Below are 288,358 nucleotides of genomic sequence, written 5' to 3'. Positions count from 1 at the left end.
TCACTCTGAACTATTTATACATTCACTCATTCAGTCTCATTCCCCAGGTATTTCTGAACATCTCTGAGGTATGGAGTTGGCTCTTTGGCTGATCTCAAGTGACCAAGATGTGGCCCATATTTGTGAACAGGTTTATTTTAGAGACAAACAGCTTTGACAATGTACTATGGCTATTTCATCATTATTTTATAAATGTGAGATAGAATTTCTTTCCCAATTCACAGGTCCTGCAATAGTAGGAAATTAGGAGAAGGGAGCAACTTTTCTGTTTCCATTGGAAATGGTCCTTATCACAAAGGCAAGAGACGTGCATAGTAATTACCTAGAGGGTAGACTATTCTTCAGGGTACACGTTTCCATGGAGCAAAGGGGCACGGTGGCTGGATGCCAAGGAGGGGGAAAGAATAAACGTTTGGAATTGTTTTGTTCATAAGACGCTGAGATATGATTGAGTATTTATGGAAATGTTTTTGGTATATGGGGCGTAAATAATTTTTCTGCTTTTCTTTTTCAAATATCTCCATCTATACACAAACACAAATCCACAAATGCCTTCAGAGGTACTACAGGTCCTATGGAATATGCTGCCTCTGAGATCCTTAGAACGGGGAGTGCTGAGTCAGGGAATATTAACAAGAGAACAGAAGGGATTACTTTCTAATGTTAAAAATAACAGCAACAGTGAAAGCAAGAACTGGCAGATATGGGGCACTTTCTATGTGCCAAGGACTGTGCTAATTACTTGATATGCATTATACCTTTTAGCTTTCAGAATGAACACGTGAGGAGCACTAAGATTATATGAAAATGGTTAAGAAATTTGCCTAAGATAAAGTAGTTAATGAAAACAAAGCCGAAATTCTAGGCTGTGTCTGCTGAATCCTAAAGCTCAAGTATTTAATCATGACATTATTTGATGACTCAACTCTACATCATGATAATGAAATACCTAACAGAAGTTACTTATACAGAAAAGGAGTTTCATTTAGCTCACAGTTTCGGTGGTTCAGGGGCATGGCCCTTGCATCCGCACAGTTCTATGGAGGTCCCATGGCACTTGGTAAGTATTAATGGCAGATACATTTGGGGGGCAGTCACCTCTGGAACCAGGAAGGAGAGAGAGCTGGGTGAGGTCAACCGCACTCCTCTACCAAACTTCTCTCAAGAACTCAAGGGGCCGCAAGAGACCTGCCTTCCAAGATTAGGTCCCCAGTGCCATAAGGACTGCCCACTAGTACCCACCTGTTAAAAAGTTCAGAGCATCTCCCAGTACCACTCTCCTGGGAACCAAGCTTCCAATCACATAAACCTTTGGGAGGTCAGGATTAAACCAAATCCAAACAATGGCACTTTACTACATTCAGTGACATCTTGGATATCCCAATTATTCCAAAAGGATAACATGTTACCCATTTATTTGTGAGATTTGATTTGGCTATTTGGTTTCATGTCCAAATATAGAATTCAAGTGTGTAATAAAGGGATATCCTCATAAAGGAATGTGTGAGGAAAAATACTGATCTTTTTAATTTCTTCCCTGAATCTTATTGCTGGCCATTACCAGGCCAGCATCTCACAAGAGGAAGTGCCATTCTGCTGAGGGAATAGAATTATCCTGGTCATATTATGTTTGCAGGCTACCAGAGAAAGTAGAAAATGTGTATGCTGGATATGAGTCCAGAACTCCATTCTTACCTGTTTAAGAAATATGCAATGAGAATCTCAGTGTACTGAAGATCTAGCAATGAAAAGTACAGTCTCCATCATGAAGGGAATTATAGAGAAAATTAGTGTCACACAGATCTAGGGTGGTGGAACAGAGGCATGCTCTGGGTGCTATTAGTATAGCAAAGAGGAAGGTGGAATTCAGCATAGGATCTTGGAGAAGGGAGGGACAAATATTGTGTGCTTCAGTGGAGCTTTAAGATACAAGCAGAGCCAGAAAGAGACATCCCTGTGGAAGTATCTAATCAAACGGGCAATAGGAATCAACCAGTTTCAAATACCTCTCAATCATTTGATGGTGCACCAAATTGAAATAGGGCCCCAGCAGAGATATACAACTTCAGTTCAAACAGATCCTTCAAAGGGTGAAGGTGAGACCCTCACATTCAGGTAAGATTTTACCACTTACAAACTGTTTATACACCATCTCTCACTCATTCTCCTCTGAGACAGACACTGTTATCCTCATTGTATAGAAGATGCTGTGTGATTTGCCCAGGTTCCAAAAGCTCTGATAAGTGGGGCTATGATATATACTTACATTCTCCACCCCAGGGCCCTGAGTCTCTACCACAAGGTAAGTTGTCCGGGTCATATCATCTGTGCACCTCTCCAACAGCCAGGTTGAATTATTTTCTTCTCTCAGTGAGCCTTTGCCCTAAATAGTCAGACTAGCTTTAATGGTGCCATGTTACTGGATATGAAGGCGGCATACGGTGCCACTAACGTAGCAGGTATCATAGAGTAGTATAATTGCCTGCTACTTGTCTCCACTCCCCACAGTCTCCAAATCCTGTAGCTGGCATGGCCTGGGAAGCAAATATTGAATACATTGCTTAGAGGAACACTGGCCATGGAGAATGTCACCCCTGATTAAGATCAGAACACAGAAGTCCAGCCTCATATATTGATTCTACTTAATTTTGTAAACAGATCAGAAATTCTAAATGCTGAAGACATCAAAGGAAAAGAAACATGAGCCCTGCCTTCACAGAGCATCCATTATGAATCCCGGATTAGATTGTCACTACCAGTGGATACGGTTTCCAAACAACTGCCCTTTGGATATCACAATTGTTCTTAAGTGATTGAAAAATCAGAAAATGTAGTCATTCATGGACATGAGACATATCAGGAGTAGATAGTCATCCTCTAGGTGCAGCCCCAAACAGAAGCAGTACTGCCAAGCTGGGCTCCAGCTAACCTCCAGGAAAGAGACTCACTGATAATCGAGGAATCCACTGGACTCCAGTCTGGTCCTTTTTAGAGATATATGTATTTTAAATGTTCCAAGAGATTTTTGTCAAAGTTTTTAGGAGCCAAAAATGAAGCGATGGTTCTGTAATTATATCACACATTTGGCCTTTTAGATGGGAAGCGCCCTCTGAAGTCATTCTGCCCAAGAGGGCTACCCAGCTAACAATTGATGGCATCAGAGGGCTTGGGTGATGAAAATAAAAGCTCATGTCTTTCTGGAGCCTCATGGGAACTGGGTTCTAGGAGAGGAAGGATTTCATGTCCTTGTTTGGAAGAAAACTCTCCAGGTATCATATATAGTCAAAGCAAGTCTTCAGAGGGATCTTGCTCTGCAGGGACAGGTTGGAGTCAGAGTCTTCCCACTCCACTGCTGGCTTGCTGATCCTGGGCCGGCAGTAAATCTCAGAACTGTTCATCTCCCTGCTTTGTGACAAGGTGTGTATTCCACCCCCTCTGCAGCTTCGGCATAGCCCTTTGCTCTGACAGTGCACCCTCTGCAGTGAAGTGGGGACAGCCCCCACCCTGAGCCCTCCCTGGAGGCTCCCTTGGCCTCCTTCCTCAAGGCAGGAGGTGGTACGGGAGACTCAGTGAGGTAGGGAGCAGCCTCCTGCCTCATGAGCTGCCTCCCCCTCACCGGGCTCCCAGGAGATGGTTTATGATGGTGATGTGAAGAGAACGCTTTACAAAATTCTCAGAGGTGCCAAGGAACTGAAGAAAGCTGGTAAGAGACTGAGGGGAGACTCTCGGGCTGCCTGTGGAGTTTGCAGGGCTGCTGGGTGGAAGGGCAGCAGGGCAGGAATTGAGGATTCCTTGATGGTTAGACAAGGAGAGAGCTCCAGGGTCCCCTAACCCTGCAGCCTCATCGGACCCTTGAAATTACTGAGGTGAGCTTGTTGGAAATTGGCTGGTACAAATTTTAAAATGTTAAAAATTCATTTTAATAATCTTTTAACTAGGTTGCTCTACTGCAATGCAATAGATTCCCTAGGGGATAAAGAACTCCCTCTCATTGTAAATATGTGAATAGGAACTAAATGTCATTCATAGAAGAGTCCATAGCACTGCTACCCAATAAAAATCCATGAGCTGTGTATATAATTTTCAAATTTCTAGAAATCATGTTAAAAATAAAAAGAAATAGATGAAGTTAGTTTTAATAATGCATTTTACTTAACAAAATGAGTCTAAAATATCATTTCAACATGCAATTAATATTCAATATAAAAAAATTAATGAAATATTTTATTTCCTGTGATCTTGAAATCCAATGTTTTTTATACTTAGGGCATGTCTCAATTCAGATGAGCCACATTTCACATGCTTAATATCCAAAGTCCTGTGCCAGACAAGATGTGGAATAGATGATTTTTAATGTCATTTTATTCCCTGTAAATGGACTTATCTCTACTTATTCAACAAATATTTATTAAGCATCTACTCTATTTTGGCACCACACTAAGCACTTCAATAACGATGGCTAAGCTGAGGTTTAAAAATGACTTCATGATTGGGAGGGCATCCTATTTTGCACACTTACCTTGCCTTATCTCATTTCTTTGTTATTGATGAGGAGAGAATAGTAAGAGGTGCTCAATTGGGCCAGGGCTGAACCACAGAGGCGCATACATCTTTGGAGAGAAATAACCTTCACCTGGATTCCACACACCACTATTTAATCCTCACCATGTGAAAGGTGCTGCATTCGATATGGTAATCGGGTATAAAAGACGGTCACAACCCCTGCTCTCGTGGAACTTACCGCTTAAACATTAATGTAAAGATTGGGACATCTCAGAGGTGGAAGAGAATCCAAAGGTCGCACATTTCTACCTTAGAATTACAGCCAATGGCAGCACAGCTCCAGGGTGACCTCTCCAGGGGAAGTGCTAACTCAGAAAGTTCCTTGACAGCTCTCGGATATGTGAGGACAGACCCGTACCATTCCTGTGTGCTACATCCACGCACAGCAGAATATGGATTTCCATGTCCTCACTACAGGCACCCCTCCTGGGAAGTCTCTTTGTCAATGTCTGTCATAACAACACTCCCCAGCTATGGCTCTGGTCTGTCTAGTCAGTAAAGAGAAGGAGACAATTGCCCGGCATGGAGTGTTCATGTGTGAGGCGTGTGCTCCACTAGATGCTTTATGGTCGCTAAATATGTATAATCAGGAAAATGAGAGATTATACTCTATGTATGATCATCAAAATGTATGAATGCATTCTACTGTCATGTACAACTAATTAGAGCAAATAAAATTTTTAAAAAATTTAAAAATCAGTTATCTCATTAGTCAAGGAGGAAAGTCAGACTCCCTTCTTCTATAACCCAGACTTACCTTAACATACCCCAACTTCACTGATAAATTTTCCTTTTTAAACTCCTAACCATCTTACATTGCTCTATTTGTTTTGTGTTATTTTATTTTATCCTGGTAATAACTCTTAATATGAGATCTACTCCCTTAACAAAATTCTGGCATGCTGTATGTCAGAGTTGAATATAGGTACAATGTTGGACATGGGATCTCTAGAGTTTATTCATCTCCTTGGACTGAAACTTCATGGCTGTTGATTTGTCACTTTGCATTTCCTCCTCCCCTTGGTTTTGGAAACTACCATTCCACTCTCTGATCCTATGCATTTGACTCTTCTTAGATACTTCAAATAAGTGGAGGTTTGTCTTAATGTCCTCAAGATTCATCCAGGCTATTTCATATTGCAGAATTTCCTTGCTTGTAAAGGCTGAATATTATTCCCTTATATATAGATACCACACTTTCTTCATTTATTCATCTGTTAACAAACATTTTATGTTGTTCTATATCTTGGCTATTGCAAAGAGTACTATAAAGAACACAGAAGAGCTAATATCTCTTCAAGATTCTCATTTTGATTCTTTTGGGCGATTACCCAAAAGTGGGACTGCTGCATCACACTAAGCTAGTTATATTTTTAGTTTTTTGAGGTCCTTCCATACTATTTCCTATATGCACTCACTATCAGGCATCCCAACAAGCAGCGTGAGGGGTTATAGTTTCTCTACATCCTTGCCGACATGTATCTTTTGTCTCTTTAATAAATGGTACTCAGAAAACTGCAAAAGAGTGAAACAACCCATATCTCACATCACACAAAAAATGAACGCAAAATGCATTAAAGACTTAGACATAACACATGCAATTGTAAAGTTCCTAGAAGAAACCTTAGGGGAGAAGTTTCATGACATTAGTCTCAGCCAGGATTTCATGGATAGGACACCAGAAGCATAGAGAGCAAAAATGTAAACAAGTGGGAACTACATCGAACTGACAAATCTTCTGCAGAGCAAAGAGCAGCAGCCTGAGGAGGCAGCCCGTGGGATGGGAGAAAATATTTGCAAACCCTGTATCTTATGAAGGACTAATCTGCAAAATAGATAAGGAACTCCTACAACTCAATAGGAAAAAATTAGCAACCTGATTTCAAATGGGCTAAGTACTTGAATAGGTGATCCTCCAAAGAAGATATGCAAATTGGCAACAGTTATATGAGAAAGAAATCACTAAGAAATGCAAATCAAAAGCATGAAACAACACCTTACCCCCATCAGGATAGGTGGCTAGTATTAAAAAAAAAAAAAAGCATCTTCCATTGCTTATAACTCACAACCCCACCCCACATCAGGATGTCGGTTTGGAGGTACCAAAGATGATGATTTTGCAACTGGTTCATCTTTCAGCCTGTTGATTTCTTATTGCCCTCATCGTGTGACCCATCACCTTAGGTAATGTTTGCAGCTTCACAGCATCCAAAAATGTAATATGCTGTTAAAGTCCTTATCTGAGACACAATTAAATTTTAATAGAACAGCATTCAAGTATACTCCAAAATAGAGCGTCGCAAAGACCAGGTACACAAACAAAGCTGTGCACATCCAGATACATCTTTAAAGAGGAACGAGGCGGTCGCGATGCCAAAGGAAATGAGGTCAAACCATGAGGTTTCTGGAAAGGCCCAAAGAGTCATTTCATCAGCATGGGTGGAACAGAGGCCAAACTGGGGGGCGTAATGGCAAGAACAGGCAGAGAAGAAGTAACGGTGACCTTAATGCACCAAAGACTTCCCTAAAAGGGAGCTCGCACCATTAACTCTGACTTCCCGCCATGAATGAGAATAGGCTTGAGAAAGAATCTAATACCTTAAGTGCTTCAAGTTCTTTGAAGGAATTTCCTCTAAATTCAAAGTGCTCCCAGGTAATAAAAACGGTGTTATTTTTCATCATCAATTTTATTCTTGTTAAAAGGAATCCATTCGAAAGAGAAATGAAAGAGACCAAGGGGGTGAGGTAAACTCAATTATCTTCATTCTGGGGAGGTGTTCTAGAAGGGGCTTGCTTTTTTTTTTTTTTTTTTGAATAGAAGAGCCAGCATTTTTCAGAATCTCATTTCTTATTTGCTGGCTTGCTACTATTCAGCTTACTCATGGTTTTTATCTACGGAGAGAAAAAAAGCAGCGAAACAAAGAACAGGAAATTTCACCACCTGCAGGAACTGTCGAAATGGTGGTTCTGGCAAGAAACTACGTATCCTCACTAACCACAATCCCAGTCTTGCATCTTCATTTCCTTTGTAGAATGATCGGCCAGAAAAGAAGTGGGTTTTAAATATCACCCCTTGCAGAAACAATGAAAGAAAGCAAGTGAGTTATTAAAATAACACGTTGGACTCTTTAGTTGAGAACTTGTGCATGTTGCAGTTCATTGAATTGTTATAACCCCATGAGCTTCACATGTTCATCATCCTTACTTTACAGATGAGAAAATGAGGGAAAGAGTGGGAAAGGGATAGAGCCCAACAGTGGACACCAGAGCCCCAGATCTTAACTAAATGCTACGTGGTCTTTACTGCACACATTGAACCATCTAAGTATGGAAAACACATCCTCCCTAAGTGTCTACTAATAAATGAAAAATAAATGAGGGAATGCAGGGATAGGGAAGCATTTGGAGAAGCAGAAGAAGGTTTAGAGATTCCATAAGCTCTATTAATCATACAAGGAAATTACACCTGTGAAATTATAGCTAAAAAAATTGGTTAAAAAAATCCCAGCAGTTATATTATTATTATTATTAATCCTTATAATAACAATACAAATTAAGCCTATCATGCAACCAGTAGTCCATTGCTATTAGACCAAATCCAAGTGTTTGGTAGGAGGATCACAAGGACAAGAAACAGTTTGTATTTCATAGTCAAGGTCATAAATGGGATAGTTAGATCCCATGCTGTCTAGCAGAACTTTCTGTGGAGATGGAAATGCTTTTGTCTGTTCCTCCAACATGGCAGCTGCCAGTCACGTGTGATCACTGAATCGTTGAAATGTGCTATGTAAAGCTAGTTGCTATTGTATTGGACAGTGCAGATGCTCCAATGCAGTGAGCTTTCTCAGAATTATGTTGTCAAAAAACAGCAGCAATAAGCAAAAACATGGTAAACTAATTTAGCATCAAATCTGAGCTTGACGCCCCAGGGTTTTCTTATTCTTTCTAAAGGGTAGATGGAGGGTTGTCTACACATGATACCCCACCTCACTATTAACAGAAATGGGGGAAGCAATGATTTCAGGCTACTTGAACATTATTTGAAATTTAAAAAAAGGAAATAAAATTGAGTTGGTTGGTTAGGAAGAGGTCCTGAAAGCCAAGGGCTATTGGCTACCCCCAAATCAGTGAGTAGTTGGTATTAATTCACTGAAAACAACCCACAGCTGAAAAGAAGTGAGCTTGCAAATTCGGATTCTCAGCCAACAGGTTGAACTGTGGAGAATAAAAGGAGCTGTCACTCCCACCTGCTTTGTGAAGAATCTCAGAAATGCAGCTTAGGAAAAAAAAAAAAAAAAAGCACCAGAGAGAAGGAGCTGGATTTGTGCTACCACATTTCCTCCTGAAGAGTTGAACCTGCAGCTGGAAGTGGTGGCACATGCCTGGAGTCCCAGAGACTCAGGAAGCTGAAGAAGAGGATGGCAAGTTCAAAGCTAACCTCAGCAATTCAGAGAGACCCTAAGCAACTTAGCTCAACCCTGGGCTGGGGATGTAGCTCAGTGTTTAAGTGCCCCTGGGTTCAATCCCCAGTACCCACCATCCCCGCAAAAAAGAGTTGTATCTGGGCAGCCCTGTGCATCTGAGCAGTACCTGTCATTTTCTTCTTGGAAGTGAATGTATGAATTCCAAGGAGGCTGTGTCTATGGGTGTCCATTTTCCATGACATTTGAGCATCTTGTTCAAGCCCTGTCCTTTCAGGATCCTTCACTCTCTTACCTCTCCATTTAAGGAATTAAAAGTATGTCCTTGGTTCAAACTCAGAAGTAGTTCTGACATAAGCATGACAGATCTCAAGCAAACCCATTTGTGGGGGCCACCCACAGGAGAACACAGGTGACCGACACACATGAGCATCCACAAAGACTGTCTCTTGGAAAGGTGTTAAGAATGAGAAAATGAGGAAGCTGAAAACCTGTCATTCCTGCTGGATTCCAGGGATTTGGACTATAGTAAACAAAGAAAGTTGAGGCCCAGCAGAGGCACCTGGGAAAGAGAATTGGTATTTGTGTGGGACTGTGTGCATTGCATCACACAGGTACGGGACTTGGCAGACTTAATGCAGAGGTATCCATTTCTTTGTGGAGGTTTTATGCAATCTACATTTGGCAGACTTTGGCCCCATCTAATTCTAATGAGAAAACTGTTCTAGAAAAGTCTTCAGGAGCAGAGAGATAATTCAGGCATTACAGAATGCTGGAGGCATGATTTTATGGAGATGCCTCCCCAGGGCAACGGCTGCTACTGCAGGAAAGTCAAGTTTGTACATACTCATTTCACATATGCACATATCCCTGGTACATCTTGATTTTCAAATACAGTGGTCCCTCCTTATCAGTAGTTTTGTTTTCCATGGTCTCAGTGAACTGTGGCCAACCATGTTCCAAGTACTACTGTGTGCAACGAGGGATTAAGATATTTGGAGACCACAGTCATAGAACATTTATTATAGTATATTTTTGGAATTGTTCTACTTTATTTTAGCTATGGTTGCTAATCTGTTACTGTACCTATATAACTTATAAATTATATACCTATATAAATTGTAAACCTATATAGCTTATAATTTATAACTTATAAATTAAACTTTACCATAGGCATGCATGTTCAGGAATAGACAGTCTATTTGTATATGCATATATGATACATATGGTTCAGTATTATCTGCAATTTCAGGCATCACCTGGGGGTATTGAAATGTGTTCCCCAAGAATAAAATTCTACAAACTTGAGGGCTCAAGGAATTTTGTCAGAAATAGTCAAAGCCAGGTGGTCAAAATGCAATTTGGGGATTCTGATGCTGTAGGGAAGGCTGAGGTACTACATGCTTTTAGGAGCACAAGGAAGAAGTCGTAAAACACTTCCCTGCCCCAACGCCGCCTGAACTATGGCCAACCATGAATTTCTTAGGGCTGATGAGCTTCCCTTTGTGACATTTGTGACATTATTGTTCTCTCTTCCCTCTCCATGACTCAGATCCCAACCAAGTGGAGGGGTGTCTGCATTTGCAGGCATGGAAGAGGGAATTTGAGAGTATGTGGACCCAGGACCCAAGAATTAGGGGAGAGAAGGTGTTAAGAAATGTAAAGACTTTGGTGATAAATTTCCCTACGTTTGCTCTAGGCCAGCATTGCTGTTAAATGGTGACTCATGGTGGTGCCCAAGCTCAGCACCTGTACTTCCAGGTGCTTTTGTGATTGTTCCATGCTGGTGTGATACATGCATCTCAAAATCACATCCCAGATGACCTTGACCTCCTCCACAGCACCCCAGCTCAGGGATGCCACTCCAGCACCTGGACTCCAGCACCTCAGCATTGCCTGTGATTCCTCCCTTATCCTAACCCCTACATAACTGAGTCACCAAGTCCTGGTTTTCTATAAACTCTATACTGTCTCTTGGATTTTCCTCCTACTCCGCTTGCTATTTGAACTTCCATAGCTACTGCTCTAATTCAGATCATCATTATCTCTTGCCTACACACAGGCAAGAGTCACCCTTGGGTTTCTGTACTGCTGGTTCATCCTACACAATGGCAACAGAGGGCTTGCCTGATGAAAAATAAGAGCTCTGATAGTGCTTTTATTCTGATTTAACATCCTTGCTGCCTCCTTCTTGCATATAGAATAAAACACACTCCCTCGCCTGGACTTTAAGATGCTTCCTGTCATGAGCTGAACCTGGTTCATGTGTCACCTGACCTCCAGATTCCTCTGTTGAAGGTCTGACCCCCAGTATTTCTGATTTGTGATTTAGAGATAGGATCTTTAGAGAGGTGCTTAAGTTAAAGCAAGGTCATTAGGGTGGGTCTTAATCCAGTCTGACTGGTGGTGTCCTTTTAAGAAGAGGAAATTTGAACACACAGAGACACTCTGGGGACATGTTGTGGGAAGATCAAGGGAGGTCACAGCCAGAGATGACCATGTGCCAGCAAAGGGGAGACCTCAGGAGAACCTAATCTGCTGATACTTTGACTGTGGGCTTCCAGCCTCCAGAACTGTGAGAAAATAAACCTGTTATTTAAGCCACCTAGTCTGCAGAATTTGTTACTGCAGCCTAGTAAGCAAAAAACTTGCCAATTAGTTCCCATCTGTGTATTCTAACTAATCTAGCACTTTTCCTCACTTGCCCATGAGCTCTTATATGATTTATGGTCTTTGCTTTCTGTGGTGATCATTCTACCTTGATTGCTCTCCCCCCAAGCCCACACATGGATCTAGCTCTTAGCCTTATCCTACTCCCTCTAAGAAGATAAAAAAAAAAAAAAAAAAAAAAAAAAAACTGGAAGAGTTTCCCAACGCCCATGCTGCTGGTATCTCTTTTGAGAACTTGGTAGATTTGTCTTACTGGCACTCTGAGTCAATCAAGACCTGGCTCAACCGCAAGCCTAATCTCCTGCAAACACAACTCCACTCAGGACTGTGGAACTGGCTGCAAATTTGGGACTTTATCAAGTGATATTAAAAACTCTTCTTAAAAGATATGCAAAAGCAGTTATAGTTTTTCAGGAACAAAGACAACCATAAAAGGGCAACAGCTCTGCAAATGGAGCTGTAGGTAAATGTAACAGATATAGATATAATGTAACAGATAAAGATAGAATGTAACAGAGCATAGGATGACCTTTTTTAAAATTGTTGCCTCAACACTTTACTAGCTTTAAAAAAAGAAGATTGAATACACGGTGAGAATGGATCTCTCTTTGCCCTCTACTCGTACTACCTACCCAAATTCATCTTCCTCTTTTCCTCTTCTTCTCAATGTTGTTGGAGGGTGAGCAGCAATTCTAAAACAAAACAAAACAAAACAACCAACAACAACGACAAAAACGCATTTCTCAGCTTCTCTCTAGGCTAGGGTCACTTAGTACATCTGGCCTATGTTAGTGGAGTTGCTGGGAAATAGAAGAATGTCCCCAATGTGAGCTGCAGATTCAGGTGGCATTTATTTACCTGCCTTTCAGTCTCTCTCTCTCTCCTTCCTTCTTCTTTATCCCTGGAATAGACACAGTGGCCAGAGCAGCCACCTTGAACCTCAAGGAACCATCGAGATTGTTGCAGATCTTAACTGTTCTCACCATTTAGAAGTGTGTGAAGTGATGATATGCCAATCTGATTGATTTAATCATTGCATGATGTAGGCAATTCGGTCCTACGTGACAACATTCTGGTCAATGAGCCACTGCATATATGACAGTGGTCCTGTAAGATTATAAGAAAGCTGAATGTTCCTATTGCCAGGTGGCATCATAACCATGGTGACGTCACAGAGCAATGCTTTAGTCATGTGTTTATGGTGATGCTGATGTCAACGAAACTTCTGCACTACCAGCTGTATAAAACCATAGTGCCCAGCATTATGTATAGTACATAATACTTGATAAATAACCATGTTTCTGGTTTATACATTTACTATGCTATATTTTTTGTCTATTACAATTTTTATCATAGTTTTAGAGCATGCTCCTTGAGTTTATAAAAAAAGTTTGGTGTCAAACAATACAGTGTGAGATTCCTGTAACAGCCACGTACATTCATATTTACCGTGTCTCTCGATCACATTAAGAGGTCACTTACTTATTCCTTCTAGGTTTGTGTAAGTGCACTCTATGAACTCTGCACAATGATGAAAATACCTAACAATGTGTTTCTCAGAACATGTCCCTACCATCAAGCAGCACATGACTGGCATATAACAAAACATCATGCCAGGCTCTATAAATCCATACAATTTTATTCACTGATTATTCCTTAATAAAGTTGGGGGAAATGGCTGTTGCAGAAACTTTGACCCTGACAACTTTAAAGCCCTGATGAACCACCAGCCGCCATGTACTTCGGGAATTATTGATGTATGAGATTTTTCGAGCTACTTTTTAACAGAATTCCCATTATTGTCAATGATATGTAATTCCTCATGGATGCATAGCCTTGTTTCCTGAGTGTGTCACCATCTGGCAACACTGGGGCTCCTTACATGTGTGCATCATCCTCCACTTGGATGTTCTCAGGGGGTGGAAGGTTCTGCCCTTATTTATTTGGAATCTCCTACCACTTCTAGCTTAGGGAAAGTACTCAGTAAATACTTGTGGAATTTTTTCAGTCTTTGTGATTCCATCTTAGCCATGTCTTCTCCAGCCTGTGGTTTGTCGACTGCAGATTTCAAGTTAAGAAAGCGAAGATATGCCAAGTGCTTGTGGTTAAAAGTTAGCCCTAGTCCACAGTTGCATCAATTACCCAGATTGAAGGTATTCTGCTTGGACTCTTTAGATCAAAGTCTGACTCTTCCAGACAAAACAAACCAACAACAACAACAACAAAAACCCCTCCAGTTCCTACTATATTGCTTACATAGTTGGGATGAGAGCATCCCTCTGGATCTTACTTGATATGGAAAAGATACTGTAACATAATTAGAGAAATACTCTTTGCCTTGGTTTTATTCTGCCAGGGCTGCCATAAGGAAATAGCACAGGCTGAGTATTTAAACCAAATAAATGTACTTCTCAGAGTTCTGGAGACGGAAGCCCAGGGTCCAGGTGTCAGCGGGGTGGTTCCTCCTGAGGCCTCTCTCCTCGCCTTGTGGACGGCCTGCCATTTTTGCTCCGTGCACAGACCCTGTGGTCTTTTCTCCTTGCATGTGCATCCCTGGTGTCTCTCTCTCTCTTCTTTTAAGGACACCAGTTATATTAAATTAGAGATCTATTCTAAAGGCCTCATTTTAAATTAGTCACTTCTTTAAAGGACAGATCTCCAAGTAAGACCACATTCCTAGGTATTGGGAGTTAGGACTTCAACATATGAGCTCTGTGGGGCCATAACTCAACCCATAACAATGTGACTTACATTGTGTGTGTGTGTGTGTGTGTGTGTGTGTGTGTGTGTGACAATCAATATAGAACATTATTAGAATTCAAGGGACATTGAAGAATTGCAAATTCCAAGCTCCCACTATGGAGGTGAAGAGATGTGATCCAGCAGTCCTAGTGGCCTGAAACCTGTGAACTTCCTCTGTACGGCATTTCATTAAGAAATAAAGATGGAGGGAAGGGTAAGGGGAGTTATTGGGGAATGAAATTGATCAACTACTGTCATATGCATGCACCAACTTACCACAAGGAAACCCACCCTGCACTATAGTTACTATGCAGCAATTAAAAGAAGAAAGATGAGGCCATGGGACATAGCTGGAGATAATTGCCTTGAAATGACAAGGACACAGTAATTTATGAATCTCCATCCAATGTCCAAAACAGCATTTTTTAAAGCTGTTTTCTAGAGGAACGTTAGAAAAATAAAGTCTTGGGGAGTGTTGACTGGAATTTTATGATATAAAGATTTTGGAGTCATATGAGTTTTGGAAATTGGAAAGGAGAAAGGAAAGAAGGAAGGAAGGGAGGAAGGAAGGAAATTAATCTCCATCCAATGTCCAAAACAGCATTTTTTAAAGCTGTTTTCTAGAGGAACGTTAGAAAAATAAAGTCTTGGGGAGTGTTGACTGGCATTTTATGATATAAAGATTTTGGAGTTGTATGAGTTTTGGAAATTGGAAAGGAGAAAGGAAAGAAGGAAGGAAGGGAGGAAGGAAGGAAGGAAGGAAGGAAGGAAGGAAGGAAAGAAGGAAGGAAGGGAGGGAAAGAGGGAAGGAGGGAGGGAGAGAGGAAGGAAGAGAGGGAGGAAGGAAGGAAGGAAAGAAGGAAAGAAAGGAGGGAAGGAGGGAAGGAGGGAAGGAGGGAGGGAGGGAGGGAGGGAGGGAGGAAAGTTACAGCTCATTCTTATTTAAACTTGGTTAAACCACAGACAGGTGTATCCTGTGGATCAGGTACTCTGTTTTTCAGGGGCGGCCCCTGCAGTGAAATAGCTGCATAGGTGGCATTTACACCTGTGATTCCTGTTTTATAAGGGAAATAAATTTGCCTGTTATGTGAGAAACAGTGGAAAATGAGCAGGTTTTACTGCATGCCAAGATCTCACCTTGAAGTCACCAAGGATAATGGCTAATAAAGCTTTGGAGTGGGAGAGGCTGAGCCAGGGCGCTGTTCTCCTGATGGGCTGGCTGGGAAGGAGCTGAGCAGGACGGCATGTCGCTGGAGCTGTGACACTTATAAACTTGAGGTGAGGAGGCAGGGGCTGCCTTCAGCTGTGGAGCACAGATGCACTTGTTTGGGTCCATCTGTCTGTGTGAAGGTGACAGAACATGGGTAATGTGGCTCTTGGTGGCCACGGAGAGAAGGGAAAGTGAGCCCAGCGACATTCATGCATGCCTTGTTACTTCTGCCTTGAAGAAAACCATAATCTTGGTTTTATGACTGCCCTGAAGCCATCTGATTTTTTTTTCAAAACATCAGATTTTCAAAACCCGTCTTCCAAAAATGTTTGCTCACCCCACCGACATTTGACTGAATGATCATCTCCGAGCATAACAAGAATAAATACTCTAAGAATCCTAAAATAAACATATTGAACACTGACTGAGTGTATATGTGACTTTTCAATATTTTAATATTCAAACTTAAAATATTTGATTTTTCATGATTAGAATTGGAAATAGCCTTATGTATGAAAGTCTTCTTTTTTGTTTCTACATGAAAAAAAATGTCTTAGAATTGCATTGAGGGAAACTTGGGTGGATCTTGCACGCTTTTTATGAGGTCATGTCTTCATTTATTCACACAGAAGATGTTCTTCAGAATCTTATGGCTACCACCGTGTTAGCGGAAGTGTGACCTCTAATAGTCAGCTCAGTCTCTCAGGAGACTGAGGAATGAGAGCGAAGATGAAGAAGTGTGGGTCACCCCATTAGAGCCAGGAGTCAACAATAAATAAAACAAGGTCGAATAGCAGCCTGTGAATGCTTTGGGAGAAGCATTCAGGAACTCCCTGTATACATGAAAGAATGGAAAAGAGGTTGCTCATTTGACAAACTCCAAGTTCTTTTGACTTCAGTCCAAAAGATCCTTGAGTTGTTTAGTTTTTAAAGTCATCTTCTAGAACTCTTCATTTGTGGGTGAATCCTGGAAGGATAATTTTTAGAACAGAACTAGTATAATGGTTTAAGTGTGATTGGAAAAATTAGAAAAAGAGAGAGAGAGAGAGAAAGAGAGAACACACTTTGATAGGCAGAGTTTATAGGACCCAGACGAGCTTTACTCCATACAACTCCTCTTGAGAAAACACCAGCATGAATAGACAATTCAGTGTTGCTGAACCCCAGGAACTTAGGTGTGACCAAAATCAAACTAACAGTAGGGTTTCCTCAACTTCAACCATTTAAGTCACCCAAAGGTCCAGGTCTCTTCTGTTTCGTTCAGCATCCAGATTAATTCCTGGCACATTCTAGGTGTTCAGTGAATGTGAGTTAAACAAATAAGTGAAAAAGAATGAATCCCATGGTTGTGTAATTGATGCCTATTTTATACTAAAAGCCACAAACCTAACTTCACAGAACTTACGACTTTTGAAATAGCTACTTTTTACTTGCCCGCAGTTAACAACATATTTGAATTTTTACGCATGTCACAAAGTTTTCTTTCTGTTGCACCTGATTTTCTCAGACTTATGCAGGTTTATTCCTTAATCTGAGTTTACCTGAAAGCAGATGCAGTCTTTGGAATAATAATGCTTAAGGTTTTAGTATGCCAAAGAGAAACAGCTCTGCCAAGGAGAAAGTTACTTTCCCAAACACACGAATCTATTGCAGGTGCCCTTATGCCCAGGGAGACCACAGCCATGCATATTACAGGTCAGAGCCTGCTGAAGGGGTGCAGTATGTAAAGGTGTCGTCATGTGCATGTTAGGGTTGGGAATTGAAAGGAGAAATTGCATTTGTGTAAGGGTGACAGTTGTAACATTGTGTTTAGTCCCCATTCTACCAACTCAATCTACTCCACTTTAACCTTCATCTCCACTTCTGGTTCCTTAGTGCTCCCGGGCATTCTTGTCATTTCCCTAAAGATAGTGTCTTCCAGATGGGTTTGGGGACTACTGCAAAAGAATTTCCTGATACTTTTTTTTTTTTTTTTGAATGCAGATTCCCAGAATCCCTGCCTCTAGAACAATCATGCTGGTTATTCTGTTTGCCCCTCCCCGTTCTACACTCTGGGACACTGGTCCTTGTTTACTGGATCCCTGACCCCTCTGCTCTCTGGCTTCTGTTGGTTTCAGTGAATGGGAGGCCCAGTGGGAGACCCTAGAACTGGAGGAGTTAGCGTATTTCTCCCAGCTCCGCCCCTGCAGCACGTTCCCACAGTAGCTCCAACCCTGCTCCTCCTGTTAGATGGCTCCTCCTCAGGGGTCAAGCCAGCCCTGGGCTGGGGTGACACAGTCTAACTCAGGAAAGTTACAGCAAGTTCCATGCTGTGAACTAGGGAAGAATAACACAGGACTAGTGAACGGGAAAAGGATGTTGGAATGCTTTCTCCTGCGTGTGCAGGGTACACTGGTAATGTGAATGATCATTTCCCAAGGGGTTTCATTTACAATGATGAAATAAACTGCAATCGAATGTCCACCTGGGAACACTGAACTGCGTGGAGAGAGGAGTGGGCTCTGTTCTCCTCACCCCCACTGGGTAAGTTTGAGTGTGAAGTGCCTGTTTACTTAGTGTTGATCATATTATGCATTTTGAAACATCTTTTTTAAAAAGGAGCTCATAGTGCTACATTTCACACCACAGCACCAATCCTGCATTTTAGTGGTATACAATGCATTTGAAGGAAAACAGATACACAAGTGATACTCTCAAGGCCGTATTTTAAGGACTGTAGTGTATCTGGGATCTTGACTTGGTTTTGCTAGATCTTGGCTCTTGGTTCCATCCATTAGCACACTGAACCCATTGCCAATGTTTCCACCATATGTACAAGTTCCGTGCAAGCTGTGCTTCTGCAAGAGAGGCTGCTAGAAATCCCACTTGTGAGGATTAAGCAAGATAATGTATAGAGAGTAGGTGCCCAGGAAATGTTTGTGTTCTTAGAAAGGGCTCAGCTAATGGGAACTGGCAGCCAGGGGGACATCTTGGGATTGAACTCCATGCTGTTCCCTTTCCTCAGCCCATTTCCTAATTTGGAGCAGGTGGTGATGGAAAGTTAAGGAGGTTTGTTCCATCCCAACCTGGATGTGTTCCACGTTTGGGTAATACTGGAGAATCATACAAGTGACACTAAAGCTGCTTGGTTTCAATGCTTCAGCAACCACGAGGACTAATTACTGTGCTAACAAAAACTAGAATGTGTTCAGAGTTGCCAGATCCATGGACACATTCAATTTTCTGCATGCACAGCTCCATTCTGTCCCTGACTGCATGTGCATTCCAAAGAGACTCTGATCTGGGGAAACCTCCAGATGGCTACAAATCCCCTTGCAGCTTGGGACACTCCTCTTGCAGGGGAGAGTCCCTCAGGCTGATGACGGCCACATGGCCCATGTCTATTCACCTCCCTAGCACCTCTCAAAGGACTTTCCACCTATAGAGGGTTGAATTTGTTTTATAATTCAAAATAGATATAGTATAAGTAGAATAAATCCTCTGAGACTATATAAAAATCCAGTTCTGTTCTTACTGGATGACTAAAGGAAATAAGATTATGAAAGGTGGCTAGAAAGTAATAGAAGAGAAAACAACCAGACCCCTTTCCTTTATGAAGATGGACCTCATTTTGGTTCGGGAGAAGTGGCCCAGTTGTCCAGTTCTTCTGCTGGTAGCACTTTTGGGGCAAGGACTTTGTTATTGGATTGATTTAAGGGAACTCCCTCTGTATTTAAGGGAAATCCCTCAGCTTCTTTAAAGCTAAGTAATATTCCATTGTGAATATATACCACATTTTCTTTATCCATTCGTCTGTTGAAGGGCACCTGTGTGTAAAGTGCAACTGTTTCTAAGGAAGATTGACTTACATGTGCATAAATACCAATACCTGGGTGTTAGCCAATTTTTCATCTCTGTTGCAAATACCTGAGAAAAACAACTTTTTAAAAAGTTTTTTATTTGTTCTTTTTAGATATACATAACAGTAGAGTGTATTTTGACATGTCATACACACATGGAGTATAATGGATTCTAATTAGGATACTATTCTTATAGTCGTACTGTGATGGGCTGACAGATCTGACTCCATGAGAATGTTACAGGCCAGACTCGAAGGGAAATGACTAAACAGACTCCATTTTGCTCTGAGACTCCATGTTATGTAGGAAATAAGCTTCTCCCATGGGAACACCCCGCTTCTGTGCCCATCATCAGTTACTTGGTGTGACATGTTTAACAATATACAATGGCAGCTCCTATGTAGTAAAGAATTACTCTCTTTTGATTCCTATTGCTCCTAAACAATGTACCATGTGAACAGTGATTGTGTGGATGTTAGTACCCACTCTTTAGTTTGTACCTAGGTAAGGGTCATTTTGACCCACTTTCCCCTCTGTTGATGATCTCATGATGTTAGTTTGTAATTTCGAATCATAGCAACAGACACTTATGATTAATGTGAATTTTGGTATAAGAACCCCTACAACCCTGTGGTCGGGGCTGTTCTCCCAATAGCCATTTTTGGGGGCATTGGGAGACAGTAAGCCAGTCAGCTTAATAAAGACTCTCAAATTTGGACTTCTCAGTGGTGATTGATCTGTTCTTAAGTTGTGCTCCATAACAGTACTTGATGTGGAGTTTCGCTAGTTGTGTATCCACATATGAACATAGGAAAGTTGTGTCTAATCATTCCACTGTCTTTCCCATACCCATTTCCCTACCCTTCCCTTCATTTCCCTTTGCCTAATCCAATAAACTTCTATTCTTTCCACCTACTCCCTTACTGTGTGTTAGCATCTGCATATCCCAGAGAACATTTGGCCTTTGGTTTTTGGCGATTGGCTTATTTCACTTAGCATGATAGTCTCCAGTTCCATCCGTTTATTGGCAAATGCCATAATTTCATTCTTTTTTTAAAGCTGAGTAATATTCCATTATGAATATATACCACATTTTCTTTTTCCATTCATCTGTTGAAGGGCACCTAGGTTGGTTCCACAGATTAGCTATTGTGAATTGAGTTGCTATAAACACTGATGTTGCTGCGTCACGTAGTATGCTGATTTAAGCCCTTTGGGTATATACCGAGGGGTAGGATAACTGGATCATATGGTGGTTCCATTCCAAGTTTTCTGAAGAATCTCCATACTGCTTTCCAGAGTGGTTGCACCAATTTGCAGTTCCAACAGCAATGTATGAGTGAACTGTTTTCCCCACATCCTTGTCAACATTATTGTTATTTGTGTTCTTGATTGCTGCCATTCTGAGTGAAGTGAGGTAGAATCTCAGTGAGGTTTAATTTACATTTCTGTAATTGCTAGAGATGTTGAACATTTTTAAATTTATTTGTTGACCATTTGTATTTCTTCATCTGTGAAGTGCAACCACTCTGGAAAGCAGTATAGAGATTCATCATAAAACTTGGAATGAACCCACCATTTGACCCCATTTTCCCACTCCTTGGTTTATATCCAAAGCACTTAAAAGCCACATCTGTGTTTAAAGCAGCTTTATTCTTCCATTCTTTAGACTCTCTCTTTACATTCTTGATTTTTTTTTTCTGTGAAGAAGCTATTTTGTTTGATACTGTCCTATTTATTGATTCTTCATTTTACTTCTTGTGCATTAGGAGTGTTGTTGAGGAAGCTGGTTCCTAAACTGACATGTGAAAGTTGGGTCTCCTTTTTCTTCTAGTAGGCTCAGGATCTCTGGTCTAATGCCTAGGTCCTTAAGACACTTCAAATTGAATTTTGTCCAGGGTGAGAGATAGGGGATTAAATTTCATTTTGCTACATGTGGATTTCCAGTTTTCCCAGCACCATTTGTGGAAGAGGCTATCTTTTCTTCACTGTATGTTTAGGGTGCCTTTGTCTAGTATGAGATAACTGTATTTATGTGGGTTTGTCTCTGTGTCTTCTATTCTGTTCCATTGGTCTTCACATCTGTTTTGGTGCCAATACCATGCTGTTTTTGTTACTAGAGCTCTGTAGTGTATTTTAAGGTCTGGTATTGTGATGTCTCCTGCTTCACTTTTAACAAAAACAATTTCAAGGAGGAAAGACTCATTTTGGTTTGCAGTTTCAGTCTATGGTCAAACTACTTCATGGATGTGGGCTTGAGTTGAGGTAGAACATTATGGTGGAAGGTCTTAGCAGAGGAAAGATACTCAGGTCATGTCAGTCAGAAAGCAGAGAGAGAGGGAGGAGGCTGAGCACAAGAAACACCTCCCAGGGCACATCCCCAGTGACCTAATGTCTCCAACCTTGTCCCACCTCCTACAGTTTCCATCAACTCCCAATAGTCCATTCAAATTGTTAATCCATCAAATGGATCAATCCACTGAAGAGGTTAGCACCCTCCTGATCCAAAGAGCATAAATGCATTGGGAACCAAGCCTTCAACTCATGATTCCTCAAAGGGAGATTCATACCCAATTTATAACAACCCTCTCACTAGCAATGTATATTCTTAAATAAAAATACCACCAGTTAAGATGCTAGTGCAAGTAACAGTTCTTAAAGGAGATGACCTAAACAACCTTCTTAGCATTGAGTTTAAACTATGCTCACCCTACATTCAGACACGCCGAGGTGCATAGTAGACAGTGTTTAACTAGGAACTACCTACACAAGGGAGACGTTAATCTGGATTCTCTTGTTTATAAATTTCAAAGGAAAAAATGTACTTCAAAAGCTGTTTAAAGGTTTCAGGGGAAGAATGTGATGTCAGTTTCCATTAATATGTGCCTTAGGTTTGACAGGATTCAAGGACTCAATGTTATTAGGAATTTCCATCTTGACTCTAAAATTCACTCTTGGTTTTATTCTTTGACCCCAAGTTCATGGTAAAATTAGTATCCGTTGTACTCTCCATTCTACCAACTTCAAGTCTAGTGAATAAAATGGGGATTTTTTTAATCCAATAATTAAGCAAAAGTTCTAGGCCTGAGTTTCATCAATGTGGTTTTCGTTTCTATCATTCCATTCCCCGGAAATTATTCCACCTCAGGTCACAAACGATAGGGTGACCATAATCATCGGAGTTTGCTTGGGAAGGTCCCAGTTGATATCTGCTGTTTGGCACGGATATTAATAACATCCTGTTGTGGCCAGCCTCAAGGATGGCCCCCAGTTGTCCTCACTTCTGATGGTTCACACTCTTCTCTGGTGTCCCCCTAGTCTAAGTAGGGCTGAGCCGTGTGACCACTTTGGACTTGGATCACCTGACTGGGGGAAGACACTTTCCCTGTTCTTAGGACAATCCAGAGGCCGTGTGGGGAGGCACTGAACCCTCTACCAACAATGAGCTCCCATTTGCCAGCCATGTGAGTGAGGCTCCTTGGAAGCAGGTCTTACAGCCCCAGTCAAGCCTGTAGATGACGGGAGTCCCCACCAATACCTGGGTGCCATCTCACCAGAGGTCCTGAGCCAGAACCACCCAGCAAAGCTTCTCAAATTCTAGACCCACCTAAACTGTGTGAGATAATAAATATGTGCAGTTGTGTTAGACCACTAAGTTTTGGGATAATTTGTATCACACTAATGGATTATTAGTACATAACTTTTTCACTCTTAAAAGTGTCCACAGTTAGGAAATAATTTAAATATTCACCTTATCAATGATCTTTGTGTTGACTCAGATCTTCAATTATCAGTCAGTCCTCAGACTTACTTGACTCAATACATCAACAGCACTGGGATGCCCTTGAGCATTCCTTTCCATGGATCCCTTTCTTTATCAGGCCTTTAGGATGCCACACTCATTGACTGCTTATATTCCTGTTTTTTTTCCCCCACATTCTAATCCTCTCGAGCTCTGGATGTTATAGGTCTCCTCAGAACAACTCCTCCAAACTTTATTTATTAGTGCTTAGTACCCAGTCCATTTCACTTGGTCCAACAATTGTACATGATGAGGATTCTCAAATTCGGATCCCTGTTCTAAATCTCTTTTTACACTCCTATCAAATATTCAGATGCCAAATCAAAATCTCCACTTAGTGCTTAATAGGCCTTTCACATCAATTTGTCCATAACCAAAATTTTGATCTTACTCCACAGCTTGCTTTAGACTTCTTCATCCCACTTAATGACAACTAGCTCTATTCACCCAGATACTCAGACTCAGAAAACCTAGAGTAAGCCTCAATTCCTTTCCCTTCCATTTCACAGCCAAGAGCAGCACATTCTGAGTGCAGCTATGTTCTCCAACCCCACTCCTACCACCCTGATCCAAGTCATCAGACTCTTTCACTGTCTGTTCACCATGACCCAGCAGGCTGATGACTCCAAAACCTGAGTCAGAGCACGTTACTTCTCTGTGTAACCCCTACAGAGACTTCTCACTTAGAAGAAATCCAAAGTCCTTCCCAAGGGCAACAAGACTTTACATGATCTCGGTTCTTTGCTACCTGACCTCATTCCCTCTGCTACTTGCTTCTTCAGGGTCACTTGAAGATCTCAGATGCCCCCCTATTTCCAGACCTTTGCATTTGTAGGTCCTTCAGCCTGAATGCTGTTCCCCAGATACCCCTAACCAGGTTTCTTCTCTTTATTCAATCTCAGCCAAAGGGCACCTTTTTAGAATTGTCCTTGCTAATTATTCTAGATAAAAGACTATCCCTACCATTACTTTCTGTCTGCTCACCCTCTTACCCCACTTTCTTTTTTCTTGACAATGGTAACCAGCAGCCGATGGTTGAATGACAGGTATGTGTATTTATGTGTATATGTGTCTACACGCAGTCTCCTCTCCCAACTTACTCCCTCTGGAATGTGAGACTCTTGAGAGAATTTTTCTTAACTGCACATGCTATTGTTAAAAATCTGCATACTGCCAGGGGTGGTGGTGTAGTCCCAGCAGCTCTGGAGGCTGAGACAGGAGGATCACAAGTTCAAAGCCAGCCTCAGCAACTTATTGAGGCCCTAAGCAACTAATTGAGATTCTGTCTCAAAATAAAAAAATATAAAGGGCTAGGGATGTGGCTCAGGGGTTGAGCAGCCCTGGGTTCAATCCCCAGTACTAAAAAAAAATTGCATGTTGGTAAAAATTTTGTGGACTGTCTAGAGGACACGTTGTCACTAACATGGTTGTTGGCAATTTCTGTCACAAGGAAAGTGTCAGCATGGTTTCCAGCATCCCCTGACAATGGTGGGTTGGGCATGGTCCTCCACATCCTGACCAGGTGCACTGCCAGTCTTGGAGCACTTGATGTACACCATCAGAGAAGCTGTGTGACTGTTGGGCACTGATTCAGTTCCATGTGGCCAATGGCAGAAGCGATCCAAGGAAAATGGGAGGGGAAAGAACAGTGGGTGTCTCTTGAAGCCAAAGGAACTTGCATTCAGAATATAAATGAGACAAGCTCTAGGGGAGCCCAGAATCTTTCCCCAAGTAGTAAGACCTTCAGAGTAGGATTCGTGACTATATCGCTCACAGCTATGACTCACATACATGAGTAGCTCAATAGATGCTTGTGGAATCTACATCTATATGGGAAGTTTGAGGATGACTAAAAGTTTGTCAAAGAAATAAAAGTGGAGACCCAGAAATATTGACTTAGGATTGTTTAAATCCTATTTTTATCCCCCAACAGATTTGGCTGGGGCATTGTCTTAATCCATTTTCTGTTGCTATAGCTGAATAGTTGAGACTGAGTAATTTATAAAGAAAAAAACATTTACCTTGGTTCACGGTGCTGGAGGCTGGGAAGTCCAATAGCATGAACTCAGCATCTATTCAACTTCTGGCAAGGGCCTTGTACTGCTTAATATCATGGCAGAAGTTGGAAGGATAGGTGCATGCATTCAGAAGAGGCAAAATAGGAGCTGTGGCCTTGCTTTATAAGAGCCTGTAATCATTACAACTAATCTAGTCCCATGAAAGTTAGAAGCCACTCACTATTGTGAGCATTAACCCATTTCTATAAGAAAGGCATTAATCCATTCATGATGACCCTGCCCCGTGACCCAAAGTCTTCCCAAGTCCCACCTCCCAACACTGCCTCACTAAGGAATTAAGGTTCCAACACAGAAACTATTGGGGAACACTCTCATACCAAAATGAACATACAGGTACACCAGGAACACACTTACATAACACCCTACTTAACATCTCTCCCCTTGTGAAAACTTGAACTGTGGGATTCCCAGTCTGATGCCACACTTTATGTATCTGCCTTCACGACTCAGATTCAGGGGTCCTAGCCCATTAAACCAGGTGTTCTTGAAATCATCTTTTTCTTCCTTTCTCTGCTGTTGCCTGAGTTTGGCTGGCAGCAAAGACGGGACTACCCAGCCCCCTTTCTTTAAACATAGACATATGCTGGTGTTCACTGGGTTAGTTGCTGACTCATACCACAGGAAATCTGGGAATTGAAGATAGGACAAGATGGTTAAGTCTCAACTCTCTCAAATTAACTCCTTCCCCCTCTCTATTGTTCCATCTTCTACTATTTATTGTCAACTCTGTGACAAATGCTACATGACATATTGGAACTAGAGTGATGGAAGATATGTAATTTGCTTTAAAAATTTCTTTGATAAGCAAAAACAAAAGACTGAACCACGATGCTTGGGGAAAAAAATAGTTGTTGTTTAGCTTAGACTGAAATTTTTCTCTTTTGTTAGCCTGTGTGCATCTACTACTGGATATTGGTACATGAGTAAGAGTTGGGAATTTCTAGGGAATAAGATCCTTCAAGAGGGTCCCTTCTAGAAGCTAGATCAAAGAGATTAGGATTCATTCAACAGAGGAGCTGGACTTTTGCAGAGCTGTGAAAATTTTGGTGCTATGAGGTTTGCCTACTACCATTCAAAACCTGGTATGTGTTATTCCATATAAATGTTATGCAATGATTTGAAAATGAATACCACATTGAAATATGTCATAACAGTGCCTTGTACCACTGTGCTGTACCTCTGTGAGTAGGAGTTACCAAAAAGACCACATTGCAAGGTTAAGAGCCCACAGACTAGACTGTACATATAACTGGGATGAGTTTTCCTGCTATTTGCAGAACTTGCTATTCAAAGCACTGTTTGTGTCTGATGGGGCTGCCATACTGTCATGATTTATTTGTCATGGTTGCTTCATGTTTTTGTTCTTTTACAGTTTATAGTATGCTGTTCTTTAAGATGGTATTTTTGTTCCAGGCGGTATTTCCATTGAGGTATTTGGAGGGCCCCATGTTTTTTTAACTCTAAGTTACAATAACCATAATGTTGATCCAGCAAGCTTTTGATAGTTTTCCAGAGCTATGGAATTTGAGCCAGTTTTTGCCATTTTGTCTTAGAAATGGCTGAAGTGGCCATTTTCCAAACCAAAATTAAGCTGAGCATTTGTAAGATATGAATGAAGTTAAGCCCTAGAGCAGAGGAGAAAATTCAGAGGGTGTCATTATTCTAGATTTAGTTCAAAAGATACCAGGCAATGGCACCTACATGCAGGCCTTGGAGATGTGGGGAGAATGAACTTCATGCCTACTATTTCAAGTTCCATATTCTGAGGGCTTTCAGAGCCTCCCTTGGGCCTGCCCTACACAAGACAGGTGACTTCCCACTTCTTGGTCAATGAATGCTTTTGTAGACATTGTGCTTACCTCGGGGTCCAGAGCTTCTGCATTCCACTTAATACCTTCATTAGTGTAACTCAGCTATTTCTAGAGGATTAGCTTATTGGAACACACTGCAAGTCTCCCATTATATTGACCCTGACTACTCAGGGACAAAGGCTTCAAAGACACTTGAGACTAATTTTTTTTCAAAGAGTTTAGAGTTGAAAAACAATTATTTAAAGTTAATGATATAGAAACATTTAGGTTTTACATCCTACAATATTCAGTATGCAATCAATGAATTATAGGAGAGTCTAACTTATTAGAAGACTCTCTGAAGGCTGTCTCTGTGTTTGCAGTATCATTTCCATATAACTTCCATGCTTTTGGTATTTTGAAATTTCCTGGAGCATGTTGGATGAGGTCATTGTGCATAGTTTCCTGAGTCCCACTTAATATTGTGCAATGACCTCAATCTAACATGTTCTCAATGAATTGCTGACCTTTCTGCTTATGATATCCTCAATCGGCTTATAAATACTCTCCTAAATGCTGGACTGATTTCAGATGCATGAACTGTGGAGTACAAAGAGTTGAGAGTATGCAGAATTTAGGATTCTTTCTATTGTAAAACCCTATTACTGCTACATTCAAAAGACAGATATATCAATGTGAAGGTAAAGCCATATCAGTTGGCGAACATTGGGTCAAAAATATGCACTCTTGAGCACCATGACTTTCTCACTCAAAATCATAATGTAGCTTTACTTTGGATCCTTTTAAATGATTAGCTTGCCATTATATGTATTCACCATACCACAATTATTTCAACAACTCCCATTAATTGACAATTGGGTTGTTTTCCATTTTTGTAATTTGTAAACAAGATATAATTAATACCCATGGAAATATATTCTTACTTGAACAAATAGTTCTATAGAATTAATTTCTAGAAGATGAACTTTTCTTTCTGAGAAATGTGCATTTAAGCTATGATAGGTATTGCTAAAAGTTGTTTGTTTCTATATTCTTGCCAACTCTAACAGAATTTTTAATATTTGCCCATTTGACGTGCCAAAAACCATATTGTTGTTTTAGTTTGTTTTTATTTGGTTTGTAAAAAGTTGAATATTTTTTATATGTTTACTAGTCATTTTTATTTCTTCATTCAAAAACTATTCATGAGTTTAGTTGATGATTCTATTGGATTGCGTTTTCTCATTGTTGTTCAAGTCCCTGATATAACATAGAAGAAAACCCTATCCACTGGAATAATTTTTATGCTGATCAAATATTGCTAACAATGAAGTATTTTTCAATTATACTCTATTATTAAAGTCATCTGTGTTGATCAGTGTTCTCCAGAGGATCAGAATCAATGAGACATCTATATATCTCTATTTATGTACTATAATTTCTTTCAACCAGTCCCATTAATTGGCATTTGGGGGGTTATTGGATTAATTCATAGGATCAGAAGCTACATGGTTTGGCGGTGGCTATCTCTACAGGCTGAATTGCTGGAGGAACCTGTAACTGCTCAGTCTAAGAAGCGGGAACCTCCCCAGGAGTGAGACCAATGATGCAGATCCACTCTGGGACTGAGGTCTGGAGACTCCATGGGGAACTGCTGGTTAGAGTTTGCTTAGGAAGAATGAAGGTGCTGGGGTCTAAGGTCCTCAGGAGATTGCTGCAGCAATCCAAGTACCTGCACGAGAACGACTGAGCTTGCATCTGCTGCAGCTTCCTCCTTCTTCATCTTTTCTAGGTCTATTGGACTATGCCACCCACAATCAGTCACATTCAGGGCACTCAGTTTACTGTTCCACATGCCAATCCTCTCTGGAGACACTCCAATGGCACACCCAGAGGTCTCTTAATCGTAGTATTTCTTCATCCAATCAAGTTGACCTTCTAGATTAACCATCACGAATCTACCCTTTATCGATCTGGTACCCAAACATATCTCTTTAAATCACACTTAATCTCCAAATAAACATTGGTCATACTTATATATAACATAATATAACTATCCTTTGTACAGCCAAAATCTTGCTAATTTCTTCCCTAGAATGGGAACCAGTTTTTTGAATGATGCTTGCTCTTCTGACCTCACACAACTTAAATATAGACACAACTTTAAGTACTAACTTTCAATCAATCATTGGGGTGGTGTGCACCGGGGATTGACCACCGAGTCACATCCCTAGCCCTATTTTGTATTTTATTTAGAGATGGGGTCTCACTGAGTTGCTTAGTACCTCACCATTTCTGAGGCTGGCTTCGAACTTGTGATCCTCCTGTCTCAGCCTCCTGAGCTGCTGGGATTACAGGCATGTGCTCCCACACCTGGCTTAAGTCAATATTGATTGCTTCATGATAAAGGAACAAGAGATAAAACAGGAGATAAAAGTAAGCAAACATATCTGCTTAATACATGTGCATATATGCACAAACATATTCTTAACAAAATAGGAAAGAAATTATCATGGCAATTAAAATCCCTGTTTCTGTAACTGGTCATGTGCCTATGGTCATTATTTATGACTACCTACTTGCATTACCCATTCTATATTCCCTCTACCTTCAGCAAGCCTCAGCAGGTCTTGGTTCTTTACTTGGGGGAGAGATCCACACCCTCATCCTAAAGGGTCTGAGACATTTGTCATCCTGCCTGGAAGGGGTTGTTGTATTTCCCATTGACCTTAATAACAGGACACGGTAATACCAAGAGATACCCTAAGGGATCTCCTGCACTCCAAGGGTAGCCTTCCTTACCTCCATTGTGGAGCAATAGTCCAATCTCCCCTTGGTAATCTGAACCAGTCACCCATGCCAACGCCATAACTCCCTTCTTAGCCTGTGCACTCAGAGGCATGAGGAGCCCAGTGTGGCATGGGGAAGTCTTAAATTCCAGTTCAACGGAATCACTGATGTACCTCCTGGTAGAGACATTCCCCACTCTGACTTCTAGTTTAGCAGAACATAAGGTAGCAGGGACAGGAAGCAAAAACTTACCAGAGGTAATGGTGAATGTTACCATTCCTATTTCCAACCCACCAATCCTAGCTGCAGCAGAAACGGTTCTATATAGTGGATGCCAATTCAGGTTCTTCTGGAGAACCATGTCCCAGATCTGCAAGGTATTGCCACCTCGTAAGTGGCATCTTCAAAGAGCCGTTCCACTGGCCTATCAATCCAGCTGCTAGAGGAAGGTGAGAAATGTGCTAAGACCGATGAGCGGCCCGAGTGTGAACCCACCACTGCACTTCTTTGGCTGTGAAGTGAGCTCCTTGCTCAGAAGCGATGCTCTGTGGAATACCACGATGGTGGATAAGGCTTTCTCTGAGTCCACTGAGGGTAGCGTAGGCAGAGGCATTACGTGCCGGCAAGGCAAATCCATACCCAGAACAGCTGTTTATTCCCGTGAGGACAGACTGGGATAACGGAAGTGGTCCAATATAGACAACCTGCCACCAGGAGCCGCTGGCTAATCCCCCTGGGGAATGAAGCCTTACACTGGCTCAGTGTCAATCTCTGCTGCCAGCAGACTGGGCACTCAGCAGTGGCTGTAGCCAGGCCAGCCTTGGTAAGTGGGAGTCCATGTTGCTGAGCCTGTGTGTACCCCACCCCTGCCACCATGGCCACTTTGTTCATGGGCTCATTGAGCAACAGCAGGGGTGACTGGGAAAAGAGAATGGCTGCTACCTACAGATCAGGCCATCCTGTCTCCCTGGTTATTAAAACCCTCCTCTGCTGAGGTCACCGTTTGTGAGCACTCACACGGGACACACATATCTTCAGTTCCTGTACCCATTCAGGGAAAAGGTGTATGAATAGCTCTCATCACCCTCACTTGAGTCTCAGGGCCATTTCTACAAATGTGAGGAGAAATTTTAATAAATACATTTATTTTAGCATCATTATCCAAAAGAAGCAAGAGCTATTGCCTAAATAAAGAATGATGAATGTAAAGAACGTTTTTATTAACATTTTTATTACGTGTGCAAGACTGTGCAAGTCTGTGGAAATGTCTATAAATATGAAACCTTTAATGTCTCCAGAAGTTTCTTTTTTATTTATTCTTTTTAGTTATACAAGACAGTAGAATCGATTTTGGCATAATTATGACGCATGGATATATCTTGTTCTAATTCAGTTCCCAGTATCTCCCCATCCCTTACCCTCCCCCACCCTGTGCTCCCTTCTCTCTTTCTGCTTTTTATCCACACTTATTTTTTAAATTATTTTTTGTGGATATACACAGTGGTGAGATTCACTGTGGTGTATTTATATATGTACATAGTAAAGTTATATCAGATTAATTCCACTGTCTTTCCTTTTTCCAACCCCCTCCCTTCCCTTCACTCTCCTTTGACTACTCCACTGAACTATTTTTTTTATCCACCCTCTTCCCATATTGTGGGTTTGCTTACACATATCAGAAAAAAAAATTAGATTTTTGGTTTTTGAGGATTGGCTTATTCCACTTACATGATAGTCTCCAGTTTCATTCATTTACCAACAAATGTCATAGTCATTATTCTTTATGGCTGAGTAATACTCCCTTGTGTATATACCACATTTTCTTTATCCATTCATCTGTTGAAGATTCTTGAAGACTGGATATTCTTGGAGACCAAAAAAGTCTTGTACCACTAAAGGAGACACTTCAGGCATCATAGAAAGACCTATTGGCTCAAAGCACAGCACTGTAAACCCAAGCAGGCATGTGTTGTAGACAGAACCTGGGTCCTTCAGACAATGTAGTTCATCATTCATCAGTCATGTGACCCAGTCTTTCAGAGCATCCACTTCCTCATCCCTAAAACTTACATAATTTTATCTGACCTCTGGCATTACTATGATTATTAAACAATGGATGATATGTAAAATGTCTATAAATACATAATAGATGCTCAGTAAATACTCCCATTCCCCACTCTACAAGTAATCTCATTAAAAAATCATGCCTAGACCTACTCAAGTATGAAATGAGCATTTGAAATGTAAAATCACCACGTCAAATGATATAAAGATTCAACTTTTTCTGAAACATTCAATGACTGAATTTTCTCACTTACAGGTGAATCTTGATTTTCTATAAGGAGGTTGAAACTATATTCTCTGCAAGATAGTTCACAACCTCTGTACCTTTTACATATTTAATGTTATTGTTGAAAATGATGTTTACCAGGGAAAGTGCATGCTGCATGACAAATATTAAGGTCCATAAACTATTCAAGCAAAATGAGAGATTGGCCACAGCCCAGGAAATGGATCAGGAAGCTTGTGGACATGACCAATTCCTTACAGGTCTACCTGCACAAAGAGGATCTCAAATGTTCGGGGACATGAATTTCTTAGGGGAAAAAGGCACTGTGATTAATCACGTTCATAGTTTGTACTCTTTGTACCATGTGATGCAAAAGGCATCTCTCCTCTGCCGTCTTTCTGCCCAACTCCTGTCCAATCAGGAGGAAAACATTAGACAAATCCCAATTGAGATATTCTTCACAGTAACTGAACAGTTTTTCTCAAAATCTGAGGATCATCTACACTAAGAAAAATCTAAGAAACTGTCACAGCCTACAGGAGCTCAGAAAGATACAATGGCGGGGCACAGCGGCGTGCACTTGAAATCCCAGCAGCTGGGGAGGCTGAGGCAGGAGGATCCAAGTTCAAAGACAACCTCAGTAACGTAGCAAGGCCCAAAAAAACTTAGTGAGACTCTGTTTCAAAATAAAAGATAAAAAGGACCAGGAATGTGACTCCGTGGTTAAGCACCTCTGGGTTCAATCCCTGGTACAAAAAAAAAAAAAAGAAAGAAAGAAAAAAAAATTTAAAAAAAATTTTTGAAGACAAAATGTGATATGGTATCCTATATGGGATCCAGGAGCAGAAACAAAGCAGTGGGTACAAACTAAGACTCTGAATAAGTATAGACTGTGGTTAATGTTCATGCACCACTATTAACTCGTTAATTGTAATAATGTCAAAGACCAACATATGGTGTTAAGAACCGGGAAACAGGAGTATGCGAACTCTTGGTAATGCTTTCACGGTTTTTCTTTAAACCTAAAACTATTCTACATTTTAAAGTCTTTTTTTAAAAATATAAACAAAAATGACTTCTTCATTCCTAGTCTGTTGTATTTCCAGTTCCTACCTCGAACAACAACAAAAAATTAAACTCCGTCATGCCCAGGAAAACAGCATGTTTTCAGGAAGGTGAAAATCCCAGTCTCACATGGCGACATTCAGTTTTCTCGGAATGTGTCCCAGATTCTGATCTCCTCTCCCCATCTGGGTTGTCCGCTGCTTTTAGGGCTGTTGTTGATGAAAGTCACTAGGAAATGCTCACAAAATAACTCACTGATTGGTAGAGCAATACGATAATTAGGTTTTTGCTAAGTGAATTCTCAATCCGGGCCCACCAGAGTCCTTGTCATGAGGTGACCTTATTCTACGAGCAGCCAGTCTGCAGACCTAGCAAGCAATGGGGACAATGCGAGGGGACAGCCTGCCCCTGCCCACACAGCCAGCCTGTGTCAACAGTGGCAGGGCAAGTCCCGCTCTGCCGGCCCACAAACTTTGGTTGGGTCTTATATGGTCTTAAGCAGAACCAATGCAAGCACAAACCACAGATTCATCTTTTAAAACAAACAAACAAAATCTCTCCGCCAGATAGCATGCTGGGAGCCTGCTGCATTTTATTTAAATTAATGAACCAAAGCATTTATCTGACTGAGTAATTGGCTAATGTAAATTTCATATGTAAACGAATGCATATTCCAAGCCAATTTGGCATGCTCTCCATTTAAATACCCCAGAGTACTGCATTATTTGTAGACTGTGAAATAGAGATATATCATGTTCATATGAGTGTGTGTGTGTATGTGTAAGAGAGAGAGAGAGAGAGCACACGCTGTAGCATGTGTACACGTGTGTACTTGTGCTGGTATGATGTTGGTTTCTAATAAGGTTGAGCCAGAGGAAGAAAAAGGTGAAGTTAGCTTATATTTAGTGTTTTTTTTTTTTTTTTTTTCCAAATCCATTTTAAATGAAATTGTTGCTTAAGGTTTTCTTTTATGTTGATAATGAAAAATGGTGGGGGTGACGAATGAGTCCTGACTCTTCAGGTCCTGAGGATGGTAACAGAAGGAACCCAGCAGGTCTGCCCACTCTTGTTGTTAATTAAAGTATTTTCACGTCCTCCGGGGTGTAAGGCGCTCCGGGCGCTGAGCCCCAGAGAAACTCGTGCAGTCTAATGATCACACATTTAAATAAACTCAGTTGGGGTCCCCTGGGGAAAAGAACAGATCCCTTCCCCACCTCATTAGGGCTGCAATGCTCTGCAAATGTCTACAATGCTCTGCTGCCATTTGTTATGAATAAAGAACACTTGTCAAGCTTCCAGTTCCTGGGTGACTCCAGGTAAGGCTACAGCTACTCACCTGACTGAGACCTGCTTGGGGCAAGGAGTGCCGTCTGCAGTTCAGAGTTTGCTTTATTGCATTCACCAAGTAGTTCATGCAAAGCAGATTTCCTAGGATTAGTTCCGCCCCTTTGTCTGGACCACACTGTATTTCTCATTTGTCAGCACTGTTAACAAATTTGTCTGGGTATGAAAGGTGGAGGAATTTTCAGAGCTGAATTTGAGATGGCAGAGGTTGAATCTGCATGCACACAAATCAGCTTGAGGATGAAACACGGGATATATTTTCAATAGTCAACGTCCTTCCAAACTTGTGAAACTGAATTATGTAATCTCTTGAATACTTGGAATTTCACTTGAGAGAAAGTAGAGGCAATTTTACCACAGAAGTACATAGTTAAAGAAAAATCAGGATAGGAATTAAGAGGACATGAATACAATTGATGCCAGGATTTTGACATTTGGGGATATTAGTAGATTTGGAATCCTATTTCAGTTATGAGAACACAATGCAATATAGATTAGCAAGACTTAACAACTTACATTTTATTGTATATTGTATTTCATAAAGTGCTATGATGTACACCAACGGTCTACATAAAAGACAAAGTCACTAGTTTTGCTGGTTCTGTGACTTGGAGCATGTTACTTAGCCTGTCTGGGCTTCAATTTCCCCATTGGCAAAATTGGGGTAAGACAGGTAACTGCAGTGTTGGGGTTTTTTGGAAGATTCAATGAGTTTAAGAAGGGCTTAGAACAGTGCATTCAGGAACAGGTGTACGTGTATCTCTAAATTGAGTCAAAGATGTCCAGAGACATGAATATACGCATTATATATATGCTGTATATGCTAAATATAAATAGACATTATACATGGAGTAGTCTCTCCTGTTACACTGGGTCATGGGTTTCAATTATCTATATACCCACACATGAAATATGTAGTATGACATAATACAAGATGCAATAGGTAGTATATATACTTAATGTATATCTTTTACATATAAATACATTAAACAAAGGAAATAAATTGAAATGTATTTTACGTACTACCTGATCTGTTTTATGTTGTGTTATACTATATGCTACATTTAGACGCATAAACATAAGGATGTGTTTTTAAGTGAAATCTGGAAATCAGGTAACGAGGGGGAGGCCGGCATCCCTAAGGCCTTGGGGCTCAGAACTGCTCCTGCCAAGAAGCACTTCTCGGCCCCGGGAGGCAGGGCAGAGAGGAGGAGAGCACGCTGCAGAGCCAGCGCCCTTTCCGGCCGCACCATGGCAAGGCACTGTCGCCTCCTTCGCAGGCTGGCGGGCCCTGGGGACTCAGGATGCCTGCTCCAGGTGGCGGCAGGCTGCGTGCCAGCCACGTCCTCCTCTCCAGGTACGGGAGCGGGTTCCACAGCCCCGACAAGGGCGCTGCTTCCAGCCAGGTGCAGGGACCCCTTCAGCGCTGAGAAGCCCTGGTCCACCCTGCAGGCCCGGGAGTCCTTCCGTCTCTCAGAGGCAGAAGCTCCACCCACTACCCCAACATCTTGCCAGAAATGAAGCCACACTGCAGTTCATGTGTGAGAAAGAAGTATCCATGAACTCTCGCTGCTGCCAGGGGTTACTGTCCCTGGCAGGTGTGTGTGTGTGTGTGTGTGTGTGTGTGTGTGTGTGTTTGTGTGTGTGCGTGTGTCTTCATGTGTGGTGGAGGGATGTGTGTGCTCTGCATGGTGTGGGGTGTATAGTTGCATGTAGTGTGTGGTGCATGTGTGGTACATAGCATAGTGTGTGTGCATGGTGTGTACAGTGTACATGTGCACGTGTGTGGTGCATGTGTGGTACGTGAGCGTGGTGTGTGTTCATGGCGTGTATAGTGCAAATGTGCACGTGTGTGGTGTATGTGGTAAGTGATCCTAGTGTGTGTGCATGGTGTGTACAGTGTAAATGTGCACGTGTGTGGTGCATGTGTATTTCCTTTGTAGGAATTTCTGTGCTTTTCTTATTTGCCTGCATTTGGCCTTGCCTGACTGAGGTTTTAGTTTTTAAAGGCATCTCCCACATTGCTCTTAAACACCTGGAGGAATCAGGGGGCCGTTGCGGCATCTCCCCCAGTTTGGGGAGCCCCCCGCCTGGATAGCAGGCTTTGGAGCATTCATCAGTAAGTGTGCATGTGTCCTAATATTGGCTCTGTCCAGAAGCACAGGGATGGGTTAAAAAGCAGTCAGGATTCTCCCAAAGCAGACAAGACCCAGGGCCTCAGTTGCTGGGCGATACCAGATCAGTTGCAATGCTCTGAGTATCCCGCACATAAAACCCAACCCCTGTCTCCCCACAGAAGGCCTCAGCAGCCGGGGGTTGTCCTAAGCGGAAGGAAATGAGTTCCTCTGCCACCTGGAGGAAATCGCCTCCTATCAATCAATGACGGCAGAAGCAAGCTGAACCAGTTCCTTCTTAAAGACTAGGAAAGCTTGCCCAAGGAGAGTTTCAAGGACAGTTTTGAGTCTGTCAGTTAACAGAGGCTGAGCATTTACAGATTTAAATTTAAAGACTACCTGAGGTTAGCACTGGGCTCTCAGCTGTAGCCCAACGCTGCAGACAATGCCAACTCGTGGGCCCATCCACACAGATGTGGCCGATTCTCAGATGGGCAACCCTCCGCCCTCTCTGCACATCCCCTCCGCTCCCTTCCTCTTACTCTCCCTGGCAGTTGAAGGAGAACCATTCCTCTTTCACAAGTGGGTGGCATGGCCCCAATCTGACGTGGGGATCTTGCACCCCTTCCTCTCGTGAGTACAACCTCAGGGATTCTCTTTGTCGGGCGTTCACTTCTTGTCAGGGACTTGATCAGGTTGAAAATACACGCCGACAGCATTTGGGAAAATCCCCTGGGCTACAGCCACCTTTGTACCCGTTTTCTTAGGACAGATGGTATTTTGTGACAGCTGCCAGATTTGCCAAGACCTTCTGAGTCTTGGGAAAGCTTCAAGTAAAAGCAGAAAGCTCACCAGGAAGATGGGCAATGTCACAAGTTTCGGTTCTCTTTCCATTTAACTGCAGATCCTTTGGTTTGCTGCTGTACGCCCCTCCTGTGCCCTGTTTCTATCCACAAGCTCTTAGAGGAAGGGTTTTGAAAAATTCCAAAATGTTTTTTTACTGGGAGTCATTTCCCTGGTCATGTTTACTGTATATTTCCACTTTGGCCACTTGATATGCTGTTCTCCAAATGCATGCTGGTAGTTTTATTTCTGGCATGAATGGGCCTCTTTTTCTCCATTTTTTTTCCCCAAATGAAAAATTATTCCAAAGTGTCCCCCAGCTTGCCTCTTGCCTGTGTCACATACTAGATTAGAGATCACAGTCACTTCTCACTCCGACCATTGATTCTTCCTGGTCAGTATCCATTCAGAACTTTTCTGTAGAGTTTGGTAGACCGTGTGTCCGTTGGTTGGTATGGTGTTGCTATAACAAAATACACAAAAGCTGGGAACTTTATGAAGATAAGGTGATTGTTGAGCTCACAGTTCTGGAAGATGGCAGCACCCGCTTCTGGTAAAGACCTCATAGTGGAGATCCTGTAGGAGAGGGAAGTCATGCTGGAGAGGAAGCGTAAGACTAGGGAGGGGGCAGGCTCAGTACTTTGTAAGAACCCGCCCTTGTGGGAACTAGGCTATCCTGCAAGAAGTACTTTGATGCCTTGTGAGTTTGGCGCCCCATGACCTGAATATCTCCCTGAAAGGCTCCAATACATCAATAGGGGGAACTGAGTTTCCCACATGTGAACTTTGCTGGATAAACAATTTCCAAATCATAGCACCCTGTGACATTGCCTATTTCCCCTTAAACTACATATGATAAGGTCAGGGGTGGACAACTGTTCTCAGGCTCTGCTATGCATGCCATGGACAACTGGAGTCCTTTAAAAAATGTGTGAGTGGGACCAATCCCTTGTGAACTGAGATCTAACAAACACTGGCAGTTGGCAGTAAAAACTGCACCTACCATGTCATTTAGACTTGACAATTGGGAAGCCATTTGGAATCACATATGAGGCTAGGAGGAAGAGGAAACCATTGAGAGTGAGATAAATGAAGGTAGAGGTGAAGGAGGTTGTGTGGCTCCTGAGAGTAAGAAGAGGGGCTCAGTCCCAGATGTTTCCAATCTAGTCCAAGTGAGTCCAGGGCTCAGTTCTGTTCTCATTCATGGGATTACCCACATAGTCTTAAAATTGGATTTCCCCTTATGCAATTTTTAAGGTTTTACAACAAGGTTTTCTAGAACTTGTACTTTATGACGTGCCATAATTGTATTCTAGCATCTACTCTTTCCCTGATTTTTAACCAGCCCACTATACTTGGCTTACAGACTGAATGCAGCATTTTTTCCTTGTAGCTGATAGTGGACAGCTGACAGTACTAGTTTAACAAAGCCGTTCTTTTATATAACCACATTACAAATATCAAAATCAGGAAATTAACACTGAGACCATTTGAATCTGCAGAACTTATTCCTGTTTTGTCAATGGTCCCGGTAAAGTGCTTTATAATGAAAGCTGCAGATGATGCATTATTGAATTCAGTTATCTTCCCTTTTAGTCTCTTCTGAGGGTTAGAATGATTGTTCATTCATTTTTGCTTGATTCTTATGAGCTTGACGTTTTCGAAGGACAAGCTGGATATTTTGTAGAACGTCCTTCCCTTCGGATTTGTTTGATGTTTCCCCACAATAAGAATTGGGCTGTGCATTTGGGGCAGCGATGTGAAGCAATGCTATATTCTGTGCCGTGCCACATGGGCAAGCTTACGGTGGGTTTGCCCCATAACTGACTTAGTCCGAGCACTTGGTTAAGGAGGTATCTGCCAGTTTTTTTCCACTGCATTGCTACATTTTTTCCAGGTTAATCTTTTAGGACTATTGTTTTCGGGGTTTCTCTGGGCAGTTGTTCCTTACTGATGACTGACAGATAATAAAAAAGCATAGTGCAGAGGTCACTGGCTCTCTGAGGTCCTCCTAGCTCCTCTTGATAAGCTGCTGAGCCATTTAAAGACCTTGACCACTTAAATAGTCCCTTTCCATGTTGTGGTGGCAGTTATAAAACAGGCAAGGAGCAAACAGACCCTTGCTGAACAGTTCCTTATTGTTACAAAAACCACTCTGAACTGTGTACTAGGTTAAAGCAACATAGAAATAGAAGAGGATACTTCCATCACCCAGATGATCAAAATTATGAATATAGACTGTATTCACGTCTTTAGCTTACAGTGTCTTTAACTATCAAGGAGACTCTTGATGGAAGTTTAACTGGAGAACAGGTGGTGTAGAAAAAGCTGAGGGTTAATACTAGACCAGTAACAAAGTAGGGTTTTTCAAACTCTGGTTCAGCTCTCTTGAGGCTTTGGGCCTTTTAAAACCTAAATCCCTTGAAGGTGAAATAATCTTATTAATCTCACCCTCTACTCCTAAAAAAAAAAAAAAAAAATGGATAATTCTTGTGATTAGAATGAACAAAAGTTATTTTTGCTTTGAAAGTTGTCATTTAAGTTCAAATGGAGAAAGAAGCAAATGTATGACTCCATTTCTAATCCATCAAGTCTGACACCTATAGTTAGGCCTGGGCTGAAATGATGAAATGCATATAGCAGGCCAGCTCGGCAGACCTGTTCCAGCCCCTCACTGTGTGAGCCTTTTGTAGCTTTCAGCATTTTCAGCCTGTCCAATTGTTGGAAGATGATGAGAGGTTAGAAGTTCAGTAAACACGCCAATTCAGGCAATTTCATAAGTTTAACTGAGGCCAGTGCAAAGAATTCATTGTCAGAAACAATAGGGTGTTGTAATCCATGTGGAGCAATAACCACACAAGAACAGTGATTATTGAGCTACGACTGTGTTACAATGGGATGAATTTTGAGTCATTTTGAACATGCATCTACTCACCACAGTCAAAATTTATTTCCCTGAAATGATCTTGCAAAATTTATATAGACTCTTGATCAGTATCTTTCATATAGTTTAAGTTGCCCAACATATAAATCATCTGTTTACAGTCTTTTCAACATCAAAGTCATTTTTTAAAAAATTATCAGATTCATTTCTTAGGATTAATTACTAAATGCAAAATGTGTTGGAAAGAAGACTAATTAGACAGACACTCTCATACACTGTTAAAATCAAAGTAAGATTTGCTGCAATATTTTTGGAGAAAGATTTGGTAGTATGAACCAACATTCTTTAAATTATGAATGATGACATACAACTATGTCTTGAACTCTATTGTTATAAAAGAGGATTTTCACTGTTCTTATTACTCAGCATTGTTCTGGAGGTTCTAGACAAAGCAATAAAACAAGAAAAAATATGAGTTTTAAATACTGGGAAAAAAGAGATGAACATCTTCTTCTGGATAAGCTAGTATATTTTGAAATCTAGAGATATAAGAAAATAAATAAGTAAATAAAAGACACAAGAAAAAATGAACTGAAAAATTATTTGAACAAATGAAAGAACTTAGAGTTATCACTTATAAAAAGTGTCCAGAAATCAGCCCACATTATATAACTAAAAACCAATTGAGCATGTAAAGAGAAATAAAAATTTATGACAAGAATATATGCTATGAAATCCTCATAAATAAACATAATAAGAAATCCTTGTCAAAAAGTATCAAACGAGTCAGGCCTAGTGGTGTATATGCCTCAGATGCCATCTACAAAGGAGGCTGAGGCAGGAGGATTGCAAGTTTGAGGCCAGCTTTGGTAACTTAGCTAGACCTTATATCAAAAAAAAAATTAAAAGGGGCAGTAGGTAGGGGTTGCAGGTGGAGCTCAGTGAGAAATAAGTGTCTTCTCTGTACTTTTGGTATCTATCCCAGGGGGGGAAATTGCCTTCTGAGGCTATTTTAAACATGGAGTGGAGCATCCAGCCCATAATGGACAGTTAACAAGTTCTGATTATGTAATGGTACTAATTTCACTTTTAGAAACATGTGTACCCAAAAATAAAAAATCTTTTTCTCTATTACTGAGCTCCTGAGCCCCAGTATTTATGGATGGGAGGGGGAAAAACCCAAACAATTCAAATTGAGCTGGAGAGTACTAAATTAAATTCAATCTACTTGGGGTGAATTTACAGTGAATTTGGTTTCACCCTCTCCCTTCATCTTCCTCTGTCCCCATGGATGAGGCTTATTCATCACCTGGGCTTCAGAGTATACCTGCTCTGTGATCATGGGCACATAGCTCAGGCCTCCCTGACATGCAAAATCCCTGAGTGTCTCTGGCACCATCTCTCAGCTGCATCCTGTAGGCCACTATTTCTGACTTACCTCTACATTGCTCTTTTCTTCTCTTCTTTCTGTTCTGTTCTGTTGTCTTCTCAACTTTTCCCCATGTGGTTGATGTGATACCATCATGCTGAGTAAGTCTTTATTTTGACGGGGGTCCAGGAAAAGAGAAAGAGCAAGAGAGACAGCATCTGACCTCTTGTCTTGGAAGGAAGGGCTTGGTCTTGTCATTTCTGCACACTTCTTTCTCCTGTAGAAGTGACACACTTTGAAGGACAATCCCAAGGTGTGGTCCTAGGGGACAAGCAATAGGTTGCTCACTCTGCTTCCAAAGTAGGCCTTAGGATAATGAAGTAAAAGTTGTTTTTGAGGTTGATCTATTATCCAGCTTGGTTCTCTAGCATAGAAAATCCAACCTAAGCTTTAGCTATGCAGATGTATGTATTCATAGATTGTTCTTGGTTTGATGAATGACAAAAGGCTCTGGAAATTTCTGTCCTATTTCTGCACTGGCATATGAAAGACAACAAGCCAACAGGCTCCAGGCTGTGATAGAGGACTCCTTGTTTAGAGACTGTAGCAAATCTCTGCTTTGAACTTTAGTTTCTAGGTGCAGAAATCACATGGTCTTCCTTATGTGATGTGTAAAATTTTCTTTCGTTCTAAATACTACAATCCAATTTTCACATGAAATAGAGTAATGACTGGATGAGAACATTTTAGATAATCTTCTACCAACTATCAAGTTCAGCAGTTTTAATTTTACCAGTTTCTAGAGTAGTGATTCCTAGAGGTGTAAATTCCTCTCCCTGGGGATTCTGCATTCTTCCTCAAACTGATGAATAGAAACTCCTCCAGAAAGAAGCAAAACTACTAAATTCCCAGCAAAATTGAGTGCAGGTTAATTAGAATTCTTGAAGATTGTTTGCCAGCCAAAAAAGTTTCGATACAGCAACTTATGATTTGTGAGCAGGATTTGTCCAAAGTGGCATTCTTACTTGTTGTAACCAGAAACTGAAGACTGGTCATGACTTCTATTTGTGGTCATCTGTTTTGAGAACAGTGAAATACTGATCTATCTAGAGTCATGCTTGACATCTTTATAATAAGTTACTCCAAACTTTTAGATACTAAAAACTTCAGAATCTTATTTCCAAATTGCCCTTTCTCTTGTAAAATTACTTCATCCCAAAATCTCCAAGCAGGGTACTAGTGGAAACGTGAAGAACTAGCAAGAGTTGGTCATATCTATGCTGATGGGACACCAGCCCAGATCATGTATTTCATTTTTCTAAAAATTCCTGCTGGATCTCCTCCTCATGGTCCTCTACTCTGTGTTATAAAGAAAAATTTGATTGAAAGTTGTGTGTTTTCTGTGATATATGAAGTAATAAATAATGTAGTTTCAGTAGTTCGAGATTTTTCTTGAAGGTCCAGTGTGGTTTGGCTGAGAAGTATAAGTTATCTAAGTCGTTTGACATCTAAAATCCAGCAAGTGATGATCTTGTTTATGGAGTTTAAGTATCTACCCAATAATGGATAAAGTTGTGACAGTTATCCGTTTTTCATTATCTAACAAATTTATCAATTGTTTTTTGGAAAAAGGAAGCTCTATCAGAGACTATTATCGATGGTGTGGTTTGGATATGAAGTGTCCCCCCAAATCGCCTGTGTTGAATTAGTCAGAGGTGAAATGATTAGATTATGGGATCTGTCTACCCTACTTTGAATGGACTAACTGAGTGGTAATTGTAGCAGGTTGGACATGGTTGAAGGAGGTGAGTCATTGGAGGTATGCCCGGGAAGGGTGCCTCTCCCGCAGGCCCTCCCCTGGTCCCTCTTTGCTTCCTGGTACCATGGGCAGAGCAACTTCCCTTCACCATGTCCCTGGGCCATAATGCTGCTCCTCACCTCAGGCCCAGAGCAATGGAATCAGCTAACCATGGGCTGAAACTCTGAACCCCAAATAAACCTTTTTTCCTCTAATTTGTTCTCGTAGGATATTTTGTTCACAGAAAAAGAAAAAAAAAAGTAGACTCACAATTATGATGGTGATCGTCATCATCATTATTTGAGGAAGGAATCTCAGTGAACCAAAGATCCTTGTAAACTTATATTCAAGCCCCTCTAATTAGTTTCCTATCAGATGGAATATATTCATTCAGCTTTCTAATTCAGAAAAAGTGACTGACTAATATCAGGTTCTTCACCTGCTTCAAAGAAGCCACTTAAAAGAGAATTTAGGAATTTCACCCTTGTAATAGAGAAGCTCCTGTAAGACTATGCTTTCTCGAACAACTATACCAAATTATAAAATAACAGTGATCTGATCTCCTTGGAGAACAGCTTAAAGCAGCAACTGGAGGGGAGTCCATCCTTGGAAGAAGGAAACGGCAAGAGGCAAACTTGCTGACTTTGGCAGCTTCTCACCCAAGGGTTGGTCCCAGTCAATGACCTCCAGGGCTTTAGCAATCAGATAGGAACAAACTGTGCTGTAACTGAAGAATCAGAAGACAGAGTTTAGCACCACCACAGTCACTGGGAAGTAAGGGGGAAATCCTGCACAGAAGAAAGTCTAAAATTCTGCAAATAAAATCTGCCCAAAATTTTGACTGACCTTTAAAGCATGTAAGTAAACTGCAAAACTCCGAAGAGTTATACAAAGGTAAGATAACTAAACAAAAATTCTAACTACTGCTTCGTTGTAGTCTCTGGTCTGCAGAGAAGACTAAATTGGGACTTTGAGGGTAGTCAGGTGAACTGCCTGTTAAACAAATCAACATATTTGAAGGAGTATAACAGCATTCATGGTCTCTACAAAAGAACGTCCATAATATCCAATAAATAATGTAGTATTACTCTACATATAAAGAAACAGGCACACATGACCCATAATCAAGAGAAAACACATTAATGGAGAACAGCTTTGAGATGACATGATTATTAAAATTACCAGTCAAGTATTTAAAAGCATCTAGTGTAGACATGCTCAAAAACATAAAACCGTCATCCCGAATAAACTTATAGAAACTCTCACTTGGGAACACATAGGAAATCACAAGTGGGAAAAGAAAGTATAAAAAGGAAATTTATGGAAATTCTACAACAAGATATAAATAAATATTAAAACAAATAAAAAATAAATCAAAGGAAAACCTAAAAAATAAAAATAAATAAGTAAATAAATAGAATCTCTGAAATAATAAATTCACTGATGAGCTTAGCAGTCAACTGGAGAAGATGTAAAAAAGAGATGAACAGAAACAGGTCAACAGAAGTTATTCAGTCTTAAGAACAGAGAAAAAAAAACGTGTCTGGGTAATAGTTAAGTATGCCTTGCTGGAAAAATAGCTGCAATCTTAGCCTGAAAGGAAAGAGAGGGTGGGGCAGAGAAAATATTTGAAGAAATAAATAGAGGCTACAAATGTCCCAATTTGGTGAAAACCATTAAGTGTGTAACTATGTTCCAAACTGGACCATATTTAGTCCCTCCCTATGAAAACTAAAATCTGAATTGGAACTCCCATTTGTCAAGCTAGGTTTCTTTGGAAAAAGAAAATGATGTTATTTTGATTGCCAGATGTTTTTTTCATTTGGGTAACCAGGCAAAATATCAGGAATTCTTCAAAATGTAATATATTAAATCCAAAACAGATGTTAGTAAACAATTAGCAAAATCTAAAACTTGGAAAAAGAACAGCAAAAGAAACAAAAGCAGTTAACAATGACTAGGAGAAATTGTGTTATCGAACCACGATGGTTTGTAGGATATGTCACAAAATAGTGGCTTACCTTTCAAATCATTTCTCAAAGAACCACATTGTAGCAAAATGAAGTCAACTGGGGCGGTTGGTTTGCTAGTGAACTTCCCTAGTATCTAAAGTAGATTCAGAATTTGAGAGATGGAAAGGACTTTTAGAGGTCAGTGACATTGGTAAAGACATTCATCCTGATGAAAGTTTCCTCATTGTATTAGACCATTTTTCATTACTATAATGAAATATCTAAGGCAGGGTTACTTTATAAAGAGAAGATTTATTGAGTATTTGTTGCACAGATATTAGAATATCTCTATTTCTTTAAATTTTTCCTAATAAAGCATCACAATCAAATTAGAATCAAAAAAAAAAAAAAAAAAAGAGAAGATTTATTGTGGTTCATGATTTGAGAGGTACTACGGCAAAGAGCCACATCTGGTGATGGCCTTGCTGGGAGAGTCCCAAGATGATTCAGGACATCACATGGCAAGAGAGAGGGTGTGCACGTGGGTGTGTGGGGAGGTGTGTTCTGTTCTTTGTCCCTCTTTTTATAAAGCCATCAGGATTCAATCATCGGGATCCACCCTGATGACCTCATCCAATCCTAATCAGCTCCCAAGGGCACCATCTCTTAAAACCATCAGATTAAGTTTCCACCCTCTTAATCTTACAACGGAGATTAAATTTCAACACCGGAAACCTTGGAAGACATGCTCAAGCCTCATCCAAACCACATCAGAAGCCAGACATACAAACTCTGTTTCCTCTCTATGTGGCTTCAGGAATAGCAATTAATCTCATCTTTCCTCACCTGGGAAATAGTTTTTTTGGTTTGTTTGTTTTCTGGTACCAGGGATTGAACACAGGGGCACTTAACCACTGAGCCACCTCCCCAGCCCTTTTTAGTTTTTATTTTGAGACAGGCGCTCACTAAGTTGCTTAGGGCCTCTCTAAATTGCTGAGGCTTACAATCCTCCTACCTCAGCCTCCAGAGCTGCTGGGATCACAGACATGCGTCACTGTGCCTAATTCAGGCAATAATTTTGAAAGAGAACTAAATGTGGAATTTGGGACCTACTCCAGTATTTCACCCACTGCACACGTTTGTGCCCATCCCTAGTGATCTGCTCAAGGCCACAGTGCTGGGCATGCTTTCTGTTATTTAGTGTTTTTCTCAATATTCCCCAGTCTCCGGAGCTTCCGGCCTTACTTTGTTCCCAGGGAATTCAAACTGGGCACACTGCTTCTTCTTTGGAACCCTGAAGCAAATCCCTGAAGAAACTGCCAAATCCAACCTGAGGCTACATTTTAATTACAACATTGATCTAATTATGATATCCGTCCCCTTATCTCCCCTAATTATCTGAAAAGGAGGTTGTGAGCACATCAGAGCGTTCAGTGGGCATTATATCAAGGAATGATGAAGAAGTACTGGAACTTCTACATTCACTCTTACCAGCCACGTGACCTTGTCAGAAGCCTTCATCTGGTTGAGCCTAGATTTTCTGACTTAAAAAGATGGTTAGGACACCCTGCCCTAAGTCTCTCACAAAAAATTTTTTTGGCAAATGAAATCATACATGCAAAGGGAGTCTGCAGATGATGAAAGGGAATGTTAATGTGATAGATTCTCTCTCTCTCTCTCTCTCTATCTATCTATCTCTATCTCTATCTCTATCTCTATCTCTATCTCTATCTCTATCTCATCTCTATCTCCCTGGATAGAACCAGGGCCTCACACATGCCAGGCAAGTGCTCTACCACTGAGCTTCATCCCCAGTCCTCATCTCTTTTATTTTTGAAAGTTCTTTGAAGAGTTAACAGCACAAAGCAAATAGTGATTCCTCTTAAAACTGAATTTGTTTGCAGTGTGCCTCTGTAATGTGGGCAATCTCAGCATTTTCGGTTCATCTAGTGATAGATCATAAGTGTGATGCCAGGTGTTCCTTTGTCCCCACATCCTTGGATGCATGTTGAAAAGTGTCAGAGGTGACCACTGGATGGCATTCAGGCTGACCTAAGAAAGCTCCTGGTAGCTAAGACTTAGGGCCAAGAAAGCAAATGGTTTTAACTATTTCATTGTTCATTTATAAGGTGATTGATATTTAACCCAATGTGTTCATTTGCAAAAGTCTGTATTAATACACAATACTTTCTAAATTAATATTTATAAATCCTTAATAACAATCTAATGCATATCTATAAAAATAAAGTGATATTTAATTCAATTAAGATTTGCTATGTGATGTCCTCCTCTCTTAAGATGTGTGCTTGAGCGAGCTAATTTCCTTATTTGTTTGCAAAGTACTGATAAGGGTCCATCTTACTATATCTTTTATAAGTGATTTAATTCTCAAGGAAAAAACAAAATGAAGATTGAAGTTAAAGACAGATATATGACATTGCATCCATCCAAATTGATATTCATTCTCTCTCTGGCTTAATTTTGTTTGAAGTTACATGTCCTCTTCATTTAGGCATCTCCAGGTGAAATTCAAATCTGTCACCTTCCTTTTCAAAACCCACATAAAATAAGACATATTTACTCTTTCCACCTATTAGGGGTGAAAGGTTTGCTGTAAGTTCCCATGTCTGGTCTCAGCTCCCCTTGTTTTTATAAGAAGACCAGAAACGACGTGGGCATCTCCTGTACCCATGGCATAGAATCTTGCCGTGATGATCAAGCAGTTTATTAACTTGGTGTATTTTGATGAAATGTGAGTAGATAGAACATGCTTTCATATGCTATAAGTGGAAGCACAAGAGTATGCTAACACTCGGCAACTGTGCTTCTGCTTTGGGCAAGTACATCAGGCTTGGGTCTTATCCTCTTTGGAGTTAGATTCTCTCTGTGTCTCCAGAAAAATGCACAAATATACAAGATTTTTCATTCTGCTCATGGATCCACCCGATAGCAATTGACATCGGAGTAAGAAACCCTGAAGAGTAAGGAAGTCAATATCTTCTCCTAAATTTTTTAAAAGGTCCTTTCTGTTCTTCTCTTAACCCACACATGCAGTGAATGACAGAGGGATGTTACATCCACAGCAGACAGGTGGGTGCTTGTCCAAGACCAGTGGGTCCCCAGTGGGTTCAGGGAAGTTATGTCACCATTATTCTGTAGCATGCTGAGGACAGAAGCACGGCCAAGGCTGTGTGTGTAGGGTAGCCTCTGTAATCACGCTCATCTTTTTCTTTCCTTCTTTTTCCTAGGAAAGACAGAGTTTTATGAACAAAATGATTCCTGAAGCATTTCCATAAGAAGTGGCTGATACAAAGAGGGGTGACATGGTTTGGTTTGTCTGTCTCACGGATGCTCTACTCTGAGGAATCTGAAAGACCTGAGACCTCCTCCTTCTACGCAGGTTGAGAACCTGCCTGGCTAGTCTTGGAGGGAGCCCTGGAGAGAGCCTGGAGCATCTCACAGGACCTGCTGGTGCTCACCTGGGATGGAGCTGGGCTTGTGGACAGAGGACAGGAAAGACTGAGGGGTGTGTGGGGAAACAGGCAATGATGTGAATAGGAAAACCAAAGTGGCTTCTTCCTGGGTTAAGTAGTAAAGTGAAAGGAATAGCAAGAAAAATAATTTTTGCAGCATGAACTTTGTATATAGGTGATATTCTTTATAGTAAAAAGTTTTCTTTCAGATAGTGAACTGAATTAGCACACTCTTCCAACACTGTGATTCTTGGGCAAAGCTTGGCCACTCTTGTTTCTTTCATCTCCTATTCCTTCCTATTTCTTGAGGTAAGCTGGCCTTTCTTGGGATGAACGTGTGCTTTCTCCAAGGGGAAGATCTACCTGGGAAAAGAAGGTTAGTTGAACCCCTTTGCAGACCCATAACTGGTCTGTGGATCACATTTTTAGTAGCGCTGGACTAGAAGACACTAAAGTAGTTGCAACTAAACACTGAGAATTTGGGTTGTGCAAAAGTCCCATCAGACCAGTGTGGATGGGAATTCATAATCGGACACTTTGCGGTGGAGTGCTCCTTGGGAATGGCTTCATTCTTCACTTTATCTGATCAGTGGAGATGATCATGGTGGTATTTCATCAAGTGGAGAAGATTTAAAAGAAATAATTCCCATAGTGTGTTTTAGCAAGTAGCAAGCACTCAATAAATGTTAATTGACAATGTTCCTTCTTATTTATTTACTGCACATTATTGGGTGTCTACTTTTTTTCTCTTGGGTGACTACTTTTTACTGAGCCCTGTGATAACTGTTGGAGATACAAAGACGAGTGAAATGCATTTCCTGTACATAATGACCTCTTAGCTGAGACTCTTTGCACTTTAGAGATTCTAGATGAAGTGGACACATTGAGGTCAGTCGCTCTTATGAATTCCTCCTCAGGATGCAGAGTGAGTGCAGAGAGAAAATGAACATGCGTGAATACCTCAAGTACAATAAAATGGAAATTTAAATGTCTTTCACTGGAGCAAACAGAAAACAACAAATCCAACTGCCTGCAACCATGGGAAATGCATCGGTTCATGAAACTGGAAGTCCAGAGCAGGGTGGGCCTCCTCACTGAGGGATCCATTGTCCCTGACAGTCCTTTGATGCTGTCTTTCTCAGAACATTGGCTTCACCTGCAGAAGGCTGGGGAGATCATGATAACATTTCCAATTTCATATTTTATACATAACCAGGCCCAGAGAAATAAAGCAGAGTTGCTTCCAGAAGTTTTCCTACAAAAACAAGAATGAACCTTCCCAGATTCCTTGACTTCAGGGCCCCTAATATTTAATTATTTATTTATTTATTTATTTTTGGTACGTGGTTTGAACCCAGGGGCGTTTAACCACTGAGCTACATCTTTGGCCCTTTGTTATATTTTATTTAGAAACAAGGTCTCACCAAGTCGCTTAGGGCCTCACTAAGTTGCTGAGGCCGACTTGGAACATGGGATCCTCCTGCCTCAGCCTCCTGAGTCACTGGGATTACAGGGGTGAGCCACCACACCTGGCTCCGTGTCCCTATCTTAAGTCAAATGCTCACTTCAGAACCAATCACCAGCAAAGGAAACCAATGACTCTCCCTGCTTTCTGGGATTCTCAGGGGAAGGATACTGAATGAGAAAATGATAAAGTTCCCAACAGATGTTATGGGAAACAGAAAACAAAACCCTTCAGGAATTCCTAGAGGAAAGAATCACCATGCTAAACGTCAGACTTGGCAGAACTCTTTAGAGATGGCCCATTCCAATGGCTTAGTTTATAGAAAAGAAATTTAAGGCCAAAAATAGAGTTTCCCCAGGTTGCACAGATAAATGTGGCATGGTTGTAACCCTGACTTAGATATCAGTATTTCAAATCTATTGTGCTTTCAACACCAGTCTGTTATGTGTTTCATCCTACCTAATAAAAGCAAAAACAAAGCACATAATTCTGATAGTTTTTCCACCATTTGGGGACTCCAGCAGCTGGTGGGTACCAAACTCTCACCGAGGAGAAAGGTAAGTGCAGTTTATTTGCTATAACTTGTTTACAATACCCTTCAGGTGCTTTTGAGGGTATAGATTGCATTTCAGCATTCTGCTCTTGTGTAGTCATTGCAGTTGTTCTGTCCTTTATCAATAAAATTTTAAAAGGGCATCCAATGGTTGGAAAAAGAACTCTATCACTTGGGAACAAAACTGCATCAATGTGCAACGACTATTGTTTTGTATCACAATGTTATTGAACGAGATTTATCACAGATGGATTCTTTGGATTTCATGGTTTATTTACAGAATATAATTATTAGGATGAAGTTTCTTTTGGGAAGTTTTTGCTTAATGTGGGATTTCATGTTTGGAATGGAACCCAGGATAACTAATTTTTTTTTTTTTTTTTTTTGGTACCAGGAATTGAACCTAGGGCTGCTTAACCACTGGGCCACATTCCCAACCCTTTTTATTTTTTATTTCGAGACAGGGTCTCACTAAGTTGCTTAGGGACTTGTTAAGTTACTGAGACTGTCTCTCCACATGCTTAGATTGCAGGCGTGAACCACCATTCTCAAAGGATAACTCTTGTCCTAGTGATTAATGTTGAAGTCCTTATGCTTAATTATTCTAAAAATAGTGAGTACCAGAAAGAAAGAAAAAAAAGAAAAAGCAGCCATATATGTTTAGTGAACCTTTTTTTTTTTTTTTTTTTTGGTTCATATGCCTGAAACATTTTCTGGAATGACAAGATCCATACGGGAAGCCTCAGTGATATTGTGTCGCAGACCAGCAAGTTAATCTTTAATGTCAAATCTCTAATGTTACAAGGTCAGTCACTGGGTCAGTAAGCCAAGCATTTTCAGTTGGCCTATGACCACTGGGTCCCTTTCATTCTGTAACACGTTTAAATGGGATTTTAGTGTTTCCTAAGAAGACATAGTAAAACCCATAAAACCTTTTGGATACACAATTTCCTTCACCCTGTTTCTCAAGTTCCCACTCAGAGACTTCAGTTGCAGTTGAAAAATGATCTGATAATGATAATGCGTTCAGCTGGTGCTTATTTATGCCACAGCACCTAAACTTCCCTTCATATCCACCTAGTCTTTTCCAATGGGTGTCGTACCATTTCTAAATATTTGATGAAAGCACGTAAGTGGATTATCCTCTACACTCCTGTGGCTTGTGGACTGACTCCCAGTTGGAGGTACTTCTGTCCTAAGAATATCAAAACGGGTGACCTTTGGGATGTCAATTTGTTTCTCCATCTGTCCCCAACATCGATGTGAGGAGTTGGGCTGATGCTAGCCAGCTGTGCCTTCCCTCCTTCTGAGGGTTGGTAAGTTGAGTCTCGAGTCTTGTATATTGAGCTTCTTTGGCAATTTTTCATACATATCCCTCTCTGAAGCTAGCTCAGAATTTAGGTTTTCATTACACAATTGAAGCTCTGAACTTTGTTCTCAGTTCCTCTGTTTAGCATATGGCTTCTCTTAGTCTCTTCTAATATTCCAATCCTTTCACTCCTGTCCGAAATTAAATGATCTACATTTTTCCAGCTAAGAATTAGTAATTTGCGTACAGTACTGCACAATGGAAAAAAGAAGAACATTAAGGAAAATGTGTTTTAATTTGCTGAAATTTTTTCAATTTTGTCAATTGGAAAATTGGATCGATGTGACCTGTTTTAACAATAATCTATGAAATAATGTCACCTACTTGTCCCTGGGGAAGCCAGCAATTGAAGGGAATGTATGTACTTTCCAGGATCATGTCACCTGTTTAAATTAAAAGGGATTTGAACCAAGTCATGAACCCTGATTTACATGTTATTTTTGAGTCTTTCATTATTGCATAGGTAGATGGGAAGCTTATCACGATGTAGTCCCATAGTCTCCATATTACTCTTCTTTAACATAACCCTGGTTTTGGTACACAACACCCACAACAGTTTTTGTTTGTTTGTTTGTTTGTTTCATTAAAATTCTTCTTTTTCAGGTTACCTCTTATCATATGTACAAAGATGGATGCTCACAGTTTGGATTTGAAACCCCAGTGTTCTTGGTGCCAAACACGGCTGTACAAGTACTTCTTTGTGTGAATCCTGCCTGGATTTTGGTTTCTGATCTGAGTCATTCCCTTAGCCTCTGTGCCTAATACCAAGCTTGAAAGTAACCACCCAGATTAGAAATTATATTGACTCATCTTGCCTTCCTCTTAATCATCAACTACTTGAAGTCTGAGATGGTGTTTTGTCCTGAGAACCGAATCTGCTATAACCTAATATAAATGTTGATCAAAATTTACCAGCAACATAAACTGGTGGCCCAGGTAAAAGAACCACTCACAGATGTGTTTTATTTGACCAGGAGTGTGTTCTAGAAAAATCTGAGTGTGTTCGGACAGGGCACAGGCATGCACACTCTCGGTGTGAATTCTTGCCACACCAATTGCATTAAATCACACTGCATGAACATTACCTGTCGGGCTTACACGTATTTCAGATTGAGATTCTGAAACCTGTTTTTGGCCATCCACCATCCAGTTATTTTAGATTTACCCTATTCCAACTTTATCTTTCTCAGAAAAGTTATCTTTCCATTGTCTTTCTTTCCCTGTGTGTGCATGTGTGTGTGTGTGTGTGTGTGTGTGTGTGTGTGTGTGCATATGCACGTATTTCTATACAAGTCATTCAGCACCTTGTGCATGGAAGCACTCACTCTACTACTTTCTCCATCCCTCCTAACCTCAAGTGTTTTTGGTGCTATGACATCATTCCTTCTTACATTACTTGACATCATTTTATTCTTGGCAACAACACAAAGGCAAACACCAGTGAGCAGATACAATAACCTCTGTATTGTCCTGCATCATGAGCAGTTCTAACGCCCTGAAGATTGCAAACATGACGAGTTTAAGACACCAACATACAATGATTCCAGGTGGATTTAGAGTGACAAACTGCAGTTCTATGTAGCATATATGTGTGCTTCCCGGGCTTTTAAAGAACAATGAAAATTTTATTTCTTGTGCTTTAATTGTTTTGTGTTTTAATATAGAAGTAAGTTTGGTTACAGATTATTAAAAAGACAAAATGCTTTAAATTGAACACTTAAAAGGCTGAGATGGTCCAGAGCTGTAATGGGAGCTCCAACTCATTCTGATTTGCTTCTTCATTCACTGCCCATAAGATTTTCCTCTTGTGATCCACATGGCTGCTTTAGCTCCAATCATCACATTCACATTCCAACCAACAGGAAGGAAAATAGGGCAAGAAAAAGCACATACATAGCCTTTAAGGACTCACACCAGAAATTTCACAAATGCACATCTCCTTGTATACCCTTTCTCCGCATTTCAGACAGCCGGCCCTAAGTAGCTACCAGAGAATGTAGGAAATAGGATTCTCCTTGCAGAAAAGTGCTCAGCTAGAAACTGGAAGTTAAATTGTAGAAAAAATGGATTTGAGGAAAAACCAACAATCTCTAATTTCAATATATAACAGAAGAATTATTTCAACAACTTAATTTTTTTATCTTTCATGCTACAAATATAAATGCATATGCCCAAACTCACCCAACACATTTGAAACCAAAGGTGAAAAAGTTCTAGTTGTGTTATTTACATTAATAATATTTATTGTAAATAATAAATATTTGCTATAGACTTTTAATGCTAAAATATGTTCCATTGAGTGCTTATGGTCATTTTCATTTAGTGAATTAAACTATGCATGATGGATTTACTTGTTGAATTTTTCCATGAGAAATGAATACATATATAGTGAATAAGTAATTCTGAAAAAAATTGAGAAAGGAGGTCCCAGCCTGTGAGCTTCACTTAAAGATTTAATGAGATGCTGACGGCTCACAAGGCAGAGTGGGAGCCACACCAAGAAGATTTTGGAGAGTGAGAGAAACTGGGATGAAGGTACAGCACTGAAAGATTATATGCCACCAAGAGCTTGTCAGGAAACCTGAAGGAAGGACATCGCTGATGCAGATGCGAGCTGGCAGCCCAAATCCATGACCGAAGCAGCTGTGGACAGATGGTGAGAAGAGGGGGCAGCGCTGCAGAGCCTCGGTGTGCTGCCTGGGGTGTGCTTCTGCGGAGCTTCCTCAGCACTTGCCAGGATAGAGGTGACCTCTCCGTGGTTTGGGAGCTGGGACCTGCAGCGTGTAAGTTTGGCAGCAGAACTTCACTTTCTCTGCTCCAGCAGATGAATGGGTGCCTGCCACTGCACCTACCCAAGACCTAGGGTCTTGGAAGCCTTGGCAGAGAGTACCCAATTGTCCTTCCATAGGAGCTCAAAGGAAGGCCAGTGTCCCTCCATCCTTGATGCCTCCCAAGGAGACCTAGTGTCTCCATACAAGCCATAACTTTCACCCTTCAAGCAGCAACACAGTTCCAAGAGTGGACTTCACTCAGGGACAAATCGACCAACATCTTGTCCAAAAGAAATTTATTCATCATTGATTTGAGAGTGACAGAATAAAAGGAAAAAATGTAGATGGATTCCTGAGAACACACACAAAAAAGGATAGGTACACGCAAACATCAACTCAGTGAACTGAGGCTAGAAACCCACATATACAGAAAACAAAACAACCAAACAAAAACTAAAAGAAGGGAGGATGACATTGAGACAAACTCCAAAAAGCCAGAAGTGAGAGAGTGAATAGTGTAGTTCTTGCCCCTTATTCTCACTTCTGCTTTCTACACTTTCAGTTGTGAAGGGTCAACCATAACCCAAAACACTAAGTGGAAAATTCTACAAATAAACAATCCATAAGTCTTAAATGAGTGTTCTTCTGAGTAGCATGCTGAGATCTCCCATTGTTCTGCTCCATCATGCCTGGGACAGGAATCATCCTTCTGTCCAGTGTTTCCATGCTGTATATGCTACCTTCTCATTAGTCTCTTAGTATCCCTCATAGTTCAAGTCATCTTAATAATGACCCCACAATGTAATGCTGTAATTTTATTAGAGTATGTAGTTATGATTATACTATTTTATTACTAATTATTGTTGTTAATCTGTTACTGTGCCTAAGTGATAAATTAAACATTATCGTAAGTATGTATGTAAGGGAAAAACATAGTATATAAGATTCAGTATTATTCTTAATTTCAGGCATCCATGGGAAGCTTTGGAGCATATTTCCCTCCTATAAGGTTGGACTACTATGTACAAATGGACAATAGCTAGACCATATATAAAAACAGAACTCTGGCCCATGATCAGCAACAACCTGCCCAAAAACTCAACCCCATTACCCACGCAGTCAGTCAGGAAGCCAGCATGCAATCTTTTGATCAAACTTGGGAGAAGTCAGATTGTTATGGGTCTTAACAAACATGAATTAAAAAAAAAAAAAAAACTTCCATAGTAATTAATCCAAAATGGTTAGGCTTAATTAATACCTAACAACTTCCTCAATTTGTGTCTCTACTTCAATTTAGGACCAACCAGAGAAAACTGTTTATGCACCCCTCACCAATCCCAGAGGATGCCCTGCTCCTAATTAGCTGCCTCTATCTTGCTGGTGGCAACAGTCTCCAATCCCAGCATACCTGCAACCAGCCAGCCCTTTTATCCACTCTAAAGTTTTCCCCTCTGCCTGCCTTTGAGTCTCTGCCAAAATGCTAGCAACAGTGGCGGACTCCCTTACCATAGTAAGCTCTGAATAAATAGACTGCTTGTTCTCGTTTGATTGGTCTTCATTTATTCCGCAGAAACAATGTTCCTGGTAAAAGTAATCCCATCAGCTCTCAGTGCAAACTCTCCATTATTTATCACCTTTATTCTCTTTTTCCAGAAAGCCTCTTCCCTTTCCCCATCTACATCATGTTGTTTCTCCCAAATCCTGCCACTTCCAAAGCCCTACACCAGACAGGAGCAACTAATCTGGTATGTTCAGTTCACTGTGTCCCCATTATCTGCTGAACACTGTTGGCACTTGGGGATTTGAAATATTTGGTCTTCTAATACTGGTTGTCTTGTTCTCTAATTTGAATCTGTTTCAATATCTTCCCACAAAACCCTGGAAATTTTTTAGCAGCATCTCACAGCATTGCTACTCAAAATGGGTTCACGGATCCAGCATCAGTATCCCCTTGAGAATTTTTAGAAATGCAAATTAATTGGGTCCTGGCTCAGACCTCTCTGATCAGAGAGTCTCCAGTGATCACCATGCATACTGCAGTTTGGGAGGGACGGCCTCTAGCCTCTGGCACTACTCTTAGGTCCTAGGAAGTGTTCAATGAGTATTTGCAGACAAGAATTGATTGCTTCCCTTTGAATGAACCAAAGCTTCAAATAGGAGTACTGCCTTTCGTCTTCAAGGACTGAACAAACACAACTGAACGAATATTTCTCTGGCCCGAGAATACAGAGTGAGAAACACATTGAAAAGTAGCTCCTCCCTACATATTCAATCTTCACACACTTAAGAGACTTCGAGGAACAGAGATTTTTATGGTCTGTGAAGAGTGAGTTAAATACTAGCAAGTTCACAGACTTTAACGATAGTGTAGAAGCTGCCTACTAGATGAAAAGTCTTACAAAATAAAAGAAGCCAATACCATGCAAGGGGCTGGTTCTCAGCCAGGAGCTGCATCAAAAGCCAGGCACTTGGGACTGGGGTTGTGACTCATGGTAGAGCGCTCACCTAGCACATGTGAGGCACTGGGTTTGATGCTCAGCACCACCTAAAAATAAATAAATAAATAGATAAATAAATAAATAAATAAATAAATAAATAAAATATTATGTCCAAATAATATTGCCTGGTTGGCATAATATTAAAAAAAAAAGAAGCCAGGCACTCAAGTGACTGAAGAAGTCCCTAGTATCTTAGGGAATATCTCCAACACAAATACAAGGTATCGTATGATTCCCATGAGAACCAGTCAGAAAACCAGAATATTGCCTGAACCAAAGTCTTTTCCTTTCTCCCCAAACATAGCTACACAGCAAAATGTGGACTCTGTTATCTGTTGGGACCAATTGGAGAAGTCAAGAATATACAATTGTATTTTGGGGTAATCTTGCATATGGTCTGTGCAGAGTATGTAGTTGCAAATCCTACTGAAGGAAAATCAGCAGCACTATGCAGATTGTATGTGCCACGGTGAACTTCACTTAAGGAAGTAAGGCCAGATGACTGAATTTTTTTCTTCTTCTTATTTTTCTGAAAACACATGAAGTTGGCAAGAAAAATGACATCTGAAATTGGTAAAAAGAGATGGCAGCCCTGGCCTTCCACAAATGGAAAATCCCAGGAACCAGCCAATCTGCAAGCCACATCAGTTTATATCACAGTATTTTTTGAATAGTCCATGGGGCCCATCAGTAGTAGAGGCTGTAAAGAGGGTTCTGGAACAGAGAGTGAGAGGCACTCACTGGATTTACTGAAGTATCCAGAGCCACTCTGAATTCAAATCCAGACTGCAACTGCTGAGTAAGTGGGAGAACACTCCTTTGGCCAACAGGTCTCATTTCATACACGACCTTTACAAAAGCACATTTCATACAAAGAGCAGGCTTCATTTCCAACAGGCCTTACTTACTTCTGCTGCAAAGATTTCAACTCTTCTTAAGAATCAAATTAAAATTAGAAAACAGAGCCTAATATTTCTTATTGGCAGTGCTCTGGATACAATGCCACTGATGTCAAATACTGATCATAAAACATAAAGAAAAGCAAATATATTTAATCCAATAATACCTCCATCTCCCTTCTAAAGGAAAAACATGATTAAAATTCTGTGCCAAGATGTGAGCCTGCCTGCAGACGGGAAGGCTGGTAAATATACTAACGCCACCTTAAGATATGAGTCTTATCATGGAACCATCTCAGCAATTAGACACGACAGTGCAGAATAAAGAACTAAAAGCCAATTATGGGTCCCCTGGGCCCTAGAGAAATTTCATAAAAAATTAATGCTGAGTGAAATAGAAACCATCTGAACCACAGCTGGCAGACACGTGGGATGCACTTTGATCGCCAAGGCCCAGCAACAAAAAGCATTTTCCGTTATCATCTGTTGGGCTGAAAAGTTCTTCTGTCATTTCCTGCTTGTGCTGAAAGGCATTTTTAGTATTAAAGAAGAAGTGGTGGGAGGCGAGGGCTGGAATGAAGAGGATAGTTAGCTGTCGTATATAGAATGAATGAGTGGTTCTAATGTGCTCTGGGGGACTAAGGTGGTCCAGAGGACATGAGCCAATTTCCATAAGGCCAAGCCTTCCAAAAGCACGCTGGAGCTGGAAGTATCAAGGATGGGAAGTCCAGGGTGTATGATAAATATTGCTCTTCTCCTTCACCGCTAGGCTTAGGAGCTGACCAGAAAGCATAACTCTCTCTTGCTCCCCACTGGGTACCCCAAGGCATATAACGGAGTTCCTGACTCCTCCAAAGGTCCAACAGCTATTATTATATCAATGGATGAGAGTGTCAACTGCAGGTTTGGCCTCAACCAGGTCCAGGTTAGCCACTCACTTCATTTCTCCCACTTATTACATTTAAGAACTGGGCCAATGTCACAGCTGAGAAGATGTGTATAAATCCAGTACTTTAGGAGTAACATGAGGCCAAGTCCAGAGATAACTACAAAAGTGTAGATTTGAAGGGCAATTTATATAGAAACTGGGATGGTGTCTTGGTGAAGGTATGTTTTAGCAGAAACACTGAATTTGATTTGATTTAAGAAACTTTAATTTCAGTCTCATATCTGCTATCTACCAGCCCTATGACTATGAGTAAGTTCTTTTACTTCACTAGGCCTCATGCCTTAGTCAGCTTTCCATTACAGTGACAAAATACCTGAGATAAACAACTTAAAAGGTGGAAAGATTTACTTTGGTTTATAGCTTCAGAAGTTTCAGTACATGGTCAATTGGTCCCATTGCTTTGGAGCTGAGATAAGGCAGCACATCAAGGCAGGAAGCTCATGGTGGAGCTAAGTTATTCACTTTGTGGCAGTCAGAAAACAGAGAGAGGAGGAGCTGGGTCCCAATATCTCCTTGAAGGGCACACCCCCAATGACCTAACTGCCTCCCACTAGGCCCCACCTCCTAAGGGTTCCACCAGCTCCCTATAGCACCACAGACTAGAGACCAGGCCTTTACCATATAAACCTTTGGGAGATACTTAAGACACAAACCATAATACTACAGTTTCCTCATTTGTGTAATAGAGGTATTATAGAGGGTTGTGGGGATTAAATAGCAGTCATAAAAGTACTTTGTAGGGTAAAGCTACTGCACAATAAAAATGAATTAATATTGTACAATAGATCACAACTATGTTTTTGGAAACAATTCCAATTTGATTTACAGTAACTTTTATAAGTAAAAATACTAGTAAAACAAAGGCTAAAAGTCAAACTGAACTACTTCAGATTTCTGTACCTTTCTCTAGACTATTAAGTTCTATGATACCCATTGTACATACAGGTAGCCCTCCGTATCTATGGGTTTCACTTCTGCCAATTTAACCAAATATTTTAACCAATTATTTTCAGTATTTGGAAAAACGTTGTGTCTATACTGAAAATAGTCTTTATTTTTTCTTTTTGTTATTCCCCAAACAATACAGAGTAACAGTTATTCACATAGCATTTGCATGGTATTAGGATTACAAGTAATCTAGGGTTAAAGGATACATGTAAATAAATACTACACAATTTTACACAAGAGATTTGAATTTCCATTGATTTGGTATGGAGGACACTAGAACTAATCCTCCACTGATATCAACATCTCTCTCTTTCCCTCTCTCTCTCTCTATATATATGTATATATATGTGTGTGTATATATATATATATTTATCTATATAAACCTATACACATATACACATGCTGTATTTATTTATAAACATATGCAACATATATACTTGATATGTATATAAATATACATATATATCTTACAGAGTTTGTGATAAAAGGATTGTTTTCTAAGTGAAAATTAAAACATATGCTCTAATACTGAAAATAGATGAATATAGATTTTTAAAATTTACTACTCTGTAAAGTTATATAAACTAGTACTGAATGGGCTCTGAAAGAAATCATTCCAAGTTGACTCTCAAGTTGATTTAATTTCCTTGATGTGGTTACCATCACATATTTATTTTTCTTTCTCTGCTGGGCTTTCTCTCTTTCCAGTTGAGACCTTGCCTCAAAATTCCAAGTTTGTGAAGTTGAAAACAATGCAAGTGGGGAGAGGAGAGGTTGGTGAAAACCACTCCGGGTACTGAGTGGACTCACCGCCATTCATGGTTACCGGTTCTGCACCAGTTCTGCACCAGTGTCTCAGAGCTCAAGCTTTGAAAGACATTTTAGCAGAGATGACTCCATAACTGTCCCCAAATCAGGGAGGACTTTGGTGAGCAAGAGATGTACAATGGGTTCCTAGGTCTGGTTGTGCCTGACTTCTACCCACTCCAGGCTTAAAACATGGTTGAGCTGATGGACATAAAATCCATGATATAAGCAGCCCAAAGATGTATGGAGAAGAGAAACAGGAGAATCGGGACTGAAAGGGGCAAATGGTCAGTATGGGGGCAGGTGGGTGGGATGGGGCACACCTCACTTAACTAAGGATTACTGTGTATTCAGAAATCATTTTTCGGAGAATTAAATCATTATTTAATGCTTGTAATAATGTGGTGCTCCTTTTATGTGACTTTCATCCTGGGAAACCCAAGTTTAAAGTGAGTGAATGACTTTGTGAGGCAAAGATAAAATAAAAACCCAGCACTCCATACCTAGTTCCTGTTTTTGGAGTCAGCAACTCATTTTACTTTCACTGATATGAGACATTGCCCTGGCTTTAATTTATTTATTAAACAAAGTGTCCTTCTGCACATTATATGCCAGATGATGTTGGTATAAAAGATATTTGTCATGAGAGCAAAAAAATAAATAAAACATTTTGAAATGTATGACATCATAGAAGCAAACTTGTTGATTAAATTCTAAGATATTAGCTGTTAATATAGTTTCCCCTTCTGGACTGTAGGCTTTAAGGATAAATAACATTTCTTATTCATCACACCATCTACCAATAGTAGCTATTAGATAAATATTTATTGAATTGTCATGTCTCAGTTATCTATTGCTGTGTAACAAAAGACCTCAAAGTTTAGTGGATTAAGATAACAGACACTTGATTCCATTGCTCACAATTTTATGATTTGGTATGGCTCAGTCAGGCAGTTTGCCTCTGCTCCATGTATCATCAGTTGTAGACCCTTGCCTGGGGTCAGAATGTCCAAGATGGAGTGACTCTGTGACTCACCCACCCTGCAAGTCAGCAGGAATGGCTGACACTGACTCAGGATAGTGAGCCTGGGATAGTGAGGTTTCTCTACTCCATGTAGTATCAAAGCCTCTACCTCTCCATACACTCAATACACAGTCCCTCCACATGTTGCTGGCTCCACAATTGCAGATAGACTTCTTCATGTTGACTTAAATGCACAAAATAGAAACTGATAAGACCTCATGCAACTTCCAGTGAGACCTGGCATAAAGTCATTTCCATCACACTCCATCAACCAAAGCACAGACTCACTGCCAGAGAGGAGCACAAAAGGGTGAGAACAGGAGGTCAGCAAGGATAATTGAATAATCTTTAGAAACTAGCTAACATATAGAGTGAAGCATGAACATAATCATTGAAGAATCCCTTAGATTCAAAGGAGAATGTTTCAAGACGAGTGAAAGAAATTACTGCATAAAATATGCATTTGTATATACAGAGAGAATGCATGACCCTGGAGTTTTCATACATGGTGAAAATAGAGTCATACCTGGGCTCAGATCAAGTTCAGTTCCATAAAGCCAGATGCCACATAACTAAGCTTCTAAAACATTATTAGTTCAGGTCCCAAAACAAGATGTTTAATGGGTTTTATGATCAAAAAGGAATTTGAATAATCAAGGACAATGGATTATAATACACCATGGTTGGTAGAGGATTTCTTTTTGTAATCACCATCACTCATAGGATATAGGAGAAGGATGTACCACATAACATAATAGCTTATATTCTTGCACATCTGTGCTGTTTTTTATTTTTAATATTCATAGTAGACTCTTCCAAGTAAGTCACAAAATCTGAACTTACTAATATATGTATAGCAACTATTTTATATGAGTTAAAAATGTATTGTGGGAAAACATTTCAGTGGATCATGATATATATCCATACTCTTATAATTCAGATTAGGTGTCCCCCAAAAGTTTATCAATGAGACAATGCAAGAAAGTTTAGAGGGGAAGTGATTGGGTTAGGAGAGTCTTAACCTAATCAGTGCAGTAACTCTTTGATAGGATCAATTGGGTGGAACCTGTAGGCAGGTTGGTGTGGCTGGAGGAGGTGGGTCACTGTGGATGTGCCTTCGGGGTTTATATTTTGTCCTTGTTGAGTAGAAATCTCTCTCTGCTTCCTGGGTGCCAAGCTCCCAGCTGCTTTCTTCCGCCATGATGTTCTGCCTCACCTTGAGCCCTGAGGAATAGGGTCGGCCATCTACAGACTGGGAGCACTAAATGGTTCTCCTCTAATTGTTCTGTCAGGTCTTTTGATCTCAGCAGTGACAGGCTGACTGAAACATAAAGGAAGGTCAAATGTGAGGGCAAGCTGCACTAATAAGAGCCATATTCACAGGGCAGCTCTGGCACACGTATCCGAAACTCCACTGCAGAACTTGCCGACTGAGCATCGAAGAATGGAGAACTTGCCTCATTCTTTGGCTGTGCCTTAGTGCCCACATGTGATTAGGCAATCGCCTTTGGCATGCTTTGAAATTCATAGATCACTATCCAGAAGTTCAGCTGTCAGGAAGACCCTGAAGAACATTCAGTCCCTTTAATTTCCGGCCCAGCCTTACGACAAGCTCCTCTTCCGGTTTCTAAGTTTCCTTGTTTGTCTCTGCTCTTGCTGCCTTGAGATCTGTGCAGCCCCACAGACCTGGTGCTGGTGCTTCTCCTCCACAGCAAGAGGGTGGCAGTTGTGTGGCCACAGCACAGATCCACAGGGCCTTTGGGGAAGGGACTGCCATAAACTGGGGTACCCTCCACCAGTTTCCATAGGTCCCATATACAGAGTTTGGTGAGATGCCCAGGCAAGTATGCCCAGGAAGCCTACCTGGATGTGGGCTTCCAGAGAGAACTGCAGCCATGCAAACACTGCTTCATTCACTTGGCAGACTTATCCAAAATCTTTCTTGGGCCTGCTCCTCTGACAGCTTCCTTATGAAGCTTCAAAATGGAAGGTTTTTCATTTGTCTCAGTTAGATGCATCCTCACATACACAACTGAAACCAGCCGATTATAAATCTAACCCCCACAGACAAGCCTGAATTGCAGATGAAATTCCCAAAGGACTCTGGACTGAAAAGTACTATGATCGGTGATGATTATGACATAATAACCTCCCCCAAATATTCTCTGAAATTCTTAGTAAGTTAAATAGCCACTTCTTTAATAATGAGAAAATATAGATGATAATAATTATTAGAAGTGATAATATTTGTCATGCAAAAAGTGAAGTTGTTCGGTGCACAGCCACTACCACTGATGATGGTTAGTCAGAGTTAGCTTCATGCCGGGGGGTCACAGGTGTCATTAGCTACTCTCTTCTTTGATCTTCATAACTCTGTGCACTAGATACTTCTGTGACCATCATTTCACAGGTGAGGTTAGGTAATGTGCTCCAGGTCATACGGGTAGTAGGTGAGGAAGCCTGGTTTCTACCTCCACCTGTCATATATCCTTGGGGACACTGCAAAACTTCTACTGCACATGTGCACACACATGCATGCACACACAATCTGTTAGCACGCTGATCATTAGAGTGAGGCAAACACTGTTTTATAGCAGCCCCTTTATCTGCTATCAGTTGTTTTTCAATTGCACTACTTTTTTTTTTTCATTGTTTGATACGTGGGATTGAACCCAGGGGCTCTTAACCACTGAGTTATATCCTCACATCCTGAGCCCTTTTTATTTAACTTTGAGACAGGGTCTCACTAAGTTGCTAAGGACTTGCTAAGTTGCTGGCTGACCTTGAACTTGCAATCCTCCTGCCTCACCCTCTGGGATTATACCACATCCGAGCTCAATGGCATTGCTCTTAATTAATACATTTGTAATAAATTGGTGGAATTGCTGTTTGGTCTTGCTTTTATTGATCATTTTGTTCACACCTGTTGCTGTGTTACCCTTTTAATTGCTATTTTTTTTGGTGATGTTTGGTTACCACAGAACACTTTTTCCCCTGTGAAGTGAGAACCTGTTGCTTCACTTCAGTGGTCAGTCTGGGCATTGCCATCAGAAGGAATGGAACTGAAGAAAATCCATCAGCCTACACCATGAGACTGCCATATGCTGATGAGGCTGGTTGTGACTTCCTAAGGCTGTCTTCAACGTTTTACCTAGAGATCACTTCCTTTCAACCTTGAAAGGTCTTTATCTGTAAAAGGTCCAGTTCTAGTTGACCTTTGTCTTTTCAGGCTTAAGAATCTCTTGGCTGGGCTGGGGTTGTGGTTCAGCGGTAGAATGCTCACCTAGCATGGGTGAGGTACTGGCTCAGCACCACCTATAAATAAATACATGAATAAAATAAAGGTTTGTGTCCATCTACAACTAAAAATATTAAAACAATAAAAGAATGTCGTGGAGTCTCTTTAAAGTTCCACCAGGACTCTGCAGGAACTAGGAACCAACAGAGAAGGTCTTCTGGAGCTGAGCCTTCCTGGAAGAGGACTACCATGGCTGAGACATCACCCTGGTGCTCTTCAGTCCTCCCCTGTCCCCGCACCCTCCTTACACGCATCACACACTCACACATAGGTGAACACGTACTCACAGACACATGCAGATAACACATGGAAGCAGACACACAAAGACCTTACACGCAAACCCTTAGCCACATACACAGTCACTCATGCAGATGTGCACATCTCACACACAGACTTGCACACCCTCAGTCTCACACACTCTCATGCAGTTGTTCGATGGGTCCAGTTTCATTTTTGTGAGATGAGAACATTATGGAGATAACTGCACCATAATGTGAATGTCTCTCATACTACTGAATTAGACGCTTCTAAAAACAGCTAAGATGATAGATGCTTGTGTATTTTACCACAATTAAAAATAATTTGTAAAAACAAAGAGATATTCACCATAAGTGTATGAGTGCATTAGCTAAATCTTTCATCCCTAAGGAGAGGACAGCTTTTCTGCCTCTGTCCTTCTGGATGGCCCTGCCGTGGGACAGGCAGCCCAGCAGCCTCTGTTCTGAGGAAAGGTAGGTTAAGGATGAATTTCAATCACAGGCACAAAAGGGACGTGCCCAGGGTAACTGAAGCAACGAGAAAACATCCGCCATCTGGAGCTGTTGCTAATGTGGATTTACATCTGTCCTAAAACAAGAAGAAGGAAAAGGTAATGGGAGGAGCAGAAAATATTAGAGGAGTTAAACTCTTTTGGACCCCAAGCCCTCATGGTGGCAGGTACAATGGCACTTTATAAATTTCTTCCTGGGGTTTTAAATGTCATTATCAGCCTTTGTCCAAACTCCCCAGCGGCTTCTACAGAGAAGTGAGAGGACACAGGGCCACTACCTGTACCCACAGCTCACTGCTACGCTATGGCTGGGACAGGGTGATAAACTCTTCAACCTCCCTCCTGGCTTCTCCCCATGACACCTCCTTCTGGAGTGGAAAGTTTCCCTCCAACTCCTCCATCGTCAAGGGCAGTGGGGGAGAAAGGCCCTCCCCAGAGGTGGATTTGGTCATTCATTTTGGAGTGTTGGGCCTCTTTATACAAGCCAGTTATTATTTATATCCACTCACCTCCCTCTGGAACTACATCTATAACCAACAGAGTCCTATTCACAGGGAAAAAAAAAAAAAACAGTAGCATCCAGACATGACTGGGTACTTTGTTTGTTTGTTTGAGATGTGAAATTTTGCATGTAAATCAAATAGAGTTTGCTGGAACATTCATGGCCTGAGCCAATACAGTCTGCGTCCTGGGTATTGCCAAGAAGGAGAAAGAAGGTGGTTTATCCAGACAGAAGTGTGTCAATACCATGGAAATGAAGACTTGGAATTAAAGGGTGGAGATAAGGGAGCCTGGCATTGCTCTTCCCATGCATCTTCTGTTAGTCGACGATTCCCAGAGCTTGCTAGCTGCCTCTGTTGGGAGCCAGGATCCCTTGGTGATGAGTTTGGGCCTTCTCGCACTGCCCCGGGGCGGGCGATGAGGTAGAAATTGCTGCTGTCTTCAAGTTTCAGCCTACTTGACCCTGAGACTGTGAACCCTTCTATTGCAGAGGAATGAGGAGGTGTGACAGGACTGGAGCTGGCTGAAGGATGCAAACGGCCTCAGAAGTCCCATCCTTAAGGACATCTGGCAATGACCTTAAGGGATGGTGAGGGGCTGGCCCTATCGGGATGAAAGCCCGCTGTTCTTTGTGCAGCCCTGAACCTGTTTACCTGAGAGGCTGCCCCCCTCAACTTCTCCCTGCTCCACTCAGTAATGGGGAAGGTGTGCAGAAGAGTTGCCATGGCGAACCAGAAGTGGATCCTGGAGGGGACTGCTTGCAAGGTGGATTGGTCTTTGTCTGGCATCTAGAACTTGGATTTCAGGAATCTTCCTACCACTCCCTAATTGACACGTGTGGCCCACTGCACAAAATCGAAAAGGCAAACAAATGAAAATCAGTATTGTCATTTTACTGAATACCTGCTTCACGTTGGGGAGTCTGGAATTTGGATATGAGCTAGGTGGATGGTACCCATGTGAAGAGCAACCAAGAAAACCCTGGGCCTGGAGTCTCTTTTGAGCTCCCTGGGTAGAGAGCATTACACATGCGTGGTCACATGTCAGTAATGGGGAGTGAAGTGCATCCCATGGGGCTTATCTGGAGAACACCCTTGTTAGCTTCTGTTTCCCCTGGACCTTGCCCTTTGCTGGGTTGATGTGCATTTCATAGCCACGAAGATGACTGAGGCTGGTGTGTCCTGACAGCAAATCATAGGGTCATCTTGGGGACTCCCAACAGGGGAGGGTGGTGCTACCTTTGCAAACTGGTTCCCAGAGCCTGTCAACTGATTTTAGCTGAGTTCAGCAAGTGGGAGCCCACAGAGGGACAGTGGACTGACAGGGAAGAGAAGGAACGCATTAAGACAGAGCTTCCCTCCCTCCTGACCTTAGGCTGTGATTCTGGTAATAACTGAATCTCAGGCTCCCACCAGACAGGTCCACAGGGGTCCAGCTCCAGCCACATAACCTCAGTCCCTGCCCCAAGGTGCCAATTCCTCCCTGCCATTGCTACCTTCTGAGTTGGCTCACCTTCCTCTGTTTGGCTTCTGGTCTCTTCTATCACCTCTGTAACCAATTCTATTTTTAAATAGAAAATGTTTGATGAAGGATTGGATTTGAGGGTTTGAGAGACTATTAAATTCTCTCTTTTAAAAAATACCTAACGTGGTGTTTGTTTCCCTGACCTGACCACACCCGCTGAATTTCTTAAATACCTTCACTATGCCACCTCCATGCCAAGCAAGGGACATTCAGAGATGGAAAACATTGTTCCATACTTGGGGACCTCAGAGTTGTACACCCAGACTGCTTCTGAAAAAGTCACATTATCTCGCACACTTCATGGTTCATCAGAAACCTTTGTTCTGACTTCTGAGCCATGGGACCCTGAGACAATGCTCTGTAAGATGGATAGGTTTCAACCATGTGCTGGGGTTTGGTGCCTCTGACACTCTTTTATTAAGTCTGTCTATCAAGCCTAAGGAAGTTCATTGCATTTATAACACTACTGGCTTGGTGGCTTGAGGGGTGTTCGAAAGCTAACCAACGTGTGTGAACATGTTCAGATAATCATTGTTGAGTCTCAGGTCAAAATGACATGGCGGTGCAGGCTGAGGGTGACAAGCCTGCCCTGAATGCACAGTTCCACCAGGGGTTGACATCAGTATGACCACCTGAAAGGTACGAGCATGGCTATTCTCCCCCAGCTCCACCTGCTGAGGGTGTCAAGAAATTCTGAACAACGAGGTTTAATGTTTGGCAAGAGAACTATCAGAATATGATGACAAGGGTCTTTCTAAAAATACAGAAAGGATGGGCGTGCGGTACTTAGGTGTTCAGCAGCCTCTCTCTGGAAACTCTGGTTGGAGTCCTACCCTCTTATCATCTAGTGGGGGTACATTCAAGGAAAGAGAAAATGACCATGAGCATGAGGAGAACTGTAACGAGACAAACTCCTTACAAGACGACTGAGGGTGAATGAGAAATGATCTTGCAGCAGGAGGAGGAGAGGTAAGAGGAGTGTGTTTCTGGCAGGATGCACAGAATAAGAAGCTCATTGTGGCTGGAGCAGGGTACAGGTGGGGCTGGGGAGTGTTAGTCAACTTTTCATCACAGTGAACAAATTACCTGCCACAACAACTTAGAGGAAGAGAAGTTTATTTTGGGATTGTGCTCTCAGAAGTCTCAGTCCAGGGTCAGGAACTCCCTGTTCTGGGCCCAAGGTGGGGCCAAACAACATGGTGGAAGGGCATGGCAGACAAGCACTGCTCTGCTTATGGCAGCCAGGAAGCAGAAAGAAAGACACAGTATAAACCTCAAAGGCCACACCCCCAGGGACCTACTGCCTCCAGCTACACTCCACCTGCCTGTAGTTACCAACCAATTAGTCCATCAAACTACTAACCCATCAAATGGACTAATCCACTGATTAGGTTACAGCTCTCATGATCTAATCATTTCACCTCTGCATTAACAGGAACTTTTGAGGAACAGGCATGTCCAAACCATAACAGAGAGTGGGGTAGAATAGCAAGACAGTGTGAAAAAGACAGAGCTGGAGAGTAAAGCAGGGTCCAGCTTGTACACAGCCTTGTCAGTTGAGGTTTGGAATTTATCCCAAAAGCAAAGTTAAAGAGCCACAGAGGGACTTAAGGCAAAGAACTTGATTTCAGATTTGAATCCTGCAGAGCTCATTCTGATTGCTTTCTGACTGCACTGTGGAGCATGGATTAGAAAGGAGTAAATGGATAGATTCAAGAGCTATTTAAGAGGTAGAATAGAACATATTTGATAAAGGATTGGATGTAAGAATTGAGGAAAAGAAAGAAGGGTCTAGAATGATACCACATGTTTGACTTGGCAACTGTATGCAACGTGAGGGCATTCATTGAAGTAGGGAGCTCCTGAGATGGGCCAGGTCTTTAGGGAAGACTATCCACCTCATTTTAGAGGTGACGTGTGTGACTGTCACTGGGATATGCCAAGTGAAGGTGGTCAGAAGGCAGTCAGGCAGAGGATTCTGCAGCTCTGGCTAGAGATCTGGATTTGGAAGGTGTCCTGAGATGGGTGGAAATTGAAGACCATCATTTAGGGAGATGAGCAAAGGATATGGATTATACTGGAAGAAAGAGAAGGGTGCAATATTCCAGAAGCCAAGGGAGAAATACTTCGAGGAGAGAATGGATGATGAAGTTCAGTGCCTCCAGAAGGTTAAGTGAATAGGAACCAAATCCTGTTCTTTGGTTTGAGAATAGACCGTTGGAGACTGCTGTGGTTGGAATGTGGTTTGATCCCTTCAAAACCTGTGTTGACATTTGGTCCTCCATGTAAAGGTGTTCACAGGTGGTGGGATCTATAAGAAGTGATTGGATCATTAAGAGGAATTTATGCAGTTTTAGGGGAATGATCAGTTAGTATGAGGGCAGTTTGTTTTATAGTGAGGACACTCCTCATATTTTCTCTTTTTCTGACCATGTCAGTGTTTCCTTCTGCTTTTCAGCCACATCAAGACAAAGCACAAGGTACTCACCAGAAGATGAGAAGATGCAAGTGTCATGTTCCTGGACTTTTAGAACATAAGCAGAATGAACCTCTTTTCTTTACAAATTATCCCATCTCTGGTATTTTGTTATAGTGACAAACTAGACTAAAGCTGTTTCAGATAGAAGCCAGATGGAAGAAGCTTAGTGATAGAGAGGAGAAAAGAAAATGATTAATAAATAGTTAGGGGATCATGGGTTGAGCAAAGACTTTTAAAAAATATTGAAGAGACTTGAATTAAAATCATGTCAATGCTGATGGGAAGCAGCTGTGAGAGAGCAGAAGCTTGAAGATAGAGGAGGAAGAATGCATAAGAAGCACAGTCACGTCCCTGAGAAGAAGGTGAAGTGGAACAAAGAGAAGGGGACACACAGCACTTACTTTGGACAAACAAGGGTTGAGGAGGGACCTTTCCCAGTTTAGCAACAGGAAGAAAGAAAAAAGGAGGAAACATTAGATAACTGTTCAAGTAAGTTCATAGATTTGGTAGCAAAACAGAGGAGCATTTCTAACCAAAGACATCTATATTTTCTTTTCCTATGACAGGTTCAGATATTTGAGGAGAGCAAAGAAGACAGAACTAGCCACAACTGAAATCTCTGAAACAAACACATCAAAATTTTAGGGGGCAAATTTTCCTTTCTTTCTAATTTTTTAAGATATATCAATATGGTTTTCAGAGAGAAAACAAAGTGTCATTTTCTAATTTGTGTGGCACTCAAGGTATTTACTCATCTTTCCCCGGGCTGGGCAGTGCTGTCCTGCAGGAAGTCTTGTGGTTAGGCGGTGGCTGCGGCTCCCTGGATGATTCAAGAATGCAGTTTTATTTGTACAAGAGGGACACATTGCTCTTGCTTTATGCATGGTGACAGTTGCCTGTGTGACCCGCCTGTGAGAGGGCAGACCCTCCCTCCTGCCAGGCCACAGCAGCCACCCTGGCACTGCAAAAGCATTCCTTTGTGAAAGACCCTTCCAGCCCTTCTGACCAAAGAGGAGGGGAGGGGACTGCCTGTCCCTCTGGCAGCCAAGGGAGGAGGGGGGAGGCAGAACCGGGGATGGGGATGGGAGGAGATGCAAGAAAGGGAAACCTGGAGCAAGAGGGGTGCGTGGGGCCAGGTATCTGCGAGAAGGGGCGCACGCCTGATGAACCCCGCAGGATCACAGAAGTAAATGGAAAGTCCTCGAAACTCCTTTGCTAGCTCCAGCTGTCAAGAAGGGGGAGGAGAAAACCCCGTGGGACGGGGGAGGAGGGTGGGAGCTGTTAGGAAGTTATTTAAGAGCCAACTTTCTGGTCCCTTTCCTCCGTCCTTTTGAGGAAGTCTCAAAGAGGCACAGAGCGAGCCGACGCCAGGGCGCTTCCCTGGGGAGCGAGCGCACGCAGGTAAGCTGCAGCCCTGAGCCCGGACCCTGCCGCCGCGGCGACCACCCCCTGCGCCTGGGTCTCCCGCGCGCTCCTGGGGCGGCTGCTCCTGCTCCAGAGAGGACAGAGGCAGCCCGACTCGTCCAATCCCAGCTCTTCGCCCCTCGCTTCGCAAGACTCAGCTCTAGAGAGCAGGACATCTCTTAGGTACTCCACGAAGCTCCCTTGCCAAGGCCCACCAATGGGAGTGGGGAGTTGGGTGTTCCCCCAAAGGACAGGCACCTTTCCTCAGGGAAACCAAGTATGGAGAGGGAACACAAAAAGCCAGGGCCAGGTAGGAAAGTCTACTTGACTGCAGAGGAGCAGGTTCTTCCCACCCCAACTCCTGCACATCACCTTCCCCGCCTCTATGCAGGGGTTGAACTTGAACCACATGGTTTCCCCAGACCCACCCAGAATGACCTTGGGGTACCTCAGTTCTCTGCTTATTTATTTATTTAGAACCATGGATTGAACACAGGGGTACTTAGCCTCTGAGTCACATTCCCCGCCCATTTTATTTTATTTTATTTTATTTTATTTTATTGAGACAGGCTCTCACTAAGTTGCTTAGGGCCTCACTAAGTTGCCAAGACTGTCTTGGAACTTGCAATCCTTCTGCCTCAGCCTCCCCAGCTGCTGGTATTAGAGGCCTGTGCCACTGCGCCTGACAAGTTCTCTGCTTTAACTGCTCTCTCTCCTGACAGTCCGCTGCACTGCTGCACACTGTTGTCCCCCAAAGGTGCCCCCAGAGCGGTCCTGCCCTTGCCTTTGCTGTTCTTCACAGGGGACTGCTTTTTCCTGCACTCTCTCCATCATCAAACCTGTTTCCCTCTCCCCACTCCTTCCCTCCCCCCAGCCCAGCAGACTGTGTGTCAGTCTGTTTATAGACATTTATGGATACCTATTTGGACCTCATCCTTCCAAGCACTCCTGTCTTCTTCCAAGACCAAATACCGTGGCAATGGTTCTGGGGTCCTCAGCCTCCTGACTGTATTGCTCCACGGTTCCCAAACTGTCTAATCTAATTGACTCTACCATGGCAACTCCTCATCTCTTGAGGGTGTGCCTGGTTTTTGAAAACAGCCAAGTTGCCAGGTGTTATGACTGGGTGATCCAGGTGATCCAGGTTCAGAAACAAAGTCCCCTTCATTTGGTCAGTTGGTCAACAAGTGCTTATTGGTCACTGAGCTAAGGTGTGTGGTGTTTAGGCTGGCTGTTGGCCCACAGACTCCAAGGGAAGGGGAAGCAGGCCTGGAGCAAGGTCGATGTTAGCGCCACTGACCAAGCCTCAGAGAACAGGCTATCTATAGCTCTACTCCCCATTACGGTGGGCCTCCCTCTAACCTCCCATCTCCTCGTCCACCCACATGTGGTCTTGTTTCCAAAGCACTTCCACCTACCCTCACACCCAGCTTATTTAGGACTCCTGTCCAGCTCCTCCCTAACCCCACCATACTGCAAGCTCCCAGGGCAGAAATTCTGGTCTTCTCTCTGACATGTCTATCCCAAGTACCTAGGACACAGCCTGGCTCACAGTAGGCTCTCAATCAATATTGATTGAATTAAACTGCAAGTGGGAATGCTTTGGAGGAAAACACTTACCTGGAAACAGTTGTATGAATTTATTCTTATAAATATACATAAGGTGGGCATAGGTACATGTTTTTTACAAAGGTGTCGGCTTCTGGGTTCCTGGGGAAAGGAAAACCCTTCTTTCTAAAATGTTTAAAATGTTTCACATCCTCCAATCAACCCCGTTTCTCCTGCTTTCCATATGTTTTGACAAACATGAAATCTCCCCCGAGATCCTTGGGGACTATGCTCCATCATTAGGCTAATCCTTGCTGCCACTTCTGAGTTTTTATTTATGCGAAACTCAAAATGTGTTGCTCAAGTGCTATCACACACAGACACGTCTGTTTCTCTATTTTGGAATCCTTGTGTCAAATGGAACTCATTTCACATTCCTCTTTCTGTGGTCTCCCCCTCTTCTCCCAAGGACCTTGCAAAGCTGAGAATGTCAGACACTTCCAGAACCACCTTTGGGGGCAGGAGAGCAATCCCACCCAACAACTCCAATGCAGCAGAAGATGACCTCCCCACAGAGGAGCTGCGGGGCCTGGTGCCCCGGGGCGTCAACCTACAAGGTAGGAACAAGCCATTGCACCCAGCAGAGCTGAGACTGGCCCCACTCCCCTGTGGGTGCTAGGTGAGCATCCTCTGTCTCAGCTGAGCTCCACCAAAGGAGCCTCCCTGCGGGTATCTGCAAGAAGGGACTCCGGAATCCTCTTCTGAGTGGGAAAAGCACCAGAGACCCAGCTCCTCTGCCCAGTTTGCCACTTAATGACCTTGTAACCTCAGGGAAGTCTCTTTGTCTTTCTACTTTCCAACTATTTCCTCTGCAAAACAAAAGTGCTGAATTCATGGCGGTCCCTTCCAGTCACACTGTTCTATGCTTTTGAGAATACTCACTGGAAGATTCCACTTCCAAAATATTGTCTCTGTGTTTGATCGTCTGGCTTGTGCCTCCTTCTATCTCCCTCCTCCCTTCCCCATCTATTGCTGTGAATTTCAGAGCTGGCGAGAGGTGCCAGAGTCTGACAGTAATAGAGATGGAAGCCCTCTATTTGTCTCTAGAGCAGGCAAGGCAAACTGTTTCCCCTGCCTCTTGCCTCCTCCTAATCCCATGGGACCTGCTCTGGGTATAGCAGCCACCGGCTGACCTCCTCTCAGCCCTGTCAGCTGTGACGGGCCCAGGTTCCAATGCTTGCTGGGCGATGCAGGCGCCATTCCCTGGGGCCACTGCAGGGACGTTCAGACTCATGTCCCTGAATGGCATCTAGCTGGAGGCACTTTTTGCAGTAGCATTTATGCACCCAAATCCAATTTTTCTCTTTAGGGCTCTCTGTGCTGCATCTCATTGGTGGATAAACACCCTCTTGCTGGGGTCGGTGAGCACAGTCACTCTGTGGCTGTATGTGTGAAAATCCAGGTGGCTGCAGAGCTTCTGGTAGCAGAGAAAAAGGATAGTGTTGGTCACTTACAAATCTAGCAAGTGAGCAAACTGTTCAGACCTTGCAGACAAGTTGGATTCTGGCACTGTCATGTTTAGACACTTTGCTATCCAACTGTGTAAACAGGAAGGTATTCAGCAGGTACCCTCCAAGTTTGGGTCAGGGACACACAAAGTACAAGGACATCTTCAAATGAACACAAAAGACAGTTGGTGGGATGGGGCAAGATAAATTCATTTGGAACTAACTCTCCCAGTTAGGGCCACACTCTAAATCCTCACCATTAGAGCCACAGAACCAAGGTGGAAAAGGACATGTTAATCAATTTATCTCAACTCCCGTGACGTAGGTTGTTTGGAAGCAGATCCAAAGCAAGCAGTGAACATCAGTTCGCTCCTTCACTGCCCAGAGCAGAAGTCTTTTTTCTTTTTAAGAACTGAAATAAAATTGGAAAGCAGACATCGAACTATCAAGGAGGTCACCTTGGAGTATTCAGTTTTCTAGCAAAACGGGGTCCCCAGCACTAGAAGAAGTGGCAGTAGGAACAGAAAGAGCAAGGGGTGCCACCATCCTTACCAAGATTGGTGAAGAGAAATGTGATCCTTCCATAGATAGTGCAGGGGAGCAAAGATCCCAGTGGTGCAGGAGGCACAGAACCCAGATTCCAGCTCCAGAACCCAGGGCAAGTCTTCTTGTGCCATGGTCTCAGTTTACCCATCAGCAAAATGGAAGCAATACCCACTTTACAGGTTGTCCTGAGGATCAGACAGATAGTGCCTGTAGTTGGTCCAACCTACAGCACATAACCAATACATGTTTATTGATTTGGAACATGGAAATGATCATACCCCTACAAGATCAGAAGATCACAGATCAAGTATGCAGTGAATACTTGATCCTACAGGGAATATACAAAACTTTGTAAATATGAAATCTGAACAAAATGTTGCCAATAAGGCACCAAAACTGTCTGATAACCTGGTTCAGGTTATCAATTTTTTAAAAACCTGGCATAATTGTCTTTGTTTGTTTGTGTTGGGAGGTAGGGGTTGCAGATAGCTTGACACATTATTTTGAAACAAAAATATTTACTTGGCAATATTTACTTGGCAGTTGTGTGTCCACAACCCAGGCGACACCCTGGGAGAGTCATAGAGATCTTGACAGAAGGACATGAGAGTCAGTGACTGTAAATGATCTGAGTGGATGAACACAGTCACTTGCATATCGAATGACCCATCATCCTTAGCATCATTGTCATCTTATTTTTAATGACAGGTTCTAGACTTCAAAAACAGGCATTCATTTAATATTTTTTCACACAGGTAAACTAAGCACTGCATGCTATTAAGAACTTGCAGCTGATTCCTCTGAGCGTAGGAATCATGGCTTCCGAGTCCCAAATGAGTAGTACAAGGAGGTGCTTTATCACATATAATATATATTATATTTCTGTAAAGCCTTCCTGTTCTCAGAGTTTAATGCTAGGAAGGCAAAATCAACCATTTGTTGTTTTGTTTGATGCCACCTTACTGCAGTTCACTCGGTGGCCACTAGTGGCCTCCAAGAGCACTGTTCACTCCCAAGTTGTCTGGCTCTAGAACACAAAAGTCCTGAGCCAAACACTGCTATTATTACATCCTTCTCCTTCTTACCCTTCCCCTTCCCCTTATTTCCTTCCTCTTCCTTCCCCCTTCTCCTCCTTCTTCCTCTTCTTCTTCTTCCTCTCCTTCCTCTTCCTCTTCCCTCCTCCTCCTCTTCCTCCCCCTCTTCCTCCTCCTCCTCCTCCTTCTTTTACTGATGGCTCTTCCCTTTTGCAAGCTGCTCTTGAGGAATTGATCAAGAAGTTCAGAGAGGCAAAAAGAGGAAAATGTCAACTTTTTCCTTTTGTTGAATCCTGTAGCGATATATCCCTATCATTGCTGCATATGGTGTATGTAATATACATGGATGTGTACAATACCGTTCAGTCATGGCTGTGAATATTTGGTTAGAAATTATTTTAGTAGAGTGGCAGCAACAATACTGAGGCAAGAGGATCACTTGATACCAGGAGTTCAAGGTTGACCTGGGCAATGTAGCACTCTCCTACCTCTAAACAAGGGGGAGTATTTTAGTAAAGTAAAATCTATATCAAAATATTTGAACTCACAAAAGCTTCCTCCAACACACATCATAATATCTAAGAAAAACTGAAATATTTGAAGTGAAGATGGGATGTCAGAGGTAGGACTAGCCAGTCAGTGGTAGTGTCTGACATGACGTCCTCAAATGGTATCAGGGATCGTTTTTCTTGTTGTTGTTTGGTGCTGGGGATTGAACCTCAGGGTGCTTTATCACATAATATATATTATATTTCTGTAAAACCTTCCTGTTCTCAAAGTTTGTGTGGCTGGAAATGTTATGTTCCAGGACACCTTATATTCTTGGGCTGGTTTGACTCTGTGCCATTAGCAATAGGTGATGACTTGCAGCAGGAATTAGAATATTTATTTGGTAAGTCTAATGCATTGAAATCAAATTTGAAAGCCAAAGTGGTTCTGTGAAAAATGTAAGTAGGTCTGGTAATTTCCAGTTCAATGGACTTTTGGCTTCTCTGAGAATCTTCTCCTTCCCATCACTCGGTCAGAACCAAATCAACCAACTACCCAGCTAACAGTCAGTCTCTGTGGGGTGGGAGTAAACTCTCTGGATTCAAGGTTATTGAAGGAATAAGAGAAGCATTTAATGTGCGATTTAGAAAAGAGTACCAGGTCAGCCTTTCACTCAGTACTGGTTGCCACATATGTGTCAGGAGCAGTTCCAGCCTCCCTCCAGGGACACAAAGTGACTAAGTCAGTTGCTAACCTCCAGCAGCTCTCAGTCTCACAAATGAAATACACAAGAAAAGAGCATCGCCTTTCAGGGTAATAACTAGTATAAGTGAGATTTATGAAAATTGCTGTGAAATAATCAAAAGGGGTGTGGTGTGTGTGTGTGTGTGTGTGTGTGTGTGTGTGTGTGTGAAAGAGTGGTAAGGAAGGCTTCCTGATGACAGGATACTGAACGTGGACTTAGAAGACGAATTGGAATGTTCCAGACAAGTGCATGGAAGGGCATCTTCAGCCGAGGGAACAGCATATGCCAAGAAGTGAGGGGTGATTGGAGGAGAATAGAGAAGAGCCATAGAAGAGGTGGCAAGGATCACACTAAAATAGGTGTTGAAGACCTTGCCTTTCATCATGCAGATAATGGGACCCTTGCAAAAGTTTCCAAATAGCAGAATTACATTTTATAAAAATAATTGTAGTGGTTAGGACAAAATAGATAGAGATACTCCAGACTACAGGAGAGGGATTCTATCCCCCAGAGAATGTGTGAGTCCCATTTCTCCTGGTCTATCTCCTTCTAGGAAGTTGAGCATGTCTTCAACATTTTAGGATACAGGGCATCTTAATATCAACTATTTTAAATATTAGTTGCTGAAGAAAATGTCTGAAGTCAATCTAAATAGGATAGTTTAAAATTTCACATATCCCAAAGAAATGCAAGAGGCCTTTTTCCTATTGTTCTCTTCACCACAAAGAGACCTACTTCTTCATGAATAGCATTTATGCCTATAGGTTAGTAACAACATTACCAAAGATTGCATAGAGAATTCAGTTCACCAGGGAATTCCTAGAATATGAACCTAAACATTTTACTTATTTCAAGATTCCATCTGTGACAGGTACAATCATTCTCAGAAGAATATTTTTACAACCTAGGGAGAATATAATCCATTTTTTTCATTTTAGAGAAAGAGTAGGAGGACAGAGAGGCAACTAGTTCCTGAGGAGAGATTTTTTTTTTTTCCTTCAACAGTCCGTTTTCTGATGTGTTTGGAATTAGGCTAAATTGTGTTAGGTAGACTTTTTTGAAAGCTGTCACTTGGAGAGAGCAAGCTGCCAAGTTTCCAGCAGTAATATCTTTTGGACTTAGCAATGAGCTGCTCTATTTTGTCAGGAACTGGGCTTGGACAGGGAGATGCAAAATCATTTCCTGTTTGTGGGGAATGGAGCCTGAAGGACAAGAAGGCTCTTTCCATCTAAGTAACATCTAGTTAAGACAAAAAACACAGCAAAAATCAATATGCCCTTAACAAATGTTTGCTGAATACCCACGACCCGGGAAGGGGCACTCGTTGACAAAACAGACCATTGAATGCACTGTGATATTTTTATATCTATGTTCGTGTTTTATGACACCCATCTGCAGAGTTCTTGTTATTATTGGAATATGAAAAGAACCAAATGCTGTTCTTGTCTTGATCGATGGGTGGCTATTCATGAGCAATGAAAGAGATGTTCTCTAATCAGTGATATTGGGGTCCTCACCTCTTTCTTTTGGTGGGACCTTTAAAAAGTGGGGCCTAGTAGGAGATCTTTAGGTCATTGGGAGCACCACCCTCAGAAGCCATTAAGGTAGTTCTTGTGGGGCCCCTGAGTCAGTTCTCAGGGAAGGCGGTTGTTGTAAAAGCTTGAGCCTGACCTCTGAATCACTCTCTGGCTTCCTTTCCTGTCTGGTGCTGTGATCTCTCCCTCTTCCACTCACTCCTGCCATTTTGAAGCCATGTGCCATGAGGCGATGCAGCCACGGGGCCCTCACCGCTACCAGCACCATGGTTTGGACTTTTAGCCTCCCAAACTGTACACTTCATATTCTGTTTATTTGTTTATAAACACTTCTTTTGTTTGTAAGCACACTGCTTTAAGTATTTATAGTAATGAAAAACTAACACAACTAATAGATCCATTGACCTACTAGTACATTCCATTGAAGTGAGGATTAGTCAGCCATTTCATCACTGTAACTAAAAGACCTAACCAGCACAATTGTAAAGGAGGAAAGGTTTATTTAGGGGCTCACAGTTTTAGAGGTCTTAGTCCATAGAAGGCTACCTCCATTCTTTGGAGTCAAGATGAGGCTGAACATCATGGTGACAGAGTGTAGTGAAGGGAAGCAACTTACATGGTGATCAGGAAGCAGAGAAAGACTCCACTCTCCAGTGAAAGGAGGGAAGGGGTACAGGAGTAGGAAGGATAGTAGAATGAATCGGACATTATGACCTTATATACATATATGATTACATGACCAGTGTGATTCCGTAACATGCACAACCAGAAGAATGAGAAGTTATATTCCATTTATGTATGATGTGTCAAAATGCATTCCACTGTCATGTATAACTAATTAAAAAATATATATATATATCCCATAGCCACATCCTCCAATGAACCACTTCCTCCAGCCACACCCGCTCCGGTTACCATTCAGTTAACCCTATCTGGGGGGATTAATTCACTAATTAAGTTAAGGTTATACCCCAATCACTTCTCCTGCAGACCTTCGTGCTTTGTCTCACATGTGAGCTTTTGGAAGCCACCATATCTAAACCATAATACCTCTCTACAGTATACACCATGCTGTGACCCTTCTGTATATCCTATACATTTGACCGCAGATTAGAACATGATTTCTTTAAACCTTGACCTCTCAGTGTAGCTTTTAGTCTTCCATATCTGAGTCAAATATTTAAAAAAAATTTTTTTTTTTCGTACTGAGGATTGAACTCAGGGACATTCAACTACTGAGCCATATCCCCAGCCCTATCTTTTGTATTTTATTTAGAGGAAGGTCTCAGCGAGTTGCTTAGTTGCTTAGTGCTTCGCCTTTGCTGAGGCTAGCTTTGAACTTGTTTGCGATCCTCCTGTCTCAGCCTCCCAGCAGCTGGCATTATAGGCCTGCGGTGCCACGGTGCCCGGCCAAGTTTATTTTTAAGTCTTTTTTTTCAAGTTTCAATTTTTAAATGCCTTGTTGGAATTGTAGTGCAATAGAAAATGAAAAGATCACTTAGAAAATAAATTTTGGAAAACTCCATTCCTAGGCAAGAACATAACAATACAGACTATATTATTTTTTAAACAAATTCTAAATGTTTTCCCTATGAAAAACACTGGAACCACATAGATTTTCTTTCAGCTTAGGCTTTCTGTACTCAGATGAATTCATCACCATTCTGTTTTGCTTACCCTTTGTCATAAGCAGTTTGAAGACTGCTTATTCCAATGTGTTACAAAACTTCTCATCTTGGAGGCCTGAGTTACAAAGTCTCCCATCACTATCTCCAACCATATACGTGGGTAGCCCTGAATCTTGGAAATTTTGAGGATGAAATTGTCTGATAAATGAAATGTGATGGATACACCTATGGTAAGTGGAAAAATCCATTTTAAAGTAAACAATCTGTTCTAAGCTCCAAATTTTCAGGTTCAATATAGGCTTTCGTGAAAAGGGGCATATTTGTTGTGGACTTTTTGCACATTGCCCCAGGCATGCTGACTATTAGACTGAGACATGGTCCAGTCTTCAATGAGTTTACAGCCCCATGGTGACGCCATTTTTATAAAGGCCATACACAGTTGTTAATGGTAATCTGTGCATTTTTTGAAAATTCCAGAGGAATGTATTCTAAGAATGGAAAGGAGAAAAGGCTTTTATCCACCAGCAGAAATTCAGGAAAGGAAAACAAGCAAGTGTGTCTGCTCAGAAGACAGGGAATGAAAAAGGTCATGTGTTCAGGAAGGCTGAAAGGAAGGTTCTAGAAAGCTTCCCAGTGTGCATTCTTTACTGGAGTGACTTTCCTTGCTCAGATTCCAGCCTTTCACCACTCCTCTGAGATACCTGCCTTCTTAACTCATTGACTCTGAGAATCAGCCCAAAAGCCCAGGGCTATTATTATTATTTATTGTTATCAGTTGTTGAGCATTTGCTAAACTCAGAGATTAATCCCCATACCAACTCTATTTTGCTGATGAGGAAACTGAGACCCAGCAAGTTTATATGACTTGTCTGAAGTCATAAAGATAGTAAGTGTCAGAGCTAGAATTTGAGCCCAGACATTCTGACTTCAAATCACAGGTTCCTATCCACTGTTGCTATTCTAACTCTCATAATAATAACCATAATAATAACAGCTATGACAGTAATATGAAGCATTTATTGAGAATTTACTAAGTAGCATTCACTCCAGGAGGTAGGTTCTTCACTCTTATATTAAAGTAAGAAAATAGTAGCTGAGAGAGAGTAAGTAACTTCCCTGAGGTTGTATAGTTGGTAAGTAGCAAAGCATCTCCCAAAGCATATTCTGCACAGGACTCATCTTCAAACAAGATTGTCCCTGGTCATTTGAGTGTGGAAACCACTGCACCTGCAGAGCTCTGCAGTGCATGTCAGCATATTAAAGTCTCCCATCACTGCTGTAGTAGAGTCCTGATTAACTTTGGTTAGGCCAGCATTTTCCAAATCAGTGTAAGCAGGGAAACTTAGCCTTCCAATACCAGCCCATATCCCACAGAACTAGCACATCACTATACAAGAATAGATTGACTTTAACTAGACTCACCAGCCATGAACCATGTTCACTAGCCTGGGGAATAAAACCGAAAAGCCAGGTTTTCTTTTGCAATGAGAACTAGGCTGATGAGCACTAGATACTAAAGAAATAATTGAATCTTCCTCTTCAACTTTATTTTTTCCTATTGGCAGAGCTGCTTGGGAAGTCAAGGCATAACGGTAATATGCTCATTTTCAGGGACATGTTGTGATGCGGGGAGGGGAGGAACCAAGGAGGCAAATCCCTGTTGTGCTCCAGGGCCAGTGCATTCATGGCCTGCAGGCAGACTGAACTGCCCACCCCGCTAGCTGGCCTTCCAGCCTCCAGCACTGACACCATCTAAACCCTTTTCCACTGTCACCAGAAGCAATTTAAATTTATATTTGTAAATATAATCATGTTTGCAAAGTCCAAACCGCTTGACATGGTCTACAAGCCTTGCGGGGCAGGGAGGTCCTGTGTGCTGTTCCACGTGGCTCCACCCACTACACCCCACCAACCAATCATCTCTCAGGTTCTTGAGTAGCCATGCCTCCAGCTTCAAACATCCTCTTTTCTCTGCTTGAAGTGTTGTTTTCCGTCTTCCTTTCCATGTGGATTGTCTACTCCTCTTTTGGCCTCTGTTTCCATCTTATTTCCTCCAGAAAAGTTCCTTAAATCCCCTAGTCTGGTTAGGGCCTCCTACCAAATAACCCCACCCACTACCTTATCCATCCTTTAAAGGCATACTTATCCCACCGCATCATAATCATTGGCTCACTTTTTAGTATCTACCGCTGGGTGTTCTTAGCTTGTAGTTATTAAGCAGTTGGCTTGTCAATATTCATATCCATGACTTGGATGACATCGTAAAATAGCACATTACAGAAATCCTGGAGTGCAGAAAGATAGAATATTAAATGTATTGAATGCACAGTTAGGGTCTAAAATCACTTTAAGATCGTAGAGCAATGAACCAATTCAAGAAAAAGGGATTTACTATGAACATACATAAGCTTAAACTGAGCTTAAAAGAAGAAAACAATTGCATAAACAAATATGGCCCAAAGCAGCATGAATTAGTGATTTGTAGGGATCTGTATTGACATTTAACTCACTATTCAGGGAAATGACATTAGAAAGTATTGTTAAGGGTCTTGCTTCACCAGATCCTTAATATAGACCTACAGTAAGGTAAGGGTGATCAAGACGCTAATGATATGTTGAGCTGAATTAATATAAATACACTTTCTATTTGATACTGAGGATTGAACCCAGGGGCACTTAACTACTGAATCATATCCCCAACCATTTTTATTTTTTATTTTGAGTCAGGGTCTTCCTAAGTTGCTTAGAATCTCACTAGGTTGCTGAGGCTGGCCTTGAACTTTCAATCCTCCTTCCTCAGGCTCCAAAGTTGCTGGAATTATAGGCATGCACCACCACACCCAGTGAAATACACTATTTATTTGAAAAGATGTAATGATCTTATTGTAGTTTATTGAGAAAACCACAGCCAGAGTAATGTGCTCAGTTCTAGGGAAAACACCTCCAGAGAGAAATTGACAAAGTGAAGTATATTCCACAATAGAGTGATAGGTACAAGTTCTGAAAATAATTTCTTAAAAAACAGCTGAAGAAACAGAGACTCAGAGGAAGCCTAAGAGCAATCTCTAAATACCTAAAGAGTGCCAGATGAAATGAATTGGGGACTTCCTCTCTATTTAACCCAAAGTCAGAACCAGGATCAACAATTAGAAAAATTACAGGGAAACAGATGTCCATTTATCTTAAAAGAATTTTTCAAATAATCACATTTGTTTAAAAATGAACTGTTCAGCCTGTGAGAGAGTTTACTATTCACTCAGAGACTGGGAGTTAAGTTCTAGGACTTCATGGAGATGGTTCATGCAGTACATAGTAGGTTGACCAGATGGCCCAGAAAGTGCCTCTGCAAGGCTGTGATATTCATAGACTTCTTCCATGGGTAATGATGAGTGAAGAATTGATTAAATCTATTTCTGAGGACTTATATTTTAAGGTATTAAAAAAGTATTAAAAAGCACTGTGCTAAAAAAAGAAGACTAGAGGAGTTGATTACTGAATTCATTTTCACCTGGGACATGGATATTTCTCCAGCTCCTTCTTTGACTGGTTTAACACCAGGACTGTGACCTTAATAAAGTCAGAAAACTTAGGAGAAAGGCAGCTTGGAAAAGAAAGGTCTAGAAAATTAAACATAACAGAAAGAAAGTGCCCTTTAGGGGACCATATACTGCAACAGGGTTCTGAGATGAGGCAAAAATAAAACTGCATTCTGCATTTTCCGTTTACTGTAATGCTGTAGTAAAGAGTAACCCGTGGAGCACCAGGCCATCTGAAGTGGCTCTGCCAGAGCTCATGTTCCACAAGCAACAGTTCACCTGTGAGCCCACCATGAGCCAGGCACAGTGCCAGACCCACTGTAGCCTATAGCACTGCGTCTTCATAGAAGTTCTCAGCTTTAATATCCTAATTTTAAAAATTACCTAAGTAATTTTGAGACTAGAGATGAAAATCCAGGTTTGGTTGATCTTTGAATTTATCAAAGGACTCCTCATCTTTAGAACGAGAGAGGATCTTGAAGAGTCTGCATTATCTTGGCTCATGGTTTCAGAGGTAACAGTCCATGGTGGGCCAATTCCTTCACCCTGGTACTAAAGTGAGGTAGAACATCATGGCAGAAGGGCATGACCAAGGAAAGGTGTTCAGTTTATGGCAGCCAGGAAGGAGAGAGAGAGGGGAGAGAGGAAGAGAGAGTGAGAGAGTTTGAGAAGCCACGGACATGCTATAGTCCTTACAACATGCCATGCTCCACCTACCTGTAGTTACCACCCATTAGTTCTTTCAGCTATCAGTGAATTAATTCATCAGATGGATTAATCCACTCATGATGTCAGAACCCTAATCATTTCCTATAAGCCCACCTCTGTACCTTGCTGCATTGGGGATCATGCTTTCAATACATGAGCTTTTCAGGGGACATTCCAAATTCAACCTCTAACAAACAGAGCCCAATTTCTTAGTTTTGCCTAAAAGAATGGGACCCAAGGGGACCAGAAATCCTGCACAACATTCCTAGACTTCTGTATAAAAGTAGTCTTTGGGTTACTACAGGGAGATGCCTTAGCATGTGTATAAGCTCAGAAACAGTGCTCTCAGAGAATAGCATGTTTACAGTCACAAGGGCAAATTGTGTAGCAGACAGGGTCAGGGAGAGAGAGGGAGGGCAGAAAGCCAGGGCAGCCCACCCAACCTTCTCTTCCTAGTGACCCCATGGAATGTCAAATGCACGTATGGAAGTCAGCCTCCAGAGTCAATCTTTTAAACTACAGTGTAAACAGGTAGTTAGCATTGCTTTCCCATTGAGTGATCCTTTGCAGAAGAGAATGGGAAAAGGGCAAGGGGGAAGCTGACCTCTATTCATGACTACAATGGGTCAGACTCTGCTAACTCCTTTCATGCATGTCATTTCATGTCATCTCATGTCACTTTCATAGATGTCAGCTCCTGTTTCCTATTGAAGCATAACATGTGTCTGAAATAAATATTGATGTCCTCATTTTATGATGAAGAAATGAGGTTAAGTAATGCATACAAAATTAGATGACTAGTAAGCATGTAACTGACATGTATACTAGTGATTTCAAAAGAGAGGAAAAACCTGGAAATTCTGACACCAAACAGACCAGGGTTTGACCTCCAGATGGGTCAGAAGGAAATGAGAGGCTGCTTTCTGCTGTAAATGGAAGCTATCATATTTAACATACAAGTGTTATTTTCCTTTCTCCAGACCTGTTCCCTCTCTTCCCTGCCTTTGAGGGACCAGGTCTACTTTTAGAATTACAGAAGGATGGGGCATTTGACCTTTCCTGTGGAAAGAGGAGAATTTTGGATTAATGGCCAACTTTGTCCTTAGAACGTCCCTTTGAGGCTTTGTCAGATTCAATTCCTCCCTTTTGAAAGATAGGAAAATTGAAGTGGCTGTGTCACATAGTGAGGCATAGTCATGATGGGAAGAGACTAACATAACACAAATCAGCATGAGACTGAGAATCTGAAGACTTGAACTCTGGCCCTCGCTTCTCTGTGTCTAGATCTATTAGCTAAGCATCTGTCTCTCCTGAAGTGAGTGTCCTGTGATCTGAAATGAGACCACGGATAGAAAAAGCTTTAACAAACCCTCTTCCAAAGCAAGACTGTCACAAGAGGCTGACTCTCAGATGGGCTCCACGCCCCTCCCGGGGCAGAGTTTCATTCAAAGGAACTGCTTTCCTTCTTGGGGAAAAATGTTGGTTTTTGAGATTGAATCGAAACCAAAGTGACTTAATGGTTTTCTGCTTGTAGATTACCTGAATGTCATGGACGTTCACCTGTTCAAGGAGAGATGGGACACCAACAAGATCGATCACCACACTGACAAGTATGACAACAACAAGTTGATTGTCCGCAGGGGTCAGCCTTTCTATGTCCAGATCGACTTCAATCGTCCCTACGACCCCAGGAGGGATTTATTCAGGGTGGAATATGTCATTGGTGAGTACCATGTGCAAGACCTAGTCATGAGAACGTGACTGAATTGCAGAGAGAGGTGGACACAGAGACAATTGCATGATTTCTTAGCATCGTATTTAACAATGGTTGATACTGAGATCACATCTAGCCCCTGGATCTCCCTCAGTTCTAAGACAGGTCCACATTATGCCAAACATCAACAATTTGGGCCTACACTAGTAGAAAACTAGCATAAATAAAAGTAGATTCAATTGGCATAAAATGTTAATTAGCAAAACTATTTTTCTCCAAACAAATGGGTTTTGACATCGGATAGTCATGATGTTTTATTTATTGCCATGTTGGGTCTCGCGTGCTAAAAATATTTGACCATCTTAACACATGTTGCCCACATATGCATTTCCCAAGGTGTGTTCCGAGCTCATCTAGTCTCATGGGATGGTCCGTGAAAACTGGATTGTCCAATAAAGTTCATGAAAACACTCTGGGCTCCAATCTCCTCTTGAAGATTGACAGTGCTCATTAGCATCAAAGGTTCTGGGAAGTAACGTTTAACTTTGTTTGGTCCAGTGACTTTCAAATTAATTTGATCATGGCGTCCTTTTATTAAGTTATACCTATTAACATTTAACAGATTTTGGTAAACATTTCTCTAGGAATTTGCAAAACAGGGAAACGTGCACAGAAAAGTAAGGGTGGTTTAACAGAAGGAAATCTGTCCCAATAATCCTATACACGAATTAAAGAACAAAATTTGGCAATCAATAGTGCTTGAAAGACACATGGTAAAATTCAGCAGGCATTTTTACAAAGAGCTTAAGAAAAGCAAAAGTAGAAGGAAGTTCTTCAATTAAAATGAAGATTATTTACCCCAAACAAAACTTAAGTGGAAAAAAGTCAACAATTTAATTAATTTGACAAATTAGAAAAGCCTCTCAGTATCCTTTTTGTCTTATTGTTTTAAAGAATCTAGAAAATGAAAAATACAGAAGTATCTGTTATAAACACTGAAAAATAAGAGAAAAAAACTGCATATTTCGCTAATATTATGATTGTGTATGTGGAAAACCCAAAAAAAAATCGAAGGGAAAAAGCACAGTATTTATAGGACTTGCTAAGTGACTAGTCAGAGGATAAATGCATAAAAATCATCAGCTTATGTCTTTGTAGGTACTAAGCACTTAGAAATAAAAATAAGAAAATGTATTTCATGCATAATAGTGACCAAAACTTTGAAAAATCAACTAAATTTTATAAAGCAAGACTCAAAACATATATATAGCACCTGTTAAATTTTAATGAAAGACATAAGAAATCAATGAAAAGGCAAACATGCTCTTGGATAGGAAGTTTCTGTATATATTTTTAAAACTCCCCGAAGATATCAGCCAAAGGGTATAACATTTCAGTTAGACAGGAGAACAAGTTTCATGATCTGTTGCACAGAATGGTGGACTAGTTAATAATAATGTATTTTATATTTCAAAACTGCTAAAAGAGTAGACTTTAAATGCTCACACCCTAAATGATAAGTATGGAAGGTGATGGATATGTTGAATAACTTCATTTAGTAATTGAAAGATGTATACAGGCATTGTAATATCACATTGTACTTCATATATATAATTATTATTATTTATCAATATGTAAAAGTCTTTCAGTTAGAATCCCAAAGGAGTTTTAAGGGCTTTCTGTTTTTTAATTTCTTTTGGACTTCAACAAGACAGTCTTAAAGTTTATTTGAAAGAAATATTACCTAACAAAACCCAACAAACTACCCAAAGAAATAATAAGCAATCGAGTATCTTCTATCAGGAGCAGCTATTAGGACATACTATAAAAATATTTGGAGGTGAACACTAGAGAATCCACAATTGTATTTCAGTGTTTAAGAGAAGTTACGGTGGTTAGAAATTTCATGGAGTAAGAAGTATATGTGAAGGGTTTATTTGTTTTCTGGTTTTTTTGTTTGTTTGTTTTTAATAAAAGAAACCAGAACAACAGGTTCTCCAACTGGAAGAAATGAAAAAATGATTCTCATACCATACGCAGTAATAAATTTCAGATGGCATAAATATAAGCGTAAAACAAAAAACCTTACAAGAAAATTTGTGAGAAAGTTGAGCAAATTAAACTAAGCTGAAAGAAGTTTAGAAAACAAAAATTGCAAAAATACATCAAAATATCACAAATGGCCATATAAATGACAAATATAAATTTATGACCAAAAATATTCCAAATGAAGTAAATAGAGGATAGACTTGAAAAATCATTCAAAGCACAGATCACAGATAAAGGGTTAACTTAAGACAGTAAACAAAGCAAGCTCTTACAAATTGACAATGTGAAGATAAGCAACAGAGAAATATACAAAGAATGTGAATAAGCAATAAATGAAAGAGGAAACCCAAGTAGCCTATAATCATGGGAAAACACACTCAAATTTCTCTGGTAGACTGGAGAAGCAAATATCTCTCAGACTGGCAAGAATTTGGGAAAATGTTAATATCTTTTGCTGATATGCATGCAGAGAAAAACATGCATTGCTGACACAAGTGTGCAATTTCATAGTATTTTCATAAAGCAATTAAGCAATGTCTCCTAATAGTAAAAATACATATGACCTTTGACCTAGCAATTCCAATCTTAAGCATCAATACCTAAGGTACTTAAAATTTAGCTTATAAAGGTAGGTATTACCAACTATAGCATTGTTTATAGTGACAAAATTTAGCATTTCAATAGTGGAGTGGTTGAATATATTGGGATAAGTTCACATAATGGATAGCTATTTTTAAAAAGAACAATTAAACTGATGCTAGTGACTTCAAGAAAGGTAATGAGTTAGAAAAACGTATAGAGGAGTCTGCAAATTATTTTCTATGATTTTAACTGTGCAAGAGTCACCCATAATATGTGCAGGATACATTCCAAGGGTCTCAGTGGACACCTGAAACCACAGAGAGAACTGAAACCTATAGGTATTGTGATTTTTTGCTACACATATACTAATAATAAAGTCTTATTTATAAATTATGCACAATAAGAGATAACATAATTATAATGCAGCAATAATTATAGAAGAGTATAATAATAAAGGTTACACGAATATGGTCTTTCTCTCCCACCCTCTCAAAATGTCTCACTCTGCTGTGTTCACCTCCTGTGATGATGTGAGATGATACAAAGTCCCCGCGATGAGAGGGTTTGAGGTGAATGATGGTGTAGGCCTTGTTTCCTGGCATTAGGCCACTGCAGTAGGTTTGCTGGAACCGGATCACCATGACACCGTGACAGGCATGTGATCACTGAGATGACTACTAGTGACCAAGGGCCAGGTAATGTGGCCCTTGGGTTTTTGCTGGACAAAGAGATGATTCCCTTCCTGGGTGGGAAGGAGAAGAAAGACATGGGATTCATCCCACTATGCAGAATGGTACATGATTATGAATTACTTATGACATTTATAAATTGTTTATTTCTAAAATTTTTTATTTAAACTGAGGTTGACTACAGGTGGTTCAAACTGTATCAAATGAAACTGCAGATGAGGGGGGACGACTGTATTGAGCATAGATCTATCTGTCCACTGTTGTGAGTATAAAAGAGAACCAGAGAGACCCACTCAGGTGCTGACTGGGCTTCTTGTGGGAGTGCATCCAAAATAAGGGGAAAAGAAGCAAAGAGGCATAGGAACTAAGCAAGAAAAAGAGGAAAGACGCAAACGTGAGATTACATGCGTGAAAATTATTGATGTATATGAGAATATATATGAATACAAGTGGTATATATATGTATATATATATGTATGTATATATATATGTAGAAATTAAACTAAAAAAACACTTCCTTAGGAAAAATAATCTGACCTCCAACTACTTGAGAAACACAGTTTGTGCTTTCTTGCATTTACAAGTGCAAATTGGTGTATAAATATGGGAAACACAGTTGGCTGAAAACAGAAGAGAATTGGAAAGGAGAGAAAGTTCACAGATTAAACAACATCCATGTGGTGATTGGGGTCCTGCATAGAATTGTCTGTCGTGCTAATTGTGGGGCCAGAGGAGGGAGAGCTACATTATGATTCCTGAATGTTAAGTGAACTACAATAATCACAAATTCAATAGTATTTTGGGAGTAGACTATTATTGTTAATATGCATTTTAAATATTTTTACCATGGGTAGTTCCTGTGAGGAAAGAATCCACAGCTAATATTAACAGTATTTTAAAATCTGATGAAAATTTCTTTTTACTGCTCCCGCAGTTCATTACCCATCTCTTTTCTGTATACACATGGCCTACATGTGTCCTTATTTGAGCACAAGGACTAGACTTCATTAAAATGCCCTTGTCATGTTTATAATAGAATGGCCACTCTTGTATTCTATGTGTGTCAGTTGACACCCATTTGAAACTCTGCATGGTTTTGTCCTAACTCTAAGGGAATTTTTATCTCCGCCTTGATAGCCAAGCATTTAGGGCAGTAAGAAGGAGATAGGGATGTTTTGGCTTTGAGTTGGGCTTGTCTGAGGTCCGAGACCCTCTCCTGAAGACCATTCAGAAAATAATCCTAGAAGTGGAAATCTTAGGAAGACCATTGAGACCATCTTAGGTCGAGTTGCTAGGAAAGGAAGGATATTTGTGTGCAGAAAATTGCCTGGAGCAGCTCTCAGAATCCACATCTGTGAGGTGGGGGATCAGTGCTGGGCTAGGGAGGAGCTGAAGAAGAACAGGGCCACTTGGGCCTCATGGATGGATCAAGGTGAGCTTTGGAGCAGACTGGAGCTTCAGAGTTGATCCGCTTCAAGGCAGAAGCATGGGCCCTTTTGACCACAGCATGGAGGGGTGTCAAGAAGGGAGGCATTGTGACCTTAGCACAAGTGGCTCCCTGTGACTGAGGGAAGACCTCCAAGAGTACCTCTGTGAATGGGAGCCCTCCGCCAGCCAAGGGAGGAACAGGGAGAGGTCTGAGATGCTACCCAGCATCTCTACAGTGTGCATTTGAAGTCCCTGAAAAGACAAGTCATGATACAACTTTAATTACTTCAGCAAAAAGGGAGAAAAAACATGGCTAATCTTACTTCTAAGATGAAAACTTACATACTTTTTAAAAATTTTAAATTAGTTTTAATTCGTTATAGATGGCAGTAGAATGCACTATGATACATCATGCAAAAATGGAGTATCATTTCTCATTTTTCTGGTCTACGTGCTGTAGGACCCCACCGGTCGAGTATGGGCACACAGGGTGATGAGTCCGACTCATTCCGCGCCCTGCCTACCCCCACGCCCCCTCCCTCTCTTCCCTCCTCTCATACTTTTTTAAACCGACTTACATTTGAAACCCTTCTCAGAGCCTTTAACGCCTGCCTTCAGCGTTAATCTGTACTCCAGGACACATGGCCATCAAAGGCACTATTACATTAAAGGATTTTCTACTTCCAACATTATTGTAGACACAAGAGAAAGAAAAAGCAAAATTCCACATCGTGCTATTTGATGTATGAGAAACCAGGCACACTTTTAGAAGGCAGTTAAAGGACCAGAGGTGGAGGTCTGTCGTGACGCGTGTCCTTGCTGCGCAGGAAGTTACAGAACAGCCTCAGCTTCCCACCGTGATTAGACTGGGGGACAGGGCATTCTTGGGCACTCACCGGGGCTCAGAAGCCATTCTCCTAAAACGCCGCGCTTGTTTAAATGGGACTGAATAAAGCTCTGGAAATCGGATTTTTAAGTGTAATGCTGTACTGAGAACAGACAAGTATTGAATGTGAATTGGAAATTAAATTAAATGCAGAAGTTTGTATATCCGGATGGACCTCAGTGCTGGGAAATCCAGAACATGAAAAGACTACTTTAAAAAACAGAAAAGACATTACTTTTACTTTGTTTAAAAAAGAAATAATAAATAAATATATATATATTCATCATATATATACTTATATATAAATAAACGTGTTTTCATATATATATTCTTATATATAATGAATAGGCAATCTCTTCAACTATTTATTCTAGAGCGTTAAAAACAATTAGATATTTTCAATAAATATCACGGAAGCACTTTTAAAGAATGTAACTATTGCTCAAAGCTATTATATAAAACTACACTTAATTGCTAAATACTTGCACTTAATTGCTTCCACTTTGCATTGCTAATGTTTCATTGTTTCCCTGTGACTTCATATAAGGTCAGCCGGGATATGGTGTCTCCTTGTTGCTATCCTCAGAACCTAGGCCATGGGATTTATTCATAAGTGACTCCGCCTTCTAAGTTCCTTCCTTTCATCCTTCCTACTCTTCTTCCTTCCTTCCTTCTTTCCTTCCTTCCTTCCTTCCTTCCTTCCTTAATATTTAAGTAAATAAAATTTTAATATACAAGTATTTTTTGTGGTACCAGGAATTGATCCCAAGTAATTATTTTGTGTTAAGCAAGATGGCCCCAGATTTCTCCAGGACTGCTGGGTTCTCCAAGGAGAGACAGTGAGCAGGAGAGTTAGGGCATTCCCTCCACTAGGGCTTCATGAGTTCATTATTCATTAACTGCTGGCAGAGCACAGCTATCTCTGAGAGTTAGGTGGGAAGTGTTAATGAATTCGAGGAGGTGGGTGTGGCTGAAATATGTGCTTATAGCCTTTTCTCTCTTTCCCCCTCTGAGCCTGCAGCCCTGACAAATCATGAAAGGCTTGGAAAGAGTGTTAATTATAGGTTTGCTAACCTGTAGTTGGAGCTGTGAAAGCTTAGGAACAGCTTGTGGTGTTAATTTGCTGTTACTTTAACATGGACCCCCTACTTCTTTAATACCCAATTGTGGAAGAAAGCAGGAAAGAATTCTTTGCTGTTTCCTTACCAGCTTTCCCAAGGCCAGAGAGGTTGCTTGACCTAGTCAACCCTCCCAGGTAACCACAGGATCTGTGAGCACGCTTCTTTCTTCCTGGTGTCAATCACAGAGGCTGGAAGCTGTCAAAGTCAGGACTTCGGAGGTTCTCTTGACCTTTTCCTCAGTCCCCAGAGCTCCATGGTTCATATTTCTGGTTACAGCAGAAAGAAAAGGGGAAGGATGGCAACAGCAAGACCTGCCCCTCTTATCAGGAAAACAATAACCTTTCCAGAAGTTTCCAGGAAACCACACAAGGTTAATGTGCTACACTTATCTGTAAGGGAAGCTGTGAAAGTATTTCTTTTCCCCAGTCTCTTCCGAGGAGAGGGTCCAGGAAGAACGGATGATGGAAGGCCAGCAAGGCGTGCTGGAGATCCCATCCAGATTTGCCATTCTGTGGTACCAGTTGCAGCCTTCCTGAGCTAGGCGGCTCACAGTCCAGGCCTCACGTGCCCAAGCACTTCCAGGGCCAGGTCAACTGCACATACCCTGCATCGTTAACCCCATGGACCATCCAAATATGACCACCAATGCTTTGTTAATTTTACTTCATTCAATTCTTGAGCAGCATTTATCAAAAACAACAGCAGAGACAGACTTGAGTATTTTAAGGATGGGGAGGACATAAAGGATTCTCATTCAAGATAGCTTGTTCCTGTCCACTTTATGGACTGGGAATAAAACTTGAAAGAGAGATGCTCAGAGAAGGGAGGAGAACCAGGGCTGTGGTTGCAGGAATGGAGAACAGTGATGGGATTCGAGAAATAGTTAAGAGGCAAAAATCCATGGGACTTACAATTGTGTGAGAGGTGAGAGGGAAGAAAGCATCATGGTCAACTCCCAGGTGGGTGGCTTATTGGGGCTCTGATGACAGATGCTGGGACTTCCAAATGAGATAAAGAATGCAGGATATTTGGGAGAAAAAAGGTGAGTGTGGGAGGTGATAATGGTGATAGCGTCTCCCATTGATAATGTACAAAGGTGCCTCCCAGGCAAGGGTCTTTCTGGGTATTTGGGTGATGGTTATCATTTTTCAGATGAGATTAAAGTTGGAATGAATAAGTAACTTGCTCCAGGTCCTAACCTGCAAAGTTCTGGGACTGCTATTCAAACTCACCTTTGGGTAGGAGCCTCTCCGAAGCGCAATGCAGATGTTCTCCAAAGGAGCACTAGAGATTCTCGGAATGTGAGTCAACAGATGGGATTCTCTGAACCTGGTGCATTTGAGGCACTGAGGTTATTCCAGGTCAACATGTCCCATAGACATTATGAGGCTGAAGCGAAGGGAAGAAGTTTGTGTTGGGTAGATGGAAATTTAGAATGTATATATAGATGGACAAGCTCACTTGGAAATTAAGAAGGAAGTGAATTAAGACTCAAATTCTGGAGAAAAACCAACTTTTAAGGAGTTAATCCAGGAACTGGAATCCCTGAAGGGGACAAAGACTGTTATGGTTTGGAATCCCTGAAGGGGACAAAGACTGTTATGGTTTGGATATGAGGTGTCCCCCAAAAGCTCACATGGGAGACAATGCAGGAAGGTTCAGAGGAGAAATGATTGGGATGTAAAAGACTGAACCCAATCAGTGAATTAATCCCTGATGGGATTAATTGAAGTGACAGAGTGTGACTGGAGGAGGTGGGAATTGGGGCGTGGCTATGGGGTACAAATTTTATATGTGGAGAGTGGAGACTCTCTCTCTCCTCTTGATGATGTGAGAGGCTTCCTTCTGCCACACTCTTCCATGATGTTCAGCTCACCTCGAGTCCTGAGGAATGGAGCTGGCCTTCCATGGACAAAGACCTCTGAAACCGTGAGCCCTCAAATAAACCTGTCCTCATTGTGCTGGTCAGACCCTTTTCATCACAGCAGTGAAAAAACTGACAAAAACAAAGACCAAGCGATTAGATAAGCAGAAGGAAAACAGGGGAGTTCAGTGGCACTAAATCTAAATGAGTTGGGTAATTTAAAGAGGAAAGAGTGACCAGGTTTATCAAATATAACAAGATGCTGTGAGATAAGGACCTTCCATAGACCTCAGCAGTCGGGGGACTTGGGTTACTTGTAAGATGCTAAATTTTAATGGTCTGAAAGTAAATGAGATGTGGAGAAGTAGGTGTAGCAGATGTGGACTGATCTTTAAGGAAATTCGGAGGAAAAGAAAATACTTGGATGGTAGGTAGAGAATAATGCAGGTTAGAAGAGGGATATTCTGATTCTGGCAATTGTTTTAGGATTGCAAGGACTTGAATATATATGTAGGGATCCAGTCAAAAAAGAACCACGGAGAATCAGGAGAAACATTGGATAATTGAAGCAGAGTCCTGGAGGAGGTAGATGCATAAAGTGCTATGGCATGAGTGAGGGACACACCAGAAAAAAGAATCCCTTCCCTCCCAGGGTGTTGACAAGGGATGAGAATGTGAATGTTAGGTACAGAGATACAAAACAGCTTCATGCCTGTTGACCTCAAGTTATTTAAAGTTATAAGAGGTGAGCTGTTATTTCAGGAGCCAAGAGGGAGCAAAAAACCATTCTTAAATCTGTGCGTTAGTCTGTTTTCTGTTGCTATAACAAAGTACCTGAGGCTTGGCAATTTATGAAGAAAATAAGTTTCTTTAGCTCACTGTTGTAGGCTGTAAAAGTCCAAGATCAGTTAGTCCCATTGGTTCAGACTCCCAGTATGGAACTCATTGGCTACCTCACAACATGGCAGATGGCATCACAGTGGGAGCATATACAAGAGAGAGCTCACATGGAGATACAGAAAGCCAGAGATATCCAAGCATCCAGCTTCTTCTTTTGGTAAACACTCTTTCTCACAGGAACTAACATTAATCCTAGTGAGGGAGACGCCCCTAATGACCTACGGACCTCTCAATGGGCCCCAGCTCCTATTGGTTCTGCCACTTCCCAATACTGCTATGCTGGGGACCAAGCACTCAAATCACAGCAGCCTGAAAGCCAAATCTTTTAAGATGATGTCTCTCTGTGGATTTTTGTTTCACAAAGTCCAGATAAAATTATCATACTGATGTGTGATTTTCACATACATAACACAGTTTCTCTGTTGAGAAATTTCTTGCCCAAAATCACACAGCTGGCATCATGGAGAGAAATATGTCTTAAACTGCTCTCTCTACCATTTTATGCTGTCTTTTGCTGAAAGAACAACACGTTGCTGTTCATCATTTTGAAGGAATACTTCTGTAGGTTATCATTCCAAATTTTTGCTCCTGTGGGTTTCTGCATTGACAGTCCTGTTCATTTTTAAGCATCACTGTGAAGTTGCTAATAATGGCATCTAAGAAACTGGGACAGTGTTTCCCAGAGTGTTTTCCTTGTGAACACCTGCCATGGGAGATGCTCCTTGGGAAAAGAAAGACTTTCATGGTCAAAGACATTTGGTTCACGCTGTGTTTTGTGTCTCTCCTGGGTCCCAACATGTGCACGAGAGGCTCTGGGCAGGTACCAAGCCAAAACCGGATCTTGTGTAGCCCAGCATTTCCCAAAATGGTTGTAATACAAACAGTCCCTTACCACATCTTTATTTACACAACACCCCTTAATTAAATGCAGAACTCACCCTAGGAAATGCTCAAGTACCTATTACCTTTCTATTATAAATACCAAGGAGGTGAATGGTGATCTTTGAGTGGATTTGTACTCTGTTATGGTAACTTCATATAATGCCCATGGTTATGTTTTCTTTTCAACAATTTAGATTTCATGCCAACATTAAAATAACTCTACCAATTTGGCATTTATATTCAGTTACTTTTCAATTTGATTTTTAAAATTTGTTCTAATTAGTTATACATGACAGTAGAATACATTTTGATACATCATACATAAATGGAGTATAACTTCTCATTCTTCTGATTGTATATGATGTGGAATTACACCAGTTGTGTAATCATATATGCACATAGGGTAATAATGTCTGATTCATTCTACTGTCCTTCCTGCCCCATACCCCCTCCCTTCCCTTCACTCCCCTCTGCCTAATCCAAAGTACCTCTATTCTTCCCTAGCCTATCCCCCTTCTTGTGAATTAGCATCTGCATATCAGAGAAAACATTCGGCCTTTGGTTCTTTGGGATTGGCTTATTTCGCTTAGCATGATGTTCAGTTCTATCCATTTACCGGCAAACTTGATATTTTAAGTATCCCTTTTTATACTTGAATATTTATTTTCCATATTTTCATTTGACTGTTTTTTTTTTTTTTTTAAACCATAAAATCCTTTGCCTTTCCTATTGAATGGGCTTATCTGCAAAACCCCAGACTGGGATTAGAGTGGAAAGATGCATCCATGCCCTGCTTCAGAGGGGTCACATTTGGAGGGGATGGTGAGTTCCTTGCCAGCTTCTTGGGCAACATGCCTGGATGGCACATCGGAGAAAGTGGCGGACTGAGGACAGCTGGAGGAACTCCCCAGGAAGTGCTCTGTGACCTGGGTTTCAAAGGACGAGTAGGAGCTGACCCAGTAGGGTGGGAAACATCTATACTCTATGGGAAAAAGTAGGAGAAAGAAAAGTTCAGGGGAGTATGAACTTGGGAACATATTGATGCTTTGACTTGATTGGAAGCTTAGATGTTATTCTATAAATAGCCTCTATAGAAGAGTTCTAAGTAGAGTGTAAAGAACATTTGATTTTCCCCCTTTTGGATCACTGTGGTAAAAGCACTGAAGATAAATTGGAAGACCAAGGTTGTTGTCAAGGACATTAGTAAGAGACTTGGGAAAAATCCCCCTAATAAATGATAGGATAAACATAGGCTATATAATTTTTCTTCTCCTCCCCCCCAAAGGAATCTTTATTTATTCTATAAGAAGAAGAAGTAGTAAAATAGGTGTTTTTTTCCCCTTTGCATAATACAGCAAGATTCACCTGAGGTCAGGTAATTCACTGTGTTTGGAGGAATAAGAGTGGGCTCCAGGCTTGGCCCTCTTCCATTTGAGGTCCTTTCAGGGACAACTCTTCATTGGATGGACAGGCTGAAAGTAGCACAGCAGCAGAGAAAGATTTAGACTCAGGCGGATCCTAGTCAGAATCCAGGTTCCATATTTGAGAGTAACAATAGAATTCCTCAACTTTCTACACCACTGTTTCCTTATCTAAAATTAGAATTATAAAACTTCCTTTAGACAGCCATGCTGTGATTCAGATGAGTATCTCCCAGATCCATGTGTTAAAGGCACAATGGCGGAGATGGTGCTACTGAGAGGTGGGGGCATTTGAGGCCTAGTGGAAGGTCTTTAGGTCTTTGGTGGTGTGCCCTCAAAGGAGGTTATGGAATCCCATTCTCTTCCTCTTTTTCTCTTTTTGCCTCCTGTCTAATGAGGTGAGCAGATTTTGTTCTGTTGTGTACTCTTGCCAAAGACACATGGCATGGACTGGAACTTCAAAACTGTGAACCAAAATAAATATTTTCTCTTTATAAGTTAATTATCTCAGGTATTTCATTATAGTAATGTGACACTAATTTAAGCCATTTATAGATTCAACGGTATAATGTATATGAAAGTACTTTTTCTTTCTCACAACAAAACTGGGAAGCAGAAGGGTAAGAATAAAGCTCATTAAAAATCTGGAAACCAAAGTTCAAAGGGATTAAGAGACTGATCCAGGGCTGCAGACATAGGATCTAAACAGACATTTGTCAACTGAAGAGACACAAATGACCAACATGTACAGGTAAAGCTACTCAATGTCACTCATCACCCAGGAAGTGCAGATTAAAACCACTGTCACTTCATACCAGTTAGAATGTCTGTTATCAAAAAGATGAGTGATCGAAATATTGGTGAGGATGGTGAGAAAAGGGAAAACTATGCTCTGTGCTAGGAATGTAAATTAGCCATGAGGGAGAACAATAGGAACGTGCCTCAAGAAAAAAATAAAATTACCTTATTACCCAAAGGAATAAAAATAGGTATGTTAAAGAAACATCTGCACTTCCCTGTTCACTCTGGCATTATCCATAATAACAAAGATATGGAATCAACCCAAGTATCCATCAGTGGATGGATGGATGAAGGAAAAATGGCATATATACCCAATGGAACACTATACAGTCTTTAAAAAGAAAGAAATGCTATCACTTGCTACAACATGGATGGAACTGGAGATTATTCTCAGTAAAATAAGCCAGCCACAGAAAAACAAATAGGGTATGATCTCACTTACTTATAGACTCTCAGAGAGTCAACCTTATAGAAATGGAGAGTAGAAAGGTAGTTACCAGAGGCTAGGAGTAGATAAGAAAAGGAAAGATATTGATCAAAGGGTAGAAATTTTCAGTTATGCCAGACAAATTTTAGAGATTACACTGTTTAGTGACCATAGTGATTACTAATGTACACTTCAAAATTGCTAAAACAATAGCTTTTTGATGTTTTCACCACAGAAATATGGTAATTTGGTGAAGTAATGGATGTGAATTAGCTTGCCTGAATCTTTCTACAAAGATTACACAGACCACATGTTTGTGACCTCCAAACATATTATTTATCAATTAAAAAGAAATTCACATACACACAAAAGAAAATACTTTGAAAAGGCAAACAGGAGACTGCTGGCCTCTCTTCGCTCCTATTTGCAAAGAAAGAACCACTGAGCCTCCAAACAAAAATACCCAGTGTCCTTGCAACCTTCATGCTGAAAACTTAATTATTCAAAGTAGGAACGCTGACAACCCAGCAGCCAAGTTTTGCCTGGAATTATCTGCGCAGAGTTCCAGCTGAAGGGACAGAGATCATTTCATCTCAAAGTTGGAGGGCTGGCCATCTTTGGTCTAGTGAGGGAGACCTGGCTGTAACCCTCCCCCTCCCCCGTCCCCGTCCTTCTCCACTCCCCCCTCCCCTTCCCTTCCCCCTTCTCCTCTCCTCCTCCCCTTCTCCCCTCCCTCCTCCCCCTCCCTCTTGTCTCCCCCATTGCCCACTTCCCCCTCCCCATCACCTCTCCTTCCCCCTCTCCCTTCCCTGTCCCCCTTCCCCTTCCCTGCTCCCTCCTCCCCCTCCCCCTTCCCTCCTCCTCCTCCCCCTCCCCGCACCCTTAGGTCTCCCTGACTTGCCTTCCACCCTTGTTCCTCCTCTCTCTGTCTCTGTCACCATGCATATGTCTTTTGATGACCTCTCTGGTTTGTGAGGTTTCATAAGCCTGGCTCATTAGCGTCCGCGTAACTGAAACGAACCTACCAGAAAGGTGCGCGCTGAATTCAGGCTTGGCGCGGGGCGGGCCCTCCCAGGATGCTCCACAGAAACTCTGAGAAATCCTGTGCATGTGAAAGGTCGGGGAGACACTTAGTGAAAACTGATGCGCAGCCCTTCTCCCTGGCATCTAAGTCTCGGATTTGAAAGGAGACCCCACATCAGTGGCCTTAGACTCCCCTGGAGTAAGGAGGCCATGGGCTCATGGCTCAGCTCCGGTGCCCTCTCCTTCCTCCTTGAGCGCCCTGTAAGGATTGAGGAGGGAACAACTGGAAGCTCTTTGAACAACTTAGTGATAGTTGCTTCCTAATAAGATGACCCAATTATCAGCCTTATTTTAAATAGTGCAACTGTATAGGAGAGCTAAATCTTTAAGGTATTCCTTAAGGAAGTGTAACCTACAAAAAGTGCTGCTACAGCAGCAGCCAGACAGGCAGGAGATGACCACAGGTGAGCTATAAAGAGGGGAACTTCTTTTGCTATCCTCTTCACCCTCCCCTTCGCAGGATCTCAGCCCCTTTTTAAATCTTGTCTCCTCTCAGAATTTTCTTTAGTCTCTGTCTCTGTTTCTCTCTCTCTCAGGCCTCACTCTTACTTTCATGCAAATGTCCAAACTGCCTTGCGCCTGTCCAGTTAGAGGAATAAAGTGTCACCCAAGGGAGGTGGGCAACAGTTTTTGGTCAAGTGCTTCCTTAACCCCCTGGAAGTTGGGGTGGGATGCTCTTGATGTTGCCCATCTCCGAATGAAACCTGGATTGGACGTTTGGACGCTCCTTTGCTGCATGGTGGGAAGTCTGGCTGCCCTTTCTTCAGTTTCTCTATTACCTTCCCATGTTTAGGGACCTTTATAGCATCTCACCTGGTTCAACGAATTCCTGATGCAGAAACCTCTGCTGTGCCCAGCACTTTGGGATACCCACAGGGAACTTCGAATTATGTACATCCACAAGACATTAATTTAAAAAAGTAATTCAGAAAGATCAATAGAGTAGAAGGAAGGGAACAGGGGGAGGGAGGAGGGGAGGGAAATGGGAAGTGCTGAGAATGATAGCAGATTATGTTCTATGCTTTTATGTCAAAATGAATCCTCAGGTTATGTATAACTAAAAGAACCAGTAAATAAATCATGTGAGATATTATTCTTCTTCTGCTCAATAGAAGGAAAAAAAAAAAAAAAAGAGGAATTTAAGACTCCATCCCTGTCCTTACTTTGATTCAAATTTATTTATTTATTTATTTTTGATTGACAGGCTCTAATTACTCATGTTCTGGGGGTACAGCGATAGTTTGATGCATGTGTGCCTTGTGCAATCATCAACTCAGGATCTTGAGTTTATCTAACACCGCAAACATTTATCCCTTCTTTGTGATGAGAACATTCAGAGTCCTCTCTTCTGTTTTGAAGAGACTGTGAACAACACAGTTCAGTGTTGTGAACTATAAGCCTTCTGTGTGATGGTACACCAGAATTTGTTCCTTCTATCCAGCTGCATCTTTGTACCTACTAACCAATCTCCCTATCCCTTCCTCCATCCTCCTGAACCTCTGGTAACCCGTTTTTAACTTCTGTGAGCTTAGCTTTCTTAGATTCCACATCTAAGTGAAATCACACAGTTTGTCTCTCTGAACCTTACTTATTTCACCTAAATTGATGATCCTCCAAGTTCACCATGTTTCTACAAATGACAGGATGTCATTTTTATAGCAAAGAGTGAATAGTATTCTGTTACGTCCGTGTACCATTTTCTTTCTCCATTCATCTGCTCTCTTGGTTACTGTGAACAGTGGTGAAATGAACAGGGAAGTACTATTGACTTTTTGGCATACTTATTTCACATCCTTTGAGTAAAAAGTCAGTAGTCCACCCCTGTTTTTAAAAGAGTTTACCATCATTGATATAAATAAGAGGAATTCTATAAACAATTAATGAATGCAATCATATATTACATAATCAAGTGCTACGCTGATTAAATTCTCTACCAGAAATGTATGCCTGCAGGCAGGCAGGAATCAGGAAGGAGGGAAAGGACAGGTTAGAATTGAAGGGCAGAGTCTCAGCACAAGACAGGTAGGTGCCTAAAATGAAAATTGAGAAATTGGGAGTTTTCCAAGAGGAATAGGAAATGCATACCCTCCTGGCTGGGAGGAAGGTGTTCTTGGAAGTCCAAAGAGCTTATCATTTTGCTACAGCACACGGGCTTCTAATGAAAAAGAAATCCTTCATTGAATTAAGTTTCGTGGCTGTACTGGGGACTCTGGCAGCACTCACTCTCGAGGTAATAAGAATCGTGAAGATTTTGTGGTGATAGGGAAGGCCTGTTTGGGCAAGTTCATGATGAATGTGCTCCCTTATGGAATCAGTCTGCAATTGTTGCTTGGTCAGTGAATCTTCCCACCATGGTGGGAATTCAGAGCTTGCATTTCCTGATAGAGATGAGCTGTGATATCTGCATTCTTCTTAAGCAGATGGTTATCCTTCCAAACAGTCCATTCCATCATGTAGGATTCAAAGACAAGCTCTGGAAATCTATCTTTTATCAATGATCAGAATCTCATTAACATAATCAAATGCAATTAAGTTGCCACTGGTTTCCAAGAACAGTTTGAAAGCAGCTGAAATCATTACATAGGCCTCTGCATGCATGGGAGCCCGAGAGAGACTTGAATGATATCCACTCCCCTGGATTTGTTCACTAAATACACCAGTAGGGGAGGATCTAGAAGAACAGATTAATAATCCATACCCTCCTGCTAATTTAGAGGTGACCAGAGTCTCACACTTTGAACTGTGAAACCAAATATACTTTTAAAAATAAAGAATTCTGGGGATGAATGTGTAGGGTGATAATATGATGAATTTCAATAAAAATAAATTCATTAATTTTGAACATTATGTTCACCAACCATAGGTTGAGCACCTGTGACCACTTGCTTAATCTATAGTCAGAGAGGCAGCTCTCTGTACCATGACACGTGACAGATAGCTGTGGAAGAGCATGTTAAGTTCCCCCATTGTCATTGTACCTTTGAATGGAGGCAAAACATTGGAAGTTTCCTAATAAAATGAAAATGCTCCATGCAGATAGGTAATATTTTCCGACCAGTCTGTGCTCATAAATTTGCACAAGATGGCATTACAGAATGCCTAGCTGACACTCTGCAGAGTGTCACACTTTGATGACACAGTGAGTGTCACACTTTGAGAGCAGTGTCCTATGGAAACACAAACACTCCAAGAGTAAGGTTTGGAGCATGGATGGAAAGCACCAGAGCCAGGCATGGAGAGAGAAGAGAGAGTTGGGTACCTGTGAGTCAATGGTAGGTGAAATGCAGATGCTGGGCATTAAGTTGTAATCAAGGCAAAAAGGAGAAGCTGAAGGAGGAGGAGAAGTGCATGGGAGTAACTGCCATCAGGACTGGTGGCTCCAACAAGCACACATTTTAAATGCTTTTCTATATGTGTCTGCTCATTGGTTATCAAAGCTTGGTACATTTCATAAAATCACATAATCATAAATCTTAGTACTGAGAGGAAAATAGCTATCACTTTGCTATTTACTCACTTACAAGTCTGGAATCTATCTACACCCAGTAAGGGGTTTGATACATTCTTGCACAAGTTCAACCCAGGGCCTGATGGAGTTCAGTGGATCCCAAGTAGGGTGATCTTGTAAGTTATCCTCCAAACCAAGACACTTTTGCAAGTGAAAAGGAGCTAACTGGAAGGACTGCTAGGAAAACAGGCATAAGGTGGAACTACCCGTAGTAAACCATGGATATATGGTTGTCAGATCGAAGCTGAGGCAAGAAAAAGTTACTAAGAAGCTATAGGATTATAGGAGGGGAGGGAGAAATCTCATGGTGTTAAATAGTTGGGATATATGTCCAAAAGATGGCTTCGAAAGTTGGTGAGGGAAGATATCAGGAGCCAAGAGCATGATTGTTTGTGGTGAGGCATTGATAAGGTTTTGGAAGGACAGTTGGAATGGTGAGTCATTAAACACAGGTCCACTCTAGCAGAGGTGACCATTCAAGTTGAGCCAAGGCCAAGGGAAGAAGACCCAGCTGCAGGAAATGGACTGAATAGGCCCAGAGCTGGAAGCTAGCTTCAGCCAGCTATCTGGGGCAGAGTGGGGTTCCTTTTTACTCTTCACTGCAGGGGCCAGGGGGCCTGAGCTTCTTTGGAACTAAGCAGGAGGTGGCTCTCTCTGCCCTCCAACAGTGAAGAGCTGAGTCTCTGTTTTGATCCATACAGGATTTTCACTACAGTACATTATATCCACTCAGGGTTCTGGGTGGAAGGCACAGGCTTGAACTAGCTGGATGCTCACTCAGTCAGATCACCTGGGGGAAAACCAGGACTCACCACTGTGGGCACTAGCAGAACTAAGAGCAATGAGGGAATCCATGGGCCAGACACGACTGTGGCTCAACCCGTGAGAAAACCCAGGTCCTCAGCACTCTCTTCTATTCCAGGAAGTGCTTATAACTTCACTTGAGTAACAGGAAACAAAGACACTCATCTTCCAAGTATACCACGAATCTTTTGCTGCCCACTAAGTGGCTCATAAGCCACTTCACCTGGACCAGCCTTCCCTAGCAGCAGCTGTCACTACACGTCTCCACGCTTCAATCCATAAATAGTCCTTCGACAACTCGTTCCAAGAGAACTGGTCTCAACTAACAGCTAATGACATAAGTCTAATTCATTCTTGCTAGAAATTGTTTTAATATCCAAGAAGACTAATTGTACTAGCTTTTACTTCCATGTTTTCACTTGGTAGGAAATAATGCCTTAACATCCTAATGGAATGAACTGCCATGATAGAATCCTGTTCACTGCATAGAATTTGGAGAAAGCCCTGGGGTCCTGTCCTTCACTTCACATTCTGTGGACCCTGCCTTCTTCTGAGACCTTTCCAGATCCCAGGTCTCGTATCTAGCCAGGAATACTAGGACCAAGCAGTAATCAGAATCCAGATCCCTCTGATTCCTTCTCGAGGGAAGAGATAAGATTTGAGAAATTCAGTTGAAGTATAGTCCAGGCAGAGGGATCTGAACCTTTCATCTCATTCCTTAAAGAGAAGAGAAATGAGACATTGTTATGGACGAAATGTTTGTACCCCCTTTAAACTCCTCTGTCCACACTCTATACCCCACTGTGATGGTATTTGGAGGTGCTGTCTCTGGGATGTAATTAGGTCATAAATGAGATTAGTGCACTTCTAGGAGGAGGAAGAGACCAGAGCTCTATGGATCTCTCCCTGCCCTGTGAGGACAGAAAGAGAAGCCTCCATCTATAAAGGCAGGTAGCAGATCCTTACCAGGAACCAAATCTTGCAGCATCTTGATCTTGGACATCCCAACTTCCAAAACTGTGAGAAATGAACATCTGTAGTTTAAGCCACTCCGTCCATGGTGTTTTGTTATAGCAGCCCAGGCTGACTAAGACAGGAATCAAGGAATGAAAATCTTTGGAGCATGATAAATAGGAGATAATAAGGGAGATAAATAAAGCCAGAGTAACACTACACATGTGGGTCTGGGGAGAAACATGTGGGCTGGATTTCTGGGGTTGGGGGACATTCATCTTCACGATGCTATCAACTCTTCCAAAAAAGGAATTGCACTTTCTGTTTGGACTTACTTTCAAGTCCTGCTTCCTTGTCTGGGAAAAATTACCAAGTCAAAACATCTTTCTCTCTCAACTTCATAACTTAATTTTGAGATATTCCACATCTCAAAATTAAATTGGCAGGTACCTATAGGTTCAGAAAATTGGACCTAGGGTAGACAAGAGCTTTTAGTAATCTGAAGCAATTAATTTCACAGAAAGAGACAAAAGAATGTTTCTAAGACTAAAGCAACAGAAGTAAAGGAGTAGAGACAGCTAGGGTGGCATTTTCCATCAAAAAACTTTTTTATTTGTGCAACATATTTCTAAGTGATAGGAAATGACATATTGGTTCCATTATTTCATTTCCATCATTTCAATCTTTTCTAACTTTCATATTTGTGAAACAAATTGCTTTAAACATGTCAAAGACACTTGAGTGGAGTGTTAGCCAAATTTTAAAAATAAAGATGATTCATAAAGACAGCACTTGTGTTTATAGCCATCAAGATAAAATTTCGGGTAGAAAAAAAAGTCTCAGTCCTGATTATTTAGGGCATGAGTAGAAGGTAATCATCTCCGGAAGTTAGAAAGAAATATCTTTTTTTGCTCTCAGCCTCATTTCCCCTAGATTTATTGAGGATCCTGGCCTTGGGGAAACTCATTCTTCCCCGTTTGAATGATTTACTAAGTAACCAACCACTTGAGTATTGATTTCCTCATCCTCTGGGCTGTTCGCATTACCATGCAACAGGTTGGGCACCTCAGCACATTCTGATCCTCACCAGGTAGTCTAGAGTCTCTTCAAGTCGCTGCTGCTGATATTTGGGGTTGGGGGGATTGGGGATTGAACCCAGGGGTGCTGGATCACAGACCCACACCCCCAGCTCTCTTTTTCTATTTTTATTTAGAGACAGGAATTCACTGAGTTGCTGAAGTTCTCACTAAGTTGCTGAGGCTGGCAAGTTGATGCTTCTTGAAGGAAAGACCACCTCATGCCCCTGTTTAGAGCCTCATGTTGCCTAGCGGAGGGCGGCTAGGTGGGCATCCCTTCAATGTACTCTTCTGAAGAGTTGAGATCGAGGCTCCAAATAAAGTTTGAAAACTCTTAATCATCTTTTGTTATTAGTGCATTTTAATTATGCAGAATAATTAGTTCCATTGTGGCATATTTACACTCATCTTAGGAAAATTAAAGACCTATATCACTGATGATTGAAAAAATGCAGGAAATGGATATACAGGATAATTGTACAAATAGTAGAGGATATATATATATATATGTACATATATATATATATATGTATATGCTTAATATATTTGCTTAAATTTTGTTTCTAACTTTGAAACAAACTTTCCCTTAAGTAAACTTACAAGAACAATACAAAGAACTTCTACTTTCATTCCAGAACCATTAGAGTTTTCAACCTTGCGTCAACTTTGCGTCGTATCATTCCTAAATACTTCAGTGTGCATTTCCTATAAGCAAAGACATTCTCCTTTATAGCTATGAAAATTAGGTCATTAACATTGATACTTTATGACCGTGCCATCTTCAGAACCCATTCAAGTTTCACCAATTGTTTCAATAATGTCTTTTATAGCAAGAGATTCTAGTCCAGGATCTCATATTACATTTAGTTGTCGCATCTGGTGTCTCATCTCTTCAGTTTTCTTCAGTTCAGAGCAGTTTTATTGTCTTTCTTTGACTTTCATAATTTGACTCCTCTGAAGATGTGAAGGAGTGATTTTGTCGACTGCCCCTCCATTTGGGCTTTGCCCTCATGATTCTCATTTCCTCATGATTAAAATCAGATCACATCTTTCACAGGAATATCACAGAGGTGATCACAGGGTGTCTGTCTTAGTCCGTTTTCTGTTGCTGTAAACAAATACCTGAGATTGGGTAATTTATGAGTAAAGAAGGTATATTTGGCTCACAGTTCTGGAGGCTGGGAAGCTTAACATCAGGCAGCTGCATCTGGGCAGACCCTTTCTGCTGGGGAAATCTCTGCAGAGTCCTGAGGCAGTGCAGGGTGTCACTCGCAAGAAGGAATGCATAGAAGACACAGAGCCAAACTGACTTTTATAACGGACCCTTTCCTGAGATAATCCATTAGACCATTAATTCCTGGCTGGATCAATTTATTCATGAGGGCAGAACCCCTCACATCATCTAATCACTGCTGAAAGGTCTCACTTTGCCCCACCTCTTAACACCTCACAGTGAGGGTTAAATTTCAATATGGGTTTTGTTAAGGGTCATTCAAACCATAGCAGCCTCCAGTATGGTTGTACATAATTTGGGGTGGGGGGTTCCATTATTGATGTTGTAAACTTTGATCACTGGATTCGTGTGACACCACAGGTTGGGCACCTCAGGAAGGAGGTTTTGAAATTAGCATGCAAGATGTTAACTAGGGGCATCAACTCCAGTGGCAAGAAGCAGTACTGGGTGAGAGAGAAGTCACATCATAATGCAATCACAAGGGAAGCCTGAGCTGACCCCATGTGGACCTGTGGACCTGGGCGGCTCTTTATAGATCTCCTGAGATGGGGGGCAGGGGACTGGGCTTTGTATTCCAATATGGGTCAGGTATTCTGGAGGACCTGATCTAGAATGAGCTGTGACCCTGGATGAAGTGATTTTCTTCAGCTAAGGACCCTTTTCTGTAATCACTCCTGACAACTGAGGATAAGTCTCTGACATTCCTGAAGCAGAGTCTGGGAGTCACATCACAGATTATTCTGTTAGCATCATTCACTGCTAAATCTGTTAGGATTATTCACTGCTCAGTCACTCTTTATTCTCTTTGTAGCTTATGAATACTTTATAGGAAAATACCTTGAGACTATGAGACATTTCCATTCATCATTGGGGTTTTTATTGATAGAATATTTGATTGATTGGTATCAGGATGAACTCCTGATTTTCTCTTTTTACTTAAAAAGGACTATTTAAATCCGTTATTATCATTAAGCTGATGTGCAAACAGTCCTAGATTCTGCCAGTTAGAAATTCTTCCAACTGGCTTTGATTTCCGTACTTCCTTATTTTCTGGCACATGAAGAGATTTCAGGCTCATTTTGTATTTTCCCTGCTACAGTCCTGGAAACAACCATTTCTCCAAGGAGCTCTGCTTCCTTTCAATGGAAAGTGAGATTTAGAAACCAACATGTGGGTCCCAGGTGGACTCATGGCCATTTTTGTAGTACTTCCCGACTAAACTAGGCTACCATTTTATTTTTGCCCCATCTCATACCTATGAAACCCCTGACCTCTGACCCCCCGACCTCCATAATGGTTTCAGTCCTTGAGGTTTCTCTTAACGGACACCTGAGAAGACTTAAGTGAACATAGGTATAGGGACAATAATAGCAGAAAACACTTCCTGAGTTTTCACAAGTTTTCCCCAGTGTGCTTCTGTGTTTGTGTTAGTTTTTCTATTGCTGCTGTAACAAATTACTACAATCTTAGGATTAAAGGAGCAAAATTTATCATTTTGATATAAGGTGGAATGATACATAAAGGCACAAGGAAACTTCAACTGAGATCCTCACATCTAGTCTCTTCCCTTGTGGAAGGATCAGTGAATCACATGCTGATTCTTGGGTAGTCCTGGTATTCCTGACCTGACACTGAATCTGGGATCTGGAAGAGTCTTTAAAGGAGTCAGGGTCCACAGAATGTGAAGTGAAGGGCAGGGACAAAGTGCCTTCTCCACATTTTAGGCGATGAATAGAATTCTAGTACAGCAGTTCATTATTCTATGGCACTAAGGCATTATTTCTTACGAAGTATAAATATGGAGGTGATAGTACATACAACTTGTCTTCTCAGATATTAACATTTTAGCAAGAACGAATGTATTAGACTCTTGCCACTAGCTGTTAACTTAGCATTAATAGGTTGCCAAATGACTGATTTATGGGGTGAAATGTGGAGATGTCTGTGATCAGGAACTGCCAGGGAGGGTTGGCCCAGATGAGTCCCAAAGGCAAGATTCTTCAGGCAGTCAGAGGACAGTGTGAAACTCTAGTACGCATTCAAAGTGCTTTGGCGTTTAAGAGTAGTGTCAATCAAAAATAAAAATAAAGCAAGAAACAAAAAGGATTCATTGAAGAATGTTCACTAGAGCATCGTTTATAAATGTGAAAAGCTGGAATTGATCTCACTCTGTCACAATAGGGTTTTAGAGAAATTTCCCTCACTGCACCCTGTACCAAAGGAGTGGACTTGAGTGTCATTCATGGAAGGACAAATTGTTCCCTTCTACCTACATACAAAGAGGTACTCAGCAGTGACCTTTGTTAAAGGAGACCTTGGGCAAATCAGTAGGGAACAAGTGGCCAGAGGAGATGAGGGGGGTTGGAGAAAAACCATGGCTTTGGGAGACAATGAGGTGGACGGTGGTCTCCCCCAGGGCACCCTTAGGTGAGGCTCCACTGGTCCAGCACCTTGAGATGCTGTCCCTTTACATCCTGGTGTTTCAACTGCATTCATCATCTATGATTTATGACACTTGCAAAGACCAGTGTCTTTGCAATTTAGTAATGCTTTTAAATGTAAGCAATGATCAACTTATAAAGTAATAATGAACATCCACAGTAAGCAAATAAACACCCCCTATAAACACACACAAATACAGTGCAGCTGTGTGTGCCTTTCTGCCTGTCCTTCAAGTTCCGTATTTATTACAATATCATCAGTGTAGTTGCACAAGTCTCCCAAAAATCTGTGCTCTTATCCTGTTCTTATGATGTGGCCTTAGCATTCTGTCTCAAACTAAAGCCTAAACTTAGGTATTAGATTTTAAACTCATTGAGGACAGGAAATATATCCTGTTTATCACAGCACACCCACCACCCTGGATCCTCCAGATTAAGTGGTATGTGCTTTGCTCAGAGTAAGCACTGGTACCCATCTGTTTAAGTAGACATTTATGGAGCACATATTGTGAATATCCCGTTGTAGATCCCTGTCTGATGGACTGCATCTTACTCCTTAGAATGTCTCCATGTTGGTTTTTGCTCCACACGTAGTTGGCCAAGTCTCCAGCAATGCAAACACACTTGCTGTTATATTTTGCATTCATGCATTGCATTCCAAAGATCAACAAACATTTTGTCAGAATTACTAGTGATTCGTTTACATTCCCATAATTTTTGCCATTAAATTATTAACAACAATTGACTGCTTCAGCTAAAATATCACCAGTTGAACTATTTTCCTTGGAAGAGTGTATTGGCTAAACTTTTTATATTACCTTTATGGCTAATGACCCTGTGTTTGTTTGTTTTTTTTTTAACTCAGTTACTATGGTTTTAATTAATCTTTCTCATAAGACCTAGAACCCTGGTCCTGCTCTCATGATGGATGGAACACATCCACATCTGGACAAACATCTGAAGCATTGGTTCCACAGAGTTGTCCTTTGCTGGGGAATCTCAGCTCCTATAAGAATTCCTGATGGCATACTTCTTGAGCTGACTAGGCATGAGAAATGTGGACCTCAACGCTGCTAACTGCCATGCCTCTGGCAAGGATCCTCATCTCCAATCTGAAGTGGGTGTGCCCGCAAGTCCCTCTCCAGCCCTTGGGCTTCCAGAACCCAGTGTAAGGGAGACAGAAAGCCAAGAAGTATGGAAGCATGCTTTTGTCAGCTGCCTAACAGTTGGAGTGAGATGGAACAAAAAGCTGGATTTGCAGTTTGGTTTATAATCATGAAATCCAGCAAACTAGAATAAATCAGACCTTATGACAGCAAAATCCTACTGCTCTCCCTGCGTCTCTACAACCTACAAGAACTAAACCTCCCTGGATTGACAGAAGGGTAGAGCCTTGTTTAAACTCATGCCAGGGATGGGCTGGAGATCCCCAGAAGCAATGATGATGTAGTTGAACCTTAGCCTTCTGGTGTCCACATTTTTAATACTATCTCCTCTGACCAAGTTTTTTCTATTTTCTATTTTTCTATTTCTAACATCCAGTTCCCTCACAGCTGTGAAAACCAGCTTTTAGGAAAGTTTCAGTAATCAGATTTCATACAACAGTGTGGCGAATTTAAGCAAACATATTGCCTTTCCCCGGAATATAAACATTTTGGCATTATCTCTAATTTCTCTCTTGACAGGATTTTCATTACCAACATGCAAGGTGGGAATATTATGGGAGGTCAAGTGATGTCCTTAGCAGTCCTGATTGCTCTCCTGCAGTCTTCATGTGACAATCAAAATGATCATTTTTAAAAAATTGTGATTCATTGTATACAAATGGAGTATAACTATCCTTCCTCTGGTTGTACAGGAAGTAGAGTCATTCCCTTTGTGTAATCATACATGTACAAAGGGTAATGATGTTTGTCTCATTCTATCATCTTCCCTTCCCCTGCCCCCTCCCCACCCCTCATGTCCTTCTACACAATTCAACCTCCTTCCATTCTTCCCTTACCTCCTCACCCCTGTTATGTATCATCAATCACTTATCTGAGAAATCATTCAGCCTTTGGTTTTTGGGGATTGTCTTACTTCAATTAGCATGATATTCTCTAATTTCATCCATTTGCCTGCAAATGCCATAATTTTATTCTTCTTTATGGCTGAATAATATTCCATTGTGTATATACACCACAGTTTCTTTATCCATTCATCAATTGAAAGGCATCTAGGTTGGCTCCACAATCTGGCTATTGTGAATTGGGCAGGTATGAACATTGATGTGGCTGTATCTCTGTAATATGCTGATTTTAAGTCCTTTGGGTATAAACTGAGGAGTGGGATAGCTGGCTCAAATGGTGGTTCCATTCCAGGTTTTCTAAGGAATCCTCATACTGCTTTCCAGAGTGGCTGCACTAATTTGCAGCCCCACCAGCAATGTATGAGTGTTCCTTTTTCACCACATCCTCACCAACACCTATTGTTGCTTGTATTCTTGATAATTGCCATTCTAATTGGATGAGATGAAATCTTAGGGTAGTTTTGATTTGCATTTCTCTTATTACTAGGGATGTTGAACATTTTTTCATGTATCTGTTGATTGCTTGTACATCTTCTGTGAAGTGTCTGCTCATTTCCTTAGCCCATTTATTGATTGGGTTATTTGTATCCTTGGTGTAAAGTTTTTTGAGTTCTTTATAAATTCTGGAGATTAGTGCTCTATCTGAAGTGTGTGTGGCAAAGATTTTCTCCCACTCTGTAGGCTCTCTCTTCACATTGTTGATTGTTTTCTTTGCTGAGAAAAGGCTTTTCAGTTCGAATCTACCCAATTATTGATTCCTGCTTCTATTTCTTGTGCTTTGGGAGTCATGTGAAGGAAGTCTGGTCCTAAGCTGACATGATGAAGATTTGGACCTACTTTCTCTTCTGTTTGGTGCAGTGTCTCTAGTCTAATTCCTAGGTCCTTGATCCATTGTGAGTTGAGTTTTGTGCAGGGTGAGAGATAGGGGTTTAGTTTCATTTTGCTGCATATGGATTTCCTGTTTTCCAGCACCATTTGTTGAAGAGGCTCTTTTCTCCATTGTATGTTTTTGGCACCTTTGTCTAATATGGTGGGTTCAAAGTTGTCATTTTAAAGAATTTAAGAGAGGCCATGTTTCTTATAGTGCCTTTTTTTCTCAATCAGAGGAAAGTCCAAAGTCCAGACAATGGCCTCCAAGGTGGTGCTGGATCTCCTCGCTCTCTCTGACTTCATCTCCCAGAGTTCCTTCTGCTCCAGGGTCATTAAGTGTTCCAAGCTCCACCATCCTCAAGCCTTTGCACTTATGATGCTATTTTCCCCAGCGTTTGCCGGGCTCAGTTTTTCACTTTTCTCACATCTCTGCTCAAATGCTCTGTGTTCTGGTCCACTTAGCACGGCCACACCCATGCTGCTTTGTCCTAGTAAGTCTCTCTTACTAGGTGCTTATCTCCTTTCGACATAGCGCACCTTTATTTCTGTATTGTCTCTTCACACCAACTAAACTGCACACTCCATGAACTTTACCTGCGTCGATTTATTTACTAGTGCCTAGAACAGTGGCTGGCATTGACATGCTACCCAATAAATAAACTGTTGACCAAATAAATCCCTGAATCATAGAAATCAACAGCCGCCTTCTTTACTACTCACATGCTAATGCTCAGAAATAGTTTTAAAAACAAAAAGGACTTGGTGAGTTTTCTGTGCTGATATGACCACTAGATGCTATGTAATAATGAGAGTCATAATACCTGGTGTGCTTGATGAAATGACCTTCCCATACATTATATCAATTGTCACCTTTTATAATGGCCCTTTGATAGTTGGAAAATAGACTGAGAGATGCATTCGCTTCCCCAAATCACAGCTCTGGTTCAAACAGACCTGGGTTCAAATTCTTGTCCTAAAATCTGGTAGTCTAGAGCTGGCTATTGAAGTTCTTGGAACCTCAGTTTCCCTGTATATAAAATGGACATGACTACTGAGAGCCAGCATACAGCTTAATCCAATGCCTCACACATGGCAAGGGGGACCCCGAGTAGGAAACAGAGAATGTTCCAGATTTTATAGGCAACGAAAGTTTCATCAAGGGAACACGGGTCAGAGGTCACAAACAGGTGACACTTTGAGGCAGTCCAGGAATTAGTGGCAGGAGGAATCTGCCACCATGCCTAGACTTAGAGGCGCATGGAAGAGGTCTTGTCAGAACCCAGAAGCCAGCAGCAGGAGCGGGCACCTTACGGCAGGGCCAGCTGGTGGTGAGCCCTGGGAGGCATGGAGGAGACTCAGCCTCTCACTTAACGATCAGAGGGAGACAGGCCCTGCTGCACCCCTTCCCCGGATTCCAGAGCCTCCCATTGGCCAAACCTGCCTGGATCCAGAGAGGAAAGGAGCCTGAGAACATGGCTTCCTGTGGAACTGAGCAGAGGATTCTGGGAGTGCAGGCAACCCATCTGGAGCCGTCAGCCAGCAGACAGGCACAGATCCTGAGCACCAGTGGCAATTGCTATCCCCACGTGAGCAACGGGGAACTCACATTCAAGTCCTGTGACTCTTGTCCTTCCCATTCCTTAAGAACCGGGCCAGGCTACAGCAGTGTTACGTTCTGCAACCAACTTTAAATTGTAGAACTTCTCTACTGATTATTTTTTCTTAAAGACTAAAAATATTCCATTTACTCTCAAATGAGGCTGCATGTGTGTGCTTGAGGGAGTTTCCAGGAAAACTAGCTTTCCATGGGGGTCAGTCTGCTTTGCCCCAATTTTTGGAGTGGCCTCCTTACAACATGGCAGATTCATTGAGACTTGCAGCTCAGTGACAATTTTTAGAATTAGGGTGATGACTGTTTTGTTTGTGGCTGTAAAGCCAACATCTGCAGGAGTGCTCAGCACGCTGAGGCGGTGACCTGGGGTGACCTGGCTCTGTCCGCTGACTCAGTACCAACATCTCATACTGATGAAGCTCCTGCTGCTTCTACTTCTTGCTTCTGTGCTGCTTGCCTTCACCTCACCTTTCCTCCAGAGCTGGTTGGGATTACTCTAAAATCACCTTTGCACCTCGACTGTGCATTCAGCAGCTCCCTGACTTGGCCCCCTGGTCCCCTCTCAGCCCATCCATTTCCATCGAGCGGACAGTGGTCTTCCTGAAATGCAATCTCCTTGGGCCTTTGAAGGCTTCTCAGTGCTTTGCAGGCTCTCTCAGGACACAGCCCAAACCCTCTGCACAGGGCCAAGGTCCCTGTGGCTCTTACCTGCCCCAGTCAGCTGCTTCTGCCACAGATATCCTGAGTTGCTCGCTCTGCATCGCCTTTATGACCACACTGTCACCTTGTCCTCTGCTGGGAAGACTCATTCCCACCTTGTCCTCCTCTAGGATTATATCCCCCAACTATTTTCTCTGATAAGGTTTCTCAGTCTTCCAGAGACACCAGTAGCCACTTCCTCTTCTGGGCCTCCATGGTGTTCCTTGTGACTGGCAGTCCCAGCAAAAGCCCGGCACAGTGTGAGCACATGGTAAATGTGTGCACGTTTTGAAGGAGCGCTATGGTCTTACTTCACAGGAATAAGAAGTTCTGAAGAGGAAATTCTCCTTCGAATTTCATCTCATGTTCTTTCCTTTGTCTTCTGGGCCAGGGTTTTCCCATATCCAGATCATGGCCTTGGTCCACTGTCTGGATTGTGTACTGTTTAAAGCTGGGAATCATATGATCCGCATCAGGCAGAAGCTTTATCAGTTTTTCTGAATCACTCAAAAAGCTTAGCACGGTGCTGGTTCCATGCACGTTGTGAAACATTACACCTTACTTTAAAAAAGGTTTTGACTAACTTAGGAAATATTAAACTAGGCAAGGCACTTTAAACAGCACTTGGCTTCTAAGATATGGAATCAGTGTAGGTGCCCATCAACCAATGAATGGACACAACATATAGAACATGTAAGCAATGGAGTATTAGTCAGCCATAAAAAAGAATAAAATCCTGTCATTTGCAGCAAAATGGATGGACCTGTGAAGTTAAGCAAAACACGCCAGACACACACACAAAAAAACAAGTACCATATGTTCTCTTTCATATGTGAAATTAAAAACAAAAAATTAGACTGAAATTAGATCCGTGATTACTAGGGAGTGGGAAGGGTCCGAGGGGAAGCTGGAGGGGGCACAGCAAGACTGGAAGAAGGGTGGATGATCATGATCCACACGTGCTGTCTGCAGGTATGGAAATATCACGGGAACTCCCCTTTCATATACATAATACAGGTTAATTAAATAGGAATACTTAGCTACCATTTACCAAACATTTATGGAGCACCTACTATGTTCCAAGCATCATTCAAGCCACTGGGTATACAAAGTTAAACAAAACTCAATCCCTCTCCTCAAGACTCTTCCCCACCTTCCCTAGTTTTCTGGAGTCAAAATAAACATAGCCAAGAAGCTTTCTTTCTTTAGGAAACATCAAGAAATATATACATAATGTCCCAATAGGACAGTGTGAAATGGGAGGGGCAGGTTCCTGAGCCTTCATGAGATGACTTGTTTTGAACATTTGTGTTTCTCTTAGTTGTCATCTTCAATGACTTCTGGGCATTTCTGGTAGCTTCTTTTCTAGGGCTGTTGTTTTGTTTTTATAGTTGGTAACCTGGTGTTTCTAAAATCTACCAGAGACATAACCAGTCCTGGTGCCCGCACACCCCCATCCCACACTGAGAATGTCTGTTGCAACGCAATCCGTGTCCCTTTACAAGGCTACTGTGTTCTGCTTCCAGCTCTGTGGCATGCATCATGCTGTCACCGTGGTACTTGAAGGGCCCATTTGGAAATAGATTGATTATTTTCAACATGCGAGGTGCGTCTTGGGAAAAACAAACGAATCAAGCGGAAAAATGAATTAACATCATGAAATTTACCTTTCCAGCTGGAGACGACGTGATGTATCTCTGTGTTCCTTGGAAACAATGCACTTACGAGGATGCTCTATTAAAGGGCGTCTGCCATTAGGATCAGAGCTCAGCACGGAACACATTTAGGTCTGAATGAAAACCAAGTCCTAGAGGAAAAAGTTGAGAGGGAGAAATTTTTGTTTCTGGTGAAGAGAGTTTGGAATGGACCATCCGCTTGCTGTGCAGGCATCTCAATCCAGAGCTGCGAAGGTCTCCGATGTTCTTAGTGGGGCTTGACATTCGCAGAGCTCAGTTCAGTCCCCTTGACATTTACTGGGCATCTACTCAATACTAAGAATCATGACATTCCATGAGACCTGTACAGATATAGAAGAATAGGTATTGAGATCAAATTAATAGGAAAAATATTTAAGGAGTAACGAAGGAGCAAAGATTTTGCTTGGCCTTTTCTGTTGATTAATTGAAGCTCACATGGCCAAAATTTTACTATTACCAAGTATAACATATCAAAACAGAATTACAGATGGCATGCCCAAGAGATGAGGCAAATGTGTGTGTCTTGAGGTACCAACTTCTTCCTTCAGGAATCAGCGATTGACAGGTGAGTCTTCCGTCACTGGTACCCACCCCCCTTGAGGCTGAGTAGAACATCCTTGATGTTCTTCCAAGTTCCAGTAACAAGCAAGCTGGCATTGGAGCCGTACTATTACCAACAATATTCAACCATACTGACCACACTCTATGATAATCAATGACCTTCCCAAGATGGCCTGGGTCCTAATCACCACCTAGGATATGATATTTTTAATGTCAATTAGTCCAAAGTGACAAAATAATTCATTTTTAAAAAGATAATAAATCCCTCCATTGGGTAGTACCTTTGCAGAGTTTTACAGGCAATGGGTTCTCCAGACTGTGAAATAAATGATTGAAAGCAAATTCTTCCCAAGGTTACATAGGACTGACCACATCAGGCCCGCAGATTGATTTTTCTTGTCTACTATCCCATGAATGACACAAATATGAAGAAGCCACCACAAAGCTCAAGATCAGTTAGCCACCGTTAGAAAAGAACAACATCTTAAAAATTTTAAATATTCTCATCCCCTTCTTCCAGTCCCACACTGGTGGTGGGGGCAGTGCTGACATTAAGGTGGATGACCTCTGTATTCTCAGATTTAAGTGTCAGTAGAGTGAGTCCCTCACTAAAAGGACAAAGAGGCATCTGAATATAGGTGTGTGGTTCAAGCAAAATTTGCCTTCAAAAAGTAGTTTTCTGGCCTTAAAAATAGTGAACAAATTAAAACCAGCATTTGCACTAAGAGCGTATGTTAATTTCTAGATCACTTGAGGATATGGTAGCAATTGTAAGTGTGAAAGAATGCAGTCAGTAATTATCATCTCTTTTCATGTTTAGTAGTCCAGTTGCAAAGACTACATTGCTAGAAACAAAACGAGAATCCTTTCTGAGACATTACATTTTCTGCTTTTCTTTTTTCTTGCTCTAATTGTTCTTCAATAGCAAAGTTGCACAATTTGGGGGAAAAAAAGGTCTTTCCAGGCATTATTTACTTTTAACAAACACACACACAGTGGTTGCCTATGTAGGGCCGTGCTCCACATTCAGATTGGGCTTGGATTAGCTGATGGGCAGCCATGGATGTTGACGAATGAGAGTTGCAAGTGCGGTCTGATCGTGATCTCTAAAACACGCTAGCTCCTGGGGGTAAGAAGGGCTATTTAGCAAAATGAAATACTACTCTGTCACAACTTCCTCACTCACAATTCAATCATGGAAAATTCTTCCCCAGTGCTTGACAGCCCTGAAATCATTACACTCAGAATTAAACATGGTGTAACGGATCCACCAACAAGACCCCGAGGTGCTATTGACATGTCGGATCTCACATTAATAATCAGCTTTTCCAAACAGTGAATATGAAAAGGTCTGCAAATAGGGGTTCCTTTTTCTCCCTTTGGGATTCATGGAGATGTTCTTGATTTGCTTCCCTATTCTGATTGTGTCCACATGGTCTCACCATATTGACAGCGTTGTTCAATCTTCTCCTTCTGTCCTTCAGTGACTGATAATACTTTAGAAATCTTCCAGTTCGCCTCTACCTTAGCCTGGAGACCTGTACACAAGTTGCTATCTGCAGGTCTGTTCTCATTGCCCATTCACTTACCACTTCCATACTTCTGACCTGGACATCCATTTGCTCACGGAGAATCTTCTCACTGTCCTTTGTCTCATATTTCTTCAGATTTCCAACTTTTATCTTCTGGTGGCTTCCTGCATTTTCTCTATTTCCTTCCAGTATCCACCGCCTGACCCCATGAAGGCAGACTGTGGTCCAATCCCTGTCTCTAGCTCTGCTCAGTTATGTGACATCATGCATGTGACACCCTCACTGAGCCTCAGTTTCCCGTCTAAAATTTCTCACTGAGTTTGCATTAGGACCCCAAGAGGCAACCCTTCATTCTTGTCAATCTTGGCACTAACAAGAATTTTTAGGGTCTCAAGTTTGAGCATTTCAACTGTGAATAGTAAAAATCTATAAGGATTCCTCCTCAAGAGTCTCTGAGATTGTGAGGAATTTAACTGTAAGAAAACGAAATGTTGTCTTAATAATGATGCAGGTGTTTGTTGTTAGTTTAGTAATATATTTCTCTTTAGAAAGAAAAACTAAGTTTTGGTATTTTGTTGTTAGACCCAAGTTTTACACAGTAGGTATCTATAATAAATCATCCTTTAAATAAATAAAATAGAATATCCTCTAAGGCAGAGGTAGAAAAACTTACACTGTAAGGTTCAGATAGTAAATATTTTAGGCCATGCAGACCATATGTCCTCCGTCACAATTACTCGAATCTGCTATTATAGCACAGTACTACACAAACAAATGAATGTAACTGCGTTCCAATAAAACTTTACTTATACAACAGTCTAGCAAGCTACAACTGGTCTCTGGGTCGTAGTTTGCTGAGCTCTCCTCTAAGGAATGATTGATGATTAAGGTGATCATGGATGACTCAAAAAATTGAAATTACAATTGGATGACAGGTTCCAGGTGACTCTTCCATGGTGATTCTGGAATAACTTAGGCTTTTTAAGATAATATTGAATGACATTATCTTATTCTCTTCTCTTTCTTTCTTTGTTCTTTTTTCTTATTCCTCTCTCTCTCTCTCTCTTTCTTTCTTTCCTATACAACTTTCTTACCTAACAGAGAAATCAGTCAACCCAAGATTTTATTTATTTATTCATTCATTTATTTATTGGGGAAGGGTATTGGGGCTTTAACCCAGGGGCACTTTTTCACTGAGTCACATGCCTAGTCCTTTTTATTTTGAGACGGGGTTTAAGTTGCTTAGGGCCTCACTAAGTTGCTGAGGCTGACTTAGCCTCCCTCCTCAGCCTCCCGAGTTGCTGGGATTAAGGCATGCATCACCAGCTCAAGATTTTTGAATCTGAGATAAACTGGTCTTTGAAAGTAGATTTAGTTTCCACAGTCTGTTGGCAGTCAATGCACCCACCCTGGCTTCCCACAGCTGGTGCAGAGAAAAGATGAGTGAGAGGAATCAGAAAGCCTAAGAGAAATGGGGAAGGAATAATCATGTCCCTTTACTAGGTGCTCCCATCAAATATCACCACTTTCATCTCCATTTGACAGAGTGGATGGAGTTTTAGTTGACAGAAGAAGAATGCTTTGCCCAATGTCACCTCTAAGTGCTAGAAGGTTGAATTGCTTTCCCACTGCTCAGAATACTTCTCTCAACAAGAGTAGCCAGTTTTCCCTGAGACACACATTTCTTCAGTTTCAGAACCAGAGGGGGAAATGTTATTCTTCCTCCTGCCTTTACTTTCCAGTAACTGCTAAGTTTAAAACACAAACAACAGATGCCCCTAGTTAGCACTTGCTATAGACCAGGCATAAAGCTTTCATTATGAAATTTATTTTCTTTCCCTTTCTGGAAGTAAACTGCAAAGAGTTAAGGAAGTAGAAGTTCAGACAATTAAGTGATTTGCCCCAAGCTGCACCAAGAGTTAACTGTGGTGGTGGTAGAAGGTTGACATGGTTCTCACCAACTCCAAAACATTTTCAACACAAATGACAGTCTTAGAGCTTAGTAGTTAAACTTCCAGACCCTCAAGTCAGACAGTCTGCGTTCCAATGTTCCACTCCATACCAATTGCACCATCTGCAACAAATTTTTAAATGATTCCTTGTCTTAGTTTCTTGTTTTTTTCCCTGTGGACTGTAAGCCGTCATGGACATGTTGGTCTGTTTTGCTCCTGTTGTATCCTTAGAACTTAGAATAATATCTAGCAGATAATAGAAAATATCACTGCATAAATTAAAAATGTTCAAACCAGTCTTTCAGTTGCATTATAACTGGATTCAATGACAGTATGTGTTTTGTTTCACTATTTTGGTGTAACATGAATTTCACAGGTAAAATTTAGTGTGAGTCTTTGAAGTCATGATTCGACAGGTTGAGCATCTTTTTATATTCTTTACTTATTCTTACTAGTTATCCATGATAGTAGAATTTTTTTTGACATATTATACATATGTGGAGTACAACTTTAATGTAAAAATCCAAAATGCTCCCAGATCCAAAATTCTCCAAATGCCAAATCTATTTAAGAACTGATATGAGACCACAGGTAGAAAATTTTATACCATGAAACTTTGTTGCATGCAAAAATATATTAAAAATATTGCATAGAATTACCTTTAGTCTGTGTGTTTACAGTAGGTAGGTAGGAAACGTAAATGAGTTTTGTGCTAGACTTGGGTTCCATCTCTAATCTATCTTTGTGTATATGCAAAATTAAGCAACAATAACAACAACAAACAAAACCTGATTGGAAGCATTTCAGATAAGGTATAATCAAACTGTACAGAAAACCAGTAATTGTGTCTGTTCTTTCAATATTCTCAAATAAAGTGAATGTGAGGACAGAGATGAAGCTCAGGTTGAGCACATCTCAAGTACAAAGAGTATTTTCAGGTACAGTCTCCTAGTTCTTTGCTATGCTTAAACTTCCTTTCATTTTGTATTTTTTAAGAAAATCGAAGTGTGTCATTATTAGATTTCATATTTTAAAGTTGATTTTCACTAAACTTGTGTCATTTTTTTTTTAATATCGTACACTCCAAATCCAAATCGGTGTGTAGAGGCATCAGCTGCTGGGAGCACCACAGTAATTGAATTATGGGTCCCATTGATCTGACAAGATTGCTGTAATGTTTACACTTCAACAGTGAGGGGGGCTCCAGGGAGCAACAGGGCCTCTGGGGAAAAGATCAACCACGTGCCTGCGTCTGAGCATACACAAAGAGGAGGATAAACTGGAAAAGGGTGGAAAGAGTTGCCTTTGGAATAAACATGTTCTGGTAGGTGGGTTTATGTAGGGACTTCTTGGAGGCTGAGCCCCATCTATCCCCAAGAGCACTTCTTGGATCCTGTGGTACCATGGCAAAAATCATCAGATTTATGATGGGTATCTGTGAAATTCATTCTAAGTGGTGAATAACTGCTACCCCTAACACATAGCAAAGCACTGGGGTTATAATCTTTCTCCCTGGTTTGTACTGTATAAATCATTGTTTTCATTAAAATTAATCATCCTTACAGAATTGCACCATAGTAACTTATATGACTACCTCCTAAGAATTCGCTTCCTGTGACAATATGCCTACCGAAGAATCCCTTAAAGACCTCAATAATGAGTACTAAAATGAAGTATTATTTATTTGTGGAGTGCTATGTAGGTGTTATGTAAAACAATTGAAAGCAAGTAAGTTTGCTCTTGAAGTTTCTGCTTACAACCAAAATAATTTGCAGACTTGTCTGATTTGTATCTTTTTCCAAGGGGATTTAATCTATTACATTTTGAAAAAGTTTGCTAATGAAAGATTTGCTCCATTTTAAAATAGCAATGGATTTGACCATTCCTGCAAATGAGGCTGCAAATGAAACTATAAGCTAATGAGTCAAAAAGTGCTGTGAGGTTGACTTTCTATACACAGTTCAGAAAAACCATTGATAAAATTGAATTTTAAGATTAAGACAATGAGGGCTGGGGTTGTAGAGTGCTTGCCCAGCAGGTGTGAGGAACTGGGTTCAGTTCTCACATATAAATAAATAAAATAAAGGTCCATTGACAACTTAAAAAAAAATTAAAAAATAAACCCTTTCTTTAAAAAAAAGATTAAAACCATGAACTAAGAATTCCAAAATGGCGGCAAAGATTGACTTTGAGATAGCTTATATGTAAAATAGGATGATCCTGGAAGTATGATGAAATGACCTGATGTTTAATCTTTTATTGAAATAACAGCTAAAAATTTATATTATGTTATGTTTGTGAAATTACATGCAAAGCATTTGCATTGTTATTTTACTTTGCCTTTCTGTGAGGTGGGTAGTGTTATTGTCCTTATTTACTGAAGAACATAAAGAGAAGAAAATGGGGATTTGTAATGGTCAATTAATTTTCCAGAAGTTGCAAGGGTAAGAAGTAGTCAAGCTAAGACTGAAACCCAGAAGTCTGCATTTATCAGAAGTCTGAAATCTTAACCTTTGCCCATGACATAAACCTAAGTCATTAATGCGATTGGAAACCAATATATAAAAATAAGTATAAAAATGGTTACATATGGACAAACTACCAGCATATTCCTATTATAGGCAATATCATAACAAATAAGGAAATTATACTCAGAATGAACAAAAGCTTTATGGGCCCTAAAATACTGTTGTGTCTTAACAGTATTTCTACTAAATAGACAATTGAAACTTTTTAGAGGATAGAATTTCAGGGAATTGATAATCCCAAGGTCCCCTATAACCTTTGGGTTTGCATCCAAATTATTTTTTCTACAACTAGTATGAATCCACTCTCTGACCACTGCGATAGTTTGAGTAAAGCTCATGTCGTGTGTCTCACCACGTGATGCTCTGACCCATCTCAGGTCTCTGACAGTAAGAAGGCCTTGACCTTAGACCAGAACGGTGGGCCACACTAACCTCTTTTCTTTGTAAATCAGCGAGTCCGTGGTATTGTATTATTAAGCAACAGAAAATTGACTAAGACACCAAAAAAGTCTCAAGTCTCTTTGTCCTTTTCTAAATAGATATAATAAATCTGAGATTCAAAGAAATTAAGAAAACTAGCTACTATTGTTAGGGAACAGATGGATGAGGACCATGGGGACATGGGGTTAAAAGAATAATTCTGTAAAATGGGCTCATTGTACTGACCCCCACATGCTTTCTTTTATAAGAAGCAATTTAGCTGCAGCCCTGCCTCAGTGGACAGGAAATGTCACATTCCTTGGCAAACAACCTGTTAAGTGCAGGAGAGATGCAGGTCCAAGACAATGGGCATGGGAGGAACCCAGGGGACTTTTGTGACCAGATCCTGAAACTCTGGGAGATGAGGATAGCTCCTCCTAACCATAAAATCTGTAAGAACGTGTGGTTAAGAACTCAATGAGAACCGGTCAGCATGACTAGAGTTGTCATGTGAGTGGGGACTTGAAAGTCTGTTTCATCTTGTTGTCAGTCAAGAGAGGGGAACCTGGGCAGGACTCTCTGGAAACTTCTCTGGGATCCCCAATAAAACTGAAGCGCAGGCGAGGCACACTGTCCCTCTCCTCTCTGAGAGGACCCAGGCTCTCCCTTGAGAGTGTCCCTTTCAATTTTCCTATCTCTTCAATAAACTCACTCCTGTCACTCTGAGCGCCTTGTCTGCAATCTTCCTGACTTGGTCGCAGAATCAGGGTTTGAAGGGAGTCTTCTTGCTGCCTCAGTTTCTCGGAAGGCCCCAGCCCTGTGACACCATCATGCTTGTTGGTAGCAGAAATGAAATTCAAACCTAAGCTTCACCATTTCAAGCCCTAATGGAGCGTTTCCCTCCTTGAGCCCCGAAGTGAGAACATGGTTTGTGAACTCGGCTCCACACTCCTTCTTGTCTTCTCGCAGGTCGTTACCCTCAGGAGAACAAGGGGACCTACATCCCAGTGCCTGTCGTGTCAGAGCTGCAGAAAGGAAAGTGGGGAGCCAAGGTCATCATGAACGAGGACAGGTCTGTCCGGCTGTCCATCCAGTCCTCCCCCGAGTGCATTGTGGGTAAATTCCGCATGTACGTGGCTATCTGGACCCCCTATGGCATACTGCGAACCCGCAGAAACCCGGAGACCGACACGTACATGCTTTTCAATCCTTGGTGCGAAGGTAAGAAGCAAATGTTTCTTTTTCTTATTAAAAAAAAAAAAAAAAAAAAAAAAGTCACATATTTCCAATGGATCTTCTTTGGGGAGGTTGCAGAATTATTCTAGAGGACATGTCCCTTTCCTACATACACTGTTGTTCATGTTTAAAAGAGAAAGACTAAACTTGTTCTCCGTATTCGTGAGAATGGAAACTGTATTAAAGGTATTGCTGCTGACACATTTATTCTAAGAATTAATTGAAAACTGCTTAACGTTGCAGAGTTCATTGTGGAGCGATATGTCAATGATACAACGTACAGTTAGTTGTACTTGACCTCTGGATACTATTTCTGTAAATGAAATGGCTTATTAAACTTGACTTTCAAAACTAGTAGAATCCATGACTTTGTCTTCAAAACGTAGAATGAAAGTCAACCATGTCCATAGTGGAACTAACTTCTTCATCTCCCGAATTCAACAACAGAAAGTCTAGGGGATCCCACAAACTCATTCATATGCACAGTGGGTACACATTTTGCAAATCATAACCCTGTAGGTACAAACATGTAGCTGTATTTTAATATACTTCTATTCAATCTCTAATGCTATTTTGATTCTTCCTTACTGTCTGCTGCAGAAGCTTAAACTAGTTACATTCAAATAAACTCCATCAAATTCAACAGTTTCTCTAACAATTCAATTTAAAGCCCAAGTCACACACAGGATGCTCTCCCCTGCCCCATCTCTGCCCTCCCATGCCTCCCTGCTGCTCCCACACCTGGTGTGGGGCTGACAGAGCAGATGTGACATCGATGGGGAAGGTCTACTTTTAAATCTTCAGCAATAAGGAAATGAAACAAATCTTAGAGCAGGAGACTTTTTATAACATCCTACCTTATATGCATTGGGCTCCAATATTTTCCAAAAAGGAGTAATATTATTGCTGATTTGGGGTTTTAATTTTTTTTTTTTAATTTTTATTTGTTCTTTTCAGATATACAGGACAGTAGAATGTATTTTGGCCATTATACATACATGGAGTATGACTTATTCTAATTAGGATCCTATTCTTATGGTTGTACATGATACAGAGTAACCCTGGTCATGTATTCAAATACAAGGCTAGGAAGTTATGTCTCATTAATTCTACTGTCTTACCTATACCCCTCTTTCTCTTCAGTCCCTTTGTCTAATCCAATGGACTTCTGTTCTTCCCCTCCCCACCCTTCCTTGTTGTGGATTGGTATTCACATGTTAGAGAGAACATTCAGCCTTTGGCTTTGGGGGGCTGGCTTATTTCATTTAGCATGATATTCTCCTTGTTTGAGAAAGTTTCATTTGGATCAAGATTGATCTGAATTAGGTATAGATTAGCGGGCAATGTTTTCTACTGATGTAGAACATAAACCCAATCCTACTGCCCTATGAATGAGCTATTCTGATAGTGTTGCAAGATGGCATTGAGCTAACCCTATACCCCGACTCATCCACCCTCACCATCTTCTACGCAGAACTCCAGTCTGTGTATAAGACTGATACTCAAAACTGATGCTAGCTGGATATATTATCTGGGCCATGTAATGTTCAAAGGTGAACTCCTATTTTTATTAATGGTATCAACCAGGTACAAGGCATTTTGCAGATGATTGGTACTATTTACACAGAAGGGGAGTAGATTTGTGTGAATCTGAAGAGGAGAACCAGACAGTGTATTTGGGAGTTATCTGCATCTAGTAAGAAAACATAGATAAAGGAAGAAAAGAGAGATAATATCAAGCCCTCAGGAACACCAGCATTCAGGAGTCCAGGACAGGAATTGGCAATGATGAGAAAGACAACTTATTCCAAGAAAATTGTATTTTAAGAATCCATACTTATGAAATAAATAACTTAGGAGTTTTTATTGACTTGGTTTGCATCACAAAAAAGTAAGTCACTGCCTTCATGTCCAACACTCGAGGGTATTTAAGGAAAGATGTGATTTATCACAAACTTTAGTTTTTTTACAGCTTTTCTGGAATACATCATTTATGTAAAGTGGGATTTGAGTCTATATGCTTTTCAACTTATGTGGCCACTCCTCTTGAGATGAAAGCCTTAGTCATGTTGCTTGATATATTAATTTTACAGGAAGACCATTCAGGAGTGATATAGTTTAATATTCTTCAATTATCTAATAACTGCTTTGGGTCAGGTGCACTGGCACACACCTGTAATCCCAGAGGCTCAGGAGGCTGAGGCAGGAGGATTGCAGGTTCAAAGCCAGCCTCAGCAACTTAGCAAGACTCTAAGCAACTTAGTGAGACCCTATCTCAAAATAAAATATAACAGAAGTTCTGGGGATTTGGCTCAGGTTCAGTGGCAACCCTATCTTCAATCCCTGATACAAAAACAAAAACAAAAACAAAAAAAAAAGTAATGGTTTGACCTTGACCTTCAGTCATATCCATGGTAGGCAGCTTCCAGAAACTTTCTATTCAGAAAGTTGCATTGACCCAGAGGTAATTTGGTCCCTGCCCTAGAGGTTGTATTACAGTAGAGGGACCTCCCTTGGTATTTCTGTGCAGAGAAAGGATTGGAGGAAGGTGAGACTTATACCAAAGAGAACAATTTGGAAGCTGTGGTTCAAGACCAAGACTATGATAAGACTGGGCTATGGTGGTGGCAGTGAAGATGGGAAGGGGATGAACTGGACTTGGAACAGAAATTACAGAGGAATTAAAGATGAAAGGTAAAGAGAGATGAGTTGATAATAACTTCAGATGTCTGGTTTGGCCAACTGATTTGACAGTAGAGCCATTTTCAGAGCTAGGAAGACTCAGGGGGAATTGAGAGAATCATCTAGGCATGAAACTAAAATTGGAAAATGTTAACTTCAGTGGTATTAATGGGACATACAAGTGAAGATGCCAAATAGGGTTGAATAAGTGAATGTAGAAGTCCAAGGAGATCGCTGAGCTAGTCATGCAAATATGGGCACCATCATGATCAAGAATAACCAAAAATGGACTCAGTATCACGGGCTATGAGAGCCAAGACAGAGGAGAAGTCAGCAAAGGAAGTTGAGAAGGAAGAGTCAGTGAGGTACAAGGAAATCAAAAGACCGCAGAGCAGATTTATCAACTGATTGAAGCAGATAGCGATTACCTGTCAAATGCCGCTGTTTGGTTGAATAGAATAAGAAAAGAAAGTGGACATATTTTGTGGAAATATGGGTGTCACTGGCAATCTTGAAAGGAACGTTCCTCTGACTCAGTGAGACAGAGCTGGGCATGGACCGCAGCATAAATGGGAGTGAGAAGGTGTGATGGAGGTATCACCACCTCCTTCATGAAGACCTTCTGCACAGCCTCAGTGTTGAGGTGAAGGTCAAAGAAGAATGTTTTAAAGACAGGAGAGAGTTAAATGTGATTTTATGATGATGGAAGGAAAGAGTTTACTGGTCAGAGAGATGCAGTGGTTCGCAGCCTTGGCTGCACATCAGGATCACCTGGGGAACTTTAAGACCTACTTCTGCCTCAGTCCTCCTGCCACATGCTGACGTAGTGACATACTTGGTCTGAAGCACAGCCTGGGCTTCTGGGATTTTCAAAAACTCTTCAGGTGATGGTTGAGGTCAAGACTGAAAAACACTGCTTTCAGAAGTGAGTTCCTGGAGCAGACGGCATTCGGGAACAGGTGAAGAGGTGGTCCCTCCACCCTTCCTTAAGGAAGGGGCACAGTAGGAGAGGGCGAAGATTTCCTAAGTTCAGTGGAGGAAGCCTGAGGTGGCTGCCCTTTTGTGATTCTCTTTCTCTCAGTGAAGGGTAAAGCCAAGTCATTTCTTGAGAAGAAGCAGCAGAGAGGGAATGCAGGAGACTTGATGGAGAAGAGAGTGGAAGCTGAGCTTATTACAGAAGCACAACCCGTGGGCCTCCCTGCTCCCCAGAACACGGGGAAAATGAACATAATTCCTTGACCTGTGGCAGTCTAAACACTTCTGCAAATTCCTGGGTTATATCTGTCCCTGGGGCTGACCCTGCCTCTAGGAATTCTTTCCCCTCGCTGCTGGAAAAAGCCAGAAAGTCCCCAGTAAGATACTCTATTCTTCTTCACTATCAATGTCATAGGCAACAACCAAACTGTTCCACAAAATACCCAGGAATGGCCAGACCTTAATTGCAATTGGACATGAAGGTAAGAGGTGGGAAGATTTTCTCAGTGGTTCTCAAAGCTGGAGGACACCAGAATCACCTGTAGGATTTGCTAAGACAGATTTCCATGCAGCACCCTTAGATTGAATAGATCTGGACTCAGGCCTGAGAATTTGCATTTCCATCCAGTTCCCTGATGTTACTGGAGCCCCACTTAGAGAATTGCTGGTTACATAATAATCACAAAATAATAATGACAAAACACAGGAGGGTACAATTTACTCCTCTTAAAATTCAATACCTCTTCTTCAAGTTAATCCTGGTCTCTCTCAACCTTACCACTTCTCTCTCTCCATACTGATGTTCCTTATTCTCCAAACTTCACCCTAATTCTCTCCCAGAAGCAATGCAAAAGGGTTCATTGAGCTTCTTTTTTATTATTATTTTTGTTGTTTGGACTCCTTCAGTAATCATGCTTTTGGGGACTACACTTGTTTTAGACAATTCCCTCCAGAAAATGTCTGGTGCCCAGATTTTAAGAAAGAAGTTTTTAATCTCCTTATCTTAATGTATGCTGATATCTCTCAAGGAATATTTATGAAAAGAGAGAAAGAATTCATCTTATTTTACTCCTTGTGTGAATTTCCAGCCTAGCACCCAAAGCATAACCCCAAAGAGAAGGTCTGAGTGATGATCCCCACAAACACAGCCAAACACACCGCTGCCCAGGAATCACCACTATTTTCTGCTTATGCATAACAAGGGACCCATTGAGTAACCGGAAAGTGGTTTGAAGAGGCAGTGGGACCATTGCCCAGGTGGAAAATGTAAAGAAAAGGGAAACAGTTCTCAAAAGTCGTCAACAGAGAGTCAGGAGGAGCAAGATGCTATCAAGGTCCAAGTGGTAGCAGGCACGGGGTTGAAAGTTACGCCAGCACATACGGCACTTACAGATAAAGAATGTTCAGCTCATTCCTGGGGGCCCTTCAGCCTGCTTTGCATTCATAGGCAGTTTATCCTCCTTAATCACTAAATCATTAATGGAGATCAATAGCAATACCACCCTGGTGAGGACAGAGTGGATGCAGGGAGAATTATTGCTTAGTCTTTAAGTTAATAGTGCTCACCAGGCTTCGGGTGCATTCTATGAGGGGACCCTTCTCCAGGGTGTTGGGGACAGAACTGTTCCCACAACGGCAGCAGGAGTGAGTGAGGCGTTTATTGTGAATTCCTCTTGTTCTTCGGACCACCTGGGAGCTCTGAATGTATTTTGTCATTTAAATGTCAAGTGTTTCCATTTGATCGTCTGGAATTACTTCTAGGTAGTGGGTTCTGAAGGATGTAGATTTCTGTTGACTTTGCCTAGCACTCTAGGGGAGACCAGTTATGTTTGAGTGGGTATCAGTTATCTTTATGGGTCTCCCCACCATCTACCTCGTTCAACTTTTTATCCCTAGTATCTAGCACAGTCCCTGGTACATGCTAGATGTTCAATAAATGTTTGCTGCATCAATTCAGTAGCTCTGAGTTCATACTTTCCAAGTTCACCCTACCCTATCCTTCACACTTAAGTGGTAAATCTCAGACCTTACATCTTGAAAAACGTCAAAAACATACAGTGTGTTTGGTGATGTGTTTGTAGATTTCTCAGTTAGCATCTCACATCAAGTTAGGATTTAGTATTTCTAACTTGTTTATTCAGCATAATTTTTTGCATTTTATTTTAAAGAAAGAAATCAATTTTGTTCAGTGTGAAGAAATAAATAAGTTTTCAATATCTTAAATGTTTCTAATAGAGAGTTGAGAAATATGACCAGCTTGCATTTTCTTATTAAATTCATCCTTAGGTTGTTTGATTTGTAATTATATATGGTCTTTTAGACTTTTCAATACAGCATAATTTCCCAGGACTTGTATTCTCAGAGGAAGAATGACCTCTCTTGGAGGCCCTTGAGACCAGGCCAGCAATCATACCCTTACACTGGGGTCCCTCATCCATCAATCCACATATCGATGTGTATCTCCCCCACGACCCTGACAGCACAATTATCCATGCAAAGCACAACAGTATTCCTTATTCATTCACAACTATTAAGAGTCAGTGCTTAATATAGCACCAGGGATATGGCAGGGAGAAAGACAGGCACAATTTTATCCTGATAGAGCTGCTAACAAGGATTTTACAAGTGAGCTACATAAAAATCTAATTACAATTGTAAAAGGTACTAAAATAAATCAGGACACAACAAGAACATAAACCAGAGGCCTCTGACCTAGTTGGGAGCAGGGAAAGAACAGTCAGTAGTTCATCTTTGTACCCTCCCCAGCCTCTAGAAAAGAGCATGTGATCAATAATAATCAAATAGTTAACTGAATTTTATAGCTTATGTAAAAATTTAATCCTTTATTTATTCAAGACTTCTGTTTAATTAAATGATTTAAACAGTAGTCTCTCCTTATCCATAGTTTTGAATGCTGAGGTTTGTTTCCCAAGGTCAACTGAGGTCCAAAAATATTAAATGAAATAATCCAGAAATAAACAATTCTGTAAGTTTTAAGTTGCATGCCATTATGAGCAGCCTGATGAAATTTCACACCAAACAGTTCCATGCTGCCCTGAGCATGAATCCTTACTTTGTCCAGAGTATCCACACTGTATATGCTACCTACATTTGGTTACTTAGTAGTACCTCAGTTATCAATTGACTGTCATTGTATTGCAGTAGTTTGGTTACAGTAACCCTTATTTTATTTAATAATGGTCCCAAAATACCAGAGTAGTGATGCAAAGGAGGTGCTAGGGCATGAAATATGGAAAGACAGGTTAACCCTGGTACTATGTAGTAATGCTGCAGGGCACACAGGAAGAAAATATGGTGCTATCCAAGGTTTAGGCATCCACTGTGGGCCTTGTCCCCCATGGAAAAGAGAGGGATACTGAATCACTTAGAGTCTCATTCATCCTTTTTCTACCAAGTAAGTATCATCCAGTGTGGCACTGCAATCTAAAGGAACCCTAGAAAGCTCACAGTAAATGTTTTTTTCAGACCCAGGATCCAGGTACAAAGCTATTAATAAGATGTTTCTGGAAGGAGTGGGATCAGAAGGGTCTAATGCAGAATCACACTCATCTACTAATTTGTGTGACTTACCATTCTATGTAGAAGTTTTCATACTCTTTGAAGTATGCTCATAGCTTATCCTCTAGCTTGTGTGTTTTGGAAAACATAGCCCTTATCTCATTCAGCCTTGTACAGTGCCTAGCATGGAGTTAGTGCTTGATGAATGTTTGCTGAACTGGACTGATAACCACCAAGAGGCCAGGAATGTATTAGTAAGCTCATATTTCAAGAAAGAAAACAGGCTCAGTGAGGTCACATCAACTTTTCAAGGTCATACAGAAAAGTAGGAAACAAATTGGTACATAAACTTGGGTATCCTGACTCCATCAGAGCAAGCTCTTTTATTCTTAAAACAAAAGTCATTGGTATCTGGCCTCGTGTAGCAAAAGAAATAAGAAATGTATGGCTAGCTGAGCAACTTCTATGGTGATCTATCCACATTGGAAAGTCCTGCCCTCAAAAATAAATAACTAAATAAAAACAAATGAAGACCAGGTTGATAGCTATAAGATCAAACAAAAATTTTCTCTGAAAAAAAAAGAGAAGAAATTAAAGCATGCCAGCCAGGGCACAGGTCCCTTAGAGAATATGTGCTAAGTAAAGAAGTTCTGACATTTTCTTTGTAGAATTGCTTCATGAATAATAGTCTGTCTTCTGAAGATATCTAAACTAAAAAGTCCTTAACCAGCAAAACCAGCAAATTAGCACACCTCGAATAAACTTCTCGGTCTATGTGAACGCTATCATGTCACGTAACGTGCCTGCAAGTCATGCACAGGCTCTGAGCTGTTGGGGAACCGCTTGCCTGTGACTCTTGGACTCATCACATTCTGGAACTAACAGGAACAAAGGCAAGTCCTCTGGAGTGACTGTATCACCATGCCAGGAAGGCAGTGGCTTTGGAACCTTCCAGAACAAAAAGCACACTCTGGAAATGACATTCCTTAATAGGCTCCGGTGTTTCACAACCCTCACAGACAGGAAGTTTTCCCTGATATGCCTACAGCACTCACAGTCTGCTGGAAGTTGCCACCCCTTCTGATTTACGTGGAGGTGGAAAAATCCATCATGATGACACCAAGCTGCAGTTGCATTTGCTCTGCAGGTGAGACCACTCCCTCCAGGAGGGGGTCCAGGCTCCTGACACAGGTCCTCCCTCTTTCCTTGGTGATCCCTGGCTTTTACACAGAGGGGAGGCAAGTGATGCCCAACGCCCTTGCCCTTCTCTAGAAGATGCCACAGTTTGCCTTCGAAGAGGCCGAACCATTAACCAAATGCTGATGTGAGCGGTTCGTCTCTCAGAAATGCACCCCCACGTTGGCCTTCCTGGCACCACAGTTTGATCCCAGAGCTCTTGCTTGCCAGGTATGAGTCTAATGATGTCAGAAACAGGACTTGCTTTAACTTTCAAAGAGCATGTAAATAGCAAAAGGAATTTCTCAGCTCATGCCGTGATGAACGGCCCCCCTTCTCCCAAAGAGGCCCTACAGACACTAAAATCAATAGGCTCGGCATTCATCTTTACGTGTTTGTTATAAATTCTTATTTCTCTAGGTGGGGAAGCCACTGGTAATTTCCAAGGGTGCCCGAAATCAGCCTTATAAGTGAGTCCTAAAATTTTGCAGCCCACAATTTTCTCTTTTTTAACTACCTCACTATTCCCACCAGAGGAACAGTAAAATAAATGAGATCATCATTCTTTACTACTTGCCTCGTGCAAATTGTTAGTCACCCTGGAAAGGGGGTTATTTACCAGGCACTTTGAAGGTCTGCTCTGGTGGAAGTGCTGTTCTGGGGAAGTGGATGGAGACATTGTGTCACCTTCGATGGGGCCCTGTGTAATCTGTTTTCCTCTTGAATTTTATTATAGTGATGGTTGTTTGCCAAATGTTACTTAGAAACCAAAATTCGTCATAGTCCACAGTGATACCACTCCCTTAATCCAAAATTCTCCTCCTGGTCCTCAAGTATTTGAGAAGTAAAGTTCCCAGACTCCCCACACTTGCACACAAGCAAACATACAACACACACACACACACACACAAACACACACACCTACCATGAATAGACCACATTGCTGGGCTTCTAGAACATTGAGTTATTTGTTAGTTTTCCTATTCATTTTACTGAGTGGGAAACCAGTTGTCCTTGGAACTGGCAAAACCCCACTACCTAATCTGAAACCAACCCAGAATTTTAAAACAAACAAAAACAATACCAAAACACCAATAGCAAAAAATCTCCAGAGGCAAATGATTACGTTTTCCTATTTTTATTAGCCTTTCAAACACAGGGAATTTTTTTTTTGGAGTTTCCATAGTGATATAAATTTTTTTTTTTTTACTTTGCTCTGGACAACTATATTTTAAAGTGACAGATCTGAATAAAACCAGGGGAAAGAAAGCACTTTTTTCCACCTTCAATCTTATTTTAAAATCATACATAAATTTAAAATTAAAATTGAGGCTTCCCATTTGGCTTCCTTGCCTCGTTGAGGATTCATGATCATGCCTGCCGGTGTGAGCTAAGATTTAATTCAGCTGCTAGAGGAAAAAGGGTGGCTGAGCATGGAGTCACACTACTCCTTCCTATTCGAACTTTTCAGATTTATGACTTCCCATCAATAATAACCCAAAACCCAAAGGTAAATCCTTCATTTTCTTGGACTTCTCTCTCAGTCTCTAAGCACCTGGCGTCCTCGCCATCTCTCATTCTTGTATCAAGCATTTACTGACTTCCTTCCGTGTAGCCGGTGTGTTGCTACCTCTGTGGTGGGTGCAGGGGATGTGGTGACCTGGTTGGTTCCATGGCCTGAATGAGGGGCAATCCATCAAATTCTGGCTTCACCTCTCACTAGCAGTGTGGCCTTGAGAAAGTCTCTTGACTTGTCTCTGCCTCAGGTCCCTTAGCTATAAAATGGGGACAAAGTAATGGTTTTCTCATAGGAACTTTATAAGCTTTAGTGAAGTAATTTATTTTTATATAACATGTCAGAATTTCTGGTACATGGTAAAGATGAACCACAAGCTTGTTTGATAAATAATGATGAAACAACCATCTCCATGCCATGGGATGAGTGTTACCCCAACATCCTTAGGGAGCTAAGGAACAAGGTTTAATTTGGTCTGTAGTGAGGAAGGTCCAGGAAGACTTAATGAAGGAGGAAAAGTTACATTGATACCATGATGTGTCATAAGCACATTCGTAAAGAAAGAGCAGAGTCCTAGAAGATTTAAAGAAAAATGAATCCATAAAAGTTGGACTTGTTAACATCTTATTAAAAGATTGTCCATTTGTTTACAATAAAAATGAATTTTAAAAAAAGATTGCTTCACTTAAATGCAAATGCATTTCTAAAATAACTTTTTCTAATGATGAAAGTCTTATAAAAAGTAATTAGAAACAATGAAAGCATAAGAAGAACTCAGAGGCACCCACTGTTTTAGTCAGCTTTCCATTACTCTAAAAACCACACCTGAGATCATCACTTTAAAAGGAAGAAAGGTTTATTTGGATCAGTTTCAGAGATTTTAGTCCATGGTCACTGGGCCCTGTTGCTTTGGACCTGTGGTGGCACAGTACATCACGGTGGGAGCCATGGCAGAGAAAACTGTTCACCTCACGGTGACCAGGAAGCAAAGAAGGAGACAGGAAGGGGCTGGGGACCCAATGTCCCTAATACCCCTATGACCTAACTTCCTTCCACTAGGCCCCACCTCTTAAAGGTTCCACCCCTCCCAATAGCAGCACCATGTGGGGGACCAACTCTTAAACACATTGGCCTTTGGGGGACATGTAAAATTCCAAGTATAGCACTGACTGTGAAAATTTTGGTGTATTTCCATCTATTTAGTGTATTCTTGAATCATTTTCATTTTAAATTGACAATTATTTAAATACAGTGTCCTTGTCAAATACATACACATGTAGAAATATATATGATAAAAAGTTAAATTTCCACTTTTACCAACCTTCCAATCCTAGAGAATTCCAAGGCAAAACCAACTTTGTACACATGTTCCAGATACTTTGCTGTGATGTCACATATTAGTGCTCATATATACACCTGAAGTATTTGGATTTTTTAACTGCAAATGAGATTTGGTTATACATGTTGCTCTGTGATTTCTCATACAATACGTCTTAGAACATTTTCTTTATTAATACATACATATTCTTTTGAAATGACTGCTTGGGATGGTTGTATCATAATTAATTTAGCATTTTATTGAAAACTATTTAGGTTTATAATGATTTAGACTTTATTTACAACGTTTTATTTACAGTCGTTTTCACCATAGCATACCACGCTCCATTGAATATTACAGGCATTTCATACAAATGTGCTTCTGTAAAGTAGATACTTAGAAATACCAGTGCTTGGTCAAAGGGAATTCACATTTTAAATTTGCATAGATACTACCAAATTGCCCTTTAAAAAGTCTTTACTACTTCATAATATGGTCACAATATATAAAGTATTTCTTCACACTCTCATTGGTATTAGGTGTTAACATTTGTTTTGATATTTGCCAACAGGGTGAGAAATCATAGTTATTTCATAGCTATTTTAGTTTGTAGATCTGTCATTATTAGCGAAGTGAACATCTTTTCATGTATTTATTGAGGTTGTGTTTCTGTACCTTTTCTTATCTGGGACATGCTAGGTGAGTTGAAATTGGCAGGAAAAGACACACATGCAGGTCTTAATTCTATCAGTAAATTTCCTGTGTGATGGGAGAAAGAGATCTTAATGAAATTTCTCACATGGAGAGCCAGTGGCCAAAACCACATTCTGATCAGATATATCATTACATGTTGGTTTTAAATGCATCTTTATCATATAGTAATATCTAATGCTCATCTAGCTCCATTTATGCATTTGTATATTGCTGTGGCATGCCAATATCAGTTTTAATTATAGCTTCATTTCAGTTAGCCATTGTCATAGTACTCCTCAATTTGAAAAAAGAAACAGAAATCAGTGATGAGCATTTATTCTTGGGACCTGGAGTTGAGCTAATCTGGACAGCCTGGCTGTCAATTCTGCTTCATTCAAATGGGAGACTCTACCTCTCTCCGCATACCTACAGAGATGCCCAATCCTTGGACCAATGGGCCTTTTAAGATATGTTTTTCTTATGGTGATAGCAGAATTGTAAAAATGCATGCTCTGCTATGAAAGCACATGCAATCCCTTGCATTTGTTACTTCTACTAATGCCACATTAGCCAAAGTAAGCCCAAAACAAGAGGGAAAAGTCCAGAGAAGAACTGCTAATTACATGACAAAGCCCATAGACATAGAAATGCATAAATCAGGGCCCAAAGTCCAATTTACCATTAGTCAAGTCCCCAGATTTCCTTCACTGTTAGCATTTTACTTTTTAAATATTTTTCACATTGTTTTCTTTCAGATAAACTTTTGAATCAAAATGCAGAATTTTAAAAACCAAAGTGGCATTTGGGTTGGGTTTTCATTGACCATGTAGACTAATCTGGGTAGAATATGTATATTTGTTATACTGAATCTTCACCCAATTAGAAATATTTTGGATGTTTTCATTTACTCAAATTATGCCCTTTGGCAAAATTTATTTTTATTACAAAAATTTCCAAACAAATCTAAAAGTAGAAAAATAGTACAATGAATACTCATTTATTTATCTCCCAGAGTCAGCAATTGTCAGGATTTTGCCTGGTTTGCTCTATCTATCCTTTTCCCCTTAACTTTGCCTTCGAGCAAATCCTAGGCCTCTTGTTATTTTGCCCCTACATATTTTATCATGCCATCTTTTTGAAAAATATACATTTATGTGTATGTATGTACTGTATATATGTTTGTGTATATATGCATGAATATTATATGTGTGTATATATTATACATGTACATACATTTATGATATGTATGTACACACATAAACACACTGTCATGCGTACACAATGACATTTTGGTCAAGATGAATCATATATGCAATGGTGGTCACACAAGATTGAATGGTCTAGTGACATCTTGCTTATCTTAGTTTGTGTAAATACACTTTATGATGCTTGTACATAATGAAATTGGTTAATGATGCATCTCTTAGAATGTATCCCCTACATTAAGTGATGCACCATTGTATAATTATTATAGCCAATAAAATCAACAAGCATTCTTCAGTATTATTTAATGACCAGTTCTTAATCAAATCTCTCCCATGTGTAATGAATAACTTTTTACAGTTTCTCAGTTCAAATCAAGGTCTATAGATTAAACCTGGTTGGTATGTCATTTAAATCCTTTACTCTAGAGCAGTCCTCTTCATCTGCCTACCACCCTCCCACACCCTGCCACACAGACCATGAACTTGTTGCTGAAACCGGGTCGTTTCTTATACACAACTTCCCATATTCTGAATTTTACTGATTCTGTCTCCTGGCATAATGAAATATGTCTCTCTAACCCCTGTGATATTTTCAGCTAAGCAGTTAGATCTAGAGACCAGAGCAGATTCAGCATCAAATATTTGGGAGGTGGGGAGAGCAAAATTTCTTCATAAGTGACACCAAGGGTACTTACCTAATCAGGGGACATTTCCTGACCCAGTCCAGATTTATCAGTAGGATCACGTTTTATTAGTCTCATTTGACCATTGTGAAGTTCTCTTTTTAACTAATGATTTCAGTCTAGGCCTGTTATTTTATTAGAAATTGTAAAATGGTGATATTCTAACTACCGTTCCTTCTGCAAATTTATTAGCATCAATTCCTTTGTCACCTTGAGGTAAAATTCATGTGCCCTTTCAGATTTTTGGCTTTCTAATTAACGAGTTGGTTCCTAGTGTTCTAGAAAGGTGACCAATGCATTTTTTAAATGATTATGAGTTTAAAAATAGTGAAATGCTTAACATGCTCTAATCCTTTGCAGTGACTATTTTTTGGATATGTGAATTTTTCCATCCTTTGTAAGAGAAAGCTTCTTTTAAGTTGGATTCTGATCTCTTTTTCATGACCCTAGAATCACTTCCTGGTCTTATGTCTGGGGAGTCTTGTACATTTCCTGACCCAGTCCCATAATCCTATGGTGAGTGATTCTCTTGAGGAGCCCAGGTACCTTTGAGTTGAGAGATGTCCTCCAAAGGCCCCTGGCACTGTGGCACTGTTGGGAGGCAGTGGGACCTTTAGGAGGTAGGGCGGTGGGGCATGCCCTTGAAAGGGATATTGGGTCCTAGCCCTTTCCTGCCTTTCTTTTTGTTTCCTGTCTGCCATTGGTGAGCAGCTGCTTCTACCACATGCCCTCACCATGGTGTACCGTGCTGCCACAGAGCCCAAAACAAAGGAGCCAGCCGACCATGGACTGGAACCTCCAGCACTAGGACCCCAAATAAACCTTTCCTCCTTATGAGTTATCATCTCAGTTAATCTATCAAATTAACAGAGAGCTGACTAGCACAGAGACCATAAACCAGGCACCAGGGTACTATTGCTACATCAGTTTTATATTTTTAAAATTTTTATATTTTTAAAACATCAGTTTTAATATTTTGGGATCCAGCACTAGGACCCCAAATAAACCTTTCCTCCTTATGAGTTATCATCTCAGTTATTCTGTCAAATTAGCAGAGAGCTGACTATCAGAGACCATAAACCAGGCACCAGGGTACTATTGCTACATCGGTTTTATATTTTTAAAATTTTTATTGGTGGGCAGAACTGGAAATTGAGATTTATTGTGTGTGAGACAAACTTTTTTAAAAACCACTTTACTGAGGCAAGATTGACCTACAAATAGCTGTTTAGACGTAACGTAGGCGACGTGTTGAGTTTGGAGCTAAGTGTGCAGCCATGAAACACTTGTCGCAATCTACGCTATGAACATATGTATCACCTCTTGCGCTCTCTTTATTATTCTTTATGATAAGAGCTTTTTTGAGTGTGCTAAGATCTCTCTTAGCAAATTTTTAAGTCAAGAAATTAGAATTTTTAAAGAGAAGTTAGATTAAAATAGTTCTTTACTGATACTTTCAATTTCCTTTAAAATACAATGTTTAAAGCCTTTAAGATTTATGCTTTTTCTCTGAAGTTTTGACATTTAAACCATTTGCACCTAAGTGTATTTTGTTTTTTCCATTTACTATATTTGGTAAGTCTTTCTTCAACTCTGGGAATTTTATTTCTCTTATGGTTTTGACAATTTTCTTCCTTTTATTTTTGTGTGGTCTCCTACAATAAAAGGTTTTTTAGGCAGATATTGGGCTTTCTGTAACTCTTCCTTGCCTTTTCTCATATTTTTTCTATCTTTGCACTTTTTTGTCCCCCAAATTTCTTGAATCTTCTAGAGATGCTGATGATATCCTCTCTTGCCTCCCCCAACATTATGAATTTTGTGTATGTATTTTTCAGTCATTACAAGTGATCTACAGTAGTTTTGGAGGTAAAGTATTTTTTATTCTGACCAAACAATCTTTAGGGGCTTTTCTTTTTATTTTCTCTCTCTCTCTCTTTTTTTTTTTTTTACATAATTGAACATACTTCATATATGATTTTTGTTTGACATTTAATTTCCTCTTTGCTACATACGCAGCTTGAAGCATTATTTAAAGTTCTTCCAAAGTGTGTTTTAATGGTTATATGGTTATTCCATTGTGTGGAAAAATTTGCAGGCTTCTCAGATTTTTCCCCCATTATCTTCACTTTAAGTAATACTTTGGCAAACAAACTCTCTCAATATATATTTGATGCATCTCTGACTTTCCATTGCATCAACATATTGATACTCTAAACCAAAGACTATGGTATTTTCAAGACTAATGATGCAATTTCTGAGTTGCTTTTCAAAATATTGTGGCAATTACGATACTGACAGCAGATTGGCAATTCAACATACTTTATCTGGTATCGAGTATTATTAGTTTAAATCCTGTCATCTTTACCTACATATATTTATACATATTATAAAAAATGTATACCTATAGGTAAAGTAGGCATTTTATTATTTCATTAGTCTGCAGTTCTTGTGTTTGTACTTAGTTAAACTTTTTTGTATGTTTATTTCCCATTCACATTTCCTCTTCTGTGAATGGGCTTTCCTTTATATACATTTATTTATACCATTTATGATTATCTTATCAATTTAGAAAATTGATAAGGAAAATTTCTAGTAACATGTCCTAGTATTGCAAATTGTTCACTATTTTGTGATTTTCTTTACATTTTATTTAAACTGAAATTCAAAAGTTTTACATTTACATTAAATAAAATGCATTGATCATTTCATCTGTGATTTTTTTCTATTACATTTGTTTGGGTAAAAATTTCTCATCCAGAGGGTCAAATATTCACCTTTATTCTATTTCAGGTTTCCCATGCTTTCACTTTTTGAGTTCAGATTTTAAATTAATTAATTTTTTTAATGTACATAAAACATACTGCTCCCTAAGAGCCAATATTCCCAACCGAATTTAATGAACACTGAACACTCTAACCATTCTCTTTGATATTTCCTTTATTACATATTAATGTTACAGAAAGATATGTGTATATAGTCATATCTATTTTGGGGCTATTTATTTGAATCTATTTATTCATTTGTATGAATTTTCAAAGTACAGTAGCTGCATAGTACACCCTGACACAGGACAAGCACTTGAACATCTCATATTAAAGGGAAACATAACATCATCCCTCAAAACCATTTCAAAATGGCACTTCCAGACCTCACAGGACCTAAGAGGGGATTCAGGCTCCATCTGGCTAACATGATTATTTTGCAATAGTCACAACAGTTAAGCTACTACAACAAAAGAATTAAAATACAAAGAATACACACGTTGCCTTTCATTCTCTGGATGTTCGATTCCATCCAGTAGCTACTTGCATGTGAAAGTTCAATGCCCTTCACATATATTCTCACACTATTTTCTTTTAAAAATAAGAGTGTTCTTTCATGCATGTACTTAGAAATATTGACCTCAGACTCTGTACATCAGTAGTCACTTCTTTTTGTGTGTCTGTGACTAGTCCTACTTGAAAATGAAGCTGTAGTTTCAGGCTGGGGTCCTCAGCCTCGGCAGAGATTGCCATTAATGGTATTCTGCCTCTGGATGGTAGCCAGGCCAGCCGTTTCCAGGCATCCTAGTTCACACTTGAGAGGACTGAGCAGAGGATGGGACCCACTTGTTATGTAACTCTGGAATCTTCTGGAATGATAAAACAACTTTGGGAGGAATGAATTATGATACACACAAAAACATGGTTGAATCTCAAAGTAATGGGAAAAAGTGGAAAAAAAAAGAGTCCATACTGTGTGATTCTATTTATATAAAATTCTAGATAGTTTGCAGTGACAGAAATGTGATTAATGATTCCCTAGTGTTGGGATGAGGGAGGATGAGGTGGGGAGAGAAAGAGGCAAGAGGAAACTTTTGGGGTGATGGATGTGTTTATTAACTTGATTGTGAAATTTTATGCCTTAATCGTGGGCAATTTATTAGACATTGAAATTTACAGTTATCTCTGGGTATCTGTAGGAGATTGGTTCTAGGCACCCTCCCCAGGATAAGAAAATCCATGAATACACAAGTTCTTTATATTAAATGGTGTAGTATTTGCATATAACCTAAGCACACCCTTCAGTATAATTTAAATCATCTGTAGATTACTCATAATGCCTCATACAAAATAAATGCTATGTAAATAGTTGTTGTTGATATCATTTAAGGAATCATAACCAAAAAAAAAAAGGGGGTCTATGCATGTTCAGTACAGACACATTTTTTTCCCAAATATTTTCAATCCATGATTGGTTGAATCTGCAGATTCAGAACCCAAGAGTATGAAGGTTTCACTCGATGTGGGGTGTGTGTGTGTGTGTGTGTGTGTGTGTGTGTGTGTGTTTGCAAGAAACCAGGAAAAGGCAGGCAAGAGACAGAGAACAGGAAGAAGAAGTTAGAAGAAGGTGCCAGAGTCCAGACAAGACCAAGGAAATACCCAAGGATATGGTGTCAGCCTCAGTACAGTTCAGAACGGGAGTCGAAGCTGGTTGGACTGAGCAGAGCTTCTCCGACCTCACTGGGCACAAGATGCTGGGGAGCTTGTTCACATGCAGATTCTGCCTCAGTGGGGCTGTGAGGGGCCTGAGATTCTGCATTTCTCACAAGCTGTTTTTCCACTATTCCTTGAACCTTGGGTACTGTTTTCAATTTGGCTGCATTGAGAGTTAAAAAACAAAACAAAGTCCTCATGCCTTGATCTCACCTTAGTCCCAGACATTCCGATCTATTTAATCTAGAGTTCAGTCTAGGGAAACAAGAATATTTAAATCTCCCCAGCGGTTCCAATGTGCAGCCCAGGGTGTGAACCACTACTGTACAGTACTGTAGGGAGAGAGAGAGAGAGAGAGAGAGAGAGAGAGAGAGAGAGAGAGAGAGAGAGAGAGAAAAAATATATATATATAAAATCAGCAAATCAGGAGGACAGAACCCCAAAAAGGTAATAGAGATAGCAGATGAACTAAGTCAGATCAGTACAATAAATCACTCCTCCAGTCACAGCCAAGTTGACTCTTTCCAAATATGCAGATGTACCTGAGTGTGATTTATACCTGCACAGTCATACCTTTGTTAAAGATGCTTTACTATATGCACACCAGGCCTGGGAATAAGTACCAGAGTAACCACTAAGTAGGTCGGTGGGGAAAGAGGTCTTTCGGTGACGGCAGCCACCTGGAAGAAAAGACCATGCCATGAACGAAGCTGACCAGGGAGAGACTAATTGGGCACACACACCTACCAACACATCCATGAGGATTTTTCATGAAAAGGAGATCACTCATGGCCTCCCTCCTCCTCCAACCTGATGGACCACAAACCAGGCATGACAAACGATGCTGCTGTCTTTGGATGTGTCCCCGATTTGTTTTAAAAAAAAAATCTCCTTTCATTCAACTAGTTTTCTATCAGTGCTAATAGGTTGGAAATTATTTTCTGATCTGCCTTACGGATTTGCATCTGCATCATAGAATTCTGATTCTGAAACTACTGATGCACCAGAATCCTAAAATGTTTAATGAGACATGTCAGTTTAATTGTGCTGCTTGGAACTTACTGAGAGAGGAGTTTGTCAGCATTTTGCTGACAAATGTCATCATCTACAGACTGATCTTTGCTGCTGATTATTTCCACTATGGCTAAAAACATTGGGAAATGAGATGTGCTTAGTGAAACAATAGGCATTTTTTTTTTTCATTTAGTAGATTAAATTGCAGTTTAGGAACAAAATAAACTTGCAAGTATTTGAAAGCAGTCTGATTTAGTAATGGTCGTTGTGTTCAATTTCTGATGCAGAGGATGCTGTGTATCTGGACAATGAGAAAGAAAGAGAAGAGTATGTCCTGAATGACATCGGGGTCATTTTTTATGGAGAATTCAATGACATCAAGAGTAGAAGCTGGAGCTATGGTCAGGTGAGCCACTTAAAATTTGTCATTGTCAAGGACATTTTTAGTTAATTTTTTTGTCACATATATTACTGCAGGGTGCCATATATCGATATTAGACAGGAACAATTTCCTGCTTTTCAGGATCTAAGACTCCAAGACAGAAGGCATAGGAGTAGAGACTTATAAAGACAACTGCATAATTTATCAGCTGAAACCACATATCTTCCTCTTATGACAAATGTTACAGAGATCAGAGATTCTGTGGATGACATAGCCTCCTATTGAGAAATGCTTTGGCATCTTAGTACAGTGAAATCTCATTAAGTCAACCTGGAATGAATTGAAAACCTCCTTTTCTTATAAAGGAAGGTGTTTTGATAACAATGCAAAGAACACTACAACGTGTGTGTCCGACTCAAAAACACAACTTAAAAAAATATTAGCCTAAGATACCTCTAATTAGAAAAGAGTGTTAGCATTTTATCAAGGGAGGGCCCTCTGGATTTTCACATAGACAGATTTTATCAGCTGCAACCTCAAGTTACTGCCTAGATATAAAATAGTAACTGATATTTCTTTAAGATATTCAATAATTCAAACTTTCAATTTGGTGTCTTTAATAATGGTGCAGATGAATAATATTTTGCCATATTTCCATACATGAATGCATGGCCTATGATTCAAAATGATTTCTCGTTAGCACTATGAGAGCAGGTGAATGTATCATTTCTCAGGGCTGAGATGACTGGAATTGTGCATTATTTTTCTGAGTATCTAGAAAAATGTGGAATCTCAGAGATTCCACAGAACCTGATTGCAACAGGTCACATGATACTTTCACGACTCCCGATGCTTTGTTTTGACTTCCACATGGGATCTGCATTTCTCGTTCACCCTTAGTCTCAGGCTGACCATTGGTACCCTTGTCATGAACTCTTATCCCCACCAGCCAGCTTTGTGACCATCTTCGCCCTAACTCATGAGAATGCCATACCTAGTGTTCAGACTTGCCCATCTGTATTTCTGATATCCTGCCAAGCTATGATCTATGTTTTCTTGTCATGTTTTTAGATTCTTTCCTGGCTCCCCAGTTAAAAGCCCTCTCCTCCCTTAGAGACATGGACCTTTGACTACTGTCTGTTGTCTAGTACCCTTGTCTTGGGTCCCCATTTCCTAGCCTTTAAGTAATGTCTTAGTCTGTTTTCTGTTGCTATAACAGAATACCTGAGGCGGAGACCTTTATAAAGGAAATGGGTCTATTTAACTCATGATTTGGGAAACTGAGAGTCACAGATCAGTAAATCCCATCTGTTCAGCCTCTGGCAGGGCTTCTTTAGCTGCATCACAACATGATGGAGAAACAAAAAGAACTAGCCATGTGCAGAAGGGCCCAAGCACATGGGGTGGGTTTGCTTTATGACCTGCTCTCACAAGAACTAACTCACTGTGAGACCAGCATTAATCCTTTCTGAGGATGGTGCCCATGATATAATTACCTTACAGTAGACCCCACCTCTTAAAAGTCCCACCACCTCAACTCCACATTTCCAGCACATGAAATCTTGGGGGACACACCTAAATCCTATTCAAACCTAGCAGGTGTGACTTTATTTATGGCCCCAACCTGACTCTCTACAGATAGCTAATAGGGGAAAAGGTCATCAAGATAGGTAGCAAGGAAAATTAGGAGGGTATCCTAGGCATAGCCAGGGTATACTCCTGACCAGCATGCCTTTAGGTGGGCACACTTGATCTCAGGCCCTATATCTACCATCATTCAAAGAGGTCATTAGTTTGAGTCCTTTGACCAAAATAATAAGCCACACCAGTTACTTGCAGTGATTCAGGGAATAATGAACTCCATGACTATTTCCTTAACTCCACAGCTGCTAACACATTCACAAACACAGCTGAGATATGTTGCTTCATGAGAGGCAGAATAGTGAGCTTTATGATTATTTATTTATCTGAAAAACTGGTGGAAATACAGATTACTGCACCCATTGCATCAGTTTGGGGTACACCCAGAGTTGATATTCTAACCAGATTTAGTAAAGAATGACTTGCTATTTAGCAGAAAGATGGTAGTCTCTGTCACAAGTACTCAGGTAGACAACATACAAGGTTCCTGTATTTAAAGCAGTCTCTTACCTAAGTGCCATGTAGTGTAGGCAGAAACTCCCTGTCTGTCCATCTTACTAATATTTGGCCTTTATTCTTCTCAAAGACAATGCAGGTGTTCCCTATGGCCAGAATTCCTCCTAAGGAAGTTGAATTGGCTACTAAGCTCTGCCCACAATAATGCAACCTACCTGCTCTAAGCCTTTTACACTCTCTTAGGCCCTAAGATCTGCCCTTTCTCCAAAGAGGGATACCTTAGAGGACTCTTGCTATGTACAACCTCCTCCTGTTTTGGGTATAAGCTAAGCGGGCCTGAAGTTGCTTTCTGTGACACATTTCAGAGCCATTTATTTTCAAGACACACAAGAACTTGTGTTACTTTCAAGGTTGTAATATTTTACAGTGACTTTGTCAATCACGCATTCCTTCACCTGCAGTTCATATATTGGATAGATCTTTTAAACAATCCTGTACAATTTTTCAAAGAATTTCCAGGCAGTTCATGATCCTTGGATACATCTGCTCTCTAGTACTTCTTTTGTATTTCTGGCTTCCTTTTACGTTCCTCTACACATCACTGAAATTTTTTTTTATAAAGGACATCTTTCTTCCATTTTAGCAGTTCATACTATACATTCTGGGAGATCACTATGTAGGAAATACACTTTTTTAAGCACTAAGTTGTGATTTCATTTTACTTTTCTTTTTATGTAGACACTATCTTTTGTTTGTTTGTTTTGTACCAGAGTTTGAACACAGGGGTGCTTAACCACTGAGTCACATTCCTAGCCATTTTTATTTTTTATTTTTGAAACAGGTCTTGCAAGTTACTTAGAGCCTCACTCCATTACTGAGGCTGACATTGAACTTGCAATCCTCCTACCTCAGCCTCCTGAGTCTCCAGGATGCAAATACCATCTTGTTTTCAGAGTGGTTATTAAGTAGTTTCTCATTTTTTTCCCCAAAATAGTTTGAAGATGGCATCCTTGATGCTTGCTTATATGTGATGGACAAAGCACAAATGGACCTTTCTGGTAGAGGGAATCCCATCAAAGTCAGCCGGGTTGGATCTGCGATGGTAAGCAAAAGTTACTGAGGGCTGAAAACTATTACATGCACCATTTGCCTCAGTATAGATGTCAGTTCATTAAGAGCTATTGAAATAGTGATTACAGTTAATAAACTTTTATTTGTAACACTCTAACTTATGATGCCCTGCATAGCTCTTGAATTCTCTGAGCTTGTCATGTGCAGTAAAATAAAATTTTTATCTCAATAGTATATGTTTCTTTGGCTTCAGACAAATGTGATGAATATCGTACTATTGAGCAATTATCCTTAAGAACCTCTTGCCTAGCAACTAAGAACTGACCATGACAAAAAATGTCAATGACTAATCAAATGATCAATCAATCAAATATCAAGGAGCATAAAAATGTACAAGATTTTCTCCATATTTACAATGGTGTTAAGAGTAAGCAATAAATAGCTCTATAGAATGCTAGCCTCTGTTGCTATAATATCTCATCATAGAGCATATTGCTTATGAAGTGGGTATTGATTCTACCCAGTCATCTTGTAAGGTAAGTACGATGGGTATTTACCCAAGCCATTTTAAGTATGATCAGTGTTACCCCTGCCATTTTATGAGTAAGGAAACAGTGATGACCGTTTGTTAACCACGAAGCTTCCACTAGAATCCAGGTTTGCTAACTCCAGATCTAGATGGGTTCTACATTTCATGCTGCTCTTTGTAGGAGATCCTGAGATGTCTTTGAGAACACAGAGATCCCGGGGTGGGATGGCTAAGGAGCATAAAGAACACCCATGAGTGGGAAGCCTGGGTTCAGGAGTAAAAGTGGAGTAAGTGGGACCCTGGGTATTCATATACCCAGCATACAGTCAGCTCTTGGCAGAAAACACATGTATCACATTTGGTTCAGGAGCAGAATACTCCTGAAAAAAATGTTAAAGCAGTCTGTATCTCATACAGAGACTGAGAATTTGTTTTAAGTCCTTACATTAGCAATGTTCTTAAGTTTTCTAAAATATTCTCCTTGGAAGAATTTATCTTCGAGTTTAGTTTAAATATTCTTTTGACTTGAACAAAATCAATATTGCCGACATACAGATATTAGTCAGAGGATGATATGGCATGTGATTTCAGGTGGTGGTTTTTATGTTTTCATAACTAAGTTGTTTGTAAATTTAAGACATACTAGGGTTTAACAAGTGAAGATAGAAACTAACATCTAAAAGCAGTTTTAGGGTGAGGGTACAACTCAGTGTTAGAGTGTGTGCTTTAACATGCATGAGGCCCTGAGTTCAGTCCCCAGCACCAAAATAAATAAACAGGCAGCTTTGTTGGCTGTTGTTAGTTATACTACATATTGAAAAGAAAATGAGTTCTAAAGACTGGAAATCTTGTTGTAACAACCATGTATAGCAATATATATTAGACCTGTGGTTGATAACTTATTTCCTACTTTGAAAATTTGTTTCATTTTTTTCTTTCTTAGAAGTTACCACAACAAGTTTACACTGAGAAGGGAAGCAAGAACTAGGAGTTATTAAATCTAAATTAATTCCTTCCTAAACATTCTATAATGGCATGGCCCTCATCCTAAGCTTACTCACACATTGGGTGTATTTCTACAAATCCAGAAATCTCTGCAACACAAGTCAATGCAGGAGGGAAGTAGAAAGGGAACATCTAACCTACTGCTGTCTACAGGGGCCTCTGGTCAAGCCGAAATTCTTAGGTATCAAATTAAGCCTGCAATGCTAGAGCAAATTGCTTTCAAATTTTATTAATTACAAACAGCCTCTGAAATTCTAATTTGGAAAATGCATATCCCAAGTACAAGGTTTGGCATTGGAGAGAATTTCTTTGGGTGCTGGTTTGGCTTTGGTTTGGTTTGGCTTTTGGAAGGGGAGACCTATGTGTGTTAAGGGGTAGTGCATCTCTAGTTCCGCCTGACCAATTTTAAGCAGCATCTCTAGGTCCACATCACTATTCACACACAGAGAAATTGTAATGGTTTACAGAACTCTTTCACATCTTTTATCGCCTTCAATCCTTGGAACAGCTCTGAGACTTTCCAAAATCTATTCAGTTATGATGATTTTTAAAACTAAAATATTGAACCTCCAAAAATCAATGGGAAGAAAAACAAAATATCAACTGTTTTTTGATCCTGCAGGCACTTGGTTTCCTGTTTACAGATCCTTGAAATTCAAAATTTTTGAAATGAAATTTGAAGTTTCTGGAAATCATGAAATTTCTGAGTGCATTAAAAAAAGAACTTGGGGAGTGGGGATACCCTTTAAATGTCTCGACTAAAGATTTGCCATAAGATATGAAAAGATGTATTTAGCGAACCCGGCAAGAAGCTGAAGTTGGAGTCCGACAGGGATCCAGATTCAGATTCACAGGAGGGCAGACCTCTGTGCACTCGCTCTCCAGGAGTGAGGCCCAGGCTTCAGAAGGAACAGAGATCGATGCACAAGTTTTTTCTTTTTTCTTTTCTTTTTTTTTTTTTTTTTTTCCTGAGTCCCTCTCACATGCCTTTCAACCTGTCACGGAGACTGGAATTCCTCTCACAGAAACACCAACACTCAGGAAGAGCTGCATGTGACCCACAAGGCCTCCCGAAGGTGGGACCCAGTACTTCAGTGCATGCCAATATGAGGACAATGGCAGGCAGACTTTCCTAAGAGCAGCCATTGCCAGGAAGGAATGGGACAAGTAGCCCTACCCTGGCTGGGTGTCTGAAGAAAGTGGAGCTGAGGAGGGGCAAGGAGCACGTGACTGGGGACAAACTGACGCTCAGACAAAATGAGCCTAGGACAAATTGACTTACCATAGTCATGGCCGAGTCTGGCGCTGAAGGTTGACAAGAAGTTTGCAGGAAACACACAGTGTGAGATGCTAGAAAAGATAATGACTCAAATTGTGCAGACTTTCTAATGACAATCATATGAACTGGGACTTTAAGTGCACAATCCCCAGATAAAATCCTTTATGGTCCAGTACAGATGACCTTGAATGATTGTTGTGGGGGTTTGCCACATGCGTTGTAGGATGTTTAGCAGCATCCTTGGCTTCTACTCAGATGCCAGTAGCTCCTTCCCCCATGCATACCAGTTGTGACACCCCAAAATGTCTTTGGGTATTGTAAAGTGTTCCCTGGGAATAAAGGTCACTCCTGGTGAGAACCACAGCATTAAACCCCTCTTTGTCTCAGTTTTCCTGGCTGTGGAAAAGAAAGAACATTTTCTTCTGACCTGCATAGAGTATTGGTCTCAATTCTGCTGGTTTTATTCTGCTGAGGAAGAAAAAGTGGAGACAGCATTACATGGGAAGGACCTAGGCCCACGTCAGGAGGTGGACCTTGGACCTTGGATCTCTTCCCGCTACTGACATACTGTGTGAGCAAGAGCAAGTAACTCAACTGCAGGGCTTATTTCTTCTCTACAATCACACTTGTCTGTGGACTCCAATCACATTTGTGATTTCCATTGGCAGCAAGAATTTTGTTTCAATTCTTCAAAACAAAGCTGTCCTTTCTTCCATTTTTTTCCCTTCAAAAGTTAGCACCTCTCATTTTGGGTTGCTGTTACTTGGTTTTAAATAAAAGTAGGAAAAGTTAAGGATAAGCTGGGCAACCTTGGGCTATTGGACTTTCCCAACAGAAAGAAAATCCAAGAAATCCTGTAATCCCATTGTCTGGGAATTGGACCTGAGATTTTTATAGCCTCACATAAGCTAATAATTTAGCCTTTTCTAAATGTGGATTGGTGCATTTTTACAAATGCTATACTACAGATTTATTTAAGCAAGAAAAGAGAAAAAAGAGAGAAAATTATAAAAAAGAAACTTGCCCAAAATTGTACTTCTTCTCTTAAATTGCATTCCTTGATTGCTGTTTCCTTTCTACCTCATTTCTAATGTGACAGTCTCCACCAAGAAAATTGCCAGGAAATGTGCCAGGAAAAGTCAAGAAGGATGCTTGTGCCATCTGAAAATTTATTTCACTCATGTGTCATTAGTAAAGCATTCCATTGTCCCCCCTAAATTGTCATGAAGCAACCAAATGTGGATTCTGAGCTCCCAGTCAGATTATCAAAAGGGTTGTGCCTTGACAGGTGACAAGCACAGCCTGGTCCTGGGGAGAGGGATGGCAGTGACAATAGCCTGTCATTACTGCTGGTGGTTTCCTGACTATGCCTGCTTCTGCCCCAGTGACTGATTGGATTTGGCAGGAACTAGAGGCAAGAGTACTTCCTCCAGAGAGATGCAGCTGCTGCTGCTGCAGTGGTCTCCACTACTGCAGAGATCTGCTTGCTTAGTCACTGTGAACCCTCGAGCAACTCGCCTTCATGCAAACTCGTTCCTGTGGGGCAAGACTTTATCAATAGAAAATCTGTATTGAACTAGCACACAAGGTCTGGAGGACTCTCCAGGGGACTTTTTGATGAAGAAGGAGAGGTCCTTGGAAGTGATGTCATTCGCTCAAGGTTACACAACGAAAAATGGCTAGGCTGGAACTAGACATCGCCCTTGCTCTCAGACCATATTGCTTTAGAGAACTATGACCAGCACATTATTACCAATAACACACTCACTATATCAATTAGAGCAGCTGTCTCTTAGAAAAGAAAAAGTCCCCAAGCAATTGAGCTCAGAATAGTTAGATGAATTTCAATAAAGGGGAATAAATGAGGAAAGGTATAAATCAGAAGATTTCAGATAGAAGAAGGCACTGGGTTCCTATGAAAGAGGACCCCAAAGGATTAGGTACCCAATGTGGTATGATGGTGGTAGTGGTGGTGATGGTGGTGGTGGTGATGTTGATTATGGTCATGCTGGTAGTGGTGGTGATGATAGTGATGGTGGTGATGGTGGTGGTGGTGGTGGTGGTGGTGGTGGTGATGTTGATTATGGTCATGCTGGTAGTGGTGGTGATGATAGTGATGGTGGTGGTGGTGGTGGTGGTGGTGGTGGTGGTGATGTTGATTATGGTCATGCTGGTAGTGGTGGTGATGGTGGGTGGTGGTGGTGGTGATGGTGGGTGGTGGTAGCAGTAAGGTGATTGAACTGATGGTGGTGATGGAGGTGGTGGTGGTGGTGGTGGTGGTGGTGGTGGTGATATTGATTGTGGTCATGCTGGTAGTGGTGGTGATGATAGTGATGGTTGGAAAACACTCCCTATTCAGTCATTTATCCAACAAGTATGTACTGAGCCTCAGCACTACCAATCTGGGCACTAGAGTATAATCGTGAATGAAACATGTTTCTACCTCTACAGAGCTACTGTTTAACAGAAAAGACAAACTAGTAAATAGAAAACTTCAACATGGTATAGCAAATTCTCTTGTGGAATTCAACATAAGATTGTTTAAGAAAGCAAATCTCTCAAATTTAGCTCAGAGCTTCCCCAGGACTAAACACTGGCCTAATGAGTGTTGAGATATTAGATCGAAAGATAGAGGAATGGCTGACAAGGGCCAGTAGCAATAATAAACCACACTATTATTAAGAGCAGCCCTTTTTCCATGGTGGAAATGATATCCAAATTTTCAGTTACTAAAGCACCAGAGGAAAACTTAGTAAGGGGAGACAGCGATTTACTCTCTTGGGGCTTGTTTGTTTTGCAATTCAGAAAACACAAGGTTGCCACAACAGGTTTGTCCCATGGGGTCCCAACACACACAGTTGCTTGATTCCATGGAACTCTATTTTGATTCAATTATAGTAATAAAAAAGCTAATGTTAATGGGGAAAATTGGAAGGTGGTAGGGAAGAAAAATGTCAATATAATTGCATATTTTAAAATTCCAGAGCTTTATGCTGTTGCCAGCCCAGATTTCCAGTTTCCCTTGAGGTGTACACATTTATTTTTAACCCTAGTCTTTTGCTAATATTGAACCATTATGCCGTCATTAATCCCCATTAATACCTTGTTCTGACTGTGCCTTTTGGGAATTAACTCAAGATTGAACTTTTTTTAACCAATCGATGTTCTGTGTACTCTTTAGTGTTATTAAAAAAACTTGAACTCCAGCTAGTAAATCAAACTGACCACCACTGGAGGTAGGTCCTGGGTACTTCTAGAGCCCAGCTCAAGATGAATGGCTGTACCCCTTTGAGACAGAACCGGTTTCATGGCTTCTGATCCTCAAGCACCTGTGATCCCATAAATAAACTGAAAATACAGCTATTTTCCCTTTGTCCATCTTTTCTGCCTTTTTCCTTGTCCCAGTACTGAGGAAGGTTTTTTTTTTTCTTTCCATGCATGAAAAAGACAGTCATGCCCACAATGCTTTGAGTTGTTGCCAAGCAACTCCACAGGGGATTTACTACAAAACCATGTTTTGAGAATTTTTCCTCTAGTTGTTTACTTGCCCATCTTGAATGGAAAGCTTAACATTAAGCAGACTTCTTCATGCGACAAACCTTCATTTAAAATATCCAGATTACATTTAAAAATTTGCTTGAGTTAGAAATTCCACACCCTGAGTCATTCCAAATGAACTTCTAAGTCAGAAATAAATACATAAACTACTCACTGATCATACAATTCGTCCCAGTATAGTTCCTTAACAGTTGTAATTTTAAAAAAATTTTTTAATGTATGAAGTAATATCTAACTTCTCCTTTGGTTTGCAAGGCAGCCAAATCCCCCTTTCTTGGAATGAACTATCAAAGATATCTGAGGCCAGGTGGATAGTGGCCAAAGTCTCCACCTTGTCACCTCTAAGGAGTTTCTTCATATTTCACTGAACGAATTTTATGTTTTGAAAAAAGCATGATTATGTAATAGTCATTTGTTTTCCCATTTCATTCTCGTGTCTGATTTTTAGACTTGCCAATCAGAATCTCCAGTGGTAACGGTGGTGGTAATTATCAGTACCACCCCATCAGTGCAACCACACTGATGTAAGTCAGGGCCACCTCTGGGAGAGTAAGGATACAACCTCTGCTTGCTGTTTTGTAAGTGCTGATGGACCACCAGCTTACTAACTTGCTGAGTTCTGGAGATTACAATTCCCAGGATGATGACCATTGTTAGATGGAGGTTCCTTGATAGAGTTCAGGGCCCTGTCCAGAGTTTCTGTGTGTCCAGACCTATCAACTTTTACTTGAAGTTGTTTTTGTCTGTCTCCATGATTCATGCCTGGGTGTCAGGAGAGACATTCCTCAGTTTGGTCTGGTAGAAAGAAGAGAGGCCTTTGATGCTCTGTGTGACCTTTCTCATGGTGACAAAACTCACTTCGTAGGAGCTTCCGTGTGGGCTACCTTTGGAGAATCTACTGATTTGTAGGAATGTTATGGGAGTCCAATATAGAAAAGTTCTAAATTACCACTTCTGAAATGATTTTTCAAACCCTAACCTAGAGATGAGGTATTTTTAAGAATGAAAGGTATTTCTGCAATTCCTAAATGACCATGGAAATCCAATGATGAAGGGAGTTCAGGATAACTTCTGTGCATTTTTTTTTTTTTTTTGGTACTGATCATTGAACCCATAGGTGCTTCACCACAAAGCTGCATTCCCAGCCCTTTTCAATTTTTTATTTTGAGACAGGGTCTTACTAAGTTACTCAGGGCCTCACTAAATTGCTGATGCTGGTCTCAAAATTGTGATCCTCCTGTCTCAGTCTCCTGAGTGTTATGGATTACACCCATCTAATACATGTCTAACAAAACATGATACCATAAGGTCACCTTGTTTACCAGGGATTTTCATTTCCATTTGTTGAAGATATTCAACAATTGACAACTCCATTGGAAGTCAATGGAGAAGTAGAATTTGCGTAACAGAAATTATCTTTGCAGACACTGTTGAAAAATCACGCCCATTCTATAAATAACCACTTTGCAGATAAAGAGACTGAGGTATCAGGAAGTTGAGTAATTTTATCTAAGGCCACAAATGGCACTGAGATCTTATTGCCTGATCCCACTATTCTACACGCGATGTTATATTTCCTATAAATTCGTCCTATTCCTGTCCTCTCTCCATATCACATGAGTTCCTTGGGTACAAATATAATGCCTTCTGCATCCTCTGTCTGATTCAATCATTCTCCTTCAGGTGGGGAGAAATGAGGGACAGTGACTTGTTTAGACCTCATTTTTTTTCCTCTCTGGTAAAAGCCAGAAATGTAATGAAGTTTCCATTTGTGGGCAAACAGCTTGGTTTCTCAATTATTAAGGTTACATTTCTTATGCCCGTTCTTCCCATATTTTTGGAGAAAAACAGACATTTATTACAAGCCATCTCTCGAATGTGATAATCATAGTCAATCTAAATGTCTGCTTTCCCCGAATTGCTTCCTGGAATGAGGTTTCCATGCAGCATCTATTTTGTAATCACACAGGCTATTTCTGAAACACGGGGGTGCTTGCTTTCCAGCACTCCCTCCAAGCTGTGCAGCTGGAGCTTCTTGGTCTCCTGGGATAACCGTCCCCAGGATAGATGGATAGACGGCAGGAAAGCCAGAGAGGCCCTGCAGGACACGCCCTTCTTGCACTTGGGGCTTTTCTTGTCCTCTTTTCTTCTCTCTCCTACCTTCACATCCTCTTCCCTTGCTCCATATTTTCCCCTCTGCCTTCCTTCCACACCTTCCATTATGACATCACCAGAAACCTGTTCTGGACTAACCAGTCTCACACCGCGTGGTAAGGCAATAAAGAAAGAAGACAGGGCTTGGAGAGCTTGTCAACTCTCCGCACCTCTCCTGGCCCACTGTTGGCTATTTCTGTCATGATTGTCAATTAGCAAAGTGTACTGTGGCCAAAGGAGAATTCTCAGTTGCTGAGAGAGACACAACTGAATCCTTTCTTGTTGCAGTCATTTTCATGAGAAATGAATGATTCATGGACACATACCAAAGGATAATTATTAAGAGTCATCATAGGTATTCACAATATAGATTAGGGTTAGTTCATGTTGTTTTTTTTTTAAATTAAAGTTTAATTTACATGTACTAAAAAGCATGGATGCCAAATGCACAATTCAATGGGTTTGGATGGGAAGAATCAGCACCCCAATCAAAATATAAACATTTCCATCTGTTCAGAAATTTCCCTTGTGCTCCTTCTAGTCGATTCGCATCCCCACAGACAACCGCTGTTCTGATTTCTTGCAATAGATTTGTCTATTCTTGAACCTCATATAAATCGATTCATACAATATGTATGGGGCTGGTCTTTGTACTTAATCCATTGTTGCACATTTCTTTAATTTTATCCTATTACAGACAGTATTTTATTGTATCATGTATCACAATCCATCTCTCCACTCACCTATTGATGGACATTTGAGATATTTCCACCTTGGAGCAGTTACAAATAAAGCTACTCTCAACATTGCTGGACCGATCTTTTTGTGTACATGTTTTCATATGCCTGGAGTTCATAGCTGATGATGGTGTGTCTAGATCACAGGACATGTGCATGTTTCATTTTATAAGGATCTGGCAGTGTTCCAAAATGGTTTCATCATTTGACATTCCTGCCAGCAAGGTATGAGAGTCCCATGGCTTCATCTGTTCTTGGTGTTTTCAGATTTTTAAATTTTAACCAATCCAGTGGGCACATAATGGTATCCAGCTATTATTTCGATTTTCTTTACTCTGATGAGTAGTGACATGAGTGGCATGCAGCACTTTTCATACATTTATTGGCCATGTGTGTATCTTTTTTCTGGCGTGGCATCTTTTCAAGTCTCTGTCCACGTTCTTATTGGATTGCTTGTATTTTTACTATTGAGTTGTAGTTGCTCTATGTATATTTTGAATACATGTCCTTTGTCAAATAGATTTAGAGGCTACTTCTCCCCAGAGTATGGCTTGCAGGTACGTTTTCTAAACGGCATATTTTAAGAATAAGTTTTAAAATTTTATGAAGTCAATTTTTAAATGGGCTTTTAAGTTGTTTTATGTTTGTTTGTGCTGAGGATCAAACTCAGGACCTTGTGTGGTCAGGTGTTGTACCCCTGAGGTACACACCCTGCCTTAAACTGCTTTTGAAAAATAGTTCAAAAACATTAGAACATGTTATTTTCACAGGTCCTGTGTTTTCTTTTCAGAGCTTTCTGATTGAGCTTTTACATTTGGGTCTATGATCCATCTTGAGTTCTATTTCTGTGTGGTATGAGGTAGGGATTCAAGGTTTATTTTTTTCCCACTTCATCTATTTATTCTGGCACCATTGTTGGAAAGACTGTTGGAAAAGCTTTCATTTGTTGGAAAACAATTTTATTTGCTACACTGAATTGCTTTGGTGACTTTGTTGAAAACTGAATAACAAATATAAGTGTAGCTCTGTTTCCGGACTCTCTTTTGTTCCTTTGGTTATTTGTCCATTCTTATACCAATTCAACACAGTATATCGATTACTGTGTTGCTCTGGTAAATCTCCAAATCAGGTAGCTTTCCAACTTTGTTCTTTTTCAATATTGCTTTGCTTATTCTAGATTCTTTTCACTCCTATATAAATTTTTAAAGCTTGCCAATTTCAACACATCTGTTGGCATTCTAGCTAACCTACAGACTTGATCTCATAAAGAAATATTAAAAGATGTCCTCTACCCATCCTCCAGTGATATCACATTTCTTCATTCAGCAGAACGTATTGAGTGTAATCACTGGGAATACAAAGTCAAAATAGCCTGGGGACTTCCTTCACTGTCCTTTCAGGAATATACCATCTGGTAATGGGAACAAAGACAACCAAACCAAAGACACAATACAATATGACAAACAAGATAGTACCAAGTAAGCAAAGCACACTGTTTTCGTCAGCTTTTTCATCACTGTGATCAAAAAACCCGATAGGAACAACATAGAGGAGGAAAAGTTTATTTTGACTCATACTTTCAGAGGTTCAGTCCACACTTGACTGACTCCATAACTCTGATCCCCAAGGTGAGGTAGAACATCATGGCAGAAGAAAGCAGCTCAGAACCTGGCAAGAAGGAAGCAGAGAGCTCCACCCACCAGGGACAAATTATAAACCCCAAAACCCCCCAGTGACCTACTTCCTCCAGCCACACCCTAATTGCTTACAGTAACCACCAGCTAATCCATATCAGTGGATTAACCCACTGATTAGGATTAGGTCACACCTCTCATGATTGGATCATTTCACCTCTGAAAATCCTTACATTGCCTCCCACGTGTGCTTTTGGGGAACAGCTCATATAACCATAACAAGTGGCATGTGAGTACAGAGTCAGGACATCAAAAGAAAGATAGAACTTTCAAGAGGGAAACCAGCTGAGTTTTAAACAATCAATAGGCATTGACCAGGAGAAAAAGGGGTCTAGGGTAGAAGGGCATCCATTCAGGACAGAGGATGACATTTCCAATAATACCCAGACGGAGAACAGCTTGCTGAGCCCACCACTATGAAAAGTGAAGGAGCCAGTGGACGGCTTTCTTTTTCTTGGGATCAAGCGTGTGACCCTGTCTATTGTAAGTGTCATGAAAACCCTGAAAGGATCAAGGTTGAGGAGCCAGGCAAGGGAGAAAATAGAATTCCTGCCTCCGTATTTCTTTCCTCTTATGTGCATTTGCTGGGATGCCTGTCCACGGAGTTACCTGATAGAGTGACTCATCTGCAGCTGTCTCCCCTCCTTTCTCTACTACATAACGTGGTCAGTAGCAGAGCAGCACAAGAAAGGGACATCTACATCCCAAGACTAATGGGTTTTCAAATTTTATTTTCTAAAATCGTTTTCTAAAATATCAGTTGAATCCAAGTGTGCAAAAAAGAAAAGTTAGAGCACTGTTCTGGTAGCAAGGTGGTGGCTATAGCTGTCCCACCAACACTCAGTCCTCTCCTGCTTCACCCTCCAATATAGTGACCACTGAGGTTCATTATGAAACCCCAGAGTGTCATGGAGCACAATCGAACATCCCCTATCCCACTTCCACCTGTGATGAAGATTGATCCCCACCAGACTGTAGCAGGGGACTTGTGGTTCACAAAACTCTGGAAGGATTTTTACAAGAAATAATTCTCATTTCCAAATTTAAGTACATGCTTTAGATGCTAATGCCTGCTACCCAAAATTTATATCCAATAGTCTGAGATACTATTACAGACAAGATTAGGCATAAAATTGTTTTCTTGTAGAGTCAGAGAAATCCTAGCCTTTATGAGAATATTACTTTTAGCACTAAAATTTAATGAGATATAATAGGTTTATAACAGAGAAAAGTCATTTCATCATAGTCATGTAAATTTGCACACAAATGAAGAAAAATACTTTTACATATTTAAAAATAAGCAGAAAACAAATTTTAGTTATACAAAATATAAATGTCTGTGCTACAGGATATAAGGTAAATAAGAAATGTCACTGTTTTAAAAATTTGTATCAAGTTAAATATCCTTAAACCCCCATGACCAAAATTGGAGAGAAGCACACTGTGGGTCATGCTTTAGGATTCTTCCTGTCCTTTGGATTTTACTGAAACCCATGACTTATTCTTACTGTAGGGTGGAGGTCTACCCCAGCAGGACTACAGAACCAGATCCCACAGTCAGGACAGCCATTCTGCTGGCGGTTCTGCACCCTCGGAACCAAGTGTGACCAGTCCTCCTACTTCCACCCCATTCATAGAGGGCCTTCTACCCACAAGGCATTGTGTTTCTACATTTCCTGTATTTCCCCAGTGCCTGATGACCCACCTCCTCCAAGACTGCACCTCCCCTTTTAGCCCTCGGGCCATTGCTTCTGCCTTTCCCGGTACTTGAGCAAACCCAATTTCATCACTGCCACTAGGCCTTAGCCTGGACGTCAAAGCAACAGCCCTCAGCACTGGGCACTTTCTCTGAAACAGAAAGGGTATTTTGGAACTGGCTTATTTCACTTTGCATGATGTTCTCCAGTTCCATCTATTTACCCGCAAATGTCATAGTTTGATTCTTTTTCTTTTGTGGCATACTAAAACTCCCTTGTGTGTTATGTACTACATTTTTGTTATCTAGATGGACGCCTGGGCTGGTTCCATAACTTGGCTGTTGTGAATTGCCCTGTTACAAACATTGGAATGCACATACCACTCTGGTGTACTGATTTCAGTTCTTTGGATAAATACCAAGGTATTTATGGGTCATATGGTGGTTCCCTTCTTAGTCTTTTGAGGAATCTCCAGACTGCTTTTGAATGGGGTTGTACTAATTTGCAGTTTTACCAACAATGTGAGTGTACATTTTTCCCCACGTCCTTGCCAGCATATGTTGTTATTTGTCTTCTTGATGATTTCCATTGACTGGAGTAAGAGAAAATCTCAGTGTAGTTTCAATTTGTATTTCCCTAATTGCCAGGGATGTTGAATATTTTGTCATCTATTTGTTGACCATTTGTATTTTTTAAAATTTTTAAAAATTTATTTATTTTGATTCATTGTACACAAACAGGGTACAATTTTTGTTTCTCTGGTTGTACATGAAATAGAGTCACACAATTTGTGTAATCATACATGTACATAGGGTAATGATGTTTGTCTCATACTGTTATTTTTTCCTTTCCCCCCACCCCTCCCCAACCCTCCTTTTCCTGTACACAATCCATCCTTCCTCCACTCTTGCCTCCCTCCCACTCCCCGTTGTGTATCATCATTCACTTACCACAGAGATCATTCAGCCTTTGGTTTTTGGGGATTGGCTTATCTTACTTAGCATGATATTCTCCAACTGCATCCATTTACCTGCAAATGCCATAATTTTATTCTTTTTTATGGCTGAATAATATTCCATTGTGTATATCTACCACAGTTTCTTTATCCATTCATCTATTGAAGGGCATCTAGGTTGGCTCCACAATCTAGCTATTGTGCATTGAGCATCTATAAACATTGATGTAACTGCATCACTGTCGTATGCTAATTTTAAGTCCTTTGGATATAGACCAAGGAGTGAGCTAGCTGGGTCAAATGGTGGTTCCATTCTAAGTTTTGTAAGGAATCTCCACACTGCTTTCCAGCATGGCTGCACCAACTTGCAACCCCACCAACAATGTATGAGTGTACCTTTTCCCCCACATCCTCACCAACACCTATTGTTGCTTGTATTCTTGATAATTGCCTTTCTAATTGGGGTGAGATGAAATCTTAGGGTAGTTTTGATTTGCATTTCTCTTATTACTAAAGATGTTGAACATTTTTTCATATATCTGTTGATTGCTTGTAGGTCTTCTTCTGTGAAGTGTCTGCTCATTTCCTTAACCCATTTATTGATTGCGTTATTAGAATTCTTGGTGTTGATTTGGTTATTTGGTGTTTTTTTTTTTTTTTTTTGGTGTGTATATTAAGTTTTTTGAGTTCTTCATATATTCTGGATATTAATGCCTGGTCAGAAGAGTAGCTGGCAAATATTTCTCTCCCATTCTGTAGGCTCTGTTCATGCTCTTGTTTCCTTTGCTGTACAGCTTTTTAGTTTGATGCCATCCTACTTATTGATCCATGGTTTTATTTTTGAGTTTTAAAGTTCTTGGTAAGGAAGTCAGTGCCTATGCCAATATACTGAAATGTTGACCCTATATTTTCTTTCCCCAGCAGTTTCAAAGTTTCTGTTCTCTTTCCCAGGTCTTTGATCCACTATGAGTTCATTTTTGTACAAGTTAATAGGTAGGGATCCAGTTCCATTCTTCTACATTTGGATATCCAGTATTCCCAAAACCTTTGTTAAAAAAAGTTTCTTTTTTCTTTTTTCCAATGTATGAATGATCCTTTTTTTTAAAAAAATCCAATAAACTAACCAACAAACAAAACTTCTCTCTAAAAAGAATTCAGGCAATCCATAAAAATGTAAAGATTAAGCTTTAAAATCTTTCCTGTAATTTCCTTCTCTATTCAGGTTTTATAGTACACCTTGTGTATAAATGCCACACTTTCTTTATCCATTCATCCATCAATGGACTTTTAAGTTTCTTTCACATCTTGCCTGTTGTGACTTATACTGCAGTGAACATGGATGCAGATATATCTTTAGCAAACTTATTTCAATTCCTTTGGATAGATACTCAGAAATAAAGAGATACATCCTATGATAATTATATTTGAAATTTTTTGAGGAAACTCCATACCATTTTCCAAAATGGCTGTACTAATTTATACTCCCACCAAAAGTGTACAAGCGTTCTCTTTTGTCTATATCTTTACCAAAACATTTTGTTCACCTTTTAGATTGCAGTCATTCTAACAGGTGTAAGATTACATCTTATTGTGTTTTTAATGTGCATTGTCCTGTGAATAGAGATATTGAGTATTGTTTTGTATATCTGTTTGTTATGGTTTGGATGTGAGGTGTCCCCCAAAAGCTCACTTGTGAGAAGATGCAAGAAGATTCAGAGAAAAAAATGATTGGGGTTTTGAGAGTCTTAACCCAATCAGTGAATGCATTCCCTAATAGGGATTAACTGAGTGGTAACTGGAGGCAGCTGGGGTGTGGCTGGAGGAAGTGGTTCATTGGGGGCGTGGTATGGGATATATATTCTGTATCTGAAGAGTGGAGACCTCTCTCTCTGCTTCCTGGTCATCACATGAGCTGCTTCCCTCTGCCACACTCTTCCGTCACAATGATCAGCCTCACCCAGCGCACGGGGGAATGGAGCTGGCTGTCTATGAACTGGGTCCTCTGAGACCGTGAGCCTTCAAATAAACTTTTCCTCCTTTAAATTGGTCTCATCGGATCTTTTAGTCACAGCAGTGAAAAAGGTGACTAAAACACTATTGGTCATTCTTCTTTTGAGAACTGTCTGATCAGATCATTGCCCATTTATTAATCGGGTTATTTGTTTTCTATGTATAGAATTCCTTATATATTTTGGATATTAGTTCCCTTTCAGATGTATGATTTGCAAATTTTTGCTCAGTGCATTGGTTGTCTCTTTACTCTGTTGATTGGTTCCTTTGAGGTGCAGAAGCTTTTTAGGTTAAAATATTCATTTGTCAATTTTTGCTCTTGTTGCCTGAGTTTTGGGGGGGTCCTATCCAAGAAATCATTGCCCAAGCAAATGTTGTGAAGCTTTCTCCTTATGTTTTCTTCTCCTGGTAGTTTTACCCTTTTAGGTGTTATGTTTAAATCTTTTATTCATTTTGAGTTGATTTTTATATATTGTATCACATAAGGAGGATATCCGATAAACTAACCAACAAACAAAACTTCACTCTAAAAAGAATTCAGGCGATCCATAAAAATGGATTTTTCAAGCCAGACACGGAAAGGCAAATACTGTATGATCTTACTTATACATGGAATCTAGTAAAGTCAATCTTATAGAAACAAAGTAGAAAGAAAAGATGGTAACAAAAGACCACAGTTATTGGTCACCAAGTATGGTGTATTTAAAAATTACTAACTGAATACATTTTTAACATTCTCACCACAAAAGAAATGATCAGTTGGTGAGGTGATGGACATATTAATGAGTTTGATGGAGTCTTTTTCATACACTGATCAACACTTCCTATAGTACTTCATTAATATATGTAATTATTATTTGTCAGCTAAAAATAAATGAAAAATTCCTCAAAAGAATCACCCCAAATTTTATCAGCAAGAAGTAACCATTATTAATATTTTATTGCATCATACAACTAAATATATAGATATTTAAATAGATAAATTTAGCTTTTAAATCATACAGAAGTATAAAAGCTTAGAGTCCCAAGTGTTTCCACATCCTTCCCAGTACTTGATATGATCAGTTTTTTTTTTTTATTTTAGACTTTCTAATTATCGTGCATTATTGTTGCTGTGGGAGTTTAATTTGCATTTTTCTAATGACTCATGGTGTAGAAAATCTTTTGTTATATATTTAATTGTCATCAAAGTATCTTCTTTAATGTAAATATCTATTCAAATATGTTACTTATGTTTTAAAATTGGGTTTGCTTTCTTATTATTGAGTTTTAAAGATTCTGGACAATGACCTTTATCAGAGCTATGATTTATAAATATTTTTCTTCCATTCTTGCCTTATCTTTTCACTCTCTTCAAGGTGCCTTCTGAAGAGCAAATATTTTCTTCCAGTACCTTGAATCCAGGGGCACTTAACCACTGAGCTACATCCCCAATCCTTTTAATGTTTTTTTATTTTGACAAAGGATCATGCTAAATTGCCTAGGGCCTTGCCAAATTGCTCAAGTTGATTTTGAACTTGTGATCCTCCTACCTTAGCTTCCCAAGCTGCTGAGATTATAGGTGGACACCACCATGCCAAACCAAAGATCAAATATTCAAATATTCTTGTTTTTGATGAAGTCTAACGTACGTGTTTTGTTTATAGATCTTTTCTTTTAACTGCTATATCTAAGAAATCTTTGCACATACCCCAGGACACATACATTTTTTCTTGATTTCTTCTAGAAACTTTATAGTTTTAGTTATATATTTAGGTATATGATCTATTTTTGAGTTCACTTTTATATTTGGTAAAAGGTATGAATCAAAATTCATTTTTTTCATGTGAATATCCAATTGCTCCAGTTCCTTTTGTTGAAAATAGTATCCTTCGTCTATGAAACTCTTTGCAACTTTGTCAAAAATTAGTAGACTATACTTGTGTGGATTTATTTCTGGGTTCTCTATTGTGTTCCATTGATCTCCTTGTTTTTATTTATGCCAAATGGTGTCAAGATAATTAATTTTAAAGTATTGCATTTAATTGTATTCCAATTCTATTTAACTTTATTAAATTTTACTTTAATAGAAGGAAAAAACTGAGTTGCAACAAAAGAAATTGTTAACCTTCAAATAAACATTTCTTTGCTACAGAAGACATCATTTCCCAACAGATCCTTCTAAAGTTATTTACAAATTAAGAAAACCATTAAAAGAATAGAGTAATTATGTATTTGAAAATTACATTTTAATTTTAGATGGCGCAAATTAACTGTGAGCGACCAACGCATTAAAACATTAGCATTTTAATTCTTCTCCTCTTTCCTCCCTTGTGTTTAATTTTTCTTGTGATTATTGTTTTTACATTATCAGGAATTCAAATTCATTCTGTAACTATAATTGCCAAAGATGCTTAACTTACATGGATTTTTCTCACCCTCAAGTCTTCCGCCACAGCGTCTCTATTCCTGGGCTCTTTGTTTAATTCAGTCCTTAATTGTCTCAATATTGCATTTCAAGTACTTTATCTTCCCCACGATCCTGTGTGTTTGAGAATGTGTGCTGGTCATCTTCACCCAGGCACAATATCAGAGCTGTGCATGGTGTTCTTGGGTCAACCGTTCTTAGGACGATGAAAGTATTAACTAGCAGTATTTTGTCACTGGATGGTACTGCGGAGTCGTCTGCCCATAGGCTAATTCCCTCACATGTTGCTCATTTCCACTTTTGTCTAGATAACTGAATTATTTTTTTGTCCTAAAGTTCAAATTGATTAAAATTTCTAGGCAGTGAGCAAAAATTACTATGGATCACAATATTGCTCATCAATGTATATATTTCAATTAAGTAAAATGCTCTCCTATTATGGATGCACCTTCTGTTTCATTTGCTGAGTTGTCTTTTTTAAGAGCACAAATCCTTATGTCTCATCATCTTTGTCTTTAATAACTATTAGCTCCTCTCCAAATAACTTCATCTGCTTGTCTTTTTCATTAGAATTTTCTCTGATTATCTCAAACTTGTCTTCTCTGTCATTCGTTTTATTTTTAGCAGTGTGTTTTCTGTTTCTTATAGTTAACGACTTATTATTCTCCATCAAATGATATGATTTGGCCCTCAATTTGTTTCCTTAGGGCTGTGACCTCCTAAGAGATTGTGAGAAAATTCCTTGTGTTTCTTTCTTTCTTTCTTTCTTTTTTTTTTTTTTTTTTTTTTTTTTTTTTTTTTTTTTTTTTTTTTTTTTTGAGACAGGGTCTTGCTAAGTTGCTTAGGTCCTCGCTAAATTGATGAGGCTGGCCTTGAACTTGTAATCCTCCTACCTCAGCCTCTGGAGTGGCTGGGATGACAGGCATGTGCCACACCACACCCAGCTTCTTTATGTTTCTTAATTCTTTCCCTTTGTGTATGGTTTTTTTTTTTTCATTCTCTCTGTCTCTCCTCTCTTTTCTCCTTCCCTCCTTACTGTATCTTTTCCTTCGGTTCATGTTCTTGTTGGTGTAACTCTTCTCCAGGGTCCTAGTTGCTCTGATAGATGAAATCTTGACTCTTTTCAACCTCAGGTGGTGTGATTTCTCCTCTGCACTGCAGTTCCAGGCCTGTGTGCTACATTCTCCCTACTCTTTAGCACCAACCAAGAGACTGGAGAGATAAAGGAAGATCAATGGAGGGGAGGGCCATCTTCCTTAGAATTCTGGGGCTCTGCTCCTTCTTCCAAGATTCTGTTAAACACCTCACTGCAGAACCTACGCTCCTCAATGGAAATGTAACCATTCCCAGCGGGAGTTCTCCTGGCTTCTTATCATTTCTCCATTGTAACCCCAGAACTTCCACCTCTTCTGAGGTGCGGACCCTTTTCCTCCTGTTTCTCAACAAGCATTGTTTCCACTATTCTGATTGGATAAGAAAATGATCTGCATTTTAATTTTTTTTTATTTATTTTTATTATAAACAAATGGGATACACGTTGTTTCTGTTTGTACATGGAGTAACAGCACACCATTTGCGTAATCATACATTTACATAGGGTAATGATGTTTGATTCATTCTGTTATTTTTCCTTCCCCCCCACCGCTCCCACCCCTCCCAACCCTCTTTTCCCTCTATACAGTCCCTCCTTCCTCCATTCTTGCCCCCCTCTCACCCGCCATTATGTGTCATCATCTGCTGATCAGTGAGATCATTCGTCTTTTGGATTTTTGAGATTGGCTTAGCTCACTTAGCATGATATTCTCCAATTTCATCCATTTGCCTGCAAATGCCATAATTTTATTATTCTTTATAGCTGAGTAATATTCCATTATATATATATACCACAGTTTCTTTATCCATTCATCAGTTGAAGGACATCTAGGTTGGTTCCACAGTGTGGCTATTGTGAATTGAGCAGCTATGAACATTGATGTGGCTGTATCTCTGTAGTATGCTGATTTTAAGTCCTTTGGGTATAAACTGAGGAGTGGGATAGCTGGCTCAAATGGTGAGTCCAATCCAAGTTTTCTAAGGAATCTTGCACACTGCTTTCCAGAGTGACTGCACTAATTTGCAGCCCCACCAGCAATGTATGAGTGTACCTTTTTCCCCACATCCTCTCCAACACCTATTGTTGCTTGTATTCTTGATAATCGCCGTTCTAATTGGGGTGAGATGGAATCTTAGTGTAGTTTTGATTTGCATTTCTCTTATTACTAAAGACGGTGAACATTTTTTCATATGTTTGCTAATTGCTTGTAGATCTTCTTCTGTGAAGTGTCTGTTCATATCCTTAGCCCATTTGTTGATTGGGTTATTTGTATGATCTGCATTTTTAATTCAGCTTGTTTCTTTCCAGATTTTGAAAGATAAATGTTAAGTCTCAATATTTTCTTGACTGGACTGGGGCTGTAGCTTAATGGTAGAGCACTTGCCTAGCATGTGTGAGGCACTGGGTTCGATCCTCAGCACCACATCAAAATAAATAAAATATTTTTAAAAAGATTCTGTTGACTCACCAGTAAGGAATTGATGGGTCTGAGCACTGCTGCCTGTCTGCTTCACTCCAAAATTCTTATTTTCTCTTGGCACCAGGTTTTGAAGTTGATTGCATTATGCTTGTTATGCCTTTGATGTTGCTGGTAGTAATTCAGTGGTAGTAGGGGGCTGTTTTTTCAAATTTCCAATTCTGTAGGCATTACGGGAAGGCAATGTAGTGCATCCTTAATGAAACTGAATAATGCTTCTTGCCAACAGACCTCGGCTCACATGGTCTGCTTGACCATTGATGACCCAAAACCAAGCCATTTCATTCTGCTACTGGTCAAAGGCTGAGTTGACAATACAGTGTCATAACAGCCAACTGTGACATATCCTTGAAGGACCAGCATGCCCTGGAAGTGTCCCTCACATACATCCTGTTTGGGGAGAGAGAGATTACTTTAACCCTTTCCATCTGTCACTAAAGACTTATCTCATTCAGTATGTAAGCTCCTTAGAAATCAATGTCCTAATTAGAAAACAGTAGCTAATCTGGCCAACTGCTAATAAATGAAAGTTGTGATTTGTCTACCAACAGGGGAAAGAACTCAGCATTAACAATTAAAATATCTATAGAGAGGAAATCATTTTTTTCTTACTCTTCCCCTTAGCTATCAAGTTCAGCCTTGTGCTATAAATAGCTCTTATAATTTATGACTATCTATTTGAAAATCAGTCATCAGAATAACAGTTTAGGAACTTTTACCTCTGGGATTCATAGATCCTATTCTGTTTCTCAGTGGTAAGAGGATGGTAATGTGAGCTCAAAGCCGAATCTACCTGCCTACAAAGACCAAACCACATCATAATCTACCTTGGGCTTCACAGTAATATATACAGTTTTTTTTTTTTTCATAATTGGTTCATCTGCAAGAAGAATTACTGATCATGAATAGAGACAGAATGGGGAGCAAAACCCTACTGAACCTCAGTCATTTCATGGATTTATAGGCTAACGTCAAAGTTCACATCAAAGGCATGAGTTTAGAATTAGCTGAACAAGGTCTTTCAGAAACCACCAAAGAATATTTTTTCCACATTGAATACATTAACTGAGTAGTTACTAAAACATTTCTTCACCCAACTGACCCCTGACCTGTCTGAACAGAGGAGAAAATAGTATGTTTAAATCAAATGGAATAGAAATTTTCTAGATAGTACTCTGCAAAAGGACCCTCCTTGGGAAAAGTCACTTGGTGACAGATTAAATCTCACATTTAAGTGGAGGGTGCGTCCTTCACAGTAGAAGATACTTGCACATTTAAGTGTTTTCTGTTAGTGTTTTCTATTCCATCCGATGTTACTTACTTACAAGATACCTATACAGAGGTCCCTCAACCTGCCATATTGTTTTAGAACTCCAAGAATTATTTGAACTCTGTCCTCTGTATGGATGGCCTTTTCTAATCAGCTCACGTATCATCTCCTCTACTAAACCCCAACATCATCACTCTCCAAACCAACTGATTACTCCCTCTTTGGGTTCTACTCTACCTGTATGCTTTTTCTGTCTAAATACCAATAATCTTTAGTTTTTAGGAGACGGGTACTGGAGGTTGAACTCAGGGACACTTGACTACTGAGTCACATCCTCGGCCCTATTTTGTATTTTATTTACAGGCAGGGTCTCACCAAATTTCTTAGCACCTTTATTTGCTGAGGATGGCTTTTGAACTTGCAATCCTCATGTGTCAGTCTCCCGAGCCACTGGGATTACAGGCTTGTGCCACTGCACCCAGCAGTAATCTTTACTTTCATTTGATTGATTGCTTGTTCATCTCTCCCCAGGGACCTGGTCTTATTATTTTCAGTGTACAATGCCTATATGCTTGTTGAATATATAAGTGATTATTGAACTACTATGAAGCACTGACTCTTTGCTAATACTTGTTGGAATTCAGAAAGACATAGATTGTATCGCTGTTCTCCATGAACTCAGGAGCGGAGCCAGTGAGAAAGACAGACTCCTCTACCACTAGATGCAGTAAGTCAAGGAGAGAGGTCTGAGGAGGTGCTAAGGCTGCACTGTTAGTTGGTGAGGCAGCAAACACATAAAAACTCACCATATTGCAATATCTCATAAATGATTTTCATAACCCAAATGCATAAGATGCAAATCATATTTCACATTGTTTGCTGGAATCTTTTCAGCATAATCCAGACCTATGCTTCTCAAACTGATGTGCATATAAACCACCAGTGAATCCTGTTCAAATGCAGATTCTTGTTCAGTAGGTTTGTTCAGGGAGATTCTACATTTCTACTGAGCTCCCAGGGAATGTCAAAACTGCTGGTCCCCAGACCACACCTTGAGTAGCCAGGCTTTAAACATTGTCATGTCAATTATAAAAACTGTTGAAGTGGCACCCATTTTTAGAAAAACTCCCACTGCTCCACCTAGATTCGTCTTACTATAATTAAATGTGACGAAAGTCACATCAAAAGAGGTAGATTCCACAGAGCACAGAAATACTGGCAGGTTGCCTCACGACTTACTTCTGGGCTTTCTTTAGTTTTATGGTCTAAACACCAAAGGTCTTTGCTCATGCACTTGAGGTCTGCTGTTACTAGATGATTATAGTCTGAACGTGTAACAAAATTTTCTGCAATATTCAATTTTGCTATGCTCCACATCAGTCTCCTCCATATCAAAAACATAACATCCCAGAAATTCCTTTTAACAAAACGATAAAACTTAAATCACTTTAAATAATCATAAGGAAAATATTTCTTTAATAAATAAAAAAAAAAATCTCTGTAAGTCCCCCATGGGAATCTATTTTCTTATTAAACCACCATGGTTTTTGTGATGACATCTGGTAACTTTCAGTTCTTTACTCTGCCACTCATCAAACGTCAAAGCCCATTCATCAGTTCTGAGTTCTTCTTCCACCAACACAATATCCTCGTGACTGTTTTTCTTTTCAGCTCTTCCTCTGGTCATCCTCCAGTGCTGTTCTAGCACAGACCAAGTTCCCTGTGTATAACTTCTCCTAATCATAGATAAGAAACTCTTCCTCTCTGTCCTTCAGCCTCACTCTACTATGAAAACATGCTGTGTATGAGAGAGTCTTGGTTATTTGGTCTCCTTTTGCACATTTAGTTTTTAAACCATTTTCTCTGGCCACATAATGGTGAATTAAACAGAACTGTTTCCATCATGCAGGACATACAGAAGGCACTGGAAGCCTTAGATTGCCCAGTGCCGTAGTGCAGAGTGGACTCATTGGAATGACCTTTCTTTTTTTTTTTTTTTAATCTCTCATGGCCTCATTTAGATTAATGCCAAAGATGATGAAGGTGTCCTTGTTGGATCATGGGACAATATCTATGCCTATGGCGTGCCCCCATCGGCCTGGACAGGAAGTGTGGACATTCTGTTGGAATACAAGAGCTCCGAGAATCCAGTCCGGTATGGCCAGTGCTGGGTTTTTGCTGGTGTTTTTAATACGTGTAAGTATCCAACTGAGTAAAATTTTTTAATGTAAAGGAAATTTTACTTGAAGACATTTTATCTATAATCTGGCAAAGGGACTTAGCAGCCCCTGTTGGCTCTATAGAATTTATGGGTGAGTATTCTGGGATGTAGTCAATGCATAATTAAATTGTACTGGGCTAAATATGCTCATAGCTCTCTGACTGCAGAATCTTTGTGGAAAGAATGATGCACTGTATCCTGCCTAATCAATCATTCAATACCCAAAGCCATGAAGGGTCACAGGGGCCAAATAAGGCTGTAAAATAGGAGCCATTTTCCTCCCAGAAAGCATATCTTTAAAAGGTTAAAAATTTTTTTAAATACTAAAATAATAATGATACATATATGCATATATTATTTATTTGTTATTGAAAAGTTGTGTAAATATGTTTATTTGCTTGCTAGTATATCATTGCGAAGTTTTGTAAGTATATCCACTTAATTTTAATCCCGGATATGACAAGAATTGTGGCAGGTGGTCTCATCGCCATCTTTACACGTGAGTCTCAATGCCCCTGAGCAATTACATATCAGAAAGTAATGAACAATCTTTACCTCCCTGGTTGCCTCTCCAGTGTTTAATCCACCCAACATCCAATCTATAGAGCAAAATAGATGGGAACAGAATTATTCTCTTTAGCCTTGTGCATCATTTTTCAATATGGCATTTGCCTCCCTTGGCCGAGAAAATGTTACAGTTAATTCAGTGAATATTTTAAAAAATACATTAATTTCAGTATGTTTTCATCACTGGTAATGATTTTCGTTCACATGCCATTGCTACAGCCTTGGAGAAACATTATGCTCAAGTCGGAATGTCCTTCCTGCCTGCTCATTAATAAAGAATGTTTTACCTCGTTTTCATTTTTTAAATCAAAAAAAATAAAATAAAATAAAAGAGAGGCTGAAGGCTGGGGCAAGGTCATTTTTTAAAATGATTGTGAAAATCCACCTCTTTTGGTTCAAAGTTGTGACAGTGTGGTACTTAATCAATGATCTAAGAAACTGGAAGTTTTGTTTTGCTTGTTTTGTTTTCTTATGGCATGAACTGAATAAAAATATTTTCTTAATTTTCTTAACCTTTTGATGATAGCCAAGGGCTAAAGGAATATGTATTTCTTGGGAGCAGTAATAGCCAAAAGTATCAATCTCTTAGAAGTGCTGGTCTTTCAAGTTCTAATTAGAAACTTGAACTTCGTGGTGGTCTAAAGGTTGAAGGAAGTCTCCCTCTCTTAAAACTTGTAGGCCAAGATGATGAGAAGCTGTCCAACACAGCCATTCCTGTGAAATGATTCTTGGAAAAAAAAAGGACCCAAGTCCTCCCCATGCCTGCCATTACTGTACTAGTTCAATTTGGGGGGCTTAGAAACTGATAGAATAGTAAGCATCTCCTCACCCATTCATGCTTGCTGTGTAAAAGGGCTGTCACATCTGTGCAGGAAACAGGTCTCAGTGACATTTGAACAAAATGCAGAAACACACTGTATAGAAGCCATAGTAAGAGTGAACCCAAAGAGGGAAATTGCAGGGAAGGGGAGCAGACTCTCTGGAACAAGTCTCATCCTGTGGTAATATGAATTAGTGATCAGCAACTCACATTAGAATCCACCAGAAATAGAATGAGAGGACCCATCATTTCATTGATGAGAACTTGGGTACATAAGGGCTGCCAATCAACAGAGGCAGATGGCAGTCAGAAGCCAGGGATGACTGCCGTTGATGTTATTTGGCATGTTAAGATTTAGGCTTTCAAGGAAAGGGACACTTGCGTCTCCACCAGACTCCGGTTTGGATTCCCAAGGTTGTTCTATTGAAGGAGGTGCATAGCCTTTGTGTAAAAATTCTAAACTATTCTGAAGGAGGAAAAAAAAAAAAAAGATAAGCCAAGTCATTAATCTTAAAATTGTCAGCTGAATTATTTTCAATGAGTCCTGATGTCTAGCGTCCTGGGAGCCAGGGAGGGCATTTGGATTAAGTTTAATCGATAGGTACATATGGCAAGAGATGCATCCAGGCAATTTATTATCTAACAATTAAAATGAATCTGTAGTGTCACCCTGCAATGAGTGTCACTGGTGCAGACTCCAGCCAGAAAGAGCAAACCCCACTGAGGACCTGCTCTGTAAATTCCCAACTTCCTATTGGTTGTTGTTGTTGTTTTTTTCATTATTGTTTTATTTTCAGAAACATGGTCCCATTAACTAAAGTAAACTAATATTTGATGACCCTATGATTAGAAACTAAACTATTAGAACCCTGTTATTGGGATTGCATTCTGATAGACTTCATTTAAAACCAGCCGAAATTCTAAAGGATCACATCGCAAGATGTCTCTCTCTGACCCTCAGGAGGTTGGACACATCACCTTTCTTCAGTATGAAACATTTGGGAACATGTCCAAAGATTTTTTTTTATGTTGGTAAAGAAAAAAGTCTCCTATGAAGAGAGATTTTTTAATTATGCATTCTTTCTTTCAAATTTGTTTATTTGTTCTAATACGTGACAGTAGAATGCATTTATACTTTCTGATAAATCATACATGAATGAAGTAAAATTTCTCATTTCTGATTGTACATATTGCAGGATCACATCAGTCATGCAGTCATCTTGTACATGAGATACCGATGTCTGTTTCACTTTACTATGCATTCTCTAAGTGTTGGCGGTGTGTCTTCTTGTCTCATAGTTTTGCGGTGCCTTGGAATTCCAGCAAGAGTCGTTACCAACTATTTCTCAGCCCATGATAATGACGCCAATTTGCAAATGGACATCTTCCTGGAAGAAGATGGGAGCGTGAGTTCCAAACTCACCAAGGATTCTGTGTGGTGAGTTTGATTTACAAGGACCCTGGCCAATATCAGATTAGAGTAACATGACACTTACCACAAGACAGACTCTGTCTAATGTTTCTTTCTCTTCTATTTTAAGAATCATTCAATACCATAGGCAGAAATGTCTGATTGTCAAATATTTTTTTAGCTAATAAATTAGAAAAGTTACCAAACAAGCAGTTTGGGTACCTTGCAATAAAAAATGAATCATGCATTATGGACAGCACCCACCTAAAAAGGCCACAGCTTTAGCTGCTAAGTGCGCCCGAGCTGATTCCTCTCCACCTTAGATCATTAATACAGTGGATGATGGTGGGGGTTTGGAGCACAGCATTCTCTTCTGTAGTGCCCTATGAGTAATATAGCAGACATTTACTAAGCTCTTACTGTATACCAGTGTCTGTGTATGCATGACATTGTTGTTGTTGTTTTTAGATGAACGTGACAATAGAGTATATTTTGACATATTGTACATATGTGGAATATAACTTATTCTAATTAGGATTCCATTCTGTGGTTGTAGGTGGGTGTTGTTAATATCCTTATTTATAAATGAGGAAACTGAGGCTCAGAGAGATTGCTCAAGGTCACACATCAGGAAAACCAGGAATAAATTCCAAGTGCCTCTGACCTTTAACCACAACCTATTTTTTACCTCTGCAAGTAGAGTCCTTCTTTGAATATAAAGATGGGGTTCATCTTGACTGTATTCTCACTTTTCACCAAGAGACAGAAATGGGGGCAAAGCTAAAATTGTTTCCAAATACCAACCCCATGGTCCCTCCACTGCCCTGAGCGGCTGCCTCACCAGCTGGTTCTCCCATCAGAAAAGCAAAATTCCAAAGAAATTTCATTTTTCCTTGGGACCCCCTTCAGTACACTTGAAGGAGAGGTAAATCCTAGGAGTCCAAATTGCCAGGATATTTAGGAACATCTCTGGCAGGAAATTGAGATGTAACTTCAGCAGTTGCCAGGCATTGAGCTAGGTGGAATTTCCAAGCCAAAAATGTGTCTCTTGCAGTTGTTCTTTATAAGTAATAAAGTTAAAACACTGTCAGTTGTAAAAAGCATCCAAATGGGGACGGCAGGAAGTTATAAGCTCATTTTAAGAGAAATTAAAAGTTAGAAGCGGCTGCACTCCCCCGTGTTGCAGGAATGGATCGCAGTTTCAGGAGCTGTATTAACTCGCCAGCATGACCCGTAAATGCTCATTTGAGAATGTTGAAAGAAGGAAATCGCTGAACGAGTAGCAAAGGCGCTACTAGGAATAAAAAAATAGCACAGTTCATTTGAAGGGAATGAGCTGAGCCATGGTAAGCCGGAGAGCCCAGGCGAGACAAAGGCCCACCTCTGTAAATGGAAAAACAAATTAAAGAACCACTGAAGCCCCTGGAATTACGGTACAGCAGCCCTGGGTGTATACGGAGCGACAAAAACGGACCAAAATAGCTGCTCCCAAAGCCCACTGTGACCGTTGGAAATGGCAAAATGAGAATTATGGGGCATTCTCTGTTCTGTATCTCTGCCTTACACACACACACACACACACACACACACACACACACACACACACTGCCTTTGTAGCAACTGCACTTCCAAGCTATTTCTCTCTGCTCCTTGATCCAAACACCTCCATTATAAGTCCCCAGGGGGTCCCCCACCAAATAATCCAGCTTGCCCCTGAACAGAACAGAAACCAAATTGAAAAGCAGAGAGATCTTGTTCTTAGTAACCCTCTTACGTTTTCAACTCTCTGCTCCAAATTCTTTTCCTGTCCCTTGATCCTGCAGTGCCATCCTCAAATATCCCAGCCCCTTGGGTCTGCTTCCTGGCCTGAGACCCTGGTTCATCCTCTGCTGCCAACACTGGGTTCCTCTTCCCCACCCCGCCTGCTTGGCTCATAGTGGGGTTTTGCCCAGCGGTGACTGAGAGTCACACTGGCAATGGTTTATGCTAAACCAGCCCAGGACACACCCATACACCACGCACAGGGATTCGAGGGCTCAGTCAACAGCCTGGCTCTGCCACTGACCAGCTGTGTGACCTTGAGAAAAAAACAACCTCTCTGTCCCTTTCCTCCTCTAAAGTGGAGATGAGAAAATTCCCTATGTCACGCAGCACAGAACGAGTATAACAGGTGCCTAATGAATGTTAGCTGTTATGACTGCCTTCGTTATTAGTGGCACAGCTGGAAGGCAATATGCTGCCATCACCCAAGTACCTTGTAGTCAAAAAAAAAGAGGGGTGGCCCAATGTCCTGAAATGACTGCTATTTCTGTCGCTTTGGGGTAGTTTTTACAAAGGAGCAGAGCCAGGCACTGGTAGTGCATGCCTGTAATCCCAGCAGTTTGGGAGGCTGAGGCAGGAGGATCATGAGTTCCAAGTCAGCCTCAGTAATTTAGTGAGGCCCTAAGCAACTTAGCAAGACCCTGTCTCTAAATAAAATATAAAAAGGGGTTGGGAATGTTGCTCAGTGGTTAAGCACCCCTTAGTTCAAACCCTGGTTCCAGAAACAACAAAACCCAGAAATGCATAACTTCCCATTGCAAACACTGGTGCATGTTTGAAACTATAAGCATTCCAGGAAGCCAAGAGTAGGGCAAGGACTCCCCTTGATCAAGGAGGCTGGTAGAGGCTCTCCCTGGACACATTGATCAGTTCATGGTCATCACAGTAACAACCCCAGGTCAAGCTCTGGGTTCAACCATTACCTGCTGTGTGGCTTAGAGAAAATGATTTCACCTCTCTGACCTTCAATTCCCTTGTCAGTAGAATGAGGGTAGTATTCGCAGTCACTGATTCCTACTGGGGTGGCTATAACAATTTTTTGAGGTTATCCAGATGAAATATGTGAAATGTTCGAAAATCCAAAACTTTTTGATTACCATGAGTGGAAAATTCCACACTTGACTTTATGAAGGGGTCACAGTGCAAAGGACAGGTGCACTGAAAATGTGGCATAAAATCACCTTCACATCATATGTCCAAGAGGCACATGAAACGTAAATCAATTCAGCCCCAAGATATCTCATCGTGTGTCTCAAACATTCCGGAAGCTGCTAAGATCCCGAAGCACTCCTGGTCCCAGCGTTTCCGAGACAGTATACTCCACTCGTGCCGGTCATAGTGGTCGATGAGTGTCAGCTGCCGGAGAGAAGCAGGGGCTTCCGGAGCCACAGGGCTGGCAAGCAAGAGAGGAGGCACAGCTTTGGGGCCAGCGTCTGGGCGGAGGTGACTTGCTGGGCATCAGCTGACCACCTGGAGATCAGCGTCCTGTAGGCTGGCGACATGCAGCCCAGTGAATTTCCCAGCAAGGGTCAAGGAGCTGTTGGCCTCACTCAAGGTTCCTGGACTAACCTCCCTCAACAGACTCCAATCAGGCAACACCCCAGCCTCTCTTCTCCCCACCCCTAGTTGTGCATGGCGCCTGCTCTCGGTGGCTGCCCCTCTCCTCTCTGCGTAGAGGAAACCGTGGGAATATCTCTCTGATCCTCTCCCTCTGCCCCCGCCCCACTCCATGAGCTCTTCCACAGTTGGGCCCCACCATGGACCGCAGTTGTGATGAGTTAATTTGTCCAGTTAGGTCTCAGAGACCCAGGTCATCCTCTTCCCAGAACTCAGCCAAGTCGGCGTGCCAAATACAGAAATAAGCCAGCAGGGACGTTCAGAGAGAGAGAGAGGGTGGGCGGGGGGAGCAAGCTCAGGAATGCAGGAATGGAGAGGGTGTGTTATCTCACTATACTCCAAAGTCAAGTGACCAAGTTTGGACTCCATCCCTTGTTGGAACTCTTGTCTTGTGATCTCAGACTGTAGAGGACAGACAGTTTATTGTCCTACTTCCTGGTTTTCCACCTTTGGTCCCTACATGGTGGGTACGCCCTCATCCCACAGGGGCTACAATTGTGCAGGGTGGAGATTCTGTCAGTGCCAATAGAGGGACCCTCCTGGGGGCTTCTGAGCAGTTCAGGGCAGGCTGGCAGCTGAAGAACCTTGGAAGGGCACAACTGGGCAGCATAATTGAACCCCAGGGTGGCCAATGAATTTTCAAGTGGGTGAACACAAGGTAACATATCCCGGAAGGAGCCATTTAAGCTGCCTGTCCCCAGCGCGCTGATGGGTTCTGAATTATGCGTAACCCCTGGGGAGGCATCTGTGAATCACTGTGGACAGTCTAATGAAGACGCTTGCCTAATGCTTTGCTGCAGTCCAAACAGTGAACGGGAACAAGGGCTCACTGAGGGGAGTCAGGGCTCATGCAGATTGGCAGGGGGACAGAGACAGGGTCTCCTCACCTTGGAAAGTCAGCTCATCCTATGAAGGTCACAGTGGAAACGGAAAGAGTTCTAAAAGACAGAGATGGTGGCATTTATTAGGGTCATGGAAGGTGTTTCAGTGCAAGGCTGTGTTCCTTCTCAGCAAGAGCATTGCCCTGTGGCCTTTGGCTGAGGTGAGTGTAGCCCGATTTGACGATTCGGGATGGAAAATTGTGCCCTCCTCTGGGCTTCTCCCCACAGAATGCAGCCCTCATCAGGGAAGCAGTATCTGAGCTATCTCAGGTGGGTTTGTTTTGCCAGCTTGTAAGAGTGCACAGGGCATAGAGCACGTCCTGAATAAATGGTATTGGTGGGGAATTTCCGTAATGCCCACTAAACTGAATAAATATCATTTCATCATCCAACAAACCCTGATTGGGCATTACTCATCCAAGCACCAGATGCAAAGAATTCAGAGAGAAATTAATCAGGGTCATTGCCCTGAAGAAGCTCCATCCAGGGTTTGTGGGGAGACAATCACATATAGGACATTCTATTAAAAATATAAGGAGGGACCTGGGGATATAGCTCAGTTGGTAGGGTGCTTGCCTCACATGCACAGGCCTTGGGTTCGATCCCCAGCACCACAAGAAAATACATACATAAGTAGGGTTATGTGTGAACTGGAAATCAGGGAGACCCAGGAAAGGATTTCTACCCTAGGCCTGGGGAAACGAGGCTGCCTCATGGGAAAAGGACATGGCGTCAAAGCCATTTCCCCTCTGCTGTCTTCTGGCTGTGCTTTTCAAAGACAGAAAGCAAGTGCCCTCAGCCCACAGATGAAACCCAGGGTGTATCAGTAAAAGTTCAAGGGTGAAACGAAACAGCCAAACATCAATCTGCTCAAGGACCCGGCAGGCAGGAACCAGATTTCATCCAGAGTGGGCCGTGGTTGGTGAGTGCTAAAATCTCCCTCCATGATCCAGCCTTTGCAGCTTCTTCTCGAATCACAGCAAGAAGCCGCTGCTCTTTACTTTGCCTGGAGAGGCAAATGCCCAGGCTGCACTCCCAGGAGGAGCAGATGGAGTTATAATTCTCGGGGGCTGGGGAGGGGTGGCTGCTCTCCAAACAGCACCAGCTCCCCTCTTTCCACCCTCTGGGCACTGCCCCAACCCAGGTTCTTGCCTCCTTAAAGCAAACCCAGCCCTCACTCTCTTAGAGGGTCCAACGATTGGCAGACTTCCAGAGTCCCTCTTGGACCAACAGCTTCCCTTCCCTCTGACCCTGTGGCTCCCACCTGTCCAGATTGGAAGCCCTCCCTCACATGTCCCTTTCATCCCGCTCACGTCAGCAGAGGACAGTGGGGCTCCAGTGCGGAACAGTCCACTTGTGGGTTTCAACCTTACGATGTGTGAAAGTCCTATGCGTTCATTAGAACCCACCCTTCAAATTTTGAATCCAGATCTTTTCCAGGGCTAGCGACACATGGTCTGATCCTCACTAGTGATGGTGGCCAATAGCAGTGAGTCACAGCTCCCCATCAGCCCTGGGACACAGAGGAACCCACCAACATTCTGTAGTGTGCCATGTAACTAGGTCAGTAAGCTCAGTAAGTTAGGTGGACGCAATGGATTTTCCACTTGGAATATTTTCAGCTCTCAATGGGTTTATCCAGACCTAACCCCATTGTAAGTTCAGGAGCATCTGGTGGTCCTCCCAGGAAAATAGAATTCCACATGAGGTGGGTGGAAGCAGCTCTGTCCATGCAGAGGGACGTAGAGAACAGAAGCTGAGCACACAGGTGAACCCAAGGCCCACCAGCTGACCCGTCTGCTTCATAAAGTCAAGCTGAACATTTGGCAGATGGCAAGAACAGTCCAGTTTGGAGGGGTTACACATCTTTTGTTGTATTAAAAATCATTGCAAACAGCAGGCTGTGGTGGAGCACACCCATAACCCCAGTGACTCGGGAGGCTGAGGCAGGAGGATTGCAAGTTTGAAGCCAGCCTCAGCAACTCACCACGGCCCTAAAGCAACTTGGTGAGACACTGTCTCAAAATAAATATACAAAGGGCTGGGCATGTGGCTCAGTGGTTAAGCACCACTGGATTCAATCCTAGTAACCTCCCACCCCCAAAAAAATTATTGCAAAATCTGCGAGTGTTTAAAGAAGTGTCTTTATTTCCTGCATTGTAGGTCTGGTTAAAGTGTCCTTTTGATTTAATTTTTTAAATAATCATAAAATAGCTAATTTGTATTTATCACTTTCAGCTCAAAATGGCAACAATCTAAGAATTAGTCAAGTGTTCCAAGTAGAAATGAATCAAAAGTTTTATTTTGTTTTTCTTCAGGCCATTGTAACAAAACTCTTTTAATTTTTCTTTCTTCTCTCTCTCTCCATTTTTTAAGGCAGCACCTAATTAGCTTGGTGCCCTTGGGCTAGTTGCTCAACTTCTCTGAGCCATAATTTTCTCATATACAAATTTCAGAGTTAGTCTTAATAAGCTATAGGGTCCTTCTCAGCTCCCCCCAAGAATTTTTTTAAATGAATTGCACTGTCCTTCCAGCCAGACCTTTCTTCCAGTTTCTGCCACTTGCTTTGAATGAGAACCAGCATGCTCATCGGCAGGTGACCAGCCTGTGATCTGCTCACTTACCTATAGGTGCTGCTTTGTAGGTTGACTTCACATCAGTTCTCCTGGAAGAAAAGAAACAAGAATTAAAGGCCACACAGTAGATTTCTATGATTTGTTGACTAGCCCCAGTGCATCTGGTTCAAAATAAGGAATCAAAATGTCCTTCAATAATTTTTGAAAAGTGTACAGCTATGTTTGTTTTGTTTTTAATTCAAATGTGAAAACCTGGACTGCAATGGTATTAATTTTAAGCAAAGCTCTTTCAAAGCAAATTGCAGGGAAGAAATTAACCAGCGTTCACACCTGGGAGTTAGCCCGCCTGTGCATCTGCCGTGCACCCCGATCTTGGTTTACACAGTGTAGGTACATTTTTTTAATTAAGACCATTCCATCTTGACATCAATTGAGATGCTCTGTATATTCCAACTAGTTGGACTTTTAATATTGTTAAATTATCTTATGTTAATCACTACCCTTGAAAAGTAGAATGATCCGAAAATGAATTCCAAATAAAATAGTATAGAACAAAAATGCTAAGTAGAGCCCAAACTGCTCAAAGATGCTTGAGGATTTGTAAAATCATCCAACAACCCATCCAAGCTACTAACTCTGAATTACTACCAGTGATGTTTGTTTCCCATCATTATCTTGCCAACCACGTTTTTGACCAACTCATTTTTTATGAAAATCATCTGGGAGCTAGACCATGAGATCTGTCTTTTGAGGACTAGGAATGTACCCTGAACACATACCAGTATGTTAAAAGAGAATTTAAAAAGTTATTTGCCATCTTCAAAGAGTAAAAAGTAGCTCACATGGGTGAATTTCTTTGCATCAGGCCCTGATCTCAGTGGTGACATGTTCAATTCATTTATTCTTTTTAACAGCCTTTCCTGGTAATTACTATTTGTTGTCCTCATTTGTACAAGAGGCAACCGAGACACGGAAATTAACCAAGATCCCAGCCAGGAAGGGACAGAAGCTGTGTTACAAACCCAGAGCGCTGATGCTGAGCCCATTTTTTTTTTTTTTTGAGAACATGTTTATTAATTTATTTAAAAAATAAACCTATCATGTTATCATGAATAAAATATTTATGAATAATAATAATATTCAAAGACAGAAATAATAGTAAGTAAGAAGAGTGGCATTGTTTTATGTTAATGCCTGGCAAGAGAGTAGAGCTAGATTCTCCTATCTGCTTTTGCATTTTAGCTGCTCTTACATCACATATTACTCAATCTCTAGGAAACTCAAATAAGAAAAAATAAAAGGAAAAAGGAAAATAATATTTTAGACAGTATCCTTATTGACAAGCAACTTGTATACTGCAAAATTCACTCTTTTAAAGAACCAAATTCAGAAGTTTTTAATATCTTCACAGTGTGGCGCAGCCCTCATTATCTAATTCCAAAATATTTAATCACCCAAAAAAAGTAACTCCATACCCATTAGCAGTAGTCCCTGTCTCGAAACCCAGGACAACCACTGGCCTACTTTTGCTGTCCATGGATTTGCTTGCCATGAGCATCCCATGTGGATGGACTTGTACAGCCTGTGACCTGCGTGTCCAGCTTCTTTCACTTAGCATGACTACATGGCTCATTCATGTTCTAGATGTGAGTACTTCACTCCTTTTTATTGATGAATAATATTTCGGTATAGGGATAAACCACCTTCTATTTATGCCTTTATCTGTTGTACTTTGGGATGGTTTCTGCCTTTTGCCTATTGTGAATAAGGCTGCTAGGAACAGTCATGTAAAAGTTTTTATGTGAACATGTGTTTTTCATTCTCTGGGATACACATAGAGGTAGAACTGCTTGGTCACATGGAAACTCTTTGCTTAACTTTTTGAAGAACTGAGAATTTGGTTTCTGAAACAACTACACTCTTACATTTGCAAAAAAGTACATGGTAGTTCCAATTTCACCTTCTTGACAATATTTTTATTTCCATTTTTTCTTCTTTATTTTAGCCATCCTAATGGAGATGAGGTGATATTTCATCATGGGTTTATTTGCATTTACCAAAAGACTGAAGATGTGGGATGTTTTCTTGTGTTTTTGGTGGCCATTTGTATATCCTCTTTGGCAAAATGGCTATTCAAATCTATGGCCCATTATAAACTGAATTATGTGTCTTGTTGCATTGAAGCTAGTCTTTACATATTCTGGAAACAAGTCCATATGTGATGTATAAATGTTTTCTCCTATCTTTGGATTGTCTTTCCACTTTCTTTTGGTGTCCTTTAAAGCATTGAAGATTTTAATTTTTGTCAAATCCAATTTTTCTATTTTTTTCTTTGGTTGCTTTTATTTTGGGTGTTATAGATAAGAAACTATTACCTACTCCAAGGTCACAAAGATTTGCTCCTCTGTTTTCTTCTAAAAGTTTTCCAGTTTTAGATCTTATATCTTGGCCTTGGATCAGTTCTGAGTTAACTTTCATATATAGTGCGAAGTAAAAATAGAAGTAAAGAAAGAAGAGAATAAGAGAGACTAAAATCATCTTATTGATGATCCAGCATGGAGTGAAATACCTTTCTCATGTCATTTTTGACTTTCAACATTTTGGCTATGCTGTATCTAGGTGAAGATCTGCTTGAGTTTATCCTACTTAGAGTTTCTGGACTTCTTTAATGTATATAATAATGCCTTACATTGAACTTAGAAAGTTTCTAGCCATTATTTTTTAAATATTCTTTCTGCTACTTGATGTGTTCTCTTTCTGGGACTCTCATTATGAGTATATTGGTACCCTCACTATAGCTCATGTGTCTCTGGGGATTGGCTCAAAAAGAATTTCTTTTACTGAACATTATGCTTGTAAGATTCATCCATCCATGCTGTGTTGTATAGTAATCATTCATTTTCATTGCTGTATAGAGATCCATTGTGTGAACATAACACAATTTATGGATAATTGTTTCTGGTAGTGACTGGCAAGAGATAGGAGTGGACTTCTGAGTTGCTGGTTCTGGGTTTCGATTGTGTAGGTGGCTACAAAGTACACTCAGTTTTGAACTTCTCCTGTATGTGTATTATAGCTCAATACAAAGCTTACTTTAAAAGAAAGGTGCTCAGAACTTCAAATTAGACACCATGAGGAAAAGTGAAGCATCCAGATCAAGGGTCAACCAACCACAGCCCATAGGCCAAGTCTGGTTTTTATTTGCAAATAAAGAGTTATCAGAAGATTTAAAAAATAAAAGAATTTCTATTTTTTTCATCAATATTCTGTATTTGGTGTGGCATCATCCTGATGATTTCCCTTAGTTCTTTGAACATGTATATAATAGATGATTTAAAATCTTTGTCTAGAAAATCCAATATTTTGACTTCCTTAGCCACTATGTATCTTGATTGCTTTTTCTTTTCTGTTTATGGGATAAACTTTCCCATCATGTGTGTGTGTGTGTGTGTGTGTGTGTGTGTGCGTGCGTGCCTGGTAATTTTTGTTGAAAACTCAACATTTTAGATAATACAATGTGGCAATTCTTAAAATCAGATTTCCTGCTCCTGGTTTGTTACTGATATTTATCGTTTTGGATGCTGCTACTATTGGTTTACTTCATGACCTTCCTGGACTAATTCTGTAAAGTCTATATTTTTTGTCACTTATGGTGACCAAAGTCTATGCTGAGTAACCTGTTGGTCAGCTAACAATTGCGCAGAGATTTCCTGAGGTAACTTCAGCCCCAATCTTAGCTGTGGAGCTCCTGTGTGTGTGGTAGGAAACGCAGTGCCCACGGGCAGCTTGTGGTTCTGCAGTACCCTTCACTTCCTGCTTGAACTGAGCCTCAGGTCAACCAGAGATATAAGATGAGGACCTCCTCAGGTTTTCTTGAGCACGATTGTACCCCTGCACATGTAGGTGGCCATCTAGACTCTCAGGAATATGCTGGAATCCTCAGGGTCCCCCTTGAACATCTTGCTCCCTAGCTTTTCTAAGTTTGACCTATTGTTTATAAGTAGGAGTATGGTCTAAAATAATGACAAAAAGTTTATCTTGTATAGTAAATACATGAATCAGCAACATTGTTGTTTATTTTCAAGTATTATGTATTGTACATAATTATACATGCTATGCGTTTATAAGACTGGCAGTACTGCAGGTTGGTTTGTGCCAGCATTACACAAACACATGAGAAACACATTATCCTATGGCACTATGATCACTTCACCATCACCAAGTGATAGGAATTTTTCTGTCCCATTATAATCTTACGTCATCACCACCACACATAAAGTCCATCACTGACCAGAACAGCAATATTTGGCACATGACTGCACATACACTTTTATGTCTCTGTTTTTCCTATATATCATGGGGTATTGTATTGATCTTTTAGGAATTATGTGTGGATTATCTATGATTTCATTTTGTATGACATTGGGATGTTACAAAATTTGTCTTAAAAAAATCTAGAATCATTCTTTGAGGGTTGAAAATTTCTGTACTAGACCTCTCTCCTGTTCCACCATCCTGTACATCATCTGGCAGTACTTTTACTGCCAGAATATCTGCACAGTCTCTATGACCCTATTCTGCTCACATTCACTTGAGAGTGGACAGAGAGGGAGTTCAAGTGGCAAGAAGTCAGAGGTCCACACAAGCACTTCTTAGAAAATTAGGCAGAAAGGAAAGAAACTGAGAATTATCTAGTAAACCACATAGGAAAGACTGGTATTTTCATAATAAGAAAAGGTCACTTTTTAGTTAATTGTAAATTATGCCTAAGGAGACCCATCATACACCCATTCAAAGGTTACTAAAACACTTAGAAGCTAATAAAATATGTACCACCTAAGCTAATTTGCTTTGCCGACTAATAAGACATCTAAAAATCTTCATGAAAAAAAAAGTGCCATTAACTTTAGACTATCATATTCATAAACATCTTTATAATGCCAAACAGTGAGTCTTGTACCTATTGAGTCTGTTAGCTGGGTTTAAAAAAATCCTCTCCCATAATTATGGAAAAACTTAGAATTCATTGTAGAAAGTGTTTCATGAATTAGAGTTATGCAAATATCCTTGAAATCCAATCTTGTCTTCATTTTTAGTCAGAGTATCACTTCCTGACTTACTATACCAGAAGAGAGAGGTCACATGAATGGAGGTCTCATTTTCCAAGTGAATCCGCAGCTGGGCTCAGAGAGGGCCTTCTGCTCACCAGGAATGGCAAACACCACTCATGTGAATGGGTGGCACTTACTGTCATGAGCAATTCTGGATTTTTGTTTGTTTTGCTCTTGTTTGTGGGGTTGGTTTATTATTTCTTTATGTGTTTATGCCAAATTTCAATTTTCTGGCAATTTTTTTTAAAGTCAAAGGAGGGAAAACAATAATGGGGTGGGCTATAAGTAACAAGCGTAATCATTCCATAATTTTCCAAAAACTGGCATTTGTAAAATCCTCTTACTAAATAGTCAAGGCACCTGTACCTGAAAGATTCAGAAGAGTTGAACAGTTGTGCTGTCAGAACTGAGGAAAGATATGCTCCCAGGAGAATTTGTCAATGGAAACTGTGAGGTACTATTTTACTGTGCATGTGATTGAGTATACCTGGGCTGTTATGCCCTAGTTGGACTAAATCAGCATTCAGAGGCCAGCATCCTTTCTGATTGTCTACAGCATCCAAGTGGCGATCCATGACAGTAGTTAATGATTTTTTTAAATTTTTATTTTAACAGACTACATTTTGATTCATTGTACACAAATGGGATACAACTCTTCATTTCTATTGTTGTACACAATGTAGATTCACACCATTCATGTAATCATATGTGTAATAATGTCTGTCTGTCTCAGTCCACTATCTTTCCTTCCCCCACCCCCTTCCTCCCCATTTGCCTCTACACAATCCAAAGTTCCTCCATTCTTCTCTTACTCCCCACCCCCCGCATTATGTATCATCATTCACTTATCAGAGAAAACAATCCATTCATCAATTGAAGGGCATCTAGGTTGGTTCCACAATCTAGCTATTGTGAATTGAGTGCCTATAAATATTGATGTGGCTGCTTTACTGTAGTATGCTGATTTTAAGTCCTTTGGGTATAAACCAAGGAGTGGGATAGCTGGGCCAAATGGTAGGTCCATTCCAAGTTTTCTGAAGAATCTCCATACTGCTTTCCAGAGTGGCTTCACCAATTTGCAACCCCACCAGCAATGTATGAGCGTACCTTTTTCCCACATCCACACCAACACTTATTATTGCTTGTGTTCTTGATAGTAGCCATTCTAATTGGAGTAAGATGAAATCTTAGGGTGGTTTTGATTTGCATTTCTCTAATTACTAGAGATGACGAGCACTTTTTCATATATTTGTTGTTCACCTGTAAATCTTCTTCTGTGAAGTGTCTGTGTAGTTCCTTAGCCCATTTATTGATTGGGTAGTTAATGATCTTGACTATCACCCCTACTACAAATACATCAAGAGTTTCATGTTGGAATTACAGAGCATGCTCAGGTCTACACCCATCTGCAGCTCCCTCCATTGGTGCCTCTTGCAGTGTGCCAGAGGCAGATGCTGGCTAGTGGAAGGATGCACACCTGTAACCTAGGTACTTGGGAGACTGAGGCAGGAGAATCTCAAGTTCAAGGTCAGCCTGGGCAACTGAATTAGATCCTGTCTGAAAATAAAAATAAAATGGGCTGAGTGTGTAACTCAGTGGTAATGCCTTACCTCGCATGTGCCATGGCCACGGGTTTGATCCCCAGCACAGGGCTAGGGGAGAAGGTGGGAACCAGCAATGAATTCTGAATGAGCATTGTAGAATCTCTTGCCTTTGTAGGATGAGCAGAAATAAACCCATTCCTCATTTCTCTTTTTTCTTGGTGGGCAGCTGTTTCCTAACAGTGTCCTTTGCTGAGCTGAGAGATGCACCGAATCCTGCATTTACTTCTCTCATAAGCACCACCACCCTAAGGAGACTGTTCATACTGATGACCCAGGGCCTCCTTAGGTGACTCCCAACCAGAGGGAGCTGCTGAACCTCAAGGGATGGGACTACCAGCCTAGTCTCCATCTGACTGAACCTCTGACCTTTGACTAGCATGACCCCAGGGAGCATCCATGTGCCCTTTCCTGGTTTCAGCTCAGATGGATTTGGAAGGAGTGTGGTACTCCAGCCTGCCTCTCTTCTCTTTTTTAAAACAATTTTTTATTTTTTCTAATCAGTTGTACATGACAGTAGAATGCATTTATATATTTTGATAGATTATAAATGGAGTGTAATCTCTCATTTTTCTAATTGTACATATTGTAGGATCACATTGGTAATGCAGTCATAGATGTACATAAGGTGATAATGTCTGTTTCACTCTAATATCCTTCCACCCCTCTACCCCTTCCCCTCCCTTCACTCCCCTCTACCTTATATAAAGTAACTTCTATTCTTCCCTAGTGGCTCCCCTTTATTGTGAATTAGCTTCTGCATATCAGAGAAAACATTTGGCCTTTGGTTTTTGGGTTTGGCTTATTTTGCTTAGCATGATATTGTCCAACTCCAACCATTTACCAGCAAATGCCATAATTTTATTCTTCTTTAAAGTTGAGAAATATTCATCATAAATGTGTGTGTATACATGTATATTTATTCACATTTTCTTTATCCATTCATTTCTTGAAGGGCGTCTAGTTTGGTTCCATAGTTTAGCTATTGTGAGTTGAGCTGCTATAAACATTGATGTGGCTGCGTCACTGTAATATACTGATTTTAAGTCCTTTGGGTATAAACAGAGGAGTGGGATAGCTGGGTCAAATGGTGGGTCCATTCCAAGTTTTCTCAGGAGTCTCCATACTGCCTTCCAGAGTGTTCGCACCATTCCGCATTCCCACCAGCAACAGAAGATATACAATCGATCAACAAATATATGAAAATATGTTCAACGTCTCTAGCAAGTAGAGAAATGCAAATGAAAACTAGGATTTCATCTCACTCCAATCAGAATGCCTCTCTTCTCTTACTAATTCCTTTCTGTCATCCTGCTTTGTTTTCTTTCCTGAGAATTTTTTCCTCCACCTCTGGTTTCATGTCCGCTTTGAAGTGGCATCTTGACTGTGAGTCCACCTCACTGTTCCCACTTTCTTCCACCAGCTCTCACCCCATCCCTTCCCCACTGCCATTGGGATGTCCAGAGTTTTACAATCCCAAGGTGTGAAGTCCTTGTTACCAATATGCTTTCCTGTATTAGGAGTTTCTCGACAGAACCAGAGAGGCAGTCCATCCGCCCCAATACGCAAATAATTTGTGAGATATCCAAGTGCCTGTCTTCTCGCCCCTACCATTTTTGCAATTAAAGCTTTCAAAGACTTGGTTTGCACTTGACATGGGTTCAAGATGTCTCCTACAGGGATTTCCCTCTCTGATTTGTGCTTTCCCTTGAGCCCTTAGAAAGCTACACAAACAAAATTACAAGCCTGCATCGCTTTCTTTCTTTTTAAGGACTCTTTTTCTCTGAAACCTTTCTGGACAGATTGTAAATGAGATGCCCCTGTGGAGTGTTTAAGCAGTGAGTCAAGTTAGAGCAGAAAGGACTCCTTGCTTTGAACACGTAGCACAGGAGCCTTGAAGCCTGTGTTGGTCTTAGCTGCTGTTCCCATCCAGCTCTCCTCTGTCACATCGGCTTCTGAACCTCGGAATGGGACCCAGCCACTGTCAGGACCAGAGAAGACTTTAAACTGTGCTTATCTTCTTCTGATAAAAGTAGCCTTCTCGGACTGGGGAGATAGCTCAGTCGGTAAAGTGCTTGCCTCACACGCACACGGCCCTGGGTTCAATCCCCAGCACCACAAAAAAAAAAAAAAAAAAAAAGTAGTCCTCTTAATGTTTTGAGGGGATTATAATACATGTTTATTTTATAATTTTCAAACATTGCAATAAACAGTAAGAATTATCTACTTTCTAACTACTCTGAACATTTGTAATATTTTGTTAAATATTCTTTTATGTGTCTCTTTGTATGCTACATGCATGTTTGTGCTGCATAGCAAAGTACCTCCAATTTAGCAGCTTAAATCAACACAAATTCTTATCAGTTTCTGTAGGTCAGAGGTTTGGATACAGGTTGGACGGGTCTTTTGTTCGGGGCCATGGTGTAATTAAAGTGTTCTCTGGGACTGACTACTGTCCTGTCTGATGCTCAGGGTCCTCTTCCAACCTCATTCGGATTCTTGCAAAAGTCAGTTCTTTGCAGCTGTAGAACTTATGGAAGTTTTCACCTTCTTCCATTCAGTAGGGGAGTATCTTTGCTATTTCCGTCCCTGACCTCTCTGTCTTTGACCTGTAGAACCAGATTTTAAGGGATCATCTTCTTAGGCAAGGCTCACCCTGATAATCTCCCTTTTAAGTAACTCAAACTCAACAGATCAGTAACCTTAATTTAAAATCCTACATGGCATGTAAGGAAGCAATCAGAGGAGTGATCTTCCATCCTATTCATAGAGTTTGCTTGCTCTCAAGGGAGTCACACAAGGGTAATAGGAGTCACGTAAGTTTCACCTTCCACACGTCTGTGCATATAAGGGACACAGTGTACATGGTTTTCTGTGATGTGATTTTGATAAATAATTACGCCATGGCCATCTTTCCTGGCTAATAGATACAGATCTGCATGTGATGGACAAACAGCATTCTAGTTTAGGTTTCAAAATGCTTAATCACATAGTAGACAATCACATGGTTCCCAGTCTTCCTTCTTATGAATGATGCTAGGATAAACACTTTCAGGAACTTGTCTTTGCATTTGTGTGATGGATCCCTATGTGAAAATTCAAAGCAACTGGGCTTATCAAATCAAAAGATAAACTGAGGCAATTCTGGGACGTCCCATGTGGACCCCACTAGCTGGGCACGGTGCTGTTTTTCCAGGGAAGTGAAAGTTCTCTGGGTCCTTTGTACCAATACTGCTGATTTATTGGCATCCTTGGAAAGAGTTTTTTAAATTACTAGCTGTCACTGCACAAAACATACAGGAAGTAACAAAAAGCAGAGATGTCTTCACTTGTCACCTCTATCATTCCCCCCATAAAAAAGTTTTCATTTTAATCAGACAGCACTCAATGAAATGAGACTTTTATTTTCATCTTAATTTCTTCTAATTCAAAAGAAATGATAAGAAAGCTAGCTCAGTATGGAGGCTTATAATTTTTTAACATTAAAGCGACATGGCATGTTTGACTTGAGAATAGAAATTCAGGTTTCAAATGAAGGCTCTAAGAAAACATGAAACTTTGAATCTTAAAATCAAGAAAACAAAGGTTTGGTGACATCTGCCTTGCGAGGAGTGTCCTCGCAGGTCCTTTAACCCACACAGTCATCCCGCTAACTGTGCTTCACTCCACGGTGCTTACCTTTCCTGTGCTTTCACGTTCAGTTATCTGAGGTCAACCAGGGTCTGAAAATATTACATGGAAAATTCCAGAAACAAACAATGTGTGCCTTTTAAATTGCTTGCCAAATTACATAATTTAAATTTTTTAATTATGATTTTTAAATTGTAAGTAAAAAGATGAAATCTCACACCATCCTGCTTCATCTCACCCCAGACACGAACCGTCCCTTTGTCCAGCGTATCCGTATTGTATATGCTACCTGCCTGGTCGCCACTTAGTAGTCATCTTGGGCTAACATGTCAACTGCGGTGGTATCCCAGTGCTTGTGTTCAAGTAACCCCTCGTACAAGGGGTGAAGAGAAAGCATGACCACATTCCTTACCACAAATTTTATTGCAGTATATCTTTATAATTGTTCTAGTCTACTCTTTGTTTTTATGGTTAATCTCTTACAGTGCCTAATTTATAAATCCAACCTTATCATTGGTATGTGTGTATTAAAAAAACATAGTATATAGACAGGATTTGGTACTATCTGTGATTTGAGGCAACCACTGGGGTCTTGGAATGTGTCCCCTGGGGTTTAGGGGGATGACTCTATTTAGCATCTCCTTTGGGAAGGTCCATCACCAGTGCTGAGGATGAGGGTGTAACTAAGACAAATCAGCCTCAAAAGTGGATTCAATTGCAAGATGAAAACAAAAAGACTACTATGGATCTAGAAAAGGAAGTTTTCAGAAACTAGCCCATAGTTCCTAACCTGGAGTAAATGAAATTAAGAATTATCTGTAGAGGAGAAATAAATTTTTTTAGTAAAAACAGATTAAATAATTCAAAATTGCTATGAGAGTATATTCAAATATTCTTACCACAAGAAATAAGTGAGGTGCTAGATATGTTAATTAGCTTGATATAATCCTTCCCGCAGACTGTGTGTATCAAAATATCAATATCGCACAAATATATTAAACTTTTTATTATTTACTATTTTTATTAGTCAATTAAATTTTTTAATACTAAAGAATTTAGCATTAAAATTTAGCACATCAAAGGGAACCGACACTATATGGAAGCTTAACTCCTCAGAAATATGTTCACACATTTGCACCAAAAATGATCAATACCTGATAACAAGAGATATTTTTTCTCTTTCCACAAAGGGTCTCTATAAATCATGTAAATGTTTTAAAACAAACAAAAACAAAATTTTAAATGTCTGTAAATGATAGCTCCTTTCATGGGGATATAGACCAGCCTGGGTACACAAAGTTATATCTGCCAAAAGTAAATCCTGGTGGCATTTCCCCCAGCCCTCCGGGAGCAGAGAATACTGCACCATGCAAGGTGCAGCCGCAGCTCTGCTGGTGGCCAACCTGGGAGCTGAGCCTCTGGCTTGCCACCTGTGGATGCAGCCCAGCCCCACCGGAAGCTGCCACTTCTATTCCACCCCACCCAGTGCCGGCAAGTGCCTGATCCTAGTATAAAACTCTCTGATCCTCCACACACAGATAAGTTCTCAGTCGTAACTGAAACTGGAAGGGAATTCTCATGTAACTAATGAGATGTCATAGTGAGCAAAAAAGAAAAAAACTTTCTCCAGCTCTGGTCATTTGAAAAGAAATATTATCTTCAATGAAAAGTCTTTACCTGAGATCTGAAGTGCAAAGCATATTTATCTTGTTTCAGGCTCTCCTTGCCAAGGAGATTTGAATTTAAATAAGGACACTCTGGAGCCTATTAATCTAAAGCGATGGGGTAGCAGAGAAAGCCTGGGCGTCCGCACACCGAGGACCGCAGAGGAAGCAGGGCGGAGTCCACGCGGGAGTGCCGATGTCTGACTGCTGTTTTCCTCTGGCTCCCTCCGCGGGACGGGGCAACCTTTGCCGTGCTGGAGGGAGGCTAGCACAGGCGTTATTTAACATGCAAACTTCCCTCCAGCTTCAGAGCAGAGACAGAGTGCGCTCAGGTGGCAACCAGCCTCCCGCTCCTGCTTAGGGACCTCCACCCTGCCCCTGCTCACCTGCGCCTCTCTCCTGCCGAACGGACCCCGCCTTGCTTCCCCCACCTGTTGGGGGGATGCCCCTGGCCTCATCCTCTGGCATCCTTGACATTTGAGCCTCTTTATTCCCACTGCCCGCTACCGGTTCTTTCCTAATTTAAATAATCAAAACGTCCTTTTGCATGGTATCACAAACCCTCCCTCACCTGTCTGTCCTCCCTCTCTTCAGGGCTGAAATCTCTGTAGGGAAGAATCTGCACTGCCTCTCGTTCCCTCCCTCCCTAACTGGCTTTAGACACCCTTTCACCACCCATAAGGATCCTGAGTGACTTACTCCTTGTGAAAGTCAGTGTCGCCTAGTAGGTGCGGAAGACCCTCTTGGGTCTCATCTCCTGGATTTCACACAGGCAGGCCAAGTTCAATGTTTCCAAAACTGAGCTGGCCACCACCCCCCACCCTGCCCACTACCCCCAGCGGAAACCTTCTGCTCTTCCTTCTTTGTTCAGACCCTTGGGGACAAAGCCATCACACTCCCTGGACACACGCGAGTCTTCCTCAGCTCATCCGGGTCCCTCCTTCACTGCAGGCCTTCCCGATGGCTCTCCTCCCTCTCCATGGTGACAGCTGTCCCCGTAGCAAAAGCTTTCCTGGTTGATGGCAGACCACTGCAGCATTTCAGGGTGGGAGGGCCTTGGGTGGAAGGAGTCACCTTGGTCTCCACTCTGACTTCTCTGTCCGTCTTCCACAAGCACAGATTTGCAAACTTCACTCTCCTTCTTGAATTATTCTAATGACTTCTTAATACCGAAATATAAAGCACAACTATTAACTTGACATAAAAGTATCTCACAATCTTATCCTCACCTGTTGGATAGCTCAGAGGTTAAGAGCGTAGACCCTGGAGCTCTACTATGAACTTGCTGTGTGATCTAAGACAAGGTTCTTAACTTCTCTGTGCTTCAACTTCTTCCCTTGTAAACTGGGGATAATTATAATGGAACTCATAGGGTGCAGGAACCATCGGATGTGCTAATCACACAAAGGTTTTGGAGCCACACCTGGCACATGGGAATGTTGGGTGTATTGGCTGCATGGACTGCCTGCCACCCTCCCCTAGGGTCCCTCTTCTTCTCCCGTCACACAGCACGCTCCATCTGCCAGCACACCGTTCCCCAGATGCACCGAGGTGGCAATTTCATGCTTTCACAACTTTGTTCCACTCCCTGTACCAGGCTGCTACATTCCCCTTTATTTTCTGGGACTTGGTGCAACTCTCACTTTGGGGAGGCGTTCCCTAAGGCCCCAAGACTGTCCCCCACTGAGACCCATGGCACCCCAAACGAGCTTTTATCTCAGCACGTGACACTTGGATGATTATCTTTTTAAATTTGAGCCACCCGTCTTGGGCACTCATCTCCCCCAGCCTTCTTCTACGTACCTGGATCCCCTCCCGGACGCCTCCTGGCAGACCTACAGTGTGCTTCCCCAGATGGTGTGCTTGTCTCCATTCCTCCATTCTTTATGGGCTGGAACCTGAATCCTGATCATCTCCAACTCTCCAGCCCCTCGCAAGCTGGGTATAGCAGGTACATGGTTACATTAGCGTCTCTTCATTGAGTCGATCAGAAAGCAGCTGCACTTGCCGGGGCTGCTGGTGCACACCTGTAATTCCAGCAGCCTGAGAGGCTGAGGCAGGAGGATCACAGGTTCAAATCCAGCCTCGGCAACTTAGTGAGGCTCTCAGCAACTTAGGGAGACCCTGTCCCTAAATAAAAACTAAAAAGGGCTGGGGATGTGGCTCAGTGACTTAAGCGCCCTTGGATTCAATTCCTGGTACCAAAAAAAAAAAAAAAAAAAAAAAAAAAAAATAGAAGAAATAGAAAAGAAAGAAAGAAATGAGCTACACTCCCAGGAGAGATGGGAACATGTGCAAGGACATTTAGGGACAGAATGGTGGTTGTTGGATCTGAAATTCATCAGTGCCATAAACAAAGGCGGCTGTAACTCCCTCTCGCCATCATTAAATCGTTATTACGATATGAACATTTTCCGTAGTGCCCAGGGGTTAATGTGCTCTCGTTTGATTCTGTGCGATCATATAATTTCAGGTCTTTCCAAGGACATAATAATACAATTCATGATGACATTTTATTCCATGTTCTTGCTTCAAGGGTCATATGCAAAGTTCTGAGGAATTTTGCCTGGCCCTTACCTCCTGGGTTGCCCACCTTTGATAAAGGGTAGAGACTCTCACCCTGACAACCTGTTCTTCCTGTTGAGCACCAGATGGAAATTGCCACAAGTGGTAGAGAATTACCATCCGGAGCTGATGTTACAGTTTCTATGGCAATGACCTAAGACCATAAACACAAGTATGTATTGCTTATTAATTGCTACAAAGGAATATGCTTTTTATAAATTGAAGCTATATAAAAGAAATTCAAAGATAAATGTTTCATTTTCAGCATGTATTCCCTTCCCCTAGAGCATAGAGTAAGAACTGTTCTGTTAGGCAGAAGAAAATGGTTGAGATCAAAACTGTTAAACACACTGATTGAAATATCTCTGGGTGACCTTGAAGCTGGTCTTAGCGGAGGAAGAGCGACAGCCAGCCCTGGAGTGCCTTCATGAGGGGTCAACAAGAGCAGATCTGCCCAGCAAACTCCAGCTGGGGTCCCAGGCTATCTCCAGGAGTCCCCAGATTTAACTTAGTCCGTTCCTGATCTCAGTGACTGCTCTCCCATCCTCCATCACCGCTCTCAACACATTCCAATTATGTGAAGCTGGCAGATGACAGTCACTTTTGGGTTTCTTGAAGCACTAACTGAACCTGATGGGAAGCTTAAACTCTTTGGGGTTGTGTTTTCTAAGGAACTACCACTGCTGGAACGAAGCATGGATGACCAGGCCTGATCTTCCTGTTGGATTTGGAGGTTGGCAAGCTGTGGACAGCACCCCCCAGGAAAACAGCGACGGTAAAGCTGCCTCATCCTATGGGAAACATTTCACTGATGACATTTATTCCCCTTTTATGTAGGCCTTTGGGGTGTGTGCAGTCTGGGCAGGTGTACCGTGTGAACTACCTGTCAATCAGATTCAGTTTCATTTCAATAGTCAGCTTTACCCTGATGATTTTACAACTTTTAGAAAAAGAATATAAAACTTCACATATATAATTCATCTACTCCTGCTTTGATAAGCAGTTTTGAAGACAAGAGGAAAAAATAACTATGTAAGCATTTTTCCTAGGCTGTAAAATATAGCTCAGCCCTCCATGGTCCACAATGATAAGATATAAAGTAGGAAGAAAAATAAAGAACTTGACAAATAATTATAAATCAGTCTTTAAATTTTTGTTTTTCCAGAACCTGGTTTCTTTTCATGTCCTTTGATTTCTTTCAAAACTTGGATGTGTGGTGCTTAGTCTCCTAACTTGCCAACTCTACAAAGCATTGGCAGCCACGTCTGACCCTGTATTTTTACAAGTCCCTAAGCCCCCATTTCTCTTTAATAGGATAATACAAAAAAATTAGTGAACTGAGGACATTGTTCATTTATGTCTAGTTCCTCCAGTGTTGATATGAGATAATAATGTGTATACATAGGCATTTATGCAGAGATAGTACATATTCATAATGGAACTGTATTCTAATACTTGGCTTCAAGGAAGAAAGGTTAACACTTTCTGGTGTTCTGGATTGTATGTCATGAGACTCTCCAGGGAAGAATGACAGCTAATCTCTTATCAACTATGGATAGGTGGTGAAAATTTCTAAAGAATGTTAGAAACGTAAACATGAACCTGCTGGCTTCCTGAATGTGGCTTGGGCATTGGCAATCATGTGTGTTTAAGTCCAATGTCTATAGTTAAATTGAACATATGTCCACAATGTCCAAAAACAAAGATCAACACAGACACCACCACAACCTCCAAGGACACGTTAGCTTTTCCAGCATACCAGGTCCTAGTTAGAAAAGGGATAAATAAGCCCTGGTAAGCAACAGCTTGGAATGAACGTACCCGGGTCTGTGTTTGTAGGTAGCAGAATAGATGCAGAAATAGTGCTGCCCAGGCTTCAGGTTTCCATGTGAGTAGGCATTTCCAACAAAGCCCTGTGGACAATACACACTGGTCATCTATCCTCTCCTCCCAGGGAAAGCACTTGGGAAAAATCAGTGATGAAACCAAGGACCGGTCTCCTTAGTGCCACACTCAGTGCTGTGTCTGTCCAGCAGGTGGGCAGGATTAGAGAGCAAAAGCTCATGTCACCTTCCTCTGTGTGACGCAGGCATGTACCGGTGTGGTCCCGCCTCCGTGCAGGCCGTCAAGCACGGCCACGTCTGCTTCCAGTTTGATGCACCCTTCGTGTTTGCAGAGGTGAGTGGAAAGCTGGAGGAGAGTGCTGCTTCCCTCCCGACCTCTTAACCGCAAAAGACGCAAAGCTGTGACTTCCCAATTTCCCAGGTACATGGCGTTCACTTTCGTGTTTACAAAGTCGATTAGGCAGCTTCCCAACCTTCAGGTTCTTAATGCGAAATGAATTTCTTACTTAACGGTTTTCCTTCCTTGATGTCTCTCGGTTGTTTTTCTACTCAAAGCAAATGATTTCCTAGCCTTAGCTGAGTTCTCTGTGCCCGTGAACTAACCAGTAGCACCTGCTCCAGAGAAATCAAGCGGCTAACTCAATCACTCAACTAAAATTCCATGAAAGGAAACTTCAGAGTATTTGTCTGCTCTCTAAGACAAGCCCAGCAATCCAGGTGACACAAAGTACACACATATACCCCACTCTGGGCTTTGTCTGGACACTGCAATCCACGCCCTGCCTTTCCAGGCTGTCACGCGTGGCGAGGAGGTCAAGGAGGGAGGGACTCAGGGGCTGCTCCAGTGGAGAACTGCAGCTCACGGCAATGGGACACTTGGGTCAAGAGTCTGAAATTGCAGAACTGAGCAGAGGCTTGGAAGAAGAGGGATGCTCCAAGGACAGCACAGAAGATCAATTAAGTGTAAGAGGTGTCAGTAAAGAAGGCGGGAGGCTGCTCAGAACTGGAAGACTGGCAGAACTTGCCCAGAGTGCACTTACTTCAGTAACACGCTGCATCCTCTCTCTCGTGTACTGAGTTCTTACTAGGTAGTCCCTTTGCCTGCCCTTTGATGCTCTTAGCAAACCTTTAAAATGGGTATTAACATTCTCCCCCTTTGACAGAAAGGAAAACTGCAGCAGAGAGTCTCCGAATCACCTTTCTACCATCATCTAACTGATAAATAATAACACTGGGATTTCAGCTGGGGTGGTCAGCACTGCATGCCGCGGACTCTAAAAGGAGTTTATTGGTAGTGTGTGTCAGGCCCTGTGCTGCGGCACTCAGAGGCTCCTGTCCTTAGGCAGCACGGTCACAGGTGGGAGGGGACAGTATACCAACACCACCGTGAGTGAAGTGGTGACCCTACAAGAGGCGCCGTGGGACTCATCGGGTGAGCAGTGCAGTCAACACAGGACCTGCGTTTTATGCACAGAGATGCGTGAGCTGAGAAATGGCAGCCAGAAAGTGAAGCAGAACATCAAGGAGCACAAGGCACTGTGTAAGGAAAGGGGGGACCTGGGTACAGACAAGGATGAGACCCCATGTAAGTACAGATGGTCCCCCGCTTAGATCGCTCCACTTATGATTTTCCGACATTGGGATGGTGCAAAAGCAATGCACATTCAGTACAATCTGCACTTCAGATTTTTGAATTTGGACCTTGTCCTGGGCACCAGCCACCAGCTGCAGCTCCTGATCAGCCCCAATCAGGGGAAATACCCAACCCTAGGAGGGCTGTGCTGCTCAGCTGAGACGTTCGACGGGTCAGGTGTACAAATCCATTTTCAACTTTGGATATCTCCAACTTGCAATGTGCTTATTAGGAGGCCACCCTACCATAAGTCAAAGGACATCTGTGTAGCCTTAGTAACAGGAGCAGAGTAACATGGGATCATGTGGGAGAGCTACTTATTTAGGCCAAGGTGTTAGAAAGAGACCCGAGGGAGGAAGGAATTTGAGTGGATGGCTTGAGCATCCTAAGGCCATGTAGCAAAATGAAATGCTCTGCAGACCAGGAAACCAGTGAGACATGAGGCTGCCAAACCAAGAAGACTGAAGGAAGTCTGCCTGGAGAGTCTGATGTTCTGGGAAACTCATCCTGCACCTTGGAAGTCAGGAGAGTTATCACTGAGGAGGGGTGAGAACCGGTCCCTGGTGGCCTTGTGGCACATGGATGGGATGGAACTGTCATTGGAGGTGGGGGACCAACCAGTGGACTGGGTCATCCCTTCCTGCCAGAGATGGGAACAGCCTGAAGTCGACACAGGACAATAGTAGGGGAAGGAGGAGGCAGCATCGAGAACAACGTAGGTGGTAAAATAAGTGTCAATATTCAGACAGCAAAATCGGGGATCTGAGAGACATGAAAGGACTGCGTTCCCTGCTCCGCACCTGCCATGGGAGCTTCTGGAAGTCTCAGGGGACAGGGTTTACTGCACTTGGGGTTTTATCTGTTTGATTTCACTTTGGGATTTGAAGATTTGTACAAACTTCCCCAGCTGCCATCTGATAGTTTACAATGCTCCAAGAAGCTCTTAATGGGAAATCACTCTAAAATCCACAAAACCTTCTTTTTATATTTTTATTATGCTTTATGGCTGCGACAAAGAAGGGCAAGGAAGGCCCTCCCTGCACAGGCGAACGGCCTAATAGCTGTTAATGCAGGCACTTTGGTTGTTATTAAATATAAATCAGGGGGTTAGGAATGTCATGGGGATTTGCAGATTATAATTACTTCCCTCTCACCCACTGCGGAGTCTCGTGTGACAGAGGTACAGTTTGATGCTTTGGCACAGGGGAGGCAGAGGAGGCGGCTCTTGTCAAGGGTGTCTCGGGGAGGACCTGAGCAGGGACAGCGTGTGACTTCTCCCAGAGCCTGCGAGGCTCCTGACTCAGGTGGGAGGCATCAGCTCCTGCCTCTCCCTCCTCCTTGCTGCGTCACCCTCCTCTTACCACCCCAGGTGCGTGGCAGGAGTGTGCTGTCCTTTCCTCTCAGCACGACAACCATCCATCATCCCTTACTCACTCCTGGACCAGGTTCCCGGACTTATTTTATTGTGTTCACTGACTTATTTTAGAGAGGTGTGCATGGAAGGAATCCTTGCTTCCTGCTCTTTCCTTGCTTTCCTCTATGACGGAAAATGACCGCCAAGGTCATTTTCTCGATTTCTGCCAGCGCTTGCAGCCTGGTTTTCTGACCCCTGCCCTCCTCCTGCCCTCTCCACCATGGTGAGATCCTCCAGCTCGGAAGGACCATCTGCCTCTTCCCCGCACCCCTGGTGGCCTGGGGCTTCTATAGAGATGAGAAGAGAGGAGAGGGGCTCTGTGTCTGGAGTCACCCGAGATCCCAGGCTCAGCGGGAACTCGGGTTCTTAGTGAAGAAGTTGCTACTAATGTCAGCATGATTTTGCAAATGGTCCTCACGCGGTAACTCTTCCTTAACTTCTGATTGGCTCCACTGCCCTCTTAGGCCATCTCACCCCAGATCCACACACGCATGCGCACATGCAGGTGGGAGCACGCCTATCCTCACTCCTGGCTCTGAGACGACTTCTGCAGCAGCAGGGTAGACCCCCAGAGGCTCATTAACCCCCATTGCTCCTGAGACTGCACCTTCCCTACTTCTGGGCCAGCCGGTCTCCCTATGCAACCTGCGCGGCTGATTCTCAGTAGATACTTTGCTCTCAATTCAAGCAGCTCTTCTCAACGTCTTCCATGCAGGTCTAAAATAATTCATCCATTCATTCAACTAGGAGATCAAACTTAAGGATTATTTTGATTTTTCTTCTTAACCTTCCTCATGCATCTTGTCAGAAATACATTAAAAAAGAAAACTCCACCCATTGCCACTATCTCCATCGTTGCCCTCTGAGCTCTGCACAGCACTGAGCTCTCTGAAGTTACCTCCTGATTCACCTGCCTGTCCCCTCTCTTATCCTTCTCCTGTCTCTTCTCCACAAAAGAGCCAGAATTATCCTTTAAAATGTAAATTTGAAGATGCCACTCTCCTGCCCTGAATCTTCCAGTGGGTTCCTAGCATCCTTACAATTAAATTGAACACAGATCTTAAGAGTTTCTAAGTGACCTGGTCCTTGCTTCCCTGACAACCTATTCCTGGTTTATTTCCCTCCAGCCCTCTTGATCTTTGTGCTCTTCTGGAAGCATCTGAACATACTGTTGAGTTTTTAGTTCACTATCCTTTTGCACGGAAGGAGAGGACCACGCTCCCTTTGTCCTCTCCTCCTACGGTGGAGGACTAATTTGCATGTCCTGTTCCCTCACTACCTTCGGGTCTCACTCTCCACCCTCCTACACGAAATATTACTACTGGCCCAGATTTTATCCACCTGGCCTGCCTTGGTGTTTACTCTTGCCTTTCTAGAATAGAATCACCATGAAGGTAGAAACTGTTGGGTTCTCTCTGCTGAGAGCAAAGTTGGTGCATAGCAAATTGTTGTTCTTTCATTGTTGGATGAAACAAGCAAACAAGAGCTGCTAGAACAGCATCAGAGAACTGCCCAAGGACTGGCAGTCCTGGTGGGTGGCAGGGCACATGTACAAAACAGAAAAGAGCACATACAGGGACCTGGCACAGTGCCTGGCACCCACGGACTGAAGAAAGGGCAAGCACAGGGACGGTCGATTGGCAATTGTGCCAGGAAGGTCCCCGAGCCCAGGTGGGCGCCCACTGCTTCCATATGCTCCCAGCGAGGCAGCAGTGGATTCTGCAGTGAGGTTATCTCCCCTTGGGAACAAATGGACAAACCAAAGCCAGCTCTGTTCTGGGTCCTGAAAGCAAGAAAGCAAGTCCATCCTCTGTGAAGATTTCAGCTTCTGCCAGCTGTGCAGATATGTTTACGTTCTATGACCAGAAGTTTGCAGGGAGAACCCTCTAGCCTCTGAGGCCTCAGCCCAGCTTTGCTGAGCTCCCAGGTCCCTGGTAATGGCAGAGGCTACATAGGACGTGCCTGTGTCTGACCAAGAGGCAAGGGTGTGGCATCTTGAAAGAGTATCAGATTTCATGTCAAGATGCCAACCTTCGACATGACCACAGCCCTTCATCTGTAAAGGTAGGACTAGATCATCACTAAGACCCTTCTCCATTCAAAAGAAGGAGAAGGAATGAACCTTAAACCTAAAGAGTTTCTGTGAGTAACTCTACCGGCCGTTTGAAGAAAATATTGTCTAACCTAGGTTCAGAGAGATTCAGTAACTCAACCAAAGTCACACAGCCCAAGGCCAATATCCCTCTCAGTATACCCTTGAGCTTAACAACTGTATGACTATAGAGAGTCACACTGGTTCTTTTTTAAGCCTCTTGGTGATTCTCCCAAAAAGAACCATTACACTAGTGGCTGAACTAAAAAGAAAGCTCACCTGTCGCTCTCGCCAGCAAGAACGACCCGGAGACGTGATGGGTGGCAAACTTCTTTATTAACAGCTGATTCTTCTTTTTCTTCTTCCTTTTGGGAAGTTATTGTCACTTATATAGGTTATATCAACTAATTAGAATATTCATGATATGTGGGGAAAAGATAGACGTATATGGGTATAACTTGAAGCACCTAAGAATCACGCAAGAATCATGCAGAGGCCCTGACCAATTACTGAGACTTCCTCAAGGTGAAGTTAGTTGTATACGTGCAGAATAGCAGTTTTTCAACCGCACTGGCAGCTTGCCAGGCGCCATCTTGGCCAGGCTCCACCTAGGGCCAGGGGTCCGGCCGAAACCCCGACAGTTCCCCCTTTTTTCTTTTAAAAGAAAAGCTCGGGACCAAGCCTGTCTTAGGCGGAGTGGTCAACTACCGTCCTTACCCGTCATCGGATAACTGTAGAGCATGCTACAGCTCCTGTCTTAGGTTGGTACGGCGTTACCTACTACCTTACCCGTCTGGTCAATGGTCCAGCCTCGCGAGCCACACTTGTGGGGAGCTGCCGGCCTCTAGGGCAGCCATGGCCTGATGGAAGATGATACGATCTCTCGCTTGATTCTGACGCACACGCATGATAGTGCGTGAGAGGAAGATAACAGCAATGATCATAAGCATGCATAATGCTCCCGTACCAGCCCACTGCTTAATAAAACTGAAAGAGGAGGATAACCAATTTAGCACTTCAGACATTGGAGCTACATCAACTCTAGTAGCATTGAGGCTAACAATTTGAGATCTAAGAATAGCTGTAAGATTATCAAATTCATAAGACCAGTTGGAACGTAGCTGAACAGATAAGATCCTAGACAAATTTGCTGCATAGCTGAAGTTATGATAAGCTATGGGTGTAACACAAAGTCCTCTTAGGTGATAAATGCATCCTACGCTTAACAGTTCCTGTAAAATGTCCATTTGTTCCTGGAGTAAGTCCACTCGCTGGTTTCCCTGCTTTTAAGTGTTGATCCACTGTCTGCTGAGTAGATAAGGCAGTAGCAGTCTGTTGAACCACCTTATTGATTGTGGCTGCAGATTGTACAGACGTAGTTAAGGCTACAGCTGCTGCAGTGGCAGCTGCCGCTGATGCAACTATGGCGGTAATGACTGCTGCGGTGATTCCAAAGTCCCTCTATTTTCTGGAAAGCAATACTGGCAATTCATCATCTGTAACAGAGACTGGGACTGGTAGGAAGGTAGGAACACACATAAGTCTGCCAGCAGGAACCTAGAAGCATTTTAACATTGAGAGATAGCACAAATCTGAAGTACAATTGAAAGAAGCAGTTGTTTTGTTACATAGTTGAACTGTTCCTCCTAAGAGACTAAAAAGAGGTAGTAAGTTAGTTTATTCCGTGGAAACACACAAACTGAGCCGCAGCTCCAGTAAAGCACCGGGTTACCCTTATTTCCCAGAGTTAAAAAACCCCAAACAAAGAGACAAAGAGAAAGTTTATCTTTAGGGGACCTGAAGGTCTCCTCTATTCCCCCTTTTTGTTTATAAAGAGTATTTTTGAGGGTGAGATGTGTATGTTTAACAATACTTTGTTTTTGTGGGTTATAAGGTACATCTGTGGTTAGAGTTATTTTAATTTTAGTGAGGAATTGGTTCTTACCAATTTTAGTTCTTAGAGAAAAATTTAGACTTTATAACGTAGTACAATCTTTAACAGTTGTTTAACCATAATTGTATAAACCCCTATTTTTAAGACAATTGTTTTAAAGAATAAAACTTAAGAGACACAAAGTTAAGAGTAAATTAGTGTTTCTAAGAAATCCTTGTCATTTTACCATGTCATTTTACCATATAGATTAAACTTTGGCTTATATCAGAACATTAGTATTTTACCTTAGGAAAAACCTTAAATAGCTTTAGCTGTTTTACATACATATAACCAACTTAGTTACACACAGACTTGTTGAAACTTATCCTTTGTTATACACAGACTTTTTTACCCAGAAACATTTCCTTTTACCTTTTACTAAATATATTTCTATACCCAAAACCTTTTATTTATTTATTTATTTATTTTTATCTGTTGACACCTTTTTGTTCACATTTTGAAACAACTCTTATGAAATTTCTGAATTTAGATAAATCACCCTATTTTAATAAGATTAAATATTTTGTTGTTTATAGTACCCTTAATTGAAACACAGTTGAAACTTTTGGGACCCTTTATATGTAGAATTCCACTTGTTAGGACATAACTCTTAGTAACCTTGTTTCTAGTTTAGTGAGGACATAAAGTAATTGTAAACCCTTTTTATTTACCAACCTATGAAAACACCAATAATGTTTAAGTATGATACCCCATGTAATTTAAGAAGTTAAAAGTACTTGATGTTATTTAACAATTAGCATTTTAACTTTGTAAATTAACCAGACGTCTCTACAAACACATTTGAGTAATCCCATACATGTTAACTCCAATTTATTTATTTTATAAAAACCAAGATATCAGACAAGTGTCCTGAACAGGATCCGTTGCCTCTTTCCTGCTGAAGAAAAGTCCTAGAAGCAATTGATATTAGACATTGTTTAACATTAACATTTCATTAGTTTGACCACCTGGAAACTTGCAAGTTATTTTTAAAAATATTTTACTTTTATTAGTTTACCCAATTTAATTTTAAGAGTGTTCAGTTTTGACAAAACATGACATTAGACAGCACAACATAACACATAACACAAAATCAAAGGCCTTGTAACTTTATAGGTAAATGTTCATTGCAATGAAACAGCTGTTTAAAAACTTCAGTTGAATAAAAAATAGAACTGATCAAAAATAAAATCATTAACCTAGGTATGTAGGATCAAAATTATGAGCTCAAAAATACAGCATTAAAGAAAAAACAAAACAAAACAAGAATCCTGAAGAATAAGTTAGTTTTGTGTAGCGGCCCAGGAATTTAAAACGGACACTTTTTTTTTCTTCTTTTCTTCTTATCTTTAGGTTACCCCCCTTTTCTCCTTGAGACGCTGTAGTTACATTCCAATGTGGCAGGGGGAGGGAGGATCACCCAGGACTTTTTAACCCTTTTTTTCCTGGTTGAGAAATCAGGTTAGGTTTGAATGCAGAAAATCACAAAACATTATTTTTTACTACTTTTAAGGAATGGAGCTGCTGAGCTCTCTGCCTAGGGGGACCCTCCCCTAAACTGATTTTTCTCTTTGTGCTCTGTTTGTGGTTTTATTTGTACTTTCTCCTTTTTTTTTTTTTTTTTTTTACTGTGCCACTGTATATTTTTGTAAGCTCAACTCTTGTAAAGCCTTTTGTAACGCCTTTTTTTTTGTCTTCTAACTGCTGCCCTATGCTCTCCAATTCCCTTAATGCCTGTTGACTAATTGAACCAGCTTGAGAACACTTTGTTTCTTTACTAATTTTATTTAACTCCATCTCTGAGAGTCCCTCTTCGCTCTCATCAGAATCTGACTGAGCGCTAACAGAGCCCTTTTGTGACTCTTCTTTTACCTTTTCTAACACTTCCTCTCCCTGCGCAACTGCCTTTTGTAAAGCCTCCGGAGGGGAACGCAAACAAGTTCTGACTAATGACCAAACTGCTAACGTCCCTGGGAGCGTTACCGGACAGCGCTTTAAATCTTCCCCCGGGTGTTCCCACTGTGGGATAGTTAACAATCCTTCTTCCAGAAACCAAGGTGAAATCTCCTCTACCTGCTTTAAAAATGCCCAAGCAGTTTGTCTTTAAGGAAGTGCCGTTAGCTTTAAGAATTTCTTTCAAGGGACCTTCCATTCTACATCTAGCAACCTCGTTCCCCATTTTTTGAGGAAACTTTAACCTCTCGTTCCTAGGAACTTTATCGCAATCACAATATTCTTGTCTCTAGGAAACCTCCCTGTCCACTGACAGATCTGGGTGCACACTTTCACGGATCGTTGCTCACCTCACTCACCTCTCCGCGGCACGTAAGATTCCCGGGTTTCGGCACCACTTGTCGCTCTCGCCAGCAAGAACGACCCGGAGACGTGATGGGTGGCAAACTTCTTTATTAACAGCTGATTCTTCTTTTTCTTCTTCCTTTTGGGAAGTTATTGTCACTTATATAGGTTATATCAACTAATTAGAATATTCATGATATGTGGGGAAAAGATAGACGTATATGGGTATAACTTGAAGCACCTAAGAATCACGCAAGAATCATGCAGAGGCCCTGACCAATTACTGAGACTTCCTCAAGGTGAAGTTAGTTGTATACGTGCAGAATAGCAGTTTTTCAACTGCACTGGCGGCTTGCCAGGCGCCATCTTGGCCAGGCTCCACCTAGGGCCAGGGGTCCGGCCGAAACCCCGACACTCACCGATGTCATTTGGAAAGAGGACTTTCCCTGCATACATACACAAATGCCACCCTCTCTATGTGTTTCCCATTTTCTCTCTACAAGGGACAGTGTGGTTGGGCTGGTCTGGGATTTTAGCCTCAATTAACTTCTTAACCCATACTCCAGGGGAACCCAGGATTTGGCCACCTTGATATTTCACCTTGTCTCCCTGGAAAACCATAAGCTACTGTGAGGACTATTATTAAAAGAAGATTTACTGTCATTGTTGCTATAGCTATGGGTGGAGGAGGAGCTCTCTGTGCTGGCTCGGTCCCCTCCTAAGGGAATGCCAAAATCCTCAGGCAACTCAAAGTTTCCTTAACTTCTCTTCTGAAAATGACAATTATTCCTTAGGTAACTTCTCTGTCCCCTCCTGTCCTGATCCTTGATTTCACATTTCAGCTTTTCATTTCATCTGGCTACCATCATTGAGCTCTGCTGAGGAGTGGAGTCACCACAAATTACCCTCAGAAACCTGAGCCTCAAGTGGGGAACCACCAAGCATGGTGGTACTCATGGTTCAGGTCAAGGAGGATGGCCCCTGGGCCAAGCCAGGTTGAACATCAGGGAAGACGGGCCATGGATCAATCCAGGGTGAAGACCATGGGGATGGGGCATGGACCAGCTCAGGGTGAAGGTCAAGGGGATGAGCCTTAGACCAGCTCAGGGTGAAGGTCAAGGGGATGGGCCATGGGCCAACCCAGGTTGAACATCAGGGAAGACGGTCCATGGATCAATCCAGGGTGAAGAAGGCCAAGGGACAAGATAGGAATTGGCTGAGGAATTGTACTTCTCCACTCCCTCTAAGCCATCTGAACACAATCACTTTGCCTGACCCTTCTGAGTTTTGGCACTTTCATGTCTAAAATATGGATAATAATGTATACCTCACAGGATTGTTGTGTTTCAAGACATCCTTGAAACATTGTAGATATTCAATAAATGTCAGCTCCATCCTTCCTTAGTAGAGATCAGACTTCACATAAATTCAGAACGCTTTGTGGGAAGGTGCAGAGAAGTTGCCCTCTTTAACCTCAGTTTTAAAAGTTAAGAAGACAACCTTTTGTTTCCCTAGTCCCTAATAATGGCCATTCCATCTTCACTCAATTTTGAGATTTTTCCAGTCATATTCACATAGATCTTATCTCACTCTGGCCTCAGAGGTTCCTACAGAATTGGCAGAACAAGTGTAATTAATTTTTATGTTCTAGAAGAGGAAACCAAAGTTTGCAGAGGTTAACATGCCCTGGCTTCTGGCAGCTAACCCAGTGCCTCTCTCAAGACTTTCCTCTGAGGCGCTGCACCTGCGAACCCTCTGCCTATCTCAGCCTTCCTTCCCTCCATTCTTTACTCCACAAGCTCCTAAGTATCCTACCCATTTCAACTTGGTTACTACTTTCTAACCAACCCCCTCCCCCTGCCTCCACCCTAGGTACTCTCAAAGTATCTTATCTTCCCAAGATACTTATTGTACTGAAATGCAGGAGTTCATTAAAATTTTCCAATACATCTTTAAAAAATGTAATAGATTTAGGGTCCTGCCCAAGACCTTAATCAGGCATTTCCTTTTTTTTTTTTTAAAGTTATCTAGGTGATCCTCATTGCATGGACTCTCCCTTACCACCATGTAAGCCCTAAAATGGAGGGACCAAATCTATTCTGTCCATCATGAGGGTTCTGGCACTTTGAACAATATCTGAGAATATTGTTAAATAATACATACTTACTGAGAACACATATTGAGTGTTAGTTCTATGTCAGACAAACAGTTTGCATGCATTTATTTCAGTTAGTTCTGCCAGTTATGAGGAAGGAACTATTATTACCCTACTTAAAGAGAAGGGAAATGGGGCTGAGAGAGGGACTTGGAAAACATGTAGAAAATACATCATGAATAAGTATTTTCATGTTTCCTATCTGCTACTATGCTAATGAAGGGAACTCCCTAGAAAAGGACTTTTAAAAAATGCAATAAGAGTCTCTGGGAGAATCAACTTTCAGGCACAGATTTAGACCTCATCTAAAAAAGTAAAAAATGGAACCCTGGAGGAGTTTAGGGGTCATGCAGCATGTTCCCAAGATACTATTTCCAAGTAGCACATTTTGGTTGCTTAACCACCAAAAATTTTCTTGAACTTCTCCTGGATGGTCTAGTCTTACCTTTCTACTAAAATGCTTTTGGCTGCAAGTAACAATTAATATGAAACTGGAGGTTTATTTTTCTCATTTAAGAAACCCTGGAGCAGGCAGTCCCAAGGGTGGCTTAGCCACTGAATTGCTCACCAAGCCTGCAGGTGCTTCTCCTCCTTCTACTCTGCCAGCTTCTCTTCACTGTCCTGGGGTGGTTGTGGCAGCTTCAAACATGACTTCACTTTGCATGGAAGCATCTGAAAGCAGAAAGAGAAGGACAGACTTGCCCATGTACCTCTCTCCTTTTGCAAAGGAGAAAATTCTTTATGTGAAGCCATCTGGCAGACTTCTAGACGGAGGTCACACTGACTCTACCAGGTTAAAAGAAGTCTGGAAGGCAAGAAATGGACCTTGTGCTTCTGACTGTCTTGTAAGAGGCTGAATTTACCAATAAGAAAAAGGGAAGAAGGAGATGGTTGCTGCTTAGACAATTCATAGCCCTGGCCCCAGAGAGCCTTCATTGAAAATACTCATGATTACTCAAATGTGGATTCTCTCTTCAGAGTGTTCTTACAACGAGCGTGGTCCTAGGAATCCAGTACTGTTGAAGAAAAGGGCAATTCAACTCTAGGGATCTCTAGATGTCCACACCATGGAAAGTTAAAGATTTGGGTGACAGGGACATTTTGATTTTACCTTTTCTAAAATAAAGTCATAATATTTGCATATCTTTCTGGGCTACATTGTGGTCATTTGATACATGTATACATTGTATTATAAATCAGGGTAATAAACATTTCCATCTCTTCAACCATTACTTATTTTTGTGTTGGGAATTTTTTACTCTTGTAGTCATTTTGAAATATATCCTAAGTTGTTTTAATCAATAGTTACTCTACTGGGATGTATGTATGTATGTATGGATGGATGGATAGATAGAACAAATTCTTCAACCGTTTGTTGGTGTCCCGTATTGAAATTCTTTCCATTCCTAGTAACCACTGTTACTAGTAACCTCTGTTCCACTCCATTCTTCCACAAGATTGATTTTTCAGTTTCCACAAATGAAGGAGAACAAGTAGGATTTGTCTTTCTGTGTCTGGCTTATTTCACTTAAAATAATGACCTCCAGTCCCATCCATATTGGTACAGATGATTGGTTTTGATGGTTTCAATGTCTGCATACTATTCCATTGCCTATATACACCATATTTTTTTCATCCATTCATCTACTCATGGACACCTAGGCTGATTCCATATTTCAACTATTGTGAGTAGTTGCTTCAGTTGGCAACAAGGTGACGTGATGATGGCGAATTCTCTCCTCCCCTGTTTCCAGGTCAACAGTGATCTTATTTACATCACAGCTAAGAAAGATGGCACTCATGTGGTCGAAACCTTGGATACCACCCACATTGGAAAATTAATTGTAACTAAACAACTTGGTGGAGATGGCATACAGGATATTACTGATACCTACAAATTCCAAGAAGGTAATTCACTACAACTGAATTTTTTTTTTTTTATTTTTGCCCCAGTTCATATAGCATATAGTCAATGCTGTCTGAAACATGTTTCAGAAAATGCACTGGCATTTGAAGCATTTGGAAGTCAAAAATCTCATGAGTGAAAGATACATCACACATACAATTTTTCATTGTAATTTTATTTGGTTGCTTACTTTGAGCAGAATTCCCCTTCCCCTGGTTTGTGAAATGAGTTGGTTTAAAGTTGTATGTATTTAAACAGAATATAGAATATGCTCTTATTGACAAAAACCTTAATTTTAAATAATTCTTTTAGAAAACACTGTACAAGTAATATAATCTTTAGTCCAATAATTGAAATTTAAATAACTACTTCACATTTGTTTAGTACTTTACAAATTATTTTTAATACATTGTTCCATTGTGTTGTCATAGAAACCCCATGATGGAGATAATGTAATATTAATAGGTTAGTAATGTCTCACTAATTCAGGCCAATTATGTTGAAGGCCAGTTTCAATTATAAAATAATGTAATGGTGGTTTTTCTGTTTAACTTTTATTGTACAGAATACTCCAAATGATGCTACTGAGTTCAATTTCATCTCAATCAATACTGAGTTGACTCCACAATCAGTTTGGTGTGGGGCTTCCTAGCAGAGAACAGGACATAGTTTCTGCCTCCAGGCAAGAGATGGGATTATTATTCAGAGAACAAAGCAGAAAGATGCTTGATCCAACCAGGAGATGCAGAAAAAAAGTGAAGCTCAGGAACAGAGTTAACAGACCTCAGTTAAAGAAAACTGGACAGAGGTTTCCAGGCAGTAGGAACATGGTCCAGTATGTTTAGGGTCCCGCAGGCCTTAATAATGCATCATGCACAGATGTCCAGTGACTAGAGACAAAGTTGCCCAAGGTCAATCAGGGACAGGAGGTGAGGATGATGGGTGTCTTGATTGGAAATGAAGACTATATTTTGCAAATGATTCACCTCCAGAGGTTCTTGAGAGCTGCATTTATTTTGGTGAATGGATAAAAATGATAAGTAATTAGCATATACCTAAATATTTATTGGTATTCCTGAAGTGCCAAGGAGTGCAGAATTTGTTTAAAATATTTTAGACAGTCTCCTTGTTCTTATTTACAAAAGCAATTTGCACTATAAAGAAAAAGCTTACTGAATTAAAAATGAGTGCGCCTAGTGTTAGAAATTCAGAATTTTTGTCATCTGAACTAGTGAATTTTCACTGCATTTCTGAAAAGGTTGCTTCTCGTCTTCATTTGCTTATCATCCATTGCATGACACAGATCTAAAAGAATTTTTTTCCTTTTTCCTAAAAGTTAAAAAAACAAAAAAAAGCACAATAAAACAAAACAAACAAGCAATGCCCTCTTATTATAGAATTACAAACAAAAAGATTTGGAAAGGGAACAAAAGGAAACTCCATAGAAAATGTGAAAGAAACTAGCTGCAACGTTCTCTCATTATACATTCCTGCATCCGTCTGCTCAACAGCTTGCTCTTAACCATCTGCCGCACTGCATGTGCTGTTGGGGTGGGGGCGTTGCTGGGCCCGGCCTTCCTCTCCAGCTGCAGAGGAAAACAGAATCAAGCCCTGGCCAGGCTGGGTGAGCATTGCTCTGGCACAGATGTTGCAGGGCACAGAGAAGGGCTCCCAACCCAGACTCAGGTCAGAGAGGGCCTTGTGATCCTCACCATTCTCAGGTCCTGTTACTTCTGCTGTCTTACAGGGGTTGTCTCATTGTCCAAGTAGATTTGAAGAAGCAATTCATTTATTTCCATCTTGGGACTAAACTGGCCCCCAGAAGGGGTGATATGATTTATCCACCTGTTTAACACATTGAATCAGCACCTTCTCTGTGCTGGTGCACTAGGCGCTGAGCAGGGATCCAAACACTGAGTCTGAAGGATAGATGGGAAACGGCAGGTGGCGCTGAAGCAAGAGTTCTCCAGGAAGAGGCAGGGAGACAGGAATATGGTGTGGACTTTCTTACTTGGGAGGAATGAAAGGTGAACTCATGAGCTCAGGACAGTCAGCAAGCCACACGACCAGATGTCTTCAAAAACATGCAGCAGAACACAGCTGCCACTAACTGTCAGGCCCATAGGTGACAGTGAAAGCCAGATCAGGAAGGGGACTGGGTCAGATGCCAGGAACAATTCCATGGAAGAGGAGTTAGGGGCTTGGAGAGACAAAGATTAAAATAAATAAAATGCACCAACAGTTTGAGAGGAAGACTTCTGAGGTCCAGGCCTCCATAATTGGGTAAGAAGGCCAGGATCAGGGGGAGGTCAGTGCATGTTCTGATCCAACTGGAAGATCTCCTGAGTCTGCATAAATAGATGTACGAGACCCCCCCCCCCATGCTGCTTCTGGGCTGGAGTTTGATTCCAGGTCAATAATTAGTCTCTTAATCAAGGTTGGCATCTACATTTCAAATTCTAACTTTGGAAATGACTGAGTGGAGTGCTACTTCGAGAAGGACATTGAGCTCCCTCTGAACGGTGAGAAGAGTGACAGATTGCTGATGTCTGCCACAGGGCTACAGTCAAAGACTGACTTGTGTGTTTGCCACTCTGATCCTCACATTGAATCTCTCATATAATTTCTCAGAATCCACAGATGCTGAGGGTGGGCACTAAAGCATGGAGTTGAGTGAAAACATAGCAAAGAACGAACGCATGACCAGACGTAGGAATCAAACTTTTTAATTAATTAAATTGCAGAAGGATCATTTTTCACTTTGACTAACTAAAGTTTAATATCAATTTTATGACTTTTTTTTTTTTTTTTTTTTTTTTTTTTTTGCTCAAACTAGAAAGCTTTGGAAACCAGAATTCTGAAGGCTTACACTCTGGTGCTCTATCCTCTTTTAAGATGGCGTCCCCACCCCAGTCCTCCTTTTCCCCCTCAATTCTCCCCCTCTGTCACTTGTATTTTCATCTCCCCTGTTCCAGTTTTTCCTTTCAGTTAGCATTGAAGTGTTTCCTACATTAAACAAAAAATTTTAGCTGGGTTTGGCGGCATATACCTGTAAACTCAACAGCTTGGGAGGCTGAGGCAGGAGGATTGTGAGTTCAAAGCCAACCTCAGCAATTTAGTGAGGACCTAAGCAACTTAGTGAGACCCTGTCTCTAAATTTTAAAAAAGGGCTGGGGATGTGGCTCAGGGGTTAAATGCCCCTTTGGTTCCATCTCTGGTACTCTGGTACCCCCCCAAAAAAATTATAAAACCCTTTTCAATGCTATATTCCAGACCAAATGTGCATCATTGTGTCTTCACAGTGTGTTTTCACCTCGAAAGAGCTGCCTGAATGTACACCTGTCTCCTCCCTTTCCCATTCCTTCCTTGCCCATTTGCACCCTGATTTCTGCTCCCAGCTTATCCTGGAAGCTCTTCTTCTCAAGTTGCAAGCTCACCTGATTGCCCATGGAGTAGACCTTTGCAGGCGCCATCTTTCACGACTTTCCGACACTTCCTGATGATGTTGCTCATACTCCTTCCTTGAAATTCTTTCCTCTTTGTTCCCATAGTACAACACTCCTTCTGCCCCCATGACCCTCCCTCACTTTCCCTCTACCCTTCCTCATCTCTCAGCTAACCTTTCTTCATTACCTTCTGAATGTCCCCATTCCAGACTCTGCTCCTTGGGCTCCATTCCTGCCCACGCTATGTCCTTCCTACATGGTTGCCACTAACTCTCACATGACTAGTGATCACTCCCCAGTCTGTCACAGCCTGTACTTTACCTAAGTGTCCCACAGAAGCCTGAAGCTGAATCTTCCCAAATGCCACCTCCTCTCCCTCCCTTCCCCATCCGGGATCCATTTCTCCCCCACCCCCAACTCTAGGGAAGACAACCACCATCCACCCAATCTTAGCAACCTGAGAACCAGTCAAGCAGCAAATCCATTACTTGTCCCCTCTGAAGTAGTTCTCAAATGTACCCCTCCCCTCTGGCTCCATGATCACCCTCTGAGAATGAAGTAAAACCCTCCCTTCATGTGGCACCTGACCCATGGTAAGGGTCCCATAAGTTAGTTTCCACTCTACTAGTAATTCTGCTAACACCGCCATCCTGCTCCTGTGAGTCTGGGTTATAATTATTTCTTCCCAGAAAAATAACAACTCTAGCCTCCCTACCTCATCCTCCCCTTCCCTGAGTTGAAGCCCTGCCTTGCTGCCTAAGGGATAGTACCTGACATGTAAGCCAGAGACTGTCACAGCCCTACTAAAAAGTCCTCACTGTCTTCCCGTTGTGTTCAGAGCATTGCAATCATATCCCACAAGGCCTCTTGTTGGTTGACCCTTTGACCCCCCTCACTGTACCTCCTGGGCATGCCCCACAGGTACCAGACACAGCTCACCTCCATGCCTTTGCTTACTGAGTAGAAAAGACACCCTCCAAAAAGGTTCTCCTGCTCCCCGGGCAGGTTGAGGGTCTCTCCTTCATGTCCCCAGACACTACTCAGCCTCTGCTCCAGTGTCTGTGACATGCACATCTATCTGTCATCGCTCTTCACTTGTCCCTTCTGTGCCCACGAGGGGAGACTGTGTTTCCACCATGCCTAGCACATTGCCTGCTACAATGGAGGTTCTCACAGCAAGAAATGACCACCTGGAATGGTCACCAAATTGGCACTTTGCCAGGCGGGATTAATTGAATATGAAATGATTTAAACTGAACTATTTAGAATGTATTATGAAGATGGAAGTTTTGCCTCTGACTGAAAACAGCACACATCTGCAAACCTAGATCCTTCAGCCAGGCCCCAGGTCCTGGGGACTCAGAGGTGCACAAGACAGACCATGTCCCTGCTCTCAAGGAGCTTGAACTCCAGCAGGGGAGGTAATGTCATGCAAAGACAAGTATTTGGATGAGGAAAAAGAAAGAAAATCAGATATGGATTAGAGAGAGGTGAAAAGACTGGGGTTTGGGCACACATTATGCAGTGTAATGGTGGCCAGGGTGGGACCAGGGAGGGGCTCAAGCAGCTGGCATTGGAGCTAAGACCAGAACATGGGAAGAGGCTTCATCAACATAATAAGATGATATTACATCCTGGTTAACAGGAAGATGTTCTGACCTTGCTCCTGGAGGCTAAGAATCTCAGAAAATACAATTTCTCTTTAGATAACCTCTCATATCACTACAAGATTGCCCGTGGCCCTGAATTTTGTAAGACACCAGAGCACAGAGCATAACTGCAGAGAAACAGGAATTATTCTGTCGGGCTCTGAAACTCTCTCCTGCTGGGCCTGTCCCTTCCTGGAGTCGCCCAGTTGGCCTCTGCCTGGCAGTGCCGTGACTCGGGGGCAGGTGCTTCCCCAGAAGGAAGCTCAGGGTCCACCAGCCAGGGCATCTCTCTCTTCGCTCCTGGTTCCACACAAGCCTTTCTCGGCCCCTTCCCCGCCGTCAGCCAACTCAGCTCCTCTCCCCAAAGGCAGCACCTCTCTCCTCTTGTTGCTGCTGCTTGGAATCTGCCTCCTGCCTTTTGCCTAAATGCATACTTGGCCCCCATCCAAAGTGGCGATCGTTACTGCCCTCTGGCTCACGAACCCGTTTGCCAGATGACGTCTGCCGCAATATCTCACTGCGCTTTCAGTGCCGCTGGCCCCTCCCTGCTTCCCTTCATTGTCTTCCTCCTACTGATCCGTAAACATGTGCCGTAGCCAATGCTTGTCCTAGACCAGCCGTTTCTGGCACCTTCTTGTAGTCTTGACAATCAGGGAAATTGTTAACACACACACACACACACACACACACACACACACTCACACACACACATTCACATTTGTCTGCAACACCTGCTGGCATTGACTCTGTCCTTCCAGAGCAGCTTCCATTCATTACGCATCTACTCCCTCTAATCCACCTACCGCCCTATGATGTAGCTGTCTCGATTTTCCAGATGTGGAAGCGGCATCGCAGGGCCTCGCTGGTGGAGTTGTTGGATGACAAGATGCACTACAAGCATCCATCCCGACACCTGACACATAATTAGCACTTAATGAGAGTTATGATGAATTGGCCTCTTCACCATCATTGCATTCAATTATTAACTAGGCAAAAGAGAAGACAATATCTTCAACTTAATTCTAAAAACCAGCATTCTTATTTTAAAGTGATTTTCCCCCCACTAGCCACTCTGGTGACTGGTTTTTGCAAGTCAAGGAATTTGGCTTCATCTTTTCAACACTGTCCCCCATGATGCATGAAGATATACCCGAAGCAGTTCTACAAGTTCATTTCCAAAACCAAACATTTTACGCGAAACTCTGTCAGGACAGTGAACCCAACTTGTGAGCATCTCAGGCACAGCAACCCTCCAGGGCTGACTGCTGTCTGTATTTCCTGCTTCTTCACCTGCACGAAGCTATCTTTTCTTCTTCCAAAGAGAACCCTGTCTCCATCTCCCGCCTCCCATCTCCAACCCAACCAGCTCAGAAACTCTTCAAGACACTTGCTCAAACTAGCACCCACATCTCAAACTGCATGAGAACTTTGGTGCACCACCCTAAGTCAATGGATGGCCCTTTAAAAACAGCTCAGGTTCAGGAGCATCTGAGAGATTTGTGTTAAGGAAAATTGAACGCTCTTCTTCCAGTAGCATTTTCTTTGTTTTGTTTTGTTCATTTTGTTTAATTGGTGCATCATGGTTGTGAGCAGCGTTGGGATTTTTTGCTACACATCTGTACGTGTGCACAATGTAACAATATAATTTGGCAAATATTATCCCCCAGTTTTTTCCTCCCCGCCCCCTCCTTCCATCTCCTGGTCCCTTTCCTCTACTCTAGTGATCTCCCTTTAGTTTTCATGTGATCTCTACTCCCCTCTTTCTTTTCCTATTTCCTCTCTAACTTAACCTTCCGAGTTTGGTTTATTTTGCTTAATGTCACGATCTCAAGTTCCATCCATTTTCCTGCAAATGACACAGTTTCATTTTTCTCTATGGCTGAATAAAGCTCCATTGTGCATGTCTACCACATTCTCTTTATCCATTCACCTGTTGGACACCTAGGCTGCTTCCAGTTTGGCTATTGTGAATTGTGCTCCTATAAACATGGGTGTGCTTGGGGATTCAAGCAGTCAGAGCGCTGCTTCCCAGGAAGGTGGGTGAAAAAGGGTTTCTGTAGGGCTTTTTATCTCAGAACCTCTGATGGACTCAGGAAGGCTGTGAACCTTCAGAAGTCTCTAGAAAACTCAGAGTCCTTCCGGGAATCTAACCCAAAAACTCACAGAGAGGGAAATCTAGTTAGCATCTTACCAGATCCATATGTCCTGGGGTGGCCATGATTTGGGAGAGATCTCTGCATTTAGCCAACAGCCAGTGACCACCTCGGAAAGTGGAAGAGTAGGGCAGGAGCCCTTCAGAGACAGCACAGAAAGGAACAATTGGAGATGGCTGGATTGGAAAGAGGAGGAAGAGGGGTCTGTATGGGGGAGCTAGAGAAAGCTTATCCTGCAGGATGCAGGACAGAAAGAGGCAACTATCTCCAAAATCCTTGCTTAGTGGACTCCAGCTTCCAGCTCTATGGCTAGGACTCTGGGAGGGGAGCAAATCGACACCACAGTTTGAGAAGAGTTAGGGTTTGCCAATTTCACCTGCTGCCCCTGGAGAAACAACCCTAAGAGCAACGCTTTTAGTAACCCTCTTTCCAGATCGATCATGGCATGGCCACTTACTCACTTAGCAGCCCGGGCAGGTCACTGCCTCTCCAGGAACCTCATTTTGCATCATTTATAACAAGAATAACAACTGAGGAGGTTTTGAACCTTCACAGGCAGCCAGCCACAGCAGCGCAGTGAGATTAGGAGGATAACATTCCCTTGGGTGAATTGTATCTCTTTTTCCCGTCCTTATCTCTGGGTCTTTCTTAGGTCAAGAAGAAGAGCGACTGGCCCTAGAGACGGCACTCATGTATGGAGCTAAGAAGGCGCTCAACACAGAAGGTGTGGTCAAATCAAGATCCGACGTGGACATGGACTTTGAGGTGGAAAACGCCATCCTGGGAAAGGACTTCAAGATCACCATCACCTTCCGGAACAGCAGCTCCAACCATTACAGCATCTCTGCCTACCTTTCAGGCAACATTACCTTCTACACTGGGGTCTCCAAGATGGAATTCAAGAAGGAGACCTTTGACCTGAAGCTGGAGCCCTTATCCTGTAAGCTAAGCAGGGTTTGCTTATCTCAGAACCTGTTATCTGGCTTCTTGTCCTGATGACTGACAACACCTCATAGCTGTCTGTCAAGTTCAAGTTCTCCCCAGAGCTTAGGAACGTGAATCACACAGACAGAACTCTCCTATTCTAGAAAGTCCTGTTTTCATCTTTATATTTCACACATAGAAGTGAACACTGAAATATTCAAAGCCAAGAACCCCGTGAGTCGTGAGAATTAAATGTAACCTCACTCTGGCTGCTCAAAGTGTGGTCCACGCACCAGCAGCCTCAGCATGCCCAGGAGCTCCTTAGACATGCAGAATCTCAGGACCCACCCAAACCTCCTGAATCAGAATTTGCATTATAATAAGATTGTATCCCCAGGGGATCGCACTTCACGGGAAACTGGGAAATGTGTCTAAATGACCATCTCAGAAAACAGACCCCAGTCTCTCTTCCAAGTTGGCAAAGGTCTTTGGGGGTTGCTCAGCAGAAATGGTGTGTTTTGCTTTACTGTTGAGAAGGAAGAGAGATATAAACTCTGTGTAGAGGCCGTTTTCTCAAAATTGATCAGTGTGACTCCTAGGGAGAGAGCCCATCATGGGAGAGGAAGTTGGAGACAGAATGTGCCATCCAGGAACCTGTGAAGGGCTTCAGGCTCTCTGCCTCTCATGGGGCTTCTTTCCCATCCTTTATCCTTTCCATCTCCCTTGCACATTCGGTCTCCCCAGCATTTTTATCACTATAAATATTCAGAATATTTTAAGTAGAATGGGATTAACATGCCTCAGCCTTCATGGGGGATTACAATTTTGACTGGTCTCATTTTTGCTGGGATGCTAGTATCATTGGTCACACATCTGGCAAAGTGAGTCACCCAGAAGGAACTGGTCTCCAGGGACAGCATGTTGAGTCAGAGAAGACTGGAAAGGACCTGCCAATGTAGGGCACTGGATTTCTGTTGACCTGACATGTGGCATTGAAAAAACTGGAAAAGGAAATAAAAGGTACCCACACAAGTTTTATAAAGTAGAGGCAAGCAAGACTGATATGCACCCCTGGGGTGACACACATGTCTTAATTGTTCTCAAACTTTCTAGATTCTGTGACTATTCCAGCCACAGTAACTCTCAGAAAGATATTCCAAGAAAAATGGGAAAGTATTCCTAAAACTCCTAATTCCAAGAAACCTACCAGAACTTGAAAGAAGTGAATATGCCTGGATTTAGTAACATGGCTAACAGTCAAGAATCACCATGGTATTTTCTTTGGAAACTAGAAGATTTAACACTTTTTTTTTTTTTTTTTTTTTTTTTAATTCCAAGGGGGAGGATAGGATTCTCATAGAAAAGAATAGTTTGCATGAAGGATCTGGGAGCAGTATCACAGGCTTATAATTCCAGCAACATAAGAGGCTGGGCAAAAGGATTGCAATTTTGAGGCCAGCCTCAGCAATGAGCAAGGTCCTAAGCAATTTAGTGACACTCTGTCTCAAAATAAAATTAAAGGTGGGGGATGGGGGATGCAACTTAGTGGTTAAGCATCTCTGGGTTCAAACCTCAGTACTCCCCCTAAAATGCACAAAGGACTAAGAAAGAGACCAGTCCTCACAACTGTTTAGAACAGGAGTCCATCCCACAAACTTGGCCTCTTCTGCACATGGTCAGTTCCCTTTCTGCTTATCCATCATCATATGACATAACTAGGATGCCAGCACCATGCCATTTAGATCCTCCAGTCACTGGAATTATGAACCAAATCAACCTCTTTTCTTTATAAAGTACCCAATCTCAAGTATTTTGTTAGAGCAACAGAAAATAGACTAAATCAGGAGTAAAAGTGGCAAGGGAAAAAGTGGTGGGTACAGGACATATAAAGAACTGGTGACCCTTGTAAAAACTTTGGTTATTTCCAGTGAGCTGAGGAGCCATTGGAGGGTTTACAGGATAATCTAACAGATTTTGAGAAGAGTCTATAAGGGAAGCAGGGCCAAAGCCTAGAGACCAGTTAAGACGCTACTGCAATTTTTCACCTGAGAGATGGGGTAATGGAGCTGGAGTGGTGAGGACTAGTCAGATCTGGGTGTGTCCTAGGGCAGAGCCCACGTGACTGACTGATGAACTGGAGACTGGTGGAGAGGAGGAGGCTGTGGGGACACTGAACGAGGCAGTACCATGGTAGGATCTCAGTAAATGTCAACTTCCAACATTGTGGGACACTGAGACGGGAAGATGAGATGAGTTGATGTGTTCAAGACCACCAGCAGCAGCCAGAGGCAAAGCAGGCGACAAAATCCAGGTCCCATTCAGGCAATGACAGTGAGCCCATAGCTGCCGTTGGTCAGTTCCCTTGCTCACGCCCCTTTTCCTGGAGTCCAGCACACATCTCTAGACAGGGAACCAAGCCCCTACCCTTTCCTACATCTCAAGGTTTCTGTTGGTCAATGTCCTTCCTGGTTCTCCGTAATCCAATTAAAGAATGAGCTTACATGAGTCGGTGGACTACAGTGGCACAATACACGATCCCTTTGAGTCACAGATCTAGAGAGCAACTCACCAAACCTAAGCCTGAGTCAATATTAATGCAGCCCCACCCACTCATCCCACCCCAGGTCTGATCCTCAATAACCAGAAGGGAACTGGAAACTCTTCCTTGACTGCACAGAGAGGTGGCATGAATCACATGCAATACATTTCATATCGCAATCCAAAATCAACTGCAGAACGCGGCAAAAAGCGGGTAGTTCTAGACCTCGATGGAGCACTCCTAGGTGCCTCTGCTGCAAAGAAAGCTTTCCAAGTAGGAGGGAGACATACTTTCCAGCCTGATGATTAAAGGGCATGTGTGGGCTAGAATCAGCTCGGGAGATTTGAATAACTTAAACCTCCCAGTACCTTCAAAGGTGCTATCATTTCCACTTGGCTATATTTAGTTTTCTTTGCTTTTTGGAAAAGAGAGGAGGCAGCTCCAGTCTGTGTCTCCCTTGGTTTTCCCCAGACACCGTAAATGATGTTGGCATCATCCCAGCTCCACCGCTCATAGAGTGAAAATCTATTCCTCCTTCTCTTGCCTCGTTTAATAAACTTTATCTAGAACAATTTCTTGTGCAGTGGCAAAACACAGCACTTACATAACGGACTATTTCAGGAGCACTGTTCTCTTGGGCTCTGAAACACAGCCCAATTTCTTTAGGACTGTGATTCAGGGAATGTTCTACCCCTGAGAAGAGAGGAGACCTAAAGCCGAGATCATAAGGGCCGCAAAGAGCATGCCCCACTAGCCTAAGAAACCTAGGGGTCAAACACAGCCCCTCTAGAAATATCCAGGGGAAGTTCATTTTTTATTACTCTTAATGAGGCAGCTGGAGGCAAAAGCGCCATATCCTGACACTTTTCCACTCCATCCGTCCAGACCTGGGATGTGAAAAACAGGCCGTATACTTATTTAAGGTCGTACTCCAAGGAGGGAGGGCAGGAGCCCCACGCATCCGGACAGTTGATTTTTAGGAGAGCATGAGGAAGCAGGGTCCAGACTCAGGTCTAGCGAAGACTATATGAATGGGTCATTCGGGGGCCAAGGTCAAGGTAAGGTCATGACTTCAAAGAATGGGCTCTACATAGAACAGCACTATACCAGGAATCAAGTCAACCAAGCTGGTGGTCGAGTTCTTGTCTCCAATGGAACAATATATTCCAATCATCTACAGAGCCTAGGGCAGGATTTCTCAGCCCTGTCTCCACTGACATCTGGATACCTCCCTTGTGGGGCTGTCCTGTGTCTTGTAGGATGTTTAGTAGCATCTTTGACCTCTACCCACTAAATGCCAGAAGCAAGTCACCCAGCCTTGTTGTGACAACCCAAACAGTCTCCAGACATTGCCAAATGTCCCCTGGAGGGAGCAAAATGGCCTGCCATTGACAACCCCCAATCTAGGATGGCCAGTCTTTTTGGTTTTCCCGGAGTCCACGAAGTTCTTTGGAGGCACGATGTTCTTTAAAATCCAAACTGTCCTAATCCTGCCAAATCTCCACCCCCTCTCATGTTTGAGTCTCCTGGGCTCAGAGCATCACACTTAAATGGGCATCACTTGGGATCTGATTCGAATGCAGATCCTGACTCAGGTGTGATGGAGCCAGAAAACTGGCTCTCGGTGTGGTGCTCCTGTTGCTGGGCACTTCACATCTGGAGCAGCAGAGGCTGAGTGAGGAGGCTGTACCCTTCACAGGAACCAAGGCTTTCTGCAGGGCTGGTTCTTCAGAGTCCCCCTGGCTGTTGGAGCAGTGCTTCCCAACCCTGGCTGCACATCAGAGTCAGCCGCAGAACTTTCCAAAAAGTTCCTGACGTCCAGCCACCAATCTCCAAGGCTCTCACTGCGTTGGTCTGGGTTGGGATCCAGACTGGCAAGTGTTCTGAAGACCCCAGGTGATTGTGATAAGGAACCAAGACTGCAAACTCTTTGATTAGGGACTAGAGGCAGTCATAGCACCTACACATCTGTAGAGAGTCTTCCAGGGTGAGCACTGCCCAAGGCAGAGGCCTCTCCTGGACTCTTGGTCTTCAGGGCCAGAGCTGGCTGCCACAGGTCCAGTCTGGGTGTGAGAGTGTCACCTACGGATGATGAGCATGGTTGGATGTGCCCTCCTCTCAGAGGCAGTAGTGAGTTGGGAACCCTCCCCTGTGCCCTGGGCTTCCTCAGCCCCAGGCAGTGTTCATCCTCCTTAGGGGACTTGTGCTCAGTTGGGCAGGCTAAAATGAGCTGCCATGAGCACTTACGCCACCAACCATGGGAGCTGTTTCCTTCAACGACTTCTTCAGAAAGAAGTCAATTTTGACCAGACCTTAGGAAGTTGGTGGAGATGTTCGGTCTGTGACTGTTTATGGAGTGTGTGCCCTGTGGTTGGGGACAGAGGCATGAGTCACCCATTCACCTGCTGGGTCTGTGACTGATGCAGAGCACAGACACCTGGCTCTGACCAGGCGGCAGCAGATGCCACCTGCTCTGAGCCTGCAGAACTGCCCTTTGCTGTCTAGAATCCTGGGCTGTAGGAAATGAGAGAGGGCCAGAACCACAGGGCAGAACTCACCGTGTGAGACGATGGGAGTCCCCAGAACCACACCCATCTTCCAGGTGTCACCCTGCATGGCTCAGCCCCAATTTCTCAAAACTAACAACAGTGACTGGAGGAAATAAGCATTTGGTCCTCTAAATTACAGGTAGGGGAGGGACTGAGAGATTGTTGAAATGCCTTTGGTGGGAACTGGTTTCATCAACCTCTGTCTCTTAAATAGAAAACTCATGATATCAGATTGGTACAGAAAAAGCTGGATAGAAAACATAAGGTGCTATAAGGACAATGTTTAGGTAGTCCTCAGTTTTGCCCAAGGGTGACCCATGACCTTTGTGAGATATTTCTTATTCTACAAGGGGATGGTTCATGGAACCACAACTTTGAACTTCACTATTCCACACCTACCATCTTGGATTGACCCTACCCAAATAAAAGCAGCCAGTTTAAACTCCTTGGTCATCCATTTTAGACATTTTTATAATGGCTTTCCATTGTACAACAACAAAAAAGCAATGTTTGGAAAGCTTGACACATTTTCTCTAGTTAGATTTCACTGAATATGAAATTTTCCAATGCATTTTCTTTCTTCACCCAAGAGGCAGGAGAGCTTGTCCCTGATTGACTCTTTGTTCCATTTAACCATGACCTTGGCTACGTTCCTGGTAACTTATGTGCTAATGTGGGAAGGATGAGGGACCTAGGGAAAAAGTAAAGCAGATCCTCTCTCAGGTCTTCATGACAGCCTGTTTGTTTTTCCTCCTGTCAGTCAAGAAAGAGGAGGTGCTGGTCAGAGCAGGGGAGTACATGAACCAGTTACTGGAACAGGGATTCCTGCACTTCTTCGTCACAGCACGCATCAATGAGACCAACGATGTCCTGGCCAAGCAGAAGTCCATTGTGCTGACCATCCCCAAGGTCATCATCAAGGTCAGTTTTAGCATCTCATCTCAGAAGTGAAAAAGGCAAGGTTGTTGATTAGATGTGCGTGCGTGTGTGTGTGTGTGTGTGTGTGTCCTGCTCCAAAAAAAATAAGAGTTAAGATCCTCCTGTTCTTTGAAAGAACTAATCTGCCCTATATATAGTCACGCACATATAACACTCCTCGTCTCTTCAGATTTAAATATATAGATGTGACTGCAGATATAAATATAACCTGTGGATATAAACACACTTGTGGAGGAAGATCAAGATGCGTAATGGATTACAGAGACTCAGAACTTTCCGTGTCTCTGGACGAAAGTGGGTCAGGCATGCCATATGATATGTGAGCTGCCTACGTCACCTCCATCTGCATCCTGGACAGTGGGATTGTTCACAGAGGTATAATTTTATACAGTAGGATCACAAGTTGAAATGTACAGTTCCGTGACAGTGACTTTTGCAATCAGCGGAGGCTTTCAAACATCCCAGAAAGTTCCTTTCTGCTCTTCACTCTCAATAACCCCCTCCCCAACACCAAGAGGGCCACTTTCCTGTCTTTTGTCACTAGAGATCTGTTTCATCCACTTGGGTGATAGTTTTAGCGGTGCCTCACCAGATACCACCAAACACTTCTGTGAAAGGGGCTCTGGGACTTGGCAGGGGAGAGCTGAGGGTGGATGGGAATGAAAGGAAACAAGGGAGCCTGCTGCTCCTGCTTCTTGGGGCACTGCTGCAGCTTCTGGTAGCATCTGTCACCAGCCACCTCCCTGACACACCTTTGCACCCTAGAAGCAGGAATCTGAGCATCTGGCAGTGAGCTGGGGGAGGGACATCGCCACCATTATCCAAGGCTGAGGGACTGTCCCTAGTCCCTGGAGAACATTCTTCCTGAAGTGGTTGGAAGTGCTGAGCAGAGATCCTGATAAGCTGCATTCCCCTAATGTGGTAATGAATCCAAGTTCAATGTCTATGATATCTTACTGGCCTTCGAAGTCGGGGGCAGTGGGCAGAAGTGGGGAGTAAGCCTTGTTTCTTGGGAATCGTTTGCAAAGCTGATAACTATTGTGTGGCATTCAAAGTGGTGGCTTTCTTTGGGGCCTTCTTTTTTCCTTTCAGGGACTGGATTCTGAAGGCCATTATCAAAGCTTCACACGTATCATTGGGTTTTCAAGACTCAAAAACCCCTTGAGGTAGGAAGTAGTACATCATCTCCACTTTACATGTGACAGAAACTGAAGAAGAGACGGGCTGTGTGACTTGTCCAAGGTCACACAGCCAGCAACTGGTAGAACTGAGTCTCCAAGTCTGGCAGTCTGGCTTGTTGAGGCAGGACTGGGAACTGGTTCCCTCCACCACTTTCCTTGGTTTGTCCCTGTGTGGATGGCACATGAGCCACCCTAGGATGAGATTTGTCCAAACCTGAGTACGTGTACTGCCCGTTGAGGAACAGGGCATCAACCCTTCATGTCCTTTAGTTCTTCCACCCCAATTACCACCCAGAGACTCACCATGGCGCTATCTGCATAAAAGGCCTTAAGAGTTTGGATTTAAAAGAGGATGTAGAGGTTGCGGGCAGAATCAGAAACACAGGTAAAGCAGAGAGGTGGGTCCTGGGCTGCACTGCAGGATGCTACATGCTGGGAGAACTGGAATTCAACAGCCTGAGGCACAGAGGGCCAGATCAGGGATGCCCGTCCCCGCTCCCTGCCAGGGAAGGCTGCCCCTCATGGCTGACTCTCCTTAGAGACGTGTGCCAGGCCTACCCCAGCTGCACAGCGGAGACATCTTTTGCAGTTCTTTTGGGGATGTGCAGCAGGGCCTGTGTGTGAGCTCAGCCTGGATCCTTTCCCACCAGGGGCAAGGCCTGCATACTCACCTCATTACGAAGCAGTGGCTTGTCCCTGCGAAGGTCTCAGGAGAAACCTGTCCAAGCTATGAAGGCTCACATGGCAGGACAAAATAGAATTTAATTGCACCACTGATAATAAACTGGATGTATGAAGGAAACGGATACCTTTGATCTTTCAGGCATTATTAATTTGAAGGAGTATTTGTTCTCTTCTGGGTTTACGTAAAGAGCAGTCTGATTCCCCAGGAGCAGAATCAGAAATACCTGACGCCACCAGTGAGCGGACCTGGGCCGGGAGGGTGTGCTTTAGGAAGAGTTGCTTCCCTTGAGTTTGGTTTCCACCAAGGATTCAGGAATCCTGAGCCTGATGGAAACTTACTCAGAGACAAGGACGTTCAACTGAGACTAGAGTGTGAGAGATTGGAAATCCAGCTTCTGTCCAGTGTCATGTTTGTTCAGGAAATGGGTGCACATGAGCCTTGACCACTAACCTCCTGCCCCCCAAGGATAAACCAGATCCAAACGGGGCAAGCATGTCTCCCCTAGAAACCACAGAGGCATCTCCGACCTGTGAGAGGTCCTCACTCTGGAAACTCTGGCTATGAGCTGCCGAGTAGGGGCGGGGGGACCTGGGACACAGCTTAGCTGACTGGAGACAGGAAATCCAGAGCCATGACCTGCAGATGGCAGCCCTCACCCTGCAAGAGGTGGAGGGAGGGAAAGAAGACCTGAGAAAGGCAAGGGAGGGGAGGGAAGAGAAGAGGAGGAAAACATGGAGTTGAAATGTCGCACAGGAGACCTCAGTGAGATGATACAAAACAGGAGCTGGAGAGAGAGCTAAATGCAAGCCAAAGTGCAAAACCCACAATGGCTCAGAGGTCCAGAATTATCTAGAACACGTGTGCCCAAATGCTAGGAAGATGCTAGAATCCTTCCTCTTTCTTTTTGAGCCTAAGATGGGCTCCCCACTGACTGAATCTCCCAAGGTCACCATGGATCAGTGTGCCAGGCACAGGGTGGAATGGCAGGAGGGATGGTAAGTTAGGAGGATGTGAACCTTTGATCCTCAGCTCATGGACAAGAGGAGGGATAAGGCCAGCACCCGGTGCTAACAGTGACAGCAGCTGTGATTTATTAAGCACCATATTTCTGAGCACTTCTCTCATATTATCTTTTGGAATCCTCCTTGCCACCCTATGAGGTGGGTGTTACTAGAATCTTCATTTTTGCAGATGTCCAGAGAAGATAGTACCTTGCAGCATAGGGCTCTGGGGCCAATTATAAGAGTTCAAACCTGTTTTCTCAACATAATACCTGTGTAACTCTGGACAGATCATTGCACCTCTCTTAGATTCTGTTTTCTCAGGTGTGTCATAAAGGTGAGGGCAATGCTGACTTCCTGGGGTTCTTGTGAGTTTTTAATGAGCCAGTGAATGTCTACTGCTTGAGTCACAATAAACACCTGGTATGCGTTGGTTGCTGCTATTATTGCAGTTGCGTCTGTTTGCAAGTGACTTGCCCATGATGTTTTACCTGGTGAGGGAAGGAGAGAAGCTGCAAACCCAGGTCCCTCTGACTCAGAAGGATGTGCAAGTAACCACTGGGCTGCCTGGCTTTCACGCTGGGTCTCCACCAAGATGCAGGGTTGGGGACTGCCTTGACTAAGAGGTTTGTGTGTTTCGAGAGAAGAGAGATCACACAAAGTTGAATGATCATAAATCACTTGAACGGATGACATTTAACCAGTACAGATGGATAGAGGGAATGTTCCAGAAACTACAAGAAACATGAGCAAGGGCAGGCAGGAGGCAGATGGCAGGTGTGGAAAGCAGTAAAAATCCAGCCACGGTTGGGGTGGAGGTTGGAAGTCAGGTGTAAGTGAGGATGACCCAAGAGAGGCAGCTTAGGGCCACCTGCAGGTGAGTGTCACATCTGTGGGTGAGAACTTTGCAATTGACTCTGTGGACAAAAGGTTTCAGTGAAGACTCCAGAGCATGGTCACAACCTGCCCTCCCCAGAGTTGTCCCTTTTTTCTCTCCGAGGTCTTGGACAAAGAATTTTCTGGAAACTTCAAACTCAGTTGAAATTGGAGTCCCCTGGCAGCTGGAAACCAGCTGCTCTTACCCAAGTCCCTTTTCAGAAGCTCCTGGAAGGTATCAGGCCCCACCTACTTGCATCCAAGTCATTATCAACCAAAGCAATTAGAACAATGGCCACATGTTCTTATATCCCAATGGATTCCATCTTGGCTTTTATTTGTCCTCGTGGCAATAAAGATTGGATTTGGGTTAAATTTGTTTCCAATTAACTATTCCCAGCACCCACCATGTGTGAGTCATGGTGTGTGATCCTCATATGGAAAATGGCAGGGAGAGACAGTCATTAAACTTTAATGAGCACACAGATCTTTCCTCATGCTATCAAAATATTTTGATGAGAAAGTGTATTTTATTAAAAGCAGACATAGAATTTTTCTCTGCCTTCCCATGTGCTGATTGTTGTAAGCTGCTTTAAGTTAGGAAAAGGCTCTTCAGCATTTTAATTTATAATGAACAGCTGTTTTTTTGGTGAGGATGAGGGCCACAGAGGGAATCCAGCTGGTCTCCAGACTACAGATGGGCTGGTCTGGGGCCTGTGGCCCGTAATATGGGAACAGCAATCTAATGCCTTTCTCCCGTTCTGATGGCAGCCTTTACGGTTTATATGTCCTTGTGAAAATCAACTGCAACAAGATTGCAGGAGGGTGAGCAGCAGCCCCTGATATAGAGAAACAGAATCACAGTGGCAAAGCATAGCTGGAGTCAGACTTCCTGGTTCATAATCCTATCTGGACTGATTTGGGCTAATGTCCACTTCATATGTAAAACAGGGACAATAAGAATAGGTCACACAGGAAGTGTCTCTTTCAACACCCCACAGAGTCCAGGGACCTTCTTCTGAGCAGGCTGTCCTCCAGGCCAACACTGACACCTGGGCAGACTGTGTCCATGTGGTGTAGGAGGGAGACAGTGAGGGGACAAACAGAATCCGGCCCACACGCCATTGACCAAGCCCTGCAGCCTCCTGGGGAGCTGCATTCACCCTGAGAAAGGGCTCCCTATCGGGCGCCATGGTATCCCCCTACAATCCCAGCAACTTGGGAGGCTGAGCCAGAAGGATTGCAAGTTCAAGGCCAGCCACAGCAACTTAGCAAGACGCTCTCTCAAAATAATTTTTTTTAAAAGGGAAAGGGGATAGTGCTTAGTGTTAGAGTGCCTCTGCGTTAAATCTCCAGTACCAAGAAAGAAAGAAATAAAAAAGAAAGAAGGGGGACTCCCTTTCTAGCTGGCACAGGTGCACTGGGCGCAGTCTCATGTCCAGATCCCTTCTAACTGCAGACACTGGTGTGGTTTGCCTCAGCCAGGGTCCTGACCTTTAGCTCCAGCTTTCATCAGATGCCCACAATCTTTACTGACGTTAACCTTGGAATCCTTAGATTCCCTGCTGCAATGTCCTCCGAGGGAGGCAGGTGGGATACGTGCTGGGATGAGTGCCGGGGTTCTGCCTCTCCAGCATCGCAACTCATCGCCTTCATCCGAGGACAAATTAAAATGGGAGGAACCCCTGGGACGAAGTCAGCATCCCAGAGTACTTGACGGCCACTGGGTGAGATGCCAGGCCTCGCTACAGTTTCATTTTTTCTCTGTAGGAGCCCAAACATTCCAAGCTAGTCATCAAAGCAGAATAGGAAAACAGGGACTGTGTGTTCCGATCGTTCCTGATCATTTTCCCCTCTGTTAGTCACCTCACTGTGACCAACACCTGAGGTAAATCAGCTTCCAGGAGGAAAGGGTTACTCTGACCCATGGTTTCAGAGGTTTCAGTTCATGGCTGTTGGACCCCATTGTTTGGAACCTGTGGTGGCTCGGTACCCACCTGGCAGGAGTTTGTGGCAGAGGAGCCTGGTCATCTCATAGCAGCCAGGAAGCAAAGAGAGGAACAAGAAAGGGGTGGAGGCCCAGTATCCTGTCAGGGACATGCCCCCCATGACCTCACTTCCTCCAGTGTGGCCCCACCTCTTAAAGGTTTCCCCACCTCCCAGTGGCGCTACACAGGCTAATGGCCAGACCCTTAACACGTGGACCTTTGGGGGATCCAAACCCTAATACCCTCCATGTCTCCAACCAAGCACATTCTCCCTCCAGCTTTCCTGTGCTCTCAGTGAATCGCTCCCCATCTCCAGAACTCAGCCCACCCCACCCTTCGAGAGGGAAGCCAGGGACAGGGAGCCCGCAGGGAAGGGGATCTCTCCATTTCTCTATGGTTCTCTTCTCTATGGTGCCTGAGAAACTGAATCCACATCACTCCCATAGAGGACTTACTAGGGAAAAGGGCCTCATGGTTAACCAGGAAATGTGTTCTCCCTTAAAAGCTCAGATTCAATAAATACTAGTATGTTTCAAAATATAATAATATTCTGTCATCTGAATATTACATTGAAGCATTCTAGTAACTGCATTAAAAAAAAACTGAAGACCAGAGATTTCAAGTGACCTGCCCAAGGACACACAGTGTCAGCACCTAGTCTTTAGACCTTGAGTCTAACTCTCCCCTCAGACTCCCCTAGAAGAACATCATTCTGTGTATGTATGTGTGCACACACCTACCCTCCCAGACACAACTGCCCCAGGCCACCTATGGGGAAAACAAAACACACCTCTCTGTGAGGTCCTGCCATCAAGAACTCTGAGCAGACAAAGCCTATTTACCCCAGGGGACCCCAGGTGAGGACCCTCCAGCCTGGGGTGAGCTCTGCCACTCCACAGTGTGATTTCTATCCCGCCCCCAGCACAGCTATGTAGCAGTGAGCCTTCGAGACAGAAAATGAGCCATTGCTGTTTGCCACAACACCTAAATCATAATATGGTCTAAGCGTTTCCTATACTCCACGTTTGTATAAATATGTCAAAATATACTCTACCATCATGTGTATCTAAAAAGAACAAATAATAAAAGACATACACACAAAGAAAAACATCTAGAGTAAAACCAGTCCCACCTCCCTGTCTTGCAATTCCACTATTTTTGGGCTACTGGATATTCTTTTAAAAATGGTGTCTCTACCTTTATCCTAAATAGAAAGTCCTGTTATCATCAGGTAATATATATCCAGGTCCCAAGGCCACCTTGTCGCATTTCACTCTGGCGTAGGAATCTAATTCTTTCCCCGCGAAGTCAAAAAGAAAGGTAGGTGGTAGATGTGTTTTCAAATTTAGTTCAGGGTCAACTTATAATCATTGTCCTCAACGGAGGGTTTAGTGATAACATAAAAAGCTAACACTGCAAATGATTCTTCAGTGGATTTCAGAAAGTAAAGAAGCTATTCCCACAAAAAAAGTTACTATTTTTATCTCTCATCTGTCAGAGATCACAGTGTAGATAGTGTTTAAAGATGAATGTTTTAGAATCAAAAAGACCTAGATTTATATCCGGGTTGGTTCTGCCAACTTACTGGCTCTGTAAGCATTTTTATTTATCTTCTAAGTTTTACTTTTCTACCAATAGAATGGGGATACTAATAATAAGGTCTACCTACCTCCAAGCCAGACCTGTAGGGATTTAAAAATGTAAGTTAATAATCGTGGAAGTAAAATAATGAAAATAATAACTGTTGTGAACATTAAATAAAGGTAAGTTATTGCTGTTGTTACAAAAAAGTCACTATGGGGTGTGGTTAAAGGAGGATCTGGTACCAGTCTGTCTGTATTCAAGTCTCATCTACTTGCTCAGTGAACTTGAAGCAGTTACTTAGCTGTTCTGTGTCTCAGTTTCTTCATTGTAAAATGAGACTCACAGAATCTACTTCATGGGTAGAGGATTCAATAATCCTCATGTGAGGATTAAAATAAGTTGATAGAGCTTTCTATGATGATGGGAATATTCCAAACCCATACTCTCCAGTATGAAATCCATTAGCCACATGAAGGTCTAGAGCCCTTGAAATATGGCAAGTGCTATGGAGGAGATGAATTTTTAAATTTCAGTTAACTTTAATTAATTGAAGCAGCTCCATGTGACTAGTGGCTACCATATTGTCTAGCATAGACTTATATAATAACCCGACAGTGCTAAAACCTTTAGCGTTGTTCTCTAAACACCAGCCCAAGTGTTAGCTGGGAATAGGGCAGATGCTGGAGCTGGTAAGCAGAGTTTGCAAACAAACATTTGCTTATTATCAGCAGTGACCATAGGATAAGGAAGAGGGAAAGAATTCAATTTCCAACAATACATGGAAGTCGTGATTGAAAGCACTTGAAATAAGAACTGTTAGGTGAATCTCATAAATCGTGTGAATCAAATTGCCAACTTAATTCATTCTCACTTGTTTTCAAACTTTTTTTTTCTTCATTTCAGTTTCAATTTTGAATATGGTTATACATTTTGTAGAGCAGAGGAAGGTAACTTGTGATCGCCTAAAAAGTAATTCCTTCCAAAAAGTTTACATAAATATCCCCCATCCCCCTCCCCTGGTGTGTGTGTGTGTGTGTGTGTGTGTGTGTGTGCATGTGGCTTTTCTGTTTACTGAAGAATGGGTGTAGTTGTTCATTATCATGAAATAGTATAATGGACAAAGGCTCAGTATGTCAGTATTGGTGAGTGGCATTTAACTTGGGAAAGCATCATATTAACAGATTGATTTTTAAAGAACAGAGATATTTTAAATGGTATATTGCAAAATAAATCATGGCCATCAAAATGTTTGGAAAAGCAATTGATGTCACCAAGTAAGACTTATGCTTTATTCTTTTTCTCAAGTCCATGTACTAGATATGCTTCTGTAAAGTTGATACACAGGAAAGTTCCTGCTTGATCTAAACTTCCCTGGGCTGCCTAAAGTGTCTCTTTACTTAAGGTTTTATAAAAGCAAGAACATCAGAAGTGCAGCTATACTGATATGGAATTGTTTTTAATAACATTAAGAAAAAAAAGGGTGTTGTGCAGATTCATGGAAGAATTCAATGAAAACAGACCTCATCTGCCAAAATAGTCATTGATCTCAGTGTTTCGTGGACACCGTAGCATGACACAACACCCAATCAACACATAGCATGGAAATACTATGTGTAGGCTCCCTTATCCCCCAAGGAAATAGGAGGGAATACCTCCACTCAAATTTACCAAGCAGGAAAGGTGATTTGAACATTGGGCAGATTTCTATATTTGGGTTGATTTGATTTGGGTATCACGTCAGTAGTCAGGGTCAGGAAATCTAAATTACGAATGCAAGAGACAAACATCAGAAAGGGGACATCGGGTCTTTGTTAATTGCAAAACAACTAGGGAAAGGCCCTTCCTTTCACCTTCCCATCTCTCCCCAGTGTCCTCTGTCCCCAGGGTCAGGGACTCCACGCAATATTGACGTACCTGTGTCAGCAGCTAATCACAGAGGTAGCACCTGGAAGGAACATGATCAGTCATGATACCTGAAATTATTCGTGGAGGCCTAATCTTTTGAGCATATTCAAATCTGAAGGTTATCTGCAAGACCCAACCCTGTGGGCCAGCCTTTCAAATTATAGGTTGAGCATCCCTCATCCAAAAACCACAAAAGCCAAAACTTTCTAAGTAACAACATGATTCTCAAAACGTTTTGGATGTTGGAGTATTTCATATTAAGAATGTTTAACCAGAAATTCCATGCAAATATCCTAAAATCTGAAAAACTTCAAAATTTTTTCAGATAAAGGCATTTCAAGGTAGGGGATTTCGGTTAAGGGACATTTGACCTGCAGTAAATGTGGCCTATCACGTAAGTGACTGGAAGTTAAATGCCACTCACCAATACTGAAGGGTATCCTTTGTTTTCCACAGCACAGGACTCTTCTGTAGAGCCAGCCTACCTCATGGGAAGGGTTCATGGGCTTCTGGAGAACCTGGGACAAACTTCATGGGTCTGTAGTGAATCCCCTAAGAATAAATGTCCACAGTGTGTGCCTCTCATACCTATTATTGTGTATGTCTGTGGGGAGGGAGGGTTAGTAGCAGCTATCAGGTTTACCTTTTAAAGTTTCTATTAGAACACAATAATTATATATAATTGTATGGTTCATTCTGACATAATCATACATGTTTGGACTCTAAGTTGCTCCATTTCAATCTCCAGTACTTCCTCTTTTCCTCCTTCCTCCCTCCTCACCACTGTTCTCCCTCCTCTACTCTACTGATCTTCCTTTTGTTTATTTATTGTTTTTTAATTGGTGCTTTCTAGGTAGACCTAAAGGTGAAATTCGCTGTGGTATATTCATGTATGCACATAATGAATAATTGTTCATATATGCACTTAATGCATAATTTGGTCAACTTCATTGCACAGTTCCTTCCTTTCCCTGTCCCTCCTCCCTCCTCCTCGACTCCCTTCTTCTACTTCACTGATCTCCCTTCTATTTTCTGGGGTCCCCCCATTTTTCTCCCCTTATTTTGTTCTAGCTTCTGCGTATAAGAGAAAACATGCAACCCTTGACTTTCAGAGTCTGGCTTATTTCAAACATTCAACCCTTGACTTTCAGAGTCTGGCTTATTTCACTCAGCACGATGTTCTCCAGTTCCATCCATTCACCAGCAAATGCAGATTTATTTTCAAGGGCATATTCCCATACTGGTAATAGCATGCCATGGAGAAGGCAGATGGCCCCCAAATGTCCTTCCCAGAAAGAATTAAAATCATCATAGCGAACATTTTGACTGATAAAGTCTCTGGAGAATCCCCATCTTCTTCAAATAGAGAGTTTTTATAACTGTTAACTCTATTTTATATTTTTAAAACTCTAAAGGATTTTTTAATTCCTTAAATGTGGAAAAAAATGTCCTGGACACATGAGAGAATTAAACCAAGGGCACTGTGTAACATATTTCAATGTACTTCAGTGTTTAAATTGACTATGTCCATACATCTGGGATGAAAGTAACAAATTCAGAATGATTTCCACATGTTTTGTCTATACCGGTGTTTTTTTAACTGGGGGACAATTTTGCTTCCCAGGAGATAGTTAGCAGTTTCTGGAGCTACTTTTGGCATAGGGGTACCTTTGGCATCCTGTAGACGGAGCTAGAGATGCTGCTAAATGTCCTACAGCCCACATAACAAAATCATGCTGAGGTTGAGAAACTCCGGTCTGTACCTTGACTATTGGCTTTGCCACAACTAATTCATTCACACTCTGTCCCCAGCAGCCACAAATGAACTTCTGGTTCACATTCTGGTATGTTCCTTATTTAACCTGACTTCTCCCCCATTAGACCTTATTTATTCACAGTCTTGTTGCTGTGGCTCCAAATCCAACATTGTCCCCCACCCAATCTGGAAAGCTCCCTTGCTCCTGGCTGGTGTCTAGAACTCTGGACAAAATGATTTGGTTTGTCTCATTAAGGCTAAGTTGTTGCCTTTGCTGGCTCCCTCTGGGCATACAGTCCTGGGTCCTCTGGGCATATAGTCCTGGGCTCTAAGTTCAGGCTCTCTAGTTAGAAAGACTTGACCTTGACTCCCATCCTGGTCTGTAGCTTCAAATTCTCCTGCAAGATACCTATTTCTCTGGATCAGTTTCCTCTTTCATAAAATGGAGTTCCTGCACCAATGATCCTACAGGATCAGCTTCTTACAGGAACAGCTGTCATTCTGCTGTCATCTCATTTCAGTGTCTCAGAGCTGATACAAACTCAGACCTTGTGTTGTGAGGCTTAGGTGAGAACCATGCATTCCCAACTGGGGTTGGTCCTTGGTAATTAACAAAGATGCTCAAAATAAACGAATGAAAGACTCCACCACATGAGAGTCTAACTTAATTATTTGGGGTAGGTCAAGACCTCCATAGTGGTAAAGCACTAACCACCTGACCTCGCACACAGACCAAGTGCCAACTGTTGACACCATCATGACCATTGTCTGTTCCACTTCTGATCCTCCTGAACCCATCTCTCCACCCACTGCTACCCAGGTGATGGGGTTATGAGTGTAACAAACATGGGGAAGTTGCTGAAGGTTTCATTTTCTTATAGATTTTAAAAAATCCCATAGGCATGAATTTAGTCATAAACTAAGACTTGAAGAGTAAAATCATAAGATTTTATTCTTTACTACAGAGTCAGTAAGCAAGGGTCCTCTTATCTGGGTGACATCCTTTCTTTTTACCTCCACTCTTAAGAAAGTTTCCCAGGTTACACACTGGCTAAAGAAACAAGGTCTAATAATGCCAGGTTGTTACATAGAAAACTCAAGCAACCAGTAAATTCCATTTCTAAGCAGTTCACCTAACTTAACAAATATTTATTGGGCACTGGGATACTATTGGAGTTAAAAGTGTGCTAAAATAAAAGGTGAATAAAGTTACCCAGAGCACTTCCACTCCAAGAAAGCATGAGCTATAATGTATTGAGCCTTTACCATGAACCTTGCAAACAGCTTTCTGTGCATTATCTCACCTCAACCCTTTCTTACGAGGGAGGAACTATTATATTATTTTTTTTATCTTGTTCTCAAGTGCTTTAGGTCTTATTCAGATCTGTCCATTTGGTATACGTACTCCTTAAACAAAAAAATAAAATAAAATCCTATAGCACTCTGGCCATTTTCTAGCACATTAAGTTTGTGTTGGGAAAGTATGTAGTTACAAGTGCCTAGTACATAGTAAACACAGCATAAGGCATAATAATAATAATAATAATAGCATTCTACAAACATCACCCCGTATGAATGTCAGCCCAGTTTTACAGAAAAGAAAATTGAGACTTAGAAAGTATCAGTGACCACCTGGGTCTTCACTGTCAGCAAGTGTCGAAGCCGACATTGAACTCTGGTGTTCTCAAGTGATGTTTTACCAAATACCTGATATTTGGGGGAGTGTTTTTGGCCAAATTCACCCACAAATAGCCTTAAATCCTCCTAGACTTCTCCTTTTCTGGGCTCAGCTGGTGTGGCTGTAGCTGAAAAGTCTCTTGTCCCTGTCTAAGTGTCCAGATTCCTCATCTTCAAGTTCAAGAATTAGGACTCTCTCCTTAGACATTGAAAAGCAAGAAGGCACAAGTCCCACAGAGTATTTTCTCTCTCTTGATCTCAGGAATCCCTCAAGTCCTGGTAGGAGATCTGAGTCCTTTCCAGAAGTGGAGTTTGCTCGGCTGCCCTCGTCAAGGAAAGCTGTTGCTACTCCAAATGCACTCCCACCTCCTGCCGACAAAAAGCAGCCAGTGGCCACAGCTATTAACCTGAACTCTAATTAGGATGATTTTTATAATGAGGGAAAGAGTGTGATTCTAATTAGTAATTTTCCATCTTTTTCTCAATAGGTATCCTCAAGTCCAAGCAATATGCAGTCCTCCTCAGGCTGGTTGCAGACTCAAATAATAACCATCCTATAAAGCTTCAGCCAAAGTGAAAATGGCAAAGGAAACAGTGGTGCAGAAAAGAGGTTTTACTGAGAACTAATGAGTTGTGTTCTCCCTTGTCTTAGGTCCGTGGCACTCCGGTTGTTGGTTCGGACATGGTTGTCACTGTTGAGTTCACCAACCCTTTAAAAGAAACTCTCCAAAATGTCTGGTTATATCTGGAAGGTCCTGGAGTGATACGTCCAAAAAGGAAGATGTTCCGGTAAGTGCTGGAAGAAAGCAGGAAGGCAGCTGGGGCCATGGGAAGCTTCCTCTGTCTCTCTCTCTGTCTTTCTGATCACATCTACCCTCCAATGAAAATGTCTGAAAGATGCAACTTCTTATGGATTGTGTCTTTGGGGTCTGGGGTAAAAATAGGGTTGGTTTGACCAGCACTTCCATCATTGAATCCTTAAAACCACCCCAGTGAGGGAGATGCAGTTATTAACTCTCTTCTGTAGCTGAGGCATTTGGAGCTTCAAGAGGTCAGTTGGTTGCCTCCATGACACCCAGCTTATATGAATGGAGTCGAAATTCAAATTCAAGGTGGCTGATTCCAGAACTCATTTCCATCATTTTGCCATGCCACCTCCTGTGTCAGTCCTACTAGCATTCACAGCACCGCCATGTGCCAAGTAGGATGTTGAAAGATGTCCCTGCCTATAGGTCTTTTCTTTCCAACTCCTATATTTAGTGACCCAATCAGTTCCATGCTGTGGACCAAAGATTGCCCCAGGATCTGTAATAATATGAAAGGAACTCAGCCTCTTCCAAACCCAGCACCGTCAGACTGTGCCCTGCTGATCTGCATCTGTGGCATCTATGGACAGTGACAGTCACCCAACAGGAGAGTCCCTTCCACAGTCAAGTAGCTCTGAAATCACACCTTTTCTGCCTTTAGACCCTACCAGTGATGATTCTGTTATCTGGACTGACACAAAATAAGGCCCATGTCTCTTCCATCTGGTGACATGCAAATGTTTGCAAACGGCTGCCCCATCTTCCTTGAGTCTTCTCTACCTGGCATCAAATACCTGCACCGATTTCATCCTTCTCGCCGCTAATGTGGTTTCAGCTCCCTCCCTCTCCCAAACAGTGCAATTTGTCTGTGCTCCTCTTAAAGTGTGACACTCAGAATGGGTCCCAATCTTTGAGGTTTATTACTTTCATTTCTACCACAAATAAGTCCCTGTCAGCATCAATCAATCTAGCACATTTCCTGCAGGGTGACCTTCGAAGGCATAGAAAAGGGAAGTGAGGACATTGGAAACCACCTTATGACCAGATATGTTAGGAATTTTCCCAACACCTTTTATGGAAGCCACCCGACTCTGTAAGCTATAACACAAGTCCAAGGCCTTGCTCATCCTTTCTGGGGCGCTGTTCTTGCCCACAATGCCTCTCTGCGTTTCTTTAGAATTACAGGTCTCAGTTTCTGCATCCCATCTTTTAAGAGATACCTCATAACCAATGCAGCACACAACACAGAAAATAATTTGAGTGCTTTTTTAAAATGGCAAGCACAAGATATAACAGTCTTCCTGTATTAATAGGAAAGTTGCAGGAGGGGGAAAAAAAGAATTAAATTAGAAATCAACCCCAGCTAGAGGGAGAGGTCAGCAGCCATAGCCCTGCTTTCGTCAGAAACGACAGTCTTGCTCACCCATTCTCGCACCTTCCCACTCAAATCAGATGCAAGAATCGCTCAGGCAAAGTGAAACATGTTTCCTCTTCCAAACAGCCCCCTGCTGTATCCAGTTTTTCCTTCTCAAACAGTAGCCACACACGCTTTATCTGAGGGTACTGGAAACTTCTGCTACCTTTGCACCTTGGCTGTCCCAAGAATCTCACGTTGCTCAAGGTGAATACATCTGCTATGGTTTACCTGGGTGTTCCTCAAAGGTGCAGATGTAAAAGTGTGGTCCCCAGGGTGGCAGTATTGGGAAACGCTGTGGGTCTTGCAGATATGGAACCCGTGTGTGGTCCAAGATGGTTTAACTTTCCACTCTTTCCACTGCCTCCCATCCATCTCAGATGCTTGAAGGCTTCATTTCTATAGACTCTTAGCTTTTAAGTTTCTGCACCTGATACTTCCAGAATATCAAATAATTCATCTTCCAGATTCATTTTTCTCTTTTAAAAAATGATCCGGTTCAGTGAATTATTTCAAGAGAAAACTTGGCCAATTTTGCGACTCAAGTTTAAACTTTGTTTCTCAAGTAGGACAGAAGCTAAACCTCGACACACAGAGGACAAACCGTAGGTAGCTGCAGTTTGTTGTTATAATAATCCCATTTGCCTGTGTGCATTCAAGATGATAAATGGCCAGTATATCCTGATAGCTCAGCACATTACTGAGAATCATTTATCACAACATCCATCCCCAGGAAATAGGATTATTTCAACATTACTTTGCTTACCAAAATGAGCAAATGATTTTTTTCTCACTTTCTGTTATGCATTTATCTGTAGGTAAAATGACATGCATGTGTACCTTCATGTCTGAATATTTTCATATGCACCTGTGGTTATGCAGATAATTTTATGAGTAATAGCAAATAATGAGGTGAAGATCAAGATTTGATGACTGTTTGTGGTAGGTACCTACATTACACAGTCCCAGGTCAGATCCTTAAGCAGGAAAGTTGTTTCACAAGATGCTTCTGATGGATCACGTGGGAAACCAGGGTCAAGAGAACCTATGGATCAGGGTAAAGAAGCACAGCTGTTGAAAAAGAAATATCTTAAACTTACATTTACATTTAATTTTAAGTAAATATGAACACTTTATGTAAATTAAGAACAGAGAATTGCTTTTTTGCACATAGGCACAAAGAGCTTTCCTAAATTATTCTGCAGAGAGTTCAAGCAAAGCAAACAATAACCACAAAGGTAGAGGTGATAGTAATAATAACCGTAATATATCTGATGTTTCTTAACACTGACCATGTCTTGCTGCAGTTCTAAGTTCAGTACAAATATTAACTCACCCACCCTCCGTTCAGTGTTCACCGATGTCCACCTTTTATAGGGAAGGAAAATAATGTCAAGGTCGATGTTTTTCAAACTTTGAATCATAAAATCAATTTACTGGGTTTGAAAAAATACATGTTATGTATATGTGCATTATTCCCATCATTTGGCTTTTAAATAACTGATGAAAATAGCGTATAGAGCCACACTTAGAAAGAACCAAAATTTGTAAAAAAAAAAAAAAAAAACAGTAGGGGGAAGGTGTGGATTTGTAAAAAAAAAGATCCAAAATTAAGGAAAGCATTAAGAAATATCAAATTAATGTCGACATTTTAGATGATCAGTGTCAAAGTCAATGCCTGAAGCAGCACCACAGACAGAGCTCCCAAGGGCTCAGATGCCTTCTCCAATTCACTGGAAAAGATGCGAGAGAAAAGAGGGTTTCTAATTTGGTGTCTGGATTTCTGAGATTTCAGGCCTTTACCCTTTTGAACCCAGAGGATGTGTACCCAGAATCAGCTGAAATACACATTGTTTTACTGATGTTAGAGGAAATCTTGGAGTTCTAACTTTACATTGAAGAGGTCAGGTGTAGGTATGTGGCCCTGTATTCCTCCCTTCCCTTTATCTCTCTCCGGGAAGTGATGCCGTTTGGTCCCAGGCCCCTGAGGGCAAATGGCGGTCCATCTGGCTAGGCCCTTGGTCCGCGCCCAACTTTCCTTACCCCCTCCCACAGCCATTCCAGTGCAAAGCTCAGCACTGCACCCAGCTCCTTTGCCTGGCCTGCCGATCCTTCCATGGTGCCCAGGAGGTAGAGTCTCTCTCCAGCCTCCCAGCCCTCTCCTGTGGGGTCTGTGAACCTACCACAGTATTCCTTTCTGACTCCGCCATTTACCGTCTGTGCAATCTTGGGGAAGCCTCTCATTGTCTTTGAAGTGGATTTTTCCTTACCTCTAAACTGGGGGATAAGAATGCCTTGTTTGTTGGGCAGATAAGAAATGCATCCTTGCTAATTCCTGTTTCCTCCTGGATCCTCATCCCCTACCTTCCCATTCATCTGAATCCAGGCCTTCAGAGAAAGCAGAGGAACCCTGGTCTCCTGAGTGCAGACCCTAACCACCTTCCAGGTCCACACACCACTAGGAAAAGAGCGTGGCACAGACTCCAGCCTGCTCACTAATGTCATCAGTGTTACTCTGAGGCTTAAGTTAGGTGTGTCCATCTATAGCTACGGACTAAACCAGTCATATATGGACCTGTTCCCTTCAGTTTCTGTTCAACCCAAAAGTCCAATATGGCCTAAGAATTGCCCCCACCTGAATGTTGCCATAGCCTGATGATTTGATGAAACTCCCTCACGTAGCTAATTTATCTAGTGAGGTCTGTAGATGGAGAAGCAGCTATATCACTCTCTTGTCATCTCATAAACAAAGATGTTGGCATAACTGAAATGATGGCGACAAATATTTTCTGAATTTTTAAAATATTTTCTTAATATTTCACTACATACTAGACCCTGTCCTGACCTCCCTGCTCAGATGATTTCTTTCTCACATGAGTGCTATAGGATAATCCACATCCTCACTTTGCCGATGAGGAAACTGAGGCTTAGGGAAGGAAATCAATTTCCCACATTGACACACCTAATAAGCAAGAGAATCAGAATGTGAACCTGGTGCCCTGACTCCAGAGTCTTTGGAGCTTATAACCACTACGAAATATTTTGTCATACAGACACTGGGCATTACACATTATTTAGATAGTTTGTTGGATTTTTTTAAATGGATGCATTCATTCAGATTTGCTTTGCTCTCTGTGGTTCCATCTATTAGGTAGCTGTCACCATAGCATATGCCCCAAGCATAATAGTATTCATTACGGAACCATACCATGGACAAAAATTATTTTTCCTCAGTGTTCTTATATCATTAAAATCTCCATTTTCATAACTTCTAAAGCTCAAAACTGCTAAATATTTTCAGAAACATTAGGCCTCCAAACCCACTAGAATTCAAATATCATTTCCAGTGACCACACAGGAACTTTTGAGAATCAGTAGGTTGACTTTGAACAAGTTGTATTTGGAACAAGTTCTACCTTATGCAGATGCCCCTAAGCCAGACTGTGCTGTGTTGTTTTGAGGTGGATGCAGCCAATTCTTTCACTTTGGGGAGGTCTTTCTAGCAACCTGCATGTTGTATACTGATATTCAGATTTTTGTGAAGGTCCAAATAGTAAAAACTCTATTTGACTGTCAGGAATCTAGAAAGAAGAGACAGTTGACTATAATTCCAGCTCTTCCTTTATCTGGGCCATCAGACTCTGTGACCTTGGAGATTCTCTAAGCTCCTTAGGACCTCAGTTTTCTCATCTATAAAATGGGACAATTGGACTAAGTCATTTCTAAGGCCCTTGCCAACTCTGACATACTTGTCTCAATAACCCCATGAAATAAATTGCTTTTTTATCTTTCTAAGATGCTCATAATGGTCTTGATTCATCTCCCTTCCACTCCCCCAGAAAAAGACTGACTCAGGTTCCAGGCCAGGGCACCTGGCACATGCCCTCCTTGAGAGTCATCAAGCAGAGACCAGGAATCCTCCACATACAACACTCGCAGGAAGCCTTAAATACTGGGGAAAAAAAAAAGCCTAAGTCTTTCTTGAAAAATAAAACCTGTGAAAAAGGAAGCACAGTGGTGAGAAAAGGTGTCACTTATAGAATAAAGTGTAAAACACGATATACAGTCACAGGAAGAGCAGGCACTCAGAAACACCTGGGGTCAAATCCCACCTCTGCCCATCTGCCAACTGTCTGATATTGGAAAACTGACTTCACAGGTTTGACTATCCATATGTTGAAGCAGATCTATCTACTTTGAGGCACTGTCACCCACATAAAACCCACATATTGTCTGCTCCCAGGGTTACATAGGAGAATGTATTAGAAGGACCCCAGGGAAACCTTAATCTCCCCAACCCTGAGGGACTTCAGTCAGCCACTGGAGTAGGTTTGTCCTCAAGACTTGGGGAGATTGTAGAGTGTGCAATAAAGAAGAGAAGAACTCTAGGACCGTAAAAGGTTACTAGAATTACCAGGCTAGACTAGGACATTGGCAAGAAACAGAAAGCTGAATTGATAGCAGAAATACAATATGGTGGTTGATGGGATTACAAATTAGTGTAGAAATACTCAAAGTCAGATGGCAGCAGACAGGATCACAGTCAGATGTTCAGCTTGGGAACAAGGTCCATCTCCTGGGGGTTGGCAAGAACTGATTAGAGCACCAGGGCCTCAGCCAAGGCAGTTGAGGATTCAGATAGAGCTCTGATCTCAGGAGGGAACTAGAGTTGGTTGGCTCATGGCTGGGTGGATCTAGCCCAGCTTTCTATTGTGAAGCCAGAGGATATATACAGGTGGAAGGAACCATGCCCCAATGGGATTGTTGGTGAATGGCTCTGCAAAGCCTCAGTAGGAACCTCATCTGGGTTCCTACTTGCTGAATCATCCAGCCTGGTCCTTCAGTCCTCTGGCCACCATCGGCTGAGAGAAAAAGGTCAAGTGGTTCAGGTAAGGGTTCTCTGCTTCTTGATCAAGGTGGGAAGCTCAGTCTGCCAACCTGTTCTCTCTTTTCCATCCTTTCAGTGAAATCCGGCCCAACTCCACCGTGCAGTGGGAAGAAGTGTGTCAGCCATGGGTCCCTGGACATCGGAAGTTGATTGCCAGTATGACCAGTGACTCCCTGAGACACGTATATGGCGAGCTGGACTTGCAGATTCAAAGACGACCTTCTAAGTAAATACACAGGAGGCTGAGATAGACCCAGGCTTGGCTTCTTGTAGTGTTGGCTAAGGAAATTCTATTACAAAAATAGCTCTTGCTTTAACTTAGGTGTGAAAAAGGACAGGACTTGAGGGGGCCTGAAAGTAGGGACACTTTATACTTCAGAGACACTCTTTTCCAAACCTAAGCTATCCAGCATGGAAGTTAGTTTTGAATCGCTCTACCTTCCAAAGTATTCTGAGCATTAGCTTTAATTAAGCTTTAATTAAGCTCTCATAGTGCATAAGAGCAAAAGTTATCATTTATCATTGCAAATGGCTACAGCATCAAATATCAGAGGACTTCTCTTAATGGGGAGATTTGCTCAATACCTGCCCTCATTTAAAACTCCTGATTTCACACTCAGCCTTTTAGAGCAACATACTTCCCCAAAGGAAGAGAAGCACATGATATGGCTCTTAGAATTCTATTCCCCTTTCCTGGAATCAGGTTCTACCCTCTGTGATACAATACTTTTCCCAGGAATTGAGCACAGCATTATTTTTCATCTTGGCAAAGCCAGGGAAAGGTCTTTCATCTTGCACCTGCAGCCAAGAGGATGCCTGCCAAATTTCACAGATTTACCTTGTGAGAAGATGTGGCCCCACATTAACAAATTGCATTTGTGGGAAACTTAATCACCTAAGAGGAGATAAGAAAGCAGGTGCAATACTCTGATCTATTAAATAATGTAGTTTTATGGTGCATTTTATAGGTGTCACACTGTGGCCTGATCAGCGGGAACCAATATCCCTTACTTTAACCTTTCTTGGGGTACATAACTAGAAAGTAATGAGGCTGTTTGGGGACTGGAGGAATGAGGAGTTAGTCTCCTTAATTAGTGATTATGCTTCACCTGTCTCCCTGGGATCATCTCCTTCACACAATGACACAGGCTCAGGTCTGTTGTCAGAGATAGCATGAGCCCAACAAGTAGAGAAACTAGTAGATTGAGTGACTAGACACGTAGAAGGACAGACAGCCACTGATTCTCTCTTTCCTTCCTATTGCCTGTGTTGAGATCTCACCTCAACACTCAGGTGCTGAAAGGTAACAGGAACACAGCCCTGCAAGCAGCCAGTGCCAGTTCTGGCCCAACGACAGAGGGTACAAACATCATTTGTATTATGTGCCAAGGCTCCAACAGACAAGGCTACTGGTATTTATTTACAAGGAAGATTTATGGTCAGAATTTCCCATTGAGAATGCCTTGGGTATGATTTAGGTCAGTAGATTGTCATTTTGGGGAAAAAAAACATAAGAAGTCAGAATGGCATGCTCTGGTCTATATAACTACATTTTTTTCAGCCTTTGAAACTGATTTTGAAACTTCAGTGCTAAGCCATGAGGGTTACTGGGTCCCCTCTACAGGTACATCACACATAACTCCATTAAGTTGTATCCCAGCACTTACCAAGCCTTTCAATACCCAACTTTTAGAAATGAAATGCATTTTGCTAGACTGTTAAACTGGCTTAACAGTATATTGTTATTAATAAGAATGTAATAGATGCTTAAAATAAAGTTAATCTGATTATATCTGTATCTGCACAGAAGAGAATGTTTTTAATTTTTAATATGACATATAACTAACCACAACTGCTTGAGAAACCGTTCTATCTCTGCAATCGACAACCCGCCCCTAGATAAAAGGACAAACACTTGTCCTTTGAAGAAAATGACTCTAATAGATACTGATGTCAAAGTTAGTTAGTTTTCCTAACCTCCTTATTAACCACATTCACTGAAGGAGGTAGTTTGCATATTTAATTTTAAAACTAGCTTCTAGAAACAGAAAATTCTCCGTGAATATTTTCTCATGAACAATTATGATGAGTCAATGGATGCTCAGCATGGAGAACCATCAAAAAAACACCTGCTGTGGTCTTATGGAAGGATGGAAAATACAAGGCCATTGTATATAAGAGATTCTACAGTAGTGCCAAATCTTGTTGAATGATTACAGCTCAGATTGAGCCTCTCAAGGCAGAAATGAATAATCGATTTGAATTTAGCACTCAAGATGAAATCTGTTGATCATGTCTACCTTAAACCAGTTCACCCCTTTTGGCAGGTGGCACTTCACCCCCTTTGGCAGGTGGGACTTCTTTGGATGCTGCTGTAGTTTGGATCTTTGGTGTCCCCCAAAGGACCACATGGTAAAGCCTTGGTCTCCAGCATGGCACTTCTAGGAAATGATGGAGTCTTCAAGAAGTGGAACCTAGTGGCAGGTCCTCAGGTGTTGGGGGCATGCTATTAAAGGAGACAGTAGGACCCCAGCCCCTTCCTCTTTCTCTCTTTCACTTCCTGACCTCAAGGTCAGCAGCTTTGCTCTGCCACATACCCAACCACGGTGTACTACCTCTTCCCAGGCCCAAAAGCAATGGTACCAATCAACCATGGACTGAAACCTCCAATAGGTGAGTCAAACTACATCTTTTCTCTCTATATTGGTTATCTCAGGTATTTTTTATAGAAATGAGTAGCTGACTTAACAGAAATGTCACGACTATAAAAAAAATCATATTTTAGCAAGGGTAACAAGCAATGCATCTCAGCAGCACAGACTGTGAGTTCTAGTTTTCACTTGTGCTAGTCCATGGTGCTTTTGAACAATTCCTTATTTGTGTTTTGAGCTTCAAGACAAAAGAGGGGTAACAATATTTATGTTTCCTCAAGGTTCTTCTGGGGTTTATAGCACACAAACCTTAACAATAACACACACGAAGCAGATAGATAAGATAGATGGATGATAGATTCATAGTAGATAGATGATAAATAGATGTTGTGTGTATGTTTTCAAATAATTTCACCTCATCAATCTTAGAAGTAAATATAGCTATTTCCAACCTACTACTAAAGAACCTTGATTTGTATTATGGCAAATCAAGCTGGGGGTCGGAGTGAGCCACAAACTCTGCTTTCAGAAACAATTTGCTGTACACTCTTTAATCTCTTCTTGTCTCCTCAGAGTTTTAAGAATGCCGACTTAAGACCAACTTCAAGAGTCTTTGAAGAACTGCAGAATGACAAATAAAAATAACCACAAATTTATAATAGGATGTGGGGAGACATAGAGTTTATGCTAGACTCATTGGCAATCAAAAATTAAAGAATTCCACATGAAAGGTCATCACGCATGAATATCCATCCAATTGATATAAAGTTAATAATCAATCCAACCATATATCCATTTCTTTACCACCATCCAGCCAACCATTCAGCCTTCCAACCATCTATCCATCCTTTTCTTCCAATCACCCATCTATGTGTGGATCAAGCATCACTAAGCCAAGGGATTCAAAGATGAAAAACCCATGCTCCCTGCCAGACAGAGTTCAGAAGTCAGGAGAGAATCAAGATAGAGAAGCAGATAAAGTACAAAATGAGGATGATAATAAAGGTATGCCTATGATACCGAAGTAATAAAGAAGAAAAGGTGCCTGGAGAACTTTTCCCCATGTCTCCAGGAGCAAAGGAAGAAGGGGTTAAATTGAACCATGAAAAAGCAGTAGGAAGTTAGAGACTGATAGAGAGGACTTCATGTAACAACCTAGAGGGAAGAGTATGCATGGCCCCAGTCAGCTTGGTGTGACAAGATGGTGAGTGCTCAGCTAGCAGAGGATCAGGAACAAAGGCATGGGTTAGAGTTGGAGCACTTCCTGGAAGGACTATTTATTCTGATATGGAGTGGAGCTAATAGAGGCTGCTAGCAACAAAATGGATATAGAACTAAAAATTAATGGTAGCCCAAGGAGGAATGAGGCCAAGAGACTATGGCATGGACTGCCTGACCCTCAGGTCAGTGATGATGGTTTGAGACGGGTGGTGTGGCCATAGTTGAGTTCAGGAATGGGAAATGAGACAGACCAAGGCCCAGCTGAGTGCACATGGAAACCCGTCCATGCCAAACACTGGGAAGCCAAGTAGTCACCATGGACAGGACCCCCTGCAGACCCAGGACCTTGCCCCTAAGGTCATGGTCACTTTTGTCTCCAAGCAAAGCTCTTGAGTCAGTGCCCAAGAGAATCAACTGCCTCCAGAGACGAGTCTGTCCTTGTTCTCAGCACATGAACTCATTCACACTCAATTTTACCTTCATAAGCACCCACTTCCTAGAACAAAAACAAACCAAAAAAGAAGTTTTTTAGTGTTTCTGTTAGAAATCACTTTATAAGAACAAATAAATTTTTTAAAAGGCACCTCAGTTGCATCAGGAAAAGGAACAAGGAAATGGTGTTCGCCTCACTTGCCAAGAATTACACTAAGCATTTTCTTACTCTCAAGACAGTGGACATTTTTAGAAGATACCCAGTAAATTTGCTACTGATATAATTTATGAACTCCCATAAATTTTCACACTAATTATCGTTCTAGAACCTTAGTAATTATCTAAACAATGTTTCATCAACCCCAAAACTAACATAAGGTGTCCTAATGAGTATTTCCTGTTAGTGAAACATGTGCGCCTGAAACAGGACTCCTCTCTGGTCTGAGCAAGCTTAAACAGTAGGAAAGTATAGCATGAAAATTGAAATTACACTCAGACTTATAATTTGCTGTCTCAAGAGGCAAATTGTAAATGACCATAAAATTATCATTACTCTTCCCATCCAAAGGTGGGGTCCATATTCCCTTTCCTTCCTTGATTCTAGGCAGTTCTGTGACCAGTGGAATATAGTAGAAAAAATGCTACCTATTGTAAGCCCCACCTGGGGAAAATGGCAGCTTCTACTTCTTGTCTCTTGAAATTTTCTCTGTAGAAGTCCTGAGCTTCTATACAAAAGCTTAACTACTCTGAGACAACCTTTCTGGAAAAAACACACATAGACACTCCAATCATAGTAGCCAAATTCAGCCTTCCACTGCTACCACCAAGGCAAAAGACTAAGTGAAGACTTTTTGGGCACTCTGGACCAACCCCATCAGCAGAAAACCACAAAGTGACCTCATTCAATGACACCTAAAGTAGGAGAATCATCCTGCCAAGACTCGCCAAAAGTTCTGTCCCACCAAGTTCTGTAAATAATAAAAGTTAAGTCACTAGGTTTGAGACAATTTGTAATGTTGTAAGACATCACCAAGACACTTAGCCTGACAATCTCAGGGAAAAGAGTAACTCAAGGATTAATGCTATTCTTTGCTTTAAATAAATAGTGGTTTTGTGCTTCATTTTTTCTTCTCTGGAGAGAGGGAAAACAACATTTTATATATATATATATATATATATATATATATATACACACACACACACATATATATAAACATATATATATAATATATACATATATAAACATATATATGTATATATTTGTTGCTTTTCCTCAACAGTCTCCACATATTTCAAGAGACCTAACCTGTGGGCTAGAGTTGTGGTTCAGTGGTAGAGTGCTTGCCTCACATGCATGGGGCACTGGTTTTGATCCACAGCAACCATAAATAGATAAAATTAAGGTATTGTGTCCATCAACAACTAAAAAGAAAAAATAAAAAAACCTAACATGTTCTTCCAACTGTAGCGGTATAAATATTGCCAGTTCCTTTACCTCTTCCTGTTAAACTATGGTTTTCTGGCCCTTTCACCATCCTCATGTCCGTCAGAATTTGGATGCTGCAGGGACAACAATGATGAAGCAATATAGTCCTCTTTCGTGAAAACTTAGGAGATGTGCCTTCCAAGAGATGCCAGGTCTTCTGTTACCTGCGTATATACAAATTCTCTGAGAGGTGAAGTCTTTAAGATTGGCCAAATGGCCTGGCCATGAACCCATTTTTTATTTTTTTTTCTCCTTGGACATTCAAAACTACCTTGACATATACACATTATACCAATCTAGCTCTACCTATGTGAAACAAAATAGAATAAAATATTTTTGGCAACGAGGGGTGGTGTACCAGGGGTTGAACCCAGGGGCACTTAACCACTAAGCCACATCCTCACCCCTTTATATATCTTATTTGGAGAAAGGATCTCACTAAGTTGGTTGGGGCCTCACTAAGTTGCTGAGGTTGGTCTTGAATTCACAATCCTCCTGCTTCAGCCTCCCCAACCTCTGAGAATATAGGCATACACCACCACACCTGGCTAAATCATTTATTTTTACTTTAATTATGCAAGTTGAATATCCTTATCCAAATTGCTTAGAATTTCTGTACAGTCTTTCAAACTTCAGATCTTTTTCAGATTTGGTGCTATTTCCACAATCCTAATGAGCTATTTTAGGGATAGAACCCAAATTTAAACATGAAATTCATTTATGTTTCATATACACCTTTAAACATAACCTGGAGGTAATTTTATACAATATTTTAAATAATTTTCTGCACAAAACAGAAAATTATTGGGTTTGTTTTGTTTTGTTTTTGCTGCTGGGAATCAAACCCAGGACCTAGTGCATGCAAAACACATACTCTACCATTGACCTATACCCCAGCCCCATAAAACAAAGTTCCATGAGGTGGAATTTTCCACTTGTAGTGCCATATTGGCAGACTCTTTCAGATTTTGGAGATATTTCAGATTTGGAGGTTTTGGCTTATGGGTGTTCAACCTGTGCCTATACCCCAAATTTACAGCCATTGAAATAAGGAAGGTCAATAATGGCCTGAAATGAAACCAGGCCATTATGGTCAGAAACTGACCATGGACGTGGGAAGCCCGTCACACTTTGCCACAATGGATGCCACTGGCTCTAGAATTGTCCTGTCTCTAAACACAGGTAATTTCATCTTGTGATTTCAGAAGAATGTTAAATAAATGATGCTTTCATAGGATGAGGAGGTGTCCTCAGCACCCACTGGTGGTCACATTGAGTCAGCCATTCTTTTACCCAGCCTCTAACTACTGGGGACACCATCCCACCTCAGAGGCCCAACATGTTTCTGCAGACTCTTTCATTAGAGCATTGTCCAGGCCCCAGGGAAGTCTCCTATCTGATGCTCCTCCCTCCTCAAGGTCCCTACAGGAGGCCCTAGTAGTTCATTTCTCTGACCTGTCCTCATTCTTTCCTATGCTTCTGACCTGCCTTTCCAGACCTTTCTCCTCCAAGGAGAGATTCTTCTGTTTAGTGGAGGCTAACCTTAGGTTCTGAACCACAGACTTAAGGTGGATTTGAATGTTTTCCTTATCACAATGGCATCTTCATTCTCCTGCTTCTACTGATCCTTTCTCATTCACTTATCTTTGGCTGTTTCTGGTCTTGTCCCCTTTGGCTAGTATTACCTGTATTTTACATTTGGACAACTGTATCTTCCAGGGACATTCAGATGGCAAGTACACAACCCACCAGCTGTTTTCTACCCACACCAAACCCAGTGCGGCTGAAGTGCCCAGAGTGGTTGCCTGCCACCACGACTCTTGCTTCTTGATACATTACTTTTATTATAGACCCAAAGTTGAGCTCATGAGTGTTATTATTTTGTCTTGACTATAACCATGAAAACAAAACTTATAGCTCCAATAAAGGATTCTGCCTCTTTATGCTGATCATTACAAAGAAATGCTGGGCATCTTCAGTAATATCCCAATTAGCTTTATTGAGTGCCTAATGCTAAAAACCCATATAGATCAACAAAATATTATTATGACATGAAATTAAATAACAGGTATAATACAATAAAACATCTCTCTATGATGGAAAGCAATAGACTTCAGTGATATGTTTGCTGGCAATGCTAGCCAGAAAATGAAGGTCATTATCCAGGAAATTTAAGCTTTAAAAACAGCCCATGCTCACCTAAATAACCTAAATTTGGAAACATGGTATAACACCATTATAATTCAACCATATTTTTCTTTAATCTTGGCTATCTCCTAAAGAGTCTAATTTAAGGACACCCTGGTATCCATGCATTCTAACTAGTACTTAATGTTCCATTCAGTTAGTGCTCAATATACATAAAATAATAACACATAATGAAGTATTGACTGTATCTTGCCCTTTGAAAATTAATACTTCAGATAATTAGATATCCAAAAAATTACCTTATCCTTCTTATTAGTAGTAGCATTATTACCAATAAAGTATGCCACTAAATTACGCCTTGGTCCTCTGCAGAATTGAGAAGTAACAAGGAATCCTGCTGAAATAGTGATGGAAAAGATTAGCCCTGGGCGCTGCTGGTAAAGTGTAAATTGGTACAACCCTTTTGGAAAACTATTTGGCATTATCTATGAAGTCTCAACACACACTGTGAGCCAGTAATTACAATCCTATTTTTATTTTAGTCAGCTTTTTTCTTGCTGTGACTAAAAGGACCCAACCAGAACAATTGTAGAGGAGGAAAAGTTTATTTGGGGGCTTTTAGATTCTTAGTCCATGGAAGACCAGATCCATTCCTCATGGTTCAAGGTGAGACAGAACATCATGGCAGAATAATGTGGCAGAGGGAAGTAGCTCACATGGTGATCAGAAAGCAGAGAGAGAGACTCCACTCTCCAGATACAAAATATTTACCCCAAAGCCACGCCCCACCTCCTCCACCACTTCAGTTACCACTCGGTTAATCTCTATCAGGGGATTAAAGCACTGATTGAGTTAAGATTCTCACAATCCAACCATTTCTCCTCTGAACCTTCTTGCACTGTCTCACATGAACTTTTGGGGGACACCTCACATCCAAACCATAATATAGGTGTATTGTAAAAATATGCTATAACAGAATGAACAAATAAACTGTGACTTATTTGTACAATTCAATCATATATAGCAATGATAATAAATGTATAATAAATATATCCATAAAATGCAATAGAATCCAAAATATTAAAATACAAAAGAAGTGTGGCTTAAATATAGAGAAAAAGAAGCCAAACACTAAAAAGTATGCACTGTAACATGATTCTATCTTCTAGAGATAAAAAATAGGCAAAACTAATCTATAGGGTTAGAAGTCAGGATGGTGGTTATGCAGAGGAGGGATAATGACTAAACAGGGACATAAGGGCTCCTAGGATACTGGCATTATTCTGTTTCTTGATCAGGGTGTTGTAAAACTTTATTGAAATATTCATTTGTGGTTGTTTTCATTATTCATTGTTGAAAAATCACTCCCAAGACTTTTAGATGCTGAAAACAACATTTGTATCTCACAGCCTTTGCATTCAGGAAACTAGTCATGGCTTAGCTAAGTTCTGTAGCACAAGGTGTCTCACAAGACTGCCATCAAAGTTAGCCAGGGCTGTGGTCTTATCTGAAGTCTCAACTGGGAGATGATCACTTTCAAGTTAATTCATGGGTTCCTTGTCAACTTGTGGACTGAGGTCTTAGTTCTTTGGGGCTATTCCTTGGTGGTCTCTCTCAATTCCTTGTCATGCAGGTGTCTCCATAGGACTGTTCACAATTTGACAGCTGGCATCCAACACAGTGAGAGAACAAGAGAGCAACAGGCAAAACAGAAGCCAAACATCTTGTGACCTAATCTCAGGAGTGATATTTTATTACTGTTCTCATTTTCAGGCTATTCAAAGTGAGTCACATAGTCTATCTCAAAGTCAAGGGGAGGGGATTATATAAGGGAAAGAGAATTAAAAGGCAGGGATTATCAGGAACTATCTTGGTTACACTTTAATTAAGTATTCACCAGGCACAGTGGCACAGGCTATAATCCCAGCAGCTCGGGAGGCTGAAGCAGAAGGATCACCAATTCAAAACCAGCCTCAGCAACTTAGCAAGGCCCTAGTGACTTAGTGAGACCTGTCTCAAAATTAAAAAAATAAAATTTAAAGGACTGGGGATATGGATCAGTGGTTAAGTGTCCCAGAGTTCCAATCACGGTACAAAAATAAGTAAATAAATAAATAAAATTAGAATTGTCACAAGGTCTGACTACACAAATCATTTGGTTGTTATATTGTCCTTCCTTGGCTTAAGAAGTCATCCAGCAAAACCCTGACTCCATTTCTTGAGGTGTTTTTCTCCTAATCAGAAGACATCAAATATCAGAATTCACTTCTTGGTAGAGAACCAAATGAGCCTATTGACCTGCTAGTCAGAGGCTCAAATTCTCCAGCTAAAAACAGATCATGCCTAAATGCCAAGAAGGAAAGAGTTGAGACATTAGAGTCACACCTGAAAACCAACACTGGAAAACCAACACTCTTCACTATTAATATTTGGACACCTCATTTGAGACTCACATCATTGTAAAAGCAAATAAAGACAGCAGAGATTGTGGAGTAAACCATATGTTAACACATAGGAAAATAATACCCTGTATGCTAAAAGTTAATGATCTCTTCCATTCTGTTGTACCTTGGCATGGATTCCCTGATTTCTACCAAACCTCGACAGAACTTGTGGTATCTGGCTGACCCATCACAACAATTTCCTTTGCAAAAAATGACTAGCAGCCCCCAAATGACTAAAATAAAGCCCATTTAGTCAAGCATCTACTTTCCAAAGTGCAAAAGAAGCCCTGTGGTTTGAGCACACATATTATTATGTACCTGGTGCATTTGATGAATGAATGAATCATTCTACTGGCCACCCAAAGGAGACAGAAGGACTGTGATTCTCCCTGGTATTCCATTGTCCAGGCATCTCTTGTCAGCTTTGTTATTCTCATTCAACCACTTTCCATGCCACCCAAATACCAAGGTTCTTTGTCTCCAGACAGTTAGTTTCCTATGGCCCTTCTACCTCCCCAAGTTCACTTAAGCATCAAATCCTAAATACTATCAAAAGGAATCAGGATCCAGATAGGGTGAGAATCAGAACTTCACTACTGAACATAACACGTTTAAGTATATCCCATTGTCCATCTGCTCCCCAGGGAAATAAAACACCATAAATCATTCTAACCTGGATTATCCCAACCAAGTGTTCTCAACATCTTACCTATTTTCCCATGCATGAGACAATCATCAGAAAATCAGAAATGATCCTTTTCTCTCTTCATATAACTGTTAAAGTAACCTTAAACAACTCTACAGAAAATATTCAGTGACTCAGAGTTCCTTGCTTTGCTGGGGTTGGGGTTCAGGCTGAGGTTAATTTAGGGAATTTAGAGATGACAATATAAAAGAAGAAAGAATTTGTACTTTCACCTCAAAACCAGGCACCATGTGCTAAAACTTGCCATGAACACAATTTCCAGTCTTAGACCAAATTACCAAAGTAGTGAGTTCCCCAACACTGGACATGCCAGAGCTGAGCCTGGGTACCCAGCCCACTTGTTGGGAATGGTTTTGTGGGATTGCTAAACAAGGTGAAAGAATGGAAGAAGTGACTTCTAACATCACTTCCAAGTCTAAGAATCTATTATTATAAATTTCTGTATTCAATATGACACCTACTACTTCCCCATCCACACTCTGAACTGAAACATACTCTGTGTCACTCAGTCTTTCCCTATGACCAAGTTGACTATTATGGATTGTGTTTGCCACAGGTGCCCATAAATAATAATTTTCCTACCTTACTTAGGTGAGAATTTAATTCATAACTTGAGCCTCATCCATATGGCCTACTGTTTTTATCAGATAAAGACAATATGATCTTGAGGTTCCAAAATTGAAGGATGGAAGAAATAACAAAAAGAGACAGATTTCCCAATTTACTGGCTGGATTCTCAGACTTTTCCCACAGCACCTGGGGCCTAATTTTTAATGACAATCACCTTCCAATTAACCACCATGGGATGTTGGGAAAATAAAAATCTGGAAGCAAAGAGATGTTGAAGAGTAGCCAACTAAAAAGAATTCAGACTCCAAAAGTGACTGTTAATTATATTAGTTGGCCCGAGGACATTGAGTTTTCTAGAAACACTGCTTACGTAGTAGAGGCATAAATTCATGGGAAGACATGTGTCACTCGCCATAGAGACCCACTCCTAGCTAACTACCACCCGAAATACAGACGAGCTTTGAGGTGGCCAAGAACAGAAGGCAGCGCTGATGGGAAATGGTATTCGGGGAAGACAGCTGGCAGCATACAACGAGATGGAGGCTCCTCCTCCACCAGAGTTGAGAGATCTTCTTCTTGAAACATGGACCTATTCAGAACCCCTAGGTAGAAAGGACAGGCCAGGGTGGCAATGAAGTACCTAGGTCCAACGGAGACACTGAAAAATGGAGATGGTATCTGAAGAAGGGAGGAACCCAATTGTCCTCTACAGCTCAACACCCACTTCATATTGCTCCACCTTTTTCTTCCCTCCAGAAGAATGCTGACCCCAATGCACTGCAGTGTCTTTGCGGAACATGTTTCTCACACTTCATCCACCAGGGGGAGGTGGAGAGTCTTCTGTGGTGCAGAGCCCTGCTGATTCCTGTCAGGCTACAACCCTATAAAGGTCACAGAAAATTGGGACTGTTGTCCTGTAAAGAGTAAGGCATTAAGGGCCGGTATACCATTACAACTGTCGGTGAGTGTCCTTCATCTTCACAGAGCGCAGGAAATACCAGCCCTGAACAGAATAAGTGCAAGTTCAAATTTCATTCCTCTTATCTTTCCCTTGGCTTCTCCTGAAGTAGCTTTCTGGGAAAGAGAAAGTCTTTAATTCCAGATAAACAAATGTCTCCTGGCAAATGAAATATAGATACCAAATTCAGGGGGCCTTAAACTATGGTATCAGAGAAATCTGAATGAAAAGAAATCATGCTGTGATCAAAAGGATATTCTGTCGGTCTCAAGGGACTATAATTGACACCACATGGTTTAATATTCAATGCATTTGCACCGAGCACTGAGACAGGGCGGGATAGCCGAGTGAACTGGGACCTGCGAGATGGCCCTCTGCAGCGGTGTAGACACTGCTGCTTTTCTGGGAATCCCTCCCTCCACTGCCTCCTCCCTCTGAGGGAGAGTTCTCTGCACCTTCCTCCCCTGCGTGTTCTTTTGCATGTTAGGTAAAAAATGTGAGGTTTCGGAGTTCAAGGAAAGCGCTATGAAAACAGATGCATCTGACTGTGGCTGAACATCGAATGGACCCAAATTAAAATCTGGGCAGTTCTCAGCACAAAAGCAATAGCGACTATAAAGGTCATTGAAAGAATTCTAGATTTGGTTATATGGTGATTTGAATATGGAACAACGAATCCCATCATTAGGTACAACTATAATGCACCAATAAAAAAAAAAAAGTGGAAAAAGAGAATTCTAGAATTAGAATGTCCAAGATGAAGACAAGAGCCTTTCCATTGAACATGCAATCATTCTTTCTTATTACTTTTTTAGTTGTAGATGGACACAATACCTTTATTTTATTTATTTAGTTTTACGTGGTGCTGAGGGTTGAACCCAGTGCCTCACATGTGCGAGGTCACCGAGCCACAACCCCAGCCCACATCAGTCATTCTTAGCAAGACTTCACTTTACTGATTTTCATGATAATTCCCTTTTAATTCTTTCTCTTTTTTGAGGGGGGAAGATACTGGGATTGAATCCGCGGGTGCTTAACCACTAAGTCACATCCCAAGCCCTTTTTATAGTTTTTTAAAATTTTGATACAGGGTCTCACTAAGTTGCTTAGGGCCTCACTAAGTTACTGCAGCTGGCTTTGAACTTGCAATTCTCCTACCTCAGCCTCCTGAGCTGCTGCTGGGATTATAGGTGTGCACCACATCCAGCTCCCTTTTAATTCTATTACATTTAATTCTTTTTATTATATATGACGAAAATCGAAAGAGAAAAAATGAATGAAAAATAATGAAAAAGCTATTTTAAGTTCGGTGACAATAATATGCAAAGTATATTCTACTTTTCGAGGATCCCTGATCATTTGATAATCTTGGTAGTCTAGAAACCAATAATTATCTATTTTCCCCTCCCCCACCCTTGTGTGTTAGCATCCACATATCAGAGAGAACATTTGACCTTTGTTTTAGGAGATTGGCTTTATTTAACTTAGCATGAAAATCTCCAGATTCATCCATTTACTGGTAAATGTCATAAAGTCATTTTATGGCTGAGTAATATTCCATTGTGTATATATACCACATTGTCAAACTATACTGTCATTTATATCTAAAAAGAATAAATAAGATAAATAAGTACAAATTTGGTCTACAGTCTTAAAAAATGTTTCAAGTTATTGAAGTTATTTTTCTTGCAGAAATTTTAGTAATAAAAATCAAAAATATAAACTAGAAAAAACAAACAATTATGAGTTTATCATGTTAGTTGTTGAAATGCAGTATCATTGCATCTTTTTTAAAAAAAATTTTTAGATGTTGATAGACCTTTATTTATTCATTTATTTATATGTGGTGCTGAGAATCAAACCTACTGTCTCACACATGCTAGGCAAGGACTCTACCATGAGCCATAACACCAGCCCCATATCATTTCATCTTAAAATGCCAATTCATGATCTACTTTTTGGTCAGTATTTATCTCCAGAAGATAGACAGTTGGCAGATACTAAGGCTTACAAATTCACTTACACTTCCCAATTGGCAAGGGAATTATTTTTCTTATTGAATCACCTAAATGAGGCTCAGTGAACCATTTTATAAGTGATCCGGGTAAGATCAGTGAATCCATGTGATTTGTCTAACATCTGCATTCTTTCACACCACCTATAGTGAGTCGAATGGAGTAACACTTGATTCACTAGGACCAACACACAATCTGTGAGGAGAAGTCTGCTCAAACTCTTGTCCTTTACGCTAACCTGGTTGCTTGCCTTTTCAGTTCTATTTCATTGCATTATGCCCCCAAGACCACGTTAAGGTCTTTGAACTTTGCATTGTGCCTAGAGGGTTTATTGAGAATTAAAACTTATTTAAGGTCAGATCTCATGGCATCCCAAACAGACACAGCCAAGGAAGCAGACAGTGAGGGTCAAAAGCACCCAAAGGTCTCAATGGTGTGGGCAGTGACACAGACCCCACTCAAACACCTTCTAGGAAAGTGAACCGTGCAGCTGCCAAGTTCGTGCTTTAGGGACCCTCCCTACACAGTCCTTTTTAAAGCCCTGGAAGGGCCCTGGCATTGTTCACACATAGTCATAAGTGCTCATAAAATTTGCAAAAAGAAGATATTTTAACCATAATCAAGGATCAATCCCCCCTTTCTCACTTGCCTGCAAGTCAGATGGCATTAGGGTATTTTAGGGTATGCACAGGAGGGAAGATGAATTGAGAATGGATTGACTTTGCATTTAGAGGAGTCTGTGGATATGGTTCATTGTTCTTTGTGTGTATAGTGAAGCTACTGCTGACAGTCCCAGCCTAAGAACGACTTCCAAGAACACCTTCTCTTGCTTGCAAAGGTACAGGGTTAAAGATCTACCACGGTATGAATGTGCTCCTGGAGCCCTGCACTGGAAGCATATGGGAAAGATATAAGTTTTAAAACAGAGAGCGTGGGAAGCTAGCCAGTGTGAAATTGTAAACCAAGGATTCAGTTCTAATGAATACCAAGTCAAAAATGGAAAAACTTTTTTTTATTAGATATGTACTGAGACACCACATATCGTTTGAAACACATCATGTGGCCATTTTAATGAGAATAATGTAAAACACAATTACAAAAGTCCTTGAGTAAAAAAAAAAAAAAAAACAAGATTATTGAGTTTAAGCACATAAGCAATCATGTCAACATTTGAACTCACATGTTTTATGGATCCCAAAGCACTGGATGACAAATTAGCAGTTTGATGCATCTCATCCCAATAGAGTCCAGTAATTCCAGATGACATGTCATGAAAATCCCCACTGATGCAGTGAAATGGGCTAAAGAAACAAGCATATCAGTGATAAACTCCTGCACATATTCATCAATAAGTAAAATATACCCAGTAATAGTCATTTGATTGCACAACTATACAATTAAGTAACATAGTAGGAATTCAAAATGCATTTGAGTTGTTCTTGCCCCTCTCCCAATACAAGATATAGTCTGACATATTTTCAAAATTCTAGATCATACTAAAATTTAAATGCAACTAAAAGAATCTTAGTAGAAGCCAAAATTTAATCTGAAAGAATGAATTGTCAAAGTCTCAAGATGTAAAACCTGCAAGTACTTCATCCTGCCTTGCTATTTACCTTTTACTTGAAATTGTCTTTTCTTCTGGAACAATTTAGGAAAGATACCGTTAGGAGGGGCAGAGGGATGGAGGGAATTGAGATCAGCAGTTCTGCATGGGGCATTGAGCCCAGGCTGGATGGAGTGGGTACACATGTCAGGGATGGAGGTAACCAAATGTGGGCTCTCAGAGCCTGAACGGGATGAGGGAGAGGTAGGATAACCGCAGCAGCTCTGGAAAAGAGCATCTGAGCCCAAGCAGGATGAAGAAGAGTCTCCAACAGATTGTTGGAGCCAGAACAAGGTGAAGAAGATGTCAGTGGAATGGGAGGGCACAGACCAGTGGAGCCTACACTAGGAGGGAAGGTGACATCATGTGGCTGTGAAAGCCACAAGCCAGGTAGGAAAGGTGACCCCAATGCACAGTGGTGGTGACAACCCAGGGCAAGGTGCCAGAACCAAAGTCAGGTAACGAAAGTATCCTTGTGGGAGGGGAAGGGGCAATGGGGACCAATGCTGATGACAAGAGAAGAGTGAGAGAAGTATAGCTTAAAATAAAAGGGAAAAAATGACTTCTGTGATATTAAATTGGACTTGGAAGTATTAATGAGAACTCACAACTTTCCATATATAGAGATAAATGCAAAAATAAACATAAACACCTATATCCATACATTGTATGCACATACCTATATCCACGCGCTATATGCACTAGTATTGAAACCCAACAGCTAGGAGCACAACAGACATTCACATTGTAGTTCCTGAACACCATTTCCCGTGGAAAGAAACCCGGGTCCTTGGAGGAAAGACCAACTCCAAGACTGGGGTAGGTGAAATACAAGATGAGCCAAGATTGTCTTAGGGCCGGAAGTAAGGCAGAATGATAAGGACATGTCCACAGGACCCGAAGCCAGCCTGAGCGTCTGACCCCACTAAACCCAGCAAGTTCCAGCATTTTTACCAAAATAAGTAACAGTAATATATTTTAACCCATTACTACATTTAATAGCCCTAATTTGGTAAAGCTGTATTTTGAAAAGTGGAGAATGAATTATGACAGGGTAGTCACAAATCCAACTATATAAAAATAAAAATGGACTAAACACTCCAATTAAAAGGCATTTTCAGAAAGAATTGAAAAAGAAGTGCCAATTATATGATATTACAAGATAGATATACATAAAGTAAAAAGATTTTAAAAATCACAGAAACCATACTCATAAGAAAACTTGAGTAACAATGCTAATATAAGACAAAGCAAATGAAAGGCAAGCAGTGTTATCAGAGATTTAAAGATAAATAACTTATAATGTAAAAGAGTCAATCCTCCAAGGAAACAATAATCTCAAATATGTATGCATTTAATTTGTTGATTGAAAAATCATGAAGCAAAAGTGAATAGAACTGGAAAGGAGAAATAGAAAAATCCACAATTATATTTGGAGATTTCAATACAAATTCTACATGAACTTTTTAGAAAATCGAAGAAAAGGGAACACTTTTCAACTTATTTTATAAGGCCAGCAATATCCTGATACCAAAATCAGACAAAAGTACTTTAGGAAAATAAAATTGTAAACTAATGTCTCTCATAAATACAGATGCAAAACCTCTTAATGAAATATTAGTAAGTCTAATTCAGTAATATACAAAAAGTATAATATCATAATCAATTGGGAATGCAAAGTTGGTTTAATATCTGAAAATCAAAAAGATTTAAGAAACACATTAACATTAGACATAAACAGAATTAAGAAAAAAAAAAACAGTATAATCTCAACAGAGGCAGAAAAGGAACCTGACAAAACTAAACACCTACTAACAACTACTAACAATACTTAAAAAAAAAAAAAAAAAAAAAAAAAAAAACTTTTCCTAAGTAAGAATAGAAGGAATTTCCTCAACCTTATAAAACATACATTGAATGAAGAGTCTGTGGAAAATGACTGAACTCTTCCCTTTTAGAAATAAACAAAGTATATATTCTTTCACTGCTTCTATTCAACATTATAACAGAGGTTTTAATAAGTAATGATCATAATAAAAGGCAAATAAATTAGGAAAGAAAAATGTCTTCATTGAGAGATGACATCATTTCTGCTTACAAAATCCCAAGGAATCTGATGAAATTAATAAATAACTAGTTCTAATGAGTAAATTTAACAAGGTCATAGGCTACAACATCATTATATGAAAATCAAACATTTCTTGATACTAACAAAGTTTGAAAAATAAAATCTTTAAAAATCCTACTTGCATTCACTTCTAAAGCATAAGCTAATTAAAGTTAAATTTAGCTGGGCATGGTGGCACACACCTATAATCCCAGAGACACCTGAACCTGAGGCAGGAGGATTGTAAGTTTGAGGCCAGCCTCAGCAATTTAGCAAAGCCCTAAGCAACTTAGTGAGACCCTGTCTCAAAACAAAAAATAAAATAGGCTGAGCATGTAGTTCAGTGGTAATTTGCCCCTGAAAAAAATTAACAAAATATTTTAAAACCTCCATGCTTAAACATTACTGAGTAAAAATTAAATAAGTAAATAAATGATGGAAAGATATACAATGTTCATGGTTTAGAAGTCTCAATATCGTTAAATATCACTTATCCTCAAAATGATCAATAGGTGCAATCCAATTCCAGTAAAATTTCCAGAGGGAATCATTGTACGAGTTAACAAATTGACTCTAAAATCTTTATGGCAGTATAAAGAACTCAAAACTCCAGTCAGAATGGCAGTCATCAAGAATACAAGTAATAAACATTGGCAAGAATGTGGGGGAAAAGGTACAATTATACATTGCTGGTGGGACTGAAAATTGGTGCAAATATTCTGGAAAGTGGTATGGAGATTCCTCAGAAAACTTGGAATGGAAACACCATTTGACCCAGGTATCCTACTCCTCAGTTCATACTTAAAGGGCTTAAAATCGGCAAACTACAGTAACACAGTCATCAATGTTTATAGCAGCTAAACTCACAATAGCTAAACTATGGCACCAACCTAGGAGACCTTCAACAGATGGATGGATAAAGAAAATGTGGTATATATACACAATGGAATATTACTTAGCCTTAAAGAAGAATGAAATTATGGTGTTTACTGGTAGATGGATGGAACTGGAGAATATCATGCTAAGTAAAATAAGTCAATCCAAAAAAACAAAGACTGAATATTTTCTGATATGTGAATGCTAATTCACAATAAGTGGGGAGGGGGCTAGGGAAGAACAGTTACTTTGGATTAGGCAGAAGGGAGTGAAGGGAGGGGAGGGGGTATGGGGGTAGAAAGGAGAGTAGAATGAATTGGACAATATTACCCTTGTGCATGTATGACTACATGACCAGTGTGACTCTACATCATGTACAAGCAGAAGAATAAGAAGTTATACTCCATTTGTGCATGATGTGTCAAAGTGCATTCTACTGTCATGTATAACTAATTAGAACCAATTTTAAAAATATATTTTAAAAAGTACAAAACTACAGGCAAAATAAACTTTAATAATGTATTGGATTAACTCAATGTAACCACAATATTATTTCAATATTTTGAAATATTATTTCAATATATAAGCAATATATGATTATTAATAAGATTTTTTTAATGTTGAAAAGAATGAACAAAGTTGGAATATATGCTCACATAACTTGATTTTAAGGCTTACTACATAGCTACAGTAGTCAAGATATTGGTGTAAAGATAATCCTATGGATAATCCTATAGATCCAAGGAATGAAATAATCGAGTCCAGACAGAGACCAACACTTACAAGATACATTGACTATTTGCCAATATACCAAAGAAATTCAATGTGAAAAGAGCATTTTCAACAAATGGTGGTGGAACCACTGGATATTCACGGGAAGAACAAGATAAGCTTGACTCATACCTCAAAATTAATTTTTGGAATGAGTCACAGATTTAAATGTAAAACCATGCTAGGTATGTGAGTCAGTGGCAGAGTGTTTGTGGAGCATATATGATCTGTTCAATCCCAGCACTGCTCCCCAAAACAGATTTAAATGTAAAGCCTGAAAGTATAAAGCTTCTAGGAAAAAAATAAACCCACAGTATTAGAAGTTTCTCCTCATGTTTGGTATGCATATATCTTATGAACAAGTGATTTGACTTCTGGGTAATTACACAAGATAAATAAAAATAAATGTACATAAAGAGAGTTATAAGTTAATCTCAATAGCAACTTTCCCCATAAAGGAAAAAAAAAAAAAAGCAAAGAGAAAAAGTGTTCTCAACAAGAGAAATGATAAACAAATTGTGGTTACATTTATGCAAAGAATTTTCCAGACTCTTAAGCAGGACATCTGGAATCTGAGGTCAAAAAGGTAACTGGACACCTCATGTCACTCTCTAATGTATTTAAAGCTACTTATATTTCTGGCCAACCCCTATAATCCATTTACAATAGAGTTTCTGCCTTTGGTGCAAATTCCCTACCTCAAGCACCAGTCAAGATAAATATATACTCCCTGGGTAGTAAGAGCCCACAGGATCTCAGGACTACCTTCTTAGACACTTGTTTAAGGAACAGTCACTATGTCATTTGTAGAAAATTCCATGATGACCTCTTGGCTATGAAGACCCTATCCTCTGTACAGGTAAAATTGACTGCCAAGAATGGACTTTTTCTCCTTGTTGGGTAGGATCATAGCAACCATGAGGGTGTCCTCTTTAACTTTATTCCTCCTCCTCCAAGATCCAATCCTAAAGGGACCCTTGCAGTCATAGTGCTGTGGTTACATCCTTCCAGCATTTTTCTTTCTTTCCATCCTTGTAGCTGAAGATGTGAGGCTTCTTTCAAAGTCTTTCTAGGTCAATTTCTTGTGGGATCAAGCCCTGAGATTTCCGTCTAACCTTCTACCTCCCTCAAGGAGGGTCTCTCTCACCTTATAACTCACCTTTTCTAACTTCCCTTGGTCCTTCTTAGGAAATTTTTCTTTTACATTCATAGATACATAGAAGACCAGCAGGAATCCCACAAAGTCCCCAAAACCTTCCCTCACCTCAAGCATCAACCATGCCTAAAGACAGAGAAACAATGGCAAAAAGGAAATGATTCTTGATATTTTCTTTTTCTAAATTTTATCCCTCAAATTTTTCTATGACTTTTTACCAAGAAAAAAGATACATTTGTTTTGGTAGTTGCACAGGTTGGGTGGTTAGAGAGGAGAGATGGATTGAGGACTCATCCCTTTCTACCTGCCCCCCAATACTACATGCACCCTAGATGTCTCTAGATGACTTGCAGTGCCTAACATGAGATGCAAATGCTAGGTCAATTGCTATATTCTGCTGTGTAGAGAATAAGGACAAGAAAAGAGTCTGTACATGATCAGTACAGATGCATTTTTTTTCCAAATATTTTTGATCCTTGGTTTGGTTTAATCCATGGAGATGAAATTTGTGGGTACAGGGCCAGAGAGACAAGAAGACTGTTTCAAGATATCTATTGGATAATAATATAACTAAAGTTAATAGTAAAACATTGCATTACTGGAAAGTGTAAAGAGAGTGGGTATTATGTACCCTCAGCACAAAACACAATAAATACTGGGGAGTGAGATTGGCCAAGTTATATTGTTATATCATTTGCATGTACAAATGTGTAACAAGAAATCCCACTGCTCTGTACAACTATAATGCACCAATAAAAATATGGAAAACATAATGAAAGAAGCTATGTGAGGTGAAGCATTTGTCAATTCACCAGGTTTAATCATTCCATAATGTATATATCCTTTAAAACACTGTGCTTCACATGATAAAAACATACATTAACATACATAACATACATTATCTGTCAATTAAATAATAAATTTAAAAGATGAGGTAGACTCATTTTGAGTTGCTTTGCAATTTCCTTCCCCCCAACCCACAACACCTTAACTTGCAGGTATAAACTTAAGAGCCAGAGGCTCTGCTCAGCAAAGAAACCTCAAGTCAACCTCACTACGTTTAATGTGGACCTCACTGTCCTCCCTGCTTCTGCCCCTTCTTCTTCAGTCTTTATCAACAAAGCAGTCATGGGACTCCTCTGCTTAAAACTCCCCCATGACTTTCTGCTTCAGAGTAAAAGCAAGTCCTGGCTCCAAGGCCCCATGTGGTCAGGTGTCCATTCACCTTTTTGACCTCAGCTTCCAGGCTTGTTTATTTGCTCACTCCACCTCGGTCACCCAATCTTCTGGTTAGGAGATGCCAGACCCTCTCCTGCCTAGAAGCTCGTTCTTGCTATTCCCTCAATGTGGAAAGTGTTCACCTGGGAGATGTACATGGTTCATATACTCTTCTTCTTCAGGTCACCTCTTCATAGGAACCTTCCTTGACTAATCCACCTAAAACTGCAGTAACCACCTGTTTTAGTCGGCTTTTTCATTGCTATGACTAAAAGATCTGACCAGAACAATTTTAGGGAAGAAACATTTATTTGAGGGCTCACAGTTTCAGAGGTCTCAGTCCATTGAAGGCCGGCTCCATTCCTCAGGGCTTGAGGTGAGTCTGAACACCATGGCAGAAGAGTGTGGCAGAGGGAAGCAGCTCACATGATGATCAGAAAGCAGAGAGAGAGAAAGAGACTCCACTCTCCAGATACAAAATATAAATCCAAAGTCATGTCCCCAGTTCCGACCTCCTCAGCCACAACCCACCACTTCAGTTACAAGTTAATCCTATCGGGGGATTAAATCACTGATTGGGTTAAGACTCTCACAACCCAATCATTTCTTCTCTGAAGCTTCTTGCATCGTCTCACACATGAGCTCTTGGGGGACACCTCACATCCAAACCGTAACACCACCCCACTGTGGGCTCTGACTCTCCTTTTCCCGCTTCTTTGATTGATCTTTTCCTTAGCACTTAGCTCTAAGCATACGATGTATTTTATTTAACTAAATTACAATGGATTGGTTCCAGAATCCCCCACAGACACCAAAATCCACAGATGCTCAAGTTCCTTTCATAAAATGACATAGTATTTGCATAGAACCTACATCCATCCTCCCAGAGACATTAAATCTTCTCTAGATCACTTAGAATACCTAATATGTGTAAATGCCTTGTTAATGGTTGTTATACTTTGTGGTTTAGGGAATAAGAACAAGAAAAAGAAGTGCGTCTATGTTCAGTACAGATGCAAAGTTTTCCCCAGTATTTCTGATCCTTGGTGGGTTTAATCCCCAGATGGGGAACCCATGCATCTGAGGTCCAACTGTGTTTACTATCCATCTCCCTCAGTTAGAATATATGTTTCAAGAGGGCAGAGGTTTTGTCAGATTTGGTCACGGCTCTGCACCCAGCATTCTGGCATATAGAAGGTGCTGATGCTGTGTGCTGAATGAGAAGATGAATCATGTCACCCCACAGTGGAGGAGCAAGTCAAGTCACAATGTGGGGACACATAAGCTGCTCCCCCAATGGTGCTCTGCCGTGACAGATGCTCTTTGGCTCTGACTGTGGTATTGGTGAAAGTTGACCTTGATGACCTGTGCATAAAATATTCTGTCACCAAAGGGACTGAAAGTCATGGTTGGGCAGTAAAATGGTAGTGAGAAGAGAATGGCAGCCCAAGTACCTTGGGAACTATCACTCACCATAGAAGTAACTTGTGGTCTCATAGGAAATAAAAGTATAGGAACATGAGCATCAACACCCCTGTGCTAAAGTTCTCTATCAATGAGAAGTTGTCTTTCTGGGCGTATTTTAAATATCCTCATCTGGTACATAATTGATTTTGATTATGGATTCTTTCACCTCATCACGCCTGGTTAGGGAGAAATACTGAATTAATACCAGATCTTGTCTATCCTTGCGTAGCAGTATTCTCTCCTTCCAGCAAGTATGGAATAAATAAATAGCATAATCCGAGAGGCTTGTTTGTTTGTTTTTGATAGGTTCGCTCATGAAATGGTCAAATCTGCCATGCAAACCTCTCTTATCCGTAAGTACTCAGCAGAGAATTGACTTGTGCTGCTACCTGAGACAGAGCCACTTGGGTCTGCCCACGTCCCTACCAAGACACAGAACAATATCTCTGAAAACCCTCCTTCCCCCTTTAAAGTCAACCCTTGCCCATATCTGTACCCACAAGAGGAAACATTTTTTAGGATTTATGACAGCATAGATTCGTTTTGCCTATTCTTGAATTTAATTTAAGTGGAACCATACAGTGTGTCTGGCTTCTTTGATTCAGCAAAATGATTTTGGGATTCGTCCATGTTATCGCATACATATGTGTAGTCTGTTCCTTTCTGCTGCAGATATTTTCATCTTGCTTCGTCATCTCACCCAGCAGAATCAGGACTTCAGGGGGAAATGCTCAAACTGGAAGTGAAGAGGTTTTTCTTCTCCTGGATTCCACCCACCTGGAGGGGGGCAGTGGTCATTTTAAGTGTCCCCCAATCATTGAACCTGGCAAAGTTGAAGCCCCCATCTGAGTGCTTCCGTCACGGTGGGACAGACCTTTAGTGCCATGAACACGACCTGTGGTTGGGAATTGTTTCCAGAGCCAAAGTCGTTTGACTCACAAAATGCCTCCAAATGCTGCTCTCCGGCTCTCCAAATATTTCCAGTACTTCAAATCCAGAGTCATTAATATTGATTTTGAAAGTTAGATGCTTACTACAGTGATTGCCGTGTCTGCAACACTTGAGGTCTGTTTCTTTGGAAGAACATTATTTCATGGCAAAGGAGGAAGGTGGCTCTGTTTTGAGGGTTCTCCCTCTGTCTGTTAACTTCTCCCATTTCTCTTCCAAAGAATTCGTTGATGTGTTTGAGGGTAATAAATGACCTGTACCTTCTAACGTAGCAAAGACTGGCAGTTTCTGTCATGGCCCCATCTGTCTTGGCCCCTCAAGAAGTGACTAATCTCTCTCTCTCTCTCTCTCTCTCTCTCTCTCTCTCACACACACACACACACACACACACACACACAGAGTAAATTTCTATGATTTTATGCTGCCTCAACATCCATTTTGAATAGAAGGTTAACTTCTTCACACCAGGAACACTCTCTCTCTCTCTCTCTCTCTCTCTCACACACACACACACACACACACACACACAGAGTAAATTTCTATGATTTTATGCTGCCTCAACATCCATTTTGAATAGAAGGTTAACTTCTTCACACCAGGAACACTCTCTCTCTCTCTCTCTCTCTCTCTCACACACACACACACACACACACACACAGAGTAAATTTCTATGATTTTATGCTGCCTCAACATCCATTTTGAATAGAAGGTTAACTTCTTCACACCAGGAACAGGGCTCCCAGCCTCCAGTTCTCCACCACCTCTCGGTTCCTCGAAGTGTTTGATTCAGATGGTTGACTTGAGCAACCACCTCCCAGTGAACACCTCCTATGATACAACCTACTTGACTCACCCCACTGACTATCACACCCCACATGGACTGCTCAGATATGCCACCATGACCACCTCTCTGTCACAGTGTGACTTGGTGGAATTTGTGCCTCTCTGCTCCATAATACCCTGGACTGGGCCCCAGTAAAGCCTTTGGCTGGGGTCAGCCTCTCCCCTCCACCTGCTGGTTGAGTGGGCATGTTCTGGATGGCTCCCCTTTCCCCTGGCCTCACGAGACGTCGGCCCTCTTCTCTGGGATCTGTGAGTAATAAACTCCTTCTGGTATTTCATATGTTCAGCTGCGCAGCCTCCTCTGTGTCTCCTCCCACCAACCCACCTGAACCTGATTTTTCCCTGGTCAGAACTCACCTAGGCAGTGGCTATCTTGGTGGGAATAAAGTAGACACAGGTCAGACAATAGCCACAAAGGTATCTGCCAGCATTAACAGATTTCCTGTGACAAGGACACCTGGCCTTGGTCAGACACTTAGGAATTAAGCTGTCAGCATAAACAAGTAAACCATGAAAACACTGGAAACCCCCCTGACTAAATCCATCAGGGCAAAGAAGAGAGACCTAAAGACCATGAGAGGAAAATATATACCTCCTTACTTCTCTTTCTAAGAAAGGGTATTAAGAAAGTAAGACTCCCTTGTACTAATTTACTCTTATTTTCTCCCCTCCCGAGGGTCAACTGTAGGCTGACTTTTCCTCTTATGGATTTGTGGAAAGCAAAGTAAGAATTTTAACTGAACAAACATGCCATGTATTACTTGTAACCAAAAAGACACTAGTTACAAAAAGGGAACTTATCACCAAGGCCTGTGATGGCCCTGGTCCATCAACCATGTTGGTCATAGTCCCACTGCTGTTGAGGGTTCTCAGAGAATCACATTCCACTGGTGAATGGATGTACTAGTCCACGTTCACTTGTCTCAAAAACTGTAATGATTTATTTGATTGAGCTAGTCTCATTGTTTCTAAAATTTGGAAAGCTGTCACTCAAAACAATCTCTGACCATTTGTTCATCAGATAGCCTGACGTGAGATACAATTTCTCCCTTGTTATCAGCAAGCTATAAGGGGCTGAGAGTGTAAACTCCTTTCAGCTATCCCAGAAGTTCCCACTGCTGTCCTTCCCACTTGGACAAGTGTCAGAAGCATGCACTAGAGATAGCTAAAGTACTTCATGTAACTATATGCTCTAGAGCAGCCTTGACCAAGAGAAAGATAATGCAAGCCACATATGTGATTTGGAATGTTCTAGTAACCACATTGAAAACAAGTGGAAAGAAATCAGTGAAATCATTTTATTAACACATTTACTTAACCTTTAACCAACTATTATTATTTTAATAGGTAAATCAACATTTAGGGTTTTTTTTTAATGTCTGCTGTAAGAAATTACCAAATTCTGGAGACTAAAATATGAACGTCATGGGAGGAGAGGCATTATTCAGTCAATGTAAGTATTATTGATGAGATGTCCAATTTTCTTTTTCATACTGACTTCAACATTTTCAAAGTTCAGTGTGTGGTTTGCATTTAGAGCACATTTCAGTTCCAACAGGCTACATTTTAACTACTCAGTAACCCCACTGTAGCTAGTGGCTACCAAACTGGACAGGATTAGTCTAAAGCAAGGTTTGCCACTTGGATGAACTTTGGAATCTTCTGAGGAGATATTTTTAAATCCTGAATCTTAGCCCACTCAGCATTTTGAAGGCCTAGGCATCAGGATTTCTTTAAAACTCCTCAGATGATTCTAATGTGTTGTCTCAAGACTGAGAACTCTTGTGTAGGGCAAGAATAAATCTTATTCCCTCTGTCCTATTAAAAAATACCCACTTAAGAACCAGAGCTATTTCCCTGATGTCAAAGATTTAGTGGTTGTGCTAACTTAAGCATTTAAATAGCAGCTGAATATGCGTGTGTGTACATACAAATGTGTGTGCACTTAGCTTTCAGTCTTTGAAAACCTAGCATGCAATTTGACTTCTAAAACCTCTGATTGGCTCTGAGGCCATTAACACATGTTCATTTGTTCACCAGATATTCACCAAAAGCCTGCTGTGTACCAGGAAGTATGTCATTTCATCCTGGCACCTTCTATATACAGTTGTTGAGAGAGGCTGCTATGGAAGAATTATAAGGTCAAATTTTTCAGTGGGGTGCCTGCTGACTCTCCTGGGAACACAGACTGTGTACACATGTGCATGCACACACACACACACACACACACACACATAGTTGGACAACACACACACACACACAGTTGGACAACACACACATACACACAGTTGGACAACACACACACAGTTGGACAACACACACACACACAGTTGGACAACACACACACACACAGTTGGACAACACACACACACACACACACACACAGTTGGACAACACAGCAGAGGTATCCCAGAAGTTAGATCCAGGCAAAGCCACTGCATTCCTGGAAACACAACCCAGGCTGAGCTCACCTTCAAAGAGAAACTAGGGAACCTTAACAGTGACTCTGCAGCTATATCCAAATGGTAAAATGCTCCCAACCCCAAAACATCCCAGTCCCTTGAAGCTGCCTGAAAACTTTCACTTGCCTCTGCTTGCGTCTTTTTCTGCCTCTCCTTTCCTCTCCTCTGTATTTCAGGGTCTCCCCTCTTTCTTAGGAGATGGTGTGCATAGCCTGGAATGCTTGCTTTCTACTCTCCTGCTCTCTCGGGTAACTATTACAATTGTTTCACGTACTGTTCAATTCCCTGTCAATTGTCTTCTCTTCCCATTCAGCACAAATCTCAACAAATGCTCCCAGAATGCTCTTTCCAAATAGAAAATTCCTCCCTGATTTATTACAGACAGAATGAAATCTAAGTTCCTTTTGTTCCACAGTTTAAACCTTCCTTTTCTATCTCCTTGCCTTCCCCAGCCCATTGCCACATCTGGTCCTTTGGGCAACTAGATTATGCTATTCTCTGATGAGATTCTGCACCCAGCTTCAGCTTGAATTCCTCCCCTTGACACCACAAGTAGATATTCTGCCCACCCTTCACGGCCTTTCTTAGAATGTTCCATAATCCTCCCTATGCTACGTCTCCTGAGGACAGGATATGTTTGGTGTCTTTGTCTGTGTGTTAGTGTTAGTCAGGGTTCTCCAGGAAAACAGAACCAATCAATGTGAATATGCAGTTGTTTCTTCGTTGCTATGGGAAACTGGTTCCAGAACCCCCTACAGTTACCCAAATCTGAGAATTTACAAAATGAAATTGTATTTGTATATAACCCTCACATGCACACACCTCTGAGATACTTTATCACCTCTTTATTACTTATCTAATACAAAGTAATCACTATGTAAATGGGCATCATAATGCATTGTTTAGGAAAAGTACCAAGGAAAAAAAAGGTTTTTTTCAAATATTTTCCATCTAAGATTTGTTAAATGTTTAGTAGCAGAACCCAGAGTTATGAAAGGTCAATTGTATAGAGAAAGAAATTTATTTCAAGGAATTGGCTCACAGAATTATAGAGTCTGGCAAGTAAAATACCTACAGAGGAGACAAGCCGCTGAAGACCCAGCAAAGAAAGAGCCACTGTTGGGGTTCAAGCCTGAAGTCTGCCTTCTGGCAGAGTTTGCTTTTCTTCCTGAGAAGTCAATCTTCTGTTCTCCATAGACCTTCCACTGATTGAATGAGACCCACTTACATTATTACATTTGGGTAAAGCAATCTGCTTTACCCATAGTCTACTGATTCTAGTGTGAATCAGAACCATCCAAGGGACGGGGAGGCACATTTCCACAGAACATTCAGAATGTCTGAGCACACATCTGAGAACTGTGGCCCAGTCAAGATGACACATAGAATTAATGGTTAGGACCTCTTTCAGCACCACAAGGATAAAACTATGACCTGTCACCACTCCGGGCTCCTTGTGTCCTACACATGCCAGGCCATGAGGGCTTGCCCATGGCAAGACCTCTGTGAACATGGATTGAGTCCAATCAAAGTCTACACAGAGGCCAGGACTGGTAAAGCAATGCAGCTTCCGTCCCCTGGCTAGATTCCTGAAGTGGTATCCTGCAGAGCTCCTCTTGCCTTTGAGGTCTCCCCAGTCTCCTCACCAGCTTCCCTATACATAGCATTTGTAAAAACTTCAAATAAAAATAATGAGCTCCATTCCAAATCTTCCTTAATAGTAAGGAAAGATTACTTTCCTTACTTTCCTTACTTTAATAGTAAGGAAAATCTCCAACCACAACTTGCAGGCATCAGAATGGCCAAATAGGCTCTTGCCCACGAAAGACCATGGAGATTAGCAAGGAGTCGCACAGTCTAGATCTGGTTTACTACCCTGGGAACTTCTCCAGGGCTGGGTAGCCCCTCTTGACTTCCCATGGAGTGACCTAGGGCCAGGACAGTAAAGAATATGCACAGACTCAGGATGCGGGGCTCGCCAAGAAGGGGACCATGGGGTCAGGGGACCCCACCTCCACCACATTCCGATACTTCTGATCTGCTGGGCAGAGCTAAATAGGCATTTGGCCTGCTGGTTAGAAAGCTCTAGGGGACTGTAGTGAAGGAGGGGCAGAACAGCAAAGCCTGCCAGGTTTCCCCACCCGCTGAACACCTCCTTACTGGAACACACAGCGTTCAGAGAAGCTCATTTCCTTTTTTTTTTTTTTTTTTCTTTTCCACTAAGACCCGCATGATTTCATAATGGCATTTTAAGCTGGCTGCTAATGTGGGTAATGTAGTTTGGGAAAAAGCAAAAAGGCCCAATTATAAGAATCAATATATCGTGTGAAGGGAAAACGAAAGCCTCTATTAAATATGAAGCAGGGCTTCAATCCCAATCAGAACCAGGCCAAACAAGGAACAGGAAACCATGGCGTGAGCTAGATGCGGATGGGAGAGGAAGGAGCGTTCTGGGTCCATTCATCCCTCCTTCTGGTTAAAAATGTTGCATTGCCTCTGGGAAAATTATATTAGCTGAGCAATCCCAAGCCCAGCCAGCACAGAACTCAGGACGGGTCTTTAGTAAACACATATTGACTTAATGAATAAATGAATGATTTGTTGATGCCCTTCTTTATTTCTTTTGAATTAGGATGTTTAAAATGTGGCCCTGACAAGCAGCATCAATAACTCCTGGGGAGATTCAAGATGGCGGACTAGAGGGTGACTGCATCTCCCCTAGCTCCAGAACTCACGATTCAAGAAGGGGAGGTATTGAGAGACTCGGACCAACATAGAGCCGTGGGGTGAGTCACTCCCACCAGGTGAAGCTCAGCCCGTGTGGCAGGCCTAGACAGGGGCGGCTTCTCAGAGCAGAGAAGGGCAGCGAGAGTCTTCCCCAAGCAGCCCTGCTCTCTGCAGCTACAGGCGCGATCCACAGCCAGCTTCTAGGAGCAGGCCACCCAGTGAGAGCTTTTCCGAACAGACCCAACCCCAAGTCCCGGACCCAGAGACGGGCCCTGGCCTGCAACTGGCTTCTGGGACCAAGGCAGGACAGGGAGAGGCTTTCCATGAGCAGCCTGGCTCCCTCAGGCAGGGGCAGGCCCTGTCTATAGCCAGTTTCTAGGAGCAGGACCACCCAGTGAGAGGATTTCCACACAGAACCAGCCCCCAGCCCTGGACCCAGTAGCTGGCTAGGGGCAGCTTTCTTTGGAAGCACTGCATTATCAAGTTCCTCCAAGACTTCAGGCTACTGAAAGCTGGGAGGTGATACACTGGAAATCTACAGGGACACTATAAGCCAATAGAGGAAATCTGCAATATCTCAGGGTCCCACTGATATCTGATCAATATGAGAAAACAAGGGAAGAAAATGTCCCAAACAAACATAGATGCCATATCAATAAAACCCAATGACAGCACAGCAGAAGAAATGTCAGAAAGGGAGTTCAGAATGTACATAATTAAAACAATCAGGGAAGCAAATGAGGAGATGAAAGAGCAAATGCAGGCATTGAAGGAAGAGATGAAAGAGCAAATGCAGGCGTTAAATGATCACACCAATCAACAGTTAAAAGAGCAAATACGGGAAGCAAAAGATCATTTCAATAAAGAGTTAGAGAAACTGGAAAAACAAACAAACAGAAATCCTTGAAATGAAGGAAACAATAAACCAAGTTAAAAACTCCACAAAAAGCATAACCAATAGGATAGAACACCTGGAAGACAGAACCTCAGACTTTGAAGACAAAATATTTAATCTTGAAAACAAAATTGACCAAACAGAGAAGATGTTAAGAAATCATGAACAGAATCTACAAGAATTATGGGATATCATGAAAAGGCCAAATTTAAGAATTATTGGGACTGAGGAAGGCTTAGAGAAACAAACCAAAGGAATGAACAATCTATTCAATGAAATAATATCAGGAAATTTCCCAAATCTGAAAAATGAATTGGAAAACCAGGTACGAGAGGCTTATAGGACTCCAAATATACAAAATTACAACAGACCCACACCAACGCACATTATTATGAAGATACCTAACATACAAAATAAAGACAGAATTTTAAAGGCTGTGAGAGAAAAGAATCAAATTACATTCAGGGGGAAACCAATAAGAATATCAGCAGATTTTTCAATCCAGACCTTAAAAGCTAGAAGGGCCTGGAACAACATTTACCAAACCCTGAAAGAAAATGATGCCAACCAAGAATCTTAAACCCAGCAAAAATTACTTTCAGATTTGATGACGAAATAAAATCCTTCCATGATAAACAAAAGTTAAAAGAATTTACAAAAAGAAAGCCGGCATTACAGAACATTCTCAGCAAAATATTCCATGAGGAAGAGATGAAAAACAACGATGCAAATCAGCAACGGGAGGAACTAGCCTAAAGGAATAGCTAAATAAAGGAGAAACCAAATCATGTCAAAAAACAAAAATGAGTCAAATGACTGGGAATACAAATCATATCACAATAATAACCCTGAATGTTAATGGCCTGAACTCATCAATCAAAAGACATAGACTGGCAGATTGGATTAGAAAGAAAAATCCAACAATATGCTGCCTACAAGAGACTCATCTCATAGAAAGAGATACCCATAGACTAAAGGTGAAAGGATGGGGAAAAACATACCATGCACATGGACTCAGCAAAAAGCTGGAGTATCCATCCTCATTTCAAATATTGTGGACTTCAAGCCAAAACTAGTCAGAAGGGATAAAAAAAGGACATTACATACTGCTTAAGGGAAGCATAAATCAGCAAGACGTAACAATCATAAATATCTATGTGAAGAGAGAGCCTACAGAGTGGGAGAAAATCACAAATAGTACGCCTTTACTCCATGTACAAACAGAGAAACAATATGTATCCCATTTGTTTACAATAAAAAAAATAACTCCTGGGAACTTCTTCACAAGGAAAAATTCCCTCCCCCAAACCTTTAAGAGTAGAGCCCAGAAATCTCTGTTCTGATTCTTATTCATGACGGAAGTTTAAGAACCTCTGTTTCAGGTCAAGATCAAATTTCAGCAAAAAACTCGACGACCCCACAACCACACATTCTTAGTATTAAACAGGTAAAAAATGTGATCTGATAGATGCCCTGTCCTCAAGTCTTTGGTAGACGTTTCTCTGAACTAGTGGCCCTTACAAGGTACAATCAGAAAACTCCATTCTACCCTACACGATTCCTTTAATGACGGACCCATCTATGGTCTGAGATCGTCCTCGCTCCTGGATAAAATCTCCTCAGGACTCATCATTCGCTCAGGCATTCTATGGTAATGAAAATATTTTGATCTATTTTAGTCATAGGAACAGTTTCATTCCAGGAATTAAAATATCTAGCTGTGCATCAAAAGCACTCACCAAAATCAAGCCAGTGAGGAAGGGTGGGCATATCCCCTTGCTCTTGGTCTGCCAGTCAAGCTCCTCTGCTCCTCTCCATCCAGTCACCAAGCCATCTTGTGTACCCAAGGTAAAAAGGTGGGCAGGAAAGAGGAAGTGAGAGGGAAAGGTCAGAAACGAGTGAGAGCAGTCTTACCTGACTAGGACAGATCAGATGGGCACCCCCGCGGGAGTCTTCAAGGTCTACCTCCTTTGTGTAAGAGTTATGCCTGGAAATTGATTTTTCCCCAGCCCCTGGTAACTGTTAGTACAGAACCTTCTTTTGGTCCATCTCACCCCTGCAGGTAATTCTCTTGACTCTACTCAAAGTAGATAAGCCACATCATTACCCTCAGATAAGCAGCATGCATTCTGAGTCCCTGGGGAAAACATGCACTTTGGGCCACCATCTCTAAGAGTGATGTTCACATCCATCTAGCCATCTTCCTTTTTTTTTTTTTTTGATTTGACAATCATTTATTTATATCATATATCATGTTCAAAATTTTAATATTGTGGTATTTTATTCTTCCTCCTAATATTTTTTTTTCTTTTCTATTTTTTTTTATTGTAAACAAATGGGATACATGTTGTTTCTCTGTTTGTACACGGAGTCAAGGCATACCATTTCTGTAATCATAAATTTACATAGGGTAATGTTGTTTGATTCATTGTTATTTTTTTCCTTCCCCCCACCCCTCCCACCCCTCTATACAGTCCTTCCTTCCTCCATTCTTACCACCCTCCTTATCCCTAACCCTAAACCTCACCGTAACACCTAATGCTAACCCCTCTCACTCCCCATTATATGTCCTCATCTGCTTATCAGTGAGATCATTTGTCCTTTAGTTCTTTGAGATTGGATTATTTCACTTAGCATGAGATTCTCCAATTTCATCCATTTGCCTGCAAATGCCATAATTTTATCATTCTTCATGGCTGAGTAATATTCCATTGTATACATATGCCACAGTTTCTTTATCCATTCATCAAATGAAGGGCATTTAGGGAGCCAGTTTCTCCAGGTTCTCGGAACGGAACTGGCCCACTAGTGAGAGCCTTTCTGACCAGAACAAGCTCCGAGTCCCGGAGCCCCTGCAGCGCAGCGTACTCCGGCAACGAACCAGCGGAGAGCCGCGATCAGCAAGCAGCCTCTGGGATTAGGGCAGGGCAGCCAGAGATCTCTTCAGGCGGCTCTGCCCACTCTGGCTGCAGGCTCTCTTCACGGGGCGATCCAAGATGGCGGCCTAGAGGGAGACTGTACCCCTAGTCGCTCCAGAACCCAGGAGTTAAGAAGGGGAGGCATTGAGAGACTCAGACTGAAATAGAGCCACAGGTGAGTCTGCCCACTGGGTAAAGCTCGGCCCGGGTGGCAGGCCCAGATAGAAGTGGCTTATTGGAGCCGGGCAGGGCAGCTAGAGTCTTCCCAAGGTAGCCTTCCACACTCCGGCAGTGGGCTCCTCCCACACGGCCAGCTGCACGGCGCAGGCCCACAGTGAGAGCATTTCCGCACAGAGCCAGTTCCAAACCGTGGAACCAGTAGGGGGCTAGGGGCAGTTTTCTTCGGATGAGCTGCTTTATCAGATTTCTCCAAGACATCAGGCTACTGAAGGTTGGGAGGTGATACACTGGAAATCTACCGGGACACTATAAGCCAGTAGCGGAAAACTGCAATATCTCAGGGTCCCACTGACAACTGACCAATATGAGAAAACAAGGGAAGAAAATGTCCCAAACAAACCTAGATACTACATCAATAAAACCCAATGACAGCACAGCAGAAGAAATGTCAGAAAGGGAGTTCAGAATGTACGTAATTAAAACGATCAGGGAAGCTAATGAGGAGATGAAAGAGCAAATGCAGGCATTGAAGGAGGAGATGAAAGAGCAAATGCAGGCATTAAATGATCGCACCAATCAACAGTTAAAAGACCAAATACGGGAAGCAAGAGATCATTTCAATAAAGAGTTAGAGATACTGAAAAAAAACCAAACTGAAATCCTTGAAATGAAGGAAACAATAAACCAAGTTAAAAACTCCACAAAAAGCATAACTAATAGGATAGAACACCTGGAAGACAGAACCTCAGACATTGAAGACAAATTATTTAATCTTGAAAGCAAAGTTGGCCAAACAGAAAAGATGGTAAGAAATCATGAACAGAATCTACAAGAATTATGGGATATCATGAAAAGGCCAAATTTAAGAATTATTGGGATTGAGGAAGGCTTAGAGAAACAAACCAAAGGAATGAACAATCTATTCAATGAAATAATAACAGAAAATTTCCCAAATCTGAAGAATGAAATGGAAAACCAAGTACAAGAGGCTTATAGAACTCCAAACATACAAAATTACAACAGACCCACACCAAGGCACATTATTATGAAAATACCTAACATACAAAATAAAGACAGAATTTTAAAGGCCGCGAGAGAAAAGAATCAAATTACATTCAGAGGGAAACCAATAAGAATATCAGCAGATTTTTCAATCCAGACCCTAAAAGCTAGAAGGGCCTGGAACAACATATACCAAGCCCTGAAAGAAAACGGATGCAAACCAAGAATCTTATACCCAGCAAAACTTACCTTCAAATTTGACGATGAAATAAGATCCTTCCATGATAAACAAAAGCTAAAGGAATTTACAAAAAGAAAGCCAGCATTACAGAACATTCTCAGCAAAATATTCCATGAGGAAGAGATGAAAAACAACGATGCAAATCAGCAACAGGAGGCGCTAGCCTAAAGGAATAGCCAAATAAAGGAGAAACCAAATCATGTCAAAAACAAACATGAGTCAATTGACTGGGAATACAAATCATATCACAATAATAACCCTGAAAGTTAATGGCCTGAATTCATCAATCAAAAGACACAGACTGGCAGATTGGATTAAAAAGAAAAATCCAACAATATGCTGCCTGCAAGAGACTCACCTCATAGAAAGAGACTAAAGGTGAAAGGATGGGGAAAAACATACCATGCACACGGACACAGCAAAAAAGCTGGAGTATCCATCCTCATCTCAGATAATGTGAACTTCAAACCAAAACTAATCAGAAGGGATAAAGAAGGACATTACATGCTGCTTAAGGGAAGCATAAATCAGCAAGACATAACAATCATAAATATCTATGCCCCGAACATTGGCTCATCCACGTACGTCAAACAAATCCTTCTCAATTACAGAATTCAAATAGACCACAACACAATAATACTAGGCGATTTTAACACACCTCTCTCACCACTGGATAGATCGTCCAAACAAAAATTGAATAAAGAAACTATAGATCTCAACAACACAATCAGCAATTTAGACTTAACGGACATATATAGAATATACCATCCAACAAAGAACGAATACACTTTCTTCTCAGCAGCACATGGATCCTTCTCTAAAATAGACCATATTTTATGCCACAAAGCTACTGTTAGCAAATACAAGAAGATAGAGATACTACCTTGTACTCTATCAGATCATAATGGATTGAAATTAGAAATAAATGACAGAATAAAAAACAGAAACTTCTCCAATACCTGGAGACTAAATAATACACTATTATATGATGAATGGATAACAGAAGACATCAGGAGGGAAATAAAAAAATTCTTAGAAGTAAACGAGAACAAAGACACATCATATCAAAATCTCTGGGACACTATGAAAGCAGTACTTAGAGGAAGATTTATTTCATGGGGTGCATTCAAAAAAAGAAGTAGAAATCAACAAATAAACGACTTAACACTACAGCTCAAAGCACTAGAAAAAGAAGAGCAGACCAATACCAAAAGTAGTAGAAGACAGGAAATAGTTAAAATCAGAGCCAAAATCAACGAAATCGAAACAAAAGAAACAATTGGAAAAATTAACAAAATAAATAGTTGGTTCTTTGAAAAAATAAATAAAATTGATAAACCCTTAGCCACACTAACAAAGAGAAAGAGGGAGAAAACTCAAATTACTAAAATTCGGAATGAACAAGGAAACATCACAACAGACACGAGTGAAATACAAAACATAATTAGAAGCTATTTCGAAAATCTATACTCCAACAAAACAGAAAACCTCGAAGACATCAACAAATTTCTAGAGACATATGAACTACCTAAACTGAACGAGGAGGACATACACAACTTAAATAAATCAATTTCAAGCAATGAAATAGAAGAGGTCATCAAAAGCCTACCAACAAAGAAAAGTCCAGGACCAGATGGGTTCTCAGCCGAGTTCTACAAAACCTTTAAAGAAGAGCTCATTCCAATACTTCTCAAACTATTCCATGAAATAGAAGAGGAGGGAACCCTACCAAACTCGTTCTATGAAGCCAATATCACCCTGATACCTAAACCAGACAGAGACACATCGAGGAAAGAAAATTTCAGACCAATATCCTTAATGAATATCGATGCAAAAATTCTCAACAAAATTTTAGCAAATCGCATACAAATATATATTAAGAAGATAGTGCACCACGATCAAGTGGGTTTTATCCCAGGGATGCAAGGTTGGTTCAACATTCGGAAATCAATAAATGTCATTCACCATATCAACAGACTTAAAGTTAAGAATCACATGATTATTTCAATAGATGCAGAAAAAGCATTTGATAAAATACAGCATCCCTTCATGCTCAAAACACTAGAAAAAATTGGGGTAGTGGGAACATTCCTTAACATTGTAAAGGTCATCTACGCTAAGCCCATGGCCAATATCATTCTAAATGGTTAAAAACTGAAAGCATTCCCCCTAAAAACTGGAACAAGGCAGAGATGCCCTCTTTCACCACTTCTATTCAACATCGTCCTTGAGACTCTAGCCAGAGCAATTAGACAAACCAAAGAAATTAAAGGGATACGAATTGGAAAAGAAGAACTCAAACTATCCCTGTTCGCTGATGACATGATTATATATTTAGAGGAACCTGGAAATTCCACTAGAAAACTTTTAGAACTCATAAGTGAATTCAGTAAAGCAGCAGGTTACAAGATCACTGCTCATAAATCCAATGCATTTTTATACATAAGTGATGAATCTTCAGAAAGAGAAATTAGGAAAACTACCCCATTCACAATAGCATCGAAAAAAATAAAATACTTGGGAATCAATTTCACAAAAGAGGTGAAAGACCTCTACAATGAGAACTACAGAACACTAAAGAAAGAAATTCAAGAAAACCTTAGAAGATGGAAAGATCTCCCATGTTCCTGGACAGGCAGAATTAATATCGTCAAAATGGCTATACTACCTAAAGTGCTATACAGATTCAATGCAATTCCAATTAAAATCCCAATGATGTACCTTGCAGAAATAGAGCAAGCAATTATGAAATTCATCTGGAAGAATAAAAAACCTAGAATAGCTAAAGCAATCCTCAGTAGCAAGAGCGAAGCAGGGGGTATTGCAATACCAGATCTTCAACTCTACTACAAAGCAATCGTAACAAAAACGGCATGGTATTGGTACCAAAATAGACAGGTAGATCAATGGTACAGAATAGAGGACATGGACACAAACCCAAATAAATACAATTTTCTCATACTAGACAAAGGTTCCAACAATATGCAATGGAGAAAAGATAGCCTCTTCAACAAATGGTGCTGGGAAAACTGGAAAACCATATGCAATAGAATGAAATTAAACCCCTATCTCTCACCCTACACAAAACTCAACTCAAAATGGATCAAGGACCTCGGAATCAGACCAGAGACCCTGCATCTTATAGAAGAAAAAGTAGGTCCAAATCTTCAACTTGTTGGCTCAGGATCAGATTTCCTTAACAGGACTCCCATAGCACAAGAAATAAAAGCAAGAATCAACAACTGGGATAGATTCAAACTTAAAAGCTTTCTCTCAGCAAAGGAAACTATCAGCAATGTGAAGAGAGAGCCTACAGAGTGGGAGAATATCTTTGCCAACCATACCTCAGATAGAGCGCTAATTTCCAGAATCTATAAAGAACTCAAAAAACTCTACACGAAGAATACAAATAATCCAATCAACAAATGGGCTAAGGAAATGAACAGACACTTCACAGAAGATGTACAAGTAATCAACAGATATATGAAAAAATGTTCAACATCCCTAGTAATAAGGGAAATGCAAATCAAAACTACCCTAAGATTTCATCTCACCCCAATTAGAATGGCGATTATCAAGAATACAAGCACAATAGGTGTTGGCGAGGATGTGGTGAAAAAGGAACACTCATACATTGCTGGTGGGGTTGCAAATTAGTGCAACCACTCTGGAAAGCAGTGTGGAGATTCCTCAGAAAGCTTGGAATGGAAACACCATTTGACCCAGCTATCCCACTCCTTGGCCTATACCCAAAGGACTTAAAATCAGCATACTACAGAGATACAGCCACATCAATGTTCATTGCTGCTCAATTCACCATAGCCAGATTGTGGAACCAACCTAGATGCCCTTCAGTTGATGAAGGGATAAAGAAACTGTGGCATATTTATACAATGGAATATTACTCCGCAATGAAGAATGATAAAATTATGGCATTTGTAGGCAAATGGTCGAAATTGGAGAATATCATGCTAAGTGAGATAAGCCAATCTCAAAAAACTAAAAGACGAATGATCTCGCTGATAAGCGGATGAGGACATATAATGGGGGGTGGGAGGGGCTAGCATTAGGTTTAGGGTTAGGTTTAGAGTTAGGCTAAGGAGAGCGGCAAGAATGAAGGAAAGAAGGACTGTGTAGAGGGAAAAGAGGGGTGGGAGGGGTGGGGGGAGGGGAAAAATAAAATAAACATCATTATCCTATGTAAATGTAAAAAAATAAAAAAAATAATAAAAAAAAATACTTCATCACAAAAAAAAATGTATATATATAAAATATTCTAATTTTCCCTTCTTGGTAAGAATTTTTGAGGTTTTAGTTTTCAAATACAGTTTTATTATTTCCTCAGACACTTTGATTATAGACAAGGAAAAATTAGGTATCTCAAATTAAGGGAATTAGATTTTGGCACATACCTGTCCTTCCTTTTGGTACTTTACACTTCACATTTTGTTACAAGTATTTGTGTACATTTTATATCCTCAACTAGATTAAATGAATTAAAAGAAAAAAAAAAAAAAAAAAAAGGGCATTTAGGTTGGTTCCACAATCTGGCTATGGTGAATTGAGCAGCAATGAACATTGATGTGGCTGTATCTCTGTAGTATGATGATTTTAAGTCCTTTGGGTATAGGCCAAGGAGTGGGATAGGTGGGTCAAATGGTGGTTCCATTCCAAGCTTTCTGAGGAATCTCATACTGCTTTCCAGAGTGGCTGCACTAATTTGCAGCCCCACCAGCACTGTATGAGTGTACCTTTTTCCCCACATCCTCGCCAACACCTATTGTTGCTTGTGTTCTTGATAATCGCCATTCTAATTGGGGTGAGATGAAATCTTAGGGTAGTTTGATTTGCATTTCTCTTATTACTAGAGATGTTGAACATTTTTTCATATATCTGTTGATTGCTTGTACATCTTCTTCTGTGAAGTGTCTGTTCATTTCCTTAGCCCATTTGTGATTGGATTATATGTATTCTTGATGTAGAGTTTTTTGAGTTCTTTATATATTCTGGAAATTAGCGCTCTATCTGAAGTATGAGTGGCAAAGATATTCTCCCACTCTGTAGGCTCTCTCTTCACATTACTGATAGTTTCCTTTGGTGAGAGAAAGCATTTTAGTTTGAATCTATCCCAGTTGTTGATTCTTGCTTTTATTCCTTGTGCTATGGGAGTCCTGTTAAGGAAGTCTGATCCTAAGCCAACAAGTTTAAGATTTGGACCTACTTTTTCTTCTATAAGTAGCAGGGTCTCTGGTCTGATTCTGAGGTCCTTGATCCATTTTGAGTTGAGTTTTGTGCAGGGTGAGAGATA

General features: G+C 41.3%; 1 protein-coding gene across 2 annotated transcripts; it reads left to right on the top strand.

Moving 5' to 3' along the window:
* Positions 1 to 72,215: 72,215 nt before the first annotated feature.
* Positions 72,216 to 248,794, top strand: F13a1 (coagulation factor XIII A chain). Of its 2 annotated transcripts, none has more exons than XM_047559683.1 (15): positions 72,216 to 72,292; positions 74,313 to 74,460; positions 87,107 to 87,295; positions 126,345 to 126,596; positions 146,155 to 146,273; positions 149,341 to 149,448; positions 173,304 to 173,478; positions 176,190 to 176,328; positions 198,439 to 198,542; positions 199,857 to 199,945; positions 212,891 to 213,044; positions 220,943 to 221,230; positions 227,063 to 227,223; positions 240,547 to 240,683; positions 247,079 to 248,794. In XM_047559683.1, the coding sequence occupies exons 2-15, from the start codon at positions 74,331 to 74,333 to the stop codon at positions 247,230 to 247,232; spliced, it is 2,199 nt and encodes a 732-aa protein (XP_047415639.1). In that variant the 5' UTR covers positions 72,216 to 72,292; positions 74,313 to 74,330; the 3' UTR covers positions 247,233 to 248,794. The 2 variants fall into 2 exon arrangements, with proteins under 2 accessions (XP_047415639.1, XP_047415640.1); XM_047559684.1 differs by lacking the exon at positions 72,216 to 72,292 and adding an exon at positions 72,305 to 72,478.
* The last annotated feature ends 39,564 nt before the right edge of the window (positions 248,795 to 288,358 follow it).

The sequence above is a fragment of the Sciurus carolinensis genome, chromosome 7 (assembly GCF_902686445.1).
Source record: "Sciurus carolinensis chromosome 7, mSciCar1.2, whole genome shotgun sequence".
NCBI classification, from domain to species: domain Eukaryota; kingdom Metazoa; phylum Chordata; class Mammalia; order Rodentia; family Sciuridae; genus Sciurus; species Sciurus carolinensis.
Note: the sequence above shows the minus strand (reverse complement) of the source record. Positions and strands in the feature narration are given on the sequence as shown.

Coding starts and splice junctions, on each gene's coding strand:
- F13a1 (XM_047559683.1), top strand. CDS start 74,331: ATGTCAGACACTTCCAGAACCACCTTTGGGGGCAGGAGAGCAATCCCA. Junction 149,449..173,303: donor GCCGGGTTGGATCTGCGATG/GTAAGCAAAAGT, acceptor GGCCTCATTTAG/ATTAATGCCAAAGATGATGA. Junction 221,231..227,062: donor GAAGCTGGAGCCCTTATCCT/GTAAGCTAAGCA, acceptor TCCTCCTGTCAG/TCAAGAAAGAGGAGGTGCTG.